The following is a 267,079-nucleotide window of genomic DNA, read 5'->3' as shown; positions in this document are numbered from 1 at the left end:
GTTCTGTCATAAGTGATCAGACTAGCATAACATCAGAACTCTGTGGCAAAGACACAGTCCTGTTTCTCCAAAATGCCTGTGCCTTCTCTTCCTCCACTTCTCACTTCTTTCTGATGCTCTTTCTAATCCATGTAACAAACCAGAGGGGCATCCACAGAGAGCCTGCTCACTACACAAACCACTTAGCTCGAAGCCTGGCTATCTTCTGCACAGAATACCAGAGCCCTACAGAAATCCCTGTGGCAGCCCTGGAACAGAGTATCTAAAGGCATCAACACAGGGAGGTGAACTGAGGTTGTATAGACCTAGTTGCAAGAAATTAGTTTTCAGAAATTGGTGGATAATATTCAAGAAATAATTGCCAATATTTAATAATAAAGTTATTGCCTAACTTTCATCTTACTTTCTACTTGTAGAACTCACCACACTTTTCTGAGAAGGGAAACAGTATCAGTTCGTTTTATTGTGGGGAAACTGGGAAACAAAGCAATAGAAAGATTTGTCTATAGTAATCCAAAAGACCCATGACAGAGCTGGTCATCATCCTGAATCATGCCTTGTCTTTGGAGATCAAGTCTAGACTGGGTGCACCAAGAACACTCTGAGTATCTGAGTGTCAGTGCTCAGCCAGCTGCATCCTGATGCCTTGGTGGTGCAAGACCTGCTGTTCCACCAGAGAAGGAGGTATGCAGTTCCTTGGGAGCTGCAGGGCAACCACAGGATGAAGATCTCCAACACAACACACCCCAAGTAAGCAAATATTGTCAGCAACCTCAAAATTAAAAGTAGAAGAAAGCAACAAAATACTTACACAGGGGAGGAGGAAAAAAAAGTGAAATTTTCACCCGGATGTTGACAGCCAAGTCCTGCTGGTCACCCAGGTAAAAATATAACTGTTGCGTACAGGACAGTAGAAATATACTTTATTATTAGCAGTTGCTGAGAGGCAGCTGTGTAAACTTTCTCCTAGTTACTGATGGTGGGTTGAGCAACAGTTTGATTTACAACATTCAAATTTCCTTCGGGTTGTTCACTCCATTATACATACGTCAGAGAACACCACAGAAAAATTCTGGCCTGTCTTCAATTTAAACTATTAGTGTAATACTTTGACTCATACAGATCTCACACTATAAATGTTTTGCTAATATGATACAATGTTCAAGATGAGGATAAATTGGGGCTGTAAGAATTTAAATTCCACTTTCAGAACCAACCTTTGAGTACCCAGATAGCTTTTGTTGTGTCATAGGTTGATATTCTTAGTTAAAAACTAATTTAATAAGTGAAAAGCTATTATTACAACCAGGCAAAATATAGTATGAGGATGTTCACCTTCTTAGTTTTTTCATTGCATCAGGGACAGAACAGAGGATTAAGGCTACGATTACTTTTCTGCTGCTCTGTACACCAGTTCATTTCACACACTGGAACTTTGAACACCCATGGAATAGTAATCATCAACTGACCATCAGTAATTTAAGCACAAAATTGAAGCAGTCAAACAGCTGAAAAGCTCAAGTTACTATTCAAAGCTCAGTCTTTATCCATTCTGATCTGAACCAAAAGAGACAGCTGGTTTGGGAACAATTCAGAATAATTTGGCCTAGAATGGTGCTGGAAGCAGGAGCTGGCTTGCTAACAAAACTTGTTTTTCTGCAGAAAAAATAAATTGTAGAAAATTTTCCAAAGCTTCTGCATGCATTGCTAAAATAACTAGATTACTCTAAACCATTTCTGTTATTAACAAAGTGTTTCATTAGCTTCAGAAACCAAGACACTTTCTAAAGTATTTATTTAAGAACCATATATATATGAAAGAAAAAAAAATTGCCCCTACTTAGCTATCTACTAACCAAACATAAGCTTAATTTCTCTCCCTGAGTAGTATAATTTTTCTGCAAGATTGGAAAACATTGGTGGCTGGTCACAAGTTGTGATCTTGGTAACAGCAGAAGTTAGCATTAAATCATCAGAAAGTATCTCAACTGACCCAGGTTCAACACATTCATTAAAGATTTATATAAAACCATCTGCATTCAAAACATGAGCCAGAGTTTCAATTAAACTGGATAAAAATCAAAATGTAAGTTTACTGAAAGTTATTGCAGAAAAGCAATTTGACTGATGCCTTCTATAGGGTGAACATGGCTCCTTTCAGATGCAGGGTAACCATACTGACCTAGAAGAGAAGTACCTGCAGTATGCACAGCCTGCAGTAAATCAAAAGAACCTGGCTTAGATTCTTTGGGCATCTTGGATTAATTTTAAGAGTGTCTATATTCATACAAATTATGATTAAATCCATTTATTAAAAAATATTCACACATATAATCTTGCCTAAACTATATGTTGGATATTTAAGAAATCTGCAATGCTTTTAGCTCTTCAGAAGAAATCAGTGGTGTGCTTCCAGCTGTATTATGCTTCAAGCCACTATAGGCTAGTAAAGCACGTCCTGCAAATTCTACAGCCCATACTGGATATACTGAATCAGTATTTTCCAAACCATCGAAGTCTTCACTGGAAAGCCTTAGTCCTGTAACTAGTTGACCTGACCGCATCAGAGGTTTTGAGAGGACTTGGCATCCCACAGATCAGCTCAAATTGTGCTTTCAATCAGAGACTGAAAAGGAGCCTTTTCGCTAAGTAGGAGAAAAGTAAACTCGATCCTATCCCTAGAAATTTGTCCAGTAATATTGTCCCCTGAAAAACACAAAAATTCTTCATGTGTTTTTAAAGAGTGCAGAGTACAGCATTTTGGAACAGCATCTTTAGCAGGTGCACTTCCAGACCCAGTAAATATCCACAGATCTAGCTGAAGAGAAACCCCACCATTGTGTGACCCCGTGTCGTTCTTTCACCCTTGTGGCTTCACATTCACACCTTTATCCTTCACTTTTAGGTAGGTTGTTTTCCAGTAGGTTTATTGTCAGCATGGCTTGTGGTATGTTGTCTGCCTAACCAAGCTCTAAAGAAGACATTCAACAGTCACATCTTCAATTTGGTGGCTTTCAGGCTCAGAACTGAACAAATTGAGCTGAGTCAGCTTCTTTCATGAAGTCCATGCTACAAATGCTGGGTCTCTTAGGAAATCTGAGTACTGGTTTTGGTGCTGAAAGTAAATTCTTTAAGTTATATTCTGTGTATCTGCTACACAGGGACAAAGTTAGATTTAGCTCTCTCAACATACAACCTTCTAAGTAGATGAGCCTCCAATTAAAGAAAGATATGAATCATTCATTCTGAATCTAAACATTCTTGGACTCTGGGTAACTCTGATTGGAAATTAATGCCTCAGATTTATTTCAAATTAAAGCTAATTGAATTTCACAGTTCTCTTTGTTCATTCTTTCCAGATCTACACACAGTGTAGCAAACAGCTACTTTAAACAATTCCAAGTAGCTGTAGTATGTTTGTGATTGTCTGCTGCAGCTCAGAACCATAAAAGGTATAATGCAAATTTTTTTCCTTTTTCCAGTTTTCAATTTTTTTTCCCCTGTTTGGCACATGTTAAATAAAGGGATTTTATCTTGCTACTGCTCATTTTCAGACACATCCATGATCCCACCACAATTAACTAGAGCGTTCCCTTTCTGCCTCCACACAGCATAAACAAAAGGGCAGAGCCCAACAAGAAGGACGCAGAGGAATAAAGCAGCGTTAAGCAGCAAGCTATTTTAACTGTGTGAAGGGATAAAGTCTTACATGCTACAGCAGTCTTATCTCAAGGGACCGCTGTTTGGAGAGGGAATGAAATAGTCTCACACCTCTAGAAAATGCACTCAGCAGTCCTGCAGGCACCCGCTAACTGTGCTGCCATTGAAAGCCCGTATTTCTGAGTGGCAGAGCCTGCGTAGCCATAGATCAGCTCACCCCAGTTCCAGTCCATCTAATTCCATGCTCCTCAGACTATGCCTCTCGCAGGGACATCTCAATTGCGGGCTCAACTTGAAGATCTCTCTTCACAGGAGCCCATCAAGTTGCATTGCTTCCTTCGCCTGCAATAAGAATGACAGAAGCAAGAGGTGGTTTCTGAATTGCAACTTGTTTAAGTGATAAGTTTTTCCCTCCTCAACTTTATTCTGCAAAAAGATCTTCCCAGATGCAGCTGTGCATGGAACTCATCTGTCAACTTCAGCTGCTTAAAAAGAGATGCCAAAGCTCACTGAATCACCCTTAACTTGCCACCTCACCTTAAGGCAAAAGGATTAGCTGTGGCTTAACCAAATTCTAGGTAGGCAAGGCAGCTGACATGGACTGGGAAACACGCTATGCAAATCCTGTAGGAGCAGGGGGGTTTCAAAAGCATTAAACTGTTAATCCAATAAAGAGGAAGGGACTACACTGGTTACATATGCAATCAAACTTAATATAACTATGCTCATTTTAAGGGAATGACTAATTTGTGAAAATAAGGACATAAATTTGCATGGCAAGTGTCTAGCTGCTGTCCCATGATTTAAGTCCGAGATAATGGCTGGCTTCATACCTACTGTGTTCAGAGAGGCACAAGAGAGAAGGGCTGTGTTTATCACTCTGAATGTTACTCACACACACACTGATTTACGGTTATACTTCCAACAGCCTGAGCTGTGTTTTGGTCCAGGATAGATAGCCAGAAGAAACAAAGTCAAAAATCAACCAAAGCTGAATATAAACATATGTTCACAAATGTCTGATCAAATTTATGATTTTCATTAGGATGTGCTTAGTTTTAAGTCTGTTTTACAAGAAAATGGCAAAGCAAATACTGAATTGTTTAATCTATTTTTATTTCCCATGACCTCTGATATTGCTCCACTGCAAAATAAGGTCTCAAAATTCACCGTTTCACCACATAGGAATCTGAAAGAATTTCACCTCTTTTCCAGGTGCTATATTTAAATGTCTATACCCTGCATAATCTTTCCAAAAACAGACAGACATCCTCATTATAAATACCTATAGCAATGATATTTGCATCTGGTTTGGTTGTTTGGGTTTTTCTGGGCTTTTAGTTGTTGTTTGGTTTTTTTGGTTTTTTACGATACAGAGAAAGCATGGAAGAGTAAAATTGCTTATAAGTACAGCTACACAAAATAAATCCTGTCCTGGAGGGATTTTGCAATATGTTGAAACTAGGTTTCATTCTGACTGGAAATTCTCCAAAGGAATGTTTTTCCGTAGGAAAATGCTGATTCATCAAAACCAAAGCATTTAGTAAAAGGCCAACTACAGTGGAAACCTATCTTCTACTGGAAACATGCCCAGGCTCCTGCCAGCTTGCCTGAAGCTCTGTGCTGCACAGATGGGAAACCAAATCATTCTGGAACTAAAAGATAAAATGCTTGACGTGGAGATAAGATCATGGAAGTCTTATTAGTTCCTGCTTCCAGTATCCTGAATTTCCAAGGTTTCTCATTCTGAGACAATTCACCTGGAAGATTGCTAGGCTAGCAGAGATGGAATGAGGGTCCTGAGAGGGTAGATGGCCACAGTCCCCAGGGCCAGGAGGTCCCACCGCTTCCTGCCCCCTCTTTCCCTGTTTTGCCAGCCAGGATGACAGAGCTCAGGAGCTTTGGTTTATGAGAACACTGTAAAAGCCACAAAGCTCCTACAGAACTTAAAATATGTCATAGCTGCTACTTCTGAAAAAAAATGTTTCTCTGAACTTTCTTTTGCCCCCCAAAATGGTTCCACCTCTATAAAGCCTCATGCTGATATAAACCATCTTTATGCTACTCCTGTTTTGACACTCAGACCCATTCCTTTTACCATTCAATGCTTAATGTACCAGAGAAAGATCCTTTCCACCAGATGGCTAAGATTCAGTATTTCTGTCCAGTGGGGAAATTCTATTAAATACTAAATTGATAAAGTTAATTGAAATGTTCATTAAAATATATCAATCTATAAGTACAGGTCAAAATACTACAAAAAAATACCAAAACTCATACATCAGGGAGCTGCAGGTGCTTAGCCACCCTGAAATGGGCCCAGATCTTGAACTTTCCACGTGCAGTTCTGGAAACCTCAGAAGTATGATTATCCTCCTCAGCACCCCTGTGAATATCACTCACACTGATGGAAGCAAGAATGAGACTTGCCTCAAAAAGTTACTGCTTGAAGCTTGCATTCTGCGTAATTGTACCTTGCAGAATTCGCACCAGCTGCCCACTAGCCTTGGTGGGACAGGGGAAGTTTAAACTTTCAAAACAAAAAGAAAACTGAATTCAAATACCCATTAAGGACAGCATACTATTGACTTAAATAACTGGAATTTCCTACAAAAATTGCAAAACAAAGCCAGAAATGGGAATTAGACCACATTTTATCATTTAACTACACTAGAAGATGTAATAATGGGAATTAATGGAGTTAGATATAGTTAATAATCCACTGGCCTGTATCTGAGAAAGCATCACACATGTGCACCTCTCAGTGTGCAACTGAGATGTAGGGTAGGAAGTACTAATAAGTCCATTATATTTCTGAAGATTGCCATATGCAGTATCAAACAACTCACTGAGTTGTTTGTCCTAGCAATAGGACCTGCAACTTCTAATGTGGCATTCAAAATACAATGGCTTAATTGATAGTTCCTCCTTTTCCTTTTTATCTCTTTCATGAGGTAGGCTTTCATGCTTGCCCCTCTTCCAGTATTCTGGATCCTTGACTTTCCTCCCAGACCTCAAAGACATTCCCTTGTAGCTGTCTCAGAAGGGCTGAGCAAAATATTTTGGAGTTTCACACTGTGAAACTTCAGACCCACAGGCTGACCATTATATGAAGAATCACAGTCTGACTGTGACAAAGAAAAGCACCACTGCAATGGTCTGGCACCCCCTTGGCAGAGGGGTTGGAACTAGATGATCTTTAAGGTCTCTTCCAACCCAAACCATCCTATGATTCTATGAATCCCTTCAAGTCAATATTAGACTCTCTCTATGGCCAAAAGAGATTTCAGTTTTCAGAAAACTAGTACCTTTCATGAGAGTTACTTGCCACTGATCTCTACTAAGAACACTACTGAGCACAAAATGCTGGGAGATGAAAGGGACAACAGAATCTAATAAAATCTTAATGTAGGATTTCCACTGGTCCCTTCTAAACTTGTCTTATATCAGAAAGTTTGACCTTTGGAGGATTGTTTCTTGGAACAACTCGTTCTGGAGCACACAGGGAGAGGATGTTCTGACCCTTGTCCTGAAAACATATGAGCCTGGCTTGGTACAGCTCAAGAAGCAGCTCTAGTGGAGCTGCTAACAAACAGTTACCACCATATAATCAAATGCAACGTCCTTGAGGAAGAAATCACCGGGGAGAGTAGGAATATATCAAAGGAATGTTCAATCTAGCAGAGTGACACTAAACTCTAGAAAGAAGAATTTTTTCAAAACTTTTGTTAAAGACACCCTGAAGTGTAAACATACAAATTGAGGTACTTAGCAAGAATGCTGCTCTTGATTTGTTTGAATCAAAAAACCCATCCATTAGAAAAGAGAACTCCAACCCAGCTGAACAGTAACCTTAAGTAAACTAGAAACAAGAAATAAATTGACTGATAATTAAGGCCAAAGTATTCCACATGACTTGCAGGCAGTGATCCAGAGGAACATCATTATCATAAAACTTCAGTATTAAATGAAGTTCCCTCTAATCCTGTAAGTCCCAAGTGCTAATATCTCCTTTGCTTGTTCAGGGTGTGATAGAGTGGAGCTCACTTTTACCAGTTAAATACTCACATAACCAAGAATAGTCTAGCAGATACTTTAAGGCATACATGAACTTGAAAAGGATATAAAAATGAGACAGTTATCCATATTTATGAACGTGACTCTCAGGCATAAAATTTGAAAATACATGGTCTAGTGTATAAGAAAAGAGTTTTAGTAAAGCAATGGAAATTTTGTGCAAAAAGTAATAGATAAGAAAGGAACTTGCTCAGTAAATAAAACCATATCATAGCCATCTACTAGAGGGTTCCTTTTGTCTTCCTTTGAAGACACTCAGACAGTCCTACCATTTGAGACAGGGAGCTAATTAGGTGTGACTACAACTACATCTTTATGCACAGATGTAAAGATGTGTCCCTAGCATAAGGGCAGCAGAAGGCCAAGAAGCCACACTATCTTTCAAATTTATGCAGCATGTTATGGGACAAAGTTCCAGACTTCTCAAAGCTGCAAAGTATCTCTTTCTGTTGAGTACAGTATACACTGATGTCTTGAGATGTCTCCATAATCACCTTCCTCTATAATCCTCTTCTACAACCTCTTCCCTTCTTTAAAGGTTCATTTGCTTATGTCCAAAGTCTGCTCTGATACCACACAGCTGTATAACCCTGAATCAGAGTTCCATAAAAACAGAGGCGTGAGAAGCAGGGCTGTGCAAAGCCTCATCTGGGCTTTCCACTCAGGCACCCTCTGCTCATTGGACCAAGAGATACATTTGGTCCTTCTCTGAACTCTACAATAGAATCATAGAATGGTTTGGGTTAGAAGAGACCTCAAAGATCATCTAGTTCCAACCCCCCTGCCATGGGCAGGGACACCCTCCACTAGACCACATTGCCCAAAGCCCCATCCAACCCGGCCTTGAACACTTCCAGGGAGGGGGCATCCACAACCTCTCTGGGCAACCTGTGCCAGTGCCTCACCACCCTCACAGTAAAGAATTTCTTTCTAACATCTAATCTAAATCGACCTTCCTTCAGCTTAAACCCATTACCCCTTGTCCTGTCACTACACTCCCTGAAAAACAGTCCCTCACCAGCTTTCCTGTAGGCCCCCTTCAGGTACTGGTCAGCTGCAATTAGATCTCTCCAGAGCTGCCTTTTCTCCAGGCTGAACAGCCCCAACTCTCTCAGCCTGTCCTCACAGGAGAGGTGCTCCAGCCCTCCAGTCAGCTTCGTGGCCTCCTCTGGACTCGCTCCAACAGCTCCATGTCTCTCCTCTACTGGGGCCCCCAGAGCTGGACGCAGTACTCCAGGTGGGGTCTCACAAGAGCTGAGTAGAGGAGCAGGATCACCTCCCTCGACCTGCTGGTCACACCTCTTTTGATGCAGCCCAGGACACGGTTGGCTTTCTGGGCTGCAAGCGCACGCTGCCGGCTCATGTTGAGCTTCTCATCAATCAATACCCCCAAGTCCTTCTCCTCGGGGCTGCTTTCAATCCATTCCTTGCCCAGCCTATAGTCGTACTTGGGATTGCGCTGACACACATGCAGGATCTTGCACTTGGCCTTGCTGAACTTCATGCAGTTCACACAGGCCCACCTCTCCAGCCTGTCAAGGTCCTTCTGGATGGCATCCCTTCCCTCCAGCATGTCGACCACACCACACAGCTTGGTGTTGTCGGCAAACTTGCTGAGGGTGCACTCGATCCCACTGTCCATGTCACCAACAAATAGGTACACTGTACCTGGCTGTGTACCTTGATGAACTTTGCCTTGACTTCTTCACTCGACCTTGGACCTGTCTTGTCACCAGACTTGTGCAGTGATCACTGGACTCTCATCTAGACCTGGCTATTCTGACTAGACCTGCTGTGCCCTCACTGAGGTGCTGTGGGACTGGACCCTTGTCAGAGAGGTCACTGCCTGCTTGCCACGCTGTCACCCCTGGCTCCCCGTCCCTTGCCAGACATCCAGCTCCCTGACACACATTTCACCATGGCCATTCCAAGCATCTGCTGAACAGCACCTGTGTACCAACTCACATGAGCAGCCCAGCATTAAACATCTGCTGGATCAATATTTTAAATTAACTGCTAAGAGTGTCAATGCTGTGGTTGCCTCATCTTGGGAAAACTAGAGAGAGTTGGACTGATATTCATGTTGTGATGGAAAGTTCTTTGGCTAACTTTGTGGGGGGTGGTTTCCATCCCTTTGTGGAGCTGTGGTTTATTTTGTTTCTTGTTTTGTTTCTTGATAGCTTGCCAGCATCCTCTGGGATACATTATTCCTCAGCATTTTCTGAATCTCTGTCAGTACAGTCCAATTCTTCCTCCTCCCAACTCTCATATATGCAATGACTCAGCCCTGGCTCTCACTTTCCCTTTGTTGAACTTTGTGACAATTTTTTCAGCTGCATTGCTATGTGGCCAAAAAAAGTATGTATACGCTGTGCCAAAAAGGAATTTCAAACAACAGAAAGAAAAAGTAAGAAAGCTGTTTGTTTGCTTTGCATTAGAAGATATCTGTGGTTTATGTCTCAAAACAATACTTGTAGGGATGCTTACATTTATCTACCCGACACATAGAATACTCAACAGTTGCTAAATCTGCAGAAAGGTTTACCTGAGAAAAGTTTTGAATAATGCTCTCTTGTTTCGTAGGCCTCACATCACAGTATCAGAGGGCAGTAACAAGACACATTTGAGAACTGAAAAAGTTAAGCGATGGAATGAGCTGCAGAGATGGAGTAGTGGACATACAAAGTGGGTTAAGTGGTCTCTTTTAATTACAGGATTAGAATTGGTTGCAAGCAAAGTAACCCATTATTGTTACTAAAGGCAAGGACAACAGAATTAATCACTAGAACTTCATAAAGAAAGACCACAAGGAGCCAGTGATGTCCCCAATCAAAAGAAAAGGATAGATTAGCTAGAAAAATTGGCAGCCACTCCAAGGTAATTTTCAATTTGCCTTTAAATGGATAGAGGTAGATAATAAAGTCCTTGTTCAGATAAGCTTGATCCTCTTTTCACAATTCAATTCCAATTAAAAACATACAAGGAAGGAAAGCATGGAGTGGTGCTCAGTATCTTGAAGGGCAGGGAAAGCAATACAGGTACTGTGATAAGAGAAGTCCTTAATCCCCACCTTCCCCAAATCAATGAAAATTAACCATTAAAAAATCCCTCTATACTGTACCATGTCACTGCATAGTTATTAAAAGCTGGATGCACCAGTGCTTCCTAACTTATGGAATAATTAGTTCCTCTGTGAAAGGAGTCTGAGGCACAATTGAATTCCAAAGTGAAGTCTTGACTCAGTCTTACTAGAATGGCCTGAACTTTCTCCAAGTTTCAAAATTTAGGGAAAAACTTATAAATTAAGTAGAAGAATTTGATAAGCTGCGCATGCATTTTTCCTTCCCTCTCTGATCAGTTTTGTTAGAGTTGTGGTCTGCTACAATATGTTATTCCAACTGCTGAGTTGCAGTAACTTATATTGATCTCTCAGGCAAAGCTCTGGCTGGATTGATTTTGTAAGAACTCACGAACCCAGAGATCAAGCCTTTGCCTTGGCATAAGAGCTGGAGGGGTTTTGTTTATTTAAGAATTATTACTACCAGCTGCTGCTGGCCAAGGGATACACAAGACCCCCCCCACACACACACCTGTGCTGTATTATTTTAGACTCGGTTCTCTTGTAAAACTTCACCAGTATTCACTCCTAATTCAATGAAGACTTGTTGTAAACAACTCCTCCTATCAGCATCTTTTCTAGGTCACAGTCAGGCTTTCACAGACATCTTCCCCGAGAGGGATGTGTTGTTGCCATGGCCTTTCCTTAGGATATCACTTATATAACAGTGCGATCTCTGCAGTGACGCAAGCCTCTCACATTCCCAGCCACAGCAGGACAGTGTGTGAAACGTGCACCCTCCAGGAAATAATGGTTCAAGTTATGATAATGCTCCACTTGGGATCTCAATCTGGAGATGGGCCTGAGCTAAAACAGCAGACAGATGCGTGTGTTCTCTGAAGATCACGCTCATTTGTACATAGACAGAATTGCCAGGGTTATTACAAGTTTTTTCTCCTACCTCCAAAACAATCTGCTCCCAGCTTGACAGAATCCAGTTCTGTGCCATGGTTTAGGCTGCTCAGCCTTGAAAACATGAACTTCTCCATTAGTACCCTATTCTTCGGATTGGCTGGGGGGAAGGGCTGGAAATGTCTCTGGTCCATTATTTCACTGTCAAATTGTTTAGGAAACAGTAAATACAGATCCTGTTCCTGCCTTCTAGCATTAAAAAAGTTAAATTATTTAAAGTAAATGAACAAAAAGGAGGAAAATAGAGGCAAGTCCTTCCCATTCTAGAAGCTAGCTAACAGACAAGCTCACTTTGTACTTACTGTGACTAAATGGTATGGCTTGCTTCCTTCATATAAACATTGATAGTCTCAAGTGGAACAGAAAAGAGAGGTTCAAGAAACTATCATGTTTATACCCAAAATGCCTTGCTCTTGGTAAAGCATGTCAATTTTGATAAACAGAGTAGTTTCAATAAACTCCAACATTATATAGAGGCTTTTATTTCCTGATTTTTTAAAACTATGATTTATAGCACTCTCTACAGTCATATTATAGCATTGTATGCTATGGTTTAATAGACATCAAATTTAAGGAAGATACTTTTGTGGTTGTTAAGCTACAGATGGACTCATCCACATCAGGCAGGATTCTGTAAGCCTTGTCTGATTTTAAGAGTTTAATAATATTTGGCTGGGAGACTCCTGGGTACCATACGCAGAAGCCAAGCAGGTCAGCAGTTGGCAAACATGAGACCAGAGAGTCAGATGAGCTGGTAAACTCCACTCTGCTTCAGTGCCAATCCTGAGCTAATGGACTGGGAGGGTGACAGTGGATAAAAGGAATGTGTTAATTATACAGACTGAACAAAAAAAAAAAAGATGTTTGTGGTGTGACATCAGAGACACAGAAATGATACTACTTAACACTCAGTGTGGGAACTTCTTGTCTTCACATAAAGGATTAATTCTGGCTCCCAATTTAACCATTAGGAGCATTTGGGGATATTATTAACTGCAGTTTTGAGGGGGTTTGTTTTTTAAAAAAATCTGATGCATCTTTACCATTTCTATTAGATGATATGAAAGGAAAGCAGAACAAGAAAAGGGAAACTAGAAAGATGCCAGAGTACGAAATGGTGCTATGTCAGGGAAACAATTTGTCTTCATCTGATAGAATAACTTATTCCAACTTGGCTTGAAGCTAGCTTTCCTCCTAGTTCTGCATAAAAGATCTGAACTAGATTTTAGGTGGCTATTCCAGGGCAGATTGACATTGGTTTTAGGCACAATAAAAGAGAGAAAGACAATTGCATCCTATTCAGGCATGAAAATTGGAAAGTGAACTCCACTAAAAATTTACAATTCACTATTTAGGATGAATAAACCACCAAGTAACATAAAGACAGAACTGCTATTCTGCTGGGGCAAATTTGGAGCAACTTCAATGACTTTTTACTGAGGAAAGGGGAGCTTTTTGCAATACAGCCTTGCATGGTCGGTCATTTCTATTCTACTCTACAGATTTCTATAAGAAATCAGTGAGGCTGCAACAGGTTTTCTCCAGTACAATGGAGAGCAGAACCTGTCCTGACTGGTTTTGCTATTCTATTCACTAGTTTTATAGTAGTTATATTTCAGAAGTGACAAACAACCTTAAAGACTTTCACATAGGTAATGCATAGCTAGTACATCATTCTATTTTACAACGGGGTAGCTCCAGTTTTCACACATGTATATTTGAATCTGCCCTGCTTACACACAGGCACTGAATTTTGAACATAATTCCTTTCGTATACAAGCCAGGAGACCCTTTTCAGTGGTCTGCAAGCTACAGAAATTCAAAGAACATTTGAAAATACAAATTGCAGTGTTTCTCTCCTGGTTCTGAAAGTGAGTTTTAAAAACCAGGCAGTATATAGAACATACAAGTGGTTGGTTTTCCCAGCCCTTGCCTATTCACAAGGGGGAACACGATGCATCAAAGGGAGCCTTCCCTCAGAGGCTTGTACAGATACAAAGTGATATATTGACTCCTGGTGATCTAGAGAGGCATCTTCCCATCTAATGCTTACTACAACTAGTGGGAAGGATTGCATGGACACAGAAACAGCCAAAGGTATTTTGCCTTTATTTGCAAAGCCTCCCTCAAGAGAGGCTTTCCTCTGGTCTTAAGCTTCCCTCTCATCATCTCCTTCTCCACAGCAAGATTACAGAGCTCCCCACTAAAGGGTCTTACAAAAATGTGTTCTGAGGACTACAGCCCACTGTGAACTTGCCTATGTTGAGTGACTTTGATGCCTACAAAGCCAGGAAAAATGGAATAAATCACTACAATGACTTACCATCCTCTGTTAGTAATAGAGAATCAGAGATTTTACTTTGTTGGGTAGTTAACATGAGAAGTGGCAACCAAGTTGCAGTGGCCCTTGAAACCCACTCTAGATATACTGGGCCCCACCATAACGAGGCATGGTCAATAGGGAAGGCTGTAGAAACCACAATGAGAAACTCTTCTGGAAAGTTCAAGTTACAGCAAATATGGGAGCCCAGGGAACTCTTACTGCATTGCCAAAGCTGTAATTTAATGTTCAGACTGAATTCATTGCACTGTGCATTGGGGAGACAATGTGGTCTGGAGGTTACAGAAGAGGGCTGGGAACCACAAGTATCCTCTTGGGATCCTACCCGAAACGAGCTGCTCACTGCGTGACCTGAAGGAAGTCACTTAATCTGATTTCTGTACGCCCTAGTCAATTTAAATATGAAACTGGATAGAAAGCAGAACAAAGCTAAGATTTCCTGGTGCTGCAGTCAGACCTTATCTATGCATAATAAATAAGTCCTTTTGACACAATTCATTATGGAAGAGAGTATCATAGAAGGGGACTTCAAACAGTCTGGCTTCTTAACAAGAAGCAAAACCAGGCAAAAGAGCAGGAGCCTTTTCAAATATTGAAGAAGCATATAGGAATAGTACAGGAAACATTACAATGCTCACAGTGCCTGCAGAGAGTGGCCTTCTAGAGAGAGGAAAAAAGTCTCAGAAATCTCATTGGCATCATATCACCCATTCATTAAAAAGATATCTGAGCCATCAGCTTGGCTTTGGTTGCTGGTGCTGAGATGAGGGTGTACATTTGGAGTAATTTGATCAACAGTTTGCAGTATCCACTTGTGAGAGAGAAGCAGAGAACATCAAAGCCGTGAGTAGATCTGCTGCTCCACTGATGTCTATGGAAATGGACAGACTAGTCCTACAGGGCCATTTGCCCAGAAAGTATCCAACCCCACTCTGCAGTTAAGTGAAGTGGATGTCTTTTCACACTACTTCCAGTTTGAATGGCCAGGATTTTCTTAATATAGTCAGAATCAGATTATTAGAGGTCCAGTTTTAGCACACTCAGGGCTTCCTGGAAGCTGCTAACCTATTTCAGCTCTGAACTTCGAAGATCATGAAAGAAAAGTGGTCTCCCCTCAGGAGAGAGCAACAACTAGATAACTGTTTGATTTTTAAAGCAAACAAACAAAGCAACCAACCCCGACCACACACAAAGTGGCCTACATACTGAAACTTCAAGTCTGGATCCACATCTCAAAATATTTTGAAAGTTTAAAGGGGTTTGGACTGGAAAACTACTGACGAGAGACACGTGGAACCATCACTCCAAATACAAATTCAGGAAATGGAGTCAAGCAGAGGAATTTGGTTCAGGTCCCAATTTTGTATGGGAAGCATTCTGAACACATCAGAGGATACTGACAGCTCATCATCAGATCAAGACTTTAGCCCCTGGCATTTCATTTATGCTATATTCTAGCCCCATTTCCTTTCTCCTGGGTACAGGTTCCTCAGCAGAGTAGCACGTGCCTGCCTGTGAACAGAGAGCATCACAGCAAACCCGTGGTGACCAGCAGGGAGATGCTCGGTTTGGAAGATGTGCAGGAGCCCAGGCATCATCCAAGGAAATTTTACTCAAGGAAAGAATCCCGGACAGAGCTCAGAACACACCAAATCATTTTGTTCATCTAGCCCAACATTCTCTGAGAGCTGCAGCAGGATCCAGCTGAATTAACTAACTATACATTGAGCTGAAGAAAGAAAAGTCTTAGCTATAGCAAGATCTCCCCCTCTCAGTTCAATATGTAACACTGTCACCTAAAAAAAGTGTATAATATATTTTAATGGCATTTTTATTATTTCTATGTTATTTTAATTTCTCTAAAGAATACTTTTAATATTTCCTTTAAAAGTCGTGTCAAACAAATACGATGGGAAAACATTCTGCAATAAGTATGCATTCTCTCTCTGCTCACAAATGGCTTATAAAATTCAACAGTAACATTTTGGCAATCAGAACTATTTACATAGGAGACAGATGACTAGGCATGGGAAAGCAGCCTTTTGTTCACATCAAAGGGCTACATACAAATTCTCACATGGTACATATACTCATTTTTATTTACAGACGAGAAAGATTGAGCAACTTGATACAAGAATGAATGGTGAGAAGTACAGTAGGTTGAAAGGGGGAGAATGCTGCATTACTTGCACAGCATAAGGAAAAGTTGTCTTATTGCATCATATAGGAAAGTGTTGGCTCAGAGTTTAACCCAGGGACACAAAAGCACAGCTCCTGCACCTTCTGCTCTCTCTAAATGTCCTGCAGCTCAAAGGAAGTTGCTAAGTGACATTTCTCACTTCAGCTACCTCAAAAATAGGTCCCCACTATACTACTGAGGATTTCAGAACAAAACAAAAGCCACAACACAAACAAACCAACCTTTAAACCAAAGGCCTCCGCATTGCTTAAAAAACAATAAACCAAAGAGTTAGCCTGAAGCAGGAGACTGGCTACAGCTATCTCCTATAAACACTCCCTCGGATCAATTGCCTTTCCCATTATAAAAAACAAGTTTATTCGAGGAACCAAATTAGGCTTAGAAACCCACCTTTAAAGGTTTGGAAAGAGGTATCTCGACATTTTGTGTTTAAGAATTACTTTCTGCAGCAGCACTGAGCACAAGCTAGCAGCTCCAAACTTACTAGTTCACACCTCAAAGGCAACCTCAGCTTGACTGCAGAATTTTGAAGAACCTGGTTTTGAATACACGTCATAGCACACTAGTGATTTTACTCTGTACAGTAAAGGCTAGAGTTCATCTTCTCTGGAGTCAGAAGTCTGTCAGGGACAGTTAGAAACCACAGAGAAAATTCCCCTAGGAATGCAGGATCATCACAAGGCTCACTCCATTTTGACCCCTTTTCTCATTATTCCTTTTTTTAACACAAGTGTGTAAAAATTTGTATTTAATAAGGACAAACACAACCAAGGTATCTCACATCATAGATGTCTCCCTTTAGGAAGAGGGTAACAGACACACTATCATGTGGCATATGGTAGTTATGTTATTTAACATACTACTGGAAGATGCCGAGATGTTCCTATATATGGTAGGATAAGCTGTGAAAGGAAGCATGACTGCCACATGAAATGAAAAATGCAGACACCATTACTTCCTGCAAAAACATTCATTTTCTCCTCCCTAGATCTGGTATAGTCCTAAGTGCTCTTTTCTACTGACAAACCAGCACACATCAAGGCCAGTCCAGAGAACCAACTTTAAGGGAGTGACAGTTCAAACTTCCGGCCCATGGAATTGCCAAATTCTCGGTAGCCATTATTTGGCTGGTGTGGATCTTTCCCAGCTACTCAAGCATAGTCCAAGACTACTGAACTCCAGATAGGTACACAGTCTGCTTGATAATGGCAGATCTCATCACTGACCACCTGCTGTATGCAGAATATAAAGCTACAGAGTATTTTCTAACTCATTGGTAATAGTAATTTTTACCTATTATTTTACCAACTATAAACCAACTTCTCAAAAAAAGGTTTAAAATAACATTTGGCTTTAAATTCCACATAGATAATATGTCAATATTGTTTCAGATAGCTTGACCCTCTCTGATCAGGGATGAGCGTCTTGTGGCTGGGAGGAGCATTTCTAAAGCTAAGCATGCATTTAGAAGTAATTCATACAAATTGTTTACCAACCGAAGAGATGTGTTTACTGTACAGTCAATACTACTTGATCTTCTTAGATGAAAACAGCTTGTAAGGAAAGAGATTGAATGACTCATTAAAAGTTGCAATATGCATTTTTCCTATTCCCAGGGAATAAAAATTTCTCTTATTTTATAACTGATACACAAAGTTCTGGACATGCATACTTCTTTCTTGGTTGCTAAACTTTTTTTTTTTAAATGCAGGCTACTGATCTGGGAAATGAATTTTCTATCTTTACTGCATAGATATATGTAGCTAGCAACAGTCAAACAGTATCTCAATTTCTGATAAAGAAAACCCTCAAAAGTAGAGCTTTTTTCCAGGTATCAATTACAGTAACAAGGTACAATCGTTGCTATAGAATCTCTTTTATCAGATAGAAGATGCTGCTTATATGCAGGTCACTTATTTGCAGAAGTGTTTTGACTGGAAAAAACATTTGGAAAAGGTGGAATGCTAAACTTGCTTTTTTCATGTTGGTGATGGCTGGAAGTTCAAGGATTAGCTAGACCATTCTGCCACCTTATAAGGGACCCAAGTTTAACTTCTTCAGCTGACTGAGGGATCTGAACTTCCAAAAAAGTTTCCCAAACATTACAAAGTATTCTATACCTCCTTCAGCCCTTCCCATAAGGGCCATGTTGCTCTGTATAAAATACTTAGAAAAAGCAAAGAGCATAATTCTCTTGGTGGTCAAGGAGGCACGATGTATGATTTGAGCTCAACTCCTTCAGAAAAGTTACGAACTGAAAGTTGAGTAGTTTGGACAAAAAGGGGAATAGCAGCTTCTTTTACAAACTCCACAACCAAAGGGAAACAATTATCCTAATTTAGTCCTTATTTCAAAAATGTTTTCATTTGAGACCTTTGATTCAAAACAAAAATTTTAATTATCATTTTGGCCTGCTACTGGGGCAACCCAGATGCATGATGGCATGACACTCTTCAACAGTGCAGCACTTCAGCCTGCTTGCTGTAAGTAACTCCATTGGCTTCCACACAGGTGCCACTTTTTGGCAGCAGAAAATATTTTCCTGGCTGAGATAGATAAAGTTTATGACAAAGCAATCTTTTCTTTACCTTTTGTTAACAAGTTGTAGGTAACAAATGATAAAGCCAAGATTTTCCTAAGCCAAGAGAAATGTTTCACAATTTTGACACCGAGAAATTGAATCACTTTCTAGTGTTCAGTGAAAACATTTTATGCAAGAACCAATCAAAATAAAAAACTACAGCCAGGAAATCAAACGTTAAATCATGCTGACAGTTTTACGTATTTTCACTGAAAACAAAGACACTAGCTACTTATTTAATTCTACTTAAAAATATATTAGTATGCTAAATAAAAAAAATGGAGCCTAAGATAAATAGGATACAAATAGAATTTCTAGGATAGCCCAGTCTTTTTTTTTTCTTGCATCATTTAGTATTTGTATTGATTTTTTTATTCCCTGCTAGATATTTAGTTCTGTTGTTTCTTCAGACAAACACTTTCTTTCTTTCTTTCTAAGCAGCAGCACTTCTTAGGTAATTGCAAACAGGGTTTTGAAGAAATCTGCTGACAATCAGATACCAATAGACCTTATGAGAAAATCTTTACTCACTTCTGCCTTAAAAATTATAAAATAATATGAAAACATGTATATACTCAATCAAGAAACATGGAAGTAGAACTCTGTTTTTGATTCAGAGTTGGACAGTAGTAGCATGTTCTTCTCTTAAGACAAAATACTTGAGTTAGTGGATTGCAGGGAGGGAGACAGATTTTAAACACAGGCAATCTTGTCTCCTCCGCTAGCGTATCAAAGACTTTTTTCCCTGTGCAATGTGGATATAACTTTTTCATTCATATTCCCAGCCAACAGAGAATTCACCATGGACCGGCTTTTTTTTACATTAGTTTTTCTTTTCTACTAATTAAGCTTAGAGTCTACTCATGGACCATGATTCCAGATGGGATAAATACCACTGACTAGAAGAAATAAGCCTACCCGAAGAGTTCCAAATTGATAAGCAAGTCAAGATCCAACAGCAGGGTCCCTGGAACCTAGCACAGAGCAGCACCTGAGCAGCTTTGGGAACAGCACCCACAGGCAATCATAAGACAGAAAACAGAAGAGAAGGCATGCACAGAACAACCAGTTTCCAAGTCTACAGACTATTGATTTCCTGCCACACAAAAGTTTGATGACTAGTCTAATTCAAGATAATATAAAAATAATTCTGCTTTCCTGCAAAGTGTAGCTCATTTCACTCCTGTCTTTCTCCCATTTCCAGGTGTATGTACCATGTGCTTGCCACAATTCACAGCCTGATTCGTTTGTGTTACTGACCTGCCAGACCAAATTTAGATCTGGTAGGCAGGCTGACCTCCTATGAACGCCCCACACAATCCCAGGGCAATTACTGCAAATGCATTGACTACTTACAACTCTTCTGAATGTCAGGGTGTCAGTCTTGGGGTAACCATGGTTATGTGACACTTTATGAATGCATAGAAGACGCTTATCTTGTTTCCTATTCCATCTCCATAATACCTCTCTGCTGTTTAATTTTAGGACTCATTCTAGTCACAGAACTAGCCATACTGCTGAGAGGTCATAGTTTTGGAAAATAAATCTCAGAGTTTTCCTCCATAGGTTAAACAAAAGGAAGGTGTTCTTCACATGAAGAATAGTTAAGCTGTGGGGTATAATGGATGCTAAAAGACTACCAATGTTTAAGGGAAAAATGGACATGTTCACGAGACAGAGATTTATTGAATGTTACTAAATACATAGAAGCTTTGTCTGGCTCAGGAAGCCTCCGAGCTGAAAATAGTGGGAGCCTGGGAGAGCGCTTGTAGGGAAGTTCTACACGTTCATTTTGCTCCCACACTCTTCCTTAGACAGTCATCCATTTTCAGTCTCTGTCAGAGAAAAGATGCTGAGCTGGGTGGGTCTTTGGAATGAAATGAAGGTTCTTGTATTCATGTTTCTTGTAGACTGGGATTTCTTCACCTGCTGTTTTCTTAAGCTGTTGTTTACTGCCAATATATGCTGTTTCAAAAATTACACTCCCCTAAGAGGCTTCTGCATTTAACTGTTGGATATAAAATGACCATTGGATATATAATGACTACAGTATATTATCAAGCCATTTTACAGACCTATATGCAAGTCCTGATCACAAAATAATGAAAAGCAGTATCTACAGATGTTATTCCTGGACTCCACTTCATACAGTGTACATAATAGAAAGTTATGCATGTGCCTTTCCAAGACTGCAGAAAATTGAGCTAGCTAATAATGAACAATTCAGCTACACGATGTCTACCATAAAAGCTAGATATGTTTCATATTTTGCACAGTGCTTTAGTTCATTATGCAATTTTCATTACTATCACCGTAATTCTGCCGGAGAAGTGTCAAAGTTCAGTCTAGTTATCCCCGGCAAAAGATGCCATTCAATTCATTTCACAACAAGAATTTCTCCTTCTTCCTAATAACATCAGCTGCTTCCAGCTCTGTTGAATGATGTAAATTAGTTATTCTATGCTAGAAAGTCAGTGAGCAAATTGGCCTTTGTTTGCAACGGCCTCTCCAGCAGGAACCATTTGCCAGAGATCATAAGACGAGCAGCTAATTGTGGCTTTCTAAAATGCCTTTCATTTTCTCCACTAAAGAAGTTCTATTTCTGCTTTATTTAACTGATAAACACTAGCAGAACTGTCCCTGTGGAGATGGGGTTAGCTTCAATGCATTGATCTGAGCTTTCTCAAAAGCTCAGGCACTTTCCAATCTGAGATTTTAGGGTTTTTCCTTTGCAGATATTGAAGGCAGCTTCAAAACTTCAAACTTGATATGCACTATTTATCGTACTTAAAGCAGGACATTATATTTTAGAAGCATTTGGGGAGACTATAATATGGAAGTGACATGTTTTCTAAGGATGACAACAAATCTTCCACAACAAACTCTCCTAGTGGAGGGGGTCACAATAAATTTTAAACATTTACAGAGTGTTTAAAATTACAGAACAAATCAAAGAAAACTGATGCTTCCATCCATGCCACAGGGTCTCCCTTGTTTGAAACACTATATAGACTTTGCCTGCCGTATCCAACAAAAGCATAGGTCAAACACCACCAAGATGGCAAAAGCGACTACTGGATGGTGCTGAGGATGAAAGAGGCCACAAGGACTGACAAGATCGGGAAGCTTCAGCTACCTCCATACCAACTGGATAAAACTCATGTGATGGCATGATTCAGAGCTTTAAATAAGCTTAGAAATAACCTTTGAAATGACCTCAGAAAACTCATAAAAAGCGATTCTCAAATCAGCACAAGATCTGGTTCAAGCTGAGCCACAGAAAAATTGCTGTTTGATGACCACACTATAATCAATTCTAATAACATAATAAGAGAGAAAACACTTCAGAATTCCACCAGAGGAATGATAGTGTATAAAGGAAATTACAGAAAAATGGAAATAATAGTTAAAAGAAAATTCAGAAGAGCACCTACAAGAGTAGGGTGATTGCATGCAGCAGAGAAGCTATTCAAAAGTATTACATAAAGGCTCTCAGTTCACAGCCACCTAACAGAAAAAAAGACTCCGAAAGTAGCAATAAGAAAGATGGTGTGGTTAAACGTCTGAGAAAGGACTGCTATTAGAAATAAAAAAAGATATTTCAAAATGTGGAAGATAAGGCCAGATGGGGAAAACAGAAAGAGGAATTAATTCTGTCAAGTTAAAAGTAAAAGCATATTAAAAATCTTTTCCTCATCGGCATAAAGTACAATTTGCTATAGGTATAAAGACTACTAATAAAAACTATTTCAAACATATTGGAAGCCAGAAGCCTGCCAGAAAGTTTCTGAAACCAATAGATCATAAAAGTACAAACACTTAAGATAATCCCATTTCAGAAAAGCTAAGGAATTCTTTCCATTTGTGTGCAGCAGAGAGGAGGTCAGGCAGGTTCACCCACTAAGGCAGTCTGCCCAAGGAATGAGTCTGAGAAACTGCCTCAAATCAAAGTGTTAAAGAGGTGGTTTTTTCCCAGCTCTGTAAAATGAACAGCATAAATTGCCAAGACCAGAGAGTATTCACCCAGGACTTCTAAGGGAACACTAATACAAAATTTTACCAAGCTACTACAGTGCATAACTTGTCACATAAATAAATCTCCCTCACTTGCAGAGAAGTGCAGGGGGCAAACGTCTCACACATCTTGTAAAATGGGTCAAGAGTGTTCTTGCAAATAAAAGACCCAGGAATTTAACTTCTACTTATGTAGGCCAGTAAAATACATAGTATAGATCAGAATCAATAGATAACTGGGATAAATATGATTTAATGAGGAAGAGTCCATGAGCTTTCATAACACAAAGTAATGCCTAGTAAATCTTTCAGAATGCTTTGAAGAATTCAGTGTGTTAACGCAGGTAACCCACAGTACATGCTGTACTAGGATTTTCCCCTCAAAGACTCTGACTTAGATTTCTGAATGGCTTTGACGACAGCTGCTACCTTTCTGTGGGCTCTCTGACTTTACTAGAGGATAAAGCAGTGTCTTTCAAGAATTAATAAGTTGTTAAACCACAGGAAAAAGGTTTTAGTTTTCAGATTGAAAGAAGTTATAAGAGTGGTCCTCCAATAATCTATACAGGGAGCTGTGCTACTCACATTCTCTGAAAAGGTGAAATGGGGAGAAAAACAGAATAGAGTTTGCTGATCATAAAAAAAGGAAGAAGGAAGAAGAAATAATCCTCATTCTGGGCAGTTAAAACCTAAGCCTAGCTATGAATGATAACAAATCTCCCAGTGTTAGCTAATTAGGTCATTAAATGGAAGATATAATTGATTGTCAATAAAAAGAAAACAATGCAAATGGGGAAAAGCAGCCTTAACTGTTTCTGTGCAGTGATGATCTCTACTTTTGCTGTTGATATTCACATCTGTTATCCAAATTTTGCTGCAGGTAACAGCTAAAATAGCAGATAGATTGTCAGAAAGAAGCTAAAATACCCAAGTGTTAGGATTTATTTTTTTTTTAAACAGAGAGGTAGAAAACATGTTCTATTCAAAACCCACTGTTCACATCTTGTACATTATATTTAATTCAGTCTTCTCTTTCCTTTTTACTCTCCATCTCAAAAATGAGGCAGAAGAATTGGAAAAGGAATTGGAGAGCATTTCAGGCAAAGGATCACCTGATATATGCCTTGGGGTGGTGGGTGGGTTTTGTTGGTTTTGTGTTTTTTTAAATACCATTTCCACAGACATTTATTCCCTTCAGTCATCAGAGGATACCAGGCAAGGGAGACTGGTTCTGGTTCTACACAGCAGTTCCTATACCCTGCTTTTAGTTGTCTGGATCACGCACACAGGTATGGCCAGGTCCGCAGTCCTGGTGTAGCCAAATACATCTTCCATGGAGGGGGTGTGGGGTATGTGCTTCAAGAAAGGAATTCCTCCTTTTTCCTTTTATTAATGCATTTTTGTTATTTATCAGATACTTATGTTAAGGATGACTGACCTAACTGAAATATGACTTTCAGTACAAAGCCACTTTCAAGCAAATAACTATACCTCATCTATGAAATTAATAGACTCCACTTGCACTGTATTTAAGTTCTCACTGCTCTTTGATGTAATCTGGGAATTTATTTCTAATAAAAAAAGGCAAAATATGAATTCTCTCATAATAGACTAAGTTTGTACAGGTTCTAAAAGCCTCTTTTCACCACACCAAAATGTTACTTATGACTAGGGCAGACAGCCAGAATCTGTAGCCTTGTGAAAATATCTCAAGATCTTTCTGTGGTGGCTGCACTGTTGATTTCACTGGGACTCTCATGTTTGTGGGTTGGGGATTTTTGGGGTTGGGGAGGGGGGAGAGATGTCTTTACATATAAACAAAGGTTTTCTGAGAGGTCCTCAGCAACATCAGAACCAGCGCATTTCATCAAAGGTTACCATCTTTTATACATAAACTGCAACTCAGAGCACAGAGCCAAAAGCAGTTACCATCATCCCTGTGGTAGCAGTTACCACCACATCCAAACAAACCAACTCCTGGAACATTTTGGTGTAAACAAACAAAGCAGCACAAGATACCAGCCAAAAAATCTTGGAAGTCACAAGAGCACTGTCCACAAAAGCTTTAGTTCCTTGAACAAGCTCAGCATTTCTAATTCATAAGCATCTTTGGACGAGGAACAAACAAGAAAATCTTAAGTAGGGAAAAGGGAACACAGCCTTAATTTTGGAAAAACCGCAGCAGTACAGCAGATACAGCGATAGCTTGCACTTTCCTCAAATAACTTGGCAGCAGGCTTTCCAGCTGTCTGCAAGCAACTACCCCTGAGCCACATCACAGCCCTACCAAATCCCACTTAGAGAAGTACCAATCCATGCAATTCTTCCCAGCCCCAAGACAGCTGTTTGACCACCACCAAACCTAGCTGAGAAAAAACAGCTTTATCATGGTCCTCAGAGACAGTTGCAGCTTCATTCCTGCCCTGTGAGTGCTCCCATACTGGAGCCAGCAGCACTCAGAAATTTGAGCAAAACGTCAAGTACTTGGAGCCAACTCCTTTCTTCTCCCAAGCCTCTCAGTAAACCCCCAGCTCAGCCGGGTCCAAGCCACAGCACAGGTATGGCGACTCCGAGTGACAGTCCCTCTTCAAATGAGGTTCTGTAAAGCGTCACTTTTCCACACCACCACCAGAGTGAGTCAAAATACACCAGAGCTTCTCAAGTGAATACTTTTGCCAGACTGCATTTTGATTTAATCTGCAAATACTAATGTAACAGAGGTACAGTAATACAGAATACATCCAGCTTCACTCCCTCCTCCTGCACACCAAAACCAAGAGAGAAAGATGGCAAATACCAGTCTTATTGCTAAAATACACCTGAGAGACACAATGATTGGGCTATAGAAGTCAGAACAGATTTGAAACGTGAACCTTTGTGTTCAGGGTCTGATATGACAGTAGGTGAGATGGATGGGGAGGGAGTAACACACAACAACAGGCTTTTTGCTGGGAAACTTTTGTTCACCTTTCATGCAATCACTAGACCTGGAGGACTAAAAATGGCCTTTTGCCAGCTTCTTTGCACAGTTGGGTTTACCTGCTGCCCAAGCACAATTACAGCCAGCTCTCTTGCACCATCATGCTTACCTACTGGCAAAGCAGGATTACAGATCAGTCACCTCTCGCATCCTTTGGAGAGGTACTTGCTCTCCCTTTCATCTAGCCAAACGCAGGAGGGAGAGCTATGAAAGAGTAGCAGCAACAATAAGCCAGGGGCCACAGCTCTTGAATTCAAGACACAAATATATAATGGGAGTGCCTGACAAAGGAGACTGATATTTTTTCCCTTTACCTCTCAGCATGCAGCTAGGAAGGTGGACACAAGGAAGATGAAGCTGTCCATTTCCCCCCAAGGCACACCTTGTATGCAGACTGTGTCTTAGGGTACAGGAGAAGTCTCATGCCATAAACACACCTCCCTAGGGAAAATGACCTGCAATTTAGGTTTCTTCTTAAATAGGCATCATTCTTTACAAAACCCTGTCAGATAATCAGTGAGGAAATATCTCTTAGAAATGCTGTATAAACAAAAACTACACAAAGTAAAAACTTTTAAATTTTGTTTTGCTTCCAAAAGAAAACCTGTTTTTCTTGATTCATTTCCCCTTATGCTCCAATACCCTGATATTTATAATTTCAGTTAGAAACCAGCAAGTAGAGCCTTTCAGTGCTATGTCAGTAGATTTCTGTGGTGGGTGGTACAGTCAGGCTTCTCTAGTTTATACCTGCCCTGAGTTTCCAGGGCCTCCCACCCACGAGGTGGGCACAGCACAGATGGCTTCACGTGCCTATTCCAGCTCGAGACCCCAAGCACAGAATTGGCCCTTTGCAGGAAGAAGACCAGAGCTTCCAGGCAGCAGTGCCCAAAAGCTGCCATCGGAAGGCATAGTCACATACTGAGCTAGTCCACACAGACAATCAAAAAGATACTCTCTTCCTGTGGGCTAATATTCTTCGGAAGTGTGAGGTATTTGCCCAAGGAACTTCAGAAAGAACAGCGGTAATACAGATTTCCTCAGCCCAACTCCGACCGATGTATCAAAGGCTACCTGGGAGGGATGCCACCAGCCTGGAGAGGCGGCACAACTACCATGCTCATTAAAACTCCTGCTCGTTGTCTTAGCTGCATTCCCATCAACGTCATGCTGAGCATTCAAATGTACACTAAATTAAAACCATGGATTGGATTCTGTTCCCAAAGATAGCAGATCCAGTTGCTCATCTGGTTTTGATTTCCACAGCTGTTCACCGGGTTTCTAACCAGAGCACAGATGAATTTTAAGCTACCAATTTAAACATTTTCCATATGGTATCCAACTGCACAGCTTGGATTCTTTTAGTTTAAGCTGGGATATTTGAATATTATTAGGGCTTTTTAGGAATAGCACATAAGAAATAAAAGCTAATTTCCTCAAAAGCCAGGGACAAAGAGCAGTCTAATTAGTCACCTGCCTCAACAAATCTGCATAACTAATTATCACTAGCACACATGAAAACATTAAAAGTAATGGACTCTCAGAAGTCCCCACTGTGCTACGTGCTGCTATCATATATATAAAAACACCATTACTAAATGAAAATTGCAAAAGTCCTGTGTTCACCCATGCTTAACTTTGTTCAAACAACCTTTTTTGCTGAAATTTTCCATTTTTGGATATTGAGGCAGAAATTTTTCTGGAAAGTCTGAGAAAACTCCTTTCAGCTGTTTCTGAAACATGTGGGAATTAAATTCCCCCATTTAAAAAAAAAAACAAACCAACAAAACAAACAAGCAAAACAACAAAAAACCCAAAACACTCCACACACTCAACCGCCCACAAAAATACTGGTTTTCAATCATGCTGAATACAACAGCAGCAGCATCATAAACAACTGAAATATCTTGTGTACCCCTCAGTTCATAGTTTAATTTTATTATTAAGACAGATAATAAGCTTTTGGCATGTTTGCTGTGCTGAACCTCCCTCCCAGGTTATATCTGTAGAGAATCTATAATTTGGAGATAAATAAATTGAAAAAATTAGCTGGCAGCATAACGTCTCTTAAAAGGGTATGTTACTGCTGCAGGAGCAAATCAAGCAGCAAACCAGCTGGCTGTGCAGCTACAGGACTAAGGGACATTCCACTAGGCTTGGTCTATTTTATCACATTGCATTAAGAAACCAAGAGGTGAGATGAACTGCCTTCTTTTGTCCTGATGTGCAAGGAGACCTGGCAGAGGACACTGAAAATCTCTCGCAGAATAGAAAATTGCTTTTACTCTCTTGTCTTTACATACATCCACAGGAACCACACTTTCACAGGCAGAAATCTGGAGGAGGACAGAGGCTTCCTTGGAATATACCAGGGAGATTCCCCAGCAACGCTGCACATACAGGGTCGGGTCAAAGATCCATCTAATCTGCCGATTTCCCCCCCACTGCAGCTGGGATACCTAGAGAAAGTAGTGCAAGTATATAATAATATTTCCCTAGTGTATCCTCCCAGCTCTGAACTTCCTCAACCAGAGACTTTATCTACTCTTCAGGAGCCCTTCATGGATTTTTTTTCTTCCATTGATTTGTGTAATCATGGTTTGAATCGTTTGGCCTTCAAAACATCCTGTGGCAAGGCATGCCATTGCTTAATTATGTTTCTAGGGAAAAAGTAAGGGGGTTTTAATTTGCTTTAAACTTGTCAGCTGATTATTTCATTATGTACTTATAGTCCTTATGTCATGAGAAACAGCGACTCTGCCTTTAGTAGTCACCTTTTCCATACCTCTTCTGATTTTATGAACTGCTATGATCTGCCTTTCCCACCCTCTAACTCACATCCTATCTTCCGAGTTTAAGAACTGCATCTCACCACGTCCTACATCTTCACGAACTTCTGAACACTATGAGAGGATTAAAACCACACAGACTAAGACAGGAACAAACTATGAAGTCAGTGGCATGATGGTGCTTTTTCTTTTATTCTGCTAGTACTTTTCCTAACTTTTTTTTTTGGCTGTTTTTATTACTGTCAAGCAGTCCTCTGTGGAAAACTAACACTTTACTTCCAACTCCATCTCAGTGAGGAATTCTGAGTGAATGTTTTGGGGCTTTTTGTTTGTTTTGGTTTTTTTGTTGGTTTTGGTATGATTTTTTTTAAGCAGTTCTAGTACTCTAACGTAAGCCAGACTGAGGCTTAGCCACTTAATTATTGGGACCTTACAAAAATATGATAGATGTGAGGCATGGTTTGTGTAAAGGCTATGTGAACCTCTCCTCTTCAGTGTATCCATATGTCTACTAATTCTGTTATTTATTACAATTGTATAAGAGTTTTCCCCTGTAGAAAGTCATCCTTACCCATCTTAATCTTCCCAGATCCCCTTAAGAACTGGCATCCATTTGCTATCTGCTATTCCTTTATCACCAAGGCTAATTTAAGTCATATATTATGTACCACAGTTAACAGCTCAGTAATTTCATATTTCAATTCCTCCAGAACACCTGGGTTATACCATTAGGCCTTGACAATTTGTTACTACTCATTTTGATGGATTTGTTTCAAAAACTTCTACTGACATCTCCATGTGAAAGCATCACAAAACCTTTGTGAGAAATAGTTCAAATCAGACCATGTCACACCACCACCACACACACACAAGAAAGAGTGGAGATTGTCCCACAAAAAAGATACACAGAGAGGGCTTGGAGCCCTCGTGATGTATAATGCAATTAAAATACAGCATTAACCTTAGAAACGTAAATGCCAGATTTGGAAAGAGTCAAAGATCTTTCCCTTCACCCATGCAAATATTAATGTTGACACCATTTATAACTCACCAGCGGAAATTTCCAAGCTGAACAGTTAAATGTTTTGGTAGTCCTAAGTGCTATAAAAGTTTGAAGACTAAACATTACATTTAGCTATAAGCAGTACCTAGTAGAATCGCATTACTTGCGGCTAGGGAAAGTACAGAACATCAAGATTGAATGCAATTCCTTTCCAGAGGTAAGCAAACTGGTTTGTCCTCTGGGGTTTTTTTTGTCTGTTTTTGAAAGGTTGCTATGCTTAAATGGTGTGTTATCTAAAACAACATAGCAAATCCAAAGACTACACATTTTCAGGTCTAGGTTTGCGTTGTGATATAAACATCTTATAATATGAAAGCAAAGTTTGGTAAGGTTATATAATGAGGGGTATTTCAGACAAGAAAAAAATTTACCTCTGTTCCCACAGGCATCTATCTTTTCCTGACACCCCATTCTTTCCACCTCCCTCTTTTTCATTTAATTTCCTTTTGCTTACAAACATAACTCAAGATTGTTTCTTTTGCCTAGTCATGGTGTTTGGGCAGAAAGAACCAGCACAACCAGAGCAATGACTCTGCTTATTGCAGAGTTTTAATTAACGGAACAGTTCCTGTTAGAGCCTGTTTTCCCAGCAGATCCTCCAGTTTAGTGTTGTTGCTACTGTTTAACTGATGTTAGTTTAGTCCATTACTAACACTGACGTTTTATTTAGTCTGGTAGCTATCATGCCCCTCCTAGACAGGCACAGCCTTTAGCTCTGTCTTGGTATGAGACTAAGAAAAAAAAAAAACTAATGAGGACAACCCAGCTAACAGATAATAGTTAAGTATCTAAAAGCAAAAAGAGCAGTGGGGTTAATCTCAACCTACGTATTTGTTCTGCAAATGTCATAGTATCCCTGCACAAAGCAAAACCACTTTCAACAAGCACTGCTGCTCTGCCTGATCCCCTGGCCAGGGGTGCCCAGTCCTCAGAGGAAGGTGATTGCCAGCAAGAGCAGGAAAGAATGAGTTGCCAGCACTGAATAATCCCTTCTTAATATATCACCTTACGGATCACAAGTAGATCCATGCTAGAGAAAAAAAATAAAAATAAACCCACACAAACCCCAAAACTATCTCCAAATGCAGAAAGCCACATCATTTCACTAAATCTAAGAGTCTCAATCCTTAGCAAAATAACTTTTTGCTAAGGTGAAATGACATTTGTTTGCCCACAGGGAAGGCTAGGAAAAGGGACGATTTCACATCCTCTGACTTATTTTGTCAGGTTGAATTTGATCTTACCCACATCATCAATTCAGACAGTGAACACCAAGAGCTCCAAGGGAAAGGGAGCCAGACAGCTCATGAGAAAAAGCATCTTTTAAACATGAATATCACTGAATATCCCATCCTATCAGGCACGTACATATGCTAAAGGTATTTACCATCCTCAGCCTGAAAGTAGCTTCTAAATCTCTGCTGCTTAGAGAGCACCATCTCCTTCCCTAGTTCATACACTCTCATTGTCCTCCTTGGTGTGTTTCAAAAACCCAGACCCCCAGATAAATTGCTTCATATGAGGTTCACAAAACCCAGAGCTAGATCTACAACAACTCAACGCTAACTGACACAACACCCCCAAACTGAATCCCTCTCCTTTATCAGAAAGGCTGTAAAAGATGACAACCATGGAGCACAGAGTGCAAACCACCCAGACGTTATCCTTCTTGTGCTCATGTACCATGCCGGGTGAGCAGAAGACTCAGATTTGACTCTACAAGCATTACAACAACCCGAAGAGCTGCCATCTCACAGCTCTATGGGGACTAGATGGCAGTGAATGGGTGATCAGGCTGTTTCAGCAATGTGCATTCTCATGACATGCACAACACGATTCTCTCCCTCCCTTGGGAAATCAGCAAGCAAGAGAAAACTCAAAATACCTTTCTATTCCAACCTGGAGATAAAAAGGCATCATCCAGCTCCTTTCATTACCACTAAGACTGAGACCTTCAAATATATTAGCGTGCTTAATTCCTGTTAAATTCTTTACAGGTTAGGCATTTAAATGCCTACAATCCAGTCTTGATTGACTTCAGTAATCTATAGGTTTTCTTTAGACATTTGATCAGGTCTCTCAGTCATAATACAATAAAGAAAGAAAAACATATTTGCAGAGACAGTTCAATTTTAAAAGGCAGTAGGAACTAGGAATCCTAAAAGCAGCATCCATGACAATGAAATAAGGCAACAGTGTCTCTGCACCCATTAACACTTTTCTACCCCGAAAGATAAAGCTAGTGGGATTTTTTAGTTATTTTTGCTCAGACCTTCTGCTCAACTAAGAAACAGTCCAATAGGCATAATTACAAGAATCTTTAAATTATATCCATAAAATACACCTGAAGCACAGCTTTGTCTCAGGACACACAAGTCACATCACACAAGTTCGCAGGATATAACGTCTGTCTATACATAGTCTAAAATGTGACTGCATGTTTAGGCTATGTGGGTCATTATTAAGAATAAAATGAACTGAAGGATTTTGCATAGTCAGAGAAGAAGTGATAGAAGTATAAGGAGCTTTAACAGACTGGAATTCAAATTTAGAGTGCTTTGGGATTGAAACAGAATTTTAAGATTAGAACTACATTTTTAAGACCTGATAGAGGACTGCAGAAAATGTATGTTAGTGTTCCCAGTGATTGGATAAAGCAGAGCACCAGGAAACAAAAAAAACCACCAAAAAAGTTACTCTCTCAACATCATCCTTCTATTTCATAGATCTGGGCTCTCAATATCACTTATTTATAGAGAATACTAGGGACCCCATAAGAGGGCATGGAGCCCTGGCATCCACAGTCACACAGCTGACAATTCAAAAAGCTCCTTTTTGCTTGCGCACAGTGAGCCCAATGGCTCTCCACGAGCACCGAATGTCTGAAGAGCCTGCTTTGCTACTCACTCAGTGACCCCATCCCATGAGAAAAAGGGAAACTTGCCCTTTGTCAGATACACGTAACAATCAGAGCCAGTCTTGTCAGGCCCAGCAAATTGAATTCTTCAGCACTGCTGCACATGAGCAGAGCAATTTCACACACACTGGCTTTGGGGCAATTTTAGAAGTACTAAACCAGTATACAAGGGACCTATAGCATAAGCCTTAAGTTACTATGAGCGAATACCACTTTGAGTAGCCCTTCCCCAGTTCTGCCTTGTGTTTACAGTGTGCAGTCTGTGCATCCCGCTTGCTTGGCACCATTTATACCCACAGAACAATAACCTGTTGGGGTTATGCAGAGCTTGGAGAAGTCATAGCCACCTAAATTCAGCCCCTCCACTCACCTGAGGGCCTTCCCAGAGGGCCACACAGAACCTCTCTCAGCATGCCATGACACATGAAGCACTTGACGAACAGACCCAGACAAACATGAATGTTTTGACAGAGGGCAGATTTTAGCAGTACTCGTTGCTATGGTAGTCTGAGCAAGCCAAGATCATCTAAAGATAACCTGACCAGCAATTTCAGAACCTTTGTAGAGGCAGACCTCTTTAAATTCTGTCCTTAAGCAGACCTGAAGGCTTTGACTGTAGTGATATAAAATCCTTTTATAACAAAGATAGATATCTAGGTCCTGTATTCACATGCACATATGATAGGCGTACTGAAACAATCCTCCTCCTTCACTTTTAAACAGTGATTTCAGTGAGGCTGAGGGCAATAAGCTTTAGCCACTCCTTATGACTTGCATCTCTAGAACAGACTTCTATTTTTGAAGGTGGCACATCACAAGGAACCACATCCTTTTTTGGAAACGACTAAAAAGGAATGTAACAGTTTAGGCAATCCTCATAATATAGACAAGCTAAAAACCAGTTCTTAATCCAGACAGTACTCTTCCCACCTCTAAAGTGCTTCATTTAAAAACCTTTATCCACAGGCCTACCACGGGGCTAAACTCTAGCAGTGTCACAGACTACCTGCTTTCACTACAAACGTGACTAGCGTTTTTGACCTCATAACCTGCTTTTTGTTGTATCTCCTTTGTTTCCATACCTGCAAAAGGTCAAACTGTTTGCAGGTTGTGGCTTACTGACATAAGCACTCATTTGCAAAGCCAGCAACAGCTCGCAGCAAGTCTCTGGCTCACGCACAGCAGCGCTCGCACGAGCTACTTCTCATAAGATAGAATTTTACTGCCTCACATGAGCTGAGCCTTCAGCCTTTTGGAGAGTGACTCAAGAGGTCCTCGTTCTGTGTTTCCATGCATATCAGCTCAAGAATTTCAGCCGCCAAGTTCTGCTCAGCTTAGCAGTACAACACAAAGAATATTTGTTTCCTTTCACTTTTGCAGAATAGAAGAATGCAAACCACGCTAGCAGAGAATAAGCCCTTTAAAATCTAAGGGTAATACCATAATGTGATTATCCAAGAAATTTTAGCAGCTTACATCATCAATAACACAGTATCTTGGTCCATTACTGTAAATATTTTAACAAGCTCTTTTGTTTAAGTAAGGGGTTTTTTCCCCCTAGATAATGTATGTCTGTAAAGCTTAAGAGGATAAAAATGGCTATTACTTGATAGACCAAAAGAGCCACCTAACACAGTATCTCCAAGAATACCCTATAATGGAGGCATAAGGAAGAGAATAAAAGCAAGAGAATACTTGCCCAGAATAGTCCTTAGCATCCTGATATTTGTTGCTCAGCATCTTTCTCGGCCAGAGACCACAGTATTCCATTTAATAACCTTAATAAAAATCTGATTACAAGAAGAAAAACAGGGAACATGCCCCGAACAAATTGGGATTTCAGTTGTGAAAACTATGCAGTGCCTGAAAACAAGAGGATAACTATGAATACAAGTCCATAGGAGCACCAGGACCTGTGTAACACCTGGCCTCTGTGAGAAGCAATAGTTTCCCAGACTGCAAGAGTCTTGGTGGCAGCTCCTACTTCAGATAGGGACAAAATACCAGCCAGCGCTGTGCTGCCATTACACAGTGAAAGGGACAGGGAACAAGGAGGTTACCACAGCAGCAGCCAGTTCTACTAAATCGCCTCTAGCATACCTTGATGCCAGCTTACACCTGCATGAAGCAACAGCTCTCCTATCTGTAGGGACTCAGGGGGGATATGGTGGCACTCTGCTTGCTTGCATCAGCGAGGGCAGTACAGCCTATTCCTTTTACCTCCACATACTGCTCCGGTGCTATGGCAACGTGAACAACAAATAAAAAGCAAGACAATATGAACTTTGAGCACAATTTGCCATTTTCATAACTTCTGATGAAAAATAGCTTTGGGAAATTTTTAGTGAATTTCCACATTTCCTTGAGCCTCTTTTGCCATTAATTCAATAGATCCTGACACTTGGTCTCTGCCTACGCGTTGCTTTTCACGGGCAGATTCCCAGGTAAGAATTATACTTTGGCAGTTTTCTCCAAGGAATTTTTCATATGTCTCTGATAAAAACAGTACCCAAAGGCCAATCCACTGATGATGGATGTTCTTTGCAGTTTCTCCTTCCAGTTCCAGGTGGCACCTGCTGCCCTGAGATAGCAAGCAACACAAAAGCCTAGGAAGCAAAGCAAGAAGGAGAGCCCGTTAATACACCCTGTAGCTTCCAAGAAACAGATACTTGAAAATACAGCTATGCATTCTTTCCACCTTCAGTTTGCCATGTCTTGGTGTCTCTGCTCACTGTGCTCCAGAAGACTTTTATTTCCAACACCTCCCAAAGGCAGTACGTACTACAGACTCAAAAAGTTTGCACTCTGTCACAGAGCTACCATTCTCACAAACACTGATAATTCCATATCAGAAATATCAGAACAAAGCAGCGTACTTAACTTCCCTCCTTGGTTCTCAGATCACCCTTCAGCTTTTTGATGCAACCTTCCCTGCTAACAAACAGAGGTTTTATTCTTACACCATACGATCATACATACATATAGACAAGTGCAGATACAAACACATATAAGTAAAATGTACTGAAAAATCTGAAAGACTGCAACACCTTTCATTATCTTTTCTGCTTAGAACATTTAATGTCTTTTTAAAAGCTAGTGAAATATTTATCCACAAAGCCTCTGCCCAGGTTTAGTGATGATAGCAGGGAAGTCAGTGAAAAGGAACTCCTACTGGTGAGTTTGCATGTCTTTATGGTTTTCGGGGGGGGGGGGGGGGGGGGGATCAAAGAAAATGTTTATATTATATTTCTGGAAACAGAATTTAAGTTAGTGCAGTCGTAGCAACAGGGGTTTTTTCTGCCTATTTTGTGGTACCTGCAAGTCTGCCTCCTCTTTCCCTGCACTTCACTATTCAGCTGAAGCAAACCTCAGAGCTCTGAGTGCACTACCACGGGACATTTTGGTTCAAGGATTGAAGCAGTGACCCACAACACACAAAAGCATGAGCTCTTCCTGCTAAAACACCAGGCTCTCAAGCAAATGCTTCCCATGTGCACACATCCTCTGTGAACTGGGCACAGCTGGGGATACACACCACATAACACACCCACACACTGGTCTGTAGGTCACCCAACAAATATGTGGGACAAACTACTGAATGCAAAGTTTGGACATGGTGAGTCATATCACAGTTTTCAAACCATGGGTTCACAGCAGAAAGAACACATCACCATGCAAAACACTAGAAACTTCCCAGCCACTCCAGACAAACCAACAGTAGAATTCTAAAGTTCCATGATCTCCTAGGCTTGACCCATCCTAAACATGCTACCAGGGTGACCCCTTCCACCGCCTCTGAGCAGTCCATGAGATGGAAAGCATGTTTTCCTGATGCGTCACAGGCATCTACAGACAAACATCCCTAAAGCTGAGCAGAACTAGAAATCAGCAAATCCTACAGAGATGGTTTATTGCCTGCTAAGATACCACAATACATCTCACCATGCTTCCAAGTTCCTCCACCAGAACAGCCTAACTGCTTTCCTACTGCAACAGGATATTCCAGTCCACATAAAAAAAATTTGCAAATGTGTGATACAAGAAAGAACCAAAAACATACCTTGCAGCCACAGAGACAGTAAAGTAACACCTTCCTCCCCTCCATTGTCTGAGAGCAAACAGGAGAGCTGTGGGAGAAGATCTCAAAGCCCTGAGGGCACTAATAAATGTTAATTGCCCTGAGCAGCCTCACCTGGGGCCTCACCCACACCTGTACCCATGGCCTAGGAGCTCCCTCGCAGCACAGGCTGGGGCCACCAGCCCCTGAGCACACACATCACAGGGACAAGTCTCAGCTAACCCAGCCTCTGAGCCCAGCACCCACAGCCTGGCCCCTGGGAAGGCCCCCAGAGAGGCTGGTAAGGGTAATTAGTGCCCTGGGGCTCTGGAAGGATAAAAGCAGCTGTGGCCTCTGAAAGCCAAAAAGGAAAGGATCTCATCTGTTGATATTGTCTTTGAGCCATGTGTCTTAGTTAAAGTCTTCTGTTGAGACAGATCCCGTTAAAATTGCCCTTTGACTAGCTTGTTTTTCTAGGCTTCCCTTGAATTTAAAAAATAAAATAATAATAAAAAAATAATTCTGTGCAATCTTTGCAATGCACCTGTAAATTACTTGTCCGGCGGGGTTTGTACTTTTAATCAGACAGGAATATTAGCTATGCAGTGCTAGCAGGCAAATGCATTTAGTGAACTTTGACACTTGTGCAGTGCCATAGAGCAGGGACTGTCAGTGGTCTCATAGCTCATCAGGCAATTCCTGTGCGTTTACTCACTGAATTTATGAGTTTATAAACTCCAGTGCAAGCTGCTGCTTTTCTCTTGCCTATATTTGTTTACAAAGAAATCCTGAACTGCTGATTGTGCTGGCTCCTGCATTCTCTCCGTCAACCAGCAACTAAAGCAAGCTGCCCATTCATTTAAAGATGCAAAGCCAGAATACTACACGTTTCCCTTCAAACATCGACACATCCTAACACACGTGGGAATTAGAGTTCAACGGCTGGGCATTAACCTGCAACAAATCTGAGGTGGCAAACAGTAGATATCAATTAGTATGCAAAATTCAGGCAGACACCTGTATGCACATGGGGAATGATCAGGCACCTGCTACTTCCACTAAGGCTAAAACTGTGTTCCTTTGAAGACATTCATATGCAAAATATCCAAACTGATGAGCTCTGGACCATCTTAGTATCTCAATGAACTGTTTTTGTCAGATACAGACCTGTTGCGGTACGCAGTGGGAAGAAGATGGTTCTGCTCCTGACATGTACAGATGACTCTGTTTCTTGTTAACTGTCAAGGACAGACCAGGGGCTGTTTGTTTAAACTGGAGCCTACTTCTCTTGGCTCTGGGTCAGCTTCCCAGTTTCTCTAGTGATCAGACCTGACTTTGACTGAGATGTTTCAAAGTCTCAACCCAAGATGTCCAAACTGAGAAGACTCCTTTTTGTCCTGACCACCTCAGCTTCCTCAAGCTAGAATGGGTCAGCACTTGTATAGGAGACCTCAAAACGAAGCAGCATGTTGTAAAATGAGAGTAAAACTGCAGAGACCATTGTGAGCATTTTCTCTTTCCCAAACTGGACCAAAAGCCTGCGCTTAACAGTCAGTGTTTCGTATGATGTTTCCCTTGACAGTCTGTCCACTGCACCTTCCCCAGTACCAGCAGCAGCTAAGAAAAAGACAGGACATATTCTCATCAAAACTTTTAGGTCTGTTTCCAGTTAAGGGTGCAGTAAAATGACATGTCATTTATAAAATCAGATGGAAAAAGCCAAAGAACAATTTAAAGACAGGCTGGTTTCTTCTCAGAAAAATAAATGTCAGCCTAGCCCCACCTTTTCTTCTATACACGGGACAGACTGAGAAGAAAAGAGGTCAAATGGTTCATTCTGTCTCGTGAGCTAACTATTTCCCTTCTGCTTGCACTAGAAAAGTTTGTAGTAGCTAGCAGCACCTTTAACAAGCACACTGAAGCAGTGATCGAGATCCAATTATGTCCTCAGGTTGTTTTAAAATACTAACACAGTTGCCAAATCACTAATACCTGCCTATAGTCCATTGCCTACACGACCCACATCACCCAAACTGCGCACCAGATTACTTTGTCTCATCTCTCCATTTCCCACATCTGCTCTCCTAGACTGCAAGCTCTGTGAGTTGAGTTGCTTTTTTGATTCCTTCCTTTAGCAGCTAGCAAATGAGGCCCCACCTTGACAGATTCATGGAAGTAACCGCTTTTAGTCGAAAAGATGCTTTACAAATTTAAGTAAGTTGATGTTTCCTCACCAAAGTAAGCGAAACCAACATGGCTTTGACTTGAGACACAGTTGTTTCAACAAAACATTTACATCTTATGAACAGCAAAACAAAAGAGAGGTACTTCATTTCCTGACTAAATCCAAAAAGCAGTGAATGCAGGCCGATATCTACCTGGGCCCTGAGGGAAGCCACATCTCCTATGAGAGCACTGTGGCTGCCAGGCTACAGAACAGCCAAATCTCACAGTGTTGTGATGTTCTCGCACAATTTTATACAAGTTATAGTCACAGGAGCACGAACTGAAATCCAATATATTCTTGCCTCTGTGTATTCGCTAACCACTGGACTAGGGAGTATCTGTCATTTCATTTTCTCTGGCTCAGGAAATACGTATTTTATACTGTGGGGACACAGGTCCAATGGGAGAAACTGTGAGTGTCCTGCCCTTTCGTCCTAAGATACTCCAAAGCACTGGTAATTCAGTGGAACTGCATTATCCAGCTCCACCCAAGCACAGACTGGAACTGGCTGAGGGATTCCCAGTTTCTGGACAAATGTATTAACCCCTGTGTTAAGTAAAAGTGAAAAATGACTGAAGAAAAATACACTCCCAGAAAAGATAAAATCCCAGGAGTAACTAGTTAAAGAATTTGATCTGAATTCATAAATAGTTTTGGGATGACCTAAGTATCATTTTCCCAACAAACTTAGTAGGTTTTTTTCTTCTGATTTTGCAGGCCACTTGGCTCATTTGGGGTACCTCACTATAAGCATTAAACAACAATAAATTTAAGAAGGTAAGGTTTTCTTACACACAGCTTGGATAGAAAGGAACTCACTATGGGCTTCCTTAGTCCACACTTAGAAAGCTATCATCTGTTTTTTTAGAGTGGCCATCATCACAAAAGTATCACTGTGAGGGACACAGCAGACAAAATGACCACAGTCATCCTCGAGAACGACATTCACCCAAATCAAAGGTCACAAAATGCCTGACAGAATTGCCCTTTTCATAAGTCACTGGAAATATTAAAACTCCTGAGAAAAGAGGATGACATGGTGTCATCCTCAGACACAGAGCAAAATGAAAGGGCACCTAATTAGAGGTTTCACAAATATCAAACAAGGAAGAGTTGAAGCAGGCCTCGGTCTGTGGGAAGGAATTGCTTTCCATTTCCCCGTGCTTGAGGCCACAGCTGTGATCATCACCACCGCCACCACAAACAGGCCGCGTTCGTCCTCCACCTCCCTGTGTACAGCCACCAGGCCATAAACCCCCACAACAGGGAGGCGTTCACCAAACTTCTCCATGCTTGTTTTTATCCTTCAAAAAGGAGCTTTGTAAAGGACAAGTAGACATCAGAGCTCTTTGTATTAAAGCCACAGCAATGATAAAATATCCATTGGATAACCTCGGCACATCTTTCACCAGGCTTTTCAGAGCTGGAAGGCAAATGCTATCGGTTAATAGGGCTTGACAAGCCTAGCAACTGGAGATGTTACTCAGACTGGGGATATGTAATTAAGCAATAAAGTGTACCGTGCCGTGGCTGCTGGGGAGTAATAAAGTGCCTCAGGAGGTATGAAAAAAGCATAAAGCTGTGAGCAACAGCACCTGAGAGGTGCAATTATGGAGAAAATCACAGGGTTTGTTATTGCTCTTGTGAGCCTGGCAGCTGGTGGGCCTGCGTGGTGCCCCCCACCCCAGCCTGTCCCAGCGGGACCTTCCCTCAGCTCCGTGGGGAGATCTCTGCTGCTGCCCCTCACCATGGCCGTGGGCCCACTGCCATCCCCGGGCTCCCCCGGTGCAAACAGCCTTGGGAGGAGACATTGGGACTGCTGTGGGCCTGAAAAACCACTGGTGCAAGCTTCCCCTGCCCAAAACCTCTCAGAGATATCCCATGGGGGGCTGTGAGCCCTCTGCGGCTCTCGTGGCCCCTTGTCGAGCTGCATACCGCTGGCTACCCTTGCTGGGTGGCAGCAATTCTCATTTTATGGCTTTTATTACCTGACAGTTTCTTCTGAGAGTCTATGGGCTTAATTAAGAGAGAGTTTTTCAATAGCTCCCAGTTGCTCCATGCACATAAACGAAACAGCCGGCAGCCTGCACAGAGACACTGCGCAAAGGCAACCGCATGGCTGTGACACGTGTCTGCCATGTCTCTGCAATGGTTTTCTTCATCCCTGACAGATTCATCCCCCATGGCAGGTGGAAGGGGGTGCTTGGGCACCCCAAGGGCCCCCAGCCCGCCCCACGTGAGGCAAGGCTCTGGTATAGACCTTTCTCCTGCTGAAACAGGGCAGAGTGAGGAGAAAATTGCAAAAAGAGCACCTGTGAGCAGCAGGTTAAAGGCAGGCTGCAGCTTAACCCTGCCCTTGGGGACATCTCTGACTGAAGGCAAGGAAACTGGTAGGAATTGGACAAAAAAACCTCCCAGGTTCAGACCCCACTGGCATGCCTGAAATGCTGGGGGGGGTGTCCAGGGCCACTGTAGCTTTTTTTGGGGCCATTCATAGGGGACCCCCCCCTCCAGTGAGATGAGCCAAGAGCAAACCTGTGCCTTTAGCAGGTTGACAAGAAGTATACAAAGCTAAAGAAATAGGTTTTATTTTACTACTTTTACTTTTACTATTATAAAGAGAAAGGGACCTGTGGTGCTGTGGATGGTGAGGGAGCCCATGGAAACTGGAGTATTTGGGGGGAAGATGCTGAGTTGAAGGTAACAGAGCAAAGGGTTATGTGTGTGAGGATGAGCTGTCCTAACAAATCTTCAGAGCTTCTATTTTAAACCCTTAACCAAAGAAACCCATTCCTAAACAAGCAAGCTGTGGCTTTACAACTCTAGCATTCATTTTTCAGCTCTGTCTGTGCTTTAACATGCAGGTCGCGCAATTGCATGGGGAAATAGTGAACCTCCGCCAATTTTCAATAATTAGGGGAACAATGACGGCAACTGTGCATGCTAGCTGCATAGCTAACCTCACAATGCTTGGGGTATATACGAAGTCATTATTTTCACACACACAAAAATATCACCAATAACAAATCTTGTGAAAAAAGATCAGAAGAGCAGGGAAAAAAATGCCGAAGAGGGTAGCTGACGTTAGAGCAGGGTGCTGTTTGCACTGTGTCACGGCTCAGTTGGCTGTATGCAACCCAGTCTTTCCCTAGGGCTTTGTAGCACGGCCACTTTTATGGACCCGTGCTTTAATGGAACAGTTTGGCCTTCAGATGCAACAATAGCTTACGTGCAGGACTCCCTAAAAGCGAAGGTCCCTGGAGAGGAGCATGAAGATGTCTACAGAAATTAGCTGGCTGTGGCCCGAAGCGGCGAAGCAGATTTGTGTAATCCTATCCCTTATAGACCAAAGAGAGGAGTTAATAATTTTCCAGGCAATGCTTCAAATTGGATCACTAGGGATATCTGTGAGGATTCCAAAAGAAATGTTCCTGACAGCCATTAATGCGTTCCCAGTGACGTACAAGATGCACACACACACACGCACGCACGCACAAAGCAGCAGCTAGCCTGGAAAAAAAATCAGCTTGTGTGCAAAGGTGTACTCAAAGCAAATTACATCACAAGGGACTCATTAATTTCCAGGGCAAATAATGACTCCCACTGCTGTTCCACGTGTGCCCCCAGCAAAAGGGTGCAGGAGCTGGAAGTGGGACATGTGTATAGCCCAGCTTCCACCCTTGAAAACTCCAAGGGGCCACGCTCTGTTTCCATAACACTTTTTACATGCTTACTTTTATGGGTCTCTTGATGACAATCTAAATCCTGCCTGTTCTTCAGTAAACCATTAATCTCCCAGATAGAGTTCAGGGAAGTTGCTGTGTAGCAATAAAGTGCATGTTTCCAGAGCCCAGAGGGAACAAAAAGAGAAAAAACCCAACAGTGAAAGGGAGTGACATTGGTTTTGAAAGACAACTTCCTGGCTTGGAGGGGTTGAGGGGCACGCAGGGCTATCTCCCCAAACCCTACCTAGAGCCTGCCCCTCCCCTCACCAAACCCTGATGATACTTTGCCTGTAATGTTTGTGAGAAGGTCCACACCTCCAAAACCAGGGTCAGCTAAGAAAGGGACTGGTGACCCCTCCCGTACCTTCCATCCTGATGGCCCAGGAGCCTTTTGTGAGTGGTGCCAGCTGGGATTGTGCTTTGGTGAGGAGATACCAGCTGGGAGGAGTCAGTGCTCATCCCTGCTCCCCCCCAGACCTGCTTGGAGGTCAGTGGGGAGGCTCCACGGGTTCCCCACCAGCCAGAGATTTCCCTAGCTAACTCAAGTCTCCCAGTTTACAGGCGTGCTGCTGCTTTTGCAGACTGAAGCATAAAATGTCTTCTGACTACTTTCTTTCGGTGTGCTGAGGGTACCGGTCTCACAGCAGCAGCGTCACAAAAGCCATCAAATTCCCACGCCAAGCTTGGCTAGTCCTGTCCTGGCTTTGCATTTGAACTGGTGGCCCACAATAGAAGTAGCAAATTCTATGCCCCACTTTATCACAGGAAAAATTAACACAATCCCTTGGGCTTCCAGGTCCCTATAAAATTGATGTTAACCATATGTCACTGCGTGAATTGAGTATAGCTATTAGGAAAGCACATACTGCGCTACTCAAAAGCGATGGTAGCAGTCAGCAGTAGGAACTACTAAGGAATAGAAAAAATCATGTTCAACCTGACTTAAGTGCTCTAAGCTATGTCTTCCATGCAGAAAAGAAAAAGAAGATAAGGAGACGCCTGAAAAACTAAATTCTGTGGGCTGCAGTCCTGTAGAAAAATGGTAATGAGGGAGGAAAAATAGGCACATCAGGAACATGCATAGACATAGAAGTCCATTTATTGGACTCTCCCAGTTCAAAATGGCACAGCTCTCAACAGAAAAATGAGGGGAAATTCACTGTCTGTCTAGACATCATAAATACAAGGACTCAAAGAGTCCTTTTATTCTAAACTCCTGGGTCTGCAATCCTTCCCTGGCACACATGTATCTCACAAATATTCCTATATGGGACACTTTTAATCCCAAAGCTCTGCCTATTCCATATGAATGTTATGTTCTCTTCTTTCCATGTGAATATAATGTTCTTGTCATTCCTGAAGATAGTACTTCACAAGACAAACTAAAGGTCACAGAAGAGAAACTGTGGAAAAAATTCTATTCACTGACAAAGAATCCTGTGGTATTTTGAATGTCCTTCGTGTGTTTTATTATAATAGTAATGCATAACTAAAAATGTAAATATCCACCCAAACACTAAGTACAGTATCTATAGCTCACCTGAAGCAGTAAAATCCGTGAGCAGCCAGCCCTAAGGCAGCATTTTTGCTCGCCCTTGCAGCATGATGCCCCCCCCCATGCGGGTTAGCTCTGTCAGCAGCCATTGGCACCTCCCTGCTGATGGCTCCCTGCAGAGGCGAGCTGCGCGATCCTTTTCATCTGGTGTTTCATTCTTCATGAATAGACGAGAAAAAAAAAACTTATAGTGAGAATCTGAGATACACATCCTGGCCAAAGAGCAGCTAATTAGATATGACTTAAGTTAATTATGCTTAACACTAAACAGCTAGACCCTTCGTGAGAGAATGTGACAGAGCTGTTGCTGCTGTTTCCTTTGGTGAATACGGGTAGGTGCTACCATCGCATCACCTCTGCGCCTCACTGTCATTTCTTAGATAACACTCACCCTTCTAACCAAAGTCAAGAGCAATATGAAGGTCATTACCAGCGTCCTTTGGTGTAAAATCCTGTGCAACTGATCATAACTAACATATATGAACAGGATGCACGCGTAACCCCAGACTTTCCACAGTGCTCTCCTGCAGCGCTGTGTGTGGAAAGTCACGTCTGGAGAAATGTCCCAGTGGTGCTTGGGCTTTCTGCAGTGCCAGCACCGCTCCATGCTTCTGCAAGTTCCCTGCTTCCCGGTGCGGCAGAAGCACAGTGCTAGTGCCCTGGAAAGCAATTACTGACGCTCATTAGCCTGCTGTTGCTGACAGGATCGGCAATAGCAACGGGTTATTTTGCAGCAGCGTGTATTTGTAAGGAAAATCATGAGATGATGCTCTATTAAGACCTTGAAATAGGCACCACTGGGGCTTGTCTGTGTAACATTCAAGGGTACTCTGTCTGCTACTACATAGCTCTATACCTATTATTAAAAAATAGTAGCAGCAACAATTTTTCTCTTCCTCTCTCCTCTCTTACAGGAAACCTTGCTTGGTCAGTTTATTGTGTTCTGAAGAGAGAGGAGGGATATACATCCTTAGAGGTGCACGGATTACATTTCCTCCTGAAGAGAAGGAAAGACTGGTCTTTTGTGTATTCTCTAGAACGGCATTCAAAATCTCTTGTGAACATTGTGTCTCACATCCTCTCGCCTGCACTGTTCGGCTAACATTTTCCTTGCTGGGATGAGACGCAGCTGTCCCAGGGAGGGCTAGGCTGAGGACCAGCACCATGGCAGGCTCCAGTCCCAGCGTTCATAGGTAAGCTACAGAGGATGGTGGCATCACGTGCTGGCCCCGGCTAAACAGCTGGAGTTCACACCAGAGGAAGTTCTTTAATTTTGTGGCTTATTCTCCAAGTACAAAGAGTAACAATTCATCTGTCTTTTCTCACTTTCCACCAGAGCTCGGCACCCGGAGGTTCTCAGCGTAGTTATTCTCACATCAGCCTTAGGCAGCCAAGATGTGTTCTTCTTTACAGTTTATAAATGAGAGTCTTAGCCAAAGCAAGTAATTTTCCAGTGAACCTGGAGCAGAAGAGGGAACGGAATTTAGTCTCCCACATCCCAGGGCTACCGCCCTGCTCGCCACCACCTCCTCTCTCCTACCAACCGAGCTAAAAGGCCCTGTTATGTGGCTTCTGCTGACCTGAGGAGATCCAGAGGGGTGAGCTGCACTCTTCCAGGTAGTCACACGTGCTAGTAGTTGTCATTTGTTGCCAGTGGCTACTCTGGCATCTAATAGTACTACGGGGGGCAAAAAACTTTGTTGTTACCTAGGTGGGCAGATGCTTTGTATTTATATCATATCTTTCATCTGAGAATCACAAGCATTTCATGTCTATCAGAACACATCATATTCTCACAGACATGAATATAAGTAACATCATCAGATAATCGAGTGAGGTACAGGACAGTTAAACAGGTTACCCAGGGAGAGAGGTGGGAACACAGCCTGTAATACACCATTCAATAGCCTTTATTAACCTTCTTTTAGTCACTTACTTGGATGGCAAAAGCCTCAGTCTAACCTGGCCTAATATAAACTGGAACCCTACCCAAACCCAAACTAAACCAAAATTAAGCTTTGAAAAACTCTGGTGCTCATTGATTTTGTATTATTTTCCATTTTCTTCCCTAGTTGACATGGATACAGAAGTGTCAATACACTAAGGCGGCAGCTCATCTTGCAGCTATTTTTGGCTGTATGCAGTAGGAACTGCAGAGGCGTGTGAAAATGGAAAGAATACAAAAGCAAATCGACCGAATACACAGAGGCAAATATAATCAGTGCTTAAAACCCAATAGCCTAAACAATTTTACCAGGTTTTATGCCTCTTAGATCCAACCTCATATTTTAAATCTAAAATGCAACCATGAACTCAGAGAGAAATAATCTTCCCACTAGAATAACAAGGTCCAAAAAGATTATTACATGAGCACAGTAGGTCAACAACCACAGAAGAGCACAGTCCAGCTTTGGCACAATTGCATCTGGCGCAACCAGCTACGCTGTCCTGCACCCCACTTTGAGCAGCTCTGAGAATGTTCGTCAAGCACATGGCAGGGACTCCTGTCTTTTCAAGGTCTTGAAATGTTTAGATTAAAATTAAAGGCAGGTGTTTTAATCTTCTCTTGGTTGAAATGGCTGTGATGAGTGCCTGATAGTCTGTGTTGGGGGCCTGTGTGCTCCTTGTCCTCAAGCAGTACACCTATCCTTGTCCAACATCATGCACTGAGGACTTAGAAATAGAAATTACTTGTTATAGTTTATCCATTTCCTTCCTTTCCAACCTGTGAGAATTAATTTGATTATTTGGGTAGGTGTGGGCGCATGTCTGAGAAGGGGAAAGATCCAGGGGAAGCCACTGTGAGAGGGCCAAGCTGGGGAGAGAAGTTTTGCAATGAGTTGTAACACATGAGGCTCCTGGCCTTACTTACCACCATCTGTGACCTGCATTCTAGTCCTGAGAAAGAAGATTCTCTCATATTCCTTAACCTTCCCTCCCTGGTTAACTCTTTCCCTGGTCCAGAGCATGGCAGTCCTGGGAGATCCTGTGCCTGGGGAAGAGACGAGTTCTGCATTTCCACTTCAGTTATTCAGCAGGTTCAGTCTGTTGAATGAGTGACCTCACAGGTGTGTCAGTATGCGATCCACTGGTAGGATTTAGGATTGTCTGTCAGCCAGCTACTATCACTGATCCCAACCTGATAATCTTCAGAATTGGCACTTATATTTACAGTAGATCCTGGAGCCAGACCCCGTCCACATGCCATGTGAGGCCATTTTTTCCTGTTTTGTCAAAGGTGATATGCATTAACTATTCCAGCAAAAGTATGAGGTATAGCACTGCCAAGAAATGGGAGCCTAATCACTGTGTTCTGTTAAGAAAGAATGCATTTGTAAAAATAAAACCATCTCCTTTCAGTCAAATTACAACTATCATTGCCCTCAAGCCAAGATCTATTAGCTGTGAATCTGATTTAACTTCGTTACTGAAGCACACTGGAAATGTCTATCATTTGGGGAAAATAAAAAATAATTAAAAAATTACCTTTTTTTCCTTAATAGTCAAAAAGATTTTGAAATAAGCTTGATGGAGGCAATTTTCTTCCTTCCATCTGTAGCTTTTCAAGGTTAACAATGCTTCTTCTATTTTGGAACAATAGCTACCTGGTAGTCTTGGGTCACCGGGCTGTCTTCAAAGCATCATTGCATTCATTTGCAAACCCAATTAACTTCTATAGCTAAAAATATATTCTTGCTTTTTTTTTTTTCCCCTGGTGCCATCAAAATACTAATACAAAGACAAATACATAACTATCACACATACTTTCTCAAAGCCCGTGGGCCAAGGATAGCTCCGTGACAGTCTGCAAGAAGGTGGCCACGTTTTCGTGCTTACTAGCTCACTTTAGTGTCAATAGACCCCAAAGCACACAGAGTTTCCCTTTATAGCAGCTCAGTTTAATGCAAGAAACCACTGGAATAAGCTAGCTTTTTGATCCACAAAGCAGAGCTGTAATTTACATTTTGTTCTGTTTTTCCTTCTTATCACCAGTGCTGTCAGAAGTCTCTTGATTCATTATTGTGGCAATGGAAACAGTGAAGCACTGAGACAGCGGCATGGGTAAATGTGGAAGATGCAACATCACTGACCCGCTATTCCAGGACACTGTGGGTGTCCCGGGAGATTACATTGCCAGAGGGAAACGCAGACTTGCTGATGGGTAGCTTTAGGTCCACAGGAGCTTGTGAACAGGCCCCAGAATTATTTAATAGGGAGTGAGTGAAGAGAGAGGAGCACAGGGGAACAGGTTTTGTGGGAAAGTGAGCAGATATAACTTTACAGCAACCTGATTTTTGAAACAACCTGAAATTACCCCATGCAAGCAGGTCTCAGCCAGTGCCTGTGACCCTGTACGTACTGTCACAGCTTGAAGGAGATATGGAAGTGCTAATTTGCCTCTAAACACTTCTGCCCTGCATTGGGAACCAGAATCCCAAAACCTCCCCTATCCCTAATGCTGGAAATTACAGAGCAGCAATGAAACCCAGGGTCAAAGCTTGTGACTAAGCCAGCTATGTGCCATGGCCAAGTACTGGAAATCCGGCAGGAACAGAGACCTGCGTCAGATACTCACCCGTAACCTCAACCGTAGCCCACCCAACTTGCTACAAGGCAAATTTAAAGCCAAAACTCAAAATGCAGACTTTTCGAGAGGCTGAATAAACGACAAAAATGTTTTTGTAGCAGCTTGTTGGCTTTGCCAGCCTCTTCAACAGCTCGCCAGCACCCCCAGCTCTTTGCAGGAGGACTCTGGGTGTCCCTGTGTCCCTGCCTGCACGTGGGCAGGAGCTCGGCGCGAGGAAGTTGCCCAGCGCCCCGAAGAGCCAGTTTGGACCCAAGGCAGACCCGGAGCGCCTGGCTCAGCCCTGCGGTCAGCCTGCAACGCTGCGGTACTGTCAAACACAAGGAATCTTTTTGAAAAGAGGCTAAGAAAAGGATCCTGTAGAAATTTTGCACCAGTGCCATTAGTGGAAATCTATTTGATGTAGTGAACAAACATGGAAACTTTTCCAGGAAAAGTGTTTCTTTATTTAAATAAAAATTAGTGCCAGTAGAAACAATAAACTTTAAATACATGAGACAATTATATACAACTCAATGTTAGGAATTATATACATCAGTTTTTAACAGATACAAATACATTTATACCAAAAGGATGAAGGAGAAAGCAATGGAAAATGTGACAACTCGTGCATGTCAGTCTCATTTGGAAAGTTTCAGGATTCAAGTGATTCCAGGCAAAGTGCCAAACTTAATTTGGCTTCTTTCAAACTTAAAACAGCCCCTTTTGGAGTAAATCTACCAAAAAGCTTTATATGGTCTGATCCAAAGTTCACTGAAGTCGATGGAAAAACTCCCACTGCCTTCAGTCTGAACTGAATCAGGCCCTTTCTGAGCACAATGGAGCCTTTGTTCTGCCGTGTTTAGAGAGAGACAGCGATACCTCTGCGGGCTGCATCCCATCGTATCAACCCTCCGAGCCAAAACCAGACTTCTCCCTTCTCGATGGCAGAAGTACAGCAGACTCTTGCCTCGGCTCGTTTCTGCTCTTCAGCGTTTGTGTTTTTCAAGCTGTCTCTCAAGCTCTAATGCCAGTGGATAAATCACAGAGCTATTTTAGCGCAGGAAATATGTGGAGACATTTTGCAAACGTTTTGCTGTGCAATGCTTTAGATTCAGGCTTTTTAGCCCTCATGGTTCAGAACTAATCCAAACATTGTAATAAGTTATTATAAAATATAAGGTATGATTGAAATAATCATACATTGCTACAATATTAACATTACTTCTTTTAACAGTGCAATAATCTAGTAACTAATTTCTTGAGCATTTAAAAAAAAATCACAGTACCATTAAATTAAGGGGGAAAGTTTGTGGTGGTTTTAAAAACTAGTTACTAATGACTTTATAGAAATGCATGTGTCACATGCGAGCTGATTAAAAAAAAAAAAAAGGATGTAATGCAATGTTTATCTACACTGGCTTAAATAGGGGAGAAAGGCCAGATTCTCTAATGATGTAAATGGGTATAGTTTTACTGACCTCAAATGGAGAATTTAACTCCAACAGAGAAGTACAAAATCTTGTGCATGCCCCCTGAAGTCAGGAGGATGCAGCTGATGACTTCAGTGGGGCCAGGATTTCACCCTTGCTAGGTTAAATTCTATTCTGAATTCCACCTGTTTTTCAAGGGGGTGTAACAGAGCAGCATTTGTTCAAGCCTTTCTACGTCTTACACCTTGTAACAAAGATCTTTTAATGTCTTTTTTTTTTTTTAACTTGCAGATCTTTGTCTTTAGTGATCAAATCTACATGTCTTTAAAAAATACAAAAGCAAAAACCAAAACCACTTTTCCTACTAGTAACTCAGTCAAAGGCTGGATTGCAGCAGAAGTTAGTGAACCTGTCCCAGCCAGTACAGGTATAACCTCAGGAAAGATAGATGTAGTGGCATGGATCTGAAACTGGGCTTTACAAGCCTCTTAGAAATTCAGTGCCTTTTTTTTTTCTTTTTCTTTCATTTTTTCTGTGCCTAAAGTCAGGCTTCAGCCATGCTGCAACTCCCTTCAACTACAGCATCGACAAATTTTCAGCTTTGAGGCCTCATTGAGCAAATCTGCCGTTGGCTGTGGATTGTTATTTAAAAAAAAAAAAAAAAAAAAGAATAAAAGTTCTTCTCTTCTCTCACAGTTTTACATGAATAAGCATTACCCATCGTCTTTAACAACCAGGCAACCAGTTAGGGTAAATTCCCCAAACATTTCCCAGATATTTGCAGAATTCTGAAATATGCAGAGACATGCCAGTAATAGTTACCTCATTAGAAAAAAAAAATAAAATATATATATATATATTCTCCTTGTTCTTAGCTCTTATGGTAAGAAATAATAATGGTAAAATTAAAATTAAGCATCCCAATTACGTGCAAGTTACACTTTGGTGTTGGGTACTACTGCTTCCTTGTCCCACCAGCTCTCGGGAACCTCACGGCCCAGGGGCATGGATACCTGTTGAGAGTTCATTGGAGAGGAGGAAAGTAGAACCACAAGTTCCTAGTGGGAGCTCCACTCACGCTTTGGCAGCTGATCAAGGGAGCCCTGCAAGTGCTAGGAGTTCTTGTGGATGTTTTCTGCAGATCCCTCGCTGCTCTCGTTGAGGAGCGTTTCTGACACTTCCCCCAGTTCAGCATCCAGCACTTCCTCCTGGATGGTGAAGTGCACGTCTGGGGAGGAGGATTCGGAGCTCACACTGCTGCCTTCCATTGAGCAGATGGCGCAGGACAGGGACGGCACCATGCTCTCCTGCAGCATGTTCAGCATCATGGGGATCTGGACAGATTTCAGCCCCGATATGGTTGGTAGAGGCTTCACAGCTTCCCCCCATTCTCTCTCCTCATCTTTGTAAAGCAGAAGCAAATTGGACTTCTTCTCTTTTCTTTTGGATTTCATGTAGCCCAGCATTATCCCTATCAGGAAGATCCCATAGAAAGACATGACGATCAGAATGTAAAAATACTCATTGCTGTTGTTCTTCTCCGTGTTGCGGGATTCAGCATCAAGCATGGTTAGGGTGATGTTTGCATGGTCCATTTTCAGCACAGAAAGCGTTTTACCGCAGCTAAAGCCTGGAGGAGAATGCATATGTATATGTAAGATCAAACGTCAGATCAAAGATGTAAAAGAAACATCTGAAAAAAAGATACCCCCGAACTGTTCCTTGTTACTTGTAATTTGTAAGCTTGCAGGACACACTTGATCGAAGCTTGCAGTCTATCATACTTATTTCTGCATTAATATTGGAACTGAATGAACTGTTATTCAGAGACAGAAAACATCAGATGAAAGAAAATACGTAACATTAAATCATGTTGAGTTCTATGCTGAATTATAAAATCCTCAATCCACATGATTAAAGAAAGAAAACTATATAGAAATACTCAGCTAGGCACTTAAACACAGTTCTGTGCTACCTGATCATGTTTCCATGGGGGGGGGGGAGTTAGAAATATTATTTTATTCAATGGTACAGGAAAAAAAATTAATCAAAAAGCAACTTACGTCGGTATGCAAATAATTCCTCCTTTTGCAAAGCTCAAGAGACCTTTCCTCTACCAAATATCGGGTGTTCTGAAAACTTTCCTCTGCTGCAGTTGGAATAAATAGCTCTCACGAAATGTTTCATCACGTGTTTTAGAGGCACAGTTTATAATAGTTTTGTGTTGGAGTCAACAGATGAACTTGAAGGATTGCAGTTCAACCCACTGAACTCTTAACAGCTGTGAAAAGAAAAAGAGTTGGGAATTCAGATTTTACTCTTTCCTAACCAGTTCAGCACCAGCTCTTTCAGCTTGTAAATTTGTTCCTTTCACTGGCATCCCAATTCTAAATCTGACCTGTTACCTTCAGAGCTGCTGTGCAGCATGGAAAACCTGCAAACCATTATTCTGTGTCCGTCATAAAATATAGAAAAATAAACATGTGAATTTTATGGTAGACACTATCAAGTTATTTACATGCCTGCTATACATAATTTTCCCTGAAGAGATGGAGGAGGAAAGAGGTTATTTTCTTTCCCTGGGACTAGTAAGAAAGCTTTACAAAAGTGACTTTCAACTCATGCTGCAGCTCCACTTTGCCACAAGGTGTGGGGCTCTGGAGAACCGGGCCCTGGGTCTCAAGTGAGTTTTGGATGGAGGGGTGCTGGTGCCACCTAACTTCGGCCATCAAAACAGCAACTACGGGATTTTGGTTCCCCACATAATCAGTGGAAAGGTACAGACTCCTCCGGGGGCAACTTGGAGCTCCTGAAGTTAGCAGCCCCCTTCTGCCACCGTTTTAGAAGCAGCCAAGAGTTACATGGTCTGCATGCTGTTTATACGTAGACCAGGACCACTGAGTTAGTGCAGATTTTAGTATGAAGGGACGTTAACAACTTCTGGGCAGAGGATGCTCTCGGAGTGACTGCTGGAGGCTGTTGCAGCTGGCTGCTGGGCTGCGCAGGACACCTCCCAGCCCGCTGGGGAGGGCAGGGTTAGGATGTAGAGTGGGTTGCGGGGCCCCCAGAGTTCCCAGTCATCAGCTCAGTGGTACAGGAGGCTCCGAGACCCCTTTTCAACACGTAAGCAACAGTACAGGCCATGGGAAGAAGGAGGCCCAGCTTGCACCTTGGGGATTTCACTTCCTTATCCTCTCCATCCCCGTTCTTCACACACAAAGCCCAATTAGTCAGGGCCCACATATGTGATGTGAATGTCACCCCTTCTGCAAAGCTTCAAGGATGTTTATGTAACAGGACACTCCACTTCCAGAAAGTAGTCAACTGGTGCTAGAGTTTCCCAGCGGTAGGTCTGGGTTTTTTTCCCCTGCAGTCACTTGTGGATTCTTTGCATAGATGGCAAATTCTTTTCCAAACTCTGCCCTTACAATCCCTCTGAGGTAAAGGCAGATAGGATTAACCTCTCTTCACATGTAGGAGAACGCAAGAGAGAGGAGTTAAGCAACTTTAAATGAAGTGAAGAATTCAAGAAAAGACAGAATTGTATCTGTGTTTGGAACCAGCATTTTCCATCATTCCTCTGAACGACTCCACAAAGAAAAAAAAAAAAAATTACATTAGCCAGATTCCCTTCTCTGCCCCTTAAAATAGAGGATCCACCCTTCAGGATGTTCATTTTATCTCCCTGCGCATTCCCATGTGATAGCTCAGGAGCTGTTGATGTTGGACTAACGTCTACTGGGATTTCATCTGACAAAATCTGTCTGCAGCACCAGCTTGCCAAGTCTGGATTCTTCTTCCTTGTTCCCGACAAATTACTGAGCAGGCAGCAAGAGCATATTAACGGGTAGGCTAATGCATGACCCAGAGCAAGTCTCTGGATTTTCTAGCTAACTTTGGGGACCTTTTATTTCACAGCTTTCTCAGCTCCCCCATTCAGCTCCAGAAATTTGGAATTTGAATAATTAAAGACAATGTGTCACGTTTTACCAACCTGAGGCACCCCACAGGTCCCACCAGTGAGCCAGCAGAGCAGAGGCAGACTGGCTGTTCTGCAGGTGCCCGCAGGTGTGAATAGGGTCTCTTATTTGCTCCAAAGCCTCATATTTTTCATGTAGGTGAAGCTCTGTACAAAGTTACCAAGATCAACTGCAGCACCCAGCAAGAGCACATGAAGACTGGTCAGGTACGCCCATAGATTTATGCAGTCCCCCAAAGTTCAACTAAAAGAAGACTGAATTGCATAATTATGTATAGCTATTGCTGAAAACTCTTTGCAACTATATTTACTTTGGCTAGCTGATGATAACAACTCTTCTCCATCTGTTAGCCCATGATTCTGAAAAACAGTTTAATTTTAAAAAGGCCTGGAAGGAATCCCTGAGCCTTCTACAGACATGAAGAGGAGGGTTAGGAAGACACTGGGGAATAACCACCTGAAAAACATATGCCACTTGCATACTGGTGCCATAAGTCAGCTTTCTCAAGATGTACCCTGTAGAAACTGTATTTTTGTCTAAAAACAAGACCTAGAAAATTGAAAATTGGAGCCTTTAAATTTTGTGTTTCAAAATTACTTTTGTTGCAAATTACATTATGCATTGCATAATGTAAAACCGTTGATCATGGCGAAATGACTTGCTTAATTTGAAGTAACTTTTTGGAGTTAAGGTTACTAGCTATTTCTTGTTTGGGGTTCCTTTCTTCCTATCAGATCAGGTGGGTTTTTTTCCTCAAACTTCACAAAATTTCCCCTGAAATTTCACTGACAGGTCTCTCATATTTTCAGCAATTGCCTCTCACATGTTCCTCTTCATCTTTGCATCACTCCCAACCTAGGCTATAGCATTTAAGAATAATCCTCATGCTGTTGCTCCCACCTTGAGATCCCCCCCTTTTTGAAAACATTCAGACTAATAAAGCAGAGGAACAGCCAGGCACTCCAGTGATGAAAAGGTCACAATGTAGCTGCTGATGCCAAATTTTTTTTCTCAAGGTCCCTGTCTCCTAGAGAGCCTTCTGTGGCAGCAACCTCCGTCACCAAAGGACGCAAAAGTTGAGGCTTGAGGCATCCCATGGGGCAGGAATCCTTCACAACATGGCTTAAGGGATAGTATAATGTGAACCCTTTCTCCAAATAAAAATTTGAGGACAGTCAGAAAACTGAACAAAGACAGAATCCGTTATGAAGACAACATGAAACATCCTTAGAGACTCAGATGACTCTCTGCAGGCTGCCATGGAAAATATATGCCTAACCCTTCATTACGGGCATAATCCGTGGTCTGATGCTGCATTTATCTTTCTTTTTCCACTTAGTGAGTTAATAAGTCTAAAGATACAAGACACAACTGTTAAAGGGCTAGCTCCTACGGGAAGCTGAGCCTGTTTGGTATGCTAACAGTATGACTTTAAACAGTATCTGAGCACGTGCATTTTTGGAAGTAATGATCTGAAAATCAGAAAAAAAAATTGAAAGAAAAGAGAAATAGAAAGGACTGAGGGGTTGGGGTTTTTTCTTCCTGCAGGTGGACCTATAACAGAAGTATCAGTTGGGAATTTACCACTAGGGAGAAAAAGGAGAGAGAGTTTTGCCATGCAAATACTGACTTAGTTATGACTTAGATCTTCCAACACTGCAGTTGAAAAGGGACAGCAAAGTTGAGCAATATTTTTCACTCACATATATGATTTCAATCAAAGTAAAATTAGAGATCAAGAGCTGGGTTTGACACCATAAAAGAAGACACAATGAAAGGGATGTTTGTGCCCATGATGTGCTCTTGTGTTTAAAGACCTGCCGTGCTGGGATGTACGTACCGACTTTTGGTCCCACTGCAAAGCACAAGCCTCACAAAGGACCTGCTCCAAAGCTCCTTGAAGTCAAAGCCCCTTAAAGTTAATGGCAGTGCCTCACCTAAAGCACGTGTCAGCACGTGCTACTCAATTTTCAGTGAAGCTTGTGAGTGTGTTGGAATACAAGAGCTAGTTCAAAAGCAGCGAGTCATGCAATCATTCCCAGAGTAGGAAATGAGTACCAGCCCGACACAAGCCATGCGCCTTCTTGCTAACAAGCCTACTTACAATATGAAATTTATGAGCTTTACTATATGCTTTTAACGCTTCTATGCCTCAATTCACTCACTTGTAAAACGAATCTAATAATACCTACAAATTACACATGCTGTGAGGGTACAGCATGGTAATGCACTTGCGGATCGCTACCTGAAAAGGTAATAACCGTTGTGTTCGCAAGCACAACAGCATTACCACATGGCTGGGCTGGTATCAGAGCAATTCTCACACAGCTCTAGGTTCAGTGTAATTTTCCATCATTCTTCTCTATTTTTCATGCTGCAGAAATAGATGACATTTTTAATATACTTCACGCAAGCAATTTCTAGAGGAAGGTGGCAATTTTCTCAGTGTCATCCACAATATACCATGTTACCATCTGGATACCAAATGGAAATAACACTCTGCCTAGTTATTAACTGTGAAAAACTTAGTATAACGCTCAGCTCTGCCTTACAATCTTCACTAGTGAAAACATGCACAGGTAAGTCTAGAAGACGCATGCAACAGCCTTCTTTCCAACTTCAGCGTTTAGTTTGCTTTAATTCAAATTTTATTTAACTTCGGTAGCAGATTCCCCATCTCATCAAACTTCTAGTTTCTCAGGTATTCCCTGCACCCAAAGCAGCAAAAACTCTCTATCAACAGCAGCAAATATGGGGTCAGAAGGACCTCACAGCCGAGGTGCCCTAGCGACCTCAGCTCTAGCAGTGGCAAGGGATTTCCCAGCAGTCACGTCCAGAGTATTGCAACTGCCCCCCGAGCACACCACAAAGACCTGTAAGGCAAATTAGTTTCTGATCCTGAGAGCTGACAAGCAACAGAAAAATCTCACTGATATCTGTAATAACAGTTTACCCTACATTTAGCATTTACTGTAAGGCATGTATTGTGGGAGTCTTGGAGTTTTGGGATAGGCATTTCTTTTCAACTCCTAAACTGAGTTTCAGAAAGCTATGAGTGACTGGAAACAGAGCAGAAACAGGTAACTCTCATGATAGCAATAACTAGAAATTACATTTTAAAAGTCCAAAGTCATCACATCCTCATTTCTCTTTCCTGTAGCTGAGACATGTTACAAAGTTATTTTATCAATATATATTTCTATACAATAAAATGAAACTTATACTTCATATTACCTTACCTTTTTCCTTTGATGTTGCACAGAGGACGTAGGTATGTTTGATTTGAAAATGTTTTTTCATTTCTTCTTCCTTTTTTTTTTTTTTCCCAAAAAGAATGATCTGTGTGATGGACTACCTTCAAAACCAAAATAAACTAAAAGCTTTCTTTGCTCTCGGTGTCAAACGCTAGGTTCAGTTGCACTGTATGCGATCAACTGCATTCGACGTAGTTACTTCTATTTGGGATTTAAAACAGGTAGCAACATACCAAATTTTGGATGCCATTAAAAATAAATCAAAACCCTCTAAATTTGATTAGAAGTATTTAGAAGAAATTCACTGACAAATCCAAACACACATCTCTCTTTCTTCGGTCAACAGACAGTGCTCACTCTTCCAGGTATGGAAAGGGGCCTTGTAAAGGACCATTCATCTTCTCTCCAAACTGATTCTGACTCTCATCAGCTCAGAATTAGCGTTTTGATTTACATTAGAGAAGGCTTCTAACAAACACATTGTAGGTGAAGGGACATGAATGAATATTTAGAGAGGTTTTGAAAAATTGCTCTGCACACAGCTTGAAGATCTCTCCTCAGGTTGTTGTTTTTTTTTTTTTCTCATTTTAAGATTCTTCATGATTTGAGAAATTCAGCATATGCCCGTAATTGAGAAGCATAAGAAATAAAGGGGAGAAAAACACTGAAAACATTCAAGTGCTTGACTCGAACTCTCACCTGACTACAGATCAGAAATTAAAGATCTTTGGGAAAAGTCAGGAGATGCTTGCACAACGTAAAGCAGCAAGCTTATAGAGACATTGATAAAGGTCTGGCTGTCCAGTTACCCGGAACTGAAGCTCAAATACAAAAGCATGCTTTCATTCCCTCGTGTCAGGAAACATTTTGTTGGGACTCTGCTGCCTTCTTCCCAAGGAGCAGCTACCCACTACCTACTCATTCAGGCTCATGCCTCCCTTAGTTACTCTCTTTCTGCTTCCCAGTTCTGCTGGCTACGTGGAAGCCCAGCACAGTTCGGTCATTTTGTTTTGGGCTTTTTTGAAAATAATATTTGGAAACCAAGAAGGAGAGGGGAGCAGGATGCTGTCTCATGAAATGGAGGGGGCAGGGTTCACACACCCAGTGACTTCCCCTGCACTGGCACAGAAGTGTTACGGTTCTCAAAGTCCACCACACTTGGAAGAATTTGAGAAGAAAAACAAACAGACAAAAATTTAACCACTGGGGAAACCACAGACCCTGCAGCCAAGGAAACAGCTGTTGCTTAGACTTACTAAACTGCAGCATTGCCCTTTTCATTTTCATACATCAAGAAATAGTAAAGACCCCAATGTTTAGGTGAGCGAGTTCTGCCTCAGGTACGTGCCCGGAACTCCCACTGAATCCAGCGGGATTTTGGTGTGTGTGAAGAATGCAGCTGCTAATACAGAGCAAGGGACCAGTCTGGCTGCCCGCATGGACTGTGCCGAGTTTTCTGCCTTGAGGTCAAAGTACCTGCCAGTATATAACGGGCATTTCATATTAATCTCAATTAACACTGCTCTTGAGGACAGGGTTGAATACAGAGTGTCCAAAAGAGATTTAAAAAGGGAGGGAGACCATCATGACATTTACCATAAAAGCAATTCTACCCCTTTAGGAACTCGCGACAGCGTACAATAAAGAATACAACACAAGTGTCACAGTGATCTTCCATCTCTCCCAAGGAGCGAAGACGCACAGAGGTAAGTTCACTCTCCTCTCCCAGAAACTGGTGTACAGCAGAGATGAAAGGGACAGCTAGTGCTTTCTCAGTGGCACGCATCCAGTCCAGCTGAAGTGAGAGCACTTGCAAGGCCTTGGAGGAACAAGCCACATTTCTCTTCATTATTATTTTTTCCAGTCCTGGAAAATCTGTTTGCGAAGCATAAAGCAGCGCATGCTGTTTCACAGCCATGTCGGCGTAGCATCCCAGGTCACTGTGACCTTCAGCACATACGGGATTTTTCACTTTCACATGGATACCAGATGTCGAACTCTCTCCCTCTGATGTTCAAGGCCCTCAGGTTTTTGTACAACATCAGGCGCTCAGCATCATGTGCGTTTGTAACACTCCCTTTGAGTTTTTGTTGTGAAACCTTCACATTTACTGTAGCTGTTGCAGCAAATATCACACTCCATTAATTTCTGCTCTCAACCCCGTTGACCTGAATCTTCACAGGATTGCAAATACAGTTTAGATTTCATCACTGCCTTTTTCTACAGCAGTCCCCTTTCCAGCTGAAGCAACCAAGACAGCACTTCAGTTTGATTTATTACATCTTGGCATCTGTTGACTGTACTCACTTTTAGAGCATAAAATACTCAGATCAGCTATTTCTATTCTTATTCCGAAAGCCTGCTTTGGAAAACACAACACAAAGCACAAAATAGCAATCTGGGGTGTAAATAGTATCAATTGGATGAATCTCAGGTGTACAGCAAAGAGGACAGAAAGCATACAAAAGAGGCAGCGAGAGCCCGTGCATCCTCTCCGAAGGGAGGGCATCTGCAGGCAAAGGGGGGGAAGCACAAAGCCGGGATTTCTGAAACCCGAGGCCAAACTCCCAATCTCAAATGATGAACCCATCTGCAGTTTGCCTTTGGCTCCTGTAAGGTCTGGATTTCCCCATTAGTGCCTGGATACAAGAATTTAAGATGATTCCTGAAAATGAGCTGAGATCTGTTCCTGCATTTCTGTGTTTCGGTATACAGATGTGAGTGTGCAGAAGGCGAGTCCCCTGCATGCGTAACGCAGAGAATGGGTTGTACCAGCGTAGGGCTGTGCCAGCTTTAAAAGAACAGGGTTTCTTCCTTCTCAACTGATAGAACTTCATTTCTTTCAGTGAACACGAGCACTCGTAATCCAACCTCTTGTGGACAGCTGAAGGAGCTGAAATGATGTAATCTTCCATTACCAGGGCCCTGACTGATGTAACAGCCCTCCACACCCTCCCATACCTCCTGCATGAACAAAAGTTCAAAAGAGCTCCAAGACACCTGGAAAAGCCCAAGGAGAAGCCCGGCAGGAGAAGCCCTCCTGACATCTCCCTCATCAGCACAGCGAGCTGGCACCCTGCAGATTAGGTGCACCCATGGGTGCTCGTGGCATCAAACTGAAGAGACAGAAAGCGTGTTCCCCACGGGGTCCACAGCCACGCCATCCCATGGAGAACTCTCCCCGTGCTGCGTGCTGAACGGAAAGAGGGGAGAGAGAGCACGCTTCGGCAGCGCAACAATAAGGCTGGCCAAAGAAATCAAAATTAACTTCCCAAATTGATTTTAAAAAGTGATACTAAAGAAAAGAAACTTAGTAACATGTAAATACCTACTTTAAGTACGGGCAGCTTACTTGCAAATGATAAAAGAAACTGGAGAGGATGTATTTTCATTTATATCTCAGTGGGGAGACTTCATCCCTTCTTGAACGTATTTTGTTAAAGCAAAGGCAACCATTGGTTTGATGGAATTATGCTTTTAGAACTTAAGGGAAAACAGTCTCCTCTCTTGGCTGCTCATAACGTGAATAATCAGCCCAAAGTAAACAACATGTGGTCTTGTGTGGTCTTGCTGCTCCTCATCTGAGGCTGGTGTTTCACTTGCATCTAGGAAGCGACAGGAAGTGGGGAATTCTGCACCGATACAGGAGATCCTGCGCTTTCCTAACTAGCTCTGGAAATGCAGCATGTTTGGGGAAAAATTATTGCTGTTCCAGATGGAAAATAAAAAAAAAATAAATCTAGACACATAGGATGAATTAATACTCCTTTGAGTCGCATAACTAAAGAATTTTGGTGTAGCCGTATTCACAAAATTTCCCAACTCTTTCATAAGCATTTGAATGTTCACACATCAGCGGAGTACTAATCAGTTCTTCAACTGAAGTGCCGAAGGAGTTCCTGAAAGCAATGCAACTGCTGCATTGTTTGTAAATATAGCTCACGGCGTGCGAGGGTTGTTCACGTAAATCATCCACGTAGGGAAGAGCAATAGTGCTCGGGCAGATGAAAGGGCTCGGCACAGCGGGGTCTCTGCTCCCTTTGCTGCTGTTGCGCTGCAGGCGAGGAGCCTGAAGAACGATGGCTGTTTAACACACTGCTACCCGTTTGCAAACGGACATGGCGGGTGGAATGCTCGGGTTGGTTTTCTTACCCGTCACTTGCTCACTCGACCCCGGCGACCCTGCCCACACCCGTCACGGCAGGGGACGCACGCAAACCATTTATTCAACGTGTTTCCCACCCGCCCGCTCCCTTTGCCTACCCCATAACTTCTCTTCCACATGACCCACCCGTGTCCCCATCTCTCTGACTCTTCCTCAGCATGGTCCCGAGCTCCACCCCACCGCGCCACCCAGTCCAGCTCAGCCAGCCACCAGGAGAGGTTTGCTACCTCCACGTAACGGTGCTGGCTCCCTCTGCCCCAGGGGCTCAGCTCCGTGCTCTGTGCATCGCGCAGGCGAGAGGACCCAGGCTGCGCTCATATCAAATCCTTCAGCTGCAAATGGAAAATGCACACCAGAAGCTGTTGCTTTGGAAAGCTGGAACTCCTGTAGTCCTTACCTACGTGTCAGGGTTTACCTCCTCCTGAGGTAAAGCTCCCACCACCTTCTCCATCCAGGACTCTTGTCCCTCTCCTTTGATTTCTCCCATGTTATCTCATTTAAACCATCAACGTCCTTCACAAACCAGGTTGCCAAAGCATCTCCTTCAAATCCCTCTGAAACCCACCTGCTTGGTATAGGTGTGGGGGGGAGACAGGAAAAATACTTTAAGGAAAGTCTACATAAAAGACAATGAAAAATACGCACATGCACGTGTTAGCAGCACACATCCACGGTATTTGTCCATGTCCCCTGTTGCTTTTCTCTGACGTTTCTGTTTATAAACATACTTACCATGTCATATCAAACCACAGTGCTGTGTTTTTGCCGGGGCCGGACTGTGTCTTTAGCGAGATACCTTGCATTTTTCTGAGCCCTGAAAGAGCAATCACACCCCATACATTTGTGAATCGCACTCCGCTGGGACAGCTCTGCAGAGCTCCGAGTGATTTCCCAATATCTCCCTCCAAGAAAAAGCTGCCCGAAACGGTTCCTTCCTTCTCCCAAAAGATAAACTCTCCTTGCCGCATCTCCCTGGGGTTGCAGCTCAGCCCCTCGCCTCTCGCCGGCGCGGCGCTGGGGCTGGTGCAAGGCGCATTCCAGGAATGCCTCCAGCCTGCGCGCCCTGTGCTGCTAACTCTCCTCCTTCTCCTAAACGGTCAGCCATGGTTTAGCTGGACTTTTTTTTTTTTTTTTTTTTTTAAAAGTTGCTCATTCTTGAGCAGATGTAGGTGCATCTATTCTGGAAGGTTCCCTGCCCAAGTCCTTGTGCCTGGTGTATCTTACTTGGATTAGAGCCCAGACCTACAAAATGTTCATCTGAAATGATTTGTGTTTGTAAACAACAGATTAAAATGAAAAACTGCATGCAGATTTAATTGCTGTGGATATAATAATCTCAGCATTAGGATTAGCTAGCAGCATAAGCAAAAAACCCCCAAAACAAAAAAAAAACAGTTATCTGGGATTAAGGAGTCTTGATGATTAAGCTTTATGATTTGCTGCTGAACCAACCGACACGTCTAACATACGTCATTATTGTTTCCTAAACCCAAGAACTAACAAGATAAAACAAAACAAATTCCCATCTATGTTTTGGTCTGTTATAAAGTCCTTTTTTAAATATCAAGCTGACTCTCTGAAGACCACAGCAGAAGATAACTAAAGAGTAGGGAGCTCAAAAATCGCCAGGAAACTGGGTGATGAGCTGTGCCAGGCTGCAAGTTTGAGACAGCGATTGCAGAGCAACCTTATTCTGGTCTCCTGCGTGAAGTGGGAGTGACTAAAACAAAATTAATCTCTTCCAGTTATGAGAAGGATAAAAGCAGCTGCCAAATCAGTCAGGGCAGGGCACAGATTGGAAACCACTGAGGAGGCCACACCATTTTTTTTTGAATCACAGTTTCTAGAAATGCTGCAGGGGTCAGGCTTTTGTTGTTGCTGACTGTTGAGCTTGATAAGCACGCTACTGGACCGGGAGCTCCTTTGCCAGAGGAGCAGCAGATTTAACGGTGGATGAGAGGCCGATGGCCTTCAGCATCGCCTCTGCTGCAGCCCCTGCTGCTCCCTCTGGGCACAGGACCGGGCCGGTGGACCTTCCTGCATCCTGAAAGCTCCTGGTAGGGAGCTCACAGCCCCTGTGCACTCTCACAGACTCCCACTACGCTTGATTTCAAGGAAAGAAAGTATATCTGCTCTGTTCCAGCCAGTCAACAAGCACAGGCTCAGCCTGTGAACTGCTCATTTCCGTCAGACACAGCAAATCCTCACAGGGGTCGTTTCCCACTAAAGTCGCTGTGTTTGTTTGTTTTTATACAAGGTGAATCATATTCTGCCCTTTGGGCTTAATACCAAAATCCTTTTCTAGATAAGATTCCCACTAACTCGGCTCTGTAAGTCGCCAGCCTCACACCCCGTATCCCATCGACATCAATAGCAACGAGGGTTGGTCCCCAGTTCATACTGCCCCAAAACACCATATTTGTGTTACTACAAATCTGTCCCCTTGCAGAAGTCGCTGTAGCACCTCCGGGTCTCACGGTTTAATGTGTGCTGATCCCTGGTGCAACCCTGCCATCACCTCCCTCTCAAACACAGCTCACCTGGACCCTCGTGTCGGTACCCAGCAAACCACAACAGGCTTCAATACCTTGTACAGAGGAATGTTGTAAAAGGTCCGATCTCCTCGTTGGAAAGCTCAGAGGGGCAAAACATAGGTCATCACCAAAACACTGAGTTGTCCTTTTAGGTTTTTTGGCATTTGGGGTTTTTGGGGGGTTTTTTCCCCCCCTTTGCCCTCATGACTGGTTTCAGGATCTAATCAAGTCTCAAAAGGAATAAAACAGATCCAGATATCGATTCAGGTATCCAGTGCTCAGGCACTTCAAATAAATTGCCCAGCTCCCCTCTGTAATTTACCTCAGGAAAGCAGCCAATTTCCTAAATTAAAGATTTTAGAAGTCTTATGAGTAAAGCGAGCCTAGGCTTTGCCCCCTAATTTATTAGCCGTTTCGTTTCATTTCTCTTTTCTTCTTCAACCCTCACTTCAGAACTGGTCAAGTTTCAACCAAGCGGGTTCATTATCACACGGAAAAACCCACGTGCTAGACTAGTGCCCTTAACAGTAACAACTACAGCAGGAGCGAGCTCCCACATCCCGAACGCGGGCAGCTCGGACCTCCCTGTCACCCCACGTTGCCATGGCTACGAGCGATGCTCAGAAACCAACGCTGCCACGGAGATGAGATTGCCATGACACCGGGGCAAGCAAGAGGCTACGCTGGGCAGGTAACACGCTCCCAATACTGGATGTCATCGTTTTAATTAATAAGGGAATATAACGCAGCCACTTACAGGTAGGTAATGCAGAACTTTAGTAGCATTCCTGTAGAATTAAACTTAGGAGAGGTTTTAATCTGGCTTTAAAAAACAGATGGCAAAAATGCAAGATCCCATTAACAAATTGCAGACAAAATATATTGGATTTCTATTGTTATAATAATAAAGTGGAAACAATTGACATGCACTAAACATAAGCAAAAACCAAATGAGGATGCCTTACAGGGTGTATGAGCTACATATTACTGCCTTTTGAAAGATGAAGGGTAAAGGCTTCCCAAGAGTCAATTACAGTGCAAGAGAAACCAAGCAAGAAGCAAACTCCTCTGTACCAGGATTTTTAATATTGGAAACTTGTCTGTGACCGGGGTTGTGCAGGACTCAGCCCGTGTGATCCACAAGCACCCGTAGCAGGACCCAGTTACCAACTCCTGCTGTTTTAGCAGGTACCTTGCGGCACTGAGATCCTCATCTCCTGCTACTCGCTTGTTGCCAAGACACCATTCACACTTCTGATTCCCCATTAGCATCAGCTAAAATCTTCTGCTGGCTGGTTTTCAAAGAGCTCCAGAAGGATTCCAGGCTGCTAAAAGAAAAGAACAAGGCAAGAGAGAAAAGCTGCTTGTTCTTCAGTCAAAAGAAAGATAGCCCATGGCTTCTGCATGCCTCAGATAACCAGGAAACCAGAAAGTAAAACCCCAAATCCATTACTTTAAGTCTAATCATTTGGGGCTCTGAGTTGTGATTTCTGAATAATATTTCTGAATAATAACTTGCTTGGAGTTAGCAAGAGCAATAAAACTTTAAAAAAGCAGACATGACCACGAGTTCCCTTGTTTCCACCCTCTCCCCCCTCAAATGTTAAGCAAGAGAGAGCAACCCTCTCTGCTTACATCCACAGCTGGGTCCCTCCTGCTTCCCTGGAAGCCCACAACACAGCCCCGACATTTCTCAGCCGCTTTCCCATGTCGTCCAAAACAAAGATGATGCGAGCAGAGGGTCAGACAAGGGCACAGAGATTGTTCATCCTGGGCAAAGCTTCGGGGAGCCGCGTCCCAGCAGCAGGGCTGGCGGAAGCCCTGCGCAGAGGCCAGCCGGTGCTGCCGCCACGCACGGACCAGGTCAGGGATGCTGAAAAATTCCAGCCAGCCTGATCTCACCCCGTGATTTTGCACTGCCTGAAACAGAGACGCTGTTGTCTTTGACCCTATTCTCCTTTGAGGATGCAATCAAAGCACTTCTGAAATGCTGCGGCTTCTGCAACGGTAAATCCACAGTGGGGAAATCGGTCCCATAGATTTCGGAGCCTGAGCGGAAGCTAAACACGTTTAGCAATGACCGTGTTTATCGGGCCGTATATTCTAGGCTTTGCATTGGTGTAACATTCGATACATGTGTTTACCACTCGGCAAGGAAGGTTAACGGTGGCAGAGAGAGATAGCAGGAAGCCAATGATACAATAGATGTCTGACTGCCCAACCTCTACTGTAGCAACAAGACTATCCTTATGCTCAGGTAAAGACTTGTTTCAGATCTTATTTCAGCTTAAATTAATATTAGCTTTCAAAACAGTTAAAAAAAAAAATCTTCCATCTATGAAAATAATATTGCAGACAAATGAAAGAGCTATGAGAACCCCAAGCCAATACATTTTGTTGTGGGGTTGGTGTGAAGATGCACGGCCTTGAGAAGTGGAGATTTCTGATTTGCACCCTTTATTCTGCCTCCGGGCAGGTAGCTTGCTCCAGGATTGAGAAGCAGAGCACAACTAGGTCACTGCCGGGGCCAGGGGGGGAGACAGCCTCCAGGGAGGTCTGGAGTTCCTCCCTACAGCGGGAAAACTACGAAGGATGCACTGAAAATAGAGAAAGACTTTTTACTTTGTTTTGCTATTGTGAAGACACTCAAAATATTTTCAAAATCGAGTAGGACTGGGGAGAGGATTCTTTATAATACTTCCAGTTATTGCTTTTCTCTAGATCTAGAGGGAAGTGGGTCAGAACCATGGGTCTTTGCTCTCATACGAGCTTCTCAAATTCACAGGAAAATAAACGTCACCCCTGCTCACCAAGTCATCTGTCACACACAAGTGTCATTGTAAACGAGTCGCTGACAAATTACAAACATTTGCCGCAATTTATTAGTCCTGTAAGTTGGTTCTTTTCCTCTAGTGGCCGAGAAAATAAAAACTGAGTCAGCTCTGGCACAAAAATCTACTCTTCAAACACTGGAGAACAGGATGAGATTAGGCCCGTGAGGGGTTTCCTGATCTACCTGCGAGAGCAGATGCGCGGCTCTGCAAAGGCAGGTGCCCCGGACCGTCAGCCCTTTGCGGCAGGGCGGCCCGTGGGCACGGGCTGGGACAGCTTCACTCCAGAAGGGCGCTGCCTGCATCCCTCCGCGCAGCCGGGTTTGCTTTACTTCTCTCTGGTCACCCGAGCTGTGGAGGATTAGTTTTTACAGACGGGGCTGCAGCGGCAGAAAGGATCTTTCCTCTACAGGAGCGCTGCTCTCCTGAACAGCCCCGTGCAACCGGGACCTGCCCGCTCTGCACCAGAACATCCGTGTAGGTCGCACTCGACTCTCCCCCTTCTCGCAGCAGGCTCCCAGCGCTGCGACAGCCCCGCCGCCTGCTTCCCCCCGCGGTGGAGACACAATCGCACTCCGCGGGTGCAAATCTGCTTTCTCCCTTGAGACGTTGTGCTCGCTTTCATGGCAATTCTTAAAGCAGATTTTTCTAGAAGCGATTAAGTTGTTGCCTGCGCGGTTAGCAGCCTTTCTTGCTCAGACGTCTCCCTGTGAGACTTGGAATCATCCAGAACTTGTCAAGATTATTTTTTTTATGTTGATGTACATTTAATATTTAGTTACATTCCTCCACTCCCAAGAGCACAGTCGGTGGGATTGCGGGAAGCGGGCTGGTTTGAAGGGCTTAGGCACTTGGGAGGGTTTTACCGCCTGGGGAGCAAGCAGCTCGCCAGCCTTGCCCACCCTTTCCCTTCCCCATCATGGTCATGATTCATCCTCCCGCACGGATTCTCCTGCACTCTCAAGCATCGCTGATTAAAACTGACTCCCACATCCCAATTTGCACAACCCCACCAGCCAGTTCCCTGAGCACTCGCTGGGGCTGACACGAGCGTTGTTCCTTTGCCCCCCGGGGACAAGCCAGCCCTCCTCGAAGCCCGTGCTGCCCAGGTGCCCTCCCTCCAGCAGCGCGCTCCCCTGCAGCGGGGCTGGTTACGGTCCGCAGCCAGGCTTTCCCGTGGGATGATCGCCGAGTCCTGAGGGCTCTGCCTCATGGGCAGCTTGCAACTGTTGGAGTATTTAGTATACAGGTGTTTTAAGCTAAAGCTGAATACAAAGGCCACTTATTTACATACGCATAAGCCCCCCTCAGCCTTGAAAATTAGGATCCTGAACAACTAAAGAGAGTGTGTATCAACGTATTAATAAATAAATAGATAATTTGCAAAAATCCTACCCCAAAGTTACATTAGCAAACAAACTGAGATCTTACCCAGAAGAAAAGCAAATACCGTTCAAGTAGCTGAGCGATGGTCTTTGCGCACGGCGGCGGGGCTCTAGAGGCGGGTGGGACGCGGCAGAGCTCCTGCCTGCCGGGCTGCGGGCGGATGGCAGGACCTGGGCTGGGGCCGGGGCACGGACCCCGCTCTGCCGCACGTCCACCACGCTGCCCGGGATGGCCCCGCAGACGGGCAGCGCTGCAAGGTGAAAGCAGGACAGGCACTGTCCTTAGAAGTAGCACGAACCAGAACAAAGCGGGAGATAAAGGCTGAGCGCTGTGCTGTGCCTGGGAGCCGAGCGAAGCCAGGCGCCGCAGCGAGCGGCTCCCTGGGCTGCCAGCCCCATCCCGGGGACACCGACACGTCCCGCTGCTCGCACACCTCCGCTCACACAGCCGAGGAGAAAGCAGCATGAAAATTACCCCCAAGTAACATTTTAAATATCACTTAAATTATATTTAAATGGTATAAAAATCTGCTGCCATCCTTCACACCTACTCTCAGCCATGTTTTCTTACCCTGCAGTTTCCGGGTATAAACACACTCAGATTGTGCCCCAAGATACTCACCCAGCTCCCATACAAGATCATCACATAGACCAGTAGGGATTTTTGCTTTGATGCCACCAACACTTCAGTTTATTTGCCTGGGAAATAAAAAAAAAAAAATTAAAAAAATTCAAGTTAATTATCTCAACCTCGCACAGGCCGAGTTATCGATTGCCTCCAGCGCTACAGGAGTATTCACTCCCGAGGAGCTACAGTGACAAGGGACTCTGTGATACTTATTTGCTGATCTCTCCAGCATCACAAGCCGGCTGGGGACCCCACGACTAAGGCAGCCAACCTTTGCAGTTGCAGAGGAGCTGGGCTGCACCCACCTCTGCCGCCACATCCAGAAGTGATGCCTGGTCACATCAAAAAACTCCCGGAGACAGCCTGAGGTATCAGCTCCAGAATAAGACAGGCCAGCAGACGAAGAGAAGGGGTAAGAAAGAGCATTAAAGCTTCACTATACTTACAAAACATTGAAAAAGGTTCTGTCTACTTGGTTAATAATAGAGAAAGTCTTTTGCTGCAGTCCACATCTCCTTCTTAATGTCAAAAGATTTATAAATTATGAGTGAGGTACCAGATGTGGAGATGCTACAAGCGTTTGCAATGTATCAATCTTTAAAGCTATTTGTTTTTCTCTGACAACTAGGAGAAAGGTCTTAGCAACAAAATCAAAAAAACATAGTAAGAAAAAAAATAAGGCAAACAAGATACTAATGGGTTTCTTAAGTGGAGCTGGGATGAAAACCAAAGCTGGACTATTTAGCAGTGGAAGCTGGGTATAATTTTCTGAAGCCTCTTCTAAAGGTTACCGCAGCAGCGTACTTCACTGTACAAAGTCACTGTTTACGAGTCAGGAGCCCTTGCAGAGCTCAGTCCAGAGGCTCCCGATGCCAGGAGGAAAAGCTCCCGTTGCCACGCTGGCCTTTGGGCAAGCCCTGCCTCAGCAGCCGGCTGCACGCGCCGCCGCGCTCCGGATGGGAAAGCGTGCCACGGCTCCACTCTCCCCGCCAGAAAGCCAGCGTCACCCCACGCAGCCGCCCTCGGCGGCGATGGAGGGCAACCACGTGGGCAAGCTGCTTGAAAAGAGAGGATCTGGAGTCCATCCACCGCCGGTGCTCCCCGTGACATTGCCAACGCAGCCAGCTCTGGCTGGATCTGTAAGGCGAAGAGAATAGCACAGAAAACCTGGAGGTACAGCCAGATGCAAAGAGAAAAATAAGAGCAGAAAAGAGAAACAACCAGACTCTTAAAAACAAGTCTTAATGAAACAAAAATGGAAAGAAGCCGGGGAGTATGCTGTAGTCTCAGCTGAGGAGACATCAACTGGTGTCAGCCCGTAGTCCCAAACAGACTCTAAGGCTTTGCTGCACTGAATCAGCACAGGAGTCTGCGAATCGCAGTGGGCTAGAAATTTCTAGCACAACAAAGCTGTTCTCAGTCCTACTGGAGCTTTCTTGAAAAAGTAAATAAACAAAGGCAGACAGATGGAAATAATTATAATCTGAATGCTTGAGATTGCTGGAGTGCAGTTTTCAATTATCCCGGATTGGCCTGGGCCCTAAAACCCCATCCGAACCTCTAAAGCTACAGAAGGGGAAAACGATTCCCTCCCGGCACACGCAGGTGGGGGCTCCCGGGCTCGCAGGGGACAGCGGGGCCTCTGGCCCACAGCTGGTACCCGCAGGCACCCGGGCGGGGGTCCTGCACGGGCGCTGATCCCGCACCCACAGGGCTGCAGCGGCACACTCCGTGCCCCGAGTCCGCGTGACGCAGCCCGGCACCCCCGTCTCCCCGTTGGGCCAAGCCCACAGAGCGGGACGTCGCTCCCTGCACGGGGTAAAGGCAAACCTGGGTGGCTGCGCCACGTACTGCAGGGGAAGTTCTGGCAAACACCCGACTGACCCAGGACATCCCAAAGCCGATCTCCCCCTCCTGCCTGCTGGTCGTCCCTGGAGAAGGACCGAGAAGTTAGCTCCCTACGCTTCCTTCAGCTGCATCAAATAGGGAATTCTTACTTTAAAAAACACACAGCTAATAAGAAAAGTTTTTTAAAAATACCAAGATGTGTCTTTCCATATACAAGGAGAAAGACCCATGCTGCAGATTTCTCACCCACACCAGTTACCTCCAGGTCGTCCATCGCCGTTGCTGCTGTTGCTAATGACACCGGTTCCAGACGCCACCCAAGACACGAACCATTTGTGTGGCATTTCCACAAAGTCGCAGCTGCTGTCGGGTGGTGAGTAACTCCGAAACACGGACGCAATGAGGCGTACGCCCGACGGCTAAGGGCTTGCTGGTGGGCAGTACTGGGGCGAGGGACACCCCCCTGTGAGCAGCACCAGATGACCACAGCTGTCCTGATCCTGGGTCCTCCGTCCCCTGAGCCGGCCAGTGCCACCAGCCCTGCAGCTCCCCACGCCCGAAGCTTTGAGGAGCACGATGTCCGTGAGCCCCTGTGAAGCCTGTCCAGGGCTCAGCATCCCCCCGGGGACGTCCCTGCGCTTGCTGGGGGCAGCCCTGGCCCCGAGCCACAACAAAGTCCCTGGGCCGGGGCAGGGGCACACTGGGGTCCCAAAGCACGTGCCCAGCAGGCAGGATTAGGCAGATTTCTCTGTTGTTCAAAGTATCTCAGCTGCTTCTTCCCTCAGGAAAAGAGAGCTGATATAAAATACGTTTCTTCTTGCACCTTGGCCAAGTCTTCCCTTCAAAGAGCTCTGGCAGGGTGGGTAATTTCCAAGCTGCTTAAGATTGGATAACTCTATCTTCTGCTAACTCTCTTTCTTAACCAAAAAAAAATCTGTAGCCGATCCAATTGTAAATATTGAAAGATTTATTTAGGCATACTTTCCATTGTGGAAAACACAGGGAAGCTCTGAAAGAATGGGGGGGGGGGGGGAGGCAGGGGGGTGTCTGGTTTACCACCATATATTAGCTACTTGTTACAACTTAATAATTTAACATTTTTTGCCTACCTGACATTTTCCAATTTGTCCACGTCATTCTTGTGCAACAGCCTGTCTCATTACAGTAATTTAAATAAACTGCACTCCATGACAGCAGGCCCGGAGGTTCAGAGCACAACAATTTTCCCTATAAACCATTTTTGGCCAGAGGAAGAAGAAAAAAAAAACCAGATCTTTATGGAGAGACAGCAACAGCAGTTCATAGCTAGGATGTATCAGCAGCTCCTTCCTCCCAGGGTGCGTGATGCACGGAGGAGGCTGCGCGGCCGCCTGGCTCCCCGGCTCCCGTCACGGACGACGGCAGCACGTCCCAGCCCACGCTGCAAGTGCCACGGGCGAGGGGACGAGCACGGCCGGAGCCGAAAGGGCTTTTCATGAGTGGGGCGAAACAGGGATGTCAGCACCGCTCGTCACACATGCGCCCTGCGTAGGCGGCTGTCAAACACGCGCCCAGCCGGTAAATGCAGGCCTGCGCCTTCGGGTACTTGCTGAGCACTAATTTCCCATCACGGCATCGGAGCGTGCGGCCGCCACGCCAGCGGCACTGGGCTCGCCCGCCGCCGGGGAGCAGGGTGAGGAGGAGAGCCGGGCTGGCACCGCACCTGCGGAAAGCCTCTGCCTGCCCTGCCCGCTGCCCGCTGCCCCCGGAGCGCCCGGGCTGCCCGTCTCCACCGAATGCCCCCCTGCAGCCGGCACAGCAGCCCGGTCAGGCCGCCCGCTACTTGCTGCGCCCCTCCTGACACGCATCGCGTCCAGCGGCAGGCCGGCCCCACGCTGACATCCCGCTCCCCAGGCACCGCTCAGGGCAGGGCGGCAGGCAAGGGGACGGTAGCTCTGCACTCCGCAAAGACGGGTGACAGCGCTGGGAGCACGGGGAGGTTCTGGGGGAAGAGGAGGAAGATATACAGGATAGGAGAAAGCCGTCAGCGGGCAAAGCCGGCGGGTCCCCAGGAGCACGGTGCGGCATCACCCCTGCGCACCCGGGGAGCAGAACAGCGGTTCTGGAGGCGATTAACCAACTACTTACTGTTGTATGGAAGGGCAACGGGCAAGTGCAATGGTTTCTCAAAGCCACGCAAGGCTGCTGCTGTCAGCAGGGGCAGCTGGTGCCCCCCCTCAGCACGGAGGGTAACGGAGAACGGGGCGGCATCCTTGCACCAGGAGCACATCTTGTGGCTGGTTAAACTGTAAGGCATGGCAATTCATTGCCTTGTTTAACTATGGAATATTTAGGCTAATGCAAAAATAAAGGTGTCAGGATAATGTAAAATTTGATTTATTTTTTTTTTAAATCAGGTTTTCCATTGCCCACTGAACTGGGGACTGCTGCGGTCTGGCAGCACTGGCTGCTCACAGACCCTCGAACCAGAGGCTGAGGACAGCCAGCCTTTGCTGCCGCTGCAGGCACTTCCCAAACGGGGCCCTTTTCTCTCCGCCCAAATTAGCAGTGGGCTCACTCCTCCTCCCACTGGGACCAGCAAAGGCAGAGTGGGGTACACACCCGTGCACCCCCCTGAGCACGGGCCGCTCCGGGCCACAGGCAGCAGTCGCAGACTCACCGTTCCAGGATTTCAGAAAAAAAATTCCTATCTGGAAATCTCTGCCAATCAAAATTTACAGCGAGCATCGTGCCTCCTTTGCAAGCAATCCATTGCACCTACATCTACATCATGTAGTCCAAATTTTGTAAAACAATTAACAAAGACAAACCATCAGTTATGGAAAAGACCACACCAGAAAGATCCGATCAGTGTGTGGTATAATGAAAAGTTACTGGCAGAAAATAAAGCTGATAGAAGCAAATGGAAAAATGATTTAAAGGCAAGTATCCCTTTGTACCACTGGGAAAAATTCTGGAGAAAGTCCCAAATCCCATCTATTTCTGAAAACATTAGGAAAATTACTGCAAAACACGTTACCAATGGCACATCAATGAATATAAACAGAAGCAAATACAAAACAAGCCGACTGGGGTACTGGAGAGCACGTGAGGGCACAGAAACTTTTCCGCACGCTCAGTGGAAACACCGTAACTGCAACTGGAAGGACAACTACATTTGAGCAAACCAAAGCCGGGCTGTCCAGAGCCCACAGCGGCTCTGGGGCTTGGCATCGGGAGGAAGCCAGCCCTGGGGAAGCACTCCCCATCGGCAACATGCTGCCTACGAGACCCGTCACCTGCCATTCCTGGAAACACACACACACAAAAAAAAATCTGTTACTAAACATATGGAGGAATAACTACATGAAAGATACTTTCAAAGAAATATTTATCAAGACTTCAAATAAACACAGGTCTCTGAAAGAAGTATTAGCACACTTTGCTCATAACTTCCTTGGCGAGGCAGAGAGCGGTTGGGCAGAAGCCACCATCCTCCAGAAGCTCCGCGCTGCTCTGCGCCAGCAGGGACAATCCCAAATCTTCTGGCCCTACGTCCTGCCCTGTTGCAGCTCACCCACACAACGCCGGCCTGCGCACGCCAGCGAGCGTGAGTGCACGCGCATGTGCAGGTATCCCGGTGGAGTCGCACTAAATCACAAATTTATCAGCCCGTTTAATACAGAAATTACGCTTGAAAATCTGCCTTCCCCCCATTGTTATGTGGCTCTTCTGAAACTTTGGCAGCAAAGGGGAGGAAAGAGGATGCGACGCTGAACAGGCCAGATTGCTCATTAGCATTCTCAGTCTGCCTGATAATTTTGTTACGCTACTTTAGCTGGAACAGACCAAGTCCTGAATTGCAACAAAATTAAGCAAAACCGTTTCATTTCCAAGAAGCCTGGCAGTAATACCCGGTGAACGTGGGTGAGATCCAGAGAACTGATGAGACATAAAATTCTTAACGAGTTTTAGCAACTAGTTGCCTTACAGCTTGTTAAACATCCACAACCTACCTTCAACTACACTGAATGATAGAAACCATGCTTTCCAAGTCATTCTTAAATCTTAGAAATTATACACTTAAGCGTTAAAAAGCCCCTATAGATACATACGGTACTAGGAAAGGTATCAAAAATAATGAGTTTGCAGCAAGATCACCAATGCAAATCTTATTTAGAAAAAACCTGAACCCTATCTGATCAGCATCATTAAGGTAAATCTCTAAATCAAAGTCTGTATTAATTAGCTAAGCATCCAGGACTTTTTATTAGTTGGGATACAGTGAATTTTATAGGAATTTGATACAATAGACACTCTCTTCTACTATTAATATTTTCATATTTCAAAATGATGCTACTTTCTCCCCCGTCCTGTCTAGGAGCCTGAAGTAGTAGAAAGTCTATGGAAAGAAGGATCTATGTCATGATCTTGCGATTTCAGAGATGTGGATGCCCCCTCCCTGGCAGTGTTCAAGGCCAGGCTGGATGGGGCTTTGGGCAACCTGGGCTAGTGGAGGGTGTCCCTGCCCATGGCCGGGGGTTGGAACTAGATGGGCTTTGAGGTCCCTTCCAACCCAAACTGTTCTATGATTCTATGGTTAAGGACACTATATCCACCAGGCCTGTTGCCAAACAGAGTTACTGGGATTGCGTATCGATGGAAAGCCACAGGAACTTTTCCATTAAAACCATTTACGTTCACACAGTTTTCTCTCGATTCTCTGGAAATGATTGCAAAAAACCCCACAACCCTGCCCCCAACAGAAAGCACTACAGTCTTAGAGAAAAAACAATAAACTAAGCACACGCTTGTTGTAATAAAGTGGGAAAGGGCGTATCAGAACACGTGGATATTCCGGGGCTGGGGGTTAAAGCGTGGCACGTGGCTGTTTTCCTGCTGCTGCACTCGGCGGCGCTGCGTAACCCTGCAGTCTGAAATAAAAGCATCTTTTTGACGTCACACGTATAGAATATTTTATTACGGACAGCTGCGCCACTCTTTCAGGTACGTGTGTTCACAGCAAACATAACCCCCCGGGGCAGCGGTGTTTGATTTTCTACGGGCCGCCTCGCAGGGGGGACGGGGCAGCGCTCCGGGCTGCCCGCCCGGCACCACACGCCGACAGAGCCGAGCGGCCCGACGCCCGGCTGCGGCCGAAGCCTGCAAGCTCTTTACGTCACAGACGCGGGCAGTTACAGCCAAGCAGCGGTTTCCACGGAAAGCAGGAATGAAATGCTTGGTTTAAACCAATATATAATGAAATTTGCGATTCAAATCATACCGACACCACTTGCTGAAGGTTACAGGGGTCTGTCTTAATAGCTGCAGTAGTGAAAACATTTAGGAATACTCTTGGTTTAACTTTTATTGCCTAGATAGAAATCATGTATACACAGAAATATTAAAATATTTTCAAAAATACTAATCTTAAGTATTAAAATTATCTTCTTTTTTTTTAACACATCACTTTTTCAGCTATTTGGGTACTCCCTCTCCCTGCTGTCTCCCCTAGATCTTTCTGGTGTAGACAACGGTAACAACTCAGGACTTCAATGTTTGTATTCGTAATTTTGTTGTATCTATTATTTTGGTTCCTATGCCTCTGTAATGGCTTCCTTAACCGAATGTTTTCTGAAAACTAAAGCTCCTAAAATGGTTACATGTTTATCCTTTCTGAAATTAGTTGCTATACTAAATTACCTACTATAATAGTAGTTTACTTCTCTTTAATAAAGAGCCCCCTAAAGGCGTTTTAGCAGCTGTGGATGCCTGAGGGGAAAAAAAAAAAAAAAAAAGAAAGAAGAAAAAAATTAAAGTGTGTCATACTATCCTAAATTAAATTTGAAATAAAAAGTTTTCAGTCTTAAGCTTCTCTTCCCCCCCCCCCCCCATATTTTTGAAGAAAGAAAACAAAACAACCACTTTGAATATCACTGAAAATCAGGAGGAAGGCGGAGCCTTCTCATGGCTGATTACAGGGATAAAAATAAAGATCAGCTATTCAGCAGGGAAGGCTTGACATTTAGCCAGCACTACACCACCAGGCATCTGGGGAACCCGTAAATAAATACAAAAAAAGAAGAGAGAGAGAGGCATCTCTGAAGCTGAGATGCCTCCAGGTCGGATGGTGACCAGCAATGGTTTGAGAGCTTGCCATCCAAACCTTAAATTTAAGTGCTCAAGATCTTAAAAAGTCCAACTGCAAGCATCCACAGCTCTGAGATCAGACCCTTCAGCCCACACACTTAAGGAAAATCGAACACCAAATCTAAGTCCTAGTACACCTGGACAGTAAAAAATGTCAGCAGCTTACAGCTTTACGTAAGGGACCACGACAGCCAGTGACCTTAACCGGGTACACGGCAGCTCACACGCCAACACGACGGACACGGCGGGACGGTAACGCTCCTGCGGTGGAAAAGCAGACAGAGGGGATAACCCGTGTTCCCACATTCCTCTCCACACTCTCACAGGTACTTCGAGTACTTGACAGGATTTGAAATTACAGTTTCAAAGAGAGGAGCTGGCTGAATTCCCCCCATATCAGGTATCTGCTCCTGAATTGGCAAGCCGCGCACCTAAGGGGGATTGCTACCCAGTCCAGACGTACAAACTCACCGCCAACATTATCGGGATCCAGAAAACCGCGGCGGCAGTACCCGTACAGCACTAACGGCCGAGCCGTCCGCCGGGACCTTCCCTACCAGCAAAGCGGCGCCCAGCACGCGGCTGTTAGCAGGGAAAACGCCACGACCCCAAACACCCTCTACCCTTCCCAAAGGGCCACAAGCTCCACCAACGCGCTTTAAATTTGCCGATTTACAACCTCAGAGTACGTAGGCTGGGACAAAAAGGAAATGCCGCTTAAATAACTGGACGTATAGGGCCTAATTTGTGAAATTAATTTTATTTTTGAAACATGATATCCAATTACAAATAAATAATTCATACAATATAACTCAATTAGGATACACAACGTTCAGGCAGTTCATAGTAACAACCGAGATCACATTGAAAATGATTTACATTAAATAACCAATTACAATAATATACAACTGGTCATTCAATTAACTTTTCAGGCCGGTCCGAGGTGTACGCAAGTTGAAGATTGTTCCTCTTACCAATAAAGAAACAAATGCACACAATTTTATACCGAGTCCAAAGCAGTTAACACGTCACATTAATAAAAATTAAGAATGCTGTGTTGCATCGCCTAAACATAGTTTTAGTACAGAATAAAAGCTTGTGAATTTTAGCAGGATAAAGGTTATTGCAAAGGAGTCTTATGTCCTATAGCAATTTCTGCATAAACTTACAAGCCTTACAGGAGGTTTTTAACGTACGGTTTCAATGCCATACCCTTCTCTGCATCCTATCTATAAAACCAGTAGGATGTTGGTATTTATTACGTTCTTAGTTTCAGTTGCATGTTGTTTCTTGCTTTCCTTTCAGCAAAATATTTTACTGCTAAGATACAGCTTCCCATTGAGGTATGGTCCTGCTTGCGTGTAAACTGCAGCAGCAGCGAACCTGCAAGGTCTTCTTCCGACAGGGCATTTTTTCATTGCCTAACCTACTCCCGAAATACTATTCTCTGCAAAGAACACTTATGACACCTAGATTGAATTTAGTCTAAAAGTCTTGAAATATTTTTAAATAATTGTAGGAATTTAAAGGAGATTCACAGCATCCTTGGAATTTCTTGGTCAGCCATTTTTTTGTAATGAAGTAAGTACGTTTTCAGAATAAAGTAGTTACAAGTCCCAATGATTCAGAATCCTGGGAAGTCTTATATTTACAAAAGCTTTGTTAAAAATCCCTCCCCCCTTTTGGGGGCCCCTCAGGTGAGGTAGATACCCCTTGTTCTTGGTTTGAACTCAGAAAGACCGTTTAAAAGTCAGGACTCTTCCCAGTCCAAAATTCCCCACGTGATGGAGACCACCGCTTCCAACCACGCGCTTTCCCTAATTTACTCCACGGCTGTCCGCAGCCTTGGGGACCCGTGCAATACATTCCGTACATCCCAGCAGGTGCTTTTGGTCTTGTTACACTGGGCATGGGAAGACAAACACACACACACACACCCCCCCCCCAAAAAAAAAAAAAAAAAAAAAAAGAGAAAGACCAGTAAATTCCTGGCTGTAGTGCATCTACACAGGGTTTCAAACTCCCCTGGAGTTGTCCTTCTGCTCAGCAGTGCAAGAGCACGGGGTCGGCTGGAGTAAGACGTGGGAGCAAGGGGGCCCTACTACACCTGGCTGGCCCCGGGCCGGCCGATGGGAGCGCGGGCACCCACGGGGCTGGAGCCCGCGACGGGACGTGGAAGTACGCAGAATCTAGTGGCGTTAAAGTCCGCCTCTTGGTGTAAATCAAAAGAAAAACCGGACTCATTGCAAATACTTTAGGCCCATACAAATAGTTTAAAGATCTGTCTATCTTCAACTCTGAGGCTAAAATTCATGAACTGCTTAATTTTTATGTTCTGTAGAAAAAAATAAACGTCCACAATGAATCTGATGTCTAAAGAAGGAGGAACTACATCTATCGACATCCATTTTAAATAGAAAAAAACTGAACTGTAAAATCAAATGCACAGTTAGACTGCAACCCAATCTTGTGACTGGATTAGAAGAAAAATCAAACCTACTGTTTCCAAACCATTTTAAGGGTTTCATTTACACAATTTATCCAAAAGTGGATAAATTTAGCAGAATAAAACACTAACTTCAGATTTCTTCCGAGTTAACCAGAAGCAGATTTATTTTCTTCAATCTGCTGCGCAATGCACCAAGTGATATACATAGTACTTCAGCAATTAGTTTTCACTAAAAGTCACAAAAAAAAATATTTCAACCACGTACATCCTGTGCTGAGCGCGAGCTATTTAAGAACCTGCTGAGGGAGCACGGATACATACGTGAGCATTAGTAACGTCCAATACGTGGCGTGACACCTCCCTACAGACTTGGCAATTTCCAGTCGGATTCGTCGGTCGTTTTCCAACATTAGTCTTGTCTCTAATTTGCCAGAAGGTTTTAACTTACAATCTAGGTATCTGAAGGCATTAATCTCATAAAAGCGGTTCCGATTTTTTGTTGTTGTTTATATTCCCATTTGACTAGTTCCCTCCCAAATTCACCAAACAGTAATTGTTTGTCATGGACAGCAGCAGGGGAAACCCGGGAAGAGCGGGAGAGATGGTAACGTGACGTAAAATACAGCACAAACCTTCTCATCGCTTCATCGAAACTCAAGTACAGGGAACCTACGTGGCAACTTTCATCTCCTAGGAAACTGCTTACTATAATCAATGGGAAGTGTTAATTTAAATAGTATTTCTCAACGTTTTTAATGAGAATTTGTATATCAAACATCTCCTGACACTCCTGCCACAAATGCTAACAGTAGGCACTCCCTCCTCTCAACAAAGCTTCTGCTGTCCAGAATTGCTGTATGCTCCCGTAGTAGGGCACTAAGTGAGCATCAAGACCTTGATTTTCAGTACTACAAGTAAATGATACACGAGAGAATAATCTCAAATTAAAGCCATTTTAATATTTGCTCCATCACAAAGTCGACTGATGCATGCCTTTTCACATTCCCATGTAACCCTGATTAAAATATTCTTTCTAGAAATATTTTGAAAATAAAATTCACATCTGAAACAAATCTAAATGCTCTCACTGAAGATTAAAAGATCCTCTGTAGTTCTTCAAACAATATTCACATATTTATAGTAAAACAGAAATTGAGACTCCTTCCTAAAGCAAGAATTGGGTGTAACAAACCAAGTAACATAAATAATTCTGGCTGACAAATACTTCAAATATCTGTTTTTAACGGGAAAAAAAAAAGCGCTAAACAAAAGAATAGAGAATTAAAGGGAGATTTTTAATGGCACAAAGGGCAGCTAGGCACTGTGTGAGCTGAGAACATAACTGTCATTATGACTTTAAAAATCCCCCCAGTAAATTTGGGTCGCAGCTAGGGCAGAACAGGGGTCTTGCCAGACTCTCACAAACAACGAAAGAGCAAACCCAGTGTAATGTCCAAACCTAATGAGAAAAGACAAAAGTTGTCACGGTCCCTCTGCTAAAAGGACACTGTCAAACTCAAAGTGTTAAGTGAAATTAATGCTGAGAGTTCTTATTAGTGCTGCACAATTCAACTACTGCATGAAATGGTCATGAGCTGTTTAAAAAAGGAGTTTCTGTAGTTGAGAGATTATTCTTAGGTTTCACTTCTGCTGTGTTAATAATATCTTTTATATTAAACAAGCTTTAACTAACCCCTGCAAGAGTACCTGCCTTTACGCAAGCTGTGTCATGACCATCTTTGCATTTTCAGATAAAAATAAAAGTAACCATTAGGCACATATTGACGGTGTATTACACAAGCTGGAATGTCAAACATTTTCTCCCTCAGATTTACATGGAAAAATAGCACAGCAGCAAATAACCTGGTCCTCTGTTCAACAACGATCTCGTTACAAGCATGTTCAATGTACATAATGTCACAACGTCGATACCTTCTTATCTTTAAATAATTAGGTAAAAAAAGGCCCCCAGTATAACCATTTCTTATATAGCCAAGTTCTCTCTATATACATCCAAATTTTAAAGATACAAATAAAACATTATACAGGATTTATAAATGTTTAAAAACTTGAGGCTTCAGAATCATGGTTTCCCAAAAAGACTCGGGAAAATCCACAGACTGACAAGGTAGCAGAGAAAACTGGAAAAAAGGAGACAGACACAAATTTGCTGCCGTAACATTTTACTAAACTTGCCAGTCATCATGGTGATGTCATCAGAAATAACAGTTTAAGCTGCAAATGAGGAACGGTGGTTTTGTGTGTTGATCTCAAGTGTTGAGACAGGCAATTCAAGTATTTCCTATTTGATCCAAGCTCATTGTAGCAAAGTGGTGCAGAAAAAAGAATTATTTGACATTTTTTCCATACATTCGATCAATGTCCATTTGATAGTATGCCGTAAGCTCTTTGCGTTTTAGCTTGAACGCATCTGTCACTAGACCAGTCTCAGGGGTCCAAGGATCAGGGCTCAAACGAATTTTTACTGGTATTTCAAACTTCTCCAGATTAGCTGTAAAAATAAACATTTTTAATACAAAATGTAAACGTAACCACTTTTCCACAATTAAGCACAAAAGGAGGAACCGTATTCTCACACAGAGAAGCACGTGAAGTAAATGAAGAAGTGCTCCTCAAACCCCCAAGGTTACCTCTGAAAACCCGTGTGGTCACTAGCAGAATGGCAGGATCCACCAGTAACTGTTCTCCAGTGCCCACAGAAATACGGACCTAAACCCCAGCTGTCTGGGTACCTGTGCTGCTCCCCAACTCCAGAAAAGCCTCCGTGCATGGAAGCGACATCCTCACAATATACACTGTTCTATCAGTGTTGTGATACTCATCTTCTGAGATGAAGTTTTAAAATCCATACTATGTAAGCTTGAAAAGAAACCCAAAAGATTTTTTCCTGGGGGTTTTTTTCATCTTTTTTTTTTTTTTCTCCTGATAGTCCTAAATTGTTCAAAGAAAGTAAGTTCATATGGTAGCTGTTCCCCTTACTGAAACAGATCAGTGCTCTGCATGTTGTACCTTTTGCACAAACCACTGTATCATTTGCAAGAGTTTCTGCTATGGGTTCAGACATAAGAGATGAAAAACAAATAATTCTAAGAAAAGTAATCAACAGATTAATATTAAAATATTAAAAAAAATATCTATTTTCAGGTTAAAGAAAAATCCACAAATGTATAATTATCCTGTGCAACCTGCCATATTTAGCTTTTCTTGCACCTTTTGCTCCCCTTGACATTGTATCACTGGTTTTTTGCAACTGAGCACTAAAAATCATAATATTGCTTTAAAGGTAAAGCTTATGATACCAAATCGAAAAACAAACCCAAATATAAAATAACATCAAAATGTGTAAAAATGCCTCAGGATTAAATCAAATATTCTGTTTCATCAATTTTAACAATATATTTAATTGTCTTTAGAATAGTTAGCGCTGCACAAAAAAGACACAGAACTTTGTACACGCTCTCCACTGCAGCAGGTTCTTAGAATGACCTTGTCCATTTGCTCCACAAAGTGAAGAAAAATGGACTAGAGACAGGGGGCAAGGAAAAAAAAGTCTTTTGCAGTACTGAGACTGCAGTCATCCTAAGAGTATGCTCCTGTAACAGAAGTCTGCAAACATACTAATCACAGAGTTTACTGTATTCGCAAGTAATATGGAGAAGAGACAGAGATTGACAAGACAGAGATTGTTGGAAGCATAAAGTTATCCAGGGTAGAAAAGATGAGGACAAATTGTGAAGAGGTGCAGAAGGACATCATGATACTGAGCGATTGCAAACAGACAGCAGAAAACATTCATTGCACAAAAGCGTAAGAGAGAATGCATATGAAAAACAAATTTAACATCCACAATGACAGTTTAAAAAACATTCTGTGGTCACCACTGACAGCTTTATGAAAAAAGCTCAGTGCTTAGTATAGTAAAAAGCAAAAACAAGGCAGAAATTATTATGAAAGAACAAACAAAACATCCCTGTGCCACTGTTTAATTCTGCACCAGAATAGCTGAACAGACTACGACCAATTAGCATGACAAAGATAGAGCTGAGGGGGAAGCATAAGGGACACTGAGAAAGATCCCGACTGCCACTGTGACTGGTCACTGCCTCTCCCCATACAAGAGCTCGGCAGAACCAGACTGAACTAGGAGATGGCAGGGTTAAAACAGACAAAAGGACATTTCTTCATACGAACGTAGCTAAGCTCTGCATCTCCGCCACACGACAGTATGGATACTGATACAGAATACTTACATAACTTTAAAATGTGACTAAGAGTTAACGGGAAAAAAGTCTACTGAAAATTATGAACCACAGAAATACTACTTTCAGTTTAGAAAATCCCTCAGATGGAAGTCACTGGACGTAGAGGAGTCCCTGTCACCGTGGCCTTATTTCAACTATGCGTAGGTACGTAGCACGTGAGACTCTGCGATGCCCAACACATATCGTGGATCTACAGGCGACCCACATTCTTTGGGGACAGTAGCTAAGGCCAAAAAGATACTGCCAGACATCTTAAAGTGCGCCAGACTCTCTCACACACACACATATATATACATATATGGGAACTGAACTGAGCTTGTTAAGTTCACTCTGTTTTTATCCTCTTTCCTCAGCTATTGGCCACAGGCAAAAAAAAAAAAAAAGTTACATGAACCAAAAGGACTGACCCAACTCATATTTTGTTGTTGGGGTTTTTTTGTCTGAAAATTTCACTTCATGTATGTTCTATGAAACATACACACTCAAGGAAATATTTTTCAGGGCCTATGCTCATCTGTTTCACAGATGTTACGCTCCACAAGGTTAATACTATCTACCCAGCTACTCACCTGCCATGGCAGCCTCAGCTAGCACCTTCAGTACCTCTTTTTCCATCTCAGGACTGTTACAGATCTCTTCCCAGGTTCCTTTAAATCCTTTCTTTCGAGCTAGTTCTGCGAGCTCCTTTTGATTTGGCACAACAAATCCAATGACATAAGAATGGAAACTGAGAAGTATAATGTACTTTAGTATGAATTTTGTCAAGTTAACAAGTCTTCAAAAATAACATTGCAAGTTGGGGGGTTTGCACTTCATACAGAGATATTGCTCTTAACAGTTGGCTTTTGTTCACCTGATAATCTTTCTGAAATAGCACACAAATTGCCTTTGCCTGCTTAAAAGTAAGTAGAAAGAGAAGCTACTTACCTTAGAGCAACTGGATTGCTTCAAGGTGTGCTGTCCATATGCATATTCCACTGTGCCTCACGCTCAAAGCTTTGGGGAAGCAGTACCCATACGATGTCAATGCGCCCTGCCTCTCCTCATGTTTTGCATCCCGGTATGAAGACTGGTGTGCGGCTTCCCTACCCCAGTTTCCTCTCAACTGCAGAATCCAGTTACTGTAGAGGAGTAGAGGACTGCAGTGAAGAGGGGTTGGAGAGCAGGTTGTGGAATGAGCATATCCACAACACATCTCAAAGAACGCCCGCTTCTGTAAGGGAAGTGACTTCTCCTCTTTCAAGTGCTTGTCCATACGCTCACTCTACTGTTGGCAATCACTGTCTGCTCCTGATATGCCCACGACACACGAAGCTGTGATCTCAAAGTTTTTGGAAAACACTGAAGCACAATTCACCCTGATACAGGTATTCGAGATTTTTGAGATGGTGTGAAGTTAAGGGAAAAAGTGAACAGAACCTCACATAGCAACTCTACACATTCTAACAAGGCAGATCACAGAGTCAGCGAGCTGTAAAGGATCTCAGAAGATCATCTAATTCATTCACCTGCCTTGAAACAAGGTAAGGTGCATCTAACAGATGACTAACCCATTCTTAAACATCAGACAAACGCTCATGCCAATGCTTCATTACTCTTAGCGCTGGTAAGCTGTTCCTGATGGCTATTCCTGACTCTTCTGCTCTGCAGTTTACATCCATTGTATTTTCATACAGGCAACAGTCAGATGTTCCTCTCCTTTCCACAAAAGCCATTTATCCTTTCACAGACTTACTTTTTTTTTTTTCCTGCTCACCTTTCTAGTCTTTCTTCCTTTCTTAAGTTTCTTTAGGAATTTAAGCGATGCCCTTTCCTCCTAAGTCATGCATCACAGACCTCTGCCCAGACGTTCCCATTTCTCTCCTGGACTCTTTTCAAGAGGGTCACCTTTTCCGAAGTGTTGCACATGGAACGCAGACCTTTTAATGCCTGGTAGAGCAAAAACATCATTGTGCATCTTGCAGGCCACACATCTGATTATGCTGTATTATTACGGTTACGTTCCTGTAACAGCATGGCACTTGTTGATTCCTATCAGCTCCTACAGAACTGCTACCAGCTGGTGGTTCTTTATCCTGTATTTTTGCAGTTCATTTAGGTGTAGGTATAATTTACATTTCCACTCCTTAAACTGACTGCTTTTTCAAGCAACATCTCCACCTAGTCAAGCTTGCTCCGAACTCTAATCCTGTCCTCCACTGTACCTTTGACCCTGTCCCCCCTTAACGGTCTACAGATTTATTAGATCTTTTTAACTCTCTCTTTTGCCAGACAGCTCATTAACATAAAAAGTACAGCACCTTAACCTCAGTACGGCGATTACATTAGCTTATCCTTTAAGGTCTCCAAGATAATTTTAAAATATTAACTCTAAATACCCCTTCAGTGACCATACATTGCAATTTTCTCCTTTGTTACTGGTATGAATTATCATGGCCATCTGACAGCAGTTGTGAAGGCTGCACAAAGCCCATTACAAACACATGCTGCCCTGGCATTATCTGCTGACAAGCTCTGCCTGTTGGCTGGTGGAGTCATTCTCATTTTTCTCTTACTTAGAATGTACTCACAGAAAGACTTCAGATTAGCCTCAGCATCTTACTGCTTGCATCTCACCTTCTGCCTTTGCCTCTCTGGTTTTTCCTCCCCCCCAGTACTCATGTTATACTCTGTGCTGAATCCTTGCAACTTCGTCTAGGTCTATTCTGTAACGTGTACGTTTTATGTACGAAGGAACCCAGAACACAAAGGGCTGGGGCACTTTCACTCCTGGTTCTGTAGTCTTTTGATGTGCTTAAGGTCATGTCCAGCAATATCACCAGTGTCTCCAGGGGTAAACAGCATATAGAAGTAATCAGGTGGCTGGGTAAGCTTCAAACTTTCACAGTTCATCTAAAATTCAGCCTCATGAGTGGCGGCATACTTCCTTTGGACAAACAAGTTCATCCAACTATGCTTTGTCCTGGAAAGAGCACCTTGGAGCTTACAGCTCCTGGAACACATAGCTTTTCATTCTGTACCGCTAGCTAAATCTTCACTTGTTGCAGTTCAAATGCTAATGCAGTTTGTCTTGCGAACTATCCTAAAAAACTACATCATCTCCCTGGAGCTGCTACTTCCCTCTCCACTCCTGTTCCTTCTGCAGGTCTTTTGAATTTGCTAGCTTCTTCAGTCTTGGGGGTCATAACAACAGCAGGAAGGAAGACATTTTCAGAATTTGGTCCTCAGGAACTCCTTAGTCATCTCCTCCATGCTAAGAGATTTTCCCAAAACGCCTCTCCTACACTAGCATCCTCATTCCCTTGCCGTGCTTGAGACCCTACCTGAGTATGGCCATTAGACCAATGGTAAGAGACATCTACAGGGGCACTATGTATCACCATTTCTATTCGGTGAAGTCTGGGCCATATCAGCTCTCCTTGTGCCTCCTGCTGAGAACTCCCTTGGGTTTTTTGCCATGTTTGCTCAATTCCTCAGGTAACTAAATTACTCATTTTCCTGACATGATACTTGAGATCTACTGAATAGGTCTTGGATGGGCGAAACGCTGATAAAGCAGTAAGAGTCTCCTCTGAAGGAGCACTAATAATGATTCAGCTAACATTTTATTCCTTATCTCACTATTTAGTCTGAAGCGCTCACTGAATATAGCTTTTAAAGCAGTGATATTGTGCAAATGCTTCTGATTCCCTGCTACTATGTTCAGAGGAGCTTTGCACCCCAAGATCTAAGGTCAAATCACAGATTTAACCCACTCGTAAAAGTCTGCCCTCCTTGTCCTTTTGCATGTGGGACGCAAAACAGCCACAAATGAAGGACTCCTCTTGCATACAAGATCTCCCAAGCAAAGTATAAGGAGAGGCAGGATACAAGAGAGGTCATAGGCACTGCTAACAAAAAGTCTCTGAGCTTACACTGCAGAGGTGAGTATATACCCACAATGAAATGTGCATATGGACAATCTTTCAGAGAATCCGTATTACATGGCTACTTATGCCAAACTACACACATGAAAGCATTAAGAAGAAATACAGCAGCAGCAGAAAACTAATCTGGAATATACTTGGACTCTGTAAATTACCTTAAAAAATGGCTTATAGGTTTTCCTATTTTTAAGTAATAGGCAAGATATGGACTATCAGAGTCAAGTGCCTGTCTAGCAAGTGTATTTTAGTCTCCAACATTACGTTCGCCTGGCAAAATTAACACAAATTTGATAGTACAATTCCAATAGTGAACTTCAATCCTAGAACAGCAGAGACCACCATCTGTAGGAATCTCTTTCTCCGTAGACTACAGAGGGTGCTCAGAACAGGCACATAACCTCAGGCAGTCAAAGCAAGCGCATATGAGACGTACCTAACAACAGGTCAAACCCACAAATACAGCCTAATATAATGGAAGTTTTTTCAGCAGTGGCATGCCCAATGCATGTTAGCCTACTGATCCAAAACTGAAGTTACAGGATAACTATCACTAGTTAAAACAAAGCAAAAATACCACAGAGAACCAGGTGAACAAACCAAAAGTTAATTTTCTATTTATTACCACTGAGCAATTCTCTGGTATGCTTGCCCTGGCCTCCTTCAATCAAAGTTACCAAGTGGGGCTTTTTTGGTCATACTGGAAATCAGAATATTTCTGATGGTTCAGAAGCTCCAAAATGACAATAGGAAACACAGACCATCTGAAGTATATTTATACGTGTAAGTCTATATTATGCACAGGTAGGAAATTCTAGGAATAGAAACTTAAGACACGTTTGAGCCCTTATATGCCTAATGCAGTGGTACATGTAGAAAACAAATAGAAAGGACATTTGATCATTGTTTATTAATTCTGTGTTTGCATAGTATTTACAGAGTATTTTCTCTCAAGCTTCAAGGTTTCTGCTGGTGTACTGCAGGGGTTAAAGAAAAGTATTTTTAATGCGCAAACCAGCCTCTGGGTTGGTAGTGGTTGTGGCTGCCTCCCAATCCGTCCTGTGAAGTACAACAGTACTTCCTCTGACGAGCAGATCACAGCCAAATACAGCAAGAACAAGGTGTCCTACAGCTTCTCTAGGTAATAATCTCTAAAGTACTTGAGTGATATCCGTAATGAATGTATTCAGAGCTTAGGTGCTTTTCAGATTGGGAAAAAGGAAATGAAAGAGACTCATTCTTGGTATTTTCAAATGAATGATGGAAAAAAATGGGAAAGGAAAAGTACACCCACACATTTCAGATGTTTTAGTTTTGATAAAGTTCTTCCATTGTATTATAAATAAAATCCTTTTCCAATTGCTTAAAAAAAATCCACACTTTGAGTGGCAAAACATTTTGCTTGCAGCTTCAGTAGGACAGACAAAGAATACAGCAGTAACAAAACATCAGCTGCCTCTTACCTGCTTGCATACGCACAAATATTATCTACCAGTGGAAGATTCTTCAGAGCTGCTTCTACTTTGCCAAGAGAAACATACTCTCCTGCCTGGAGTTTTACAAGGTCTTTTTTACGATCTATTGAGGAAAAAAGAAATTGAACATTAATTACAGAACACAAGAACTTCAGACACTGATTTTATACTTTTCTGAAATGAATGTATAAATGCCAAAAGGCAAGCCAACTCATGCTTGGTGAATACCATAAACATTTAATACCAGGTTTCCAGACTTTGCATTTTATCAATCTGTCCCTCACAAACATGAGCTGCATTTCAATTCCATGCACTTTCTGCCTTTAGAACGCACCTCCTGTGTGACAGCACTGGCACGTGAATGGAAGACAGCTAGGATTATGCAAAAGGCAGTGTTTGGCTAGAAGCACACATTTTGTGCTGTCTGGTCCAGACGCTTAAGGCAGGAGATACAGCATTTGGTGACATTTTGTTATTTATTCCCAGGCTAAATGCATATTTAAAGAGCAACTGTCCATCTGTTATTTGAAACACAACAACAGGAACCGAAAATTAAGCCCAAATTACTTGATCTTCTTGTATGTAGCCCCAAGGTGGCCAAGGTGACTCCAGGGCCTTACCCACGCAGCTCCTTTGCCGTATACCTGCAGTCAAGCAAGGTACTTCTGTAGCTGTCTGACCTGTTTGACCAGTGCACGGCAGCTGCAGGGGACCTAAGATTCTTCTCATACATTAAAACAAATGAGCTTAGTTTTCAGGATTAGAGAGCACCTTGAATCACCCACTGACTTCAAGAGAGAGACCTGGTAGTTTACACGGCACCGACTTTTGTACTGACAGGTGTCAAAGAATTATGAGACTATTACAGGCTTATGTATGACACCTTTACCTTAGTATATTTCTCCCCTAGTTCCTTTATGATAAAGGAATATTCCTCTTATAAAGAATGACAAGATTAAAAAAAGGCTTATTTAATTCCTGAGCACGTATTACTAAGACAGCCCTTTTACTGAATCAAATTCCACACTTACAAAATTATAAAATCTAAGACAGCTCACCTAGCTCGATTAGCCTACATATAACACTAATTACTCCTCAGTCTCACTGACAGAGTCAGTGTTAAGACTGTTTTAAAAGGAAGCAACTGTTTTAAAAATCAGCTTTTAAACACACAATCAAGTTTATGTTAAGATATCAGAATTTTCTTGTGATACATGTAAGGGCTTTAGACTGCATACTAAGATATGCAGACTTTTTTTGTTAATTACAGTATTTTACAGCCCTGAAAAATGTATATATATGTTCACCTGAATTTAACAACTCACCGATAATTTTTAGACATCCATCTTGATGAAACTCTCCAATGTCTCCAGTATGGAGCCACCTCTGCCCATTCTCATCAACAGTGAAATCTTTTTTGGTTCGTGCTTCATTTTTGTAGTAGCCCACGGTCACATTTTGCCCTCCAATAAGAATCTCACCTCTAGGATATGGTTTATCAGTGTTGTAATATCCACCTAAAAGTACGGTTTTTATTCAGTTAACAAGAATTAAAAAATATATTCCAAAGCAAGAATCCCTGTTATTATTAATACTGAAATATAGAAGTAAACACTTTAGTAAGTCCTTCGCTGAAGTTACCACTTCCCTGCATAGTTCAGTAAGAGAAGAGGTGGTTCCAATTCCTTTCAGCATATCAACAGCTATTTAACATGTGTGTTTACAAACAGTGACATTCACACACATGCAGAAGGCAAATGTCACCTCTACGCAATCCTTCTGCCAGGACTAACATGCTCCATCAGTTTCACACACACTCAAATAAAAAAAACCCAATAAATTCTCCTCATGTTTTAGGAAAGAAAAAAAAAATAGTTTCACATCAATCCAAAACACTCTTAAGTATTATGTAGTTCTATTCTACAATATATAAAAGCCTACAGTGAAGGGAAATCACCTAAATACATTTCAAACTTCATTAAAGATATTTCACATAGCATCCATTAAGCTTCTGGTCCATATGCCAATGTTTTAATATTATTATTATTATTATTATTGATAAAATCCTTATGAAGACTATTTTAAAATAATTTCTTAATGGCAACAGAAGGTATCATGCATGCAATTCAGTTGAAGTTTCCTGAATCCAGCACCTCTAAGACACAATATACAAGACCTGCACCCTGATCTAAATAATCTAAATAATGACCTAAAGACCTGCAAGAATACTGATCTAAATCAGAAAGAGCTACAATGCTGTACACATTTACACAATATGCATATACAATCATAGCGACTGGAATAAAATAAATAGTATAGCCAAAGAGAGTCATAATACAACCCAGTCAAAACGCCACTCGCATTGCTAGCTTCTGTCTAGATACTCGTAAGTTTAAAAACCACCGAGGAATTTATTTTACGTTTTTTCTCCCCCCAAGATCAAACTTTTATAAATAAAACTAGCATTTAAAATTTAAGAAGCCAAGAAGTAGCCTTCTAATTTACTACTACTGAGCAAAGCCCAACAGAAAAATAGCTATTTGAAGTTCTTACAAGCATACTATAATTCAATCACATACAGAAATTCTCACCTTCTTCCCAGTTCATTAACTTGATTTCACAACAGACCAAAGGTGCTCCCACTCTCCCTGTAGTGTAGTCCCAAACTAGAATTTTAAAAAGAGCATTTTTCAGAAAAAAAAAAAATTACCAAAACCGATTAGAAAAACCTTTGCTGTCGTGCATTTCATTTAGTGAAAATTAACTGCTATTTCTTTCTGAACTTTAATTCACAGAACAGAACTGCCAAGAAAACCAATGAATCTATCAAGGTAACGCAGATAAAATTTTTATACTGCAAAGAGAACAGATGACTGTATTTACAGATACCTGCAGTCATATCAACACAGCTTTGACAGTGCATCACACTTCAGAAGTGGCACAACAACTTTAAATAGTGTTTGCTGGACTCTGAAATAAGTAGCAATATTTCATAACAATTCAAGGATTCTGTATTTTGATTCATTTTCCTGAAGTCTCAGTCCCAAGCCCTTCTGCATGTATGCTCACCAAAATCAGAAATAACTTAATCCAGTTCAACTGGTAAGTGCCATAATGCCGAGATCCCACTCACACTAGTATAGGCTTCTCTATCACAAATGAGAACATTCATTTTTTTTATGCAGGTCGCCAGCTTTAGCACAAAGCGTCAAAATTAGTACTCCTGCTGTTTTACACGTTTATGATTACAAGTAATTCCCAGGACTCCCCAGTTATGTGTGGTGGCACACACCAAACGAATAGATTGTCAAAGACGATACGTGCAGAGCACAGATCACAGCACTCAGCGGGACGCGCCGGCACCAACCTTCCGTGATTGTTCCAGCTCCAGCCGATTCGGTTAGTCCGTACCCCTGTCCTACAGGGCAACAGAAACAAATGTTCATAAACCGCTGAGTTGCTGCGGAGAGCGGAGCTCCTCCACAAAGCAGGATGCGAATTTTTCCACCTAGCAGCATTCGTACTTTCCGGAAAATAAGGCTAAAATGCAAAAGATAAGAGAATATATTTGTTGCTTAAAAACAGAACAAGAGAGTACCTAATTGCCTATCTGAACTCAAAGTTTCCACCATCTTCAAATAAACTTTCATGGCAGTCAAGGAAAACCTTGAAGGAGCACATTTATGTTTTCAAAAACACAGGCACAGATTTTTCAGCTTGTTTCCACATTCTAATTTGAAGATGGGTTAAATGTTTTGAGAATGTAGATTTAGTAAGACACTCAAGTTCTGTGATTTTCTCCTCAAAAAATAATATAAATAAGCTGTATACATTTTGCAGTTATGTTATCCCTTAGTCTCACTACAGTTGGGAGTTGGACTTCATGATTCTCATGGATTCCTTCCGACTTGAGATATTCTATGATTCGCTTCCGTGAAAATGTGAAGTCTACAGTTATCTATAGGAATGGACTTATCTTACCCAAGAACTGTATAAATCCATTATTAAAGTCCTGATGAAAATAATGCCATGAACATAAATCTCCAATTAGTTTCAAGTTAAATAACACTCACTTAAATTATATCGGTAAATATTTAAAAGAATCACACAAACTACTGATTTGTTGTTTCAATTTACACTTAGACTTGTTCATGTTCAAAGTGTCAACATTAAAACAAAGAAAAGCACCAAAAAAATCAGATACTGCTCATGCGCTAAGACTTTGATAAGCATTTTTTTTGTGCCATTAAAAATAAAACTAAATTTACCTATCGCAGAGCGGGGTAGTGTAACCTTTGGAAATCTGTTCCATTTTGTAGTTGTAGGCCAGTATAAATAGATTCCGCTGGAAACTTGTCATTTCATTCACTTTATTCATGACATTTTTGTAGATCCGATCCATAATTTCCTAGTTACATAAAAAGATTAACTTCAGCCCAAAGTAACAGAAATCCTAAATTCAGTACAACAAAAAGGAAACAGGATCTAGAAATTCTAGTCCGTTTCAGACGATGCCCCGCTCCCAGGTCGCCTCCTCTCCCATTCCCAAGAGACAGCAAGACGGTCACAGAAACAAGGAGAGCAAACCCCTGAGCAGGAGCACTGGTGAACCCCCAGCTGCCTGCTGCCAACTGTCTGTATCCCATTCACTTCCTGTGAGGAACAACAGATGACGAATCAAAACGGCAATCCTATCCCCGCGGCTATTTAAACTTTGAAAAACGCTGACACTCATAAGATGAATGTTTATCCCCTGCATACAAATGAACACCAAAAATACTATTTTAAGCTAGCTGAACATCAAAGGTTCTACCTCTTTCATTTAAATGATCACTGCATTGATTTTGTTGTTAAAAATTTCGATTATATTTTTAAAATAATTTTTAAAATTATTTATGCTTCAGTTACTTACCGGGACAGCTGCCATTAGGGTTGGCTTAAGTGTAGTAACATCACCTTTGCTTCCTTTCTTTATTTTAGAGGACTAAAGTGAAGAACAAATTTACTAGCAAACACATTCAAGATATTTAATATGACAAACAAAATGACATAGCACATCTTTCAAACAATCATTTTCGTTTAAATTATATTTTAACAATTAAAACTAGTCCAGAGTACCAGTCATAACCACCAATACCCTGTTTCATGAAATGTAGAAAAGAAGATTTGTTGTAGTATTTTTTATGAAATATTACAAAGATCTGATGTGATTTTTTTATTTTATTTTATTATTTTTTTTAACCATAAGGGCCTACATCAACAACATACCTGGTCAGCTAATGTCTGAGGCGAAGAGTAACCAATGCGGCATCCGTGAGACAGACACACAAGCTCAGCACTCAGCTCCAGAACATGGGCGAGAGGCAAATAGCCGATATAGATGTCTTTTTCCCTGAAAAGCAGTTTTAAAAAATAGGTTTATGTTGTACCATTAGAGTCCTCGGATGAGTCATTAAGCTAAATTTACACAGAGCTTACTGCAGAACTAGACAAGCAGAAAAATGCCTTTGAGTTTGAGAACAGATTTCACGTAACATGAGCTTTGTTTCAAAAGTTGCGTACTACATACTGTAAGTTTAAGGCACGAACAAAGTGCGATGTTTACTCATCCCAAGACAATTAACCGTGTGTTATGGTTGCAAAGGCAACTCTGTGGACGAGATTAAAAACTGCACCAAACAGAAAGAAACCACAGAATTTAACACTAACCAAAGGAAGTACTGCTTAGGGAAGCTTTCGACCACTCTAGTGCAAGGCGGCCTCACAGGCTTTTGTGTCCCGGTCTTGCCCACATACAGAAGACGAGAGAACAAACAGCACATGAAGTAGTCATGTCATTTAATGCAGTACTGGAAGATGCTCAGACATCAGTACATAGTATGATGTGTCACAGACAAAGCAATATAAAACAGTTACTATTTTACACAGTCATTAATCTAAAATCATAGGCGACTACACAACTTGTTTATTTGCTGGTAAGTAACTGTTGGTACGCACCCCAGATTTGGAATCCTCTCTGCCATTCCAGTTATCCCAGCAATTATGTTGCAATGGGAGATCATAACTCCTTTGGGAACTCCTGTGGATCCACTTGTATACATGATCACCGCGATATCCGAGGGCACAGGCCTGGACTGCTGTTTCTTTCCTGTAATTTGTGTTAAAAAAAGAGAACGGTAACGTGCAGAAAGCCTACCAGATTGGGAGAGCTGATATACTAACATATTTCAGCAGTCATTCCACTGTAACACTACATGACTACTGCTATTACGTTTTGCTTTAAAAATTTGGTTAAAAAGATCGTGGTTGAGCTGAAGTGCCTTCACAAAAAGTAGCCTTCTTTATATTAGCTGAGCAATACTTTGAGTGACTGCCCTAGTCTACCACGACACTTTTTCTGTTATGTTTCCCACATTCCTGCAGAGGAGAGAGAAGCGGGCAGAGCTTTGGCTTCTCCAACACGCCTCTGAGCTCCACATCCTTCGGAAGGTACGCTGCCCTGGTTCCATGCTGCCTCATTCGCAACACCTGCGGCAAGGCACTGCTGAGCCAACGGGAGCTCCAATCTCTATAAATATTTAAAGGAAGTTCAATAGCTTTAATGGGATTAAAGTGTCTTTAGAATACCTGCACTGGGAGCAGGAAAGTACAAGAACAACTGGGTTTATTTGGAGGAAAAACTGCATAATGCGCAATACGTGCGGCACAGCATACACGCTGAATGAGAAAAGCGAGAGCACTTTTAATCATTTCCCACTCACTGAATCCTTTCCATCCTGCACGATGAACACCACTGAGGAAAATAACATAACCAGCGGCTCATGTACTTAATATAATATTAATTGGACATGCTTGACCATAAAGAATTCATTGTAGTATTCCACAATTTATGAATAGTTAACTTGACAAAGATAATGTTCCTTTATTATAGTGTATAGTATTTGACATCTAACAGACTGTAGAAAGAAGGATTAGACACCTTGTTACATAGCACATAGAATAACAAATCTCAAGGAGCTAATGAATAATAGCCATATTTTTTTCTGTTACTGTTGTCTAAAACAATTTTAATAGTAGATAAAACTGGTACATCAAAAAGGGAAAGCCATCTTTTAAAGAAATTGAGAGGTCACGATGTTGGGAGCAAACCTGCCATTCCCCTGAACATCAACAGCAGATGGATTACCCACCCACCCTACTGCTAAAACAAAATTCAATCCAATATTCACATGTCTTCAGTGGTTAAAAGATTCTGAAAACACAAAGAACAAAAGAAAGCAACTACTGCATATAATGAAATCTTAAGATACTAGCTTTAGCGGCTCTTCAGAGCCAAGAATAAAAGTTTGTGGTGATAATAGTTAAAACACCTTCTGAAATTCTGAATTCTAAAAATGTCACATGGATTGGAAATAGATTTCAAGAAATTTACATAATAGATTGATACTTTCGGAAATGCAATAAAAGTGACCAAGTTCTGTCACATTTAAATGGTTATTTTACATTTTGTTACTTGTGAATTTAACAAAACTTAATGGTAGCAAATTACAGATGTCTTTTGCTATAAAATGCACAGTAATTTTCTCCGTGCAGTCTAAATAACCTGGTTAATATGTCTGATCATGAGAATGCTTTTTAAGTTTCTATCCTGGCCTAAATGCTTATCCTAAAAACTGTTCTTCAACATGTGACACTTGGTTGGGGAGAAGACAGTTTTTATTAAAAGCATTTCACTCTGTTGAAAAACAAAACACAAAAACCATCCCACACCCCCAAATCCAACCACAACCAAATCAAACCCCCCCCCAATTTTATTTAAAGAAAAAGTAGATGCTAAAAGGTCACTGCATTTTTGTTTTGTTTTGTTTTGTTTTTGAGATCTGCAACTTCCCCAAGTTTACTCAACAGGGTCAAACCAGGACAACGAATGAGAAGATCCGAACAGAGAGAAGAGAGAGCGTACCGGTATCTGCCTTGGCCCCCATAGCTTGCACAGAAGCCATAGTGTGAACAATGACACCCTTGGGGAACTCTGACCACGTCGTTGGTTTGCCATCCACTGTAATAATGTGTCGCAGCAGCGGAACTTGAGAAACAATTTCCTGTGGAAATGAACATGTGTTCAGAAATCAAACATGAGGTTTGTGCCAAGAAGAAGAAAAATCTATCTACTGTATACATTAAAAAACAGCACCGACATAGAATATCTGAGGATTTAAATTATCAAAGGATAAACTTGTCCATCTCAAAAACCTGCAAAGCTTGAAACTTTCCACATTTAGATTTGCAGGACTGATCGAACTTTCCACTTAACAAGTCCAAAAACTTTTCCAACCATTTACTGATCTGGGTCTTATTTCAAGAAAAGCCCACAAATGACACTGCAAGGATTTGTAGAGATAATTGACTTTCCACTCTCATAGAAGACAGAGAAACTGGTGACACCAAGCTCACAATAATTCTTATGATGCTCCTTGATTACTATGCTAGTTAAAATAAGCAACAGCTAGCAAAAGCACGGAAAATTATTAGTTAAGCAGTAGTTAAGCATTTCAAGAAAAACGTGAGGTCCAAACCATTTATCAATGTTCCAGTGGAAGAAGAGATGATTATCGACTCTATCAGAAGAAATTCATTCTCTTACTGTAAGCTGAAATAAATGTGCATTGTATATATACTGTCGTTCCGGTAACTTTAAAAAAAAGTAAGGTTTCGAAATTCTCATTCAAAACTCAGCAATAGCACGCAGATTTTAATTAAAACAATTCCCTTACATGACAGGTCTAGTTCCTCCAAAACACATGATGATGAAGCGCATGCAGATTAGTTGTTCCACTTGTGTATTCGATCTGGGTCAATACGTCAAAAAAGTTTTTTGAGTGTTCTAATGTTTAATAAGCTTTCCTCCGCACTGGAAAACAGCTCTAACTCTTTGAGCAACCATCGTTAGATTTAAGAGCCATTCTCTGCTGGGAAAACATCCAACAATAAATCAGGAGGATGATCCCATTTAGCTATTCATATACAGTTCACACATTTTTCTGTTCTTCCCATTTGCTTCAACTGTTAAATTTATAGGCACTAAATCCACCCAGAAACCATAGCAGCTTCTTGTAAAGGTGTCATTCCAGGCAGCGCTGCAGCTCTTCAATAGTGCAAATTGCTAATCCTGCTCTCCAAAGTCACTGAGGAGCCTAAATCCCGCTGAAGGCTAACTATGGTTTTTTCTGTACACGAAGACAGATACATAAATCTTATTCTAGAAGAAGTGTCTGCCCTACGGAAAGGCAATAAATCATTGTTCTGTACAACGGAACCAGGCCTTTTAACAATGAACAGAGAGTAGAAAGAGAGAGACAAAGAACAGTTTTCTGACCTTCAATTTTGTTTGCATCAATTCTTTACTAGTAATGATGGTGGTCACCTCCGTTTCATTTAGTCCGTGTACTATTGCTGGGCCTCCCAGAGTAGCGTACAGAGTAACAACTGCAACAGAAAACGGCGAGGGGGAATAAAATGGTGAATCTCTGTTACACTTTCAAGTATAGTTTACAATAAAGGGCTAGGATTAACCTATTCTAAGTAAAAATATTTGTCAAGTAATATAAAGGTGCTATAGTTCTGTGCTTTAAAAAATACATTTTACATGGATTTAAACATAATTTTCAGTTACTCCCAGAAGGAATAAAGTACAACCATTGTCTACGTGACTGTTTGCTATTTTTCAAGGTCTAACTAGAGCTACCAAACGCACGCTTCCCTGTGTAATTCTCTTCTAGATCTACTCTCCTACCTTCACGGCTTTTACCATTTTAAAAGTAGGCATCTGTTCTCAGATTAATACAGTGTTTAACAGTCCTCTTGTACACACAAAACAGCTTGCATTTACGTGACTTCTCTTTTCAGAGTTCACATGCTCTGTTACTAGCCTTTTACAATTGACTGCTAGTAAGAAATTATAACATTGCAATACATGTCATCAGCAGATTAATTCTCACAGAGTAATAAATCTGTGACTATCATTCTCACATCTATTTAAAACAACATAATAAAGGTTTAATCATCACAATCATTAGGCATTGAACTGACATCATAAGAATACAGAATAGGAAGGAAAGAAAAATACTTAGGAAATGGCCTATTAGAAACAGTGTTTCCTGTATTTAAGGACAGCTCATTAGCTATAGTGTTAAACAACAATTATTCCATATTAGCAATCTTAAAATCATATTTAATTTCCTGTCATTTTTATGGGAACTGCATGAGAAAAGACAGGAAGAGACTGAGGAAGAAAAAGGCAGCTCAAAAAGGAAGAGAGATATTGCTCTCAAAAAAAAAAAAAAAATTTCCTATTTTCCAAGCAGAATGCTAAACAGGGGCATCTCAAAAAAGTTGTAAGGTCCATCAACACAATCATTGATAATTACATCATCAGTGCTGGAAGTTTTGTCACATTAGGTATCTGAATTTCTTTTGTATTTTAGTCTGGATTTAGCTGAGTATTCAAACATAATTATTAAAACAAGACAATCCCATAGTACGTGAGGGCTGTAACTATAATATGTTCACTGCAGCAAAAATAAAAAATAAAATCAAACTCTGTTGTTACTCTAAGATTTGAAATCCAAGGAGTTACTAACCTTAGCATACTAAGGAAGAACTCAAAAGCCGTTTTCTTACACAGAAAAGTAAATAGCTGACCTCTACTTATTTTTTTCCTTGTTAAAACAGTCCATCATAGTTCAGAACTGTTGCAGGGCAAACGCACATGCACTGTGTTTTCTTTAATTTGGTGGGAGCAGAGTCCAGAAGAGTGCCTCTGCGAGTTCCCACGAGCTCTCTCTACTTACGGCAGTGACCCCTGTTACATAAACAGCGACCAGAAACGCAGCTTCCCCGAGCCAACAAGCGCAACCGAGACGACGCACCGCCCGGAAAGAAAAGGATTATCTCTGAAATAACCATTTATGTAGTAAAGTACTCGTCTACAAATAAGTACATCAAGGACAACTTAGGGCTATATGACAGAGCCAAAGAGAGATATACCATTCATATGATGGCGTACTGATGTCATGGAGAGAAAAGAACTGAGACATGACTGATCCGTCAAATTCTCACCTCTCCACCATGGCACCTAAAACTTTTTCAGGCAAATCTGAAAGTTTAGGGTTTTTTTTTTCCTCTTGAAGACATACCAAGAAAGTATTATCTTTTGCGTTCATCTTTACATATGCAACAGTACAAGTGAATCTTTGATATCTGGACTTCTGCTAGGAATGCTGCTCTAGAAGTCTGACAAAAAGGAAAATCTCAATACTACTAAATTTGCCAGCTAATATACAAGAACAAAGCCTTGCCCTAAAGAAATAAATAGAAGTTTGGCCATTTATTTCAACCTAAAATGTTAAACTGACTATTTCAGCATCCATCATACATAAAAAAAGAAAAAGGCAAAGTATACCTTTAAGGGGTTCAGCCAAATCAATTCTGACAAAATCACTTCTGCTCAAGCTTCAGGAAGGCACGATTGAAAAATGAAACATAACCTTTCCTATTTATTTCATTATTTGGTTATACACTCAGGTGTTTTATCTGCCCACAGTGGTGAAGAGCTCTTCACACAGATGAAGGGCAGATACTTTGGAAGAAAATCTGTTTTCATGTCAGTACTTTTTTTTTTCTTCCATATTTGAACTAGCAATCCCACTCTACCTCCTGTAAATACAAGAGTTAATAGCTTCAAACAATGTCAAATTTACAATCAAGCAAGTATTTCTAATCATAAAACCACTTGTGTGAGTAATACATAACATAAAAATTACTTTCCCCATTTTAATTCCGTAGTACAAAAGGTATTCTCTCCAACACTACATACGAAGCAGATGAACCTGCTCTCTTGGCATCAGTTCTGGGCGCATAGCATCAGATTTAATACACTTCACATTCAGAAAGAATGTCACAACACTACCACAGCAGTTAACCGCTGTGAAACTTGTAAACTGAAGAATGCTAATATGAGTCATTTAGCAATGTCTTGCCACACTTCTTCAACATCATCTAAATTTTATTGTTCGTTCAGCAAACTGACTACATTAATGCATGACTGTATCATCATCTGCCAACACATAAGTCAGCCAAGTTCACATGAGATGACATACAGCTTAGATGCTAAATACCACGTCAGACTGTATGCCGACACACATCTCAGTAAGGGAATTTAAAACATTAATCCAACAAAACCAAAAAACCATGCATACCATTCTACAGACGACACTCATCCATGATCTCAGATTATTTTTTTCCCCTTCAAATTACGAAACCTTCCTAGGATTTGTACGCGTTCTTCACTTCCAAGGAAAAAATAATTGATGCAAGCCTTTGCATTTTATTCCCAGAATAGTCACTAGGAATCTAACAGATCCCAAAAGTGATAACGGGGAACTGACAACAGTGGATCATGAGAAATGCAATTTAAAAGCAACACAGGCATCTCATCTGAGAACAGCCAGTGCAGATCTCTGCTCTGGCAGGCAAGTTAGCAGCAGTCACTCACTGAAGAAAGGACTAAAACTGTGACTGAAGCGAGGTTGGAAGGCACCTGGGAAGATCACCTGTACAAAACAGGTCATTAGAGCAGAGTGCTCAGGGCTATGGCCAGTCCGGTTTTAAGTATCTCCAAGGATGGAGATTTCACAACCATTCTAGGCTCCTGTTCTGGTATTTAACCACCCTCACAATGAAGATGTTTGTCCTAATATCTTACCAAATTTTCCTGTGTTTCAAACTGTGCCTGTTGCGTCCAGTCTTATCAAAACACACCTTTGCGCAGTCTGGCTTCATCCTCTCTGTAGGGTCCCATTAGATAGTTTTAGAGACAGCAACAAGATCTCAACTCACTCATCTCAATGCTGAACAGACCCTGCTCTATCAGCCTCTTCTCATACATCATGTTCTCCAACCCCTTCAGCATCTTGGCAGCCCTCCACTGGACTCACTCCAGCACGTCAAGGTCTTTTTCTCTACTGGGAAGCCCAAAACTAGACACAGTACTCTAGATGTCGTCTCACAAGCATCCAAATGGAGGAGAAGGACCAGTTCTCTGGACCTACCTGCTATGCTCACACTACTACCACCCAGGATGCGGTTGGCCTTCAGTGCAAGAAGTCACTGTGTACTCACGGCTGACTCACTATCCACCAGGACCCCCAGGTCCTTTTCTGCAAAGCTGCTCTCTAACCAGTTGTACCCCAGCCTATACTGGTGTATGAGGTTATTCCAGCACACACGCAGGAGTTTGTAATGGCCTTCGTTGAACTCCATGAGTTCCCAACAGCCCGCTTTTCCAGCTGACAGGCCCCTCTGAACATCAGCCCTGCCAAACTTGCTATGGGCTGTGACCTGCCGTGTTTACACTCTGCCCCGTCAGCCAGACCTTCAACAAAGACGTTAAACACTATTGGACTCAGCATCCATCCCCCAGGGCTGGCAGCTACCTTCGTCCTGCTGATCACAATCCTTTCAGCCAAAGTATCAATGAATTTTCCATCCATCTTACCAGCTACTTATCCAGTCTCTATCTAAATAGTTTGGATGTAGAGACACTAGAGGAGATCGTGTGAAAGGCCTTGCTAAAGACACAGTATCCAACATCCACTCTCTCCTTGTCCGCAGAGCCCGCCATCATACAAGGCGAGCAGGCTGACGTGGAGTTGGTAGGGGCTAGGCCAGTACTCATCTTGTAACCAACTCCACCCTTAAAGCTGAAGGAATAATACAGCGTAAGGGTATACACAAAATAACCACACAGATCCGCAGTAAAGGCTTATTTAAATGAAAACTGCTATTTACTCATGAACATATAGCTTCTCAGCCTGAAACGGACTCCTGCTTGGAGCAGAGAGGGATCATTTAAGATACAATTTTCTTGTTAGGCTTGCTTCCAAAATCTGAAGAAAGTCTAATTGATCTACATCAGGAATTTCTGCACATCTGGCTTTTACAGCCCATCTCTTATTGAAAGAGGGTAAATACGGCATGGGAGAGAAAAGGCCGAAGCCTGCAAGGAACAGCAGCTTCTGAAGTGCCCTGTGGGAAAATGAGAACTGTCCCCCGAGAACATCACAGAACCCAGCCAGGCTGGGCTTACAGTCAGGTGAATGACACATTAAAGAGTGATGATGAAACAGACCTTTGAAAACAATTCCTATACCACATTGAGATCAGCACTCAATAGGTTTACTCAGCAAGAAGAATAGGCCTAGAGTTCCTACGCATATCCTCGCGCCTAGGCTCAGCCTAGGTTTGGGCACACAGCAGGCTTTCCACCGTGGCAGAGATGTACCTCGGACACAGTTGTGGCCTTCTACATGACCCAAGTGAAAGGGGAGCAGACCAGGCTTTGCACATCTCTGCCCTGTGCTGTGAAGCAAAGCTGTGCAAGGACTCCTCCAGTCACCCTGTCCTATTCTGCCTCTCCTCAAAGGCACCTCCAACCCAACCTGCAACTGCCCGCTGTACACGTCCTGCCAAGAAAGCACCTTCTCCTCCCTGAGCAGGCTCAGCTCTGCCCCAACACAGTCAGTGGTCTCCACAATAGCACAGCAGAAGACTAAAGGATAATGAACTACAAGTTACAGAATGGGACTAAGACTATCATGGGACAGAAGAGCCCAAAAGACACTTCTCTTACAGTTACTTCATGAGAAAATGAGGAGTATCATCCAGGTCAGAGAACTTAGTCCACTGCTAGGGTTAAGGATCCAGTTAGTGTATGATTAAACCAGATACTATGAATGAGAGAAAGACTGACTTTAAAATAGCTCACCAAAACTAAACACAGTCTTAATGTTTCGGAAGTAATAACTAGGACTCAAGCTTGTCCTTGAGTGTAGTCTCAAATTAGCATTCAGGTTAAATGAGGATGTATTAAATGACATGCAATCGACTATGAGAAAGTCAAGAGGTGGAGAGAAGTAAGAAAACTATAAAAATGTAAAAAAAAAAAGTATCAGGCTCAGCCTAAGGTTTGAGTTAAGGAATGACTTACAGTTTGGTAAAGGAGTTACTAAGCAACTTTTTAATTTGAAAGAGCTGTCCAAAATAAGCTCAGGGCTTACTCGTTCCTTTTCACTCTTTAGAGAAAACAATACAATAAACGAACCAAAATCAAAATTGAAGAGTTGACAAAATGTTCATTAAAAAAAAACCCCACACCAAACTTACAGGCACAGATGAAGGTTTGACGTCAACTTCTGAAACTGAGTCAATGAATTCATAAGTGATTTTTTGTTTGTTTTTAGAAACTTGGGAATCTGTACTGATTTGAGATTAAAAATAAAATAAACCTCTCAAATCCATTGAGCAAGATATACTTACTGAAACCATACTCCAGCTGCAAACAAGCACATATTTCCCCATTCAGTAAGGCAAACCACTACAAAGTACACAGGCTCTACTTTAGGCAGTATTTTTTATCTGTAGTTTTAAATGCTCCGTATAAACTTAATATAAAGTTTTCCTAGTGTGCAAAGTGAAGTAAAAAAAAAAGGCTTGTTTTCAGATTGGGCTGTAAGATCAAGAGACATAAATTTGTTAGGAGAGATGCATGCTTACGCTGGTAGTTGCACATAAAGCAGGCTTGTGCTGCGATCATCCACTCGGCTCTAGTCTCGCAGAAGATAGCAATGTTAGTCTTTGGTTGCTGACCCAACACTGCTAGGCCATTTCCAAAATTAACAGCTTTAATGTATACGTCTTCGTATGAAAGCCAGGTGTACTTGCCAAGGATGACCTAATAAGAATAATAAATACAATTTAGAAAACCAAAATCCTTAACACATGTCCTACTATATCTTTATCCACGTGAAGAAACCACAGATGTTTGAAGGAAAAGTTGCTTAAATTCTAAAAGCAGTTCATTCAAGATAATGAATAATATTCTTGCCAAAAACTACAGGGACCATGGAAGTTCCAACACAAATACTGCAATATCTCCACGCATGTTATCACCTCAGTTTCTGTTTTCTACACTAGGAAAGCACGTGATTCCCACCGTATTTCGTAGCTTCAGAAGCCCTACGAAAAGCCGTGGTTATCTGACCCATGGGCCTTTAGTCTTTTTACAAAGGTTTGTTTTATTTTAAATAAAGAGTGACAAGCACTAGCTAGTACAATACATACTCTATATTTGCTTTCTTGGATAGTTGGGCTGTGGTTCTCCTATACAAATACGATACAGAGGTGTTCGTTCTTATAAAAAAAACCCACAAAAATCAGGAAAACTGGAATCCAGACAGCAGTATATCAACAGGCCCTCAGTCAGAAATTGTGAAATTCCCTTCTCTTTGTTTGTCCCGAAACAAAGGTCAGGGGAAAGAAGAGTAATCTTTTTGTTCTTTCTTTACTGTTAAACAAAAGTGGGACAGAAGACTGGACTGGGAATTACTGGCAAATCTCAGTACCGAAAACTCATGTGGAAAAAGTTAAGCAATCTCACTTTTCTTCTACATGGAAAAGCTGGTGCACAGTAAAATTGGACTTGAATTTACAGTTCACTATCTGTCACAGATTTCTGTGTGTGCACTTGCACCTTATAGTACTATTTTCTCACAGAGTGACCGGTTATTTCTTTGACGACATCCTAGAAATTTTCATATACAGATACAGAGAAGACATTTTGCACTGAAAATCCAGACTCAAATTGTTATATCTTACCTGCCAAGTTATACAAGCACCTTGACAATTTTGAAAACTAATTTTTATTGGTCTAGTATTTCAGACATTTCCTTTGGCTACACAGTATTAGCAAAAAATGCAAGCAAATGCTTAAAAAAAAAAAAAAAAAAAAAAAGGCTAGAAAAGCAAACTTCTCCCTCCTCCCTCTGTTTTCCGGATTTCATTTATCAACTTTAACTAAATTTCAAACTTGTGGGCTGTAAAATCTAGTAACTTTTTGGCATGTAGCTCCATTCTAGTATGTCTGTATTTCCACATCCACCTCCTTAATAAAACAAATTTTAAAATCTCTCTCAAACTTTAATAGAAAAATATGATCTAGTAGATTTATCAAAACACTTTTTCAAACTGCAGAATTTCACTATTGGGTAGCCGAGTTGTACGTACTACAGCTTTACAGCTTATTGCTCATTCACCTACTTGTTTTGCAGGACAAAACTTTTTAACTCGGGACAGGTTATATACATAGCTGCTTGGAAATTTCATAAATATCTTCATGGATAAATAAGATTTATCCAAGCCAAAAAACAAGACTTGCCAACAGTAACAATACTTAGCAATTTCACCGGAAAACAAACAGTTCTCACACAAATATCTGCTCAGGTTTTCCTGGTTTATTTACAGAAACTCAGCTTCACTGGCAAATACAGAGCCAGAAACCTTACTGGAGAAGAAAGATCACATTGAGCGTTCCTGCTGTAACCGGAGCGAGAATCACAGCGGCATCGCTGCCTCCCCACGCTCGCAGCACCGCGGGGCACGGGGCTCACGCTGCCACCCGCGCTCGCACCTACAGCCCCCAAGGACAAGGACCTGGGAGCTCCTTTCGGTTTCCACACACCAAGATACTTCTGGTATGGCAAAACTTTTACTGCTTCCAAAGAAAATACTGCACCTATGCCTGTCCGTCCAAATTTCAGTAATTTGGAATTTTAATTCCAGTACGGGACATTCTTCCCCCAAGTGCGGTATTTTTGGCAGACTTGGAAATTCTTGACAAGCTCATCAGTTGAAAATAATTTACAGAAATTAATCGGGCGACACCCTTTCCACATTATATTCTACTTACAGCGTGGCCTCAGGGATGCTGCTCTCAAATAATTAGGCCAAAAAATACAAGCAGATTCTTGTTACTGTTTCTGTTAAGTTTGCCAATCTGTATATGAACATGTTTTGGTAATTCCCATCATTCGCTACGTAACTCACAACAGTTGAAAGAATAAATCATTAAAGGGTCAAAACCGGAATGACACTCTGAGTTGTACTTTTCCTACTGCCTGCCATTTATTTAAATTCCCATGCTCCCTTCCTCCCCATGCCCAGCATTTCTTCTTTTTTTATTCTCTTAAATAATTTATTCTCATTGCTTAAACAAGTTTGATATCAAGTAGTGAAAGAAGGCCTTACTGGTGCTTTCCTTTAAGTGGTTAGAAAACCCACAGAAGGGAAGCATAGCACTGTTAGGTATAGTTATTTTTATAGATGTAGAAATATAGTTATATTTCTGAAGAACCCCGACGTGTGAAAACAGATGAGAAAACCTTTTTCAATGCAGCTATTTTGAGTTGTACTTTTCCTACTGCCTTCCATATATTTCAATTCCCATGTTCCCTTCCTCCCCATGCCTAGCATTTCCTCTCTCTGACATATTGATATACCGCCTCTGTCCGTGTGTCCCTTTCTTCTGCATTTCCCTATATGCTTCTTTTGCAGGACACAGAGCAGGTTACGGTTTCTCTCCTTATGTTTGAGGACATCTTCAAATCCATCTCCCTTCCCGGCCCTTCCCTCAGTAGCTTTCCCTACTATTTTCCAACGTACAGTTTCTACTGCAAACAGCTGTTAAGACTGATGTTAAATGCCATAATCTTTTAAACATTCAGACACGTCTAATTTTACAACTTTTAGAACTTATTTCTGCCAGGTAACTACTTACACGTGTAAAGAAACTGTCCAAGAGTTTGCGAGAGAAGGGCCCAGGAAGTCAAGATTATTGAGAACTGATTAGAGAGACACATAAAACCAAACACTAAACCAGAAGGGACAGCACCTTTGAATGCTTACTTCAAAATACCGCATTAAATAGAAAAATACTGCCCTCTAGTGCACCAGCTTCTAAACATACTTAAACTGCAAGTTATTAAAAATAGTTATCTATTTAATGCATTGGAAAAGATTATTAAACATGAGTACTGTATTCATATTTGGAAATCCAGCAAAGCATAAAGACTAAATACTTGCTGCACAGTGAACACTTCTTGAATCTGGATTTTAAGGCAACCCTAATCAAATTTTGAGCGTGAAGGTGCCACAAAATGTTCTCAAAAAAGCTGCAGGCACACGAAGAGTCATTAAACTACCTGACCTCAGTTACTTTCAAGGTCTTCCTAAAAGGAGCTTATAAGGCTTGAAGAACCTAGACTACAATCTGGAAGCCAGTGATCACAAGTTAAACACATTTCCTTGCAGAAAAAATATTAACAATACAAAGCAGGTTATTTGAAGTGTCCATTTTTAGCCTTTTCCACGTGAAAACATGGATTGCAGCTGAACACCACTGAAAAACCCCACCCTAAACTATTATTTGCATAGCACTCTCTGGTTTTCAACATCATAAGCTACTCGTTCACTGCTCAGTGGCTCGGCACGGCAAGAACCTACCTGCAACGTCACAGTAAGCTTCAGTACCAGCTACCAGGAGCAACGTCCTGCGTTCCCAAGCGTTCACACAGCCTCGCAGGCTTTAGCTGCACCACTTTCCCCTACCCAAACCGTGTTTGCGTTCCCCAATATGTCTTTCTTACTATGTTTCTGCTAATTCCGCTCTTGGTTACCAATCTTTTTTAAAACAGAACAAAACAAATAACCCCTGAAAAAAACCCAACCCAAACACCCAACAACAGAACGCACACGCAAACAAAGCAAAATCCACATACCAACATATATAAAAGCAAGCACATGACAATATAAGTAAGACAACATAAAATAATCAACTGGAAGAATAAGGTTCATCTTTTGGGCATCATAAAATGTAAGCTCTGCTTAAATTAATGAATTTTTTCCCAGTTAATTACATCTTAATCTCTAAAGTATTTTCAACATTATTTTATCCTGACTTAAATACATATTTTATGAAATTAATATTAGGCACGCTCTCCAACCCATGTATTAAAGGACACTACAGAAGGAAACAGAAAAACTAACCAGATATAAAATACTATAAAATGCAAAGTAAGCAGAAGCAAGTATTTGTATTTATTAATATCCATGAATTTCTGCTACTTTGGCAACTACACAGGAATAAATAAATCTTTTGAACAGTATAACATAAAACTTCAAGAAATTACAATTATCTGGGATAGCACTGCTCTCAATAAATTGATGCAGTATGATCTTAAAGGTGTTAAATATCTAGCTTTAAAACAATTTTAGCCAGAAGTGTGAGCACACTTAGTTCTCCGAAGAATCACAACCTTAATATTGTACTTTTTTGAGATACATATATTTACCCCATTAATTAATGAATCATTAATTAGGCTAATCTAGCCCATTGCAATCTGCAGAGAGAGACATCTTCTAATAGGTAACTACAGAGATCCATGATTTACATTCTGATCTGCCCCTGACTTGCAGATGACCTCAGAAAAATGCATCTATCGTTCCCACCGAGTTCAATTTCTGAACGGAAAAAAAATAATTAACAAGTTCTGCAACTCATGTAAGGTATAGAAATGACATGTCTTATATCTAAGAATTAAAATTGTCAGGCACCATTTTGAAAAGTTGCACCAAATAAACCACAACAAGTTGCCTTTACTAAAAGGAAGCAGGCAATAAAAAGATGCACGTTATGAGACAAAAATCGAAGGAAAAGAACCCTGACATTTAGAATCAACAAGGTGTCTTGCAAAATTTTCCAATTTTCCTCACTTGCTAAAACATGTTATGAGATATTAAGAAACACTGTATTCCTTAATGGAAAAAAAAAAAAAAATTAAAGTAGACTTATGTGACTTATGCCCAACTTGGAACAAAATAATTTGAGGGCAAGTATGGCAACGGACCATAATGAACTGTTGTGTCAAGCTTAGACAAAATTACCTAGCTTAGGTAACTTCTAAGTCTAAATACTTAGAAACAAGTAGTTTAAGTAGGTCAATGCCAACATTCTTCAGCATTCCAATATGCAGAACACTTTGCTTGCATAATGGAAAAGGCTAAAACTCCTAAGTTCTTAAGCCTTACATTACTAATTACGTTTGAAAAACAGAGCAGAGATCACAGGCAGCCAAAGGTCTGATCTATGCTCAGAAGCCACTTTGTACGACATGAACTTTCCATTTCTTTATAGGGCAATGAGGCAGCAAAATGTGCATCAAGAAAGATTACATGCACCCATTTCTCCCAGCATTTCCCTGACACTGAAAAATTAACTCCATAGCTGGGAGTAAGTTTCACTAATAATTAAAGCTTCTATAAAGATTTTAACAGAACTGAACTTTGCCATGTATCGTGATATCAACCAAATTCTACTGTAAACATTACATTCCTAGATCAGAATTAAAACTAGCAGTATTTAAGGAATCCTTTATTAGATAAAGAGATAAATTTTTCTTCTGCAGGAAAACTAATCTTAACTAAAAATTGTTTTTATAGCACGTAGTTAACAACTCCTAATACAGGAGCGCAGACCTTTAACACATATCCGCACAAATACCTGTATCCTGTTAACAGTATCTTGAACTTGCTTCTTCAGGTAAAACTGCATTTCTAAATGCCTCTGAACAAATAGAAAGCAGCCACTGACAACTCAGGCCTGAACTTAAAAGACTACAAAAAGTTAGTCCCTTGAAACGAGAGTTTTATATTGAAATTACATCTCCCACACACACTATGATTACAGATTGGCAGAGAAGTAGATCACCTTAAAGGAGATTGAAAGAGGGGAAAAAAAAAAAGTCTTCCAATTAAATTCTGTGCAATCCTTTTCTAAACAAAAGTTTCATTTAAGGCCTGAATTCACAGAGCAAAACAGTAAATCCTTAATTTACAGCTAAGTTTACTGGAAAGGCACATGTAAGTATAGGCATCTAGTAATTTTTCTATATTTATCTGATTAGTTGTGCATAACACAAAGGGACACTTTTTTTTTTTTTAATTCACCTAAAAGGAAAACTTTAAAGCCGGTTACATCACCAGCAAAATATAAAAAACAAGTACTAAAACATATTTGTGGTTTTTTCTTTGGCTGAAACCATAAAAAATGATATCTACTCAAGAAGGCAAAAAGAAGGCATAGATTTGTTTTAAATGCCAAGTAATGAAAGATTGGGAATTAAGATAATTTAACTCTTTTCACAACTACTTAACCTAAGTAGGGAAACTTTTCTTCCCCCCGCCCCGATTTGCTTTACTGGACTAGAAGTGTTGCAAAAAAAAGTAAACACACTTTGCAAAAATTCTTGAAGGCAAACTGCAAAAAGACCTACCTTTTTAAAAACTTTTCCTGACGGCTGGATTTCATCCTCCTCTTTTAGGATTTCACGTGTTCCCAAGAGTTTTTTGTCCTTAAATTTAGTTTTAGCATATTTAAAAACTTTGTCGAGTGTATCACACCCAGGATATAACACTGAAGCTAAGCAATGCAGGCTGTTAACAGATCTGTACGCACCCCCGGGCTTGTTATTCACAGGTTTAGCTTTAACCTGCTTGGCTTTTGCTATGGCCTGCCTTGAGCCCGAAAATATGTACCACGGAATGTATGTTACAAAGGAGTAGACCAAGATTATAAAGTTTATAAACTGTAGAAGAACAGGGTTGATGTTATGCTTCAACTTCATTTTTGGCTGCTCGTGAAGGTTACAAGGGAGGGTTCGGAAACGTGCATCAGTTAGACAGAGATCCAAAAAGATCTGAAAAGAGAAAAGACAGTGTTAGTGGTAAACTCTACAGCTGTTGGCAAGGGGGTTATTTTCAAACAAATTATTATAGTCCATATCAAAGTAGGTCTTTTTATGCAGAAATCAGGCTAAAAGTCTTAACCCCTTACACAAGCCAAACAAGACACCGATACACGAGGGAAAACTCTTCCGTTGCCGTTTAACAGGCTGCAGGGCTTACCAGTATTTTTATTTCTTCGGACACTACGTAACACAAACACAGAACCTAAGGAATTCAGGACCTGGGTTTTTAATGAAATGACACATGAATGGCATGTATTTATCTGGAAATGTTACGTGATTATACAATTTAAAAGATTCTCTCCGACCACATCAGAATACCTACACGCGTATCTTCACTAGCGATCTTTCTGACCTCTGACTGTAAGTCATCAACCTCCACGGAAGCCCTCAGAACACGAGCAATGCCACCGCTCGGTACGTGGGAATCCTGATCGCCGAGTACGTTGAAATGCTTTCCAAACCTTACACAGACTGGGACGCCTACACAGGAGAAGGAAACCGTAACCTTCCTCCATGAAGGCCCTGTACGCAACAGAACTTTGCTGGTTCCTTTATTCCTAGGGACTTTCCATCAGCCCTACGATTTCAGCCTCGGTACCAGTATGCAATGCGCACACTTGTTATATAAATAAATACAACAACAAGTTAACTAATATTTGGTAAATACTGGAAATGGCTTAGAAATATCCCCAAAATCCTAGCAATAGCACTATGAAGACATATGTAACTTTTTCCAGGGTCCCTAACGATGCTAGGATATTCACCCTGACTTCTTAAATTTAAAGCATCATTTATCACACCTCAAGAACACAATGATGCAACTTGCTAACGTATTCCACTGTGGAGGCAAGAAATTATGCCATCTATCTAAAAGATTAAAAATCAACAAAATAATTAAAATTATTATGGAAAACAGGGACACTTGTCATAATGGCTGAAGGTTAATTTCTGCAACGGTGAATGAGCTACCAGTTATAAAAATCCGTTTTGCACACGTAAAAGCAAAATGAACTATAAATACACTTCACACAGTTAACTTTTCAAATGTATTGATACAACTGTATTACAAGCAATACCATACATCAAGCAAGTAATAATGAAGTGTACATAAGATGCACAACTTTGATAATTCTTTCTAGATTAAGTAAATTTTCATTCAAGATACAGCGCCAGTACCATATTATTCTCTGTTGATGTCTTATGTTCATTGACTCTTTGAAAACCCTAATGAAAAGAAATTTGAGTTGAAAAAGTAATGTAAGATCCTTCAGTAGTAATGGCAAGAAACCTTTTTAATGAATCTTCGATTTGTAGGTCCTTTTGAGAACAGATCAATCCAACATCCTTCATTTGTAGGATAAGACTAATTCCATCTTTCTCTAAACCATACAATTTCTTAAAATTCCAAGCAAAAATATTTCACCATCAACTTCTTCCCTAACAAGCTGCTGTAACCTCATCGTTACCACTGCATCGTTACACACAGTTTGAAGGAACCAAGCAACATCAAGGTCTACTCTGCAAAGCACCCAGAGACACAGTTTCAAATACAGCACAGGAGCTCGTCACAGTAGGGACTTACTGGATCAAGCAGCAGAGGGGGAAAGGGATTTAAAACCTCAAAAAAAAATTAAAAAATGGAAATGTATATATTTTAATTTTCAGATTAAAGGCAAAAAGCAATGACAAATATATATATATATAAACTTAAATAGGCTAAAGAGCAAATTCAGTAATTGTTTGAGAAGACTTACGTTCTTAGGCTGTCACTGAAGGATACTTAACGGCAATAATCGTGTGCCAGCCAAGAAGCTACTGCCATCCAGAAAAATTATGCTGTTATTGATAGCGGCATAGAACATGATGTTTTAAAGCTGAATCCAGAGTTCACGCAACAAAAGTTTACCCATATTTCAAAAAGTCATACATTGTACTATAATTTTGCCTGGCCCAATTGGGGTGGGGGGGTGGGACAGGACAGACTTTTTTTTTTTCCCCTGCTTATAAAGCTGGAGAACTTCCCTGTGCGCCTACAAAGTAGAAACAGAATTTAACCAAACACTGTTACAAGCAAAAATGGAGGCAGCTGTTTTAACACCTTTTGGAAAATTGTTCTCCAAAGAAATTCCCTGTCTGACAAACAATTGGGCCTGTCCAAAAATATTCTCCCTGGGTTTCCTAACTGTCCTTGGTGAGAGAGGCACTGAGCCCTTCCAGAAAAGCAGCTTTGCAGTTCTCTCAACAGCTTTATTCCTACCTCAGGAGGAGACAGGAACCTTTTCCATCATTTCTAAAATAACCACGCCATGGTCTCATGTCGAGCTCTCCCTTCTGCCTTACCTGAAGACTTGCACATAACCCCCAAAGCTGGAAACGTTTACTTTGAACTGCAAACCGTAAATTGTGCTACGCCCGCCATGTTGCAAAGGCTGCGTCGCAAGAAAGGGTCTCACTCCAACAGGACGGACTAAGGGGAAATACTTTGGAATGTCACCCTGGCTCAGAAAAGTAAGCATCCAGCTCCAGAACTCTATTCTGAGGTACACCTGTTACCCCGAGTAAATTCCTAATGATTCCAGTTTCTCCTTCAGTAAAGCTGTTACAAGTCAGGTATTTCAAACAGTTCATTTTAAAAATTAACACAAAAATATTTTTTTCCACTTGAAATGCAATTTCTTTAAGGATTAAAAAAAAGTATCTTTTGCAAATACAGTTTCTTGCCTTAAAGGGCAAATAAGACTCAATTCTTCTTTCTTTAAAATCTTATAATTAGGAGATAGCAAACTTTAGCAAGAGAGAGTGCTCCTGTGCCAATCTCTAACAAATTGGCAGTTCATTTCAGACTGTGATACTTACAGATCATCTATGCTTGTAACTAATTGTAATTACCATTGTAACTGGGAGTGGGAAAAGCACAGTCCCTTTCTGAACAAGCCAGACACATACTCTAGTATTCTCATTAAAAGGGTAAGTTCCACTGTCTTTGTAGGGTGGTGGTTCTAAAGAGAGCTGAGCCCCGACACAAGGTTTCTTGGTGGCAAAGTAAAGCCTTCACCTGTTTCCTTCTGTGACTCAAGAGCACAAGATGCATTTTAACTGATGATTTCATCTGTTTGCTATGTTGCTGAAGAGAAAACTTCCAGGTAAGCATCAGAGGAGGTGCATTGTTTCAGTTTAAAATGCCTTCATCCAGCAGATTTATCACTGCCCTTTCCAGCAGAACATTATCACGTTCAGCTAAATGGGTCACTAAGCACCCAATAAAAAACCCCATTTGGATGACAACGTAGAAACAAAACTTAACTCTAACTTGAGACTGGAGTGCTGGCAGTAAGACAATCATCTCTCTCTTTTACTGCAAGCAAAACCCATGCAGCTGAACATGACAGTGCATTTTTGTGGTTTGTTTGGATGGTTTTTTTTAAATAAAAGGTCATTTAACCTCTCAAAAAAAGTTTTAATGACATTATAAAAGAAAAAGACTGTTTTCATTAAGATACAGTGTTTGCACGTGCATTTTTCTCTATAACAATTGCTATTTTGAACCTTTAATGTATAGTATTTTAAAAAATCAACATGAAAATACATAATTAATAATAAATTTGCAAAACTAATCTGAAAATTAAAAGTTTTAGGGAAATTTTCAAGGTTATATCAAATTTGAAAGGCTTGAAAGGAATGTGCTGCTTGCTGTTAAGTATTCTGCCTTTAAAAAGTACCAAACAAACAAAAAAAAAAAAAAAAAAAACTCTGAAAGACTTAGGGAAACACCATACTGGGGCTTTAAAATTTAACTGAAATACCGCTGTGGTCACCTCATTAATTTTGGAAGTATATGACTGCTTTTGACTTTAAAAAGGGTAAGTAAGCCCAACACTTTGGGGCAGAAAATGGAAAGCAGAGGACAACAGGATCCTAAGCAGTTTTAGTAAGTGTTAGACTATGAGACAGTGAGGAAGCCCACCGCCTTTGCAATACCAGAATTTTGTTCTCAGGTAACTCCTGCTTAATCACTGACAAATAAAAATAGACGACATGTAAAAATATCTTTAACCTCGTGGTTCAGTCTGCAGATTAGCTATAAATGCTCAGGTTCTTCCAGAACCTTACAGAATTCTGGTTTCACGTAATCCTGTTGGGTTTTTTGAGGAATCAGTGTTCAAACCCTGACTAGTGATGCAGGAAAGGTTGGCAGATTAAATCCTGGAGGAAAAAGCTGCTCATTTATGCAAGACTACAATTTATAGAAAAACCGTGCAAGCGAATGTTTCTGCACACATGTAATAGCTGTTCAGTTTAACTGTAATTCTGTTTCAAGAAGCAGTCAAAGAGGAAACTCTAAGACCACAAGTAAAATGTGATACATTTTTTCAACAGCGATGAGAAGACGCAAATCGGCACACTCATTCGCGAGTCTGGGGAAGTAAACCGGCAGTTTTCAGGACTGATCCTGCTTAATACATAATCAGTGATTTGGCCTGATATACTACTAATACTGTTATACCCTTTGGTTTTAGAAGAAAACTTTTGTTAAAAAAAAAAAAAAAATCCTTAAAGGAATGTGTTTACTAATTGACCTGCTCATAATAATTACACTACAATAAAAGCATGAATTAACAAGAAAAAGAAACCTTATGCAACTTCTCATCGTGGCAGGTACAGGTACGACAGCAGATACAAGATGTTCCCGTCTCAGTTTACTCAACAGGAGCTGTCACAGGCAACTGTGCAAAATCTAAAAATGGAAAATCCCCATTAAATATTATAAAACATATCCTCTGTTCTTTCACTTGCCTTATATAACAAATAAATAAAACAATTTGCTCATCTAACACTGCAACGCGTCACCTTGGAGACTCTAGGCTCACAACACCCAAGTTAAACCAAGCCTACCGTAGCACCCAACCAAGCAGTCAGGGTTCGTACTCGAACGCAGGACAACGAAGGGGGCTGAACAGCATTAGGGAAATGCCGCAGCTCCCTCGGCTCCCGGACAAACTCCTACCTCCCCAGTGTCTCTCAGTGTAACACTGGTTCTACCATTTGGGGTGGAAAAAATATACTGAGGTTTGTGTATCTGTCTATGCTGAGAATACATTTCAATCCGCGTAATAAATATTCCTGAGCACTTTTTAAAAAGACTACATAAATCAGTAATCATTACGTGTACTGACTTTGCTCTGCCACGCATCGAGGTTTTATTTATTGACCTTCGCGGAAATAAGTCTCACTTAAAAACCTGTGCCAGCAACTCGCACTTCAAATATGCGGCAAATGTAAACACTGCGTATCTACTACCTGTCTGCAAACATTATTATTTACACAGCTATTCAGCTCTTAGGCAGATAATCCTTTCCAGAAAAGGGTTTCAGTGGACTGACGGTTTGCCGCTGGAGCTGAGTACCCACGGTGCGCACTGCCCCGTTTCTCCACCGCCGTGATGTCATACGTACTACCCAAACAAAACTCAAACCCAGAATCTTGCAAAAAAAAAATTGATTCGTTAACATTCACAGAAAGGATAAAAAGGTTATTTACAGCGTTAGGCTTGATAGGACAAAATAACCAAATATCTTCACGTATTGCCTGATATTTCCATTATGACAACTAACAATTTGAGTGCTCAAGACAATATAACGAAGCTCGTAATACAGAACTTTAACTGTACTCGAAATTAGCCTCTACTAGTTTACATCTGGACTTAAAAAGCCATATTAACAACCCTAAGGAAGCAGGCTTTTTACTACATCTGGAATTCACTATTAGAGCTGCCAGGGAAAACATTTCTTTGCTAGCACTTAGCAAGTGAGCTTTTATTTTACAAAAAGAGATCTAAAAAAATCAGATTACTATTATTTATAAATACTTATGTATTTATACAAAATAGAAAAGAAACTCAAATGTACACAGAAGCAACAGCCCATGCTTCCCAAGGCAACTCCCTTGACTCTGAGGTGATGAATAGTGCTGAGGAAAAAATCCTACACGTATAGCCATCTAAGCGGAAGATCTGGCTTGCAATATGGATTTAAGACATAGTTATATAAACAGGTGTTCCTCACAGCTACAGCAGAAGTGTTTTCACACGTTTCTTGAAACAGAGAGGATGGAAATCTCAACAAGTCTTAGAGAATGGTGGAAACCATGCATTGGTCCCCAGGGAGGAGGTGGTGCTCAGCATGGTTTCCCAAATCTGAAGGAACTGCAGAGCGGGCACAAGGGCTCCCGACAGCAAGCGTCTGCTCCCCACCACCTCCCGCACCCCAGAGAGCCGCTGCCCCGGGACCGCTGGCAGGACCTGGCTCGCTCCCCAGGGCCAAGCCCCCTCCAAGCCAGCCCGGTGGTCCCCTCTCTCCTGCGCCCAGTGGTTCCTGCACAAACGCTGTCCTTGTCCCCTGCTTATTTATTTTCCAGCCCCTCCATGCCACCCTTCCCCAGGCTGGTGCGTTGGTCTCGGCATCACTTCTAGAGCAAGGGATACCTTCACACGCCTCTCAAACACCCACAAAGCCCTTCGCCAGGCAGACCTGAAACCCTGTTCCAAAATGGGGTGCCCCTGTTGAGTCAAGTTGGGGGCAGATCTGCAGCGCTGACCAAAAGGACATCTGCTTGCAACAGGGAGGAGAAGAAAAACGCTCAGTGCACCAACCCTGCGGTTACCACCACCCACTGGAAACAAACCTAGCAGCGGTACCTTCCTCAACAGCTCTACCTGACCATGCCAGGCTTGTTGTGGTTACTAAAAAGCCTTTGCTAGAGAAAGATGTAGGAGAAGAGGATTGCATGGCTGTAACAGTCAGACCTACTCAGCTAGAAGTTTTCATGAGACTTTTTCAAGCAAGCAGACCCAGAATGAAGTTAATTCCCACATCATCTTCAGTCCTGAAGAAGAGACACCTGCCTCTCCCTGGACTTTGCCCTCCTCACCACTACACGTGGTGTGAACTGCTATTAGCTTGCACAGAGATACAGTGGAAGACCAAAATTACTACTGATTACAGCCGCTCTCTCAAAAGGACACAGACTTTCTGGATGTGGGGAGAATAACTACTCTCTGCAAGCACATCGAGGCTAATTTTGAACTACCTTGCTCAGATCACCCTGGAGCCTCCAGCTGTGGTGCATACTCAGGCTCCTTCAAGGCCCCCGTTGCTCTGCTGGGGATCACAAACGCGCAGGCGGATGGCCGGAGCCCCCCAGCACTCCCACAGCTCGCCCCGGGAGGCTTCGGCAGCAGCGAATCCACAACTGAACTCTGGTCCTGACGGCAACTCGGATGCTCCTATGCACAAGTGTGTTTCCGAAAAGTACACGGGGGCACACGCAGACCATCAGGAAAGACACGTGGTGACCTGGCACAAACCAGTTTCCAAGGTAAGCGTTGAACAGATCGCTGGGGCAGCCGAGGCTGCTCACCACGTGCACGGCCTGAGGGTATGGCTTCGGTTTGGCTCAAGCAGATTTCACGCTGGGCTGCTAATAAAAACAGACCGTTCATCTCCAAAATGTAATCCAGCTCTTTACCTCCATCGCACCCACGCACGCGTGCCTGTGCGGCTAGGAACGAGTCAGATTAGCTTGCTGATCCAGTTTAAACCCTCTCCTTCTCCGGGCAGAAAGGTGGATTTTCCTGTGTCTCAACTTTGGTACTTACTTGAGCCTAGGGTGAGTCACTGCAGGCTCCTAAACCAACAGAAAATTAGCACTACAAAAGAAGTTATTCTCCCGCTATCTAAACCGGGTGACTGTGAACAGACAGGCGTTAATGCCACGCAAAGAGGGAACACACAGCTGGAGGAGGAGAGGGCAGGAGCCCGGCAGTCACGCTGTAAATCAAACCTCCGCTCGCTCTAGGAGAACCAAGATCAGCATAGACCGATACGTGAAACGCCTCGTGACTTGGTCATCACCGGTACGCTGTGGGATGAGAGAAGAGCCGTGGTCTGGAGGATTAACCTTCTGCTCTCACTACTAATGATCTCACTACTTACTGTTTGGAGCTCACCCTTGGTGGATTCAAGCGCTACAGCCTATTAAACATTCCTATAAATACGAAGGGGTTTAATGTATGTCCTTCACATCTCAATGCTACATTTGTAAAATGATACTCGTGTTTCCTTAGGAGGCAGCCAGAAGGCACGTTATTAGGATAAATATATTATTCTGTACTTGTTAGATACCAAGATACTGTAACAGTAGGAATTACATGAACCAAAGTAGTCTTTTACCCTTTCTACGATATTAACTAAATCTTGAGACAAAGGAAATAGTTTTATTATCTACAGAAGTCTGCAAAACACTAACATATTCTTTTCCTCTTAGTAGGCCCATTTATACCAAGGGGGGAAAAAAAAAAGTCACATCTAGTGGTGGCAGACAACAGCAAGACAAATGTGGTAGCACAGAACTAAATTAGAAGCAGCTGACTTTTCTTGAGGGCAAAGACCCACGCTTTCTCTTAAATGGATCCTTGGTATATCCAGCTATTTATAAAAAGGTAACGGCAAAAGGGTGTTAAAAACTTCCATTTGCCATCAACCTCGTCTACGTACTTCCACTACCGACCTCCATGCCCCGCTTGTATGAAACATCATTGCATGTTGCAGGAGAGTGAGAGGCTCAGGTTCGTACATCTATCCTCTGCTTTCTAACGAAACAAAGACAGCAATATTTATGAGGACCTGAAAGCTAAAGTGACAATCAAAGTAGACAAAGAGCTTTATTTTTCCAAAAAAACCTACGGGGCTTTCAATGCACACTTTTACCGCATAGGCTACAAATCGAAGTTTAAACCTTTGTTACAGGTGAAAAGTAAAACTAAATCAAAATGGGTTCAGCACTAATTCAGGACCAACACTTAAACAGGCACTCCTAAAGCTGCTGTTACCTACGACAAATACCCTTCCAAGATACTAAAACCAGCTGAAAGAACAAACCCCATTGCAATTCTGCATCTTAGAAATTTTCCTATTCAAAACATTTTGAAACTTATTTTCATTAATTTTTAAATTTATACAAGACAGATTATGCATTTAATGGATCAATGAATACATCTTCTATTAATAAGAGTAATAAAACACAGCTCTAACGTAACAATTGTCAGAAAACCAGAGAGCACTTCCCGAAAAGTTAACATCACTGTTGCTACCAATACAGAGAAAAAAAAAAATAGTGTGATAAAAACATTTATTCAAAGTCATTCAAAGTGGTGGTTAAGCCAGGAACCCAATCCAGTGCTGCTACATCTTTGTCTCCTCTTCTTCCCACTACATAATACTGCTTTATGGCAAACAAGCCTCTTACTCATTTCAGGCACTTTGATTTATCAGATATTGTCAATACGTTACTTCCATTCCTTCTCATAAGGAGTTATTACAATGCTTAAGAGACGTATTCAATGCCAAACTAAATTAAGTATTGTCATGCTTATGCCAGTGTCCTGGTTTAGCCCCAGCCGGCAGCTAAGCACCACGTGGCTGCTCGCTCCTTCCCCAGCCCCAGTGGGACGGCGGGGGGAGAATTGGAAGAAAAAGTTAAAACTCATGGGTTGGGATAACAGTTTACTAGGACAGCAAAGGAAGAGGAAAATACCAACAACAATACTAACAAAAGAATAGGCAAAGCGGGTGATACACAATGCAAATTGCTCACCACCAGGAACCCAATGTCCAACCCAGCAGCAATCGAGCAGCGATCCCTCTTCCCCGGCCAGCCCCCCCCCCCCCCTTATATACTGAGCATGATGTCATATGGTATGGAATATCCATTTGGCTGGTTTGGGTCCCCAGTCCTGGCCGTGTCCCCTCCCAGCTGAAAACCAGGACACAGAGAAACAAATAAATTAATGGATAAAGTACCCTACTACTGGAAAAGACCTCAGAGTAACTTTGGTATCTGCAAATCAACTGCCAAAGAGAGACAAAACCACTAATTGCCCAAGTATACTGTTTGACTTTTAAACCGCAGATACAAATTACACATGGAAGAGCACTTAAACAAAAACACTAATACCGCCGCGCACACAGTATGAAAAAAGTACACATACAAATGAACCAGACGCTTGGTCATTACCCCCAACCTTTGGCTACTGGAGAAGGGGAGTAACAGCCCAGTCCTCGCTGCCAGTTTATCACTCCCCAAATTCCTACAATCATTTTCCAATTGTTTCAGATAATACTCCTAGGTACTTCCACTGGGAGGCAGACTCTGCTTTCCATTTGAATGGAAGGAAACATCCAGAATGGTTTGATATGCCATTTTCTACTAGAAAATACAGCCTTACATCAGTTCTCTAATTCCTGGGAAATCTGAAATGCTAAGGAGTGAACAGGTCTGGTTTGCTTGTTTCTCAAAAATCAAAACAGAAATAGATGTTCTATTGCTGTATATTAAATCTGGTTGTGTGCTGTATTCTGGTCATGTATTTGTCAGATCAGAACAAAATTCTAACATAACAATACCAGATATTTTTAGCAGTAAAGGTGCTTCTGTTTTTTTCTCTCTAGCAGAAATATACATGCATAAAAACATTACCATTTACTTGTAGATGAATTAGATTTCATCTAGTGTGACAGTAAAAAAATATTACCTATTATCCTATATTCATTTTTTAACTAAATACCAGGTGGCCAGCTCCAAAATCTGGTAAGCCCACGTATTTATATTCCCTTTGCCTTCTTTCTGTAACATTTCTTCTTTATTTGATGGGCTTTTGTTAGGGGTAACCGTAAGTCAGAACCTCTTTAAGGAGCAAGCGGGAGATGAATACACTCAAGCAACAAAGCAAATCTGAGAGAACAAAACGATGATACAGGCTTCAGAAGAAAAAGTAAAGGATTTATTCCAAGTCCTCAGAGAGGTTCCTCGCAAGAAAAACATCAGCCAGATGAACAATGCTTTCAAGAGGAATTTTACAATACATTTCAAAGGAATAAGGACATCCACAGCACGATCAAAGCTATCAAAGTGATAAAGTGGGATGTTTCACCACTTAATTTGAAAGGCCAAGCTGTTGACATTTTCAATACACTTTCTCTTTTGAAGGATAAATACATTTTCAGGTTCCAATTGCTTGGGTTTTGATGTTTGGGGTTTTATTTGTTTGTTTGGGGGTTTTTGTTTGGTTGCAGTTTTTGGTGTTTGGTTGTTGGGTGTTTTTTTAAACAACATTGTGTCCAGTTATCTACAGGGATTTACTACCAAAAGAACTTTAAGGGAGAAGTTCCCACAGAACATCTGCTTTTCTCCACCCCTCTACTTTCCACAGTGGTGACTGCACCTCCAGAAGAGGAGCAGCCCCTCTCCTCTGGCCAGCGCGGGAAGTCACCAGTCCCTCAGAGGGGACCAGTACCTGGAAGTCACCAGTCCCTCAGAGGGGACCAGTACCTGTCCGGGGAAAGACTCCTGCCCCAAGAGAGACCCCCCCGCCCCAAGTCACACAGCAGAAAAGCAGGAGAGCAGAACTGACAAACATCACAGACCCTGGAGGCCTTGCCTCAAGCCAACGCTCGCACAAGACTCGCTGGGTTTCACAGCTCATGACGTGAGCCTCTCCGCCAGGGCTAAAAGCAAGATGTAGGGAAAGCAGTACTTCACTCCGGTAACTATAAAAACACAGAAAATAACTCGGGGAGCTTTTCCTGAGCGCAAATAGAAAGGGAGAAAGGAAATTTGCTCGTTCAAAGTTCTGTGAATATGCAATTTTCAAGTACACGTTTAGTAATCTTACCTGTGCCACAAGTTATAAATCTATTCTCAAAAACATAAGCTTCTGTTCTTAGACTGCTTATGTATCTGAGAGATACCACCTCCGGAACACACAGCTTTACAGATGATTACCCCTCACTCCTAAGCTGTTTTAACAGAAATACTTTGTTTAAGATTAGTTATATTTGAACATACATCCCAATTGTACCGCAATGCACAGAAACTGCCTTCCTCTCAGTATTTTTCAGAACCTAACACTAAAAAATTACTTATTTAACTCCAGATTTTACAAAGGCTCAAGCTGAACCAAATGTGATTCATAAGACACCAGGAATGCTGCACACACTGTCAAGGACTTAAACAAATGTTTCCGATGGGTATAAGCATGACGCTATAAACGCCAAGGTGCCAAGAGCAATGTCACCCGGAACTTTTCATGTCACTTGGGAACATTTCAGCCTTTGTCACAGATGCACAGTCCCGTTCTCTGCAACAGCAAAGCTGCCCCAAACGGCTCCTGGACCAAGCACTTCATGAAGCCCAGGGAAGGCTGCCACGGAAGCCGGCTTCGGCTGTCACCGCTTCAACCTCATTCCCTCATGTATTTATGGGCAGACATATTCCTTGGCACTCAAAAAGCGGGGGGTGACCCCGGGGGGTCGCACAAAAGCTTAAGTTACAGAAAGATTAGAAGGCTGGTTTACCATAAACCACTTAATGAGGTTTTTGTTTCTCTTGGCTGCTCTGAAATTCTAGGGGCAGTAGGGAATACACTATTACAAAAGAAAGAAATAGCAAAGGATACAAAGTATTTCAAATTCAGTGTTTTCCTAAAGAGCTACTATCCGTGTTTTAGATCTTCTAGGGGAAATGACTCCCTTGTTCAAAATCCAGCACTGCAATTTATTTAAGTACAGCCCAAGGATGCCTACCCTACTCATTTGAGACATCATCCTATTTTCTAACCTTAGAAGTAAGAGAGTACCAGGACAACCTCCCTCCTTCATCACACTGGAACAAATATCCTTTTCTCTCTTTTTGTAAGTGTCTCTTTTTTTTTTTTTTTTTTTTTTTTTATTAGTCTCTCTTTTTGTAAGCAAAGCAAGGCAGGATCAGTTATGAACGTGCCCAACAATTGCATACCATAAGCAAATGCAAAACAAGGACTCATTAAATTAGAGGCCATTTTATTCTATGTGAAGAAGCATTAAAGAAGCACGGGCCTCAGCTCCAAGTCCTTACGTGTCACCCTTAAAAATAAAACTTACAAATTCAGGTGTTGAAAATCAGAGGACAACATCCAGCGCCCCCAGATATGGGCTGCAGGGGATGAAGGTGAGGAGGTAACTAATTCCTCCCAGGAGATCATTCAAGTCAGTAGTTCAGAATCAGAATCACACAAATACTATGTTGGTAGATGGAGTTTTTGGCAGAAGGGAATCCTGGTTTTCTATTCAGGGGAACTAAACACACCTTTAGACTCTGATAATGTAAGCATGACCAAATTATTGAAGTACCTGGCTGGGTAGAGCCTTCATGGCTGTTTTTTAAAAAAAACAAAACCAAAACCAAACATTGATCTTTTTTAAAAAAAGAAAGGTGCCATAGTACCAACAGCATTTGCTGAATTCTGTGAATATTCTGAGGCAAAATTATTCTGCCTGTGTTACACAGATTGCCAGATTAGATTAATACAAATTGGATTAATACAAGTTGGAAGTCCAGAATAAACTGTTAAATATTTCTAGAAGAATATAAATACAATGTTTCATCTGTTTCATGAGCCATTAACATGTCAAAAACCAAAAGAATTACATTTTGTATTTAAAAAAAAAAAAACAAAACCAAAACAATCATGAAAGATTAAGCTAATGATGTTATTAAAATGTATACAATTTCAACCACTGTACTCTGAAGACTCTTATTTTAAATGTATACACATCTACAGATGTATAGAAGAAAAAAAAAAAGTCAGGCTAGCAGATCTCTCCATTCTTTCACAACCTGGACCTGGCCACAACTGCGTGTGTGAATATGTAACACAAGATGTTGACAGAATTTTATTTTTTTTTAAATAAAACTTATTTTATTGATAAATGACAGATTTTTGAAAACAAAAGTAGTCCCAAGTTTCTTTATGAATGTCTCTTTTACTTAGCGTTCCAGACCAAAGTCGCTCACACCACCTTTACCAGGCACTACAGCCTTGGCTTTGCGGCTAGGACACTCACACTAGCTCACACCCTGCTACGCTTCATTGCAAAGCAGATCTGTACCTCGGTCTTGAAAGTATTGGAAGTTAGCAGGTTAAGCTATTTGTGCAGATTGTAAGAGAACAAGATAAAAATCTTCAACAGCATCTTCCCCCACACGGAGTAAAAAAAAAAAAAAAAAAGATCTACACAGTTATCAGCACTGCAGAACTGGAAAATATTTTCAGGCATCTCAAAGCTGTCCATCAGGAAAATCACTTCTCTATTCACAGCTTCCCTAGAACAACATAGCGCAGCAGTACTTCGTGAGAACAATTAAACCGCAGCTAGAAGTGACTGACAAGCCCTGGCGACAGAACTTTCCAAGTAGTTTGTGGACTTACTGCTGTGAACAGACTGAACCCGCATTTTGCCGCACAGACAATGAAGCTCCCTGCCTGAACATCACTGGGACCGCTGATGCCTTCCTACGCCTGCTGCCTTACCTCTCTCCTCACCAAACACATAAATCCTTACAAAATCTGTAGACAAAAAAAAGTAGATGCATCTTTTTCACTTAACCACTTAAATCCTCCTGCAAAGCCGTCACCTCCTGCTTCTCCTGTCCCCTTCTGCCTTCCTCCATACCCACAGACTTAAAGCACAGACTGCAGACATCCTCTTTACCAAACACAAATTATGCACACATCTAACTTAAAAACTAACCATAGATGCTCCACTTCCCACATTTTTCATAGGTTCTCACAGAATGAGCGCACAAACTTTGATTTTAATAACGGCGTGGTGAAACAACCGCGGACCATGGTCCACTGTTTCACAGACTATATTCTGACACTGTCTTAAAACTCTGGTTGGTAGAAATCATACTGTATATAAGACCCAATAAACCTTACGGCATCATGAACGCTGATGTGTGATACTGCACGAACTGCTCTGAAGTCTTCTGGTCAAGAAGCGAAGCACCCACGCAAAACCTTCCAGTGGATGGTCAAGGCTTCTCGCATGTCTCAGCAGTCAACCCAAGTAAAATGAGGCACGTTCCACACCCTGTCCTGCGCAGCAGTAAGGGAAAGGCAGAAAAGTCTTTCCTCTACAGATGCAGAAAAACTGTTTTTATATAGTTTTCAGTTCACAGTATCATTATGAGTTTATTATCGGAGGAGAGAATGTTCTACGCAGACAGTAACGTAACAGCAACTGGTGGGGAACTGGAACTGGCAGTGCAGTACTAGTGCTATTCTGCTGCTTAATCCTCAGCAAGTCACTTAATCTTTACTATTTTTCTCCCCTTTCAGGTCTCATACTGGTTTCATCTAGTAGATACAAGCATTCAGGGTAAGGATGATATTTACACAGCACCTAAAAAACCCCAAAGCTCTAGGTTTCCAATTGTGAAGTGAAATGGGAAAAGGCTTGCAGTTTGTGATTGCTGTTTTCCACTGTCAGCAGTGAAAATCCGCAAGTCAGTAACTTCCAGTAATACTATTTCCCCTGCTTTTCAGGAAACTCGGGAAACTGAGAAGCCAGCTTGTCCCATTTCAGATACTGTCATTAACTAGCGCATCTTCGTAATTAACGAGACTCACGAACACTGAAGGAAGCACGACCTCCCAATGCACACGCTGGGACAAACTGCCGCCACCTCCTGCCCCGGGATCACAGACACGAAGTCAGCACCTCGACTTCCCGCGAGCCCCAGGCTCACTTAAGGAATAAGAGGACACATGCGTCAGTAATTCCTTCCCAAGGATCAGTAAAGGCTGTTCCAAGTTTTGAAATGGGCTGCTTCTAAAACCGTTTGAATTTTGAACAACTTTTCTCTAATTGATTCAGAAGGTAATACAGAGTAAGATTTGAGCTTCCTTCAGAAAGCTGCATTTTGTTCCCCCTCTAGTCCTGATTTAGTAATAGCCATTCAGAAGGTGCTATTGGGATATGGCCTTGTCTAGGTGATATCCGTCACCATCCTCAAAATCATTAGATCCCAAACTGTATCTCAAAGTAGAGCACTGAAACCTTTGAGAGTCCTTCAGACCTTACTACAAGGCAAACCCTGATGCAGATCAGGATCTCAGGATGAAGAGCAGCTGTTCCAACTCAAACTGCAGAATTAAACAAACAAAGCCTTGCCATTTGAGAGCTGCTTAAGGTTGGCTTGAGTGCTTGCTATATTCCTCCACGTATGATGAGTAAACCTGCACTGCCAGACCGCGTGCAGTCCTAAATAAGCTGGCTTGGAAACTTCCACTGTGACTGCTCCATGGGCATAAACTAAATAGACCTACGGGATAATGCAAGTGGGAAAGGACCTCAGGGGGCTTCTGGTTCAACCTCCAGCTCAAAGCAGGGTCACCCAGGAGATCACACCTGCTTTATCCAGTTGGATTTTGAAAACCTCCACGGAAGGAGACTGTACAACCTCTCTGGACAGCAAGTCCCACTGCTCGACTGACCTCATGGTGAAAAATGTCTTATAGACACGGACTTCTCTGACTTCAATTCACATCTGCTGTCTCCTGTCCTCCCACCGTGGAGGACTGTGAAGAACCCGGCTTCACTCCCTCGAAAACCTCCCCACAGGTGCTGGAAGGGCCACCCCAAGCCTTCTCCATGCTCAACAACAGGCACGGTTCCTCTGCCTCTCCTCACCAGGCAAAAGCCCACACCTCAGGACAACCTTGGTAGCTCTCCACGGAACCCACTCCAGGTTACCAACATTTCCCTTGTCCTGGGGGGCAGCACAACCTGACGCCGTATGCTGGATGCGGTCTAACGAGTGCCGAGTGGAAGGGGATAATCGCTTCGCTTGACCTACTGGCTGTGCTCCCGTTAACACGGGGCACCCGGCTGCCTCGTGCTTGGCTTGCTGTCCCCCGCGACCCCCGGGGCCTTCTCAGCAGAGCTGCTCCCCAGCCAGGCTGGCCCCAGGTGCGCTGCTGCGAGGGGTTACTCCTGCCAGCAAACAAAGCCGGGAAGCCCTCACCCTTAAATAGCTGGTTTAAATGGTAAATTTGCTTAGTAATCAGCAGCAGATGAAATGGATGGAAATTGAAGCCAAGTCTTCTTAGTGTTAATACACCTTACTTAGTAGTACTAAGTCGCATCTTAGGGCCATATTCAGATGGCCTAAATTCCACACAAATCCTTCTGCCGCCTATTTCTTATTAGCTGGCTTTCAGGCAGCTACCCATCCAGCATCTTACGTAAATTCTCCGAATTGTCTCCAAAACCACCTAGATTTCTCCATTGACTGAGAAAAGGGGCTTCAGTGGAATTCAGGCCACTCGAACTTAGTCTTCGGGGTCTGGTGACGCTGCAGCATCAGACTGCGTCATTCCTCTGGTTTTGTCACTGTGGCAGTAAGCAGCAGCTTGTTTGTCAGGACAGGTTTTAGTTTAGTTACTCGTCCACTGGAAAATGTATTTTTAAAGAAAATGTAGATTTCTAAACAATTCAGGATCTGGTTCTTCCTGCTCCCTTCTGGATATTTATTCCATAGCTGGATCTCCTTGAACAAGGATGCTTTACCTACCATCCTCTCACATTTTGTCCTGAGCTATGTGTGGTGTTTTGTTCCAGATATCTTGATGATTAACTGATAAAAAAATTGGTCTTTAGTATGACTGTGGCTCAAACCATTCACTGGTCTACAGAAAGGCAGAATAAAAGCTCTACGCCAGTACTAAATATGGGCTTAGGGATCAATGGCTTAAATGCTCACCAGTTCAGCAAGAGCACGCTGTGCTTTCAGTCAAGGATGAAGACATTTCCTCTAGTTCTTCAAAGGCTATCACTTTTCTGATAAATATCATTCTGATTTTTTTTAGGTTTCAGGCTGTACCAGATCTCTTGATTTGAGAGGTTCTCTCTCGCAGGCATTACGGTTTTATAACAGTGTCATAAATTGAAAAGTTACGCCTATCAGCACACTCAGCCCAACACGCTCCACTCGGTGGGCTTGCGTAATCAGGATCCTCCAAGCGAGGGAGACGGAGCGGGGAAGGCAGGAACCACCCAGCAACACTTCCGAAAAGAGAATCCAGATTCAACACACCGCCAACCTGACACCTCGCTTCGGGACATCAACGATGCTTTTGTCAAAGCCCCAGAGACACAGGTACGCACAGCCCGCCCTGGCCCACAGCCGCAAGCTAGTTCTCTCAACATATATCGCAGTCCACCTACAGATACACGACTCTGAAATACACAGAAAAACCTTGAGGTTGAGGTTTATTATTTTCATGACTACTTTGAGCCGAATTGGATGCCTGGAGATGGCACAACTTTCAGAACCAAGTGACAGCTTATTGAGGATCAAACAGGCTATTTTAGGATAAATATGGTAGGTTCAATTTTTTACAAGGGATGCTGTTTCCATTAGTAAGAAGCCTGCTTTTCTGACCAGCCAACGGGGACTGGATCCACGCCACAAGCTGAGCATGTTACGTGTTTCAGAAGTCTTGACCACAGATATGAGCAGATCCATCAGATTCACTCAAGTTTGTCAGCCAGCCATATAGAGTGTGAAATTTAGACCTAACCCCTGCTTCTCGGGCCTAACAATAAAAAACATGCTGAAGAACCGCAAAGAAAATGTAAGCCTTTCAGTCACAATGTGCAGCTTCAACCATTCCTGAAGCACAAATTCTCAGGACAAGGAGGAATTACCAGGTTTAACAATGTCTTTTCCTTAATATTTCAAAGCACATAGGACAGGCAAATACAGCGACGTGCTCGCTTTCTCAGTGGTGCAGATGGGTACGAGTGCAAAGACTTACGACTGCATCCAGATGATTATCTTCCTCTTAGGGCATAATCAAGACCTGATAACACATTAACGCTTCTGACTTCTACTTTTTACCAAAAGAAAAGAAAAGTCATACACCGCAGTGAATTTGCACACAATGAGCAGTTACATCCATTCTGGGGAAAAACTATTTCCACAGCAGAAGGCTACAGACAAAAATCCCATTACATCCAATACAACTTTTGGGTTCATTTTGTGCTTTTTCTTTACATGCTTAGAATATAATAATTAAAAAACCCCTTGATATCAACTCAAATATTCCTTAAGACTTCTGCAATACTCTAAAACATTTTGAGTAAAAATGAGTGCCCTTACCCTTAACAGATGAAGTACTCAAAAACATTTATCATTGGTTTTGCTCTTTTTCACAAATTCTCTATTGATAATACCACTTGTTATATATAATAATATAAAAATTATGTATTGTTTGGGGGGAGTTATTTCTTCAAAGAATTAAAACCCCAAAAACCTATCCCAGCAGCGCTCACAAGCTACCTTACAACTGGTTTTATTCAAGTCACAGCGTTAATTTATCTGACGGTTCCCATTTGCTTACTTCATAAAGATCTTGTACGGGTCCCACAAACTGAACCTGGTGCTGTTTACGGGACTATCTTCTGACGCCTTCCCCTCTCCCGTACGCTTCGAGCGAAGGATGCTCCTCGGCCATCTTTCACGAGCGAGTACCTCGGGGACTGAGTACCTCAGCACTAAACCAACCATCAAACCCCTAGAAACTAGAACGAAACCGGTGAAATACGACCGGGAATTCCGATCCGTACCCCCTCCAGCTGCGCCGCCTTCACATGACGTGCACTTACGGACCGTGAGCTGCACATCGAGACCGAAGGCTGCGCGCAAACGCGCCGCCGGCACCGAGTCCCGGGAGCTGGGGTGTCCCCGGTACGCGGCTGGGCACGCCGCCCCCCACGCCGCCCCGGCGGGCCGTTACCTGCCGGGCGGGCCGAGCAGCCCTCTGCCCCCAGCCACGGCCGGCTCCGTGACTCACGGCGGAGCTTTCCCCACCTCCTCGAACGTAAGAGCCGAAACACAAAGAAAAGGAGGAGGGAAAGGCGCCTATCGTTGCCTGTTATCCCGCTAATTACCCCGTGCGCTCCGGCGCCCTGCGCGGGCGGTAATCACCTCGCAGCGGCAAGGGAGGCCGGCCGGCCGCCGCAGCGGGACCCGGCGGTGCGCGGCCGGGCCGCCCCCCACCGCCAGCCGGGCCGCGGGGGGCTCTCACCGCCCCCCCCCCCCGCCCCCCCGTCCCCACCCCGCCGGGCCGCTTCAGCACCACCGCGGCCCGGATGGCCGCCGCGCCCGCACTCGCACTCGCCCTCCGCGGAGGCGGCGGGAGGCCGCCCCGCCCCGGGGTTGCGGCTGCGGGAGGCCCGTTCCGGCGGCCCCGCACCACAGCGGGGGCCGGGCGCGCTCCCGGCGGCGCAGGGCCACGCAGCCACCCCCGCGCCGGCCTCCCGCACCCCGCACTCACCGGGCCCCGGCCCAGAGGACGCCCGCGGTCGGCGCCCGCACGCTGCGGGCCGCCTCCACCCGCCCCGGCGCGGCCGCTCCTGCCGCCGCGGCCCGAGTGCGCGTCCCCGGCCGCGCCGCGCCAGTGGCTGGGCTCAGCGGCGGCTCGGCAGCCCGCCGCCGCCGGGCGCGCTCATTCCGTGTGCGGCACGGCGCCTCCTGGTTGGCCGGAGCGCGGTGGCGCGCGGGGCCGGGCTCCCGCGGAATGGCGGGGCGGGCCGAGACGGACCGGGGTTACTACAGGTCACCCGCGGCGGTGGGCGGGGCGAGGGCGAGGGGGGGCGATCTTTGAGGAGGGGCGGGGCGAGACCGGGCCCGCCCCCCGTGACGGGCCGCGTCATCCGCGGCAGCCGGCCGCGGTTCGGCATCACTGCGCCTGCGCGGCCGCCGGCCCGGTCCCGGGTGAGGGGCCGTGTCCGCCGTGAGGCGGCTGTGGGGCACCGCCGTTACGCATTACCCGGTCTCCTCCTACCTCAACCTGCCTGTCTTTCGTCTCAATTAAAACGCTTGTTAATTACCTCGAGTCCGCCATTAATTTCGTTACTTTGACAGGAGCTCCCGTAGTGACGGGTGGCTGCCCGTCCCTGCCCCGGCCCCGAGAGCTCTCTGCCCCCGCCCGCCTCTCTGCTTGGGCCGGTGGCTGAAAATCCAGAGCTGCTGCAAGAACGTCAGGGCTTGGGGTGGCCGCGGAGATTTTCCCGAGTCTGAGGTTTTATCGAGGTGTCATTAGCGGCACTGCCCGCTCGTGACGTGCGTCTCTGCTGACAGCCCTGAACAAAGCCCGCTCGCTTCACATGGATGGCGTCACAGCCGGCGTCACGGGCAGCCCTGCGGTGGTGCCTCGTGCTGCTGGAGGCTCCAGCCGCCCAGCACTGGCTCATCCAGATCCTGCGCGTCCCCCCCCAGAGCTAACTGGTTCCGTAGAGCCGGCGTAACACCACACCGAAAGACAAAACCAACGAGCGCCCGCCGCAGACAGGCAAAGTAAAACCAAGAGGTGGGAAGACGGTTTCAAAGCCCAGAAGAAAGACCGAGTCACCGCGGGCTGTAGCTGTGTCTGCAGCCACCGTTGCCGAAGGGTTTGGTGTGTTGTGCCCCGTTCGGGCAGGTCCACGCTCCTCGCACGGCCCGCAGCCATCGGAACGCGCGGCATGAGGAGGGGCAGAGTGGGACCGAAATGCGGGGGGAAGCGGTCTGAACGCCGGGCCCCGAGCTACCTCGTACCATTTACACACTCCACAGCTGACCACCGTCCATCCCGTAGATGTACGTCCTCCCTCCCTCCCTCCCACGGATAATGACCGTAGCTGTAAGCAGCGCTTCATCCTCTGAAACGTCATCTGCAGAGGGGCAGGGAAGACACTGACTCTTGCTAAGAGCAAATTAACTTTCTAATCCAAAGACCAACGCAGTCAGGCACCTCGGTGACTGGAAACAGCACTTCCAAGCGTTTAGAACGGGAACCAAAGAGATGGCCAGGAAAGCATTATCCACGAGAGTCATCTGAGCTGTGGAGGTCATGAGCTACCCCAGCAAAAGTGATGCTAGCTGAAATACGGGTAGGAGTATGAGGAGGTTATATTTAACACAGTTTCACACCCGCTGGGAAAAGTGAGAAAGGATAAGCAGACCTGGAAGGAGAAGGAACTCATTTTTCAAAGATGGAAAATGTGGGCATTGCTGCAACAGGAAGGAATTCGGGAGGCTTTCTGCCAAAGGACGCGCTTGCATCGGTAGAGACAGAGTAAACAATAAATAGAACGTGAATACTAGAACAAGGACAGGAGTCCTAGATTTGTGCCATGCAATCTTTCACATTTCATTCAAGGCAAGGAAGGTTCAGGATAAAACTACAAAAGCGCTTTTACTTCAAGGCAGACGGGAGATAACGCACTGGACAGCGCTGAGCTCGTCCGCTCGGCATCGCGTCTCGTCTTGAACTCCCTGTTCTCTCGTGGGCTCCCGGGTAATCGCCAGCAACGGAGCAAAAGCCTCCCTTTGAGAAATGCATGGAATCCACAACTTGAAACTAAGTGTGACACCTACTAAACTGCTAGATCTGAACACTATCAAGTTTTATGAGCAGGAGATTCCAGAGAAACTTTAATTCCAAATACGGATTTGTTGTAAACTTTGTATTTCAGCCTCAGCTTTATTACAGGGTACATCAACGTGCATGTTTTACGTTTGCCTGAATTTTTGAGTTATTTGAAATCCAAAAGCTAACTCTGTAACTAGCTATATTTGTTCCAAACAGACCCAGCTGTTGGCTGTATCCCTCGTAGCATTCAGGGTAAATGAGGAGCGCGTGATGACGTACCACCCAGCAGGATGTTTTTGGAAAACGTGTAAGGCCTTTGGTGTGGGTGTCCCCCAGTTCTTACTGACTTTGTCTGGAGCGAGGTTACACTATGTTATCCAAACTAGTACTCCGTGCCTGTTGTGGAGGAGCTTGCAAGCGTGTTACAGACACAAAGCAGCTGAGGTACTTTGATCGCCTGGCAAACACCGTCTGAGCCCGCCGGGATCCTCCTGCGTGCTGGACCACGAGTCAGACGTGCATCACAGAGCGTTTGTTATGTCCCAAAAAGCTGTCTGGTGCATCCCATATCTTAAGATAATTTAGATAGGAGTAAGCCATTCAAATAAAAACAAAAATACTGAGAACTAACTAGTAAATCCTAACAGGTTTTGAAGCTTTCATTCTCTAGTGTTTAAACCAGTTGCTAAGGAGTTATGATTAAAAAGACTAAACTGTGTTCAATCCGTTAGTCTACAATGACATTTATTAAATTTCCCCCTGTACCGTGGGGTGCTGGCGGCGGCTGGAGACGGTAGCCCAGGCCGGATAGCCTGGTCCCTGGCAATCCCTGCGGCTCCTAATTCAGCTCACCATCAGAGGTGAAAGATTATCTGCAGCCCACGCTGATCAGCAACTTCAAATTTAGAGACACCTGAGGTTTAAAAATATGTATGTATATACACAAACAACAACATAATGATTTAAACAGATTTCCACATGTATTCAGTTTTTTCTTGAGCTTCTTTATGGATTCCTGACATTCACATATAGCATAGGCAAAGCTTTTCATGATATCAGGGATTTTAACACATCTTTTGGCTTAAATGTAGTTTTTTAATAGAGCAGGGCTTTGGAAGATACTGGTGTAATGTGCCATTTACACCGTGACACTTTTCTTGTACGAGTCTATGCTGAGTATCCCTTAAGGATACCAAAGAATTTGGGGATTAATAGTAGACACAATAGTCACCTATAAAATGATTGATAACCTGTGTTTATAACTGGAAATTTAAAGTGCACAAGACACGTACACTAACGACTGTGGGAGACGGTGACCTCTCGTATACGAGCTACGCACAATGATAGGAAATGACAAGTTAAAATAGTAGCTGATTTATATTTTAAATAAAAAGGTACAATAGCACAATTAAAGGCAGGAAAGAAGCTATTGTATCACCCTGGAGCGTTCAGGCAGGGAAGGAGTATCTGTGAAAACATTCACAGCTCCTACTAACCACATTCATGTATTCACAAATGCTTGTTTACTTTTTTTTTAATTTCCAGAAGGAAAAGCTCTTTAACTATTCTCACTTTCCCCTTTAAAAAGTTTCAGGCATCCAGTCAAGGGGAAGAAAAACACTGCCATATGTTTTGATCGGCAACAGAGAATGAATAGCAAGTAGTAAATAGCAGGGAAGCTTGCAAGTGATCTTACAAAAATACTGATTGGGAAGTACAGTCAACTGACTCATCAGGCAAGAGAACAGACAGCCAACATTATATTTGGCCAATTCTAACTAATATCCAGGGAGAATTAATAAAAACAAACCCACGAGCCACAGTGAAGGAGGAGAGGCTATGAATGGGTGAACACGTGGGGAAGGCTGGCGTTACGCTCTGACAGCCGGCTGCTGCCTGCTGATTCTGGGGAAAAACCCACAGTGTCGCAGATCCACCAGATGTGAGAGCTTTGGGCTAAACCCCCCCCGAGGAACACAAACAAAGTTAAGGACTTCAGGAAGGTACATATGGTTAAACTAAAATCAAATTGACTTCTTATGTGAAATCAGAGAGATAATTAAAGAAGGGCTTGGGTAGGACAAAGCTCGGGCTCTGGGTAGAATGTATTTCATTGTGGCCTTCCAACTTGTGAAAAATAAATGACTCTATAATTAGCAACTTTCTCCATGACTCATTAAATAATTGAACACTACAAATTAATACACTATTGCTCTATATTACGTGGATTTTAAATAAAAAGAAGATAAGGTTTCTGAGCAGTTCACTTAGAACTTATTTTGCTTTGGCCGCAACCAATAACCAGTTGAACAAATGGACTCATATCCCCGGACATTTTTAATTACACAATCAAACTGGCATTGTAATGTTCTATTTCTAAAGATATCCTGGTGGTGTGGCATTTTGATTGCCCTCTTTAAAATGCAGAGAGGGCTGAGCTAGGACTGAAGGGGCAGGGAGAGCCAGCTGGGATGCAGGATCTGGCAGCAGAAACAGCTTGTGTTCCTGAAGTGATCGTTCCCAGAACTGGTAATTTTGGAGTGTTGTTTTAAAAGATCAAAAAAACAATTCGAGAGCAAGCAGCATGAGGTTTCGATTCTAAATAGCCTCCATGTACATATCGGTACATTTGACTCATTTTTATCCGTGAAGCTTTTTGTTTCCAAATAAAGGAACAAATGAGTAAGTTGCCAAGATTAAATTGGAAAGCAGTGAACTCTAGCAACACGCTCCAAATGACTAATTATTTAGTAGAACATTTGGTAATATGGGCATGCCCGGAGCCACTTTTCACAGAGAGAGATTGATGACATTAATAATAAGGTGATCGAGGGTGTAGTGTAAAATTTGTCACCACTTGACACAGTTCAGCTTTGTTAATGCTTGAGTACTTCTTTAGATTCCTCACTGGTATTTTCTCATACCACAGATACGTTGCCAACCTACTGCGATAAATCAGAGTGCCATTCGGGTATTAATAGTATGATAACCCCCAAAAAATGACATTTCCGACTGGGGGAAAGCATGTAGATGGGTTAGGATCTGTAAAACAAGCTGCGAGGCACGCTCTGCAGCACTGCCGCACCCTGGAACCTCCACGCTGCGAGAAATTGCGTCGCCCACGGAAAATCAGAGGCAGGATTAAAAATAGAATTTATTTCTGCTCTTGAACTTTCTTGCTCAAAAGCTGCCTGTCATTTTCTAGGCCAACGAAACGTTACAGTGGAGCTGGCAGCGTCACAGGCAGCCAAGGGGAACCGAGAGCATCAGACAACAAACTGTGACTCGAGCCTGCAGAACAAGGGGGATCCCGATGGGCTCCGAAGACAGCCATGTCCTGAGCGACCGGTGTCTTACGATACAATTTAATCATCCAATAGACCATAAAACCACCCAAGCCCAGGTCCGAGCCCACGTCTGAGCCCTCCACGCCGCTTGCACGCCAGCGGCCGCCCCGGCCGGGATCCCTGGCACCTCGCTGCGTGCCCAGGCTTCGCCCCGTGGGCACGGGTGCTTTGGGCACGCTGCAGCCCCGTCCACCAACAGCCCGCCCGGCCTCGGGCACCGCACGGATTTACGATTGCTTCTTCATTAAAGCAGCACCCGCCACAGAGCCCTTTTGCTTGTTAGACTGCTACCGCAGTAAGACTCACCAGATTTGCCCGGGTTACCCTGCGTCCACTTGATATTTGAGAAGGAAGAAGGAAAAAAAGCCACTTCCCAGGACAGGCTTGCTTTCTTCTGCAATTCTGAATAAATAAACGTGGCAAAGAAGTACCGTTACGGACAGCCGGTAGTTATAAACCCTGTAACGCAACAGTGAGCGGCTAAACCAATCCAAGAGCGTAGCAGGTGAACGCTGCAAAGGCTGCTGATATTTTGCTTTTATTTAATGGGTCTTGTTTAGTCAACTACTGTGCAATGTTTTCATAACACAAAACCATTTTACAGTCCAAGACTTCAACCAGGAAACAAACGTGGCCAAGGGTTTCCGAAACAGAAGCTTAAATTTGGGCTTTTGTGCAAGTCAGATGTTTGGGGTTATTTGAGAAAATTGAGGTAAACTACCGAGTATTTGGCAGTTTGGGAAACACCACGACTTAATTAGGTGCCTGAATGTACCCACGACGTATTCTGGGGAAACGTCCCCCATCTACCTGTCTCCTCTGCAAACCGCGCTCATGGGGGAACTTCTCCCTCCCTCCCATCTGCAATACGCTTCTTTGTTTTGAGAGGGTCGAAGGCTGTTTAACAATTTCATGAAGTAAGCCACGACCAGCCCAGCATATTTGTATCCAGCGTTTAAATCTGAGAATCCTAACCAGCAGGAAAGGTTCCAAGCTGAGAGGCAGAAAGAGGGTGAACGAGTGCATTTCCCTTCTCTGGGATATGAGGTGGAGGTAACTAACCAAGATGCTTCAGAGCAGGCCAAATTTCAGACACAAAGGTGTGACTAAGTGTAACGGTACTGGATGAATTTACACTGAACTTGGTTATACTGGAAATTAATACAGAATTATAAAGGTAGGAGTGAAAGGATTGAGAGTCCTGCCTACGCGATGAAGGAAGCTGTGAAATCATTCAAGCAATGGATGCAAACAGCGCCGGGTCATCAGAAGATGAACCTCTAACCACAGAGAAGTTATTCCTGGAAAAAACCAAAGGCGATTTCTGTATGCAAACAGGCAGCTGCGCTGTCTAAGTTGTGATGTTTAAGAACCAAAAGTACAGTATGTATTTCAAAAAAGAAAGCTATTGCAGTAAGTCCCAGGTCTGATGTGCAAAAATTGTTGGTGACTCAGAGACACCACGGTGCCGTGGATCAATACACGCAGAGTCCGATCCTTCCAACTGCATTACGAACTCAGACATGAAATCGATTTTGAGTCTGGGGCCATCTGAATCCTAACACCTGCATCTGGTTTTATTGTGGCATAACAAACCGATCATTTTAATAGCCGTGAAATTTACTCCGCAGAAAAGTTCATTGAACACACCTGGATTTCCGTTGCAGTGAAGTACAGCGACGCTTCAGTAAAATTGCAAAACTTCAAAAGAACAGCTTCTTCCAGTGTGCGGAAGAAGTTGCGGGAGCAACTCCTTTCCCCCGGCCAGAGATGCGGAAAGGAAGCTGTCCCGCTGATTTCACTAAGCTGAAATGGTGAATCCTTCAAAAAGTTGGGCACAGAGCAGAGGGGCAGAGTTTTGCAGGCCACGCCGACCGCTGCCGAGCTCTGCACTGCTTGACGCCCGCGAGGCGACGGCCCGTTGGATTGAGCGTCGCTCGTCCATCGCGCTGCTGTAACGCGCTTCGGAGACGCTGCAGCTGCGCAGCATCGGAGCAGCAGACCCGAGACGTGACGGGGGAGAAGTAACTATTTCCTTCAAGCCTCATTTCATGACATTTGTACCCGTGTAACAACAGGGATTATCCAGGGGCTTTTGTGGCCGTGAGTTGTTCTTGGCAAAGCCGAGCAGGATGTCAGATCTGCTCAATTATACATTTACAGCGTTCCTCGCTGACGGCATCAGACAACCCATCCAACCTACTGCTTAAGGGAACCTTCGCTCTCCAAGTTGCTCCTCAGTTAACGGTAAGAGGAGGTTTATTTAAGTTTTGGCTGAGAGACTTACTCCTTTGCTTCACAGCAATTACTTCGTGATTGAAAATCTGGTGTCAGAAACAGCAGACAATGAAATGAAACTTCTCCAGCAGCTAGGTTTTATACGCTTAATAAAGTAATTATATTGCAAAAGTCAATAATTCAGTAACTGCAAAATTCAATACATTTCAAGGCTATCCCACTAAAATACTAGAGAAAGGGATCCAAAAAAAAAGAAAAATAAATACTACATCAAACACTAATATACTTACATAATGTTCCATTCTATACTATAAAAGCATGCTAGAAAAATTATTTAGAAAGCATATAGAACTGTGCACTCACAGTAACAAGTAAAATCAGAAAATATACAGAGAATAAAAAAGAAAATATGCAGAGAATAAAGGCAGGAGGATTCAAGAGAAAGGGGTCATTCAAGAATTCATAGCTGAAGGTGCACTAATGGAAGTATGATTTTATAACCCTCCTATGTCTTGGCATCATTCTGAAGTAAATCTAAGCAGGCATAAATACCTGAAGACAGCGTGGGCTCTTTGATGACTGAAGTGATACAACACTCTGAGTTCGGCTATGGGGTGGTCTGGGTCTGGGGAAAACGGGCCAGTGGTGTCTGGGAGCACACGGAGCGTTCGTCCTCACCTGGCACGGGAAAGGGCTAAGGATTAGAAGGATTAAGGCAGACATTTCGTGCGTGAGGAAGACCACAACTGCGCTCGCCTAACAGCGCGCACAGAGGACAGGCTGCACACCACGGGCTGCATCGCTGCAAAATGTTCGCTTCATCAGCTAATGGATCATAAGCGTGTTCTTCAAAACATGCGTTCTGTACCTCTTCGCTCTGACATTTCAGAGACGTGAGCATTTCTAAGAAATGAGAGTATATGCAAATGTGTATAAAAATTAGAAATAACAAATACTTTGTGTGTGCAGTGAATATTTTTAAGAGATTGTTTCTCTAAACCTTTCCCTTAGGAGACCAAAACTCAATCACATTCACAGGAGACCACCATCATCCAAAGAAGTCTTAAATCCTGAAAGGGTGGTCCAGCTTAAAAACACGAGCAGTATTTCCTCCTGAATACCGTATGCTGGACCTTTCTTGAGACAGCCCACGCCAAGAAGTTCTAACCCCACTCCAAATATCCATCGCCTTTGGCAAGAAGACAACGAACATGAATTTATCCTCTCAAACTAGAGGTGACTCACAAAATCGATTTGGGGCTGGTCCTTGCTAGCCAGTTCAGGTACCGAGCCAACGCGCCCGGTACTCCGTGCGGAGAAGGACCATGGCGTTGCTGTGCAGCCAGCTCTCAGCCGACACCACCATAGCACGGGTATGCACAGAGACCCCCTCTACACACACAAACGTGTGCGTTTAATACGTTAAGCTTTCACGCTTATGCCAGCTTGGGAAAAAAACTGAATGTACTTTAGCTAGTCATCACCTAGTTACTCACTGTAAAATGTTTTAATTGTATCTGCACTTTGTTTAGTGTCATTTGGGTTGTTTTTAAAGGCATTTTGTCTCGTTTCTCTAGTTGAGACAAGAGCCTGGAATTTTAAATCATAGCCATTAGCGCAGCTCACCAAGGGCACATTCTCACATAACCTGTTTTGCTCCTGGGAGACAGTTCTGAGAGCTCAATTGCAATATTCTTCCAGAATAAGATGTTAAGACAGGCAACAGCATTATTTTTGCTGTTTACCATGGGAGGGTTTGGCAATAATTGCCTCTTATGTAAACATAAGGATGTTTGCTGGAGGCCTAAATAAGTGTCCTGTTCATTTCTTGAAAATCTGCACGGATGTAAAACCTTGGACCCAATAAATACTAAGTCATTATATACTTAAAGTTTTATTTCATCTCTTACACTAAAGTAATATGAGCAATTAGTTTCGTAGTACGCTGATGTGTTAGAAATCTCTGCAAACTATAGGGCTGGATTAGTGTACGGTATTCTTAGGATAAATTAGAGCGCTATTTTTTTCCAAGATTGTACGGCTGTAATAGACAACCAGACTACTCTGGTGATTCTGTAATTAACAGTCATGTGAATGTAACAGTGAACAACAAATAGAGTTACTGGAATTGTGGAGTATCTAATCAATGTGTGAAATCTGGATGCCTTTAGGACATGATCGGAACTGTCACTAGGTGTCATTTGCTTTGTTCCTGCCGAGGCAAAGAAAGCAAACCATCGAGAACTAATATTTATTAAGAAAGTTAGTCTAAAAAGCTTTAAACCCTCCTTATTACCTCCTTATTTTTCTTGTGCAAAGGATACCAGATTTTGTAACAATATTAAGTTTCCTCTGACTATCTCAAAGAACAAAACTCCTGGAAAAAAAAGATGCTTAACCGATCCATCTTTATTTCTATCTTTAACAGTTTGCAACACCAATTCGTGAAGCCCTTTAAGCATTTTTATTACTCCATCCACTTCCTCCTGAGTACGCAGCATTGAAGGTAACGACAGCATAGTCATTGCACCATGAAAAGAGCAGTTATTTTTAAGCAAGAAAGAAATCCAGCTTGCAGTTTGATTTTTGAAGTTGATTAGTACTATTCTGCAAATAGACAAAGAATCACGCAGTGTGGAACAGACTATACCCCATCATACTTATTTAACAGTTTGATATTATATTTAGTAATTTCTTTTGCCTGGAGGAGTACTAAATAGCCAGGCTCTTCATTCTAAAGCACCAAACGATCTCCCAACCTGCTGAAAAGCACCGCTCCCACCGCTAGCGCTGCTAGCCCTCTCAGTCAGCCTCTGGGTTTCCCACATTTCGTTTACCAGAGTCAAGTACAAAAGAAAAACTAGCCTTCATCTAAACAAACCCCAGCAAATAACACATCAGTGCTTGTGTAAACAAAGCCTGAAATCTTGACAGGCTCTGAATCCAGAATGCAAAGGATGCAATCTTACCTTGGCTATTGAGATTTTTTACGTTTTCTGTGGTGCAAGTAAAAATTTAAAAAAAAAAAATATAATTAGGCTTTCAATGTGGCTTTCGAGACACTTATTGCCTACAGAATCCCGTTCTTGATTTAGGAAATATATATATATGCCATCATATCACGGGAATTGGCTAACACGAGTCCCGAAGAAGTCATGTTTGAAGTGCCAGCTGCGGAGCATCCCGGCTGTGCCCAGCTGGAAGTGCAGGCAGGAGAGCCACTGCTAGCACTTCAGGAAGGCCGTGTTACGTTTCAACAACAGCGCTTTTAAAAGAGCACAACAAAGCCGGTGCTGGGGAAGGAGAGGCCAACACACAGATAATCCTCTTGTTGAACTAAACTTTTGGGTCCCCTGAAAATTCTGATTTTTCCCTTCCTGCAAGCACTGTAGTCCCCACGTACAACTTTATCTGGAGCAGGCTGTTCCCAGGACATCAATCACGTGCTCCGACTCGGCTGCCATAACCCCCCTCTCCATCACCTTTGCCCTTCTTCTTCATCGCTTGTTGTGGTCCATGCTATACAGCCCTTGATCTTACAGCAGTTGCACTAGACTAGGATCAAAGTTTAGAGGCTGGCAAATTAGCGTAGGAGACTCCAGCCACAAGGAAAAGGCCTTTTCATACTTGAAAAACAACATGCATACTTCTGCTGCCGAGTAACTAAACACATAGTTATGGTTAGACACATGATGATGAGTAACAAGGATACAGATCACTGGCTCGAGCGCATGGAGATGTGTTCACGCCATCCGAAATGCTGACAGTGCCAGGATTTATCGCTTGCTTTTAGTGACACCTCCCCCTGTGTGCTTTTATTTTTCCATCATGAGCTAAAATTTCAAAATGTGACAGTGAGAGCTAGTTATGGATGTCCTGAACTGACAAACAAGTGGTTATCCACAGAAAGCCACCTACATTTTAAGAACGATGGCAAGTTTGTGTGTCTGTATCCCATCTCCTTGGCACTAATTGTGGTAACAGCCCCTCTCCGTGACAGGTTTAATGACCGCGTCTCGACGGCTGCATTCCCTGCCTCTTAGCTTGGCTAACTGGCGGCTGACCGCCTGTGACAGAAAAGACGGGACAATGGCCCTTCGATGTCATTCTCAGCGGTGATGCCGGGACCTGCAGCTGGTGCTGGCAGGAGGACACCTCTCACTGCCATCGGCGGAGCCACTGCTGCTCCCCAAAGCCAGTTATTTTAAGTCACATCTGAACAAGGCATTATCAGCTTCAGATCAGCCTTTCCCCGCTGCAGCGGGTTCAATTAGATGCAGCACTTGGTACCTAAAAAGCAAAATCACGCCCCTCTCGCTCCAGCGGGACCCGGTGGCTTCGGTGGCTGTCGGCTCCTCGGAACTGCAGAACTCGCAGCCTGGCCGTAGGTCTGCGGGTAAATACCCGGGAGGGCGACGTGCCCTGCGCGCCCCCGTCTGCGCAGCTGGATGCCAGCCACAGAGCCGCAGCAGCCTCATCTCAAGCGCTGCTCCGCGTGCTCATTACCCACGTCCCTGCCCGCAGGAGCGTGGGCGGCTCCGCGCCAGTTCTCCTGCCGCCTGCCCGGCACCACCTTGCTTTCTGGTGGTGGTTATTTGTGTTCTCTCTAGCTCATTCCCTGAGCAAAAATAAACAAACACCCCAACAAAAACTCCACGCTTCACAGCCTGCCCCGTGCGTGCTCATTTCCCTCCTCGCTGTCCGTACCCTGCGTTTGCAGCGGCTGTTTGCTGCTCCAGCCCTCGCGTAGGTAGTGGCAGCGTTCCTGCGCCAGCGGTTAGCATCGGGTACGCTGCTATCACCAAAGCAGAGGCTCAAAGCCCGTTGCAGACATGGTCTTAGAAACATCGAGAGGCTTGCAACGGGGAAAACAAAACCAAACCAAAATGCTCTTAACACATCTGTGGGTTTTTTTCTATGAAGCTATTTTATGGGCCTTTTTTTAATCCATCGCTAGGTCACCTATACAGTATTATTTACCATTAAATAAAAAGATTTGCGTACCAAACCAACCAGACATACTGTATTTGCTAACAACCAAATCCCAACATCTTTATGTTTGCCAGGCCCAGCTGAGGAACCCTCTTGCTGGGCTGAACGGCTGAGCACCAGACCAGGGCCCCCCGCAGACAGGTCCACTGTCGCTACGCAGGATGAGAGCAGCGTGGGTCAGTCCCCTGCCCCCACCAGCCACAGCATTTCCACTGACACCGGCCGGGGGAGGACTTCACTCTATATCCAAATACCTCTGGGGTTCAGGCGGGTGCGCATCAAGGGCTGACAGTCGTTTCTTGCTGACATCCATGATGCTGCTCCTCGGCTTCCTTGCGGCTTTACTGGCTCACGTCTCGGGCTGCGGCTCCATGGAGCATCTCCTCCGGCAAGCCGCCCTGCCCGGCTGCTGTGCCTCAGCCCAGGCTAACCCCCGCGGCTCCTCCCGCTCGCTCTGGGGCCGTCCGTCCGTCCGTCCGTCCGTCGTCTTGGCCGGATCTCAGCCGTGATTCACTGTAGGAAATACACAAAGTGGAGCTTCCCCCGGGGGAGAGGCGTGAGCAAGAGGTGAGCAGCGAGAATACCGGCAGCCTGCCGTCACAGCCTAAGACTGTCATTACCTTACGTCGCGTATAATTAAGGCTGTGATTTAGCAGCGCTGAATTAATTTGTTCAGTCCTCATTCACTTGCTGTTATTGGAGAGGAATGATCTGAAAGCAGCTGAAATCACGGCATTGGGTCACCACATCCGACTACATGCAGGCTTCGGCCGTGAAGTCAGGTTCCAGATTTGCACTCTTCAAATCTGAAAGGAGAATACTCCAGCCCAGACTTCTCTCTAGTTCTTTGTGCGTTTCCTTACTTGCCAAGATTTGTTTGAAATTGATGATGAATCAGGAAACTTTTGAAGAATTTGACCAGAACAGAAATGCAGATGAATTCTGTGTATACATACATTTTGAAAGATTTCACTTAATTTCATCAATAATGCTGTTCTAAGCACAATACTTTTGAGAATCCAGGTATGCACTTCATATAAAAAGGTGGAACAAGCCTAGGACTGATGGCGAGAGTGCTCTGATGGAACTAATGCACATTTAAAACATAAAATCCTTCCCTTCAGTATTAATTTGATCTGGGATATAGTAGAGGCATGGCAATCCTCAGATTGCTTTATACACCACTGAGTTACACTTCAAGTAACTTTACAAGAGAACTGTGAAAGCTCACGAAAAGAAAAGCCATCATTCAAAATTTCTAAGAACTATTAGGAAATTAGCTACAGAAAGTTCTGTCAGTTTATTGCATACATGCACACACGTGTATACACATACCTGTACGTTGAACTGCTTATTTACTCATTAAATAACTTTTTAGACCTCCCAACCATGGTAGGTCCTTTGCTGCAAGCCCCTAACTAAAGCCCTTGTCAAACACTAGGACATTCTGTTCTACCTCTCCTTATCTAAAATGTTTATAGGTTATTCAGATAGGAGACCTAGCTAACCGTGCTGTAGAGAAATCACGTTATACCTAAGCTCAGCCTGCTCTTTTAACAATACCGCTTATTTCAATAGCTGAGAAGTTACAATGCATTGCCAGTGAGCATGCAACAGAAAGTTATCTTCCTCTTGAAAATTTACTTGAAAGTTATCCCAAGCAATAATGAAAAACCACAGCAGCATCGGCCTTACATCAAACGTCAGTCCTGGCGCATTAAAAATGCACCTCTGTACCCTTCGTCATCGGAGACAAGATTAAGCGATGCAGAGGGTCAGCTGGTGGGTTTTTAGTAAGTTCTGGTGACCATGTTACAAGTCTGGCCGGCGGCCAAGAGCGCATCTTCCACTTGCCATCGAGGCGAGGGCTTAGAGCAGAGGAGGAATCGAATGCCCGTCTCTGCGGTCGGGGCCGAAGAGGGAAGCAGCCAGCAGGTGCCCACGGTGCAGCCCAGGAACCGGCGCTGGCGACGGCCGTACGTTACGCTCCAAGTCATTTTCATATTTAGGGTTTTTTTTTTTAATGCAAGCAATTACAACTACAGCTGTCCATCTGCGCTCCCTGATGCCAGCTGGTTTTGCCTCCTCACAGATGAAGCAAAGCCAGTCAGTCTCTGCAGCCCCCCGAGACCACTGCTGCCCGTCGATGTCAGCGCCGGGTCCGGCCCCGTTCTCTCTCACCCGTGGACTGCGAGCGCAGGGGACTCCGGTGGGACCCCGCCACGGCAAGGGCAATCTAAAGCACAGACGTTGCATCCATATCGGAAGCTGTCACGAGGGTCCAGCGATACAAAACTTCACTGGAAGCAGAATCAGATTGCTTTTGATGCAACTGTGCAAAAAGTGCAGGGGATGTGATGAGCAATTTCACACGGAAAGACTCAATTTCACACTCTTCTCTGTCTTGTCCAGCCCTGACTATCTTGCACTGTGAAATCCCACACAGCGAACATTGCAATATAGTCAAGCGATACTAGAAAACTATCCTTCCGATGCTGAAAAGGATACGTCATATACAACGTTAGCAAAATGGATAGTAATGCCATATAAATATGAAGCATGTCAGCATTAATATCCAGCTGCCACTGTGAAGGACTGTATATAAATAGTGTAATAAACATTTTCAAGACTGGGGATTTCCATGCAGAGACCCAAGTCAGGAACCTTTTCCCCAAAGGTTCAGAGTGCCAGGCTATCGTCATCCAAAATCAGGTGAAGAGATTCTTGTAAAAACAAGACACGGGGTTTAAGATTCCAGTTCGTAATACAATTAGGTGAACTTCAAAGTAATTTTATGTTGTTACATTCATACTTTTGGCTTTGTTCTTTCAAGTGTGGATCATTTTCTTACACACTTTGTTTTTTACTAGTGGTTTCACTATAAATCATGTATCCATTTCATTTTCCCATCTCTTATAGAAAAGATCAATTATGGAGCGTATACCAGCTTTTAAAACACAAATTATTTTCTAAAGGAGGAATCTAGGAACTGTCTCTTCTGTGAAGGTAAACTTCAATGCTAAAAAAAAAAAAAAAAAAAAAAAAGACCCAAGTTGGTGATAATATCACTTACTAGTTTTACCTCCACCGGCGGCATGTCCAGACTGAGATAAGGATCGGAGCTTTTCACACCCACCAGTGGTTTTCTTCAGAGGGAGATGAGCTTCTCAAGATGCTCTCGGTAGGGCTACTCACCCTGCAGCGAGGGGCAGGCTTTCAGCACTGGATTTGGAGAGACAAGGAAATTTAGCATCCACCGGGATCAGGCCACTAAAATACCTTAGTCTCATCCGGTTTTCACACCAGCCTGCGTACAGACTGGCGGTCAGCAGTGGGGGGCCCGGGTGCTGCAGGGGAACAAGGACAGCAGCGTGTGACACGGCCGTGCCCGCAGGCGTCGGTACCCGGCCACACGATCAGCGGTTTGCAGCCGCGGAAGCCTCTGGCAAGCAGTGACGGTGCTGCGGCCAAAGCGGTAAACCGAGGCACAGAGGGTGAGGGCCCAGCCCGAATCCCAAGGCAATCAATTAACGAACTCTGATTTGTTTATTCCAGAACGGTCAGCCCTTTGTGAATCCACCCCCTGTTTGCTGACCTGACTTCTGGAGCACGTTCAGATTAGTGGTCAGCCCCATGTTTACCTGGTTAAAAGGACCGAGAAGCCAGCAGAAGGTCTGTTTTTCCATCTGAATTTGGTTTTAAACACGAGGGAAGCTTGTTGCACTGCCAGTACGTACCCATGCAATCCTCTTGAGCTGATTATCCCCGAGTAACTTCTCCCAAGGTTACTACGAGTTCCCTGAGTAACCTCTCCCAAGGTTACTACGAGTTTTTGAGGCTGAATTAGGACTCCCCGAAGTGCTGCATTCCCGTAGGGTGCGTGGCATAGCGCTGAAGTGCATCATACCTAAGGTTTCTCTTTACTTCAACAATACGCATTTTCTCAACGGTTCCTGAGCCATCTGGAGTCGTGTGGGACTATGTGGATGACGAGAAAACTTCAAGTGCTTTGTTCTGAAGCTTCCAGTCTCCGAAGACAACGCTTCCTGAAAGGCAAAAAGGCCTTGAGAACACATTCCTGCGAGGCTTGCAGGAGGACCCCGAGTCTGAAAGCCAAACAAACAAGAAGCCCACATGGTCTGCATGGCGGACCGCATCAGCCCTTTGGCCTGGAGCCCTGAAACCTCCAGCCGACTGGTGACTCCTCACTTTCACCTCACGTAAAACCGAAACCAGCTTCACAGATAAGACCCAGGATAACACGCTGTCTGCTGGGGGAGCGAAACCTTCTCAAGTTCTCCTGCTGACTTCAAGACCTTTCCCCTGGCACCGTATGTTTTCAAAGAAAGAGAAAATGCTACAGTCAAATGCAGTTCAGCCTTCCCTGCTGTTCGACTGGTTCAAAGCAGAGCTGAACTGGCCACGTCAGATATATTTACGAGTTGCGTACAGCAGTGAAAAGAGGCCCTGCTTCGGACTGATTGCTGTAGTGCTTCTCGGGATGGATGCCTTACAGGCTACAAGATGCTCGGTCACTGAGCAAAACCCAGAACCTGAGGATAGCAGCTGGGGAAATTATTGACGCGTCTACACCAGCATTTTATTTCGGCGTAGGGATGTGCATTTGAATGGAGTCCCCCATACACAACAGTAAGAATTAGTTAAAGTGATGATTTGTGATGAGTAAACGCTATAAAACTGACGGAGTAAATTCCCAGGCACAGCTTCACTTCTCAGCTGGGAATGACACTTAGCACAGGAGTAGAGATGGTGCTATTTCTTCCTTAGTAGTTCGGGTTCGGTGAGAGCTGTGGACACCAGTGCCCATACGCCTTTTCCACGCACCTGTAAGATACTCCGCACACCTCGACTCCTCAAAAATGACAACAATTATTTGGGCTTGGCTGTGTGCCTTTTCTTTCTCCCTCTCACCGTTGTTTGCAGCTGAAATTTCAGCTTCGTTTTCTTCTCCGCAGCTTCCCGCCGTGCTCTCCCCACCTTGCAGAGGCTCTGCACCCCAATATACAGGACACGCTGCAGTTCAAAGGCCAAAAGTTGCTAAAGCGCTTACGCAAGTTAATTACTGTGCCTGTTTAATCCCACGTAATGCAGATTAGCGCTGTCAGCTACTGTTCGGAGAGCAGCTGATGGAACAGGCTGGCCCGGCAGCAGGGAAACCGCTCTCTCCGGGAGCGGCAGTCGCTTAAAGGGAGGAGATGCTGATCAGCGCCGGGAACAGAAACCTCTCGTGCTCTTCCCCGGTTGCTGTCAGGATGTAGGAAGCGGGGACAAAAGCTAGATGTGACAAACAGGCGGGTTTAAAGAAGGCAGCGCACCCCTCGTTTCAAGAGAAAATTGTCAGCTTTGACCTCTTGCCTCACTTCTGCACGTTCAGATGAAAAACTTGGAAGTTTCAGAGAACAGCCCCACAAAAGACATCCTTACTTCAAGACACGAGCCAGAATGAAGTCAAGCCTCTAGCCACTATTTTCATATCGAACTAAAAATCCCAGTACATGTTTCTATCAAAACGAATACCGACAGGTCAAAGCAAGCCGTCCAGTTTGAACCGCCAGTCATCCCTGTGGGCAGAAGGTGGAAAGGTGAAGGGCTTCCCAAGACCTTCAGCTTCTCACAACTTCAGTCCCATCTAATCGGATTAACTTACAGTCATGAGTCAGGTAAAATGCCCTTTGGCATCAACGTGCGTTTACATCGGGCCTGCTTATTCCCCAAAAGAGTGCAAATACGATGTGTTCAGATGGGTAACTCCAGAAATTCATGGCATGTAGTATTTCAGGATTTCCAACAATGCTTTTCCTGTTCTGGAGGGGTAAATAATACCACGTATCTTGATCTGTAAGTGGTAGCCAGGACTACAGCGTTTCATACGACACCACTGGTAACCGAGCTATGGTAATAACGCCCATTTCCTCCACCCATGCGTTATATGACAGTTAAGCAAATATTTTCCACCTCAGTAGATTTCATGGTCAAATCACAGACTTTTCTCTCTCTGGTTCACAGCTGACAAAATTTTGTTTGATGGAGATAATAATGACAGAATATGTGACAAGGCTGTCTACTGCTGGCTGACAGTCAAGGCACAGGATACTAAACTTCCATGTTTTTAAAAGCCTTTCTTATTCCACATGACTTGTGGACGCAGTAAAATTGAATCATTATTTTAAAAAAAAGAATTAAATATAAATCACATCAAATTTTTTTTGCATTAGAAATCTAAGTCTTTTGTATTCTGAAAAAATGAGATTTTGCAACCAAAAGAGACATGAGATTAAAAGATGAAGAAGTGTCTAGAAACTTTTAACCTCACAGAGCACACTTTGGCTGTAGCCCCAATGCCTGAGGATGGACAAAAGCTGCTCTTAAACCTGCAGCCCTCTACCTCAAGCTGAATCTGCCAGCTGGGACCCGCCATGCGTGGCATCGCAGCGATGCTCTCCCGGGACGATGCTCGCAGGTGAACGCGCACGAGTCTTGGTGGCAGCCAGAGAGGTTCCTGCCCACACCTGCCTCCTCCTCGCGGCTCTGCCAGTTGCTGCCAGCCTGAGTTTCAGTGATGGCTTGAGAGAAGATGCCAGGCTGAGATGTGGACATGCATCTTGTCCTACCAGCTCTGCTAAGGGAGTGCTGACGTCCATCGGGAAATTGGGGCAGGCAGCAGAGGGGTGATGTCCCAGCCACCACGGCAAGACCTGCTCAGGTACCAGACACCCCCACTTCTCTCTGCTCATCCCAAGGACAGTGTGAATCCAAAGAAAGAAGGAGTTACCTCTGACTTCGCAGGAAGGGAAAGATGGCCAACATATGGGTCAGTCATTGGCCAAGCCACTCACTTCACGCAGCGCTGGAACAGAAAGTCGCAAACGAGGGAGGCAAAAGCATCCCACAGAGGCGATGTGGTAAGTACAGGGCAGCACAGTGGGGCTCGAGAGAGGGGCTGAAAAATAAACCCTGCTATAACATAAACAAATTTCCAATTTGAGAATATTATGTATTTTTTCACCAGGTCTTTTTTTCTTTTTGCTGAAGATCCAAAAGCGATGATATATTTCAAATAGCTTCCAGAGCAGCAACAGTTGTTTTCCCTCTTTTTTTTTTTGTTTTTTTGCCTTCCTTTCTCCTCCCAGCCTCAGGTATAAAAATGTCAAGCTGCAAACTTATATAGAGAGAAATTTTTCGGGCAAAACACTGAACCAGAAGGAAAAAAGATGGAAGAAGATGAGACAGTAGCAGGGAATGAATGCATTCGAGCAGCAGCACCTTCCTCAGCACAGGCACACGAACATGCACAGTGCCAAGCATTTAACTCTACAGCACGAGCATCAGCCCCATAGCTGCCCCAGGCAGGAGCAGCAAGACAAACCCGCCTCCTGCACCGCTCCCTCTCATCCCACCTGCCTGGGCTTCCCGCTCGCGCAGGGAGGAGAAGGAGTCACTCCGCAGTCACGCACCGCAGACCGCATGCGTGCGGCATGGCAGGGACCCCGCCTGGGCACTGCTTCGTCCTGCTGTAGCAGCCTGAGCGAGTACATGCCTAAATCGTGGTACCCAGGGACAGAAAGGCAGGAGTAGCCCAGCCTCTCCCGTCCCTTGGTACTGAGGACTGGTCCTTGGCGGTTCTCAGCACCCCAGAATACTTATTTGTGACTTCAGTGACCAGGTTAACAACAAAATTCAGTACCATTTTGAAAATTTGTTCATTGATGTTGGAAAACCCACGAGGCTGGGCTCTTCAGAAAAGCCTGACTTCCAGGCCTTAATTTTCACAGATTCTGCGGAGTCACACTTTACATTGGTTTCACTGGGGAGTTTTTTTTGCAGTGAGCGCTTCTGAAAAACCTGCCTCGTACCTCTCTCTCAAAAAACAGGCCGGCCACCGCCAGCCGCGGGCTCGGTAGGGCAGGACCGGGAGCCTCCCGCCGTGGTCCCAGCGCTGCGCTCCTGCCCCAGCACCCACCTCTGAGCAGGCTTCTGAGCAGCTGAAAGGGGATGTGCATCCACAATTAACTGCCCGAAAGATGCTGCAAGGTTCATACGTCATACCCGTGGCTTTGATGCGCGCTGCAAGCGGTCAGAGGCATGGCCGTGCAGACGTCAAGCTTTCCCATGGCGCAGCCGGCCAAGAGAGCCGTGACGCCGGGATTGCAGGCTCCTGCCTGTAACGTGCCGCCTGCGGAAGGGGCTGCCGTTGCCCGCACACCCTCCGCGGAGGGGGCACACGGGCGCGGGCGCGGACCCGGACACGCACACGGACACGCACGCGGACGCGGACGCGCAGCCAGGGCCCGGCCCCGGCGCGGAGCGGAACGGCGGCGCCACCTGGCGGCCCGGCCGGGCAACGTCCGCGGATCCCCCGCGCGCTCCCGCGGAGCCGCGGGCAGCAGCGAGTGCCCGCCCAGGGCGGGGGCATTGCTTACCGAAACGTATGCGTCAGCACCGCAGGCGCGTGCTTCCGTGACGCGGTGGCAGGGTAAGGCTCGGCAGGCGCCAGCCTCCTCTGCGGCACCCGCCGGCTCCCCCCGCGGGGCCGAGCGCCTTCCTCACCTGAATCGTGGTTCTCCCGAGCCGAACCGAGGTCACGCGTGAGTAACTAGCAGCGGGACGCGATGCTCCGCGCAAGCGAAGGGGCACGGTTCAGCCCGGCCTGCCTCTCACCTTCTGCCCGCACTGCAGCGGTACAGAGTGCACAGGCTGCCCTGTCTTAACCGGGCTCTTTCTTTACGTGGGCCTCTGCCGGGCAGGAGTAATTTGGGAAAAATCAGGAGAAAATGCTTGCTTTAAGTAGAAAAAATAGGGTTTACTTTGTACATGTGCAGCAAACACATCTAGAGAAACAGGACAAATTTTAGCAACAAATAAAACACCTAGGCTGTGTTTTAACGTGGACTCTTACTGCAGAGCATTTTAAAGCGCATGTATGTCAACGTTGTTATGGCTAAGAATTAGTCCTAAGCAATCTCCCCAGGAAAACACTGTAATCCGTGTCGTTACAGGACAGTCTCTGCTCTACAAATAGAAAGAACGCCAGTTTTCCAGTCAACAAATCTATTCTTTCCATTTAAATATTGCTTGCTGACTGCAGAAGGAAAAGGTTAGACCACTGTTGATCCGTGTCAGCCAAGAAAAGCTCACAGCCAACGTGCTGAGCTCTTTCCCGGTCTGTTTATTAAATTTCATCATAGCCATTCAAAAAGCAACGGGCCTCCGTTCACGTCAGTAGGAAATACAACTGAAAATCAGTTGCACAAGCAGAGGCTGTTACTTGGCTAACAGTTGTAATTGTTACTGCTGGCCAAGACGGCAAAGAACCCAGGTTAGACGACAGCCAAAGTAAGCGTACAAAGGCGACACGGACTCCTTCATCCCAGCGCGCGTTAAGGGAACCTCTTCCTCTTTGCACTGCAGAAGGCTGTTCCCAAGCTTGCGCTATTTGTGAAACTACTGCTGGCGTACGGAAGGCACCCAAGAGAGGAGATGGTTCCTCACCTTCTTTTAGCTAGAGTTTTAGATGGACATATTTCTCCAGCATATGACTACATTAAGTAAACAAATTTCCTCCTTTTTCTCTTCTCCCCTTCCTTTTCTACAGCCTGTTGAACTGAGACGAGACGAGGGACTGCTGGGGTCTGCAATACAGGCAGCGCTCCAGCAGCTCAGCCGACGTGAAATGGAAATCAACCTTAAGAAACAGCAGCTGAAAAACCAGCTAGATCCTTCGGGCCACCCCATTCCCTTCAGAGTCAACTGCTTGGGTACGGAGGTAACACCACTTACCTATCGCAAGCAGTCCCCATCAGGATTAGCGTTGCTGCAGCCCTTCAAGAAGCGTGAAGATTCAGTTGCTCTCCATTCCTCATTTTTCTCTATTTCTTGCTTTACAGGTATAACTTGCTACTTTTTGGTATTTCAGCAAAAACAGGATGTGATGTCAATCCATTGATAAACCATGACACATCTCCCATTTACACACACGTGGGTATAATGGGACTACTTCAAAGCAATCCAAGGCCACTGCACTTTTAAATCCATTTTTCCCCTTTATAGTATACTGAGACGCAATGTGGGATCGTTCCGTGAAGAAAGTATTAAAAGAGTAACAACACACCATTTGCCTTTCCCAGGCTTGGGAATTCATACCTGTCAGTGCGGCTGTTAGTATAAACGTTGCCGTACTTGTAAAGCCCCTAAAATACATCACTGTTTTAAGGTGGCTGGTTTTCCTCTTCCCAACAGACAAACGCAATACTTTTTACTCCAAGTAGCTATTTAGCTCCCCAGTTCCTAGAGTTAAGCAGAGCCTCTGCAGGGTTTGTTCTTATTTCTACGCTACAGATACTAAGACTTGGACTCCTTAATGCAAGTTTCATTTAAATTTAAGCCTAAGTTTGAATTTTAAGTTGAACTCCAAAAGCTACTATTTCACCAGTTCCTGTGTCCCCTTCACACCGTGTTCCTGCTTGTGAGCTGCTGCAGCCCAGCCCTTCCCTGCCGTGGACAGGGACCACTTCTTCCCCAGACCCTCTGGGACTGCCAGCAGCAACCTGGCTTCAGGTGAGCCCTCAGGAGACTGCAGCGAGCAGTCCATCCGTCTTCCCTGCCCCCTGATTTCTCAGCGTGTTATGACCTCAGCCTTATAGCTAATAGGACCTCTTGAGTTCAGTCAGGCTCCGAAGGTCCAACGGATGAAGCCCTTACCCAACAGCAGTGATACGTATTTGAATTCCAGTCAACACAAGCACACTTTGGTACAAACCTTTATTATCTCACACCTTCTTGCCACAGCTATCATTGAAACAACTGACATTCATATTTTACAGGTACCATAAAAAGTTACAAAGCGTGAAATACGCTTTGTAGTTCACAAAGTAAAAATTCTCAAGGATTGATGTGTAAAGACTTTCTGTAAACAGACTTTGGCAAAGAGATGCTCACCCACAAGGGAACAGGCAGTCGCCGTCAGCTGGAGCACACTGGAGAGGCAGTGTTTGCATGGTACAGAGGCTGAGCACCTATCTTGGTGATAGATGACCAGCATCCCTGGGATTCCCGCCATCACTAAAAGGCACAAAAAGAAACACACCACAAAGTGTGGACTTCCCACCAGAAATCTGAGCAGTACCCGATTCCTCTAATCACAGCTGGGGGAGCGGGTGTCACCGTTCCTACTAGTGCTTGCTCTTGCTTGGTCAAGACTGCACGGATACTTGAGCAAACGTGGGAAGCCTCCTCATGGCTGCAGCAGAGGTAGGATGGGTGCCTGCACCAGCTACAACTCGTCTATAGCTTCCAGGGCTCTGGCCTTTAGGCTCAGTATTGCAGGGCTGTTTTACAAATCCACACGCTGACAGAGAGGTAAATATTTTTAGATGACACCGTGCCTATCAGGTTTAGAGACTGATATTCTACTTTAAAATAGTCCTAGATAGACTAGACAATTTGTTAATAAAAGGTAGTTTGGAAGGACCATCATCAGCAATATGCAGGAGTTATTGAGCAACAATATATATTTAAGTAGGTTGGAGATTTTGTTTTCTTCTCCATCTTCCTGTGTTACAAAGCCATGAAAATTTCAGTAGTCAGAGTAACACAATCCCTGCTTGTTCTGCCTGTGCCAGTTATGGATGGTATTCAGAGCCCACAATGTTCTCATGGAATTCAGCAGTAAGTCTGTTTGTAGGGTACCCTCTGGGGCAGATAGTGCCCCCAAATCAGTATCCACATATTTCCTAGAAGATTGGGCTAATTTGATCAACAACAATCCATTGTTACTTCCCGTCCTCAACCCAATGCTAATGCTTTTAAATTGACATCCTGGGTTCCTCTGTCATTAAGGTAATAGGTTAAGAGCAGGCTGAGAATGAGAGGACCTATCTCATTAGAGCAGATGATCTAGAAGAGTCTGACAGAGGCTCCAAATTCTTTTTTCATGAGTAATCAGCACTACTCACCAGGGCAGGCTGCAAAATAACAAATCCAAAGGAAATTTCACACAGCTGGCTAAGCAAAAATGACTACTCAGGGCTCATCACTTACTACAGTCCTCAGGACCCTAGAGACCTCTTCCCAGGTATCAAACCTGCTGTGTTCGACCTCCCCAGATGCATGCCCTTCCAAGCGCTGAAACAATCCTGATCTTAAGCTCGTGTTAAACATCCACAGTCACAGACCTTCCTCTTCTCAAGCCCTGCGCCTAAACCCCATTTCTGCTGAACGATAAGCCACCACTCAATACTTTCCATGCATACATAGTCCTTCAGAGATCTTAACCCAGGGGAAGATGGACAGAGTGAGGAAGTAAGATGTCTACACCACAGTGATCATCAGGCAGCAAACGCGTGGGAAGGGAAGGCAAGCACACATGGCACCAAGAAAGCTCAAGTAGACATGAATTGTGTGCATATTGACAGCAGTCTCTCAGGCAGGAGAGGGTCTTCAGGTATCACAAATTCCAGCCATGGCTCCCAGAAAGACATCTGTCATCCTAGAGAAAGTGAGAGCAGGATTCACTGCTCAGCGCTGGTCACCTCTGACTGACAGATAGGCACTAGGAGAACAGCCCTCCTAAGGAAAGCAACCTGTTGCAGGAGGGTTTTTGGAGCACATCACATAAAAGTTTATCTATCCACTCTGTCTGGCAAATACTTACTCAGCTTTGGGATTTGGTTCATTAGGAGTCCATTCCTCAGGAGTCAAGACATTTCCACCCTTTTCTTTAAAGACCATCTCGCTAAGATCTTTTCTTTCCCAAAACCCCAACTGCATTTCTTCTCAGGAGGCTGCAGCCCAGCAAGTACACAATGTGTCCAGTACCTTTGTGGAACCAGCACCGCTGTTCCTGGGGCACGCCAGTGCTGAACTGACCCAGCTGCAGTTATCCTGGGCTGCCCAACAGGCCTGTGCATGTCCTGTCAGAGCACCTAACTGACGTAAAATTCAGGCACCAAAACTGGTTAAAGCAAACCAAACACTTTTCAACAAAGCCAGATCTGCAAAGTCCAGGCGCAGATACAAGAATTTATCTCATTAAAAATGCAATAATATACTATAATTCTCTTCACACACACCATCATCTCAGAGACCTAGGTATTTCAACCGAGAAAGAAGATACACCTTCTCTCAAGCTTAGGCACCTGGTTTGAATGCAAAGCATCCTCTTAACCTGCTGCACCCTACAGCTGTGCTGACACTGCCTTGGCAAGCGCAGCTGTGTCACACTGGCACAGCTTTCCACGTGCTTCCCCACATCTACCAGCGGAGAAGAAAAAGGCATATATCAAGTACACTTTCCTTGGTGAAGTTTCAGAACTAGACTGAACAAACTTGGCTCCCCTTCATCCTGTGGAAGTGCTTGGCATATGATCATTTTTAACTTGCACAACATGTAAAGTTCACATGATTCCTCCACTAGCTCCCTCGGTACGCTTCTCCTGTCCTGTGCCTGCCATCTCCTCTGAGGCCGGAGCTATCAAACAAAGCTGCTTCTTCTTCCAAACTGACAGTCCAAAGCACAGCTTGTCCAAAAAATGTCACATCGTTCAGTGCTTCCCACCACCCAGCATATACGTGCACACAGAAAACTCAACATGCTGTTCTTCCTCTAAACAGAGGGTCTGCTCTGCTCCAGAACTTGGACAAACTGCTTTTGCCAATATCCTGTTCAGGGCAGAAAGCTCCTATTTATTCTTGAACTCACATGTAAATGGCTTATAACAGCCAAAACCACACACCTTCATTTCCATGGAAGAGCAGCAGGGTTTTTTGACATTCAGAGAACAACCTGATGAAATGTTTGCTACATGCAGGTAAGTCTCGCAACCCCTAATCACAGACTTCTCGGGTTTTTACTTTTCCTGGTTAGGTACCATGGTGGTAAGAACATCTGTGCTGAGTCTCTCACTAGCATTTCTGGTACAGATGAACATAAAAGGACAACTCAAAACAGCACTGGCTTCGAGGCTCACACCCTAAGGATTTTTTTGTTCTCCCTCCAAGAGTAAGATAAAAATCAATAAATCATCAAATAATCCCTTCTCAAAATTATTCCTTACACAAGGATAATTACAGATTGCAAAATACAGATTGCAAGAAAGACATCTTTCAGCATACACTGTTTTTTAAAATGAGATTTGGAATTACAAATTGTAATTTGCTACTCAAAGATGAGAGATTTATGCTCAGGGATCCCATAATTTCTTTTGTGTTCTTCAAATAATTTTCTTAGTTTCTGCAGGTACAATGCATGGAGCTGTTCAATCTCTTCAGTGGTGGGGTTCAAGTTCCGCTTTACAGGTATAGGGCTTCCCACTGCAAATCAAACACAACAGCAACATTAGCTTCATTGACATCTCTTTTTATGTAAAACTGCTCTCCCTCCTGTAACAGCTCCTCCACAGCTCCCAGCAAGACGGCAGAATCACAGCGCTGCCCTGGGGCCTGATCCTGCCTTTCACAAACCTGAGCCCTGGGTTTGGTTCTTTCCTTTTGCTCAAGTTCAGATGCAATGAATTTAAACCCCCCCATCATTTCAGTTCTGCAGCAAAAGAGCAAATGAGAAGGTGGTTAAGCTCTGACTTGAAGGAGCAGTTTACACTTCAATATACAATCCCATGGGCTGTGTGCTGTCTTGCCTTTGGGGTAGCATAGCACAAGCCCAAAATAGCATTTGAAAAAAATACAGCTTCTCACCGTGTTCTGTTCTGCTCTGATTACTAAAGGTATCCGATGCAAGGGAGATGGCTAAGAGGACAGAGTTGCCCTCAACCACACAGCCACATGAACAGGACTGAAGGAAATGCAGATATCCTCTGATTTATTCAAAATGGGTACTGCTGCACCAGCACCAGAAATGTTGGCTACCTCAGCCTAGAGAATGGTAGCATATAAAACCCCCAAACCCTGTAAGGTGGCTCTAAACCATCCATTGCCCACGAGTATCACTCCACCTGAAGTGTTCTCCAGGCACGAGGCACTGCGCAAAGCTGCTACCTGCTCTGTTGAGCGAGAGCAAGAGGGAGCATGGCAGGCAATTCCACGGAAGTCCAGAGGGCAGCCGCCTCCTCCGCAAAAAGCTGTGGCTAAAAAGCCTGCATTATGCTAAGAGAAGCTTCCCACAATCTCTGTCTTCCTTGTGCTGTTCAATCACTACAGATTTTGACAGCTATTCTTGCACTGGAGGCATCGAGAGCTTAATAGACCTGACTGAGATTACAGAGGAAGTCTGCAGAAAAGCAGAGAGCACCCAGGAGCTTTTACAAAGGCACTTGAAAATCCCTTTCAACAGGTGTTGCCACCTCAAATTGGATGGTGTTGACTAAAGGGAAGGGAAGTCTAGCCAGAACCACAAAGGGGCTGATTCTGCACGTTCCTGCTGCAGCTTCGGCTGCCAACAGCTCTCAGGCCCTACACAGCGCTGAAATTCAGAGTTTACGTGACAAGAGGTGGGAACCCAGCCCTGGATTGAACAATACACCTTAGGGCAGGTGAAATCAATATACATCCGACACAGGATTTCCAGAAGCGTGACTGGAAACACCAAACAACCCCCTCCTCCCAAGCCCTTCTGCAGTAGTCTCTTCTCCTAAGAGTGGAGACTTCTTGTGAAATTGGAAACTACACTCATCTTTCTAATTTTCTGTGCAGCTTTAAGCAACTTGCTTAATTTGATATATCAGAGTTGATTCTATTTCTGAAAAGCAATAATAATTTTCAGGAAAAACTAACGTACTTCACTCATGAAACTGAAAACACTCATCAACTTCTTGGACCTTGGTTTTGCTGAATTGCATCTCCTTGCTTCAGGAACCACAGCTTCTGAACCAGGAGGAAACTCGCCAATAGCCGGCCACGCTGTCAACACGGCTAGCTGGCTCAGGTGGAGCTCAACGTGTCTCTGCAGCTTTCAGGAGCAGAGGCAACACTTTCAAAGCCATGCTGAGCCATACTGAGACCCCACTCAAGAATGCAGGGACATGGTGATAGTTTTCAAACATGAGGAAACAGAGACACCAAAGGTAAGGGATTTCTTGAGATCATACAACAAATTCTGTGGCAAGACTCTGGTCTTGCTGATTTGAAGCACTCCCATGCTTTAACCACGGACCACATCTATCCTTGCAGTAAGTATTACAATGATGAAGATTTGCCTCAAAGTGAAAGACATTTCAAGCTTCAGAGCACTCTCGAGGTCATCAGCCCAAGGAAGAAAAAAAGGCAGAAAATATGGTGCGCTCATTCTAATGCTTTGAAAACTTTTTGGCTTTAAAATAAGTGACATTTTTAGCCTGCCTGTGCACAATGTGGCTTTAAAAATTAAATCTTTTCTAAAACATTTAACTATATGCACTGATAAGATACAGAGCTGCATGAAATTTAACATAAAAAGAGCTGCATTTTTGTCTTAAATATTTTTATTTGATCCACAATAAAATCAAATCATCCTCCCATTAATTAAAGGGGGCGGGGCCTTCTTAAATGTCCCTTGTGGAATACCAGAAAAGCTCAATTTGCTTTTCCGTAGAAATAGGCCTCATTAGTTCACTCAGCTTAAAACCTAAAAATGATTTATCCAAAATATAGAGACAGCCAGCTACTCCCTCTGCATAATACCCAGCACAACTTTTTTTTAAAGGTCTGGTTGTCAATAGCATTAGTTAAAGCCACTTAAAAAAAAAAAAAAAAAAATCAAGTCCTACACTCCGGTGAGAGTAGAGGACCAGGGATGAAAGCTTTTGGGGAAGAAGCTCTCTTCCAAACTGTCTGTCAACATGGCATGCATGCTCTCAATTAAACATGAATGGATCTTTCCATGGGGAAAAAAACCCAAAAGGGAAGGGAACACCCCAGGGAGCTGCAATGCCATCTAAGCAGCAGCCTGCTGAAGGGCTGGCAGAGCTGCGGCAAGATGCTCTCTCCCTTCCCTCCTCTGTCTCTCCCCTGTCCCGACGAGCGCTGGGTCAGGACTGCACCAGCTCCTTCCAGAAGCCTTGCTCTGGAGCACCACTGCAACGGCTGTGCATCAGCTGAAACACCCAAATTCTTCAGGGCTAAGAAATGAAGGTGCTGGGCATCTTACAAAATAACTAAATAACTGCAGCGTCCAGAACACGCAGCAACAGCTGCAGAGCTGTGACAGCCCTCTGGTATGAACTGTACCACCTCTTGGTTTTCCTTGAGGATTGCTGAGGATAGAAGCCTATGGATAACTGCAAATGAAGACTAAGATTTGGCCTGGGACAGAAAGGGGAAAGGGAGAAAAAAATCCCCTCTTTAAATTGGGGGAAGACAGGAATTTAAAAAAAAAAAAAAAAAAAAGAAGGGAATATTTATTTTAAACCTCACATACTTGCTTTGGATGCACAGTAACCAATTGTTTCTGTTAGAACAGATTTATAAGTTTACACAGATATTAATAGCACACATGCATTTTTAAACATTTGCAAAAGCATTACAAAAAGCACAAGGAACTTACCAACAGTATGAATAGGTTGCCTGTAAGGTATTAAGCCAAAACTGTACTGAAATACTCCTCTAGCATGAAATAGTGGTAAAGCAAAGCCCATTATCTTTTGCAACTTCTCCTGTACATTTCTGAGCCATGAACCTTTGGGGTTTGCAACTTGCTTGAATAGTTCATTTTCACCAAAGGAAAACACCGGGACCAGATGAGCCCTGTAAAACAATGAATGCACTGAGAATCCCACATCAGCCTGCACTTGCACTGTGGTTCACATCAGCAGCGTGGAAACGGTTTCACAGTAACCAGCACAGAAAGCTTTGGCAGCTCTAGACTTCATCAGCAATGGGCATTCAACTCTTCCGATGTGCAGCTGCTTTGGGTTTTTTGGGTTTAAAAAAAAAAAAAATGATTGGCATATAACTAGCAACTAGCTTTTGCGCAGTATTTAGCTGGTTGCTACCCGTCACAACTGTTCATAATCATAAAAATGAATAATTGTATATATCATCATTATGATTATGACCTTATCCACCATTATTTCAGCAAGTCCACCCTTGTTCCACTACATTTTCTCCTTTGGCAAGCAAAGAAGCCTCACTGCTAACCTTCTAATGCTCCCAGCTGGGTGGCGTCAAAACCAGATCTTGGCTTTCCTGTGCCTTTTGACCGGAGTAATGCACGCACTTGATTTCAGCGCAAAAACCATGACAAAAAACAGACATCCTTGCAGACACGAGTGCAATGCCAAATTCCTCGGCTGTCCAATTCCCAGTGAAATCCTGCTTCCTCCAGACTTCTTCAAAAACACTAGCCTTAATCCATTATTACCAGAGGTCAAATCCTACCCACAGAAATTATACTAATTCACTTTGGCTCCTTCACAGCCTAATGAATTCTCATTCAGTTCATGAATTAGCTTGGGAGGAAAGGCACTGACTAGCTTCTGGACAAACTACTTAGGCTGATGGAATCAGTGCAGTTGTCTCCAACAAGCAAAACCATCTCAATATTTAACACCTTAACTGCAGTATGCTTTTTGATTAAGGCTTAGTTTCATTGAATAGTATTCTACACAGTTTAAAGAAAAAAGAGTAGGTAATCCTAAGCAGTCTCTGAAGGATACAGAGGTGTTTTATTTGCTTTACTTAAGTCTTAACTTCTCTATCTTAGCTCCATTCAGCCCACACTATCTTTGAGAAAAACCTTACTGTAAAATAGCAGCATTGCTATAATATTGTCAGGACAAACTACTGCAGAGCTCTGAATGCCTGAGGAGGATGCACTGAGAAGAGAGCTGGCTGGAAAGTCCTGTGGACAATGAAAACCCACACGTATGAAAAAAACCTGCTTCTACAGCTTCTCAAGCCTGGGGACCCCCAAAGACTGTCATTCCCACTCACTATTCTGACTGGTGTCTGCTCAAAGGTTCTTTCTCAAATAGAGCATATATCACCCAGCCACCTGTAAAGGAAGTATCAGAAAGCCTGGTACATACTGTGGCTGTGTAAATACTCCACTTTTTACTACAACATTAGAACAAACATGAACATCTTGTGGCGCAACAGCATTCTGAGACTGTGGGATTTGTTTTAATCTGGTGAAGGCTTTTGCAAGATGCTATGTAGGAGGTTGAGACAGAGAAATAAGTAACTTATGATTGTGAAACTAAAGATAAGTTAGCTGATTCATCATTTGTTTCATGTCTTTAGGATTTCTTCACTTCATATCAGGTATCTCTACTACCTCAGATCAAAATGTCTTTTCCAGAAGTGCAGAGGACTTTTGCTGACATATTCAGACCACATTTGACAAGTTCCTAGCTGAGGAACCACAGCTCTCTGTGCTGGCAGCACAGAAGCCAGAGAACACAGGTCTCTGCATCGCCCCTTCCTCCCTTGCTATTTGATGCTGCAGATCACCAAGCACCAGAAAGACGTGGAGGCACTGGGGGCAGGTGGTTCTTCTCATCCACCTCCCACAAGCCTCCCTCGCCCTTTCACGTCCACGTGAGTTGGAAGCTTGTTTCCCATTTTGTTGATTGTTAGAAACAAAATGTTAAAACCAGAAGCAATTACTGCTCAGGCCCAGAATGACTTGCAGCCTGGCGGTGAAGGTGACCATGTGGGAGGTGCAGGTGCCAAGTCACTCGGGCAGAGACAGGGCTCTAAACAACTAAGCCTCTTAAAGAGGGGGGACATCATTTGAAACAAAGGACTTCATAAGGAAAGAAGTGGCCATTCCTGTGTTTTGTAAGTGTCCTGATCTTCTTGTGTTGGGGATGCTTTTGAAATCAAGGCCATGAGAGGCACAGGTGTATCTAGTTTCTCAATCCAAATCAGTTTATAGGAGAGAGAAACACCAACCTTTGTGATCTGACAGTTATGGACATGCTAAAAAAAAACCTAAACAAAAACAACAAAAACAAACAAACAAAACAACCAAACACACACACAGTCTCCCCAAATATTCTTCTGAACTTTATGGTTAAAAAAAATAAAAGCTACTGATGGTGTTTAGGATTCCACTGGAGTAAAGACTCATTTAGGCACTAAAGTGCTAATTTAAATACACAAATGTTGTTTCTGGGTACAAATTAGACTAAAATGTTACCTTCTATCAAAGAACAGGTCCTTTATAAGACTCCTAGTGATACGCGTAAGAAACCCTCTTGGAATTTTGACACAGAATAGTTTCTAGAAAAAATGGACCTTAGCATCCTGTGTGAAAAGAGAGCTCTTCTTCTCAGAGACCACCTTTTTTTCCAGTTAACAGCTTAAAACCAAACTGTTACAGACTTCTCAAGACTAATATTTTTTTCTCATTGCTTTGCATGTCAATATATAATGCTGGGAGCTGTTCAAAAAATTTAGCAGGAACAAGTCATTGATTCCAATATTTCTAGTATACAAGACATCTAGACCAGTCCAGCACAAACACAATAGCTTATACTGTGTAAATCACTCAAAAGATATTAATACCATCTCTGTTTAGTTATACACTGATGACTGTTTAATAGTAATATAATATAATAGTTTTTCTTGATACTTTCACCAAAAATTCCCAGAAACTTACTTTTGCAAATAACAACCTTCAAAAGAAAGTCTTTAGAATACAGGTGAAAACAAATCTTCCTAGACCACAATTTTCAGTGATTTAATAAAACAGGGCCTAGCTTTCTAATACAGAATTTTCTTATCATTTCAAGCAGACAAAAAAATATTATAACTTCAATTTACAGAACAGAAAACAGAATGCCTGCTCCACTCAGCAATAACAGCCAAGGTTTACTAATATTGTTTCATAATTCTTACTCCTTTGTAGTGCAAAAAACAAGCGAAACAAATCACCAAGATATGCTAATAACACCTACTGCTTACAAATTATGAAAGTCAAAGGGAGTTTTCAACACTCCCAGGTTGGATCTGGATGGACAGACTGGCTCCTATGCCAGACATCTGCACGTTCTTAGACAAGTAACTCTTTCAAATACTAATTATATTATATATAATAAACTCATATGAACTATATTTAAGAATCAATCTTTATTCAAAGCATGCTTACTACAGCAGCCCAGATGGGACACCTACCCATGTTTCAAGGCCATTTTAATAAAGCCCTTCCTCTTGAGGATGTTCAAAGTTAAACTTCCAGGGTGTGCATTCAGAGATTCCTCTGCTCCTCCGATCACAATGACGGATGCGTGGCCGCCTCCTTCATTATTCAGCACGTACGAGACACTCTCCTTGGATGCAGAAACCATTCCTTCAGGACCAAACATTTTAAGAGTGACCACTGAATCTTCATGTACAAGAACAATACAGTTTAAGAAATATTTTTAAATATCTAAATGATGTTTCAAAATGATTACAGCACAGGACAGAGTTCAAAGATTTGGGTTCAACCCCCTCATTCTGCAACAGATTTGGCCTTAGGTAAGTCCTCTGATTTCACACTGACGAGCTAAATGCTGTTTGCCTATCACAGCAGTTTTGAGATCTTCAGGGAAGAGCGTGCCCTTCTGTCAACTTAACTCCCCTCAGAGTGATTCTGTGCCCGAGAACAGAAGAGTTGAATGGCAGCGCATACTGCTGAGAGGCAGCAGCTAAAGCCATACAGCAGGTGCATATAAACACAGGCACAGAGGGTTTAACAGAATGAATAGAGGACTTGTTAACTCAAACATGGATGTACAGCGCCAAGCTGATCCCCTTCGCTCTAAAGCAGCAGCTCCATCTAAGGCAATGGCACGACGGCATCAGAAGCAGCAGAAAAGGCTCACTTGTACTATTCCCAATGATTGCATCAGCTCATTCTCTAGTAACCAAGACCTGGCACTCTTCAATCTATTTAGGCTAAAATAGCAGAATATATGAAGCTTTCCTGGTATTCCTGCTGATCCTGATACTTCTAATCAGAGACACACTGCTGTATGAGCCTTTAACATCAACTTAGACCTTGCTCTGAACTTGACGCTTAGAAATGTTAGAAAGGGGATTTTTCAATCTAACCCCTCCAGACTTCCTTTGGCCACTTTCCTATGGCACTTCCTTTGTGCCATAAGTTTTACTTCAAAAGCTTGTAGCGGTACCATTTACCCAGAAGCCACATTTAATTACATTGTGTTGCATTAATATAGTCTAAATGACAATCTAGAGATCAAGTCTAGTTTGCATTGTTCTTGGTTTTTACAGGGCTAGTATCAAGGCATGCTCTTTTGGATGCTAAGCAAGACTTCATTTCCTGTTACCCACTTGCTTTTCTTCCTATTAGGGACATTACAGTGTGGACTATGAAAATCTCACAAAAAAGGGAAGATGATTGTAATCTAGTTTTGAGAGCTGGCCGCCAAAAGGAATAGCTTGCTACGGGAGCAAGCTCAGACCTCATTAAAAAGCTACTTCCATTTGCCTTATATGTCTTCACAGTCATTGTTGCTCTGAAAAATGCAGCTGACCTGAGACTCACAAATAATTTGAGTGATGCTTGTTCATCAGTCTGCATGCATTTTCTCTGGAAGAGAAAGCAAGAGCTACAGTCTTTCCCCAGGAGAAGTTTATCTCCCGGCTGAAGCAGAGAAGTCAGCCTGCGTGCAGGGCACTGCTCCCCGCTCGCTGGCTCAGCGGCTTGGTAAGAGCAGAAACTGCTCCTCCCCACGACAACAGCTGCAGCCTGGCAGGCTTCAGAGACAGGGAGCAAAAGACTGGGAGATGAAACAGCGTGCTAGGAGCATGGCTTCCAGTACACAGAAGATTTTGCAAGTGTTTTATGATTTGACTGATAACCTGTATTATATCAAAGGTCCCCTCTGGTTTATCAGCTACCTACCTGTGAAAAACGAGCTACCATGCTGACTATTCTTTAGCATGCTTTTTACTCCAGTTATTTCTCATCTAGCAGGTAAATATTTGTTCCTATGGGGCAAGATGCCAAAAACGTGTAAAGCTGACTCCCAAGCTAGGCAATGTTTAAAATTGTCATCTTCCACCACTGTCAATCCCTTAACTTTGCAAGCCTGAAAGAATCTCCTCAGAAATTACATTTGCATGGAAGGGCATTCCGGGGTGTGCTGAAGTATACATGGATATGCAATTCTGATATTAATCTGAACAACACCCTAGGCACATTTCTACAAATGGAGCAGTTGCACAGCTTATCCAAGATCACAGCGTCTGTGTTGCAGGCAGGAATACGACCTAGGTTTCTGTCTCCTAAACCTAGTCTTGTGCACCAGACCGTACTTACCCAAATGGTCTAGTTTAACACGTTTAAGAAAAATAACTCCTGTATTAAACCACTGTGGGGAAACACTAGTCCTGATTTCATTATACATTCTTCTGTTCCCCAAACTTTATTGCTTGTTATTTTTATCTTTTATTACTGTAGTACCAGTCATGAATATCAACCGTTTATAACAAGTGCTCCTCAGAACAGAGAAAAAAGGCTCCTGTCTTTAGGGTTTACATCTCCATTAAAACTATACAAATTTGCAATATGGGACCTCAGTCAGAAGCAGGTACTTAACTTCTGACTAGAAAGATACTTGTAATGAGTAGGACTTTAAGCCCTTCAGGTAAGAGATGATCCTCAATTTGTTTTAAAAGTGTCTGTGCAATAATTAATTAACATTATAAATTAATATGCCCCTCTTGCAAATAACTGATACAGTAGTGCTGTCTCACAGCTCAAGGGAAAAACAGCAACTTTTTTCAGAAAGCAAAAAAGCTCAGTGATATAGTTTAACAAAACTATTAATGAAACCTTTCAAATTGTTTTGCAACAACAGTTTATCGTAAAGCAGAGGTTTAATTTAGCACCAACGCTGATCCTTCTGAAGTGAAATTACTTACCATTTATAGGTACAGGAATGGACCCTACATTTGAAGCAGAAGCTATAATATGGAGCAACACCTGAGACATTCTGCTTTTACTTACCAGCACTCATTATGTATTCTCTGAAGAAGGGACAGCCAAACCAGATGGGCATGATATGAAGATATGGAGTAAGCCCAGGAAATAAATTTTTGAAATTTGAACCGGTGCAAAAGTTTCCGAAGGCTCCAGCTACCAGGACCCCATGAGGATGAAAGCCAAGTAAGTAGTTGTGATTTGGATTCAGATCTGAAGTTTTTATAAGCTGAAAAATAGAGGCAGTGAGGACATTATAATACTTAGCTCAGGATTCTCAAAAACAAGAAGTATGGAGATTGCACATTGACAGGACACAGAACCGATGACAATTCATTTCCTTCTGAGCACTTTACTGTCCTGTTTTACAGCTGAACAAAGTTTAAATAAATGTGTCTCAAGATGTCATGTCTAGCATTTACTGTGCTGAGGCACTATCTTGTGACCCAACAGTCCAAGCAGAAAATCAGCCCCTGCCCCTTTTTGTCACTAAATCTCAGGCTTCCCATGTTTTAAAAAGATGTTAAGTTCACCCTGGAGTAAGTATTAGAATTTTACCAAAGAGGAGTCTTAGATGTTTGTCCACGCTCATGGCTATTCAAGCTGTCTCTGTTCCATTGTTTACAGTTCTGTAAGAAACCTTTTACTCACATGAATGGGAAAGTATTCCCTAAAGTACTTCCAAACAGTCCAGCTTCTGACCCACTGGGACCGCCTGCCCCCTGTGCATGGCGTTTCCCAGTCCAGGTAGAGCCATAGCAGGTACAGAACAGCGAGGAACCAGAAGTTTCCCAGGATCAAGATCACGAAGAATCCACAGCAAAACTCTGCTACAAGAGACAAAAAAAGAAACCATAGCAAGTATTAATCACACCTGTCTCCTTTTAAGACCTTGAATTCCCAGCCCTGACATTTTTATTATAGATGCTACTCAAAATGCATACAAATTTAAGTTAGCTTATTCCACATTGTGTAAATGTTATTACACTGAGGGTGAAACATCTACAAGGGTGAGGTATATCACCTCAGTCTGTATTTCTTACTCTACTGCACAACTGGACGAATAAGCGTAAGATGATGCTGGTTTACTTTAATAAAACAAAAGCATTAAGAGGTTCCACTTCAGCCTCTAAACATATCACTGCAGTGGAAGCTCACCATTGCTATGGAATACAACAGCAGTTTTAAGTCCTGATACTCTCAGACCCAGGTTAGTAAGAATTGTAACACCCTACCGCAGTAATGACACAATGGAAGTGTATTGTACATACCTCAAAAAGTCAGAAAAAGTTGTTTGATTAAACAGAACATGTTACTTTGGGGCTCAACCCTGACATAATTATTCAGGGAAACTCCCTATGGAAATATTACCTTTGTAGGATGTGCAGAATTTTGCACTCTTGCAGCAACTCAAGCAGCTATGGATGCAGTACCTGCTGCTCTCCGCCCCGTAGTGCCCTGCAGCAGCCTGCTTGCTGTGACATCTTGTGAGCAAAACGCAGCAGGCTCGCAGATCAGAGTAATTCAGCAGATGCTGAATTCCAGGTTTGCAAGGGAGCCAGGGCTTTAGCATCATGTATTTATACAATGGCAAGCAAAACATGACTCTGTCCTCACTGGAAGTCTCAACGGCATAGTTGTATGAAACAGGCGTTTTTCTGTGATATTTTACAAAGCAGAAGTAGTACTTTGTATGTCCCACAATTGACTGGCTTTCATGAGGGCAATATCCTGTTATGTCCTGAAAGGAATTACACCAGTGAAACATACTGTGCTAATACATAAATAAATAGAGTGGAGTAAAAAAATAAGAGAAGTACATCAGGCAATAATTTGGCTAACATAATGTAAATATTACCAGAACTGAAAACTTTGAAATAAGCAGATGGACCAACAGTAAAAACCACTCACCCTAGTTAAGATCAGCTTCATTCAAGAGAAAGATTACTTGGGGACTGAATATTCACAGCAGATTCCCTACACCAAGCAGGTTTCAAACTGCTGAAATTCAGAGCTTGACGTGGTCTATGGGCACTCTTGTGTTTCCTCCAACCTGAGTACTTGTTTTTTTCTGAACTTCTGTCAACTTTCCCTCATGCCTAGTTTGACTGTGCTTTCAGAGTAGAAATGGATATGTTGTCATGGGGTAACTGAGAACTACTGCAGAATCCAGAAGCAGACACAGCAAGCAAAGCTGCTGGTTAGATTGAGTAGGAAAGAAAGGGATGAACATTCCCATTTCTGGCAGGGAATGAGCAGACAAAGAAGGAATTGCATTTGCTCTAAGGAAGGGAGAAGGGAACAACCATAAATAAAACCAGAAGCAGGATCAAATCTACTGTTTTGAACGATATTCCATTCTTCAGTACCACCAGCACAGAAGCTCACTGCTTCCTGCTTAAACAGGCAACCCTGGTCTTGCACAGAGAAGCACCTCAGCAAGAGCTCTAGAAAAATACAATGACTGAGGCCCACAGACTTCCAAAGTCAACATGGAAAAATCCCCAAAGCTGCAACGAGTTCTAGGGAACGTCGTTAATGTAGGATGAGCAACATGGGTGAAAGACAACACTCAATTCCACTGCTCCGGAGGAAGAACTCACTGGGAATCCCGTACCAGCAACTCTTCAAAATAGGGCACAGAAATAATTTGAGGAAAAGTCATTACCTGTTCTTTGAAGAAGAGATCCTGAAACTATAGACATTTCTAAGAATGCTAATCTGGACAGGATTGCCATAAATAAATTAATTTGAAGTTGTTATGCAAAAATTGGTAAGTATTTATATTTCCTACCCTTTCTTTCAGAACGACTTTTGGCTCGGTGCAGAATCACAAGGCTTTTTACTATCAGTTTCCTACCCAAATAGCTGAAAGGTGCTTTGGATCAAAGCATCCTTGCTGTGAGAGCTAATTAAATCAGCAGCGGTAAGTGCCAGATAGCACTATTTAACACTATGCAGACAAACGTATCCGAGATCAACAAGCTCACTGCTTTGCTTTAGCTAGAACACATTCCTGCGTGCATGTAAGGTATGGGGAGATAAGTATGCTGACGGCATTTCCTAAGGGGAGCTCAGCATCTTGTAGGACAAAGCTGATTTATTATTGCATTCGTAATGAGACATGCAAAGCAAATTCCTTTTACCATACCTACTTATTATTTCCATGCATTAACAGCCTGCAAGATGAGTTAAACACTGATGACTCAAAACCAATGAGCCTATAAATACAAACCCAGTGTTTTCTCCTTCCGAGAAGAGAGTGAGTAAATAAATGGCAACCACTTTACCTAAATTCTTCAACAAATTCCAGGCAAAAGGTGAATAACTTGGAATTCGTCACTTTACTACATCATTGCCTCCTTGGATGTAGGTCCAGTGAACACTGTAAGCATAATTTTTTGCTTGAACTTGAATTAAAGCTTTGAAAATATCTCTGTGGTGTATTGGAACAGCAGGGAAAAAGGGAAACAATATGGATTAAAAGACAAATCACTGCCGTGGGACTCTGAACATCTGGTTTGCCCGCCAACATTGGTGAGCCCCTTTTACTCCATTTCCTTGTTTACAACATGTGGATACTCATCTGTTGCCAGAAATGGAGGAAAAATATTATATATAGTGTTAGTTAGCAGCACTGGCAGCCATCCTGCTCAATGATGCTTCAGTGACTGATGCTTCACTCATTAAGTGGACTCTGAGTTTGCAGTGGTGAGCACCAAATCCATAAAATAGTTAAATACCACAGAGATAGGAAGTAGGAAACCAGCACATTGTGTGGGGAAATAAAGGTGCTCCCAGCAATTGGGAGCTCTGAATACATTTGCAGTTACTAAGGAGTCAAAAATGTTTTGAGTAGTATCTACTGTGAGGGCCACCAAATCTAAGATTGTCCACTATAAGAAAAGCCTCCCATTAGCAGACGATACTCTTAGTCCCATGGTTTAGCTTTAGGTAGTCCTGCAAGGAGCAGGGAGCTAGACTCAATGATCCTTGTGGATCCCTTCCAACTTAAGATATTCTATGATTTTATGATTGTACTCTCCGAGCAGTCAGACCATGTCTGGCCAGTGCAGGTGTATCCTAGGTGGTCAGGGTGCTAGTCTCAATCCAACGAGCACTACCTGTAGTACCCCACAAAGCCAAGCAAAGCAGCTTGCACTGCTTTGGAACAGAATGTTGGAGGGAACACACAAGGAGAATTGCGCAATGATGTTTTCATCCCTAATGAACATTTGCTCCTCTCTATAATCCCTCAAGGCACCACTGACAAGTTGATTTTGGCATTAAAAAAAAAAAACAACCCAAATCACATTTCCCCTGCTTAGTGGATTCTTTCATTAGGAAAAAAGTAAAATCATCCTTAATTTCTGGAAATACTTCCTAAATTATTCATAAACGGTAAAGAAAGGAATAGAAATGTAAATGAAATAACACATACAGCAAATGAACTCCAACAGTCCCACCAAAGGAAGACCTAAGACAACAGCACCCGAGTGAGGCAATCTGCCAAGGCAATGGTAAGCAAGTTCATGCCTCTGCAGAGTACTGCTCTACACCTTTTATGTAGTAAGCAAGTCTCCTTTTAAAAAAGCAGAGTCATAATGTTAGCACTATCCTCTTTAGATCCTATTATTCTGTGCAATTCTGTCAATATACAGATTTCCACCAGAACCAGGGGAACTTGCTGCCACTTTCTACCCATGGCAGATGTGGACTCCCCAGCAAAAATTATATCCCCAGCAAAGAACAAACTGAGATTTTATTTAAACTAACTGCACTGGGAAATTATTGAAGTCCATGTGAATTTGGTAGCCACCTCCAGGACCAAGGTAGCAAGGAGGTCAGCATTTGTTGACTACTTCTCAGTCTCCTGTAGTGGAGGTCCCTCCTCAGTTTATTGGTCACAATTGGGAGCCCCAGTCTCAAGGATATTTGAGCATTCCTAAAGAGCTGTATTTCAACACTATTATGATAACAAATGCAAACCCTCAGATGCCAAAGTTTGGAGGCTGGTTTATAGGCTTGTTTACCCTGGAATTTGGTTCCAGTTCCCAAGCAAGCAGACCTTCCATTGACAAATACTGATAAACTAGAGATATTGAGCATTAGGCACTATTGACTTGCAGATAGAGTGGTCTGGATACAGTAAGTCCCTGAGTTACTAATTACCAAATCCTGAGACAGCATGCCAGATGTAGCTGACATATTTCCTGTTTTTTCATTTCTCTTTGCCCATCTACTATCAGTTATGTTCACATACAGGTTGCCAAGCCAGGGCCCCCAGCCTGGCGCAGCACAGGCATTCTTCTGTTCTCATTCTTACAAGATACAAATATACACAGACACATGGTTAAACCCCCTCCCTAAGATGTATGTAACATAGGTAGCATTCCTAGAAATACAGGTCAGTCAAGCATCAGTAAATACCCTGTTATTCTCTGTGATCACACATCAGTCCCTGCCCATGGGCCAGCAATAAGCTTCGGGGACAGATGAGCAAAGACTGACAAAAACAAGTAGCAATACCAGCCAGCCTGCTAGGAAAGGCTCATAGAGCTTAGCTGAGTTTTCTCAGGTATCAAAAGAGAGGTTTTTTTAAAAACTTTGAGGAAAAATGAGACTGTTTTAGTTAGCCAGCTACAGCTGGTGAATTATATCAGCACTAGATAACAAAATATCATTACATGTTTGGGGAAAAGTTCATTTTTGGCTTTAGCACATTACACTGACACCTGCTTTCTCAACACTTAATTCACTTATTATTCCAGCAGCGATATCTTGCTCTGTGGCAAACGTTTCATCATTTCTATTCTTTTGGGGAAGCCAGATCCACAGCTCAGAAGTGTCTCCAGCCAACTTCAATTAACAGAGTAATTCATCCTACATGCACAGAAGTTTAATCACTAGAGAACAGGATGTACTTTAATATACAGCAAAGTCTTTAGCATATTATTTTGTGGCTTCATGCATACTAAAGTATACCTTTTATTACATACAGATTTTGTATTATTAAGTACTTTGCAAATAAACACAGGGGTGCATGCATTAACAGTCACTTCCTAGGTCCTCAGTAAGGAGAAGACCAGTGTGCCATTGAGCCATAGAAGATGCACCATTCTCCTCTACCACCACCTTGTCTCAAAACAAAATCCCGGTATCCTTGTCATAGGGTTAAAGTCTCTCTCATTTCCATCTCTCCTTGTCTGGACCAAGATACCACCACTCCACCCAAGTTACCCAGGTCTGTATTTGATTTTGTGCATGCTCAAATTCCACTGTATCTTTTCACATCAAATGCACAGAAGTTGGCAGAAGAGAAGCTCACCCACTCACCTTTTACCTATATTTTCTCTAAAAAAACCACTGTCATTTAATTTGTGTACATTAGAGAGGAAGGGAAACAAAAGGCTAAAGCACATGCAAAGCAGCACTTAAACCAAATCTCATTGATTTTTCTTTGTTTAAATTGTTTTGCCTTGAAAAGAACCCTGTTGATCTACCTGCTGCGAAGGTACCGATCACCTCCTGATACAAACTGAACCTCACTCAGAGTGCAGTACTGAGGCACACTGCTCACCCCTGCAGCACGCTTACACACCAAGGTAAACCACTGCCCAATTACTGTGTGAGAAACAGAAAACCTACGCTGGTTCCTCACAGGAGGATATCAGACATACTGTTAACTGCAGCAAAACCAATTCAGTCAAAAAGACAAAGATTTTCAAGCTTAAAACCAAAAATTTCATGCTAAACACCAGTGACACCTGTTGCATTCATCAATGGTGACCGTTTCTTTTGTGTATATGTACCGTCAAACCTACACTACAAAAACGGGAGTGATGTAACCTCTTTGCTCTTGCCCCCAGCACTTGCAGGCTTGGAGATTTCATTTCTCCAGGTGACTTTCTGCCTGCGGTTGCGCTGGACAACGGCACAGCGAGATCACAAGCAGATACCAGCGCACAGCTTCAGAGGCAGGCACGATGTGGGGGCTGCACCAGCTTGGAACAGGACCAGACCTGCCTCAGGACTGTCAGCCCCTGGCCAAGCGGATGAACCTCTAGCAACAGTAATTACAGGCATAAAACTACATCTATCGAAATTGTCCGTTTCAGCTTTTTTTTTTTTCCAAAGTAGGTACTCCAAAATTGCAAAACTTCATATATTTGCTATTTCAGCAATGAAACAATAATGACTTGAAATTATGCTTCAGCCTGAAGCTGTTTTGGATTTCTGCTTAACACAGCAAGAAACAGCATCATTTTAGAGTTTCCTGTTTTTCAGTTTTCATAGCTTTAGTTTTCTAGACTCCAAGCTAATACTGCTTTTCTTTTAAAAGACAGAATCCCATTTAAAAGACTTTTCTTTTTCATGGAACTTTAAGTAAAGTGTTTTAGCCAGCTGCATTGCGAGCACAGTAAGAAAGGAAACTATATGACCGTTTCAGCTGGCACAAGGTGGGAAACTGTTAGATGGTCATTTCTCTAGTCTAATCCAGAAGCTCTTAAATACAGATCAGATTATTTCAGAACTCAGTTTTGCTTGTGGTGTCATGCCCCTGGATAACCAACAGAAGAACCACTGCTACAATGAAAACTTGTCTTTTCTGCTTGAGGGCGAACTTTGGCAGCTTGCAGTACAGAGCAGGGAAGCACAAGAACTTACACTTGGAATTTTAAAGAGGTTCCTTTTGTACGTAATGAAATTCTGTGCACATCTGTACAGCTTTTTGAGGCAGAGGCATGTTTACTCTGTCTACACTCTACAGCAGAAGCAATGTATGTGTAGTGCAGACCCAGCCCAAGCCCATACACTGAGCGAAGAAGCAGAACTTTCTTGTTTGTACAGTGCTACTGTAGCTATTTGTTCAGTATTTGCTGGCTGATTTGCTCTTTCTACAATAGAATCATAGAATGGTTTGGGCTGGAAGGGACCTTAAAGACCATCTAGTTCCAACCCCCCTGCCATGGGCAGGGACACCCTCCACTAGACCACATTCCCCAAAGCCCCATCCAACCTGGCCTTGAACACTTCCAGGGATGGGGCATCCACAACCTCTCTGGGCAACCTGTGCCAGTGCCTCACCACTCTCACAGTAAAGAATTTCTTTCTAACATCTAATCTAAATCTCCCCTCCTTCAGCTTGAACCCATTACCCCTTGTCCTGTCACTACACTCCCTGATAAACAGTCCCTCACCAGCTTTCCTGTAGCCCCCCTTCAGGTACTGGTAAGCCACAATTAGATCTCCCCGGAGCCGCCTTTTCTCCAGGCTGAACAATCCCAACTCTCTCAGCCTGTCCTCACAGGAGAGGTGCTCCATCCCTCCAGTCAGCTTCGTGGCCTCCTCTGGACTCGCTCCAATAGCTCCATGTCTCTCCTGTACTGGGACCCCCAGAGCTGGATGCAGTACTGTAGGGGGGTCTCACAAGAGGAATGAAACCCCACAAGCGATGATGAGATTCAGAGTCTTCAGCAACTATTGCATATATGTATTTTGGGCTAACTTGTGAGTAGCTTTTAGTCACACAAGCAAGAGGGCACTTTCAATCAATCCCACACTCTCAGAAAACCCTGCAGCATTACACCCAAGCAACCCTGGAGAGCGAGGGGCAAAGGCCAACACAATGTACTTTTAACATTAAGTGCAGTAACTCTTAAGGATCTCAGCCACGAAGATAAAACCGATGCTTGATTTTCAGAGTCTTCTGTCCAAGTCACATTATGGATTCTGAGTTGCAATAGACTCATGTTCCCCTTACCTCTTACTCTGCATGCTAAATCACGTTTTCACATGTCGCTCCCCAGATTTAAAGGATATCACTATTACCCAATTCAGCTTTTGTCTTTCAGAGCACTAATTTTTAGAGTTCTCTTACTTTATCTGTTAGTCCTATTGGTCCATTTTATTAAGCTATGGCACCTCACCACATGCCTAGATGGACAGCTTTAGCAACTAAGCCCTATTTACTCACTGCTCTAAACAGAATCCCTATAATATGAATCATTAGTTATCACATGGTGTTATCTGTTCATGTTTTCACATGCAGATATTTTTACATAAGATTGAATCTACAGAAAATCTTGTTTGGTATAAACTAGATCCAGCCATATACCAACCCCCAAACAACACCTACCCCTCCAACTTACCCTGTGATGAATTCACACAGTATTTCACTTGTACCAGGGCATCCCCTGCATGATTTGAAAGTGTCGCTTTTGAATTCAAGAGCTTACACACAATGTTTCCACACCTTGTCTGCTCCAGCAGACAAAAAAAAAGGCTGAAAAATCCAGACATAATAGCAATCCAGAACCTTAGAAACCAATCCAGTTTTCAGTTCTTTAAGTCATTTAGGATTCAGCCATCTGAATTTTCCTGGAGCTAAGTGAAACTTTTTTGGCCAGATCACTCTGGCTATCCTATGACTGAAAGGGTACACCTACAAAATTACAAGGTCACCTTGGATAGCTGTAAAGATAAACATCCCCAGGAAAGCACAAGCAGATTATTATTATTAGAATCAATTTGTCCACCAAAATTCGAGCATTTTTGCAAACAGATTTTTTCATAATAATGTGCACTGACTATATTCAACATAACCAGCCACAAAACAACCTCCTTGTTGATTTTCCTTGACATTTATTCCCAGGCGGTACCAGCTGCAGAAGACAGCTGCCTACTTCTCCCACTGAACTGCAGCAAGAGTGCATTTTCTGCAGCCCGATCACTTCTAGTAAGCAAAGGAGGACGTAAGTTTCTGCGGCAGTATTGTTACCAACCAGGCTAGGGTAAAAATTGTTTCCTTCCACTGTAACTGAACTTCCACTGCATTATCATTAGACTGGAATAATGGGATATGCCAAGATCTAATTCAATAACAGAAAATTAAAAGCACGGGCTATTTACAATGCAGCCACAAACATGAACTGTTTATAATCCAACCACATACAATTTAGAGGTAACATAAACCAGCCAAGTACTAGGGATAAATCTGTGAAGGTGCTTCATACCCTCCATGCTTCCCACACACACCCAAATAATTCATGTGTGGGCTAACAACCAAAACAAATTGTCTGAAAGACACCAGACCACCATCTGAATGATACCAAATTTGCAAGACATTCAAGGAAGATATGCACACATTCTTTTCTCCCTGTAAGCCCTAAAGCATTAAAGATCATAAAACATTCCAACATTTCCAGTAACGCACAGGTAGTCAGTCGCTCCACACCTCAGAACAGTTTTGTTCCAAACAGACTATTCAATAACTGCTTGATAATTTACATAATCCATAGATCTGGTCCCAGAGAGCTAAGGCTTAGCTTACCTTATCAAGTGACTCATTTTGTCAAGTTCAAGATAACAACCCATGAGAATAGATTTCCTGCTGTGAATAGATGTTTAGTGATAGGAGTCCATTAAGATATTAGGAAAATTCACTATAGAAGAATAATTAGCAGAAAAAGTTTACGAAGCAAAATTGTTAGGAATGCTTTCTTAAAGCAAGTGAGGACATTTTTCATAAATTTACAGAAGTGGCTGTATTTAAGCCAGTCCAGTGTCGATCCTTAGTAATTTTGGTCACCTAGTTAAAAGATAATTTTATTGAACTACAGTACATGAAGTTATTTTACAAAATCAGTAATGAAAACAGCATTAGTCACATACCAGCCTTTATGCTGTTGTGAGTTGTCAGAAACCTAGCAGGCATCTCAATGAGAAGATGCAGCCACTAGCTTTTTAAGATCACATTTGAAAGAGAACCCACAGTAAGAAACAGACCCCAAAAGAAGAGAAAAAGCCATCTGAAGTTTTCAGGGAAGAGAAGGCCTGAGCCCAGAAGTGTGACGGTCTTGCCCACCCAGGGATAACCAGAGAACAGCTTGCCACACTGACGCCTCTCCTCCCGGGTGGAACCACAGGGTGACACAGATCGATCGATGCCCACAGGTGACGCTGGTCAAGGAAAAAAAAAGCAGATTTTTTCCTTTTCTCTCTGGGGCAAGGGCAGGAATGAAGAAGGCAGTTACCCAGCAGGAGGAAGGAGAAGATCCACTGTAGCACGGCGACTGTCTGGATCCTCCTCTTTAGGGGGACGTTGATGGGGGCAAACTCGACCTTCATGCTGACGGCGGGAGAGCAGCGCGGGGAGGCACGGACCAGTCCGGGTCCCGGTCCCGGTCCCAGCCCGCCGCACCTGCCCGCCGCCACGCCGCTCTGCCGCCGCCAGCCACGGCCCCCGGCTTGTGGCGCAGGGACGCGCCCCCTCCCGCCGCCGGCACTGCCCACGGCCGCGGCACGACAGCGGGGTCCGGGCGCGGCCCCAGCAGGCGGGGGCGGGGAGGCGGCCGCTCCGGCGCAGCCCGCCCCGGGCACCTTCCTCCTCCGCGCCGCCCCGTCCCGTCCCAGCCCCGGGAAGTCCGATCCTGAACCCGGAGCGGGCAGGTTGGGGGGGGGGCCGGACGCGCCCCAGAACGCCGCGAACAGAAGTGCCTGACGCGACTCCCACAGCCCCAGCCCCAGCTCCGAGCCGCGAAACGCCGCGCCCGTCCCCGTTCAAATAAACGACACCAGGCACCGGGGGCGGAGGCACCGCGGCTTTATTAGTGCGAGCACCAAGCCGCGCGGCGGAAGCTGCCTCACGGGGGGCACCGGCAGACCTGCTCCCCAGGGCAGCCGGCACCACCTCTGCCTTGTCCCAGCCCCGCGCCGTGCCACCGCGCTGCAGGCTCTTAGAAGTAAAGAGCTCGTGGAAGTTGACCAAGAACTCAAAATCCCGGTGGTATTTGTGTTTAACTCTTTCGTTTCTAATTAAACCAGCACATGCACAGCCTCCTCCCGCCCCCGGCACTTAAACCGGGGTCTCAGTGACAGGTATCGTCAAAAAAAAAAAAAAAAATCCAGTGAAAAAAAGCCACCCCAAAACTTGCAAAAGCGGTGTCCGGTTGCGCCCATTTCACCGCCGGGACGGCGGGAACGCCGCAGCTCGCCGTTCACCGCGGGCTGGTGCCGCCAGGGCCGGGCGGCCCCTCACGCCGCTGGCACCGGTCGCCTCACGCCAAGGGACGCCGCTGACAGAGCGCGAGGGCTCCCGGCCACCGGCTGACGTCACCGGCGTAGCTGCCCGCCGCGCTGCCGGTGCTCGGCGCGCTGCCCGCCGCCTCCTTGGGTGCAAGTGACGGGCGGATTCGCTCCAAGGGAGTCCGACCGAGCTGCCTTCGCACCGTCGCGCCGGGTAACGAAGGGAGCTGCGGGCGCGGGCCGGTGGAAGGGCGGGTGGCCTTCAGGCGGCGCGGCGGGGGCCTGGCGGGCCGTCGCGCAGGCGCGGTGCGAGCGAGCCGGGTGCCGCCATGCCGACTGTCAGCGTGAAGCGCGACCTGCTCTTCCAGGCGCTGGGCAGGACCTACAGTGAGTGGCGCGCGGGGCCGGGGCTGCGCGGGGCCGGGGCTCACCTCACCTCACCGGGCTGCGCGGGGCCGGGGCTCACCTCACCTCACCTCACGGGGCTGCGCGGGGCCGGGGCTCACCTCACCTCACCTCACGCCGCCTCCCGGGCGGTCGGGGCGGTCCGTGCCCGCGGAGTGCCGGCTGAGGCGGCGTGGGGCGGCCGCCCGCAGCGCCTCCTGGCTCGAGTGTCCCGGGTACCCTCCGGTTGTGCCTCAGGAGGCGTCCGCGGCTCTGCTGGGCGGCTCCCTCCGGTCACCGCGGCCGCTGGGCTGCGATGAGCCGCGGCGCCTTCCGCCGGCTGCCCGGCCCGGGCAAGGCCCCGGGAGATGGGGCTGTCCGGCCGTCCACCGTCGGCACCCCCCCTTCGCTCCTTGCTTGTCCCGTGTCCACGGAGCTGGTCTCCCCCCCGACCCCGGACGCCCAGGCTCCGGACCAGCAGCGGTGGCTGTATCGGGGTGCTCCCCCGCTCCGCTCCTCCAGGGCCAGGGCCATGCAGTCTCCCTGGACCCTTCAGCCCAGAGACATGCTGTTTGAGTCCAGGTCTGCCAGGAGATCAGAACCGTGCATTGCCGAATCGCGGTTTCTGGTTGGAGTTTCACTGTCTGCTTTAGGAGCTGGTTAAATCTAAAAGGAGAGGGAAGAGGAGGGAGCAGGCAAAACAAACAATTAATACCGTGTTTTCATTCAGTCCTTCTTCCCTGGCTCTTCAGAAATGTGACTTAAGAACTGTGCGTTTGGCTGAAAGCGTTTAGGGACCGGCAGTAGTTTATGTAGCCCACGCTGGGGTTGGTAGGCTCTTAAAGACACGGGTGCAAATCTCTGTTTTCAGATCAGGGTTGTGTTACATGTCATAATGCAGTTGATCCAACCTCTGTATGACAAGCTGACTTATTAAAAAAGTAGCTGTTAGTAGAAGCTGCCCAGTTACTCCTGTTTTCATTATCTGGTCAGACCAGAGTTACTCTGACAAACTTGGCTGAGGAGCTGGTAGTGAAGCTAAGCTCCGGGGCTCAGAAGCCTTTGCTGTGACTGTAAGCATAACGTGTCAATAAACCCAGTATGTACTAACAAACATGCTACTCAGATGCAAATATAAGCAAAATTCTTTAAATTACTTTTACTTTTTTTTTAAATAGCATTTGTTATCTTGTTTGAGAACATTCAAAACAAATACAAAAAATTACTTTAGAAGTCTGAGGTCTGCTTATTAACCAAAATTCACCTTCTTTCTTCATAGCTGATGAAGAATTTAATGACCTTTGCTTTGAGTTCGGTTTGGAGCTTGATGAAATTGTAAGTAACGTTTTTATTTGTTACTTTTTCAGTAGATGTGGTGTACTGACAGCATTTATAGCTGGTAAGAGTTTGTACTGCGTTATTTCCAGCATATTCCCTGGCCAATGCCCTCTAGCACGTACCAAGAAAACATCTAGGCAAGGTTTAGAGGATACCATGCCCCAGGTGTCCTCTAAAAGCAGTGTGGACAAGACTTAACCTATACAATCTTTCAGCAGTACTTCAGCAGGCTCTTCATCCTGAAACATCCTTATACATCTCCATACCACAGGGCAGAATACGTAACACGTACCTTCAGGTTCTTGCTATGAAATACTGCTGTAACAGGCTGTATCAACACAGGTGTTTTGAGTCTGAAAAGAAAAACACATACAAAAATTACTGTCTGGGAAGGAAGAGACCCCAAGATGGAACATTGCTATAGTTTGTGGAGGTCGGCAGTCTGTGCCACTTGGTCTTCAGTCTCTGGCCCCATTTTATTTAGCAACGTAAATGTGGCCACAGACCATATATTGAACATGTTTTGCAAGATCTGTTTGGCTTTGTTTTGTATGCATTCTTCTGTGCAATATCCACAAAAATGTATTTGTCCTGGACATCGTTACCTAAGTTATAACTAATTTATATTTAAAGTTATGATTTACATTCTGTACTTGTGAAAATTTGCTGGCCCTGTTAACTGTATTCATGTAAATCTTTTTCAAGTAGACCTGTTTCGGTTTTGCTTTTTAATTTGAATTAATTGATCGTTTAATGATGTTTATCAGGAGACATCTGAACATCATATGTTATGCTTTATTTCAGAATAGACTTGATATGACAAGTCTTTTGCTGATCTATGGACAAAAATAAGGTCTCAGTTCTCTACTGGGATCTGCTAGCTTGGAGAGTCTTTGTTCTATAACATCTTGTTTTAAAATTCAAATTGTAATAGTGAATTTTTCTTTTGGTATACCGCATTACAATCTCTGAATCGGAGAAAGATTTAGATGTTACGTCATTTCTGGTATTTGGTGTGTCCTTTTGCAGTATAAATCCAAATTATACATTTAAACTTCTAATTTATACAATTTTTCCTATTACATTATCTCACTATCCTACTCCTGTTGATGTTAAGATATTTCAGGTTAAAAAGACATTTTTGCTTAATTTCAGACATCTGAGAAAGACATTATAATTAAAGAAAAAGGTGAAGAAAAGGCAAAGGGTGCATCTGATATCATTCTCTATAAAATTGATGTTCCTGCCAACCGTTATGATCTTCTTTGCCTTGAAGGGTTGGTCCGAGGATTGCAGGTCTTTAAGGAAAGGTAATGCAGAGTTGTGAGTTTTTTGTGTGGTTTGTTATTTGTTTACATACAAGTCCATTTCTCGTTAATGAACAAACTTGCCACTTGCTTGGATTTTGAGTACGATCTCATGTGTAGGTCAGATTCATCAGATGTTCCTCTGGAGAGTATGTCTTGTAAATTTTTAAAAGACTAGACAAGAATGTTACTGGGTTTTGGATCTGTTCAAAAAATGTTTCAACTGCTGTTGCATTTGAGATTTATCCTCTGTACAGAACTCCTGCAGAGGAACTTCCTTGTGATCCTCTGTGATACATACCAAAACAAATCATTTATTTCACTTTTCTGCTATGACTTTATCTTCTTGAGTCCTTCCTTTCTATTTCAGTAATCTGTTTACTGTCCCATAGAAAAGAAGTTTTAAACAGTTAGCTAATTTACATGCCAATAAATATTACTAAGAAAGTTTTCTACATATAATTATTGCTACATTTCTAAACTTTCCTGCATTTGGAGAACTAACTTTCTTTCAGTTACAGACTTATATCTGGTTTTATTCTAGGATAAATGTCCCTAGGTATGAAAAGATAATACCTGCTCAGGGTGAAGGTCAGAGACTGATTATCACTGAAGAGGTAAAAGTGTTTACTGCACCTTTGTAAATTTATTGAGAGTTTCCGAACCAGCATGATGGGTATCAGTACCAATTTTGTACAAGCAGTGAGACTGGAAATCTGATTTGCAGAACAAGAGCTAAAGAAATTGAAATATCTCTACTCATTGTGATTTATTTTTAGGGAAGGGGAGGGGGAGGAACAACAGGCAAATTATTTTGGGTGAACCTGAATCAAAGTTTCAGATGCTCACATTGGATTGACCTTCTGGGCCATTACACAGTATATTGGAAATCTCCTTGTCTCTACCAGATCTGGAGTGAGTTTGGGGATTTTTTTTCCCCTTTGGGATTCTGATGCCTTTCCATGAATTTTCCTTTTGATTACTACTTTACAAAAGAGGATTTTATGAAGAAAAGTGCACATTTAATCAGTTTTAGTTTAGCATATTCTGTGTATTTGAAATTTATAACGTCATGTTGTCGTAAATTGCAGACTGTCCAAGTCCGTCCTCATGCTGTAGCTGCAGTCCTTCGTAATATAACTTTTACCAAGGAACGTTATGATAGTTTCATTGATCTCCAAGAAAAACTACACCAAAATATTTGCAGGTTAGTGCTTAAATTTAAAGCAGTGTTTAGTGTCTATGTGTATGATTTTATCACATGTTAAGACTGCACATCCCTATTGCAGAGAGGCACTATATTTACGCTAAGGAAAATCTTTTATGGCAGCTGTCTTGATCTTTCTCATTTCCTTGCCTGTTCCTGTCTGCTCTCAATATTTTTCAACATAAATAGTTGTTAGAGCTCTTACAACAGTTGAGAAAGAAGCATTTTGCAACAGTCCCATTGGATTTGCCTTTGACTGTTAGGTGCATTGTTAACATGCATTAAAATGTTATTAGTGAAAATAATTTCTAGGCTTCTCAAAATTGCCTTTCTACTTTTTCAGAAAGTTCTATGAATGCATAGGAGTATAGACCATCATGAGATATTACCTCAAAGGAACTCCAAATTTTACTAGTAAAATCATTATTTTGCCTTCTTTCTTTCTAGGAGAAGAGCATTAGTAGCAATAGGTACCCATGACTTGGACACCATCTCTGGTCCATTTACTTTTACAGCTAAAGCTCCTTCTGAAATTAAATTCAAGCCCTTGAATCAATCCAAGGAGTACACAGCTTCACAAATTATGGATCTGTATAGGGTAAGTGGGATTTTTCAGACTTGTTGCACTAAATGCAGGAAGATAAATTTCCAAGGCTTAATGCCTCTCATATCCATGTTATTAAGAGTTGTTCTTACAAATAAAACACAGTTATCTTTTGTAGCTTCAGCCAGTGAACATTCTGCATTTTGCTTATTCCTGAGAAATGCATAGTAATACTACTTATTGTCTAAGATACATCATGGTGTTTTGTGGCTAAGCATAACCCTCTGATTTATCAACATGAAGACTGCTTTTCATGATGCTCTTAATAATACTGTAAAAGGGTTGTATATTTATCTATCTACACTGGTTAGATACTCAGTGTACAAAACTGAGAAAAGCTTGGGGTAAGTAATATCAGATTTTTTAATGTTACTTTAATTTGGCCAATTTACTTGGGGAAAATGTTGAATTATTTACCCAATCACATATCAGGCAAGCGTAGCTATGTAAAAGGCTAAAGTTAAGTCTGGCACTGCTCTTGGCCCAGCATCCTGATGAAACCAGGTAAATGCCAGGGAAAGATTCTATCAGGTCTAATTTTGCAATGTTTATGTGGGCTGCTTTAAATGTCAGCATTTGAAAATGATATTATTATCACCATCATTACAAGATACAGCCCTGCTGGAGCACACATTTGGTCAGAGGTAAAGAAATTCTCAAAGATCTCTGACTAAAGATGAGTAAGAGTGCTAGGGAACAAAAGGTATCAGAGAAACTAAAAGTAAATTATGGTTTTGGTACAGCATATACCTATGTCATTGGAACAGATGTAAATTTTGAATAAAATTTAAGCATAAATGTGTCAATATTCAACAATTTATAATTAAAAGTATTTTATCACTTCTAAGGAAAGTTCCTATAAACTAAGGATGTGTGCCCATGGGTTTGGCAATGAAAGGTCTGCTGTGGTGAACAAGGGCATCGTTTGGACAGCATGGCCTATGCATCTTTGAGAGAATCCTTAAAGAAATATTTTTTAACACTTCTGAAGAAAACCAAAATTCTGGTTCTCTCATTTCCAAGTTTTCCTTCTTCTGAGAGCAAACAGCTTTTGCTAGTGAAGTACCTTAGCCCTAAGCCCAATCCTTCCCTCTCTCCAAATTCCCATTAATCTCTCAGCAAAGGATTGTGGCACTATGGAAGTTCACAAGTGAACTAATGGGAAATTTAGGTTGTGCTTTGTTTCTCCAGACTGACAGCCACCTTCGCCACTATTTACACCTGATTGAAAACAAACCACTTTATCCTGTCATTTATGACAGCAGCGGTGTTGTTCTGTCCATGCCACCAATCATCAATGGTAAGATTACTTATGACTAGTTTATACTGTTGCCGCTATTTTATGCGCGAGTCAGAGTGTCTAAAGGAACACTGATATGTAATAAGGACTATTCTGTTTCCTTAAAATTGTTTCACTTATAATTTCATATAGTCTTCTTTCCTTCTTTCAGTTTAAAGGCAGCCAAATGTTTTGCTCCCTCCCTAGGCTGCTAGTGTTCTTCTTTTCTCATCCTCATCAAGAGGATATAAAAGTCCCACTGCAAACCTCTGCATTTAGCTTCTCATGCCCTTCTGGAACTCAAGAAAGGTTCCTTGTGACAGGAACCTTGGTAAGGAAAACATTTTGTTTGCATACATAAACATTGTTCATCAGACATTTAGCTAAAAGAAGCATGTAAGAAATTATTTTGTAAATTGGTATTTGTAACAGTCTGCTTCGTACTCCACTCTATGCAGTAGGAACTTATCTCCTAGGTCTTACACACAGTGTATTTATCAGCAGTGTCAACCAGTTCTCGTGGATCCTTTTACTATCACACAAGTGATTCCAGAAGACTTTAATGGCTTAAAAAGAATAAACTTTTTTGCATGGTTTCTAAACATGGGTTTCCTCTGAATGCAAGAGAAACTATGGGTGATTGTTGAAAACCATGTTTACTGAAGCTAATTAATGGCATCGCAAGAATTATTCCTTTAACAAAGATATTTCAGTATACCTATATATTTAGGTCACAAATCAGTAGTACACAGATCAATAAAATCTGCAGTGATAATCCCTTTGGATGTATTTTTCCTAATTGACCTTATCCATATCTTAAACAGCTAACCCAAATCATCTCAAAAAGCAGCTCAAATTCTGTGGCAGGGACTGGTAAGAATAACTGTTCTGAACCAAAGGTGGCATCAACCACTGATCCTTCTTTGTTAGGCTCATTCCAACTTTGGAGTGTTCCTGCCCGCAGCAGGGGGGTTGGAACTAGATGATCTTTGAGGTCCCTTCCAACCCAAACCATTCTATGGTTCTATGATTTATAAGCACTGCATATTGTTTACATTTTATCAGTAAAAAAGGTTTAGCTAAATTTAATACCTGTCTCCGTTTTAAAGAACGGTATTCGACAGAAGCTTCCAAGTTAAAGGTACTTTTTAAACAGATAATGAAAAGTAAACACCTGTATTGGTTTTTTGGATCACCTACAAACACTTAAGTGAAAGGTTATATTTGCTTTGAAGTGAGTCCAGAAATGCTGAAAGCATTCCGCCTGCAAAGAGGTACAGCACAGCATCAAAGGGAAGGGAATACAAGATCCCTCAGTCTTAAGATCTTCAGCGCACCTAACTTTCAGTCTAGCTGTGACCTAGTTTCTCAGGTAGGAAACTAAACCAGGGAAGCTGAATGACTTGCTGAGGGTCAAACAAAGGAAGGAAGAATGCCCCAGTGTATCCAAGCGTGTGCTTCCCTTTGCCTCCTGTGGGGTGCATCCGCATTAGTGAATGGTGCAATGAAAGGTGAGAAGGACAAAAAGGTTGGATTTGGCATGATCCCCTACAGTTCTAGGACTATGTATATATCTGCTGCATGGTTACCAGCAATGAAATTCATTCAAGGTATGCCCTGCACACCTATACCTAACAGGGAATACAAGGCAGGTTTCTGTACAGCTGCTCTAGATTCCTTGTGGCTACCCCACTTTTGTAGGGAACCAACTACTGGGGGACTTTGCATCCAATTTGCAAGAGACACTTTAGGTGATGCCCCTAAGTGGATGTTCTATCTTGCTTCTTCCAGATGAGAAACAGTTTTGAGTACATCAGTGATGTGCTTCAGTGTGCACCTCATGACTCCCAGTACAGTTGCAAAGCAAATTCATGCCTAAAAGGAACCCATACTAGGGCCTGAGTCACTAATGTAGACAAACCTATGGTGTATCAGCAGAGAGTACCAGGAGATCTTGGTTATTCACAGAAGTAGCTATGGATATTCATCAGTCTAAATCACTTTTTTAAAACCATTTAATTAATTCCTGTCCAAGGCTGCTTTCTTACACGTATCATGTGTTACTGCAGCCAGGCAAGAGATGCTCTGGAAGTGCAGAACCACTTTGCAAACAGCAGATGGCCACTATTCTGCTAGTTTGCTTTTTCAAATGGATACTGAGATACCTGAAGATTAGCATGTCTTTCAATGTGAAACCTGGTCAGTGAGTCTGGTCTGTATTTCCTCTTTTTCATTTATGAATTTAAAAATAAAAATTGCTGCTATTCTGGTAAGAATTGTGAATGTTGGTGCAGTAGACAGTGGCTTTTTAAGCTGCGGAAGATGACAATGATCTTTTTGAATTACAAAAGTAGTCAGTATTGGTGTCATTGCAAGAAAAAATATTTCTTAACATGTTTTTGTCTTCATATGTTTTAGGAGATCATACAAAAATAAGCGTAAACACCAGAAATGTGTTTATTGAATGTACAGGCACAGATATTACAAAGGTAAATTAATCTTTCCTGCGTTTGATATGCTGTATTATTATTGTTTTCCTTTTGGGTGATAGGCTGCAATACAAAGGCCTAGAATATCCAGACACTTACCTTATGGAGCCAACCTCCCATTTCAAAAGGGCAGGATAAGTTGAGGACTATGTGGAATTCCCTCAACAGTTTTAGGCTTGCTCTATAGATAGTGTTGTATTTTCATTGGATTTTGTTTTACTGCGTCTTTACATTGACACCAAATGTTCAGTTTATACAAGAAAGTAATTTAAGTAAAGTAGGGGCTCTTTTTGTTGTTGAGCACTTTTTCTAAATCCTAAAGGCTTCGAAAAGAGTAAAATTCACTGACTGCCTATTTTGCCAGAATACTCTTTGTAAAGAGTAATTTTGTCTCCTACATAAAATTTGGGCTGAGGGAAGGAAGACGACACTTTTTCTTCTTAGTTATCTTTTTCAAGCAGGGAAGCTGCGCAAACAATTGTCAAATCGAAGTCTTTCCATATGCAAATTCTATAACTCAAAGCCGAAGCATGAAAGCCTAGGAGTTGAAATTGCCTGTTCTTGAATGTAGGTTGTGCATTCATTGATAGTTTCCCTAAAGCATGTATCTTGACATTCAAGAGCAAAAACGCTTTTAACTTACCTTACTACACAATGATATGTTAGCACAAATAAAGTTACACGTTGGGGAGTGGTTTCTAAAAAACTAATAAATAACTGCTTCTTGCTACTGCTTGCCTTGATAATAAAAATAAAAATAGTGCTGTTCTGTTTACATAAAGGAAATTATACTGTGAGGCATCAAAAACCAACCTTTGTAGATTAGAGGTTGATCTGAATCTCATGATTATATTGTTATACTAGTCTCTTACAATATTAACTGTAAGGCAAAAGATTTTGCAGATGAGGTTATTTGATAGTATTACTAAACAATGCACAGTCCTTCAGCCTCTACATTCTCACTTGAATTTCAGTGAAATGACTAATTAGACTAAAGGTTGGGAAGACCCAGTTCTGACTGGTAATAAAAACCCTGTGTGTCTTCAGAACAGAGTTTAACGAAGATATACAAACGCATCAGAACCTTGAATACCAAAGATTTCAAGTTTTTGCATAAATGTCTTTGCAGCATAAGACAAACGTTCAATCTAGTATTCTAGACTGCTAGGATTTTGGTTGTTAAGTTACTGAATAAAATACAACAAAGAGAGTGTGAGACAAGATTCCCCCCCACCTTTTTTAAAGATATTTTGTCTACTTAAACACAAGTAGATGACAGATTTCAATGTAATTATTATCTTTATTTTGTAGGCAAAAATTGTTCTTGATATTATAGTCACGATGTTTAGTGAATATTGTGAGAAGCCATTCAGGTGAGTATGAATCTCCAGTCAGAAACACATTACATTTGGGCCATGTGTTAAAATCATTTTTACTTCTATTTTTCTGTCTCTCTCAGTGTCGAAGCAGTAGAAGTAGTTTATCCTAATGGGAAGACCCACATCTATCCGGTAAGCATAGTGATATGATATCTCAGTATCCTTGGGGAAAGGATTTTGTTTACACAAAGTCTGGTAAGAGTGACATTGGTTTCTTTTTCTGCAGAGGCAGTATATCCTGGTTCTAAGGTACAGGGTAAAAGCTCAGCTTAGCACACTCTGTATATTAGTGAGTCAGGGCCTTCTCTAGCCCCACGAGAAAATAACACCAGCTTCCCCTTATCTAGTAAACTCATTCTGAAGCTCCACTAATTTTGCTAAGATTCAAAATTACAGCCTCACTGTCATAGCCTGATGCTCCAAACAGAAGGGTAGGGTTTAAAGTTACAAGTGGTAACTGCTATTGTGGTTTAGAGCTCATGTGATACGAACTTTTTCAGGAACAAGTAAAGATTGCAATCAAAGGCCATAATCTGGGTCTAAAGCCTTTAAAACCTATGTGTTTCAAATCAGGAAAAGTGAACACAGGAAGGGGTCCTTCAGGCTTAAACCAGTGGACAACTGAAATCAGCCTCAGCATAACTTATCAGATCTGGAAGCTTTAATGCCCTTCAGTTAAAATAACCTTGTAACACTGGATTTTTCAGTCTTTTACTTTATAGGCGCCAACTATTATAAAGGTCTCTAAGTCAGGATGTTGACTTCAAGTGCAGGTTTGCCTGCATTCAGAGTCCCCAGCAGACCTCTATGCAGTACAGGAGTCTTACATTTTTGCTCTCTTAATAAGTGTAAAGAAAGCAATTCCTCCTGTTTCCTGAAGACAAATGGAGGTCTGGTTGAGTTACAAAATTAGATGCATCAAGTACAAACTGTTTAGATGGAAAGAAACTTATTTTTACTGAGTTTTTCTAGTGGTATTTTATCTTTTTCTTTTAACAATGTCAGCTTTAATCAATCAACAGAGGAAAGACCTAGAATCCTGAAGAGATATCGAACAAACCAGAAATCTCTGCAGTAACCAAAGTAGCTTCCCTAAATAAAATAGAGCAAAAAATCCCCGAAGTTTTAGATGCAAAGGTTTTTGAGGATTTGTATATCTAGAAGTTTAGAAACACCTAAGTAAATACATACAAAATAACTGTCCTAAGTATGTTGCAAACTTTCTAAGTAAAATACCAGTAGATATTTCTGTGCCGATACGGAAATAGAAAGTTTTCTTTCCTTTTCCTCCTAAAAAGTCATTTGATCTGTACTAGACCACGAGATCTCATGCATGACTATTCACTGCTTTAGGGCTTTGCCTTAGGATGAACTGGTGACTAGAAACTTTCAGCAACTCTGTTACTTGGATATACCAGAAATTAGCGGAAGTTTCACTAATAGAGATTTCATGCTGCATTCAATCTTCTAGCTTAACTGAGAACAGCTTTTGCAGCACATGCTATAATATGTTTTCAAGAATCCTGTTACCTTAAAATACTAAGTTTAGCCTAATATTCCCCATTTGTCTTCCATGGATGCCATTTTAGTTTGATAATTAGAAGAAGCTAGATTACTAAGACGTCAAAACTGAATCCTCTGAGGTAGAAATGGCAGGCACTGCATATGCTGAAAAGCTTTGTCTTTCTTTTTAGGAACTGGCTTACCGAAAAGAGAAGGTGAAACCTGAACTCATTAACAAGAAAATAGGAATCAGGTGTGTTATGCAAATGAAAATATAGTTTTCATTAATCATGAAAAAGGCACTAGAAAACATTGATTATTGCATTGTTTTAAAAATGTGTACACTATGTGGTTGTTTGGGGTTTTTTTAATTTATCAAAAATTGTGGGGTTTTCCTGGGTAATTAAATCAACCCTGTAAGACTTCTTGCCCTGTTTTCACAGAAAGTGAATGATTCATTACGGCTTCACACAACTGTTATGAAGTAAAGACAAATGACTGTCTCAAGAGTCAGAATCTGAGCTGGTGCTGATGGAATGCTAAGACTATGTACAGTCCATACGGCACTTGGAGATTTTTCAGGATATAAGGCAACGCAGCAGAAACATTGATTACTTTAAAAAGCCAGTCGATACAGTGCAAGATCCATAAATTACTACTCTCTTGTTTTGTTTCAGTGAAACTCCATCAAGCCTTGCAAAGCTGCTGACTAGGATGTGTTTGAAGTCACACGTCATAGGGAATGGGAACAATATAGAGATTGAAATCCCTCCTACCAGAGCGGACATTATCCATGCATGTGATATCGTAGAAGATGCAGCAATAGCTTATGGTTATAACAACATTCAGATGACTATTCCGAAAACATACACCATAGCTAATCAAGTAAGATTGCCCCTTCAAATAAACGCTCCGTTGTCAGTAAATGACTAGTGCATGCCAGAAGGGCTTTGGGGAAAACAGAACCTAGAAATTAAATATTTTGACATGCTTTGCCTTGAGAAGTATTTACCATGGATAGGATACAAAACAGATGCCCCACTGATTTGAATAAGTCCAAGACCAGTGGTTGCTGGTACTTGAAAAAAGACAGGGTTTAAGTAGGGAGCCCATATTAAATCTCTAATTGGGAGATTCATTTCCTCAGGCAAGCCTAAAGGCAGCTGGCTGACGCTTTCAAAAATTTTAAGCACACAAGCATAGTACCTCCCTGGTGAATTCACCAGAACGTGACAGGCAGAATCACCTCAGGGAAAGAATAGGAAAATGTTTTTAGATGGAAGTTGAAAACTGGTTTTTGTTTCATTTTAGCTCCCCCTCAATAAGCTCACAGAACTTCTGAGGCTGGACTTGGCAGCTGCTGGATTCACTGAAGCGCTCACTTTTGCCCTGGTATATTATATTGATTTCATATTTTTCTTAGTTGAGTGTTGGAACAGCAATGCAGCCAAAACTGCAGAGGATGGTCTCAGTTGTTGTATAAATGTACCAGTATTATCCCTTACTGTTTTGGCAGGTGATTGTTTGCTAGTGCTTTGGAATTATAGTATAATATTTTGTGAGTTTGTAGGTCAGAAATTGAATGAGTCACTGTTAATGTGGCATGTAGTTCTAAGTATAGAGGCAAAAATAGCTGCTGAAGTACTGTTTTTAGTTTAACTCCATAGGACAAGAGTGTAAGACAGCAAGCCTCTCTTGAGACTTTGATCACCAGATGTGAAATTCATCATAGCTTGATAATCTGGAAAACAAACAAAAATATCCTACTTTCTGGTGGATATTACTACAGTTTAGAGATTACCCTGTTTGTATCTTTTTAGTATTGTCACTTGCCCATGATTCCTTTCATTAGATTCTAAGCTGATACATAGTTACTCAGTCAGCAAAGAGTTTATTTTAAGAATACCTGTAAAAAAGTTCTAATGCACACTAAGGGCACAGAAATTCCTCTGTAAATTTCACCACAGGTGGGGTTTTTTGCATGGAAGAACAAATAAAAATATAGTAATTGTTATCGCTGGTTGCAGCCATTATTCATATTATTTGTTGTAGCCATGCTAGTAGTCTTGTACCAAGAATTAGGACTCTGCAGCAGCACATGCAACTCCAGTAATAACAGCTGGCATAATTTCAAATACTGAAATTTTGCAGCAGGATTGTTATGTTGAAATAAAGTGTTCAGTAGGAAACACAATCTTTGTCACAGCCACTTGTTCAGACCCCTTTGCCATGGTTGTGAAACAGATCAGAGAACCTGATCTACTATTAAAAAAAAAGTGAAGTACACCCCCCATGCCCTCCAAGTGTATATGGTAACTGGCCATATGTGGAGACTGGCACGGACAGCTATTGAAAATACACTATAGATTTTAGAAAATCCTTTCTGTTGCAAGATCTGCTCAAAGCCTTTGCTTTAAAGTGCAATTTGTGGACATTTTAGCATATGGGGAGCTACCATCACATATTCTGTTAAAATCTCTGTGATATTTCTCAACCTTTTCCTGAACTTAAAACTTACTAGATGGCCCTGAAGTACACAACTTTTTAAGAGATAGTTATCTGATATTGTTTTTTGATAACTTACTCAAAGATTTTATGATGTAGTGATGCAGGCTCTTTAAACACTTCCATGCATTTGAAAAGTTCAGGTGCTGCAACCAAAGTTGGTAATCCAAATGGATTGAATAAAATTAACACCTTTGGATTTCATGGAAGTTTAAAAGCAAGATTTGGACTAATCCTAAAGTCTAAAAAATATATTCCAGTTTTAATATTTTATTAGTAACTCATTTAAGTAACCAGGACAATAAGTAGTATTACTTCCTGCAGTGCTAGTATTTGACAGATATTCAGACTACTTGTGGTAGTACCATGTTGGGGAAATAATATGTATAACATGGTCAAGCTTTTATAGATTTTCCTTATTCATTAATAAATAAATCAATTTTTTCAGCACTGAATAGGTAATATGCTTAAAAACTTTGAATATATTATATCACTACAACTGAGGACCTTTACGAACTGCAACAGCACAATTTTGTAAGATCACGCAGTATATCATATTATCACATTACATTTTGTATTTCTGCTGTGTCACCAACACTTAATTAAAATGCCAATGTGAAGCCTATGGCTTTGACACGTACCATTTATGCTACAACATTCTGTAGTCCGGTGTTACATGACAAACACTGCTTATGTATTTGTGCATACAATCTGTTTCTTGGTTTGAGCCCCAAACTATACTTGTACACAATGACACGGCTTTCTGTGAGGAGCTCCAGTTTAGCCAAAATGCATTTAGTTAAATCACAGTAACGTACTGTAGTTTGGATACACATCTGAAAACTGTTTAACAGTTTTCTGCTCCTAAGGTCAGCATTCATTTTAGATTGATTTTTTTTTTTTATTCAATAATCTGCTTTTTCAGATGGTATCATCTGCTCATTTTCCTCACATTCGGTCTATCAACACACTTTTCAGAGTACTGCCAGTGCAAAGGGAACACTTCTGGGAGACTGCAGTAAACTGGCAAATCCTCAATTACATGCCTAGTCTGCTATTAGTTTCTTTAATGCATTAAAAAAGCTATAAATTCTGGAAATCTGTAGCGTGGATCTTATCAGTAGCATCTGTTGCTGTATGTGCACAGACACTGTCTGAGCCTGGTAATGTGCATCGCTTTACTGACCAGCTTAAAAATACACCTTGAGAATAAAGGCTTTAAAAATACTCCAACTCAAAAAAAAAAAAAAAAAAAAAAGAAAACAACAGCAAGGAACTACGAGAATCCTATGCAGCTATGAAAATTGAAGGCTTGGCCATACAACCTGTTTTTCATAGACAGTACTTTAGTTTCTGTAAGTAGCCCTCAAGGGGTTGTTTTCTTTGTGAGAAAGCTCGGGTACCAGCCCCTTTTCAAGTGCTATTTTCAGAATAAAATACTTTACCCACTGCAAGTCAGGGGGCAGAATCTGAGCCTCTGCTTTTGAAACAAATGACAGCAATCCGTGACAGAAGCCTAAATAAACACTTCCCTTTTTTTTTTAACTAGCTTTACTTTGGTTAGTAATTAACATTTGTAGATAAACCAGTTTGCCTTAGTCTTAAGACTGGGGCTTAATTTTTATTATGAGTGGGTGTTGCACATGAGAGCATATATTATGGGGCCTCAGAGCAAGTGCTACAATTGAATTGTTCATTCTTGATATCAAATTTCATCGTTGGTTTACTGTCTATTTTAACTACTTGACCTTGGTGGTTTTTTGTCTCTTCCTCTCAGTGTTCTCAAGAAGACATTGCAGATAAACTTGGCATGGATATCTCTGCAACAAAAGCAGTGCGCATAGCAAACCCCAAAACTGCAGAATTTCAGGTGAGAGAATTCAAGTCAAATTTTGAGCACAACATTGTCACAGATTCTATATTTAGAGGAGAGAATGGAACCAACAGGAAATAAAAGTTATGAACTACAGAGCTACTTTTCCTGCATTAACAAGGATGTGCACATTTATGTGCTAAGCTTTCTAGCAGTCATCTTCTGTTACTCCTTCACTGAGAAATACCTTATTTGGTGTGAAATAAGCTTTTCATAAAGTAAAATACCATGCTCTGTATGACAGCATGTGGCAAAATTGAGATGTCTTATTACAGAAAATCCCAGATGACTGATCAATTCCCACATTTAGAAAAGCCATTAAAGCCATTCAGTATGAATGGAACTACTAGACCCAGCAATCTCTAAACTTCCTGAGCTCTGGATAGGAAATGTTTTTTTAAAAATTATTAACCATTATTACTCTTTTTTTTTTTTTTTTAAATTCTGTATTGCTCTTTATTTTAATACCCATTTCTAGATCATTTGATCTTTGCTAGAGCAAAGAGTGAGAACTCAAGTACAGTATTCTCAACAATTCTGAAAATACCTAAAAGTGTACCCGTAGTTTTTTTATTTCTTTTAGAGAGTGTTTTGGGTTTGTTTGGTTTTTTTAAAGATGCTTTCTTTAGTTTACAGGGAAAATTAAATTTAAGGCTTTTTTTTATTTCTAACCCAAGAAATACAAAGGTAAACACTCCTTAGAAAAGTTTAGAAAAGTTTCAGCAGTCTGTGGGTATTGATGGTTTGTGATTTGTGGGTTGTTTTTTTTTTCCCCTCAAGAGCATCTTCAGTAAATCTGATTTCTCCTGAGTGTCTAAAATACCTTTCTAGATTTTATCTCTAATACTAAAAACAATCTGCTGCTGCTCTGAGATTCAGGAACAGAATTTTTGGGTACCTGCATGTATTTTCTATTCTATTTGGTACCACAAATAAGCAGTCGGGCAAGACACTGTTGTAACCTGTTTAGACTATTATCACCTGGTCATATATATCATTTGGCATGATGATTACAACTGAGCAATATAGAATGTACCACAAACAAACAATACTGAGTGTGAACAAAAAGAGAAGTGGCTGTCCCTCTAGCCAGGTGCAATTTCAGATTCCTGTTCTTCAAAGACTGCGGCCTTTGCAGTAGCAATGCTGCTAAGCAGTTATATTATTGGCAAAAATAGCCTCGATCTTTTAAAATCTGTAGGCCTCCCTGAAAATTGGAAAGGGTTACTCTTTGTGATGCACTATAAACTTTCCACTTTAGATACTAACTGTGAATGGATTCTCAGGATGGCTTTTCCCCATCCCCTATCCTCTGCTGGCAAGACAAGGGCAGGATGGTGCCAGGGACCCTCTTCTAGCTGAGCGTGCAGCTGGATCTCTTCATTGGTTGGGAAAAATAGGATAAATAGACAGAAATGCTACATGACCAATGGTAAGAAGTAACTGTGGCTGAGCACGTGGTAGGTTTTTACCTGCAGTCAAGCAGCAGTCACTCCCATCCCTTTGCCATTGGATTTACTGAATCAGACTCTTCCAGTTTGAAAAACAAAACAAAAAGTGCACTGCTAAGGAAGTATCTGAATGGAGAACACAGGAAATAGGTGTGAATGTATCTGTAAGAACAGTAATATGATTGCCTCCTGCTTTGCATACATTTTCTATGTATTTCAGGTTGGCCACAACTGCAATCTGAATATATCCATTTCTGTTACTTAGATTCTGCCTTTATCATTGATTGATATAAGGAGCTATCAAGATAATATTTCAGATAGCACTTAATATTTCCAAAGTAACACTTAGTATTTACCTTTTGCAGAAGTGAAATTAAATTTGTGTGATTTTTTTCAATTCTTTATATATTATTTGTTTTTCTACCCTGCGCTGCAGCTCAAGCATTGTGAAATGATACCTATTCTTAAGCTCACATATATGCTCTTTCAGAAAATGCAGTATAAAGAACATGCAGAGAATGTACATTTTCAATTTTAATTATTCTAAAGCAAAGAGTCTTAAACATAAGAGATAAGTGCAGTATTTGCACCTGACTACTTGTGCTCATTTCTAACAAGAGTTTAAAACAAAAATTTAAGAAAACTAACATTAGCTGTTTTGGAAGGTATTTCACTTGCAGCGTCCATGTTTGTCCTGCAGGTGGCACGTACAACCCTCCTTCCTGGGCTACTGAAAACTATTGCTGCTAACCGAAAGATGCCCTTGCCTCTCAAACTCTTTGAGATTTCTGACATTGTAGTAAAAGATCCTAATACAGGTAAGAGAAGTTTCCTCAAAATCTTTGACAATGGAAATATGTTTACATACCAAATGGTAAAAGTAAATCTCTATTTCTTTAAAAATTTAGTAGTCGTTACATACTACGTTGGGTTTTTTTATCTATGTGCACAACGCAAGAGAGTGGCATAACAAGCTAGATTTTAGAGTGGCTAGAAATATAGTTGCATTTTAAATGCTCTCTCAAAAGTGCCGGTAAGTACATTGCAAGTATTTCTAGCCGTCTAAATATCCCTTAAAATCTGTCAAGAATGCCGCAAGGATAAAGGCCGCAAGGATAAACGCGAGAATTTTGCACCAAAAAAGAACCTGCTCTAAATTGCTTATGTTGATACACCCGTTTTGAATTGCTCTTAATCTAGTGCTCCTTTGTATTCTTATCAGGGATGTGACTCATGAGAAAAACTACCTGCTGGTAGTGTTTTCAAGTGGCACAAACCTTGGAAAGTAGTAAATATCAAAGGCATGCTGCTATTACAGTACTAGAGCCTGCTAAAACTGCTGCAGTCTCAAAGATGTGCAGTGCTGTGCCAACTGAAAAGCAGTATGTCCCAAGCCTCAGAACAGCAGGTTGTATTTACAGACAGATTCTATTCTGGAGAGCTGTAATTCAAAGGAAAATTTTGGAGTCAGTGTATCTCAACATGAATCCCTTTTCCGTCTTTCCATCATCTTTAAACAGGATTGCTTGTATTTGTTCTCCAAAATTATCTTCTGGAAAACTGACAACCAATATGAAGAATTAAATTGGTAGCAGAGATACAGGGTAAAGAATGGAGCAAGTCTGTGTATAAAAATGTATAAATAAAGAGCTCAACAGTATAAGATTTCCCCTCATCTATAAAAAGATTTTCCTTATCTTTCCACTTCATCCAACTATGCTAAGAAAGCATGGCTGCCTTTGAATTGTTCTGTAACCTTAATTGTTTTACGAGAAACAGCCAAAGTAGTTCATGTTGCAAAAGCTTCAATGAGATCCTTCCTGTGTTTTGGGGCCTCTCTGCACTGATTCCACTGTATGGCATCAAAATTTCAAATTGTCATTTTTTATCTGGAAAAATGTATCAAGGTAAAATGAACTGTAAAAATGGATTTTTAAATGTTAAAAATTTGTCTAAAATTTACTGATTAATTTCTTTCTATATGGTATACTAGGGGAAAAGGAATGCACAAGCTACGAGTTTTGGGAGGAAGTACATGTACGCTGAGTTACAGCTCTGAATTAAGTTTTGCCTCTCAGTGAAAGACGCTGACATTACTTTAAATTCAGCAGCACAAATGGTTCCGTCATTTCATTATCTGGTTTCAGATTTTAGTGGTTGTGTTTAAGATATCTGGGATCTGCAAAACAAAGGTTTATATAAGGCATAAACAAAATGGCAAGTAAATTGCTTTGGTGATGAATTTAATTTGTAGATTACTTTTTTAAAAGAAAAAAAAACCTTGCCAAGCAAAATAAGCAGTTTTAGCAAACCATGTAGACTTTTTTTTATTAAATACAGACTGTTTGGTGGTGCAGCTCATTCCTTGTTGGGCGTGCAGTTAGCTAGAATGCAAAAAACATGGTACAGATGGCAGAATAGCATCAGCATTCTTTAGAACCAAGAGTGGGGCTATTTATCTTGGACTGAGGAGTGCATTTATTCTGGCTTTATAAAATTTGCAAGTTAAGTTGTTACTTTTATTTCGTGTGTGTTAATTGTAGCTCTTGAAAGCTTTCACTTATGTGGATAGCTGCTTAATGGTTTTATAAAGGCTGGTTTTGTAGAGTACTTAATTTTGATGGGAATCATTGCAACAGATGGAAGATAAAGACTTCTGAGGCAGCAGCTTTGTGCCCTATGCTCTTGGGCAGCCCTGTCATGAGCTGAGCACTTGCAGACTGTGAACCGTATCTGAAATTGTTTTTAATGTTGTGCTTAGAATAACTACTCTTCCCCAAATTTACTTCCAAAATTAAACTTGCCTAATAAACAGTTTGAAAGGGGAGGGCAGAAAGAAGTAACTCGTAACTTTGCAAACACTGAAAAATGTGGGGCTGTCCTCTCACATATGGAATGAGATTTCCTGCAGAAGGCTTATGTCATCAGACTGACTAATTTAATTTTATTATTTCATGATTTTGGCATGCAGAATTTCCAATTAATAATTTAAAAAGTATGGGTCGAAAGAGTTCTGACATTAACTGTATTTGAAATGGCATCTTGTAGTCATTCATGTGTGAATGAACCTAGCTCTTTCAAACACACTGGTTTTCAATAAAATACCTTTTTACACAAAACTCATGCTTACCAAGGTGAACTGAACATACTTCTCCTCAGACATATCTGTCAGAAAGGTTTGATGTACTAAATTAGCAAAATGTGTGCCAGATTTAATATAACGAAACGGAACCAAATCTGAGCAGATATGTTTCTTCTCAAGGCAGGAGGAAATGTGCTGATTTTGGCTATATTACACAGCATTGGCGCGGTTAGCTTGTAACACCAGATAGTCATTTCTGGTGGGATTGTTAGACTAGTTCAGCGTATAAATCATCGCTTTAAACCACCAGTCCTAACAGAGGCTACGCTTTCTCTTCCTTACCACAACCAAAAAAATTAATCCATTAGAAAATCACCTCTGACTAGTGGTCTTGGAGAATCTGGCAAGCTTATGGTAGCACACATTTAGCACAATTTACATCATTTGTGAGTACAGCTAGTGCCATATTTTGAAGCATTTTTCCAAACTGTCTGGAAATGTTAGTTATATGCAGAATATAGTTTGGGATTTTTGTAAGGCTGAGAGACAAGTTTAAATGAACAGGTGCCCCCTTTCAGATCACCAAGTCATTTTCTGAAGCATCTCTAATTTGGAAGGGGGCAGCATGCAACACTGCTTTATCTTCCTCTGCACTCTTTTGGCTCACATATTCCTAACCAGCTGCCCATCCTTTGGGTTGTTTTTCACCAGCATCCCCAGGAAGTGCTTTGAAGTCTCAGAAATATATACATATATATAATTTAGGTTGACATACTTGGCAGGCAGACTCATTTAAAAAATAGAAATGTTTCATGGCATGACCCAAGAGATCTCTTAAGTGAGTTATAAAGAACTGAAGCATTTCTAACATCCACCAGCTTTTGCCTCAGTTCCTAATACTTTCTTTTTTTCTTTGTATTGCCTGTAGTGAATGAACTTCTGCTGTAATATAACTCTGTAAAGGAGTAAGTTTTATAACGCGGCTTTTTTTGAATGCTTGAAAATGCATACTTTCCTTTACTAAGGATTTCTACAGTTGAAAACATGAGGTATAAAAATTGTGTATGTTTATTTCTGATACTTTAGTTAAGAATAGTGGTCTGAAGACACCATTGACTATCTGAATAATAATGAAATTAAAATTAAGAGAATTATCACAAATTCTGCTAGCATAATGACTCACAGAAAAAAGGAAATCATTCTACTGAGTGCGTGGCCCAAAGAACCTGCTGTCTTAAGAAAGGGAAAAACATTTTCTTTTCTGTTGCTCAGTACAACATGAAAATAAATTATCCTCCATTCATGACTGTATTACTGATTGGTATCTTAGTAGAGCTGGGAAACAGATACAAATGATGGGACTGGACAGCCGGTGTGCTCAGACCAGAAATCAGATGTTGCATCTATTGGTATTTTCTCTGCAGCCTTTACTTTTCTGTGTTGCCATTTTAACTTCAGAATTGGATTCTCCAGCATTAACACTGCAAAGTATTATGTCAGGAAAAAGATCCTGATTGACAAAATGCAGACTTACTGCCACAGTAAGTTCATCATTCAGTGACTGTTGAGAGAACTTGCAGCTGTATAGCCAAGTTGCTGCCCTAGAAGTTTTGAATCACTTTTGGCTCGAAAAGTCTGTGCTTTCATCTTTTGTGTAGGCTCTTGCTCCTGTGTTTTGCAGTCCTTTTTAATCTGCATATTTCAAGCTGCTTGGTAAATGTTTTCTGTTTAGTTTTTGACAGATTTTTTGTTAGTAAATTGTTAGTTGGAGCAAATAAACAAGACATAAATTTAATTTTTAAAAATACCTCTTTTTTTTTTGTGGTAGATATTAACAGCTCAGGGAACACTCAAATGAGTGCTAATGTTTCTGCTGAATTTAAGCTCACTGTGCATCAAGCACAAAGATCGGCTATGGTGGGTCAGACCAAAGGCTTGTTTATCCCAATAACCTGTCTGTAACACTAACTAACAGTGGTTGTCAAGGGAAAAAGCATGAGAGCAGGTACACGTATATAACACTTCCAGAGTGCTCCCCTCTTTTCTGGCCACAAGTAGCTCAGGGACTTCCCAACTCAAACGTGGTTCTTTGCAGTAAGTAGTAACAGATTTGTTTCCTATGAACTTCCTCTGCCTCCTCAGAGCCATGTAAGCTTCTAGCATCCACAAAATCCTGTGGGGAAAAAGTTTCACTACTTAACTCTATGCTACCTGAAGAACCCACTCCTTTTCTTCTCTTGAGCTTGGCTCCTCTTGATTTTATGTCCCCTATTTCTTGTAGTGGATGCAGCAGCAAACAATTGATGCCTGAAGAACTGTGTCTTGAGGTCTGACATTTACATCCAGAACTACATGGAAATAGAATTCAGACCATAGGTGCAGCTATAACTCCCGTGATGTCGCTAACCATATAGGGATCTTTAACCACACTCTTTCTATGAGCAGTGTGCAGGGCAGTGCCTTTTTTTTTTTTTCCTCTGGGAACACTAAGTCCAGTTGAGATGTTTTATGACCAGAGGTCCTGACATGATCAGTGTGAACATGAGTTGATTGTGTAAAGAATATAATTCACCCTGGCATATACCAGATTTCATGTGCCTTTCTTTTGGGTAATCTCTGGAAAAAAATGCAAAAGCCCTATGCATCCAACTTTATGTCACATGGTGCTGCCCTATCTTAACTTGCAGGCCAGACTACAGACTCTTTTTACGCACTCATTCAGTTCTTATTCCCTCTTTCCCCTCAAACATTACAAGTATTAATGGATCAGAAGGTTGGTTTTTTTTTTAAGAGAATGCAATTAGTATTAGTACATACATTTCCTCCCTATATCTAATCACCATTAAGTGGAGAAGAAAGATGAGAATGTCCATCTAGGCATGAGATGACTAGGAGCTGCCAGAGGACTCTCTAGAAAGGGAAGAAATTTATGCATGAAAATCTGGCTGTAACTTGCTACACTATATGGCAATATTACAAAGCAGTGCAGTACAGAAGGAGATCAGCTGCTGATTCGCAGTCCATGCTGTATGCACATAAGCTGTCCATTTGACTAGCTCTAGACTGATTTCATGTGCTGAATGCCCTTGTGTGGTTGAAGCTATTCAGATGCTCTTCTGGAACATCTGTCCTGACTGAATTGAAGCTGAAAGGACTCTGGTATATATGCCTCAGGGCTGCTTTACAGTGTGAACAGAAGCACAGTAAGCACAGATATCAGGAGATTTCCTTCAGATGTGCAGGTCTGGTCCAAACTGCAATGCAACGTATATAGTCCAGATGCTTTCAAAGCACATGAATGCCCAGAAGAGGACAGTCACGTACAGAGTCCTTCCCTGGTTTCAGCAAAGTTCGCCCTTGTATACGCCAACCTCACTGAACACACACTTGCACTTTAACCTTGAAGAAGGTAAAGAACTGAAGGCCATAAACAGGTTTACTACATTAATCAGTATTTTGAATTTCACTGCTACTATTGGCAACTGTAACAATAGACTTGCTACTCTGTTCCTAGATTGTTCCTCTCAAAAAGTGACAATGTTGAAACCTACAATGAATAGAGCTTCAAAGTAGGGCACAGTAATCCTAGAGAGTGTATATTGCTATAGTGTAGCCTAAAGGTACAAGTATAACAACATGCTACTACATACTCATTTTGAAAGTTTAAAAAAGAAAAAAGGATTTTGATGAAATCAGTAAGGTAAGAAAACTTGCAGGAGGGAGAAGGCAGGGTTTTGACTTAAGGAACTGTCCAAAGTGGGAGACACTCATGTCAGTCTTGAGTTAGTGAAATGTAGCACATTTTTCATAGTTACTTGAGTTTAGGGATGTCTAAAATGATCATGGAAAACACCAGTTGTAATTTGGAAACCTGTGTGAATTTAGATCTTTTCATAGATCACCATGCTAATGTTACTACTCATTCCACACTGTGGGCTAGTTCTTTTGTACTGGTAGTTATTCTGCAGCTGAGTTCTATAAATATTTAGCTTTCCCACCAGCACCACAAGTTTCTTGATGCTTACTGAGTATTTGCATTTTGGCTAGTCTGGTTTTACTTTCTTTAACGCTGAACTATATGCTTGGTACCTCTCACTGCGTAGAAGTTACTTGTATTTAACAAGCCTATTTCCGGCTCAAGGCATGGGATACTTTAAATCTTTCTTTACAGCTCTGACTGTGAGACTCCAGTGAGTTAAAGAAATCCTATTATTTCCTCAGATTGTATGACATGTATCAGAGAAGCCATTTTACATACACATTTCTCCTTTCAGCCACAAGTGCCTCACAGCAGAAGAAAACTGATGCAAAAGGCAAAGTTGAAAGTGTGATAAAATTTTCCAGATAACATAATTGTTTCCTTCTTTTTCAGATGTAGGTGCAAAAAATTACAGGCATTTCTGTGCCGTTTATTACAACAAGAGCCCAGGGTTCGAGATTATCCATGGTTTGCTGGACAGGGTCATGCAGCTTCTGGAAGTACCACCAAATGAAGAGAATGGATACGCTATCAAGGCAACTGAAGGTAAGGAAGACAGAGCGACAGCGTACAGTAGAAGTTGTTCTGGAACTCAAACGTTCCCCTACAATCTGAGGTGAATTTTTGGTTCGCAGCAGCAGGCACTAAGAATTATTATTATTATACCACAGTATGATAGTATAAATAAGTAAAAAGGCATTAATTGCATGCACTGATTGTAAAATGGGATTACTGTCTTCCTGTGAGCTGTTCCAAGTAGCCTTATATAAATTGTGAGTTGACAGCTTTTTAAGGAGACTTATAGTAAAGCATGCACCATGAACTTCACGGGCTGTTTACAAAGATTTAATCCACTGATTGCAAGGGTAGGTAGGAATTCACTGAATTGATGACTATGCTAGGTACCCACTGCATTCTCTTTAGCTTCTTACACCTGATCTTTTAGTTTATAGCTTTATCTATAGCTTTTATTCATATGTAATTTTTATTTCCATATTCATATGAAGATATATGCCTTATATATCTTTTATTCAAAGACTTGCTATCTTTCAGACTGAGCCTGCTGCTTAGACAAGTAGTTGTATAACAGCCCTCTTCCTTCTCCGTACAGGGTGAGCTGCACATGAATTAAAAATAACATCCTTAAGTGCAAAATGTCCTCTGTGTACGTGCATACGCATGTAAGAGGGAAAGCAAGCAGGTTGACCTCATTACTTCATTGAGAGAGCATAGGTTGATGCAAGAGACCAAGCATCAGCAACTAATCTATTCTACTACCTAAAATAACAGTGTAGTAAATACAGTATATCAAAGCAAGACTGCAGGGATAGCAGCTATGATTCTACTTAGAGGTCATGCATTGGTGTTCAGAAATGTTAGACACTGGCTCAATTTGAGTCAAGTTGAAGAACTGCCACCATTCTGCACATACTGGAACAAGTGGCACTGTCCCCGTCAGCCTGACCAAGCTTGCCTGCTCATAGAACTTAAATGAAAAATTGTTAGGTGTCTCCCTGTTTTGCAGTGCACTGCCGAGATGCCAAATATAATACTTCTACTAAGTGGTCTCCTAGCACTTTTCTGCATGTTTGTGTCATATTGACACACACACACGCATTTTTTGACAAAGTAGTATTTTGCTCAGTATTCCTTAGGCAGACTTTCAAAGGCATTATTAGAATATTGTTAATAGGATTCTCAGGTTGACCAGAGGAATGTTAAACAATTATACTTCTTGTTCTAATTCCACCAAGCACAGAACAGGTAGTAGCAAAGCTGCTTATTTGGAAGGGGAGGGGGAGTGGTTAGAAGAGCCTCTGGGAGTTGGGTACTCAGCTGACATTGAAGTCAAACCAAACTGTTAGATTCTTTTTCAAAACTCTTCTGTAGCTTGTTTTTGAATGGACATATCAAGAGTTTGCTTTAGTACTGAAAATATTTGCAAGCGTTTTATATTCTGTACTGTAGCATTTCAATGATGTATGGCTGGCTCCAAGAAACTAAAAAAAAAAAAAAAAAAGATCTCAAAAAATAATCCTAGCACAGTAAAGAGGTTATTTGTAGATGCTAGTGCTGTTTAATATTCCTGGTGCTGTGGGATTTGTAATGCCCATTCAAAATCCCTGCATTCCCCTGACATTACTCCACAATGCATTTAGTGTAAAGGATGGCTTATGTCTTGTCATATGCAATATATTATGAGCAGTTTGTGGCTTGTGGCTATAGACAAAGAAGAAAGTGCCTACTACTTTCTGTTTCACCAGTGATTCAGAAACTCCCCTGGGATGGCACGAAGATTCCTTGCAGTTCTCCTCACATTGGAATTTAACCTTGGGAACAATGCAGGTGGCTGATACCCTAGTGCTATAGCGAATGCAGTGTCACTGCACCAACTTACTCAAAAGACCTTGACTGCAGAGATGGTTGGAAGTAGTTTAGGGGATTGTGTTTGGGTTTGTTGGTGTTTTGGGGTTTTGGTTTTTTTTTTTTTAAAACTTGCTTTGTAACCTGTCAATTAAGCATGTGTGAGAGAAAATGTCAGCAGGTGGAGTAAGGTTAATTGCCAAGTGAAAAAAAATCTCCTGTAACATCTTAAGAGACTGCAGCATACTGAAATAATTCAGAAGAACACCGCAAGTTACTTCAGAAGTATTAAATCAGGACATTACACATGGCATGGAGTTTTAGATGCATCTTTATGGAGCACGCTTTTTTATTGCGTGTGCCAAATTAAAATTTGCACAGTGAGAAATGGGTTTATCCTATGACTCTGATTTAGAGAGATCCTAATGTGATCTTAAGCAAAACTTGAGACTAGTAAGCAGCACAGTGTAAAGGTAGGGTTTTAGTCCAGGTTTTTTTTATTCCTTGTGTAACTGATTAAAATAGTTCTAGTGATCACTGGAAGACAATACAGAGGAAAAATGTTGTTTTAAGTGGGTAACAAAGAATAGATAGAGATGTATTGGGCACATATTTGCCTCTTTTCCAAATTCACTTTGAAAAATGAAATGCCTGCGCTATAGTCCTGTTTGGTCCATATGTGCAAATCATGGTTATTTAAGCTCCTTCTGTTCTACCAACACCTAAGTGCCCTGTGATTTGACCTTAAGGTCAGAGCCTTTTTGCCTTTATAGCAACACCTGTGAAAAAAGTACAGATGCTAGAAGATATGGGTGAAATTGTGATGTTCCCCTGGCCTTTGCACTACGCTTTGGTGTAATCTGAGCTAGGTAATAAATGGAGAAGAGCTGTTCAGAGCAGCCTTAAGGAAGAGTGGTTTGAGTGACTGAATCCAAGGATTTCAACACACATTTGGCACTCAGTGCTTTCCAGTTTCTTAAAGTTACTAATGGAACTTTTTTTCTCCTCTTATTACCACTAAGTATGCAAAATTATAAAGTCTTACAGACAGAACTCTGGAGTGCTACCTATTGTTTTCAAATGCACAGAATGGACTTTTTGATGTGTTAGTGAACCCTACAATTACTGGCCTAGAAAAGCATTTTGTGGGGTTTTGTCTTTGTTTTATAGCATAGGCATCTACAATCAAACATAGCTTGAAAAGAGTACAATTATTGCATCAGTCCTCAAATTTGTGCATGCTCCATAATAAAGGTTTTTGCTTAAGACTCTTGAAATTTTAGCCAGTTCCATACCATTAATAAAAATGTAAAGATCAGTATGGATGTGTATGATTAGGAAGTAAACAAAATAAAAATCAAACTTTTTAAATAATAAAAATATAGGTAGAAAGAGCCAACAAATTTGGTCATATATTGTCAGGTAATTTAATAAAATTATTTCTTTTTAAGTTCACTTGCATTGGTTTCAGTTCCCTCAAATTGAAAAATTAGAGGCATTTGATAATTATATTAGAAGGTTTTCTTAATTTCAAGTTTTAATCTCTGCAGGAATGGGTATGTTTTCTGCAACATTTTGGTCATCTTGCGCTTCTGGATAAGATCTGAGGTGACTATTTTCTTCCAGAAATGAGGACCATGATCACAGGAGGTGATGTTAATCACAGGATTTGGGTCCATAGTAAAGTCTTAGTTAGGCTAAAAAGAATAAAAAATGGCTTAGTAAATACTGACAGTGGATTCTACATGGCAGTCTTCAAAGGAGTAGTGTGAAGTGTAAGGTATAATTATCCTCACTCACATTGTAACATTTAGAATGACTGTCTTATTTAAGGAAACAAACACTAGTTTTGCAGTACCTTCTGAGAATCTCTGTACTTTGGAAGGGGAAGTTAATTGGACATAAACTGTTTGAAAAGGGAAAATATCATCCACATTTTTAAAAATGAAGCAATTTGACTCAGAAAATGTTAATGGTAAATCTGTGCATCAATACTGCTTCACTGTCTGCCCTACTGCCTTCCATGACAAAATGGCTATTTTATGAAATAGCATTCATTCATGTGAAAACAATCCCTGAAGAGTCTGAGCTTGTGACATGAGCTACTTTTTGTACATTATTGATTCTTGTGAATTTCAGCTAACTCTTGGGTTTTTGTTGTTTGTTGGGTTTGTTTTTTTTTTAAAAGTAAACGTTCATGCCATTCATTCATTTAGGGTAATCAACAGCTTAGTAAAGCTGGAAAGTCAGCTCATTTGTATTCAATGTAAATATGTACTTAATAAATGCATACTAAGTGTTGCATCCTTCAGTAATTGACAGTTGTCTTTCAGAAAAGAAAAAGAGAAATTGCACTCCCTTCTTTTTACTGCCCTTATTTAATTAAATGAAAGGTGTGGTAAAGGGTAGAAAATTTTAATTCCACAGTAAATCATAGTAATAGCTTTTCATTTAGCTAGGTTTAGCTGTGCTAATTAGAGGTGTAATAGTTATCTCCGTAACTAAGAACATCAATAAATATTTGCTTTCATAATAATAATAATAATAATGATTATACAACAAACCACAGCCTAAATCTTCTTTTAAAATTAACCTCAATTCAGAAGACAAGAGGAGGGAAGTCTGGGACCTGTGCCGAGTTACATGTGTAGAACTGAACCCCAGCATCTATCCCCAGTGATCAGTTTAAATTGGGAAACTAATATAAACAGATGTTTAGTACCCATGTTGAACTTGGCATTATTAATATAATTCCTTAAAATAAAACAGGTGACTAGATTGCTCTTAATGGCAATCCTGGCCTCTCAGTTGCCTGTCTTGGCAGCTCTTGCATTGTTCATAAATGTCAACGATTGCGTATTTACTCAGGAATAACCAAAGGAAATGTGCCGATTTTAATACAAAGCCTCCAAAGATCATTTGTGACATACCAGAAGATATCAGTCAATTCTTAATCCATTTAATTGGCATTCAAAAATAGATACTTTATAGGTCCTATTGCATCCTTGTAATTGTATATATCTACCAAACTTGTAATTTGAAAGACTATCATCAGATTTGTTTGAAAACAGCTGTTTAAAAAACCATATCAGCTGGTAACTGACTATATCCAAGTGCTCTGAATTTCACATTTCCCAAATAATTTTTTTCTCACCTTGGAATACTGACACCACATGAACATTTTTCTAGTACTACAGAATTCCCAGTATTGTTACTGTAAGTTAACAGCAGTAGGCAGGATATTTGCTTTGAGAAGTGCACCTTAGTTCTGGTGTCCTAGTATCTCAGAAACATCTAGTCTGGTAGATGTAACCAAACATTATTCTTTTTTTTTTTTTTTAAGGGGACAGAAAGACACCTTATTATATTCAAGAATACCCCTTTCCTCTTCCCCCTCCCCTCCCCCCAGATGAAAAAGAACTATTTATTAAAACCTTTTACATTTCTGTCTCACATTAAAAGTTCAGCCAGCCTTGTTAGCAGATAAAAATATCTCTGCTTACAGTTTGTGTCTGATACTCAAAAAAAGTCTTTCTAATGCTGTCTTTATTGCTGCCAGTCATTAATCCTTCCCAATCTATTCAGTTCCCTTGATGAGTTTTCAGCCACTGTTATTAAACTAAACTTCATAAAGTGTGATTATTTCTCTCATTTTCATCTGCAAGAAGCTTTTCTGATTTTTTTTGACCACTTTCACTTCAGCACTAAATACAGATAGGGTTTTGGCCAAAAGTGTTCCAAGTTTTTGTTGCAAAACTAGTAAAAGTGGTTTATCAAATAATTTGTTCTAGAAGATCTCCCAGTCTTCCACTCCTATTTTTCTGTTTATTTCCCTCCCACCTCCATGGTCAGCTCCATGAATTAACAACACTAAGAGATAAGGACAGTTTAAGTCTGACTGATTTTAGTACTTGTAAATTTATTACCCTAGTTGTGCAAGGGGTTTCAGGGGTTTCAGGAGTTCCAGCGCTGGTCATTACAGTGGCTTAACTATAAGGCATCTTGCAAAACTGGATGTTTGTCACCAGTTCTTGTGGCTTTCCCAGTGTTGGCCACTACTTTAACATGTAATGAATTTCTAATTAATTTCTTATCCTTGTCTCTTGAGCAGTATTCCCTGCAGCATCAAGGGAGCTTAGTTACATGAAGAACTACAGCTCCAACAACTCAAAATGAAGTTAAATTATGTAATAAGATGGGTGTGGCTGCTCACTTAATGTCCCTTTAATTATTTATTAAATCTGCTCTTGATTCCATTCCTGTAAATACAGGACATCAGATTTATAGGAATTAAATCCCTACAAACTTAGGCCAAGTTTATTTCTGTCTTATCAAGTATCTTCCCACACCAGTGGCAATGCCTCAAATTTGGCTGTAACAATTTTAACACCCAAGGAAGTACCTGGCAAAGATATGAACCAGGCGCCTTGATTATATTATTCAATAAGCAGAAGTGGGAGTCTATAGTGTCTGGAGTTTCTCCAGATAAACCCAATTTATCAAAATTTGACAGCACAATGTACCACTGGACATCTCAGAGGTGTCTTGTTGCAAGTGATGCAGCTATGCCAAGCAACACTGAAACAGTTCATGGCAAAACCCATAGTTTATTTCTGGAAATAAGTCTCCTTCCATTAGCTCTGTATTATAAAATTGATCTTTATTATGAAAAAAGAGGCTATCAGAAGTGAGTTTGAAGAGAGTTTTTTCCATTCGTATGGTCATTTCAGCTCCTCATCTGAAAATTTTTGAATGTTCCTTCCCAATACCCTTCAAATATAATCTGTTTGCACAAACCGTATAAAAATGTCTATCAGTTAAAGAGAAGTACATTATTTTGGCACTGCACAGGATAAAAGGTTTGACAGGCTTAGACTTCTGTGTCTTTTAAACTTTCATCACCAAATTGTGCTTGACACACTTTGTCCCCACATATGAAATTAAAAAATTCAATAAGAGAATGAAGAACATGCTTGTTTTTCACATTCACAATATTATTTCAGATGAGAAACTCCTTTGAATTAACTCATTTAGAAGTGTATTTCCTAGAGTAATAGTAGGAGGAAAAATCTACAGTAACTGCAAAAATATTCTGGGGAGGGATGTCAAGTCAGCTTGTAAAGAGACACAGGCTATCGTCTCTTTTCTTCTTCTTTTTGCTAGTACTAACTAATAAAGGCTACACTGTTTTTCTTCCCATTGCATTTTATTCTGATAGATTAGGGATACTCCTAGAAGTAGTAGCATTTCTCCTGACAGTTAGACTTTTCATTTTTTACCAGTTTTTTTGTCAACTCCCAGAACCACCTAAAAACACTGGCATTTGTGTTCCTGAGCTCAAGGTGTTGATTCTTTCTCCCTGACGTTAAGTCTTTACTCTTCTGCTGTTCCTTTACTGGGGAGGCCTCTTTAGAATTTAAATCTTCCCCCCAACCCAAAGGCAACTATCTTTTTTTAAATCATATATCATAACAAGTCTAAAAAAAAAAATCTTCCTTGCATCAAGAGTTTTAAATGTCTGGCACAGCTTACATTATATTATATAGAATTAAGCCATTTCCATTTTTTCTGTCTCCTTACATTTTGAAATAGAAAATTATTTCTTCATCATAAACGATATTTTCAATGTTGCAGAGCCCTCTCTAGAAAAGAGATGATTCATCCAAGCCAGTAGCAGAAATAGCAGCAAATTGCATATCTCCTTTCTTAGTGAACAGGGGCAGTGATGTAAGCAGCAAGGGTCAGGGTGCAGGTCTGGTCGCACCAGCTTCTCTGGTGAAGTGCTGCATTGACCAGTGCCACAGCTTCATCCTTCAAGTTTGTGTTCACCTCCTGCACAGCCTGATATGGCTGGAGGCCAACTAGGTGTCTGTATGTTTTCATTTTCACTACAGTGTTAATATTAATGCAAGCAATTGTGATCATGTCAAATTTATAGCTCATAGTTAGGCAGTTCTCTGATCTGGTTTGATTTTTGAACCGTGATATGAAGGCAGAAGGGTAGTGCTTCAAATTTAACCTTCGTACATTTTCTAACATCTAGTTACGCAATAAAATTTTAAACAAGAATTTGCAAGATTTTGGCTTTTATGTCAACGTGAATGCAGGATCTTAAGATTAGTATTTCTGTCACCTATGGTGGAAGAACTGACTTTACCTTTGCTTGCGGTGTATGTATTAGAAAACAGTAGATAAGCAAAGAAATGCTGAGCTAGTGCAGACTCAACCTAGTATGTGTGCTGGGCACAGAACTTCTCTGTTTGGGTCCAGAAGCAGAATAGCTGTATTTGTTGTAGACCCACTATTGCTTCTGGTCCTGGGCTCGCTCACCCAGTTCAAGCATTTCTGTTCCTAGTGGTGCAGCCAGTGCTTCAGCCACAAGGCATTGGCTTGTGACAGAAATTTTAGTTGCTAAAACTAAGTGATTAACAGTTCCAGTGACTGCTGAGATTCATCGTTTAATTATGTATTATTCCATGCTAGTTTGTCAAGTCATTTTCTAAAAGGCATGAAACGTGGTAGCTGTGAAAGCATAACATCAGGTGGCTGTTCTTTGTCTCTGCAAGTCACGTCAAGTCATTGGGAAGGGAGGACGGCTTGGTCTAGGACATGAAGTGAATAAACATGCAAACTAAATACGACATACTAAAGTAGACTTGCAGACTGACTTCTGCTGGTTCTTGTTATTCTCTAATGGTAGTATGAAAGCAGAGCCTAAAAGCCAAAGTCTGCTGCCTTAGTGGCATACATAGAGTATGTCAGACCCCCTACAATAAAGAATTAGTTTATTGTTTCCTAGTTTCTGACACATTCTCATGTTTGTAAGGATAAATTATTCCTTTAGCTATTTAAAGAGGGATAAAAAAGTGTCATGGAACAGAAAAATTAAATTTTTTAATACTCAAAGCTTTTGTTCTCTAACTCAAGTGAAATAGCAAGATACCTTAAAAAAAAAAAAACAGCTTTATTTGGGATTAGGAATTCTGTAGTTTTATAAATAGCTGTGACACACTATCAGCTAAGGTTTGTGACTTTTAGACAGGATGAAGTATAACATTTCAGATAAATTGGATAAAACTGGTCTAAAAGCAAAGCTTAGCTATGTAATGGTAATTACAGTACAGCTAAACTCCAGTGTAGAATTGCTGTTTCTCACAACTGCCACACAAATGCAAATTTATTGAGCTTTATACACAAATACTGATTTCTACAAAAATACATGGAATTTGAGATTTCTTTCTAGGTTTCCTACTCAAGTTTTTCTGTACACATTACTTAAGCAGCCACCCTGGTACTCCAGCATCAAATACATGAAATCCTGTTACCCAGATCAGTGACCCAAAATGTCTGCTTTCCTTAGCCTCAGCATCCACCCAAATACTCCATTCTGTTAGCAAAGGCACTTTGATTTTGCCCAAGTAAAACACTGTGATTTTGCCCAAGTAATCTGAAGTGTCTGACACTACTGCAATCCTAAGAAGACCACAGGCAAATAAAGAAGAGCTCCAGACCTATTACATTCTCAAACCACTTCCTGACATCCAGCAACACCAAACATCCTCTGTTAAAGCTCCTGGGGCACTGTACAGCAAGAATGAAAACTAAATCTAGCCTAGAAGTCTGTGTTGGTCTCTGTTCAAGGCAAATGAAGGAAAGCGATTGCTAGCAACGCCAGTCCCCAGTTCATCACTGCAGCACACTAACATGACTAAAAATAGTTGACTCTGGATCCAAGCAGTATTATGATTATTTCCCCGCTGCTTACAGTGTATTGTAAGTTTGTATCTGTAAAACAATGTGAGACTATTTAGGGATCAATGAGATTAAGTCAAATACAGAGTGAACTGTATTCAGTTTTAGAGTTGTATTTGAGGGTTCTTATAATATAGAAGAATTAGTTTTTCCTCACACCCTCCCCGAGATACAAATTAATGAGAATGCAGCCACTGACTTAGTTGTAACATGAGAAGATGATTAATTGGCTGACCACTACAAATTTGTGGATGATTCTCCATATTCCCTAGCCTCACTGTCTGCACAAGGACTCTAATATTCAACTCTATTTTTGGATATCCAGTGTACCAGTCCAGATAAACAATTGATTGTCCCTTTACCCTCTTCTGCTGTGCTCTGCATTTGGAGGCTGTTGAAAAGCAACATAGCCAGAAATCAGAAAGATGTCCTTTAGACAGAGGAGATATTTGTTCATGTCATACAGTTATTTCTTCTGTCATTTTTTCAAGTGCTATTTTCTTGGGGGTGGATAAATCTAGGGTGCTTACCTTAAGTTTGATTGTACTGATTTGAATTTCCTAATGCGTCATTACAGTTAGGTATAATCTGGGGAATGGAGGTTGTTCTGGCACAGCTTTAGTCAGAAGTTACAAACCAGGAAACTAAAGTTAATTAATATCCCACTGATCCCAAGGTATGGTTTTTCTGAACATGAGAGAGTATGGGAGAAAAATTGCTGACACTGTGCAACTTAAAAGAGCAACTGGTCTCTCAATAGGTTCCAAAAATCATGCAAGATTTGGGATGTATGTGATTTTAAGAATTGGCTAAAGGTAAATCATCCCACGACAAGACACAATTTTGAGGTTGCTGTTGCTTTGCATAAGGCTCTGGGAGCCTGACTGCACTGTGTACGTGGGCAAGAAAAGGTAGCTGCCTTTTAAAATACTGGCCAGTGTGAGAGCGTCCTCTAACTTTGCATTGGAGCATATCTGCCAAAAGGAGGAATTAGTCAAAAATATGGAGAACCTGATCCTAAAGAGAAAAAACAACCACTAGCCTCCCAAGACTAAATTCCATCCAATGTAGCACAGGTAAAATACTTCACCAGGTGAGTCAGGATGAGGTAGTGAAAGGGCAGCTGGAGTGACCAAGGGGATGGAGAATTAAGATGAAAGACTTCAGAGGCCAGATGAGCTCTGCTCTATTACCTTCTTAAGCTTCAGCTTCCGATGTTCCTTCAAATTATAGGAACAAACGAGTGGGTTTGAAGGCTTAGTGCAACTGTAGGCCTATAATACTACTTTAATCTATTTCTTTTTGAAAAGGGGGGAGAGCAAGGCAGAGAAAAAGAAACTGTGCAAGGTGTTTGACAACAAAGAGTGCAAGGAACTCTGAGCTCTTTGAGGGTCAATTAGCCAGAAAATGTGCTAAAGACTACATGCTCTATTGGATTATTGGCCAAAGAATTACCCCAAAGCAATCAAAGCAGCCCTGTTGCCTGAATACAGAGAGGCAATTACAGATTTTGAGGACATGCTACAGAAGCTTTAATTAAAGGCATTATTTCTACATCACTGAACATTGGAAATTAAATTCTTACTTGCAGCCACGAGAAGTAGCTTTTGTCTTTTGCTTGCATGTAGTATGTCAGCATAAGACATGACTGGCTTTGGCATCTCTTCTTTAGGAATGCATATTGTGTTTCACCCCACCCCTTCTCATAACAACCAGTTATAATGTTGACATATTAAGAGGTGGATTTTCATTGCTAGACCTTCTGGCTTCCTCTGGCATTGTATAGGTCTCTATCAGCAAGGACAATACGATCTCTGACTAGATTTCGAGGTGAAGTTTAGAAAGTACAATTTGTGTGCAGAGCAGAAAGGATTAACTATATCAAAAGTGATAAATTCATTATCCTTATAGTGGATGGGATAGTAAATTACAATTTTTTTTTAATGAATTTTGGCTCTCAATGTACTTGATGGTACAGCTAACCAGACCTACAAGAGCAGCCTTTTGTTATAATTACACCAAGAGCAAACACACTCCTTCCTAGCACACCTGCTGATAATGGTGCCTCCTAGTGTGCTTTGGGGACTGCTTGATTAGTGAAAGCTTTCTGCAGGAGGACCACACTCTTCACAGCCATACTGTTCTTGATGATGTTGGATACAGAGATAGGACAAACTCTATTGTCAACTTGGAACTCTTGCTCAAAAGCTGCAGGTCACAGCTGCTAACTTCTCTGGGAAGGCACCTTTAGATTCCTTTTGGCATCAAGACTTTATTGAAGCTAAGAGCACAGGGCTTCAGCTTACGGTGTGATTTATTCAAATCAGATAATAGCACATGCATTTTTTGCTGATTCTCCATATGTACAAGTAGAATATAAGCACATCTCTCTCATGCAGCCCTGACTCTCACTCTGAAGTTTTATGCTTAAAGAGCTGACATGATAGCCCAGTCCATAACACAAGCTTTGCTAGAAATCTGAAACACCATTGCTATTTACTTGATAATACCAGAAACACACAAATCAGGAAAACAAACAAAAAAACCCCACCACATAACCTTACCTTTGTTTCCTGGTTCTGTTTGACAAAACCTCTGGTTTGGCTGTCCTGCTCTGTGGGTTGGTCAAGTCACACAACCCATGGCTCATCCTCAGCACAGTGAGGTTCCTCCTGCTCAGCTCTCCTTTTCTACTCGTGGTTGGTCCCTCAGTTAAAGCACTCCCCCGGCTGCAAAATGCTTGTTTCTCTTTTCCCCTCTTTCTGCTCAGATTTTTCATGTTTCTTCTGAGCTTTTTCTCTTTTTCTGTTCCCTTTCAATGTCTGAATTTTTTGATCTGAAATTTACATTTGCTCCAAATTCTGGTGCCCTGGCAGAGTTACATGGACCAACAACACCCGGTCTCAGGCGCGAGCCAACCTCCTTCCCTCACCACCTGTGTGGTCAAGGGAAGAGTCAGTCAGATGAGGAAGGCCTTAGATCCCCCATCTGTGGGATGCGGTCTGGAGGCCCTTTTGGCAGGCAGGAATATACTTTGAAGCATTCTGTAGTGCAGCCAATTATCATAATAATAGTTTCATTATTAACTGGAGTTCATAAACTCCCTGTAAACCTATTCCTCAGCTCATGGTTTTTTGGTGCAAGAGCCAAGTGTTAGCTGGACAGATGGAGACCCTAAAGCTTTTAACAGGTTCTTTCATTTTTATTTGCTTATTGTCTGATCTCTTCCAGTCGCAGAATTATACCCTGCAAGTGCGATGGCTGCAAAACCCCGAGCGCACTACTGAGCACACTGTGAAGTAACCTACATTTCAGGGTTAGTTTAACGAGAAATGGAGAGGTGATTTGAAGGTCCTGCTTCCTCCACTTTGGGGAGCTAAATGTTCCCCCTTGGTGTTAATTATAATCTCTTCACCACAAGTAAGCACCAAGTAAAATAAATAACATCATGGTCCAGCATTGGTTGCTGGATATAAGATGGAAAATGTGGCTGAATGCCTCATGTATAGCTGGAGCAGCACATTCCCAGCCATGCTGACGTATGGTTTCATGGTACAGGCTTCAGCCAAATCAACAGCTTGTCCCGCTCTCCTCCCCGCTCCAGGTGGAGAGCCACCGTCTCCCGTTTGGTGGTGGTGATTCACTTCACTTATTACATGAAGCTGTGCTGTAAGCTTATGGTAAGAAGGGACAAATTTTATGGGTATCAAGATTCTAGCTAACATAATGCTTCACTTTATGCCATAATCATTAAGCCATTTCATAGTTTCCAATATAATGCCATGAATTGCCATCGGTTTTCAAAATTTATCCAAATCCATATTATTTAATTAAGTGCAAAGGAACTTCTACTGAAGTTAACTGTCCAGTAAATGTCAATACTGGTGGATGTGAGGGTCAGGTCCCCCCACCGCCTGTCCACCTCCAGCCTAACTTCTGACTGGGAGACCTACAACTGGTGGTGCCCAGATAGCAGAGCACTTCTTGTCCCTGAACACATAAAATTGTTTCACACAATGGGAAGCGGCACAGATCTTGGAAAGTGCCTTTGATAGATTGACTGATTGCAGTATTATTTTAGACCCCATCCAGATGTCCCAACCAAGTTTAAAAACAGTTAAGTCTCATGCTGTAATTGGGTCTAGATGTGCAAGAAGATAAAGTAACTTTCCCAAGGTTACACACAAGGCAGCTCAGAAGAACAGACAAATCAGACTCACAGCTTTTTAACTAATTATACTGTCAAAGCTCTTTTTTCCTATAATTTTATAGTGGGGTATCATGCCAACATTATTAACTGGGTTCTTGCTCGTGTGCCAGTTTAAGCTTACAGTCAGGTTTCTAAAAGAACGTCACTGTGTGCTGCTCACATCCATGGTACAATACCAGCTTTATTCACAAATAGGAAAGTCTTTACCAGTAACTACAGGGGTACTTTATTTTTAGGATATGTTTTCACTCACAATCTGCAGAGTGATCTGTATGTGTGGCATTTGTTTCTTTTCTAAATTTGTTTTGTCAAGTTTTATTTTAACACTTGCTTTGAATAGTGCAGCTTGGCAGTGGCAAGTGTCTGTTTGGCTGGAGTCACGTGCCGCTAACAGCCAGGGGAGGGATAATTCCACTTTTGTACGTCCAGTATAAGTAGTTGGTTTGCACTCATAGCTAAAACTGGAACTGCATGATTTAAAAGATACTGAATATTTTTTACAACAGCCTTTAGGTAATGTTACGGTGATCATTTACTACTGCTGTCAGATTTCACAATTGAAGTACACATTTTAGTTAATTTGCACTTGCAGCAAGTTGGACAAGAAAGAGACCTAATTGCTGTTCTTATTCTTGTAGCTGCAAGTTATGACTACAAACCTCACAGGAGACACTTCTTAAATGAACTATTTCCACTGGGGAGCTAACAAAGAATTTCTCTGGGCTTGCCCACTAGTGATCAGACTATCATGAAAATGTTCCTGAGGTTTGAGGTTAATTTGGTCCTTTATTGCCTTTTTTAAATAGTTCCTTGTAAACGCAGTAAAACGTCCTGGGCTGATCCTGAACCAGAGCAAGTTGCCATTAGGAAATTCTTGCGATCCTTTTGCAGGATGCAGGGGATGCTGAAGGGCTGAGTGCCATATCAGTAGCAGGCAGGGAGCAGTACTAGAAGCAGCACCTCAGCTGTTGTCTTTATACTGGCACAGAAGGAAGTGGAGCAGGGATGTTTCTCATCTGCACTGATGCAACCTCAGGTGTACCCAATAACCAGCTCTTCTTGTAGACGATGCTTTGTTGGATTTTAGGCTATTGAGGTAAAGATGCAGAGCAAGGGGTGAGAGTAGGGAAGCTGACTACTCCCTGATGCTGTCCCTACCAACGTGTTCAACTTCTGAGTGGAAATCTAGGAAAAAGCCCTCCCCTCTCTGCAAAGGCAGTAGCATTAAAAACACAGCAGAGGCAGATTTCTCCAGGAGGAATCAGTGGCCTTGTTTCATCCTCTCCCCCTTCCCTCCTTTGAGTTCACAGCGCCGTCTGCAGCACTACTGACTGGAGGTCCTGCACATTGTGCCTTGCCTTCACACACTTGCTATGAAAGAGGTGGCTTTGGAAGCTTGCTGGTTTGGTTTGCTTTTGGCTTTTGAAGGATGATCGGGTCAAAATGCCGCTCACCTCAGGACAGAGACAAAAAAAAAAAATGCAAGCATGGCTGCTATAGACAAGCTTGAATGTATTGTTGGTATAGCCACTACACACAGATAAGTTCCCAGGTAGGAAGGGCTTTCCATGAAAATGTCTGTGCAGCTCCTCCAAGTTCTTCATGGCCAATTCAATTACTTTTTTTTTTTTACTTTTTTTTTTAACCTCCCAAATAACATTTAAAACTTGGAGCTTGGTTTGAGGTAAGAGGAAGATGATCTTCGACTTCCTTTGCATTGCTCATTGTTCCACAGTTTTACAGTGTATATGAAACTGCTTAAAAGCTCTTCACCAGATGAGGAATGTAGGTTGTTTCTAATTATGTGACATGTAATCAAGTGTGACATGCCTACTTACCCCTTAGATGACAGCAAGCTTTATTTCCTTAAGCAGAGTAAGGTGGGAAACACTCAGGTGTTAAATAGCCTAAAGCCTGCAAAAGTTCTTCATTTCAGTAGCCCCCTGACTCGACCTATTTGTGCTAATTTCTATTCCAGGAGTAACTTAGTCAAAACAACTGGAGTGTGAAAAATGCCCACGCTTTGGGCTTCACATTTTATTTTTAACTCAAAGCGTTTCCTCGTTCTCTGTCAATCATGACAACTGTTAATGCAAGAAAGTGAGAGCCCGTTCTTAGCATCTCAGTCCAGAGAACAGTTTAATACTGAGAGCTTTGTTCTCCATGTTAAATGCCTGTTGACTTCTTTGGCCCGGAGAAATATTGATTTTTCTCTCACGTTCTTTACAGGCTCTGCTTTCTTTCCTGGTCGCTGTGCTGAGATCTTTGCCAAAGGTCAAAGCATTGGGAAACTTGGAGTCCTACACCCCGATGTTATCACCAAGTTTGAGCTCACCATGCCATGCTCTGCCCTAGAGATCAATATCGAGCCCTTTGTGTGACGACGGGACTTTTATCCTCCTACAGCCATCCACTGTCACATGCAACACCCTCTGCTCTCTTGTCTTTCTCTGCGGGGCACATCTGCTTACCCTTTTATGTTCCAATAAACTAGAAAACCAGAGCCTAGCTCCCTGGGTAACTAAGTTCCGTACAGCACAATTTGGCCAGTTTCTGCAGGGTAAGAATGTGGCATCTTGGACTAGACCATGCCCACAATATTTTTAAAGGGGGGAGTGGGGAAGAAACAAGTTGGGTAAAAGCCCAGTGTTTTACAAAAGAAATGTAATGGCAGAGCACATGATTAGTTTTCAAAATCAGAAATGTTCCACAGACACAGCTTCATACTGTAACTGATTATGGCTGCATAACAGGAATCTCATTCTTTTCTTATTGCATGAAATAAGATAATTGATTAGAGCAAATGTTGAGTGAATGTGAGCAGAACTAAGGACTTGAGCTTTTATTCTGTACGGTTGTCATGTGCTCATCAATGGCTGGGGGAGGAAAATAAACTTGTTTCATGAAAACCAGAGCTATTTTGTAAGCAAGATGTGTGTAATATCTGCTTCCCTACTCCAGACATAACTGTTGATCCTTTATCATTCTAAATTCAGAAAGGGGAGGGGGTGGAATTAAATTTTTTCATGGTTGATGTAAGCTTAGTGGTTTTTGAAGCTCCAAACCAAATTGGGGAAATGCATTTAAGAGCATATGCCAGTGGTCTTTTGCATGAGGAGCTGAAAAATATCAAAGCCTTTGTCCGACCAAGGCTGGCATATTTGTCTGCAGAAGTTAGCATGGTCCTTGCTGCACTCGTATAGCCACACCCGTGGCTTTCTGAACCCCAGCTGTACAGCAGGGACCGCATGGCTTTCAGACAGTTTTTCTTTTCTTGCAGTTTTGCCCCAGACAATATATGAAAACCTCTGTCGGGTCAGGCTTTTCCGCTGCCTGGCTTTCTGGCAGCAGTTACGCTGCAGCCTGGCACTTTGTGCCTCTGCTATCTGGGAAACTGAGCCGCTCCATCCAGCACGGCGATGCCCGGTACATCCTTTCTGGTGCGAGGTCACTGAGTGGGTGGCCAGCTCAGTGCTCTGAAGCAGGCTCCTTACCAGCTCGCTAGTGAAGCTGGCTATCCTTTATTTGCGATATTACAACCATGGCTAATGTTGCAGGCTAACAATAGTGAGGATTTTGCATTAGGCCAATACACTGTGGCTCGTTTCTGTTGCGAGAGCCAGATAGGCTCTGATCCCAGGAGGGGACCGTCCAAGGGTGGACATCTGGGTGATGCTGGAGAAGGGTGCTACGATGACTAGCTCGTCGAGAGATGTGCAATGGTAGGGGTAAGGTAAGCTCATAGTTACGCGAGCTGCACGTCTAGCGCAGATCTCTATCGCTGAACCCACAATAGCCTTCCAGTGGTCGCCCTGTCAGTGATCTCAACAGGTGGGAGGGCAACAGGCAAGGCTTTTTGGTGCAAGCGTTAATCCAGTAGGAGAAATGCACTATGGTTCCCCTCAGATGGAAGTGTAGATTTTAATTATCTCGGCATGACAGACGTGAAATGAGAATATAGCTATTGCCATACGTTGCACGACTGACTCCAGTACCCACGGAGAGTGAGAAAACTGCAGCTCACATTTTAAAGTCTCCCAAGGGATTAGCCAGCTTGTCGTTTGCAGGATATATCTCTCCGTGATGCCTACACAACTGTAACCAAGCAAGCTCACAGTGTGGGAAGCAATCTGTAACGCAGATGGTAAGTATTAACCCCCCCTGTTTATTAGTGTGTCATGCATGGGGATTAGGGCGACAATAAGGCAGATTTGCATTTCAGCAGAGTACAGGCATATTTGCGTGCACTAAATATATTTCTCTACACAAGATTTTCTGACTCTTTGGGTGTCCCAATTCTCCTGTGAATATACTGTCCTTTGAGCGTAAAGACCAGATTAGGCTGGGACTAAGGGCTTGAGCTGCAGTGGTATGTGTTGCGAGGCTTTTAGGGATCACTTCTCCTTTTTCATATCATTTGCTTGGTGTCAGTAGCTAAGTGCTCTGCAAGCGGGACGTGAGCTCTGTCCCGGGGAAGTAGCACTGCTTGCTAGAAGTAGAGGGAGAGAATCGAGACAAAGGTTAAAAAACCTCTTAAAGCCACTGACCCCTCTCACAGCTAGATGCGGTGCCAGCAGCCCACTGCCGTAGCTCTGAAATTCAAGCTTTGCCATAGTGCTGTGCTCAGGATTCGCTGTGAATCCTGATGAGAGGGACACTTCACACAAGTCTAGTGTATTTATTGCAGGGCATTGTCTTTGGTAGACCTGATTATCTGATATTTACAGCTCGCTCGTAGCTGTATTCAGTAACCAAGTGGTTATTCTCTACCACACAGCTTTGTGCTAGAGAGAGCCACCGTCAGCACTGCTTTTTTGCTTTTACCCTTTGCTGTAGCTGCAGTCTCTGCTGATGGCGGTGACTTTTGAGCAATTTTTTTAACATCTTTTGAACTTTGAGGATTTCTCCAAGGAAGAGTCGGAAGTTGGATTTTTTCACTAGCGGTCCCTGATGATGAATTGCTTTTGGTCTGCCGCTGCAGGCGGCGGGAACTGGGTCATCGCCCAGCATCTGAACACGAGCGCAGAAGGCTGGATCACTGGTGACAGAGAGGTCGGAGCCCATTGTAACGTGCTGTCTGGGTGACTGCTGGGTTCCATGCAGCTGGACATGAGTACCGACTTCTGGTTTTGTCCTTGTTGTGCTTCAGCGCTGCCAGGGTGCTTTCCCCATCAGCAGCAGCCCCGCGGCAGCCTGGCCGCAGCTCCCCGCGCTGGCGGGTCACTGGTGCACGGGGTATTTCTGTAAAGGTCGCGCCTGGGACTCTTTCCATCTCTGGCTCGCTTGCAATTTAAATCGTTCTCGCTTTGGCAGGTGAGCATGGAACAGGCCGAGCAAAAGCCGCGGGTGCTGCCAGGAGACCGCCGCGGGGATCACGGCCTCGGCCACACGCGACACCTCTGACCGCCTGGCGACCCTGAAACCGAGCCCGGCGCACGGCCATCGCTGTGGGCCCAACAGCCAGCCTGCTCCCACGCAGACGGCGGGCAGGCGCTGCGCTCCGGCAGGAGCAGGAGCTCGGTGGCAGAACGAGGGTCATGCTTTACGCGTGTTTTAGCAAACGTGCGAGATCCCACCCACTGCTAGAGCCACGCTTCCACCCTGCTCAGAGAGGCACCCGTATTTCCTAACTTCCGCTCGCAGCAGGCAGTATAAAGGTTAAAACTGAAACTGAGACCTTTTTCTTTTTTTTCCGTCCCCTAAATCAAATCACCTGTATCCAGAAAAGCAACCTGCAAGCCTGCTCGCAGTTTTAGCCAGCAGCTTGGAAGGATGAGGAGGCTGGGCTCGTGACAAAGTTACTGCTGGACAATTAAACCAGGCAAATTCAGCGCTTGCCGGTTTAGTTTTTAATCCCTGCCGAGGGGTGCGACAACATTTGGCCGCTGCCTCGAGTAGCTGGTTCTGCGCTGGGGCACCGGCACGCAGAGATGCTCTGCGACAGGAGGGACCCTGGACCGGCACCACGCACCCGGAAAGCGGTTTGCAGAGCGAGCACGTCAGGAGGAGGCAGCCTGGCTAAGCTAAGGGCGAGATGCCTGCTACGGCACTCTTGACAGCATAACAAAGATTTAGAAAAAGATTGTCTTGGCACCAGCCCCGTGGTGTCCCTGCAGGACAGTACTGAGGAGAAGTCACAGCCCAGGCTCCACGGCATCTAAGGCTGATGCTCCCTATCTGGAAGTTATCTCCTACCCCGTCCACATCAAAGGCAGCATTTTACTCTACAAACCAGGCATACTCAAGGGGAGTCAGCTGATGCCTTTGTGTTACTGAGTACAGACACGACCAGCAAACTGGCTGCAAAACCTCATTTTCTACCATCACATTGGAGCCGCGGAAGCACCTGAACTGCGGGAATGTGGAGACGGGGAGCATTTCCAAACACAGCAAAGACACGCATGGGTTTGCAGCGAGGGCCTGGTGCTTCAGGTTAATGAAATACAGGAAGGGTGACATGTCTTACCTTGTCAGAGGACTTGCCTCTTCAAGCCTGGCCCTGCAGGAGCGACTGCAGCCCCGTGAGCACAGCCCAGCTGGAAGCCGCCCCTGGTCCCACAGCCCAGAGCTGCTGCAGCCATCGGGGCTCGCCCCAGCCAGCTGTGGGCACCCGGGGGTCCATGGGCACACCACCACATGATGCCTTACCCGGTTTCAAACACACATCCTTGACAACAAAACCTTGTTAGGCTCCTCAATGAACACAAAATATTCTGCGGAATTTATGGGATGTCATGCTAGAATTGCATATATTAACTTAAAATCAAATTTGGCTTCCAATTAGCTGTTTAGTCTATTAGAGGCGGGTATTGCAGGTGAAGAAGATTCCAGGTGCCCAAGCATCCCCCATCACTAACGACACAGCAACTCACATGTTTCCATTTGCAAAGGATGTAGCAAACAGTTGTGAGTAGGTCAGTAGTCTTTTTTTTTATATTTTAAAAAAAGCAGAAAAGCAGGCTGTTGCTGCTGAGCCCGGGGGAGCCGAAGCTCGCAGCTAGACCCAGCAGCAGGGAGGGGACGCAAGCAGGAGAGCTTCGGAAGAGACGTGGGTGGTTGCATTTGGGAAGCTTTTTAAACTGTGACTCATTCCCCTTACATCATTCATTTACAAGTAGCAACAGAGGACGCAAAACGCACAGAGAAACACCAAGTTTTGCAAAATAGGTATATTTTAAAATTTGAACCAAGAACAGTTTGCATGTATTGCACAAATCACATGCAGGTAAATAAAAATACTTGTGCGCTTACTTTATAAATCCAAGCATTTACAGATAATTTATAAAATTTTCATAGCATAAAATAGCTGTGATTCAGAACACAAATATTACAGGTAAAACTGCATGAACATCAAACCGTGCCTATCATGGGACCAACAGATTTCACCCCACGGTTTAACACTCACCTTGCTGTCAATTTTGGTCCTGTCCAGTGTGACGTGGTCCCTCCGCAGGGCTCCAGCTCTGCCCTGCAGCTGGGCATTGTGAAACATAAACCTTAAAATAAGGTGTTTTAAGGCCTGATGGCAGCGCTGCTGTGGTGGGAGGGAGAGAGGGACACTGAGGACGGGACCCCGTGGCTTTGGTGGCCCGAGGCCAGCGCTCACCAAAGGTACGTGTGAGCGGGCACACGCCCTGCTGAAAGACTCGCTGAAGCTGCTTGCGTGCACGTGTAAAGTCCACACAGCCTGATTTAAAACAGTTTATCCACAGCCTCGGCAAATCTAAAAATGGTCAAAATTTCTGCCTGCGTTTCTTCTGGACACTACCAACCTGGTTTTAAAACCGCACGGCTCTTTCACGTGCACGCCTCCCGCTCCTCATACAAAACTCCCAGCTACCTTTTTTTAACTTGATTATATCTATCCAAGCAGCTAAACTGATGGCAAAGCACCTCTGTTACATTTTTCAGGTTAATTTTTCTTGCAGCCAGGAGGACAAGCGTACACGGTTAAAAAGCTGGCTTTTGTACGGACATTCTGCCAGGAAAGGCACAGGGGCCATGCTTGAAGCTCTGCAGCTATAGCGTGTTACATTTTTCCAGCCAAGCAGACCACATTCACCGCTGTATTTCTCAACAGCTCATTGGTCCAACGGAAGATATCTGATTTTTTAAATAAGCAGCCTGAGTTAAGGCGACGACCCTCCTATGAGCGCGGCAAAACCGCTATTCTACAAGTGTACGCGCATGGTATTGCAAGGTGCACGGAAGACCAACCGTAACGCTGTGCCGCGCCAGAAAGCGATGGCATCTTATCGTCGCCACACGTTGTAGTCACCCGAGTCACCGCTCAGCTCCTTCCACAACGCGGTTTAAGGACGCCATTTGTCACCGAGCCCCTGCACGATAGCAAGGGCTTTGTCCCATCCCCTAGACAGGGAAGTTAAATCTGAGTTAAACAGTTTGAACAGAAGCCTCAATGTAAAAACTGCTCGTTGTACGAAGGGAAAAGATCTTGTAGTGGGGACTTTCTTACTAGTATTCAAGATTTGTTGTAAATAATTTAAAATGTTTTGTGTTGGATTTTTCTTTCTTTTGTTTTACTTTTTTTATTTTTGAAGGATTGCAGGGAGTAAACCCATACACACAGAACTAGCCAGGTCTGGCAGTGCTGTCAGAAGACACTATGACAAGCGACAAGTACAATAATCATCAGATTTTGTTAGCAAATTGCACAGCTGTACCCAAGTGTGACCATCTGATCTCTGCCAACACGGGTTGCTGAAGAAACCTGCCGTCTCGGCCAGCAGGACGCTCCCACCGCAGCCCGACAGCGGGAAAGCGCCAGCGCCTGAGGAGCCTCCACCTCCGTCCACCTCATCTCCCCGTCCTCAGCCAGCCTCCCTCGCCCCATCCCCAGGGGACGGCAGGGAAAGAGCTCTGCACGCCTGAAGGACCACGCTGGGCTCTCGGCTGGCTGTCTCTTCCCCTGCCCCGCCAGCCGCTTGCCCCCCCCCCGTGCCCCGAAGGCGAGCCCCTCCTTGGCTCGCTCTCCTTCTGCAGCAGGAGCAACCCCCCGGCCAGGCAGGCAGTTTCGCAGCCCACGGGGCCGGCGTCCCACAGGCACAGCCACGCTTCCCGGCACCCCCAGCAAACCAGCTGCTGCCGCCGCTCCGGCAGGGATTTTGGCTTTGTACTCTGTGCTTGTCATCTTTAGTCGTCTGGGCCAGGGGTCTCTAATTATCGGACACAGCGGGGTCAGTGATTTCAAACCCAAAGTTACTTGTGTACAGCAATTCCCGTGACTCTGCCAAATCTGGTATTTTAGGCCAGCGCAGAAAGGCACAAAACACTTTTTGGTGAAGTCACCAGCCTCGAACGACTTATCGCATCTCTGCAACGGTGGTGCCATATGTTACTCTGTAAGGAAGGCGCTGCGCTCACATCAATCCCAACAGCTCGTGCAGCAGCGGCACAAGCACGGTAGCACTGAAGCCAACTGAGGAGTACGTTACAAATTTATATGGCACTTCGACTTCCAGTCGTCTTCGGGCTTCCAGGTCGCCGATGGAAAACTTGTACCGATAGCGCAGCATGCCAAGGACCACACGCTTCATCAGCCGGCGCGTCAGTAGAATAACAAAGATCCCTACGAAGAACCTGGCCAGAACAACCGCCACTATTTTACCGGTGATCAGAGGAAATCTGAGCGGAAAACTTTCGCTGGTGTAGGCTGGCATGGCGTACTGGTTATTTAACCAAAATCCCACAGTTGCTCCAGCTCCTGCTCCTAAGATAGTTGTGGTGTCTCCCCTGGTAGGGCTGTAGTAGTCTAGTTTGGGGTAGTTGTAACATAAGACAAGAGGCACAACTATGGAAAGCAGCGGACAGAAGGGACTGGTTAACAGCAAGTGATCTATCATGTCCCACGCAGGATACAAGAGCATGAGCAGCACAGCCGAAATCAGTGCTCCGCCGATCACATCCTGCAAAGACATCACGTTTAAAAGCTTTGTGAGACCTGGAAGGTAAAACAGATATTCTCAGGTGATGACAAAAGACCAGCGTCTGCATTCGTGAGCGCACAGCAGCAGAGGAACGCCCCGAATTCACAGCGACGGCACCGTCCATGCACAGCGACAACCCGAAGCCTGCGCTAAACAAAACATGGCAACCCATGAACCCAACCTTGGCCTTGTCCATGTGAACGTATCTATTGACTCACATTTTTCCCCTGAACAAGTGAGATTCTGCCCCTCACCTGCTTTCACGTTTTAAGAGCACCCTCCATCTGCTACCTCAACGGAGAAGGCAATGCACAACTCCATCTCGGGGACGGCATCACAGTAAACTGCCTTCGTACAAACTCTTCCCCTCCCATAATCCTACAAGTAATTTCATCATATCAGTAGGATTATCGCTTCCTTGCTTTGCATAAATGGGAAGATGCTGTCTTTTGTCAGAGACAAGCAGCCAGTCCAGGAACGCACGCTCCAGGGGAGAAAAGCGCAGAGCTGCGGGACGTGGTGCCCGTGCCATGATTTCTGCCGACTGCAGCGAGAGGTAGGCACCGCCGGGCAGGAATACATCAAGAACAAATTTATTGCCCAAGCCTTTGAAATCCGGCTTGTAGTTAAGCGCCCAAGGCAAGCGCATAGTTAAAACCTAATTTATTAACAGAGACAAATAAGGTGTTTCGAGAAGTTGATTGCTGTCAACCGCAAGGCTGGGAGGGGAGACAAGAGGTAACCCCTAACAAAAGCCATCTGTACGAGAGCAGCCAGATAAAAAGCAATATAACAGGTTTCCCCGTGCTGCTCTCCCGGCGTTGCTCAGGAGGCAGCAGCATTTGTATTCTGGCCATGAAATGCCCTGCAAAACCTAGAGCTGATCACAGACAGAAATGTCCTCTTCTCGAGATTGTATCTTTTTCACCGAGTCTTGACAGCTGACTACGACCATGCTTGGTCACAGTCTGAAATGAATTATTTATGAGAACTTCATTTATAGCTAGGCAGGAACGAGGGGACTTTTTCACAACAGAAATATTTAATGACTTTCTGGTAAATGCATTACTCCAGTATGGCTGAACTTTAGCTGTTTACAACTGCCAGGCAATAGGTTCACAGCATATTTGGGTTTAAGCAGCTCCCAGAGTCATTTTGCATATTTCTAATACAAATTCTCACTTACATTTATTCCCTCATCCATGACATGAGGATACCCATGGAAATACACAAAGTTGTTCACAGATGTCTAACGTGTAAAATACCATTAGGTGTCAATATTTCACAACAGCAAAATAATCTATCTTTTGATACTGATTTTTAAATGGTAACTTCATGCGCAATGGCGTGTTTTGGCCCAACACCAAGTAACCGCGTCACCACGAAAGAGCCGGGGGTTGCTCCCAGCACTGATGCTCAGAAATCCCATCACCACTGTGCAGCTCCATTTCCCACCCCAATACTTGTCCACTTTGTATTAGAAGAAAAAGTCCTGACGTCTCAATACCCCCTCCACACGCGAGTAAGGAGTGAAACTCGAAAGCTGGTCACGTGCTTTTCTGTTCCAATTAAAGCCACTAAACCAAACATTAACATTGCCCTACCAAATGCCTTGCTCAGATTTACCCAGCTGACTCCAGCTGTTCCTGGCCAGGGCGCACACGGCCTCTGTCTATGGACCTGATGGAAGCTTTCTGAATTTTATCATCCTCCCGTTCAGCCCCACTGCAGGGACGCGGTTCCTGTAGTTGTCAGGCAGGACCCAGACAACCAGCTCTGCTCCCGACCGGTGGTCTCCAAAGTGGGTGCACAAGGCAACCCATCGGGCTGTGGGAAGAAAATACTTTTTGCACCACTGATAAGTAAAATTAAATATATATATATTTTTTAAAAGTAGTGTTTATTTCATCCTTATCTCACCCTTTTTTAAATTTCTGTTTTTCTGTATGTTTTATAATGTATTTATCAGTATAGTAATACCTGTATATAATCCACAAATAAATATACATATATTGGGCATGCACGCTACAAAAATTTTTTACTGATAGGGGTGCATGATCAAAAAAGTTTGGAGGCTAGTAGTTCATACTGTTTTCCCCCCATCCACCAGTATGGGGTTCTCATTTTGGAGACTCCTTGGAAGCCGCTGGAGCGCGCGGGACATACCCGGCCGCGGGCATCAGTAGTGACTCCCTTCCCTTCGGTACCCCGGGCAGAGGTTTGATTTCCTGAACACCCAGAACAGGCTGGCAAGTTCAAGACCAACACTTTACAAAAACACTTAGCAGTATAGAATTCATGATTTCCCCCCTCGCCTGCTGAACTAAGGAGAAGCTGAGCAGAGAAGGGATGGCTCTGATTTCTGTGAGAAAAACTGCTTTTCTGGACTCTCCCTGCTGTGCACCCAGGAGCGGGACCTCAGTTTTTCCCGGCGGTACAGGCGCTGTTCACACTCCCAGGAAGCACATTCTTGCCCGTCTGCCTGCGTAAACAGATTAGCCTCTTGCCAAACCCGCAATTATAAAGGAATTTTTAAATGAGGGCAGGCACGAATTCTGCTCAAGGTGCAGCACTACTGGCAAAACTGAAAACCTCCTGTTTCCCTGCTGGGATGCCCCAGCTCCCTCAGCACTAACAAGTCCTCCACAGGCTCCATCCGCCCCGAAAAGGCCCCCCCGCTGCCGTGCAGAGCTCACCCCGCTCCCGCACAGCACCCCCCTGCCTCCCCCGAGCGATGAGCATCTCCGCGGGGTCCACCCAAGGGAGGCCTCGCTCCCATCGATTTTAGCTAGAGTGCCGTCATTTTGCTTTGCTCCCTAAAGAACAGGCCAGCGTCAGGTTTCTCACGCTGCAAGTCGTTCAGGTTATTTTCCTGTGCTACAGGTACCTAAAGTAAAACAGCTGGGGTATAAATCCAGCTGCACGCGATGCCTGGGATGCAGGACCGGGGCGCTTCAAAACGCTTTCTGCCTGTCACCGAGGGAGCGCGGCAGCACGGTCTGCGGGTCCTGGCACTGGCAGCTGGGGGGACCTGGCTCTGCTGCCACAGCGAATGCCAGACCCATCAGCTTGGTGCAGGAGGAAATTCATAATAAAAAAAATAACCCCTAAAACGTTTCAAGGTTCTCTGCTTCAAAACACGTACAAATGTTTGCTTTGCCCTTTCCAGGTAACTCCAGATTCCCTCTTCACCAGCTCCTCCGGGTCCATCATTTACCACCTAAAAGGAAGGACTCTGCCTCGCCTCTGCTTCTCCACGCGCGGGGGATATTCTCGTGTTATGGCGGTGAAGGTCGGTGGCGGTAATTCCGCTGTCCCCCAGCAGTGGAAGTGCATTGCTTCCGGCCCTTTCTCTGGCTGGGTGACGCTCTCCTGGTAACAGCCCCTCGTTGCCTTTCCCAAGCACAGGCTCCGTTCTGACATGGCTGTAATGATGCAGGTAGCTCTCACACCGGCTCGGTGCAGGTCTTTAATTGTAACATCACTTCCTCTGACGTAACTGTGTTTTTTGAGGCCACTCCTGATCCGAAAGCAACACCAGCAATGCTGAAACACGGACTGATTTTTAGAGCTGCGACTACAGAAGATGGGCCCCTGCACCGGAGCTTCGGCTACGGCAGTAGCAAAGCACCGCGCAACCGCCTTGCCGCTCCTTCTCTGGTTCCTCAAACGGAAAAATTCAGTTACATTAATGCACTGGATATATTTTCCTGTTCATTTGCTACTAAAATATTATGATCACTTAACACATGATTATACCCTGTCGGTATTCATTTTCTATTAAGACCCCAGCAAAAAAATCCATCAGAAGAGGCTGTTTCGGCTGGTGGCTTTGGCCGAGCCGCTGCCGCACCCCAGCCCCGTGGCGCCTCGGGCAGCTCAGGGTGGGAGCCACCCCTCAAAGTGTGGCAAACGGCTCAGAACTGCACTTCTTCCCCAAAAGAACCTGTCATTGCAGGTGGGACGCTGCTGCAGAGAGAGGGGCTGCATTTGGGCAGCTGTGCCCATCAGGCGTTCCCCAGCTCCGTCCCCACCACGGCACGCGCGGGAGGAAGACCCCGGCGAAATACATTCGCCCTTTTGAAAGGCAGCCGTGCTCACACTTCAACTAAGGAGCTTTTTCTTATTTTAAAGCCCTTTTTTATCATGTAAAAGGAACAAAGGACTTTTTTCTTTACCCTAAAATCCAGCCAAATTTAGAGGAGTCTTTCATTATGATGGACCGGCAAGGGAAGTATGCAAAGAATTTTTACTGATTGACTTAAGGTCACTAGCCAAGAGAGGGTATCTCCAGCTTCGGTTTAAGATATTGTTTCGATCCACTAGGCCTGGAAGGGAAGGTCAAACTATATTTTATAGCCCCTCATAAGGGCTCTCTTTCTCACAGCCACCAAGTCTCCTTATTACAAACATAATTATTACTTAGGAAAAAAATGCAATTATTTATGCATACGCAACCAGCCAACAACGCATGTCACACTCCTGCGGGGAAGTAGCCGGCAGTTTTTATCCGTACTTGGGAAGTTGGACCACCCCTCTGACCACTACATATAGCAGATCAGTAATGTTTCCTCTCGTCAGAAGGAACCAGCTACTACGTAATTAAATTTACACTAAAATCTGTTCTTAAAGCAGGACTGACATCTCTGAACAACTGTGCCCAACAAGCCTGTCATATAAAGTCACAGATACTTTACGCTTATTTTCGGACAAAGTATTTGTGCGTCTCAGTCCTTTAAGAATGAATTTATTTCCCGCTGAAAACCAGAAGCTTGTCATAATTTTTTTTTTTTTTTAAGTGCCACGTCCCTGTATGGTAAGAGGAGAGATGCTGTCCCCCAGACCCCCAAGGGACCCTCACTCGCCACACGTAACCCTCTCCTCCGCTCTCGATGGTTGCCAGCGTGACTCACCAACCTGCTATTCCTTCCCTGACACTCCCAGGCTAAACCGACCCGGAATATTTCTCGCTGACAACAGTGATACTATTGCACAAAAGGCTTAGCTAAGGAGCAGCGTCAGTTGCCCAAGTGCATTCCTCGCAATTAAAATTTCAGAATAGAGAACTCCGATTCAGATGCCACACCGACCTCACCCGGCTCCTCAACCCACGCACACCGTTGCTTCCCTAATGGTATAAATAATTCCCCTTCAGACTCAAATAGCAATAGCCTGAGGGTTTCCTCACAGCTGCCTTTGAACGTACAGCCTGAAACTCAGTGGCATGGCTCCTATATTCCCACAGCGGCGCGGCCACGCAGGACGTACATCGCTTGAAGAGCGGGAGCTGGGAATGGCTGTGGGTAAGCAAGCAGAGCTGGCGGCAGGACCGGCGCGCGGCATCCTTACCAGGACTGTGTGCATCCCTGTGTAGAGCCTGCTGAGACACACCAGCGTCGAGAACACAAATGCTGCTATCAGGCCCACTTCGAATGGGTACTGTGAAAAGGGGAAAAAAAAAAAAAATACGCCCATTACACCGTTATCCACTTTAACTTCAGTATACCTCTGAAATAAAACATCCAAGCAGCTGGACTGACATAAGGATCTCGCGTTGGGCAGCGGCTCCTGAGCTGTACTTTCCCAAAGGGATTATCAACGTGACCCGAGACGAGACTTCACATCGGCCAGCGTGCAATCCTGCGGGAAGGTCGTTTCGTCATCTGCAGCGCTCGCTTTTGCGAAAGTCTAGTCTTAGCATGGGAAAACCTGGGAAATAGATGGTATCCGCACAGTTTTTGCTCACAACATCCACCTGCAAAACCCACGTTAGTGCTAAAGACCCCAAGGGAAAAAGGCACAGCGCGTCGTATGAGCGATGCCCGAGGCTGAACCGCAGCCCCAGATGGCCAGAGGGGAACGCGATAGCTGCGGAGCCGGACCACAGGCGTGATCAATAGTCCTCCAGCAGCGGGCTGGCAGGGGAAAACCAACGTCTGGGCTGAAAGTGCAGCCCAGCTGTTAAAGCAGTCAGGACCACTCTTCCCTGTGACACTTCAGGTTTAATCATCTTCTTACAAAGCTGGGTTTGCTTAATTCCCTGAGTTGCCTATGAACGTGGAGAGAAGTGTTGAAACAAATGAACATTTTACAAGGAAACCCCCCCTTGCACATTTGGTAAAGAATAAGCTTAACGTATTGCCCTTAAGCCACTCATTCAAACCCTGAAACAGAGTGGGCTGGTGGGCTCCTTTCAGTCTGTAAAGGACATTTTGTCTGAAAAAATAAACCAACTCGAAATATAAATAAATGAAATCAATTCACCTGATTTGACACAAAGTCTCCATCCCCTGCCGAGAGGCTGATGACTGACCAGGGTGGCCACAGGTCAGTGCAAAAACGCTTCTGTGGAAATTTTAAGCATAACAACCTCCTTCTGCCCCTTTGCCCTGGCGTACTCTAGCCCCCAAAATGGAGAGCTCAGACCTGGCTGCAGATGTCACTCCCAGTTCACAAAATGCTATTTTTTTCCTCGCTTCTCTGAGCCTTTGGAGGATTTACACCCACTTTACTCCCCCCTCAGCAGGCAGCCTGGGATCCAGCCCAGATCGGTAATTGATGACTAGGGCAGCTTTAGAAGATAGCAGTATAATGTACTGGTAGATTTTTCCTTCTTAATAGAGGCAATTAAATCATTTAATTATTTTACAGCAGCTTTATTGTTTCATGGCAGTTTCCAAGAACTATGAGACAGCCTGTGAAGAGCTCCGTGTCCCACTGGTAGCTTATCAATCGAGGAGGAGGAGAAAGTGCTGCCGCCCGGGTCTTTTTGGCGGGGCTGACAAATATCCCACCTTACGGCTCCTCCTCCCCATCCCCATCCCTATCCCAGTGCCAAGCCCCGCCGACCAGTTACCAAACCATTACCGGGAGCAGGAGGCTGGCAGCGCAGATTTGGGCACCACCGACCTGCCCGCTCATCCCTGTGCTGTGGGCAGGGGCAAAGCCCGCTGCTTCATGGCTGGGACCTAATGAGTCTGGAAGTCCAATTAATTCAGAGATCTCCGTTTCTATGAGTTACGGCCGCAGGACACAGCACCTTTCATCAAACGCGTGGCCCCTTTTGTCCCTGCACACGGGCTGGCACCACAGGGAGGACACCCGGGGACGCCACGACAGCGAGACCCCCCCGGCCGTACGGCGAGCCCTCGTGGTTACGTGGGTTTGTCTCTGAAATACACTTAACGGGGCTGAGAAACACACTTAAATATGGTGCAGCCAGGAAGTTGTTATTGCTAGAGTACAGGAAACATATGTTTGGAGTCATAAAATAAAATGAAAATAATCCTCATGGAGAAATGAGTTTCTGGGAAATAAACCTTTTGGAAAGATAAAAGACTGAAGGTTTGGGGAAAATAACGATGAGATCTCCCCAAGCAGCCTCCAGCTCTAGCGCAGTGAATCTGCTGTTGCTTCTCTGACAAACAGGCTCTCAAATCGTGTTGTGTGCTGCTAGTCCAGCACAGGTTAGAGCCAGGGGATTTCCAAGGAAACTTCTCCTGCATCACACAAAAACCAGGCGACACAGAGCTCCTACGGTTTCCCCAGAAGCCGGCATTTCTCGACGTGCGGCATTGGCTTGGCGGGCACGGGGCAAGCACAAAACACTGACGCGGGGCATCTTCTGCAGCGGCACCACGGCTCCCTCCGCAGCCGCCCCGCATGCGAAAACACAGCGACCCACCAAACCACAGCAGGGCAGCACAGCCCGCCCGTGGCTCTGAGTGGGGTTCGTGCTACAGGAAGGAGATTTCTGCCAAATTTCTTACTGTGTCTATTATCGGCCAGCAACAACAGGGAAAAGTACCCATCTGTGAAAATAAATACAGAGCTCCTCTGGAAGTGGCAACAGCTCTGAATTTGCTAGTTTTCTGTAGCTTGCTGGAAGCAGATGCATGCTTTTTCCTTTTCGTTTTTTCTTTTTGTACCCCCTACCTTGTATTGATTCACGGTTGCAGTGAGAAAGGAGAAGGAGATGGCGGTAGCTGCCATGGCATGGGTGGAAGGCATCCCGTACTCTGCATCCGTCCTCAGTTCCAGCTTGACGACAGGCGGCGAGAGGGGCCGAGGCCACTTCAGGATGTCCTTGGAGACCTGGCCTATGTACATCACTATCTGGGGAGAGGCAAGGCCACAGGGCTGTCAGTCAGCACAGGCAATCCCCACTCAGCCCACCCAAGAACCACCTCTATTTCTGCGCTTTTTCCTGCAAAATCCACCACCCCAAGTGCAGAATTTATCCCCTGAATTATTAAAGGGTTTTCCATTATCCCGGTCAGCGAAGGAAGCGATGGTTTTACTGCACCGTGTTGTAACCTGATCAGAAGTGGGACCAAAAGGAGGGTTCACTGACGAGATGCATCAGTACAGGATGGTGTGAGATGGACAGCTGGCTCCCACCCCACATTAGAGAAGTTTAAGTTCCTCCCAATTCCTTACAACCCTTCTCCTGCAAAGCAAACAGCTATGAGAGATATTTTTCTGAAATCACCGCCTTGCCCAGCCGCGTCCCTCCCAGCTCCCCGCAGCAGCTCTCCGGCAGCAGCTCCCCCTGCACCCAGCGCACAAGGTGCTGCAGGAGCCCCGCAGGGACACGCCACCCGTGGGGTTGCTAAATAATGACCTTGGCATCCTCGGGGAGCCAGCAGAGGGAAAACTGGACCAGCAACATAAAGTACCAGTTCTCCTGCCTAACTCCCCAACAACAGAGGGCTTTCGGCACACCCGAGGTTTAAGCAAGGGCTCCATTCGTTAGCTACCGAGCACTGCAATGAAGTGATTTTGGGGGGGAATATTGCATTCTCAGGTCACCGCAAGCAGACGAAATGGGAAGCAGAGACAAGAGGCAAAGCTGGCCAGCATCCCGTCCAGCAGCACCCAGGGCACCCGCCGTGCTGATATCCTCTGCTCCTCAGCACCCTCTTCCCAAAGGCAATGGGCTCTCAGCATCCACAGTGAGAAGGATGTGAACAAAACCTACCAGGCTATCCCTGGAGGATGTATTTCCTTTCTATCGTCACCCTCTTCCCTTGGGACAGTGCAGCCAGACATATGCAAAGCAAGCTCTACGAAACAAAGGAAACCTTTTTTCTTTTTTTTTTTTTTTTAATTACAAAAATCAGGTTAACTGACATCTGCCACGAAAACTCAGTTGCTGTGCGAGACGGCTCGCTGTTCTGCTTCTCACGCTTCCACTAGCAAAGGAGGGGTCTTAAAATAACATCCTTCCCATGCTGGTGTTAGCCATATGCCAGAACAGCAACACGATCATCCGCCGCCACATTTGTCACCAGCCACACTGCGTCCCTCCCTCTCCCACCAGCCATTTAAAAAATGGCTTCACATTAAAAGACAGACATCAGGATTCAGAATTCACAAATCAGGACCAGGAAAAAGCCAAAAAGTCACATTCCTTCACTGCCCTCTCTACAGCAAGCACATGCTTCAAGGAGTGCTAGGTTTACAGCCAGCACCAGCGCCTGGAAAAGGGACCGCTGGTGCCTTTGCATCCTTCATCCCTCATCACATGAATCACATTGCCGCCTTATTAGCGGCAGCGCCTGCGGCACGGCTGGCTGCTCCCACTTCACCCGGCTACACGGGGCAGAGGGCAGGCAGCAGACACCCTGCCCCGACTGTTCACAGCCGACAAAGGCTCAGGGAACAACTGTCTTAAAGAAACCACTGCGTGGGTTTTGTGGTTAATGCCACCAGTTTCCAAATGGATGCAGGCACATCTATTGGAAGTTAATTAAATTCCAGGGTTGAAAGCAAAATGACTCTCTCTGACAGAACATAAAACATTGAGGCTACCATTTGTGATACCATCTGAGAGGCAAGGTAGGACGAGCCAGTTTATCAGCAGTCCTCTATAATAATGACTTCCACTTGGAAGAGTATTATTAGCACTAGTACGTAAGAGTATTACAGAAAGGGAAATGAGTCATCTTTGAAATGAAGGCTATGCTAGGACTTCTGATGGTGAAAATCAGGCTGAATGCTGGAGGTGGTACGGGTAAGCAAAAATACCAGGCAGCCTCACAACACCTTCCTTCCTGACCCTTCTATTTTTAAAAAACCGATTGTATAGACACATACAGTAATGAGAGGTGAGACGACCTCCATGAAATATGAAGAGGAGCCCAGAATACGTTCACACTAAGCCCCGATCACGTTCAGACTAAGCCCTGATCTCTGAAGCAGCAGACCTTTGCCTTTAGCTTATCTGGGTGCTGTGCACGTGGTTTTACACACGAGGTCCTGGATTATTTGGCGAAGCGGCAGTTGTGGCTGCAGTAAAACACCCCCCGCCAGCAGAACTGGCAGGCTTCCCCGAGAAGGCGAAAGATGACAAGCGCACCACTGATAAAAGCCACCCAGATCAAACACCCAAAGGTGTTGCTCTGGTTCGCCCGCCTCCCCACGTCCTGCGCGCAAGCGGCTGGGGGAGCAGAGGACTGCCCGGGCACTGCGCGGGCTCTGGGGCTCACAGCACGGCAAAGCGAGCAGCCCAGAGCTCCTGCCAGACCTGCCCGTGGTGGGCAGAGGGGTCCCCTCCCCGGGGAGACGGCCCTGCGGCACGGAGCGGGGCAGGCAGAGCACCAGCTGGGAGCCGCACGTCCCTCCCCAGCCCAGAGCATCAGCCAGTCCCGCTGGGGACCGTCACACAGCTGGCGACTGAGGGCAGTGCCCCTGCGAGCGTACCAGGCACAGACCCCCAGAGCTCAGCCACAAACAGGAAAAAAATACAGGTAGGAAGCCACCGCAGATGCGGTCGCTAGGTGACAAGTGTTGTGCAGAAACACACTTACAGCATCATATTTAATTGCAGGATATATCTGAATTGCACTCTACCACAGCTCTCATCTTCCGAGGATGGTAGGTATCTGCCTTGGTTAAGTGGCATATTCGCTCTTAGACCACATTTCATTATTTCCTGACCTTATTTCTCTGTAATTTGGGATTTACTCGCTAATAGTCCCGGGAAAGAAAGCAAGCAGCCTGAATGTTTTGGCCTCTTAACAGCTTTTTTTAACCTAGCATGAGAAAAATCTCTGTAATAAACACTGCGAACCATAAGCACGGGAAAGGAGACAGGAGACGGAGAGACAAACATGGGGGAACAGGCTAAGCCTCACCTACGCTTGGCTTGAATTACCTATTTGCGCGACGCCAAAAATCTCTGATGGCCCTGGAAAGAAATTTAGCATGGGCAAAAATTATCCCAAGTGCGGGCCAGCAGGTAGCCTGGGATTGCTCAGGTCGCAAAGCCAAGATCACAGCACTGGGTGATTTTGCTGGGATTTCCAGCTTACCCTAGGTAAGCCGAACAGCACGCTCACGATGGCTTCAGACAAACAGCAGCTCCCTGGCTGTGGGCTGCACAGCTCCCGCGTCCCCTGCCGCTGCTCTGCCTCGCTGAGACCCAAATCGGATGCTTCATTTTCTGGCTGAGCCCGTGAGCTGCATCCGCAGGCAGAGGAGCGCCCGGGGCGAGGCGAGGCAGGCTTTTCCTCCCAAGGGCTCCTGCCCTGCGCTGCAAGGGAATACGCGACCCGTGTCTTGCTGCGCTCCGCAGTGAAGCACTAAGCAGTCTAGGCTACAGATCCACGCTGGAAATCTAGGGTACGGCTATAACCTGACCGCTCAGAGCTGAACCAGCCCCTACCGTTTCTGCATTGCCAGGTGCTACCACATCTGCCCGGCACGCTGCGGTTGTGCTGGGAGCGCGATGCGGCACAGGCTGCGCCGAAGCTGCCATCCTTCCCGGGGGTCCCGTGTTTATAACCCCGCAGGCTGAACACATGGGCCTAGGCAGCAACCCTGGCACACAAGGGCGCTTTTCTAACCCCCAGCCCACACCACCATTATTCAGTTTGGGATTTTCTGAATTTCCAGTGTTATGCAGATGACTCTGAAGCCTTCAGAACTAAATCCTTACAACAAAGGAAGGAGGATTTCAAAATTACTTGGGTAAAGACGTCCTACTTGTTGTACACACTCGTTCCGCTCTCAAAGAGTTTTTCTGTACTGATGTAAGCAACTTAAAACCAAGACTCTCCTCAAACCCCAGTGCCTACCAGTACTGCTGGGGCAGCCTGGGCTGCGTGAGGGGAACAGCAGTCCCCTGCAGCCACGGCATCAGGCGAAGGAAAGGCAAAGCTTTATTGCTGCTACGGGTCAACAGCATTACCTTTACTACATGAGCGCAATTAGCGGTTGCTATAGCAGCACAATAGCCTTTTTCTCAGAGTTTCCTCTGACTTTGCTCAGAGTCATATATATGGTCCGTCTCCAGAAACACATCCTCACCTGGGACTTTGCGCTGGGGTAAACAAGATAGATTTATCTTTGTGTTTTAACAGATCTTGCTTTAGCGAACAATCACAAATCAAACTCAAAGCACTGGCATCCACATAGGTCCAGGTGTTGACGCATTTGTCCCCACCTCTGGGTGAGGGGCTGTTCCCCTCCCTGTGGCTCCTTGACATCTGCATAACTCTGGTATTGCTTCGTTAATTTAAGGAGGGGGTTTGCTCACCTGCGGGTGCTCCCTGGCATTTTCAATGGTTTCCCGCTCACTACTCTTGCAATGGCTGTGGGCGGCACTTCTGCGGCAGGAAGCAAGAGAGCTGCACGTAGGTCTACCACCGCAGCGCAAGCACGAAGGCACGCAGACAAACACGGCCGCGCCAGCTCCGCGAGCAGAGGCACAGGCCCGGTGCCTCAGGGCGCGATTTCCCTTTTGGAACACTCACACGGCAGCAGACCCCGAACCTGGCAGGTTTTAGGGAACAGGCCCAGGTGCAGGCGTGCTGCACGTGGCACAGCCTCCTCGTGCGCCGGGCATCTCTCCTCTGCCACGACCTCTGCACGGGGACGGACACACCTGGCCGTCCCACAGGCCTGCGAAGGGCAGGAGGAGCAATTCTTTTTGCAGTCCGTAATAGTTCAACTAACAAAGGTGAACCAGAACGTGTTTATTTTCAAGTTCTGATTTTGCAGCTCTCCCATCTGCACCACTGATCTATCAAAAGGACAAGATGAAATTCTAGAGAAGATGTGGGGTCAAATAACATCGGTGACTTCTTCCCCAAGACTCGCGCTGTGGCAGCCTGACTTTGAATCTCCTGTTTTGGCTCCCAAACAGAAACTCTATCATCTGGGTCTAGAAGCTCTGCCCTGCAATAGTACTTCTTGTCTTCCCAGACAGAAAATTTACAGTTTGAAAATGATCTTGCTTTTGTTTTTGTCATAACCGCTGTGTGCTGATAGGAATGACAGAGCACATCGGCAACACTGGAAAGAGGGTAAAAACGTAAGGATGCACTATTAATAAACTGGCATTTGCAGGAGATTAGTCAAGCAGAAGCAAAGACTGTATCCTGAAAATGCCAGCTATTTTTTGTGGTTGTCAAGGCAGGCGTGACTTTGATTCACCATACAGAAATTAAACCAAGCATCCAGCCTGCACTGTTCACAGCTTCTATTCTCAGCATCCCCCAACTAAGGCTTAATTGAGTAGATAAACACTGCAACAGCTAATAGCTGCGGCTGTGCCCCTCGAGCATCACTTGGTTCACAGTGAAAGAGGAGCAGAGCGAGGAAGAGCGTGTTCTTCTGGAGATGCTCCTCCTACCCCCCAACCCACGCCAAGAACTAAGGTTTGGCTTCAGGGAAATAACCATGAAAGCCACCGACCAGCACTGCTGGCCTTTCGCCCTGGTGGCAGCCCCGGAGGAGGAAGCCCTGCAGAAGCCCAGGCACCCCCAGCCTGGGGGACCCTACGCCACCGTCCAATTGCATCCCGCTCCCCATCACCACCCCGAGCCACCCGGCTGCTCCCCATGTGCAGAGAGGCCAACGGCGACTGCGAGGCTGGGCACCTCCTTGAGGCACACGTGCCTCACGTGAGAGGGTGGCTGGCTAGGGGAGCTCAAGGATCTGCCATCTCCAAAGCGGCTGCTGTCTTCCAGAAAATACACCAATCTTGTCTTAGCTGCACAGGAACTTTACAACACGTTTGCCAAGGATTTGGTCAGGTGCAACAGGACGTTCGAGGTTGTACTGAGCCGCTGGGATGCTCCATCGCTTACTCGAGCTGTCCTGGCCACGATGTGAGCAGCACTTCCAGGAGGCAGGGCTCCAGCCCACCACACGCAGCGCGGCGCTCAGCGGCGAGCGGCAGCGCAGGGTGCCTGTTTCGGTAAGGGGCAGCAGCGGACAGGAGGAGGGAAGAGACAGCACAGACAGCTGCTTTAAAAACATATAGATATATATATATAGCAGGGAGCACTTCGGCTCTCTCAAGTCAGACTTCAGAAAAACAAAACCAGAATAAGATGATCAAGAGAGCCTCGTGCCTCCAGAAGCGTAACCTACCAACACCCTAGGATGTGCACTCTGTCTTTAAAATAAGTCTTCGGCCAAAACTATAAGATAGCTGACTATCTTGTGATGGGTTTAAATAAGATAAATTTGGGGCCACAGTGTCCTGGTACCACCACATTGATCTGGTTTGTCATCTATCACCTAAAACCGGGAAGCTGTAACCCTTATAATTCTAGTGAAATACAAAAGGCTTCCGATTAAAATTTCACCTTAAATTATTCTGACTGAGATTTAGCAGTCTGGAGCTGGCATCAGATACACAGTGTTTACCTCAATGCAGGGTCTCAGTTACGAAATTTCTTCTTCAAGGATAGAGTACAGCTACCAGCATGTACAAAATTCTCTTTCAATAAACACTTTATCATCTTGCACACAGCATTTTCTTTTATGGACCCTTTATTTTGTATTCTGACATTCTGTAGCTACTTAAATGCCTGAATACGTGTTCTTATACAGTGTAATATATGGCACTTTGAAGAGTTTGACTTTCCAGTGAGTACCTTTATGGGCTGTTCCAAGCTTGTTTTGGTGAAATGTTGCAAAAGCGCAAAAAATAACAAACATATAAGAACCAATAAACCCAGAGGTTGCTGCAAAGTGCATTTCAAAGCAGCATCCAGGGACTCGATTGCTGCACAGTAACATCAGCGGCGTCATGATTCCTGCTGGTTATTAAGCTCCTGGTTACTCCGAGCGCCCGAGTTCAGAGCTCGTCGCTCCCAAGCAACTAACTGCCCGCAGCCTTTGGAAAACTGTTCCTCTGAAAAGCAAGGCGGGAAACTACACTGCCATGGATTCAGCCCCAGAACCTGATCTTGCTGCAGCCGCCTGCGCCCAGGGCTGCTCCAGGAGCCCGGCGGGTGCCCGCTGGCACCCCCCGCCACCCAAACACCGCCTCCTTCCCAGGTGCCGCCTTCGCCCGAGTCCGCAGCTGCTCGCGCTTCCACACCGGCGGCTTCCACACCTGCCCTGAGAAAGTCCATGCTGGCCAGCTCTTATATTTTATAAACTAAAGTTCTATAGGCTCAAAAGAGGTGTGTATGCATTTTACATCCACACGCCCTTAAAAAACAAGAAAAAAAAATTCCAAGCATGCTAAATAGCAAGCAGAAACCGTAACTGGGTTTTTTTCCAGGTCTCTACCTTACCACTGAAATTCCACACCAAAATAAAGCTTCCAACCCTGAAGGGGTGCAGAGATTAAAAAAACAAACTGAACTTTCACCTCTTGAGCCAAGATGTGCAGTAAATTTCAAGTAGGAGCTGGTTCCTGTGAAGTTATTTTTCATCTCCGTACTTCCTGGTTGAAGTAGCAAGAGTCACAGGCATCAAAGCCTCGGCTCTGCAGATTCAAGAGCGTTTACTTCAAAGAGCTGAAGAAGGGAAGCGAAGACACCGGGGCACCTTCGGCACTGACCCAGCATCTTGCTCGGAGGTTTCAGGCAGTTATTTCCCTCATCTAACCATAAAGGGAAAGATAAATCCTACACGTATGCCGTGAATCCTCGGAGGAAAGGCACCGTGGAAGCACAATGTGCTGTTTTAAGCTCCCAAAGCACCTGGATGTGACCGCAGCCAGCGTTTCCCAGAGCCATCCAGCTAATGAAAACCAGGAGCAGCTGGTTTTGGAGACCCAGGACTGGAAAAGACATCCCAGGGCACCGAGTCCTCTCCTCTGCTGCAATGAACTCTTCATAATTTTTCTTACTGCCCTTCTAGAGCTATTTTCACAGCCTTTGGTTTCACCCTAGCTTATTTGTGACTGTCTTATGCATGTTTCTTCTTGTGACGGTACTTTTATTTGAAGAATCACCTGCCTTCCTTCCTTCCCCTGGTGTTTACAGTCAGCCCCATTCTCTCTCCAACTTCATTTTGTTAGGGACTTATCTAAGCTTTCAGTCTCTGCTCAGAAAATAGCCCATTCCCTAATCATCCCTGGCCCTGCTCCAGTTCAAATTTATCTTTCTCAAACGTGGGTGACTGGCTCTGCATGAACTGTTACAGATAAGATGGCGGCAAGGCCTCATAAACAGCATTAACACCGCTTCAGTTTTCAAGGGGAGAAGTTCCCCTGATTCACCCTGGGACCCCGACACTGTCATCTCCAGTTTGCAGCAGAAACTCACAGGGTTAAGCCCACAATGGCACAGGACGTGCAGCGCCACGCTCAGCACCACTCCAGTTCCCCCACCGCCCCAGGGTGAGCCCACCCTGTCGAAGCCCCCTCGTCGTGCCGTGCCGTGCCACCGACCGGGTTTTACCCAACGTCCCCGTACGCTCTGCAGCAGGCTCACGAAAAGGTCATTGCTGCTCCGCTGTGTCTCTCCCTGCTGAAGAGCTTCACTAATCATCTCGCCTCACCCCAAACAGCGTTCCAAGGGAACCACTTCCACCTTCTCCTTAGGGCTCCCCGTTCGAGACCAACTCCTTTCCCCAGCTGGGAAAGAGCCTTCTGCAGACCGTGCCTGGGTGCCACACTTTGCCCCTCACTGCCAGCTGTCGCAAGAGACTCTCGGGCTACCTGGATTTTCACTTTTACCTAACACGGTTATTCTGAGCCCCACACCACCACCCAAGCAGAAAGAGGAACATTTCTTTAAAACTCTGAATTGCAGGTAGCCTGCAGATCTGCACTCCTGCTCACCAGCACGCGACCGGAGGCGCATCCTTCCAGTGCCATGCCAAAAACCTTCCGGCAATTTAAAAGCACAGCTTTGTCACGTGGACCACCTCGGCACCTCCCGTGCAGCTGAGCCGATTGTGCCGTTGCGTACACGACCAAGGCGCCCAAGACAGACCGGCGCCACGTACAGCACCGTGGATGCCGAGTCCTGTTCACAGCCTGCTCGCCAGCAAATAAGGCACCCAGCTGAGCTTGCCGTAAGATTAATGCATAGCCTGCACAGACGTTTTTAGCCACTTCATGATTACATATAATTAAAATGTTTTTAAAACTACAGATTGTCACAAGCCTGTGTATTTAAAACTGCTCTTCCTTTTCCCCTTTTCAGTATAAAATGCAAGTCCAAAACTCCTCAGTAACTGGAAAAGTAATATTAATAATCATAATATCGCACGCTCGAATACTCTAATTAAACCAGCCTAGATCTGGCCAGTACTCAGATGGAGCCCTTGCAAGGTAAAGGCAAGGCAAGTCTGCAGAAAGGCATGCAAGGAGCTCTGAAGAGTTATCCTTTGAGCAATATGCAAACCCAGAAGGCAGCGACTGCCAATTATCATCTTCTGTGGCACGTCTCCAGAAGCCGTAGGTGTACTCCTGGCCAAAACCCAACTCTAATTATACAGTGTCCACCTACTTTGAAATTTCATCTGCAAGTTATTTTTCATGTTCTCTTTGTAAAATGTATTGACTAGGGTTACTGGCACAGAACAGCTGATGCCTTCTGTCCAAGGCCAGGTGCATTTGAAGTGTATGACCCAGTTAAAACTGATTTTATTATTTGTCATCATATTATTTGGACAAAAGACAGAATATTACTAACCAGAATTTACTAAGTCAAGTTGAAGCTTCACTGTAAAGAAACAAAGCTAGATATCACATCCAAGTTTTTACCAAGCTTCAATTTCTTAATCAGTGTAGATTGACAGCTAAACCTCCAGGGTCTGTCATCTGCCAGAGACGCTTCCTGCCTCCTTTCCTTGTTCTAAAATGGTCTTATTTGGGCAGCAAAGACATGATCAATACCAAGATGAGCAACGGCAGCGACAAAACAACGGCCGTTCCCAGATTAAAGTGCCTGGTTATCTACTGGTTTTCAGTGCCAGAATGGAAATACATTATTGTGGGTACCCCAAACCACATTTGCAAATGTTAATTTGAGGATGCTCTCGTAGTCACAAAAACCAATGCTTTTAAATCTTAGCCTTCAATAGAGAATCTGATTTCACACACCCCCCAAGTGACTGCAGAAGCACCCCATTTATTCCTCTGCAGCCTGCAGAGGTTTAAACCTGTTAGGTTTACACTGATTTCAACCAAGCCAGAACTACATGAAGAGGTTATGCAGAAGAAATTGGGGTAAGAGAAAGATTTCCTAAAGTAATGAAAAACTATCCTTAAAATACCATGACACATTGGGAAGAAAGTGTTTTCCCAACTGCTCTGTGGAAACCCTACCAAAAGCAGCTCAATCAGTTATTGGGCTGAAAAAATAAGTCAGTCCAAGATGTAACAGAGATGAGCAGACACCCTGCGTCAGCTAATGCGCCTCTCTCAGCGTCGCAACGCTTCTGCTTCCCAAGCAGGCAAGTTACACACATAAATAATGGTGGGGGTTTTGTTTGAAGGGTTATTATTTAAACAAAACAAAAGAATATTTAAAAATAAGTCATAGGAATACTTACAGACCAAATAATTATCATCCTTCTAGACACAGAGTGATCTATGTTCCAGTAGGTAAACGGAAGAAAAGTGATATAGAAAATCTCTTCACCCAAAGCAGCTGAAAACTTGAACAAGTAGTAGTAGAAGTAGTTCTTCACAATATACTTCTGTGTGCAACCCTGGAAATGAGAGAATTTTAAAAAGTTTTAGTGAATGAGCACATTATATCAAACATTTAAGAAATTTTACCAGCCCTGAAACCAAATAATTTGTTGGAACAAGTGTCAAGAAATTAAGTTCAATTTTTATACTAAAATGAAGACTATAGTGATAGCTCAACTGCATTTCCTGCAGATCAAAAATCTATTCAAACTAATTAAGTGACAGTGACAAAGATTTTCAAGAGATTGGATCTGTCCGTCCTCCAGGGAAACTGAGCACCGATGCATTAATTTTGAAGTTTCTACATCTGTAGATAAAGAAAGCCACCACTGCTTTCACTGGGAATGTGTTTTGAAATCTAAAAAGTAAACTGCAATTACTGAACCATTTCATTAAAATTTGCCTCATTATAGCAGGCCAAGTTTACCCTGCTAGTCCCTGAAATTTGCCGTCGGGTGCCGCTGGCAGCGGCATCCCCTGCACCGCCCTCGACACGGGGCTCTTCCGACCCCACGGCAGGATGCAGCGGCGGGATGCAGCGGCCGGGAGCTACAGCCCTTAGCCGTGAGTTGGCTCCGCAACAGCAGCTGCGTGAGCCGAGCGGGGAAACAAGGCTCCGAGCGGGCAGAGAGAAGAGCCGCCACTGCCGCCACCAAATTTTCACTCCAATATCTTTAAGTAACAACCCCCAGGTTGTTTCTTTAAACATTTCCAGCAGACATATTGCAAACAGTACCAGGCGACGCTGTTTAGGACTTTATTTCTTCATTTTATTAAGCTACAGATTTCACTTCTCTCTGGATTTGGCAGCTAGATTATTCCATTAGACACACCCCACCTCACAGACTCGAGTTCTCTCCTCTAAGAGGCTGCGCCCAGCCCGCCGGAGCCGGGACGCCACACAGCAGCGTCTGGGATTCGGGCCACGGCTTTGGTCACTCGTGGGGAGGTCTGCTGCTGCCGCTTGGGATTGGTACACCACTAAGAAGCCTCCCACCCTGTTAGCAGGAGCAGCGTTTGGATGAATCACCTTTTCTATAAACATCTGTATGCTTCAGGGAAAAAAGGAGATACATATGTGAAGAGGATTTTTTGATTTGGGGGCAGGAGCAAGGGAGCCAATCTAGTCTCTCTCCATGCCCCCTAAAAGAAATAAAATAGGGAAGTTGGCTGGGTAAATATGAGAAGAAAGAACTTCCTAAAGATGAGATCTGAGAAGGGATCATGAAGGTTTAAGCACAGACACAGTATTAAGATACAGCTTCAACATAAGCTCCTAAAACTCTCCTAAGGGGAAAGCTATTATGCTTGGACTTGACTGTGCATCTGATCTACCAGAGAGAAACTCTCATCCTACATCCTGGTGAGAAAATGTAAAAATTGCCTAAGGAGTCTAGACATGCAATTGTGACTCATTGTAAAAGCAATTAGAAGTTCCAGTCCCTTAATCTGCTTTCAATATGGAATGAGGCAACCTCCATGACGACAACAAAAGCAAGATGGAAAGAAGTTACATCCATTCACCTATCACAGAAAAAAACCACAACTTATTTAAATTGATTTTTGCATCAATAAACAGAAAAGATGAGTCAACATTTTTGAAAGGCTTGGCTGGCAAGAGTGTCCCCCCATGTATTAGTGACAGAGGTCACAGATGAGTTACCGCATCCCTCTAAGATAATTCAGCAGCATGCTATGGCTGAATGACGGAGCAATCAGTCTCAGTGTCTCGAGTCTCATACACCAATTAGAAACACCCCCAGCGCAATTAGTAACTCTGATGCTTCTGTCTGAGATCCTGGAACTGTATTTGGCCATACTTACATTGCCCCAGAGAAAACCCTCTTCTGGCATCGCTAATTCTTCAATTAAGCATCAATCTCCAATGTATTAGGAATTATGTGCTCATGTGCTTTAGATCAAAGATGATCAGACATATCCCTGAGGTAACTCTTTTATACTTGGAACCTCGTGGGATGAGGGATAAAACTTTCTAATTCCAGTGATCTATTTTGAAGGGGAAAAAAAATAATTTTTCAGGCTCTAAAAGAAATCTGGAGTTAAAAACTATTTCCAGGCAGAAGGCAGGGACAAGTCCTTCCATGTGAATTTTAAAACCTTTCTTTCTTTTTTCTTTTCCTTTTCTATCAGAAATCTGCCCCCCCCCCCCCCCCCCAAGTTGTTTGGTTCATTTTTTAAATACCTTTTTTTTTTTTCTTTTTTTAAGCACTACACCAGCAGTTGTGAACAGCCCAACATGTGAGGCAGGGGACAGAGATCGCCTCGGGCAAGGTACCACAGAATTGCTCCACTTGATTTCAGGTAGCGTACAGTAATAAAAAAGTGATGTTTTCAATCATTGTGACCCTAAAGCATTGTAAGTACTCCACGCACCTTCGTACCCGGGCCCATGAGAGGTCTGCATTCTGCTGGAGCAGTGCCGGTGCTGGAGCCCAGCAGTTAGCTCACCTTTACCGTTTATATCCCTTATTTCTGCAAAGACTCGTGTGCTTCGTGAAGTGCCTTCCCTTTTTACTCTCATTCTAACCCCAGTGCAGTAAAAAGCCATTACAGTTATTTGTGTGAACATTTAGCATCTTCTCACACTCTCAGAAGTTTATTCAATCTCTACTTTTAAATAACTCTGATCTTTAGACTTGTTGATACTTAATGCGCTGAAGTGACCCGATGCCTTCCACAACCTCTGAAGCACTTTCAGTGAGTCAGCCCCTCCATCCATCTCCGTTACTATTCGGCCTGGATCAGAGAGGTTTTAATGGGCAGCTATTAAGGCTGTAGAGAAAGTCAGAAGTTTAAGAACATTTCAGAAGCAAGGTGTAATAAGCCACAACATTCGCAGGCACAGAAGATAGGTGATTTCACACAAATGACCCTTCTCATCAGCTATAAAATATCTACTTTGAAAAAACATAACTGCTGAAATTACGGGAGACTCACACGTTCATAAATTAAATACTCACCTGAAGTATTGGCACAGAAAATGGCTATTGTAGGTCATTCTAATTTCACAATCTCCACACACCGGTCATGGGTAGGTCACGCACGCACGGGGGTCTGAGTGCCGCCCCCACGCTGCCGCAGCACCCACCCAACCTCCTCTGGAGCATCCCCAGAGCCTCCCTGTGGAGCAGTAAGGACAGGGCCAGCAGAGCAGATCAAGCCACTGCCACGGTGACAACTGGGAGACACTAACACAACGACAGACTACAGCAGGAATCCATAATTTTAGACAGTATGTACATAAAGAATATTTAGCCTTTACTTTATAGCTGCGATAAAGGAATAGCAGTTGAACTACTAATGTAATGGATTTAAAATGTATTTTAAGACAGAGGCACACCCCACATGAGCGGAAAAAAAAAAGCTGTATACCACTCTGCTTCCAATTCCTGTAGGATCTCTCTCGTCAGAGTGCTAAACAGGCACCAGCTTTCCCTGCCCTGTCTCTAGAGACAAGCTTTGCAGCATCAGACGTCTGAGGCTCAGAGCCTGACCCAGAGATACCATTAACCAACATTTTGTTCTCAGCTCTCAATTACTTTGGATCCTTCAGGAGACGTGCGCGTTTAATTAAAGTTCTTAAAGTCATTACATCGCTTCCCTTCCAACAGAACTGCCTTGCAGAGGTTCAGAATTTCTCTCCCAAAGCCCCCAGTTCACGCGTTGCAATACTTCTCACTTAAGAGATTTTTCTTTTCATGCTGCAAAAAGGCACAAAATTTATAGAAGCCACAAGAGATCAGGCACAACAAAAAAAAATCAAAAAATTCCCATATAGATGCTGCTGTATACAGTGACAATATAAATCAGACAATTCAGTCCCACAGTGCAGTACTGTGGGGAATATCACCAGTGGGGAAAACACTCTTCAGTTTTGCAGTATTCTGTACAAGTAGACAGGTTTATATCATTTCTATGTTTGTTAACTGTACCTGATTAATGAAGCAACCTATGAAGCCACAACCAAAAATTAGGTATCAGTGATCAGATTTTGGAAAATAAGAGAAAGCAAAACCAATGATATCAAAGACTTCATCTCTCCCATTCACCGGCATAGATAAATATCACAGAATTTCAGTTTTCTGAAGATCCAACAAGCAGCTGAGAGCAGCCAGTAACATTTCCAGCACCTATGCGTTCACCTCCCCTGGGAGCATCAGCGCTGGAAACTCATCGCTCCAAGATGAAAGAACAGGGTGGCCAGGAAAAGGGGACCGTGCCCCGGCCACGAGCCCCTCGCAGGCAGGCACAGGACCAGCAGTAAGGTGATGGAGGAGGCAGCAAAGGAGGGATACAGACACATGGAAGAAATCACAGAGATGTCAGCAAGACAGCGAGGGGAGGGCAGTAGCACAGAGAGCCCACAAAATGCATACAAGGAGCCCCAAGGCATGAAAATCTTACCCAACCAAACTCATGTGCAGCTTCCCGCCCTGTTCAAGCACTTTTAATCAGGTAATTATTTATATTTTTTCTCCCCTCCAGAACGTGTCGCAGCCAGTTAACAAGAGCTGTCCAGGTTTATGTCGTGTCCTTGTTGTTGGAGAGACATCTAGAGCTATCTGAAACCTGAGAAACGTGGGGATGGAGACAAACAGAAATCATGAGAAAACCCTTCTTCACCACTGTACAGTTCTGGCCAGCTCTGCTATTAGCAGAAAGGGCTTGTTGACTAGTACACAAATAGGCAACATCCAGCTCACAGCTGTTGTGCATTTATAGTGGCACGCACTAATGGCATAATGATTAGGGACACGGCCGTGAATCATCATTTGATGCAGAAGCAAGACAATCACTGTACGAGAAGTTACGATGTGTGAGCTTCAAGCCAAACCATCACGGCACTTTCAATGGTCTCAAAGAACAAGCAGGGAGTCCAAAGTCAGGCAGACTTCTGGTAGCATTTCAGTAGTTTCTTAATTCACTCAGAGCACCAAAAACGGCCATTCTGTGTAAAGCTCTCGGCAAGGTACTATAGCAGAGCGGTGCTGCACAGCCAGCAGCAGCGGGGATGGCTGGAAGCAGTTGGGCTGAGAGGGGCCACGCTTTGCGGGACCAAAGGCTGACACCAGTCAGGTGGGAAACAGGAAAGATGCGCCCAGGAGTCCCACTGGTGCCGCCACACCGGGCACCGTGCTCACCCAATCGATGTCGCACACACTCGTCACATCCGACATCAGTGCATCTTCACCCACAGTTTCCCCTCCGGGCTGCAAAGGACGGTCAGCTGAAACACACACACACCCGCACGATCAACACGCACCCAGCACGCTGCAGCTAGGATGGGTCCAGGACACAGTTAGGACACTTCAGTTTACCCCTGAAGATTCCATTTTTTCAATCTTCAGATTATTTTGCCTTCCACTCTGATTAACACTCAAGAGGCAGACTTAATTATAGGTTGTATTTCTGTATATTGCTCTTGAAGTAACATAATTAGCCCTCCTTCCTTCTGTTGAAAGAACACAAGTGGATGTAACAGAATCTGCCAAGTCATTTACAGTGGAATAAAATAAGACTAGAGTTGACAGAGTACTTTAGGCAATTAATAGGAAGAATCAATGAAGAAAAAAATTGATTATGTTGTCTTCCTAAAAAAAATTTCAAAAGAAAAAAAAAGAAAAAAGAAAAAAGAAAAAAGAAAAAAGAAAAAAGAAAAAAGAAAAAAGAAAAAAGAAAAAAGAAAAAAGAAAAAAGAAAAAAGAAAAAAGAAAAAAGAAAAAAGAAAAAAGAAAAAAGCCCTAGTCTCTTTCAGAGACAGGGGAATGGCTGCTAACACGACTGAGATTGGTTGTGAAGGACCATGCCTGCAGTCAGCTGGAAGGACAGCCTCGTGTTTCCTAAAAGACAGCCTAACCAAAGTCTAGTCCAGCTTGTCCACCAAGGACGGATGGTTTACACTCCCATCCCTCTGACAGAAGTTTGTTTAACCTGTCCTTACCGACACTGATGGTGGAGGCTCCACTGCTTGCTCCAGGCGATCTCCGAGTGCTTTGCTCTCCTGCCACCTAGCCTGAAACTTTCTTACTGAAATTTAAACCTATGACTATTTTCTTATCTACTGCAGACAAGGAACAAATTGTTTCCTTCCTCTGAAGGCTGACATGGGAGAAGCTTGTTACAAGCATTCAAAAAGGACATAACTGTCCTCTCTTCCACTGCTTAATCACCTGGTATTTCTTACAGAAGATATTTAGCATTTTCTAGACGCAGCACTTAACATGCCTGTCCTGAATTACGGTACTCAAAGATCAGGAATGACACAGTAATGCCAAAGGAATAGTCTTGCACAATTTCATTCATTTTGCAGGCTGTTTTCAGAATAGCATGCCACCTTTGAACCACGCTCAGCCTGTGATCTCTAACCATTTTTTTCCTCCATGATAATGCTACCAAGCTTATCGTTTCCCATTCTGTAGTTGAGTATTTATTACACCTGGTTGTTCAATAGGTATCTGCACCTAGTGGACAGAAGTCAATTTTCAACCATACCTTCAAATGTGACATGACTATTCAATTTCTGTTCTTGTCCTCCAGCCTACCTGCAGCTTCTCCTAAATTCATCCCACAGGCAGCATGCCTCTCAATACCTTTCCTTCCAGCTAGTTACTTCCATGTGACTAAGAAAACTATTCTAAGAGCCTCTGTACTCCTCACTTCCATCAAAACGTGCTCTTCATGGCACTCAAACTCACTTCAACTTCATATATTCCTTTCTTAGCAGATGCCTGGAGAGTTGACATTCATGATTCCTACCAGCTCGTACGCTTTGAGGCTTGTGCTAGTTGCTAATAAAAAAAGCAAGATCATCTGATCTTCTCCACACAATGGTCTCATGGTATCAGAATAATGTTTCAGCCCTTTTCTTCCAATATCATTCAAAGAAACCCAAAGAGGTCTACTTCCACCACGGTCTTCAGACTTCTGAGCAAACGCCTGTATAGACATCCCTCACACAAAGGGCAACGCCTTTGTTTCCTTGCATGCTCTTTATGGAAAGTTGTCCCACTTGTGGCCATTCTAGTTGCCTGCATAACTCCTCAGACATCCCGTTCTTACACTTTTGTTTTTAATCACTGATGAGTGTCAACAGCAGTTTCCTGCCAAGAAAGCCACTCAACACCAGCATAAACAGGGCTGCGTGCATCCATCTCTTGACGAGCACTGCGAAGGCAGCTCACCTCCTTCGTCCTCTCGGCAAGCCACTAGCCCTGCTTTGCCAGCCAGAGGTTAGGCAGGTTGGACACGGCTGTTTCAGGTGCTCCAACAAAAGTGGTGGGTGAGCCTCCCATGCACTTCGGCATCCTCCTACGTTCCAGGAAGAACTGGCCGATTTGTGCAATAAGGAAATAAACAGGGCAAGAGAGAGGCAGGAGAGGGAAGGGCAGAAGGAAAAGGCTTCCTTCCTGCTTTACAGTGGGAGAACAGGTTTGTTTAATTGCATTTCAATTCGCAATAATTAGATTGCAATTTTGAGAGGTGCACCATGGAGCCTATGCCTGAAAGCGTCTGAAGAAGTTATTTTAAGGGTTTGGTAGCTGTGGACAGGGAGGGGGAAGCATGAGTTAAGAACCAGAGAAAGTAAATTAGAGACGGCTCAGAAGGAGCTTCAAAACAGAGATTAAAAAATTCCTCTGAAACTCAACTGTATTTCATATCTCCAGAGGATGAGTGCTACTGAAAGTTTTTGAATAGAAGAAGAATGCGTAACAACAGTTTTCAAACTGCACAGCATTAGACGGCCACCCTGCCCACAGGCCAGCTCCCTGCGAGCACCACCACCTCTTATTTTGGCTGATGGGAGCTCCTCAAAAGAGGCCTAACATAACCCAACAGAATCATGCGGGAATGGTCAAATGACCATGGAGAACCAGGACTTCACTGTCATGTTTCTTTTCAGAGCAAAAATCTCATTCTCATCTTAAGACTTGGTTTTAGAAATTGCCCATAGCCTGGAAATTTGACACCATGGATTTGTCACGTATTTCTGCCCAGCAGCATCGCGAATCCAGCCAGCCTGCTTCTGCACAAAGGTCGGTGCCACAGTAGAGGTCTATTTTGAGAGGCACAGAGCAACAAGGCTTCTGGAAGATAAATGGGCAGAGTAACATTTCAGACAACTAAATTACTATTTTTTTAATCTGTCATAATCGGGCACCAGGACAGGGAGAAGTGACTGTTTCCCCACCAGATAGTTCCAAGATTCAAGTCAAAGAGCAGTTTTCTAAGGCAGTGCCAAATGAGGCTTCGGGTTAAGTATCATCCCAAATATGCAAGCCCCAGGTAGACGCACTCCTGGAAGGCAGAGACCACTGTAAATGGGAAGGGCCATGGTGTTCAAATTGCAGCTGTGACTGTAGGGAGGCATGTTGGAAGACACCTCAGCAGCCAGCCAGCCCCTGGGATGAGAGCCATAGATAAGATGTCAATTCACTTGCTGCCTCATTATTAGTCGCAATTAATGCAGGCCATACCAATGCCAGCTCTGTTCCTGATGGGGAAACGCACAAGGAGACCAACATGTAATCCAATGTCACCAACAAGCGCTGCTTCAGGGTTCTCTTCTGCTACATCTAGGTCAGGATCTCTTATGCCACTGAACAAGTGACTGTGGCTGAAGCCCCCTTGGCACCCCAGCAGCCTCCACACACCAGCGCTGCTCGGCACGGCGCTGCTGGCACCATTTGGCAGGTGCTTGCAAGGTCGAATACTTCAATCTGTGCCAGTTCACTAGTCACCCTGGTACCTCACAGGTAGGAGCGACAGTGGCAACGCAGCCGCCCTGCCATCCATACGTCCTTCTCCTCCCTAGACCGCTCTTATGCCTATATTCTATCCTCTGCTTTGTGCCATACATCCTGGTCCGTGGGCCTTATATCTGTCAGGGAACAGGTTCCTTGCTGAGCCCTTTCCCATGCAAACACTCGGTCTTTGCTCTCTTGTGGCACGACTGAAGTGTCTGACACCGTCTTCTGCTGTAAAATACAGCACCTCAACGCCCTCCCTTTGCATAGAGAAATGTCAATAGGGAACACTAAAGGCAATACACCTAATTAAACTGGTTAGCATAAGTAAACAGTTATAACTACATCGAGTGGAGCTAGCCACAAAGGGGATGACAACAACCTGGTCTGCTGTTACAGAGCGACCACGCAGCTTCGTACGTACCAGAACCGGCAGGCTCGGGGAACTCTGATTGCAACAGCCAGTTCCCTTCAAAAGGAATGATTAAACATACTTTTTTATGTCTGCTAATAAATATTCACAAATGTAGTAATACAATAAAATAGTATTTTTGTATTTTAGTAATACCAAAAAATAGTAATACAATAAAATTAGCAGTGTAACCCTATATTAAAGCATTCACGTACATCTAAATCTATATCACTAGCAGTTTACCTTGGAAAAATAAGTTACAGGTGCTAACTATAATGGACTGATATGAAGCCCTATAAAGCAGGAACTTGAATAGCCATTTTAAATAAAAACCTCATGGTTTAGTCAACACTACCTGTACATTCTAGACCTTGGATTTATTTTCCATAGCAGTCAATAGTCACCTTCCATTGCCCGGATGACCCATAAATATTCCCTGCAGAGCATATATATGATGTAAAGTAAAAGAACTGCCTGTCCAAAGGAATCTTCCAGGGAGAACAAATTTTCTCTGGCTCCTCGCCCATTAAACCTACCCCTGTTCTCCAGAGACCCAAAGGAGAATAATGACGGCAGATGAGCTTTTATTCTTCTGGTTGATATCTGAACTAATGGCATAAGACATTCAGCAGAATTATAAAACAGTAAGTGGCTCACCTCCAAGTACTGGAATTAATCCTAAGATCCTGACAGGTCCTCATTACGAGGTCCAGCAGCCTCCAAAAAGATGACTCAGGCTGTGAGCCAGGAAGCGCTGACTCACGAAGCACCTAATCATCGGCGTAATGACGTGGCGCGGCCCCTCGCATGCCCCCTGCACTGCTACCCACCTCGCCAGCAGCAGCTCCCTTGGCAGCAGGCGCCGCACAGCCACGCAGGATGCCCGTTACAATCAGCAAGTGAAGTTTCACAAACATTGGTTAGCATCAGGTGTTTCTGCAGCAAGATCTAGAAGATGACCAGATGCTGGTAACAAACGACACGTGCCTGGCTTTGCTGCCTGTTCTCCAAGTGAGGACTCTGGTTTTCTCGCTGAGAAGCGGCAAACCCAGCACTAACAGATCTACCTGGGGCTGCCATGCACTACTTGAATCTTGGATGCGACTGTACTATCCTCCAAAGGACCATCACCCATAGGGCTGGCCTAAACCATTCGATGAAACCGTCTCGTTCACGCAGACTAACAATGTCCCTTACCAGCTGCTTTCCATGGGAACCTTAAAACAAAAATCGGACACAGGCAAGCTCCCTCGGCAGCCACAGTGGGTAGGGGAGATCTGAACATGAAGTACCAGAGCAGCAGGAGCCATGCCGAGGAACGTGAGCCTCGTGCTCAGCCCATCGAAACAAGAAACTGGATCTCATGTTTCCCCAGCTGCAGCTCCAAACTGAGGAACTTCCAAAAGTTCAGCTATATTCTCCAGCAGGACAAAGTGCTAGCACTCGAGGCAGAAATGCCTTGCTGCCAGCTCTCCTAATGGTGCTCATGGGCTTTTCTCACAAGGGTATGTCTCACCTGCTGAACCTACCTCAGCTACTGTCAACTTACTGCTGCATGGAAAGGGAAACAATGTGAAACCGAGTAAGCCCGTAACATGACTTTAAAAGGAAAAGCAAGACCAAGGCTGATGCAAAAATCTACCGCAAGGGATCACCACAGAAGACAGACCTTCACTCAACCTCTAGAGCAAGCCTACTTCAAATTACCAGACATCCGATCACAGCAAAAGCAGTGCTGTCATCTATGTCTTGCCAGTAATTGACTCCATTTTTGGGGACTGCAATACATCCGAGATGGATGTGCAGTTTTTACCTTCCTTTTCCATTTCTGTTACCATCACCTTGCTGTTATGCTGGTTATTACCCTCCTCTCCTAAGGCACGAGCAAGAACTATACAATTACTAAACGTGACTGGACAGTTTGTAAACATTACACCAGTCCGGAGCAGTTCTGACAGTTAAGGTATAACTACAGAGTAAATACGAACTGTATTCTTTCAAAGTCAGGAAGATAGATCTCAAGTGATGATAAAGCATCTGGGAAAAGGAAGAGTGGAGAAAAACAAACAAATCTCTACAGACAACTTTGAGTACGATTTTTTTTTCTTTGTTCCCTTTAGTTCAGACTATCAATTTCAGAAGCAAAAATCTATCAGGAGGTGACGGATAAGCAAAGCTCTACTTTTTAAATATAGGTAACATTTATTTGGACACTCACTAAAACACTGGACAAGTCTTGAGAAAGTTAGTCAGTATTTTTAAGTGTGCAACTCGAGGACTTCATACAGAGCATCAGGAAAAGATATATTCCAAGCAGTTTCAGAAATAAATTCCCTGTGAAAAAAACTACTATTAGAAAGGAGTACAGAAAAACAAAGAAGTATTAGCTAGAGACAGGACAATTACCAGAAGTTACTGTCTTGTCTTCCATAATAATAAAGCCCAACAGTTCCCTCACTAAAAGCCCAGGGGTTCAATAATAAGTCCAAGCCAGGGCATAAATCTGGCTAGCGTGTTGGACTAGCGCCATTTTCTATCATCCTCAGATATCTGAGTTTTCACTTGAGGTATTAAAAAGTGTTTCTAACTGATCTGGTAACCAAGGGAACATCAAGAACAGAGGGCAGGCAAGTGATTCAAATATTTAAGAAACACACGCAGCCCTTCCTGTCACATCTAAGCATTTCATTCCTTGTCTTGTCATCTCAGGGCAGCTCCTGTGGGGCAGACGGGACTAAATGACAAAGATGCAGAAATACAGCCACTCATTGCGCTGCTGACCACTGTAATGAGGCCTTGCTGCATTTTGTTTAAAAAAAACCAAACCAAACCAACATACATATAACCTGCAGGTTATACATGGAAGCCAACACTGATGCACCACGAGCAGCACTGCTAGCAACAAATATATGCAGGTGATTAAAGACCTTCTTCTCCCAGATGAAGATGTGTCCTGTCTCCTTACCCTCCTGAGGGATCACCCCTCTCTCCATGCAGTATGGCATCCATCCCTACCAGGTGTGTCCATCCCCTCCCAAACCACCACCAACCACTGGCCCTCCGCTCCCTTTCCCCAGACTCCCCAGCTGGGCCACACAACCCAGCTCACGTCAGACACAGGAGCCTGAGAGCTGGCACAGAAGAAAGAGGGAATGTCCTGCGGAGATGGAGCTGGGGCAGCCCCAGCATCTGGCCAACCGTTCATGTCTTCTTCACTCAAGTATGCAATTATATACTCTGTTTTCGGAGGTATAACCTACTGGTTGTCCAAGAACTTATGTAGGAGAACCTGTAAACCTTTGAGACTACAGCACTGTGGTATTAAAGACAAAGTAATATGAAAGTTACTACCTCATAGAAATCTTCTATCTTGATAAATACGGACTTTGAAACTCCCAAGCTCCAGGAAGGGATGCTCAGGCTGAGCAAGGAGCCATCCAAGGTCACCAAGAGTGAGATGCAGAGGCAGTGCTTAAGTACCTTTCTGCAAACACCTGCAGCTAAGAGCAAGAAAATACCACTGTCCATAGAGAGTTTATGGCCGAGGACTTTGCTATGTGTTGCTAAACCCACTTTGTTACAGGTATGCATCAGGGTAACGCCAGTTCATTTAGCAACAGTGCAGTGAGTACCGATTTTAGCATAAGGAAGACCCAAAACCACTTTCTGCTTCTCCTGGCAGGTTGCCGAAAACTCTCTTTGTATAAACAGATTTTCACAGAGGTAGAGAGAGTCTGTTCTTATAATTCTAGCACTTCTTTGAAATGTTGTTCAAGCCATTACTCTCATCTCCATTTTTGGGGGGGTTTGAACCCAACTTTCACATTTTATAAGCGAGTGCCCTAATAATGTGGACACAAACCCTTCTGCTTTTATCTCCAGGTCTCATGGACTCTTACCCAGGGCATATTCAACCATCACATAAAGGTAGTCATGTCTTATTTTGTGCAACTCAAAACAATTTCTCCAGGTGAAGTGAACGGCTCCATTCATGAGCATTAACTTGGATGGGATTTTACTGTCAACACTATTACATTAACTACGTCATTGTTCAAAAGCAAGTAGTGAAAACAAATCTTTTTGTTAATTATCTGCATCATTTTCTTAAAATAGAGTTTACCGTTGTTTTTCAGAAGTGAACAGACTGAAGGACTGAAAGATTTTCAGTGTGGAAATCTAGTAAGTCTAGTGGAAATCTAGTAAAAAGCCCTCCCCTCTCTGCAAAGGCAGTAGCATTAAAAACACAGCAGAGGCAGTTTTCTCCAGGAGATTTTCAGTTTTCCTTATCTTCTAATGGAGAAGGAGTCCAGCAGCAGCTGATGAAGAATTTTAGATGCTTGAAGCAGAAATCCAAGCACTAGATGTAGACCAGGGAAGGGTAAAACAGTACGAGAGGGGAGGACTGATAGAGTTACGGTGTTCACAGCTGGCCTGTGTTTGTCTTGCAGGTAGAGTTTGGAAGACCATTATCACGCCTCCTTTCCAAAAGGCCCCACAAAGTGATCTGCTAATGAATTCGAGTCATTACAGCAAGAGAAAAAGCAGGTCATCCAACCTGTACACATGGGTTGCATCATGCCCTTCCCTGTTCCCTTCAGATACACAAGCGAATTACAGACCGTGCCATGAAACGCCGTGACCTGCTTGGCCAGAGGCAGCACGGAGAGGGCAGCTTATCTCCATCAGAACCCCAGCTGCAACAAACAGCCACGAACCAGCGCAGGCCTGGGCAGCGGCGGTGGCACAGCCACGGGCAGAGCCTGTGCCGAGCCCCGGCCCACGGGAGACCAGCGGGCGGGCGTGGGTCAGCGCAGCACCACCACGGCGGGTGCAGCCCGGCTGGAGAGCGACCCGCAGCAGGCAGGGAGAAGAGCGTTGCCTTCCCAGCGCTGCCCACGGCAGAACGCGCCTCCCGGGCTGAGGGAGCGCTGCTGCACAGCTCCTCCAGACACCGCTGCAGGCAGACCCCCACGCACACCGATTATCTCATTTGGGGGGGCGCCAGCGGTCGGGGGTCAAGCGGGGACCCCCTGAAACGCTTCCCCGGCGGGGCCGGGATGATGCCGGGCTGCGGCCCCGTGCAGAGCTCCCCGGCACCGGCGCCCCCGCGCAGCCCGGCCCCTCCATCCCTCCCCCCGGCCCCCCGTCCGGGCCGGCGGCGGGTTGGGGGGGGGGGGGGGGGTTGGGGACACCCCCCGGGGAGCCCCGGCGCGCACGGCCGCGGGGGAGGGGGGCGGCTCTGCTGAGTCACGGCCGGGCCCGGCCGCCCACCGCGGCACTCACCTGCGGGCCGCGGCCGCTCCGCACCCCGTTGGGCGGACCGCGGCCGGCGGCTGCCAGGCGGCGCGGCGCCCCCGCACCGTTGCAGGCGCCGCGGTCCCGGGCCCCCTCCGCGGGGTCGCCGCCGCCCTCCTCGCCGGCGGGGAAAAGCCCGCAGCAGCGCTGGAAGCGCGCCACGGGCTGGGAGCTGCGCAGGGTGCCCAGCAGGCGGGCCATGCTGCCGGCAGCCTCCGCGCTCCGCGCAGCCCCGACCCACGCAGCGCCCCGGCGGCTGCGGGACCGCGGACAGGTGCGTCCAGCCCCGCCCCGCCCCGCCCGCACAGGTGCGTCCAGCCCCGCCCCGCCAGGTGCGTCCAGCCCCGCCCCGCCCCGCCCCGCCCGCACAGGTGCGGTGCCCCCTCCCGAGAGCGCCCCCTGCCGGCCGGGCCGTGCGCCCCCCTGCCCCGCTCCGGTGCTCCCGGCGCGCGGCCCCGCGATCCCCACCCCCAGGCTGCAAGTTCCTGTGTTTGGTCCCGTTTCCTGCCGTGGCTGCCCCGGTACGGGGGGAACACCATCTCCCCGGAGGTGAGCACTGCCCGCTGCTTAACCTCGAGATAAACCGCCCGAATCTCACCTGGAGCTTCGGGATTTCCCTGGAAAACGCTTAAACGCGGGTGCCGTGACACGGGAGGAGAGGAGGGCTGCGGGGGGAGCCTCTCCCCTTCCCTGCCCAAACTCTCACGCCACCCTCCTCGGCACGGGGGGGCTACGTGGGCTCGTGTCCCACCAGTTCCCCTCGTAGGTGTAAAACATCCTCTGGGCTGGCCCCGGTTTCATTTTGTCCCATCTTGGAGCCAGCATTTTTTTTTCTCCTGAGTAATTACGTGTATATATTGTATACATACCCACGTACACATCCACATAGGAGCATCCATCCTGAACCATTTTCTCCTTTAAACACAGCTACGGAGTTTCCCATAGAAAGGGAGAAGTTACCACTTGGAAGACACGCCACGAGCCCTGGGGCTGCCAGACCTGCTGTGGATGATACCGGCTGATTTCTGCTCTCGAAACATTAAGGACCTCAGTTCTGGTGGTGCATTTGGGGTTTTTAGAACAGCCCATTTCTACCCCCGGAAATGTATTTTGTACAAAGATTGCAAAATCATCATTCACTCAATGTAGGCTCATTGCAAATTTGTGGGGTTTTTTTCCCCTCTCAAATCCCCCAAATTATCCAGGATTGCCTCAAGGCTTTTTTTCCTAGAAAACCTTGAAACCCAAAGCCGTGCTCCTTTGCTTTTTAGACAGCCGGGTTGTCCCTGCGCCATTGCCGGTGCTGGCTGTGGGGGATGCTCGCCCAGTGCCCGCGCTCCCGAGGCGCAGGGTCATCTCCCCACCCAGCCGTGGGCAGCGTGGCCTCCGCGAGGAACCGCAGGGACGGGTCTCCTTCGCTCCCGTCCGGACTCTCGGGCAGACTCCATAGATCCCATCTAATAGTTTCATGCGACGCATTTTCTTTCATCTTATCAAAATGTAATCTTCTATCATTCGAGGTTTGCCCAACTGCAGCTCCAGGTGACATCATATTTCCAGTGCTTTCCTCATTGCGCTCATCCGCAGCTGCGATGACAGGGTTGCGGCTGGCTTCTTGGCAGAACCAGTTTACGCGGGCTGAGGAGGGAGGCTGCCCCCCCCCGGGTCGTTATATGTTTATCTTCTTTACTTGCAGGAATTCTTCATTCTTTGCTTCTGGTTTTGTTTTTTTAATGGCTGTGTAATTTCTTAGGTGCACTCCGCAGTATCAGGGAAGCTTTTCTGTTCTTTTTCCCGTTCCTTGGATAAGCAAAACATCCACAAGTGTGGAATTTCAATTAAAAATTGTGTTTATATTGCTTAATCTCTTCCGGCTAGACTGACTTCAGTAGAGCTGGATGAGAAATGAGTTCTGTTCACCATTCCCTCATGGTTAGTTTCGTTGTATTACAGAAAGAGTCTTCAAAATTATTTCATTCTTGTTTTATCCACCTGTATGACAACGCGTACAAGAGTTTTTAACGTGCTAATTTGAAGAGTAAAATTACAGCCCCGCCAGTGCGGCTGGGCGTTTTGCCGCTGATGCCGGTGAGATAGGATCTCATCCAGAGACGTGGCGGAAAGCAGGAAAGCAGGAATGAAAGTGCACGGCTGGGGCCAGCACTCTATAGGTATTTTGAAAAATCTCTTTGTCAACCGCAAGTCAATATTTATCTGATCTGCCTACACACCTGTGTGTCCCTGTTGTCATTATAATACTTCCCAAGTATTAAAATAGACCTAACGGTTCGTAGCCAGCTTCTACCTAATTCTTCTTGGGGCAAGCGCTGAGGTTAGTGGGAGTGTGCCTCAGCATCCAGCCGATAAGAATTCAGGATGACTCTAAGCCTAATAGAGCCCCAAAAAATTAAGAAGAAAAAAAGGGGAGGGGGGTGGAGATGTCTACCTATTGTTAATTTTCATCTGCCTTGTCCGTGCCTTTGAGCACTCCAGGTCTTGGTTTGTCTTTATTCACTCAGGCTTCCAAGAAAGCCAAAGGGGCTGTGGGGGGGAACCTACTTTTAAGAATGTACCATTTTCTTGACATTAGCTTAATACAACTGTGCCTTTAGATTGCATTGGTAGATTATTTTAGCAGGGGCACTCGCACAGAACGACTCCATGCAGTTTTATCCCCGTATTGCCTTATGCTAGCTTAAGTAGCGAAGCATTAGATAAAGCCAGGCCTGGGACCTTCCTGCTGCAGCGGGGAACGGAGAGCACCAGACTACGCAAGCCCCCTCGCCTCACGGGGGGAATCAGCGCGCAGGTACAAACCGCGGGGGGGCGGGAGAAAAAGCAAGGCCAGAACTGCAGTGCCGCTGAGCAAAAATGCACCCCGGGTTTGAAGCGTGCCAGTCTGAAGGGACGTGAAGCCCCCCTTAAGTCAAGACTGCAGTGACCCTTTGTCTCTGCGAAATCGAGCTGCGCGTGGGAAGGATGCTGCCTCTCGTTTCTAGCTTAGGAATGAGCTGACCCTAATTAGGTTGGAGGTGTGGGGGCATTTTACAAAGGTGCTTGGGGGCTCAGGGGTGCAAATATCCGGGGGGACCGGGAAGAGGGAAATCGAGACACTTCCAGGCTGGAACAGAGGATCATAGGAAGGCCCGTAGCACATCAGTGGGAGGTGTTCGGGCCACAAGGAGCGTGGAGGGTTTGAGGAGAGAACCGAGGGCAGAAGACTGACTGTTGCAGTGGAAAGTGCCTAGTAACGTGGAATAAAAATCTATAGGAAGCTTGTTTTATCATTTGTGCTGCTCATGGAACAACATGTTTATTCTTGCTCAAAGCAAGAGTATGAATCATTCCTCTTCTATTCCTCTTACAGAACAATGCTCTAATCGCCTTTTCCTGAGACCTACTTCACACTACCTCTGATGGCCAAGAAAAAATACTCAGGATTTGGCTCCTTGAAAGATTTGCTTTAGAAAAAAACCCCAACAAAACAAAACAAAAAATTCAAGAACTATCCCAGACTTTGTATGCCCCATACGGATTTTTCTGACATTTAGAAAGGCAGTTTTCTGTAAACACAGTGGAAGCAACATCACTGCAACAACTAGATGAGTAGCATTCTAAGAGTGTTTAAAAGAAGCTATTTATAAACTGTCCAACTGCAAAGAACATTTTTAAAGCTTCAACCGGTGAAGCTACCTCATCTAGGGCCCCAATATCTCACTAACAGCTGGTCAGCATTCAGCTACGTTTTCACAAGGGAAGAAAATCACCTCTGGGCTGAGGATAAGTGTGAAAGATGAGAATACAAAGGATAACTTTTGAGAAAGCTGAAAATAGTGCCTTGCGCTGAAAGCATTTACTTAACAAAAACGGGTGTCACTGTCGTGACAGTGGATAATTTTGCCTCCAGCACCAACAAAGCAAAGAGCGAAGTACAAATTCCATGACCGGGGGTGGATAATGATGCTAGAATGCAGCTCAGTTTTCGGATGCCAGCGTGAGTTTGCAATCCTGACAGCCAGACAAGTCTTGTTTTGACTCGTAAGCCGAGGGAATGGGTCTGAAGGAGCAAATACGAGCATAACTTTTACAGTCGCTCTACAGACAGCCACCAGGTTTCACTGCGGAGAATCGTACTTGGAGTTACTTCAGCTGACAGCCAGTTCAGGTGGCGGCGGGTTATTAGTTGTACACACCGATGTCAGAACTGCAGTTTTCCAAAGAGAAAACCACTGGGGTGACGTGAACGTGGACAAACCGATGCCTCCACTGAAATGCCGTAGAGCAGGCCCAGAGCCGCTGCATGCTGAGATGTCTCTGGTACCAGGGGAAAAGCACTTGCTAGTATCTTTAACCCCTAGAGAGGTGGTGCAGATTTAACAAGGTGGAGCTACAAACACCAGCACGCTGTGTCCTGGCACCGCAGAGCACGACCGTGGGATGTGGGCTGTGCCAGAGGGAGGCGTGGGACTCAACTTACTGC

General features: G+C 43.4%; 5 protein-coding genes and 1 long non-coding RNA gene across 18 annotated transcripts; 1 reads left to right on the top strand and 5 right to left on the bottom strand.

Annotated features, from left to right (window-relative positions):
• Positions 1-49,227: 49,227 nt before the first annotated feature.
• On the bottom strand, positions 49,228-62,139 carry KCNE4 (potassium voltage-gated channel subfamily E regulatory subunit 4). 2 transcript variants are annotated; one of them, XM_075761003.1, is made up of 3 exons: positions 62,007-62,139; positions 52,274-52,491; positions 49,228-51,840 (listed from the first exon to the last, which is right to left on the bottom strand). In XM_075761003.1, exon 3 carries the CDS (start codon positions 51,803-51,805, stop codon positions 51,323-51,325), a length of 483 nt encoding a protein of 160 aa, XP_075617118.1. In that variant the 5' UTR covers positions 51,806-51,840; positions 52,274-52,491; positions 62,007-62,139; the 3' UTR covers positions 49,228-51,322. The 2 variants fall into 2 exon arrangements, with proteins under 2 accessions (XP_075617118.1, XP_010307759.2); XM_010309457.2 differs by lacking the exon at positions 62,007-62,139 and having other exon boundaries at positions 52,274-52,700.
• An 18,213-nt stretch (positions 62,140-80,352) lies between these two features.
• ACSL3 (acyl-CoA synthetase long chain family member 3) lies at positions 80,353-132,174 on the bottom strand. 4 transcript variants are annotated; one of them, XM_075761000.1, is made up of 16 exons: positions 132,010-132,142; positions 116,423-116,526; positions 111,318-111,740; positions 104,707-104,884; positions 98,471-98,580; positions 97,058-97,196; positions 95,092-95,242; positions 94,363-94,486; positions 94,007-94,078; positions 93,363-93,502; positions 92,462-92,634; positions 91,686-91,760; positions 90,420-90,611; positions 89,083-89,197; positions 84,266-84,423; positions 80,353-81,925 (listed from the first exon to the last, which is right to left on the bottom strand). In XM_075761000.1, the coding sequence occupies exons 3-16, from the start codon at positions 111,666-111,668 to the stop codon at positions 81,762-81,764; spliced, it is 2,142 nt and encodes a 713-aa protein (XP_075617115.1). In that variant the 5' UTR covers positions 111,669-111,740; positions 116,423-116,526; positions 132,010-132,142; the 3' UTR covers positions 80,353-81,761. The 4 variants fall into 4 exon arrangements, with proteins under 4 accessions (XP_075617115.1, XP_075617117.1, XP_075617114.1 ...); XM_075761002.1 differs by lacking the exon at positions 116,423-116,526 and having other exon boundaries at positions 132,010-132,174; XM_075760999.1 differs by lacking the exons at positions 116,423-116,526; positions 132,010-132,142 and adding an exon at positions 114,681-114,698.
• Positions 132,175-138,304: 6,130 nt separating this feature from the next.
• LOC142602909 (uncharacterized) lies at positions 138,305-152,887 on the bottom strand. Of its 5 annotated transcripts, XR_012836738.1 has the most exons (4): positions 152,371-152,887; positions 147,739-147,887; positions 140,226-146,901; positions 138,305-139,759 (listed from the first exon to the last, which is right to left on the bottom strand). It is a non-coding gene; the product is annotated as an uncharacterized LOC142602909 (long non-coding RNA). The 5 variants fall into 5 exon arrangements; XR_012836737.1 differs by having other exon boundaries at positions 138,305-146,997; XR_012836736.1 differs by having other exon boundaries at positions 138,305-146,901.
• Positions 152,888-155,435: 2,548 nt separating this feature from the next.
• Positions 155,436-180,748, bottom strand: MOGAT1 (monoacylglycerol O-acyltransferase 1). 3 transcript variants are annotated; one of them, XM_075760998.1, is made up of 6 exons: positions 180,474-180,748; positions 169,201-169,379; positions 168,577-168,778; positions 165,732-165,906; positions 162,157-162,356; positions 155,436-158,993 (listed from the first exon to the last, which is right to left on the bottom strand). In XM_075760998.1, the coding sequence occupies exons 1-6, from the start codon at positions 180,508-180,510 to the stop codon at positions 158,839-158,841; spliced, it is 948 nt and encodes a 315-aa protein (XP_075617113.1). In that variant the 5' UTR covers positions 180,511-180,748; the 3' UTR covers positions 155,436-158,838. The 3 variants fall into 3 exon arrangements, with proteins under 3 accessions (XP_075617113.1, XP_010306483.1, XP_075617112.1); XM_010308181.2 differs by lacking the exon at positions 180,474-180,748 and adding an exon at positions 179,586-179,991; XM_075760997.1 differs by lacking the exon at positions 180,474-180,748 and adding an exon at positions 169,921-174,642.
• A 94-nt stretch (positions 180,749-180,842) lies between these two features.
• Positions 180,843-222,196, top strand: FARSB (phenylalanyl-tRNA synthetase subunit beta). Of its 2 annotated transcripts, none has more exons than XM_075760994.1 (17): positions 180,843-180,963; positions 182,240-182,295; positions 183,454-183,608; positions 184,150-184,222; positions 184,697-184,812; positions 185,260-185,410; positions 186,608-186,716; positions 189,114-189,184; positions 190,496-190,557; positions 190,644-190,695; positions 192,258-192,319; positions 192,744-192,951; positions 193,378-193,458; positions 196,349-196,441; positions 198,596-198,713; positions 205,350-205,502; positions 221,512-222,196. In XM_075760994.1, the coding sequence occupies exons 1-17, from the start codon at positions 180,906-180,908 to the stop codon at positions 221,661-221,663; spliced, it is 1,770 nt and encodes a 589-aa protein (XP_075617109.1). In that variant the 5' UTR covers positions 180,843-180,905; the 3' UTR covers positions 221,664-222,196. The 2 variants fall into 2 exon arrangements, with proteins under 2 accessions (XP_075617109.1, XP_075617110.1); XM_075760995.1 differs by lacking the exon at positions 221,512-222,196 and adding an exon at positions 207,221-209,624.
• Positions 222,197-228,268: 6,072 nt separating this feature from the next.
• Positions 228,269-262,855, bottom strand: SGPP2 (sphingosine-1-phosphate phosphatase 2). 2 transcript variants are annotated; one of them, XM_075760992.1, is made up of 5 exons: positions 262,588-262,855; positions 247,986-248,144; positions 237,165-237,344; positions 234,579-234,668; positions 228,269-229,208 (listed from the first exon to the last, which is right to left on the bottom strand). In XM_075760992.1, the coding sequence occupies exons 1-5, from the start codon at positions 262,798-262,800 to the stop codon at positions 228,663-228,665; spliced, it is 1,188 nt and encodes a 395-aa protein (XP_075617107.1). In that variant the 5' UTR covers positions 262,801-262,855; the 3' UTR covers positions 228,269-228,662. The 2 variants fall into 2 exon arrangements, with proteins under 2 accessions (XP_075617107.1, XP_075617108.1); XM_075760993.1 differs by lacking the exons at positions 247,986-248,144; positions 262,588-262,855 and adding an exon at positions 244,846-244,968.
• Between the last annotated feature and the right edge of the window lie 4,224 nt (positions 262,856-267,079).

Source organism: Balearica regulorum, chromosome 9 (assembly GCF_011004875.1).
Source record: "Balearica regulorum gibbericeps isolate bBalReg1 chromosome 9, bBalReg1.pri, whole genome shotgun sequence".
NCBI classification, from domain to species: domain Eukaryota; kingdom Metazoa; phylum Chordata; class Aves; order Gruiformes; family Gruidae; genus Balearica; species Balearica regulorum.
Note: the sequence above shows the minus strand (reverse complement) of the source record. Positions and strands in the feature narration are given on the sequence as shown.

Bases quoted from the DNA above. Each gene is read 5' to 3' on its own strand.
- KCNE4 (XM_075761003.1), bottom strand. From the start codon at position 51,805: ATGGACCATGCAAACATCACCCTAACCATGCTTGATGCTGAATCCCGC.
- SGPP2 (XM_075760992.1), bottom strand. From the start codon at position 262,800: ATGGCCCGCCTGCTGGGCACCCTGCGCAGCTCCCAGCCCGTGGCGCGC. The intron at 234,669-237,164 runs GTAGGGGGTACA...CCCTTTTCACAG, and splicing joins CAACCGTGAATCAATACAAG to TACCCATTCGAAGTGGGCCT. The intron at 229,209-234,578 runs GTAAGGATGCCG...ATGTCTTTGCAG, and splicing joins CAGGGATGCACACAGTCCTG to GATGTGATCGGCGGAGCACT.
- ACSL3 (XM_075760999.1), bottom strand. The intron at 93,503-94,006 runs GTAAGTAACTGA...TTATGTAACTAG, and splicing joins CCCTAATGGCAGCTGTCCCG to GAAATTATGGATCGGATCTA. The intron at 84,424-89,082 runs GTAAGAGGCAGC...TATACTTCTCAG, and splicing joins ATTTGTGCGTATGCAAGCAG to TTTCCATTCTTATGTCATTG.
- FARSB (XM_075760994.1), top strand. From the start codon at position 180,906: ATGCCGACTGTCAGCGTGAAGCGCGACCTGCTCTTCCAGGCGCTGGGC. The intron at 185,411-186,607 runs GTAAGTGGGATT...TTGTTTCTCCAG, and splicing joins AAATTATGGATCTGTATAGG to ACTGACAGCCACCTTCGCCA. The intron at 198,714-205,349 runs GTAAGAGAAGTT...CTTCTTTTTCAG, and splicing joins AGTAAAAGATCCTAATACAG to ATGTAGGTGCAAAAAATTAC.
- MOGAT1 (XM_075760997.1), bottom strand. From the start codon at position 170,317: ATGTTTCACTGGTGTAATTCCTTTCAGGACATAACAGGATATTGCCCT. The intron at 169,380-169,920 runs GTAATATTTCCA...TGTCTCTTGTAG, and splicing joins ATTCTGCACATCCTACAAAG to CAGAGTTTTGCTGTGGATTC. The intron at 165,907-168,576 runs GTAAGTAAAAGC...TTGGTCCTGAAG, and splicing joins AGAATACATAATGAGTGCTG to GAATGGTTTCTGCATCCAAG.